The sequence below is a fragment of the Electrophorus electricus genome, chromosome 18 (genome assembly GCF_013358815.1).
Source record: "Electrophorus electricus isolate fEleEle1 chromosome 18, fEleEle1.pri, whole genome shotgun sequence".
Lineage (NCBI taxonomy): Eukaryota > Metazoa > Chordata > Actinopteri > Gymnotiformes > Gymnotidae > Electrophorus > Electrophorus electricus.
In genome coordinates, this window is record NC_049552.1 from 7474190 (window position 1) to 7744189 (window position 270000).

The following is a 270000-nucleotide window of genomic DNA, read 5'->3' on the forward strand; positions in this document are numbered from 1 at the left end:
CTTGATACTGATCATATCAAGAACCAGCTGAAGTTGTGCTTAAATTTGACTTGTGTTTAATGAAAAATGCAAAACATGTAGTTATATCCATATGTTACCATGTTGGCTTCTGAGATATGGTCAATGCTGGCCACTTCAATGGCCATTGCCACATTCACTGGAGGTCCTGTAAAGAGGAAGGCGAGAGAAAAAAGACACCCCCCCCCCACACACACACACACACACGGCCACAGAGACACACACCTGAAATGGTCGAGCATGTCGATGAGAGGTCTTTTTTACATCAGGTATCATTTTTGTGCAGGGATAAGTTAACATTCAGAACGTTGTCTGCACTTCGAGTGCCATTCGCCTCCTTTTAATCACTTTACACTAACTTATGTGAGGAAAAATGACCGGGTCCCACTGCAGCATTTAGGGCCCATTAGATTGACACCTTCAGAACGGACATTTTGGCCATCGAGGGACCCTCCCCGTTCCCTGCCCACTGCTGCTTATACCAGCACCATTTCTGCACTGCTCTATTCAGGGTGGCGTGTTCGTGTGCTGACAGCCCCCTGGACGTTGGCCTATGATCACCCCGTGGCCCTGCCGGCATGGGTTTTCTTTGGACTAGACCATTTATTTCTGTAAGTGAACCCTGTAGGCGATCCTCGGCACTCTTTTCCATAGCTAACCCCCACACCTACTGCAATTTGATTCGTGCTCTTGACATTTGAAATGGCGATGAAATAAGCAATTGCACTGGCATCGAAACGGACCGATAAATGGTAGAGTTCCACAATGGTCATAAACGTCTGTTCAGCACACGGTACTTTTTTTTTTTACCAGACTTAAAATACTTTAGCATTTGGACGCTTTGCTGTTTTTAGTGGTAAATGCAGTTCTGAGGTTGGCTACGCTGAGTTAAGACGTGAGATAGAGAAATTTACGCTGTGGCCATTGGATGTTACGCATTTGACAAACATTCTTAGCAACGTCGTCGGTTCCAGAGCAGAGCTGGAACGCACATATCTGTACTGACGTGTGGCGTCTTGGACAGTGGATTCATATTTGCTCTGATGACTTCCATGGGCTTGCTTGCTCCTCACCTATCTAGTACACTAGCGTGCAAAGTCGCAATTAAACACATCTTATTAATACGTGTAGCCTGAATATGTGCTTTGAAATTAGAGTTCAGCAACTAAAAAGTCGTTTTGGCAAGTAATGCCTGAGTAACAAGTTGCACAAGGTCAAATTAAACCAGGAAGTAAGTAATTGTCTTAAATATGCTGTTCTTGAGCGTTTACACTAAGAATGACTGTAAATGCAGAAAAGGATGAAAGTGCAATCCAATGACACAAGCCACAGATCTCGAACTCACCTCCTATCCCCGGCCGAAAGTTTCGAGCGTAGCCTTGCATTAAGTCATCCAGATTGGGCAGCCAGGATATCTCAATGTCTGTACCTACATAGTCACCAATGTCACTCAGCATGGCCCTATAGGAACAAAGACACACAGATGGCTTGAGATATCAGTATGGGAAGCACTGGGAAAAAAATTCCGTGGACTATGTAATCATGGGAGATGGCGTGGATCTTGTGTCTGCGATGTAGGATTGATACAATGTTTCTTGATGGTCTGATGGTTTGAGTAGTAAAATTGTATTTCAGGGAACAGATAAGAAAGATAAGATCTCAGTTATCTCCAGGAACAGCTAAGAGACCCTCTCATAGAACACACATAGATTTACTTTGTATCATAATTTCTGAACTCCATTTAATTATTATTAATTTTGTTATTTATTAGATATTTCATTTTATATAATTTTGGATAAATATGGTTTAGCCTCATACTCATATGTAGGGTTAGGTTGGTCTGTTACCTTGATGTCCATGCATCAAGGTAAAGGGACACTACTTTGCAAAAGGCAAACATGATATCGGTGCAAGGTGTGTTGAATAAGTACATGTGATGAACTGTTTGAAGTCTATAACAACAGTCCACAGCAGATGGATGTTTTCATAAATGTGCAGTGTTTCTAACCAAGGGATATGAACAGGAAATGTCACATGGTTTGAAATGGCCAGCACAACATGATAGCATTGCCCTCTTGAATATGTGATATAGGATTAGTTTTTTGTTTGTTTGTAAACTCTCCATGCAAAACAATTGTGTTCACAGGACTACCGAACAGTTCTCATGGGTATGCTGGACAATAGCACTAATGCTACAACTAATGAATTAGTGCTGTCCTCTTGTTAATAGATCTTGAGTCTTAAACAATTTATGTCTAAAGTTTTAACTGAAAAATTAACTTCAGTTAATTCAAATAATTGATCAGCTTGTACTGCTCTAATTTTTGGTTCTAGGAAATTGATAGGAACAACACATTTATAGCATCTTATGCACAAACAAAGACCAGCCTAAACATCTGGACTCTGGTTATACCGTCCAAAAGGTTATTCATAATGTCTTAGACCCTTGCCTTTAACACAAATAATGTATTTGTTTGGATTTAATCATGCCCCCCCCCCAACACCACTAACTGGCCACAGGGGGGCAGTGTTTATCCAGAAGGCCAACATGCTGAGCTTGAACATTCTATCTTGGGGAATAGTCATCTCAGCTACCTGTCTTTATGAGAATGTTAACTTGCCTCTCAAGAGCAAATGGACACAGACAGACTCACATAAAAATACAATTAGAAGAGAAGTAAGTACAACAAGCCATTACAACCACAAAACTGTAAGAATGGTTAGAGAGGTGTGTAGTGTTGACATCTCTCTGCCCTTACAAAATGTTTATAAGTCTAATATTTGATTCTAAGCTCAGTAGTTGTAAAGGTTCAAATACTGTTACTGTACAATTGCCTTACATAAATATCCACATTTATATGCATTTTACTACTATAATAAATATAAGTATTGGAAAGGTTATGGTAAAATAAATGTTGCCAGAATTCACTTATATAAACTTGGCCTGAATCTTTATAAATAAATGAGTAAACCACTGCAAAGTATAAATTCACTTTACTGGCAATAGTGTGAATAACATTTGAACATTCAGAGCTTATCTTGCACTACTGCTTACTAGCTAGAGTAAGGCTTAGGCATCATTACAGAAAGGCCCAGAACAAAATACAGGTTCTGGTACAACACAGCTGTTACCAGTGCAATTTCCCAAGATTCTACCGGTTCCACAGGGGGTCAAGGCTGAGGCAAGCGACCACACCTGGTCTCAAACTTCGCTCTCTATGTGTCCCTCACACATCTATGTGTCACTCACACCCACGGCCCTCACCAGGAGTTTGCACCGGGCTTCACACCATCCCCTCACACACAGCAGTATTGGGCGGTGGTGGTGGTGGGGGGGGGGGGTTCATTTAAACTTGGGCGTGCTCCAAATGGCCTCTTATGACCATCCAACCTCTGACACCATTTGTAGGAAAGGCTGAGGACAACAGCCACACCCAGGTGCTGCAGGCGGTAAACATGTGCTCTGACCTCCAGACCAAAGAACCCGCTCCCTGGTACAGCAGCCAGAACACACGTTCTATCCTCCTGAGTGACAGTCTCACAGCACCTTTTTCTTGTGCATATTTTAACAAGGTGTTTATTTTGACCCTGCTAAAGTAACTGAAGTCTTAATGAATTCAGTTATTTAAAATGAAATTACCTGTGAATTATGAATAAGCAGTGAGATACTATACAATTCTGTTACTGGGGCAAACAGTGGTTCATGTGCTGCAATTTTAAATTATGGGTTGTATAAGACTTCTAAAAAGTGATTAAAATCAGCATGCTTTTTTTTAAAATCAGGTTGCATTTGCATCTATTTACATCTTAGAGCTCTGAGACCTCAATTACCAATATGATTGAATTTCGATACTGAGATGATCCATGTTGTCTTTTTTTTTGGCCAGAGTTCTTCTGAAAGGTTTTTGCTAAGGAGCACTCAATAAAGAGATTGACATGGGAACATAGGATATTGACTCAACATAGGAGCACACAGAAGAATTTATGAGCACCAACTTGAACTTGCCATTCTATTCACAGTGCAGAGAGATAACTATGATTTATTCAGACTATATTGAAAACTGAATCCAATTGCACCAATGCAGTAATTAACCAGCATTCACCTAGAGTACAAAAATTATAGTCAAATGTAATTTTGATTCACACTGAACAGTCCAATCCAGGGTTACTGCGTATACACACTTAGTAGCTTTTGTAACATTTATTAATGTTTCCATATTAATATTACTTGTAATATATTCATTCAGACTAACATATAGGTAGGAAAGCTAACTATTTTCGTGTTCCGTAAACTAACGTATTGGCACTCACATTGGCTTTCGTTTTTATCTAGCATTTATATATGTTACATAACGTACACATTGCTCAATGCACCGAGAACTCTATCCAGTTTTCTTGCCGTGCCCTGCACTTAAAGTTCATCGCTGAACACTTTTGTATTGAGGCTCAGTGCACAGCGTTAGACGGTTCAGGTAAGAACCCGTTGTCGCGCGCGCGTTCCTCGAAGGGCATTTTTTGAAAAGGGAGCGAGTGCGAGCGTTCCCGTCTGCTGCTGTAAATTATCAATAGCTGCCGCAATGTGTGCAGCACAGCACGCCTAAGCTCTCTTCAACATTAGCTAGTTAAGCTATTCATTTAGAGTTTATTCAGGGATTGTATCTGGAGACAAACGTTTTGGTCCATCAAGTGATATGTGGGTGGGGGAAATTTTATATATATATATATATATATGTGTGTGTGTGTGTGTGTGTGTGTGTGAATTCCCTGCCCAAACAAGGCCACACTGAAGGGGATCATAAGAATGATGTACTTATGATTTTAATGATCATTACCCTACAATTCATAACTTGCTCATATATGTCGTTAGTTATCATTATTGTAGTTATAGTTATAAGTATCAAAACATTTACCAAATCTAAGGTCACGTATAAGTTTGAAAACTGCAACATGATTGTTGAGGATCCCACAGAGACCCTGTTTGAGAAAACCAAATCAGCACCGTGGTTTCCAGGTAAGAGGAGAAGACGTCGTAAAATGCTAATGCAGCCGCTTCTGTGATTGGCCCCGCGGGACTCGCTAAACGTCTGGATTCACTGCTCAGCCTCACTCTCTAGAAACCAATCAAAGTTAATTTCCTCCCGACGCCCTTGGCCCTTACCCCTTTTATAACTGTTCATTTCTATAGCTTCCCTCCGGGCTGCGTCGCCTCGCCGTCTCCTTAATGGCAGACTTTGCGCAGCGCGCGAGTGCAAAACGACAGCGGAGACACGCGAGCGCGTGCGAAGGCGGCAGTTAAGAGCGCCACAGTTAATCCGATCAAACGTGATCAGCTGCACACATTTAATTAGTGTTTGAGGGCAGAAGCGCGGCAGCACAAACACGTGACAAAGCCGTCATGTTTGATTTTAAACAACAAAACAGACTGGGGAAAGTGTAAGCAAAACAAAACACTTCAAAACATAGACACGACTTAAATGCAACTACGAGTTTAACTGTGCCTTGCCTGGATTCGTTCAATCATGGCTTGAACCTTTGGATTATCTCTTTACTAGGGTGCCAAACCGTTGTGGATCCTAAAAATGTCTCATTCTACTCGACGTGTAGGCCTATGCCATGTGCTTGAACAGATAATCTAACACACAACCTGAATTTTATACCATAGTGAAGGCCCCCAGACCTGAAGGGGTATGTTGCCCTTCTATGACAATGCTGTAAAACCCCTTGTTGTGAAAGACCGATGCCATAAAGAAACCAATTAAAATCCTCTTCAGTGATATAGGCTAATAGCTGCAAAAGATATAGCCATTTTGGCTAATGACGGACTTGCATTCTGAAAACATATCAAAAAGGTCATCATCAAAGCAAGGAAAGGTATGATCTTGAAGGACCAGTAAGAGCCAATCTTGTAAGATCCAGTAAGGGCCAAATAATGTAAACTGAAGGGGCTTCTACAAATGGCTACGTGGCCACTCTTTGTGTGGCAGCGTGGGAGTTTCAAGGTAGCTGAAGTAGGCTAACATCACTTATGTGGGTCAGGCAGCTCTAAATTCAGTATCATTTTGCCGCTCACAACTATCGTTTTGGGACAAGGGATAAGGAAAATGGGCTATTTGCAGCGCTGACAAATCTATGTTTGCTCCTCAAAAATAAGCAGGAAAAGACTGTTCTGATGTCAGTATGACATAAGGTAAAATTACCCAGCAGGTAATACCCCCCCCCCCCCTTATATTTTAAACTCCATGACCTTTGCTTGAACTCTCAGAAAACAGGTGGAGAAAGCTTTAAAAAACCCAAAAAGTTACACGGAATATCTTTCCATCCTTTCAGCAGTTCAGCTCTGAATCCAAAATCCACTACAATTCTGTTCCTGTAGCCATGTCTACGATTGGTCCTGATATGTCGCAACACTCCGACCAAGGCAAAGCTGTTAAGCATGTGAATAAATGTGTGCTGTTAAAATAGGTAGCGTGGGCTGTAGGTGATGATGTGTACACAGAAGAAATGAACCACTAAATGGTATTATAGACATCAAATCTGCAAAGGTAGAAGGCGGCATTAGGGGGAAACACAAAGTGACATTTCTTTTATCATTTCTATCCCAGTGACTATGAGCTGTAGGACTGGATCTGCTTGGGGGTCTAGATCACAGCAGTATTTGGGCCTAAACTAATCACCATTAGTCAGAGACTCTCATCTGGTACTCAGATCAGTCATTTGTATGAGATTTTAGAAAGTTAATTTTATATAACAATAACGTAGGCCTGATATGTAAACTTGCAGCATACTGGTGCACTAAATATGACGCAGGTCAGCGTGTGTGTGTGTGTGTGTGTGTGTGTGTGTGTGTGTGTGTGTGTGTGTGTGTGTGTGTGTGTGTGTGTGAGAGAGAGAGTGTACCGAAGCAGCATTAAAACATATAGGCCGCGCTTCCTGTAAAACCTTCAGATCGGCTTCCGTGCTGCAGGTTAATTGAAAAGCTGTTAACTGCAGCTTCTGTACACATGGTAACACCGGCTGCTTTCGCACTTTCCTGGCAAGTGTCGAGTCGCACGAAAACGGGAGAGGAAGAGAAAAGAAGAGCGGAGATTTATTTAAAAAAAAAACAAAAAAAACCCTACATATCCGCCAAAAATAAATCACTCGCACACCGGAACGGGGACATAGAAATTAAAATGTGTCAGCGCCAAACACGAAAGGCGAAATACTGTGAAACCGCGCATCGGATATATCTTTAATATCTTCGCCAAATGTGCAGTTTCTGCGTAAGATCGCAAGGGTTCATTGTCTACGACCGAGCTTACTCAATCACATTTATCAGCCGTATGTCAAACAGTATTGTTTCATTTGCATAGCTCCAAATACCTTTGACAGATAATATATAATTTTGGAATCATCTGAATTTAAACGACACTTATGGTAAAATCGAATAATGGAATCGATTCCAATGTGAGGTAAAGACCTTCATAAATGACTGCATTAGCCTAATTAAAGCTTTGTTTGATGATTTGTTGCATTGGCATGAAACATGCTATACGCCTGATCCAGCAATGGTATTACACACTGAATGAACAATGTCCAATTAACACCAGCAGTAATGAGTCAACTTTTACAGTGTTTATCTATGTCCAGCTGGACTTTATAAACACTAGATGCTCATTCCAACACTGCGGACATTGCTGTGTAAACTGTTAGCAGTGAGCAAATGAGGCTATATTATCTCTTTTTGACGATTCAGCACAAAAAAAGCCCGATCTTGACAAAATGGCGTATCATTCTCCATTCTGTAGTTCTGCTGTGGGCCTGATAAAACAAAACAAAACAAAACAAAACGTGTCAACCCACATGGAGCCTATAGTTGTCACTGCTGAAGTGGATTTCCCCAACTCTTCTCATTGTTACAAACAAGCGCGATTCCTCTGCTGCTGGCTGTCATCTTCACTCTCAGAACATGCAGCGACTGGATTTCCAGGACAATATCTTCGTATAGATATTGTGGCGAAAAAAAAAAACTGTTTCATAGCCTATGCATTAAGAACTAACTGAACTATAACAATGCTGAGAACTGGTGAGGTTTATTTGTTGTTTTGTTTTTTGTTTTTGTTTTTTACCGTAAACGATTGTTGATACTGTAAAACTGTGTATCTAACTCGCTTCTTTACTGAGACTGGAATGATCCAGAGTAGATAATCTAGGTTACGGTGGTGTGCATTCCCCTTACCGTATTCTTTCATGTGCAACTCCATGACTCGTGTGAATACAAGAGTTAAATGTTTCTAGGGTAAAGTATATTACATGCCGTAGACACGAGGATCTCAAGGCGTATGTACATTACAACATAAAACTTAGCAGCTCAAACGACACCCGTAAAACAAACGACCTGAAATGTGCCATGCAGTCTGTCTTGGTTTGGGGAGCGCATATCTGAGCCGGTCCGCGTCCGCTCGCCCGAACAGGTGCAATGCAGCGCGCGCAGCCTTACCTGGCGAACTGGGTCTCCCCGATGAGAAGCGAGAAGACTCTCAAAAATAAAGTGAACATTTCCATTTTGGGAAAATGTGAATCCCTGGTTTCTGTTAAGACGGGAGGTTAAGTAAGCGTTGACTCTACGGTCCTATGTGGTAATGTGGCAATTGCGGAAAGTAAACAGCAAGGCGATACATGTTTCAGTCGGATATCCGTCCCCGTCCTGTCCCAACTCGGTGCTCGTGAAGCGCCTCAACCTCAGTGTAAACTCTAGCGGACGATGCGCTCGCTCTCTCTCTCTCTCTCTCTCTCTCTCTCTCTCTCTCTCTCTCCCCTCCCTCTCTAAGCACAATGACTAGCCGTAATCCCCTCCTGCTTGCTTAGAGAACAACGTCAGGTTAAATCGGCCACGCATGAAAAGCGCGTATTGCATAGGCTCCGGAACGATTTATAGAAGAACATCCCGGGCTCTTATGTAATAGTAAGCTCCCTTGCCAACCCCCCCCCCCCCCCCCCCCCCCCCAGCCATCGCAGAACTTAATTTTTATTTCGGAGATAAGTGGGCACAGGGATCACTCGGTACATGGAACATATTTTTAGACTTTCAGCTTTATGTTTCACAGTTTAAGCCTAGGTTTTCGCGACATGTTTACCTCCTAAATAAGCAGCAGAGCCACAACAGAACAAAGTTGCCGCAACCAGCGATGCAAAAACACGGCCAACACCGACATAGCTGTATGCAAACACGAACTAGCGCACATACGCATATAGTTCAACTTTCCCTGGTCGGAGGGCGGAGAAGCTCTGAAATACATGGAGCTGCACAGCAAGTGCAATGAAGAGCCATTGCAGAAAGGCGCTGATTTGATGTGCGTGCGGCGAGAGCCAAAGGGGTCGGTTTAAGTGGGGTGCATGTGAAGAGTAAGTAGCGCAGCTGTTAGGAAGCCGCCAGCCCTTAGACAAAATCCCTCTTCCGCTGAATATCGTTTCAGTGCCGTTTGCGCAGAACGACCGAACGCAGACTGTGCATTCGTTGGTGTGGCTTTCCCTGCTGAGTTCCACCGTATTTGTATTGTGAGTACTATTTACATATTAGTAAAAAAAAAAAAAAAAAAAAAAAAAAAAAAAAAAAAGGATGGTGTGTGGTCTTAGTATTTAAGACACTGACCCAAGGGTCCCACGTTACTGCACAGAGTAGTGTCTTGACATATCTAGAGCAATCAGGAAAAACATTAAACAGTGTAGTACCGTTTGAGATCTGCATAAGCACGTTATGTTAAACCAGACGCCCTCTGTGGTTTACCTCTGAGAAAGGTATCATGGATGGAAAAACAACCAAGTTACTATTTCAGTGGCCTTTAGGATATTAGGATATTTAACTTATTCATGCTCTTTCAGGAATTTTCTATACAATAAAGGCACCCATGCCACCACACACACACACACACACACACACACACACACACACACACACACAAACACACACACGACAAATCTTATGACAAACTTGCATAGAAAGGGTCTTCATGAGCTACATTTATAGGGCTGTTGATACCACAGAATTAGGGCGCTTTCCCATACGACCTGTTTCCAGGTGAAATGAAACCAAAGCCTGGCGTATACGAAACGCTGAGCTCAGTGGTCAGGATCGTGGCCCACAGAACCATGCATACGAAACGCTGAGCTCAGTGGTCAGGATCGTGGCCCACAGAACCATGCACATTACATTAGAACTGGGAACGAGCCATGCAGACCGCTTGTGATCTAATTTTGTGTTGCTGCTCATTCTAATTGCACCTTTGTAAATCAGTCTTCAGAGCATCTGAAGAGCATCTGCCAAGAGATTAATGTAAATGTAAATATTTAATCTGGGATGCTAATCCAGCCAAACTATAGAGCCACCCATAGTCGTAATGTACACTGGGTACGCTGGGGACATGTCCCCACCACTTTCTGAAACGGCTTATTTTGTCCCCACCACTTTCTGAAAGTGTACTCTGAAAATATCGCTTCCTATACAAGCGGTCTTTGCTTCACTTAAGTAACCATTCGAATTTGCTTGTTTGGACGAAAGTATCGAAAAGTGTCACGTCCCCAATGACAGAATATTTGCCGATCAAATAAACGCGTAACAGCTAACATTTCTTGAAACAAAACAAATGATTTTTAACCAAAAATAAACATAAAACAATTATACTACAAATAGGAATGACAAGTGTGTCCATAAAACCTTTCTTGAGCCTAGCGCTGATTACCGTTCAGTGAACGCGTTTGATTTCTTAAAGGGGTCCCAAATTTGAGGGGCAGCTGAATTGAATATATCACAGTTCTTTACCCCAGCACTTTTCAAAGCAAAGTTACTCCCACTGAGCCATCACAACGTGCAGGGAGCAGTCAGCTATTAAAATCTGTGTCACTGTTGTTCTCCGGAGGTTTGCAAGCTTTGCAGCGTTACTACCTGCCCTGGTTTCTACATCTCTCCAAGGGAAGAGTGGCTTCTACATCTCTCCCAAGGAGGAGAATTTCCACAGCTGAGGAGTCTTGTCGCTTTAGGACGCTACACGCAAGTCTATCTGGCAACTGTAACAGTGCGTGCGATGCGATGGTCCGTGGTTTCTGGTGCGAACGCTGTTTTTAAAGAGCTTTTTTTTTTTTTAAATTAAAAAATAGTGACGCCTCTCGATTTGAACCCGAAAAGAACAAGCAAACATGCAATCGAGAGATATGATACAATCTTTGTCAGAATATTCAGTCTTTTCCATTGTGTAATTTAGAATCCTGCTGATGGAAGAAGATCTTTATCATTTTGTCAAATAACAGAATAAGCATTAATTTGCCGGTCTTTTTACTTCTATCTGATAGCACAAGCTGAGCCTAGTTTCTCCTTAACTAAATGGAAAACAATGTATTTTTCTCATTCTCTAGCCCATACTAGTCCACTACCCATAAAATATATGAAAACATTACCCATAAAACTGTAATTCATCTTATGAAACGACGCAAGCCGTTTCTTTGCCTCATGAAAGCATTTATAAAGACACTTCATTTATGGATATTGACTCACATACCCAGAATCCAGTTAACAGTTAACTTGCCTATTGCATCCCATTATGCAAAGGACCTCAAAAGGTCTTTATAAAGCCCATGCGGGTCCTTACACAGCATATTTTTCTTACTTTCCTTCTCTGTACGACTTTGACTCTTTCCCAGTAACTTATTTTTCATATGTCCCCTTCACACACTTTGAATATTGGCAATCGACGCTTAGGCTACAGAGCTGTTAGATGATGTCAGTATACAATGCATGATGCTAATTCGATTAAGCTTATTTGTTTGAAATATGACATATGAGAAACGTAATTGCAAAAAGGTTTTGTGTCTCCTCGTGACAGTTTTCATATGCATGAATTTACAGCGAAGGCTGCACAGAGCTCGCTGATGTGCTGCTGTCCCGCGTGGTCGCTGAGAGTAGCGGTGTCTATGGAAACCAAGCAAACACACTGGAGCTGGGCAGAAAAGGAACGACGGCAGTGAGAACTAGTGCAGGTAAAGTTAATAAGAAAACGTCAGCTAGCCAGTAACGAGAGAAAGGTAGCCGTCGATAACGGACTATTGTTAATTTTACAGCTACGTTAAGGCAGCTCGCAAGCTAAGCCTGTCACAGTTGTAGCTCGCTGTCTCATTAACAGCCCGTTAACGTTATTGGACTCATGGGTAACATAGAGACCACAGACTGTATATAAAAGTATTTACAGTATATGCAAGTATATACACTGTGTATATACAGTCAATGGCCAAGACTCTTAACAAATGACACGGGTAACCGCAGATAGTTTGCAACAGTATGATAGATAGTTTGATGGAGATGGCGTTAGCTTGCTGTCAGTAGCTAGACACTAAGCTGGTTGCCATCTAAAGTTAATATTAAAAGTGTTACGAACTGACTGGTTTTGTATTTAGCTAATATTACAGGAGCTAACAGAGCCACCATTGGTTATCAGTATCTGGAAATTCTGTATTTCCAGTCGAAATCACTATGGAGGACAATATCTCTGAGGATTTTCAAGAAACATCAGTATCAGCAACTAAACACAATTTGTTGGATACTCCACCAAATATAGGTATGGAGGGTTAATGTATATATGAAGAATCTAGCTATATATATATATATATATATATATATATATATATATATATATATATATATATATATATATATATATATATATATATATATATATATATATATATATATATATATGCCTTCCACTTTAGAAGAAGATGGAACTGGGGAACAGACTTCCAAGGATGAAGATGGCTTTCCTCTGGATTCTTCTGTGGATTTTGAGATCCTAGAATGGTGGGTCTCCTCTTTCTCTTGCCTTGTATAAAAATATCCAGCAGCATATAAATGGTATGTTTTTATGACACACTGGCTTTCTGTCAGGGAAGTGAATGAGCCAGGAGATATGGAGGTTGACGGGGTAGAGAGAGGCTATGTTGATAGGGGAGAGAGAGGCTTCGTTGACAGCACACGGATGTTCATGCTGAGAAAGAACCTGGATGAGCTGGACAGCTTTTACAAGCAGAAGGAGCTCAATGTGCTAAAGGCCAGGTCTGTAAACACACCCACCTGCCAACACACACATGCACACACACACACACACACACACACACACACACACACACACACACACACACACACACACACACACACACACACACACACACACACATACACACACACACACACACACACAGAGTCAGAGCATCATTTCTGTGACCCTGCAACCCCTCTTCCCACTCACACTAAAGACAGTTTTTGCTTTATTCAGTGGATGTTTTTAAAACTATGCTCTCAAGCCAAAATTAAAACCACACACCAAAACAAAACCTTATATCACCTGACATAATGTGTTTCCATATGCTTTTCTAGCCTTTAGCACAAGCTCTGGAGAAGCTGTTAGGTGGGTGGACGCAGCAACTCTGAGGTCACATTGTATTTGAATAGTGGTGTGGAACAAATATGCTGTCAGAATTCCGAAACATGCTGGCATGAGACACATGGAGCTGAATGCAGGCAGATGAGCTGGGTTTATCTACTGAATTTTATTTATCATCCTTAGCCTTCAGTGTTCTATCAAGGATACACTTGGATCTTTCTAGAACAGATATTCACCATTTTTGTACATCGCTACCCATATTTCCACATTAAGAAACATTTATTTTTTCACTTTTAGTGTTTTCAGGTATCCTTTGTTGGGTATTTTTGGTGGTTCTTTAGACTTATGTTTTTAAGTACACAGAGTTGAACTTTCTAGAACAGGTTCTAAAATCCACCGTTTACATTTCTCACATCACTTAGATAAAAGAACACTTAAGTCCTTCTAACTGTGCCAACATCCCTTCAGCATCTTTAAGGGATCTGTGTTTAGGCTTTTTACCTTAACAACTAGAACTTCACAATATTCAGTTTTATATAACTGGGGAAAGAAAATGCTGCATTTTCAGTCTCTTCTCTAAATGCATGTTACCCTCTGTGTTGAGCAGAGGTATGATTAATTTTTTGCTCTCCCACGGCTGCTGCTGAAAGAAGCTCTCGAAACTCTCTTGAAACCAATTTGCAGACCATTTCCATCACTAACCAGCTTCCCTTCTTCTCAACTGTGCTTTTGTAGGGAGGAGCTTAAGGTCTGCCGCCTCCACCTGGCCGGGATGGAGAGCGAGAGAGATGCCTTAGAAAAGGACCTAGAGAGTGAGAAGCAGCTTGAGAACAGGTGTGAATGCGAGAGGAGAGCCTCACAGTGGAGGCGGTGGGAATTATGGAGTACGTTGTCTCATCCCTGGTCTGTGTTCTGTTCTGCTCAGTGTGGCCCTGCCCCGCTTACGGGCCCGGCATGAGCTCCTGTGCGTGGAGCTCCAATCAGAGGAGCAGCTGGAGGCACATCTAGTCATGGTCTTGCAGGAGCATGAGTGAGTCCCACACCTTGGCGCTGGCCCCACCTTCAGAGGTTTAGCAGCTCAAGCACTGTCTGCTAATGTTACCAAACTTCATATTTCTTGTCTTTAGCCTATGGGGCCTAATCGCATGTCATCAATTTCAGAGTAAAAATAGTCAAATCCTCACTCTCAGTCATCCAACACTGACTTGTGTTCTATTTTTTTCTTTCCCTCCTTCGTAAGGCAGTATTTCAAAGCTGACTAATCAAAGGTCATTTCATACTCACTGGGCCTTTTCTTTGTTGTGAATCATGTTGTTATTGTAGTCCTCCAGCATTCGCTGCAAAAGACTCACTGTCCACTGAGAGAAGGTGCCATAACTGCTTGGCCACAGACATTCTTTCTTGTACTGTTGTACATCTTGGACTCGTTTGTACAGGCTAGAGCTGTGTCAGGTGGAGGTGGAACTGGGCCGGTTCCTCAGCCTGCGCCGGGAGCTGGAGCAGATGGAGAAGTGCTTCCAGGTGGATAAACAGGAACAGCACAATCAAAGAGTCCAGCGGGAGAAGGATGTCGCCAGGGGAGCCCGACGCAAAGCACTACATGCTAAAAAGTAGTTGCAGAACAAAAATGTCTCACCACATCAGATGTAGCTTCGCACGAAGGGAGTCACATGTTATTAAATACTGATATTAGCTTTCATTTAAAAGGAAACCACTTTTTCTTGTATCTACACTGAGTCTGATTGATTATCTTTTTTTTTTACACAGACCTGAAGGAGCTAAACATATTGTATATTATAGGATTTACACAGTACATTTTTTAATTACACAGTAGAGCTGCATTACATGTTCTACATTATTTTATGACTTGTGTCATTTTATTCTTAAAGCCATTTAACAGCTAGCATAATTTTATTTTACAATTGCTCCCATTTTCTACATCTTTACGTATTTTTGTCATATTTTAATTAAGATTAGATTTTTTCAATCAATAGATTATTTAGCTTTAAGGACTCATCTTTGACCATAAATAAAATATAAGATGGAACAGTAATTGTGTCCCAGGGAACAGGAAAAGGCTCTGGGCGAGCAGGCGTTTCTTGACCAGAACAGACGCGCTCAGGCTAAAGCCGGCCAAAAGAAAGCAGTGTTCTTCCTCAAACAGACTCTCAACAGGTGATCTAAACACATGCCCGTTTGTCACAGTTTTCATGCATTCACACTGGAGTCCTATCTGCCGTGTGCTTATTTGTGTGTGTGTGTTGAAGGATGCGTCAGAAAGAAGCCGAAAGAGAGGCGAGGAGGAAGGAGCTGATGAAGAGGAGGATGGAGGCAGCAGCATCGCTGAAGGCCAATATGGCAGCCATTCAGGCAAGCTATGGTGTAACTGTGGTTTCTCACTTTTAACCAAGATGAGCATGAGCATCTCAAGAGTTCCCATCAAAATAAGGAGTGAAAACAGATATACGTTAAAGAGTCGTAACAATTCCAACGAAGCTCTTCCGAAGTCTCATGAAGCCCACAGCTAAAACCCATATGTCTTCCTGTCTAGGAAACCATGCATTTGAGACAGGCCAAAGAGAAGGCCCGCTTGCAGAAGCAGAGAGAGGATGAGGAGCGTTGGAGGGAGTCGCTGTGTGAGGCTGGGTTAAACAGCACTAAACTCATGTACCAGCGCAAAGCCCAGGAGTGCCTACGCAGGAAGCAAGAGTAGGACTTCTCAAAGATCTGTGCAGGCCTCAAAGCAAATTCTCCACTGACTTCAAATCTCCCATCATGTCTCGCAGGAAAGCTGTGTTAATGGAACTTTTTTTTCCCGGATCCACAGGGAACTCCAGGAGATACAGAAAGCCAGGCGCGTGGAAATTGTCTCCAAGCTGCTCCTGGAGGAGGAGCAGAAGGAGCGGCTGGAGAGAAGCCGAGCGCTCCTTTTCCCCTCAACGCTGCCACATGCGGCCCAGGGCGCAGATCTGAAACGACGGGAAAGGAGGCTGATGAAGAGCCTGCTGACTCCATCACCACCACCAGCAGAGAGAAAGGTACAGGCAAGCCATTAGCGCAAGGCTATGTGAGTGCTACAGGGCTCTGTATAAGGTCCAGTTAGCATTTACCTTCAGGTCTAACTCACATTACTCTTTCAACGGTAATTATTGTGGTTGACAGTAATAATGTATTAATCTGTGATCGATTAGGTGTGTGTTGTGGTCTGTACCACATATTCCAGTTCAGCAGCAGACTGTAATTAGACAGTGTACATTTCATTGTGGCACTGTTCTTGACTGAAATGCAATGCTGTGTATCGTGTTTTGTTTTGGCATGTTCACAGCAGCAGTGGAATACTGCTGAGTTGAGTTGATTGCAATTCAAGGTGGATAAATCAATGTTAAATCAATGCAATGGATCTTTTACTTTTCATTTTGGCATGATTGCTGCCTGTCGCTGTTTAAACGCAATCTCACGTGTGGCTTTTTCGCTGTGTTTATTGTAATGAATGCATTTCACGGAGGCATATATGCTTGAAATGGAAAGCAATATAGCTGTACCTTGATTACATTTCAAGGCGGACTGTATTCATTTCTGACACAAATTCAGTGGTTGGTTTGCTTTTCATTCTGCCACTTATTCTGCATGTTGCTATTGAAAAGGAAGGCCATGTGTGTGTTGCATTTTATGTTTTTATGATTTATGATTGTATGTCAAGGATTTCTCTCCGTGTATCACACAGTAGCATGCTAATAGGGTTTACAGTATTTTGTTGTTACATGTGAAGTACCTCTTGGAACTGGATTGTAACTCACTTACTCACTTACTCATTCACTGAAATATTTACTTAAAAATGTTTACTTCAATTCATTAATAACTTTTATTAAAAACAACATACCCACATCCATAATCTGTTAGTAAAGTTGCCAAATGCAGGTAATAACGCTTAATAACAATGCTTCAGGTGTACTTGATGTTTACAGCCTCTCTTCCTCGCGGTGGTCTAGGTAATTCAGGAGGTGCGCCCAACCAGACGCCATGCATCTTCTTCTGCCAGCTCCAGAATTGACATCAGCTCCTCTTTGGACTCAGCGGCTGAGGAGAGAGGGGGCGAGCCCCAGCGCCTGGTCCAGCCTGAGTTCACTGGCCTCTGGGAGCGCAAGCACAGCGGTTACACAGTAACATGCCATATCACCACACAAGCCCAGTCGCTTACATCATATCATGTACATTCACACTAGCTCACATTTGGACGTAGCAAATCCGATGAGATCACAATATAGGATGCCTTTTATCAGTGCAGTTGATGTTGAAAGTTAGCAACAGTACAAAATTAAATACACTGGGCCCAGATGATTGGAAAATGATTTGATTGATACAAGAAAGGGTAAGTTGAGCAAACAGACAAGAAGAGTTGAGGGTTCCCCTCAGTTCCAGAAGACCCAAAGCAGGCACTTTCGCTCTCTCTTTCTCTCTCTCTCTCTCTCTCTGCCCTGCCCAAAGCCACAGATCTACACTGACACACATCGCTTCTCATTTTGCTGTTCCTGGTGAAGCTTCAGACCAAGTGTCACACATGTCAGATTCAGTCTGCGTGCAGCCTGCCACGTGAAAGCCGTTCAGTGCTGCTGTGTGTTAACCACAGAGCACTGTGTCCAGGCCGTGCGGGCCCTATTGAGAGGCCAGCGTCTGCTAGCATAACCAGTAGCAAGAGTTGAGCTGTTGTTTTAATAGTTGGTGTAGAAAGATAGAAATAATATTCAACTTGATTATTACTGTGAATTGTCCCATTGGTACAAGTTCCTGTAGTGTTTGTTTAATCTTAACCTTATCATACAATCCCAAAATTGCTGAAACAATGGGCTAGCAACAGAACTCTGTGCTGGTGTAGTAAAAATTTTATGTAGTATTAGTTTTGATGCACGTGTTGCTGCATTGTCCTAATGTCACTATGTGTCTTGGTTCTAATGTAGTTTGCCACGCTCCAGCACACAGCACTCATTAGAGGGCAATAAACCCGCCTCTTTTGGCCTCGCTTCTCAAACGTGAACTTTATTGCACCTTTTTTGCAAGGATTTATTACAATAAAGTGACATTCCACAGCCACATTCATTTCCTTTTGAAGTGGAAGCCATTTTCTGCATTGCCTCAAAAACACAAATTCGTGCGTCACTCTGTAATGGGATATGAGTTTTGCCTTCTCTCTCATTTCAGTTAATCGAAGATGACAGTTTGGTATTTCCACATTTAAGGTAGCAAACATTCGCTCTCTTGAAGGAAGGGCCTCAGGATTGGCACTAGACACTTATGCATATGCATATTTTTCACCACCCTGCTAAAAAGATCTGAATATATTATGATTCCATATATTACAAGCTCATTACACTTTTAAATGCCTCTTAAGATATACATCCTCACTCAAGTATGAACCTCTATGAAACTTTTTTTTTGTGCACTCAAGCTGCAGAGACTTACGAGAGGGCAAAGTGTTTTTATGCTGACTGACAGTTGTCAAGGGATTACAGCATATTCATCTTTTAAGAAAGGAATTATGTAAGATTTTTTTTAGGTGCTTGGTTCACGGATTAAGACATGGCATTTAATAGTTAAATGCTTCAGCCTGCGTTTCTGCATGTTTTTTTAAACGTGTTCATGTCAGAGGAGCTCTCCCAGGGTCCCGTCAGCCAAGGCTTTTGGCCGTAGTCTCGCTGGGTAGTAAGGAAGGATGTCTTAGCTTTGACTCTGAGTCAGTGCGGCAAGGACGGTGGGCAATCAAGGGCATCTGTGGGGTAACAGAATTAAGCAGCTGGTGCACATGCTCCCAGCATTTTTCCCCCAATCCCCAGTGCCATTGTACGAGCAACAGCTAAAAACAAACAAATAAAAAAACAAAACAGTGACAAGAACAGAAAATTGTGGTTGGGAAGGAATGAGGAGAGATGGTGTAGGTGGGAACTGTCTAACACTGGGGAGAAAGTGTTGGTGCCATCTAAAGAAAATCCAGGCTTTTTGACACTTTCTGATTATTTTCAACAAAACGTGACAAAGCATTACATTTTGCTTGTATATCAGGGAGACCAAAGTAATGTTCTCCAGAAGTGTAAAACTCTTGGTTGTGCCCAGGGACATCACTAGACATTTATGAACTGGGGTGGGGGGGTGGCTAAGCTTCTATTAGGGGGGTCTTGGGATAAGCCAAGCCTATCTGGAGAAAATGACTCATACCTCTCTTCAGAGTTTTAGGCACGTATCTTAGATGTCTTAGATGCTAAGAGGTACAGATCAAGCAAAAATACAGGCAATGTTACGGGAAGTAGCTGGTCTTAAATATGTTAATCAAACACACAGAACATAAACTGGTACAATCACATTTGCCTTTGCTCTGTAGCTACATTCATGTTTACTCAATATATACTTAATTTTGGTTAAATGTCAACTTGCTGATTTCAGTTAACAGTGGAGTATAGCTTTTTAAATCTAATTTCTCAGCTGACTAAAATTTTTGCTCAGTTCTGCATGTCAGACATGTGAGTGTGTTTTCCATGGAAAATATTTTGAATAAATATTGGTTGAATAATCATAATATTGGCATTTACAGTTACAGCGTTTAGCAGACGTTCTTATGCATAGCGATTTGCTTTGCAAATCGTTTTCGTGCTTTGTCGTTTACTTATAGAATTTTATAACAATTTCATAATGACATCTTAGATATATTGTCTATATTTAAGTTGTTTTCACTTGCAAATATATGCAGTGCACGCATTTGGGCTTTTAAGGTAATTAAAGGCCGATGACTACTATGTGAGTGGGAATATGAAAGAATATCTTCTGTCTTTGATTGTGGCAAATTGGTCTATGATTCAGCAGCTCTAGTATTTTGTCCTCAGTTGATATGTCTGCTAGGCCCTGATGCCATCATTTTACATAACTAGGAGTGCAGCCAGAGCAGTTCCCTCAAAGACCTTTCACAAGGGCAGCTACTCACAGCTATGGTTAGGTCAGCTTGGATGGCTGTCTTTAGACAGCGAAACATCTGGAGGTTGTGCACAGCTAACATTTATTGTGGCAGACATCCAGATTGCCACAATAGAACATTGGGCTAGAACATTTTTGGCCACCAGCACCTCTTCTGTTTTGAGACCAATGCTGTAAAGCACTACAAGTTCAGTTAAATAGAATTCACTCAAGAATAGCCCTGAATTGGGGCTGAATGACTGAACACCTTCTAGTGGGCTTGTGTCTACACCTGAAAATGGCTGTTCAAGCTCACATTGCATCCTGTCCAAGCACTAAGCATCTTGCCCAAAGCAGCAGCTCGGTTTTCAAGGTTCTTGAGTTGTTGGTGTTTCTAAGACAAAATCATCCATTTTTCTCTTTTTATGCCTCTTATAGCATCTGGTTCTGGGATATTGTGAGTGTGACACATGGCCTTGGTTCTGTCACACAGCTCTGAGACACTTCTCAGTGTGTCACGTACAGCTTGTTTGCAGATAAAAGCTTCTTCCAGATCTAATGTCTCTTTCTGTAGGACCTTATGAAATCCCTCGGTTGAAAAAAGTTGAGACTGAAACCTTGGTAGCAAATGCACCTTAGAGACCTTGAGCTTAATTCTCAGACCAACAGCTATGGGTGATCCAATGGCAGGCAGACATTCCAAAATGGCAGGAAAAGTGTCAAAAACTACATTAATAGATTGCAGCTAGCATGCCCAGCGAGCTGTCTGAAAGTTGTGCAAGTTCAGCTGGCGTCAATCCAACTTTGGACTGAGCTTCATTGAACTTGGGGTTGTTAACCAGGGAGGTGCTGAAAAAAGGAACAGACACTTTACAACAATTTGAAAAGCTCTGCAGTATCTGAAACAGCCCTGCAAGTATTGCACAACACCAACTTCAGCTCATGAGGGTAACAATGCAGCTAAATGGCCTCTAAACAGAGTGCTCCGCAATGTGCTGACGCACCCGCAGTGGACCAACTCAGAACGGCTACACCGTCTTATGTTTGTGCTAGCCATTGTAGCGCTGTTAGACCTGCTGAAGGTGACGTTGAAGCTTCTGCTGCAACTCAGTTGCTATAGACCACACATCAGATTGAGGTGACTGTCCCGATTCCCTTCTCTCGGATATCTCACTTGTATGTGCAGATGCTATAATCTGAGTGATATTCCCATGACTGCCAGTTGCCTGGTAGCTATCATAGTCTTTATGTGTTTGTGACATTTCCTGCTTTCCAAAAATAAACAATTTAAATTTTTACAGCTATTAGTGACCAAAGCATCATGGTTTATGCTTTTGCCACACACTTTACACAGAAATCAGAAAGCAGTGTTCTATCAAACTGCATCAAAGCAGCAGTGCACAAATGCCCTGTTATTTGTACAAAAATACCCAGCTTTACACGTCTGGGCCCACTGGCGTTGTCACTTACATCATCTCTGGAACTTGTAGAAGGAGGAGCTGCCTGCTCTCTCGCTTTCTCTCACTGGGGCTGTTTGCTCTTTCTCCGGATTATCCATCTCTGTCTCACCTCACCCTCTCTCACTCATACAGCTCACGTGTGGACCATTTTCTCTGTCTGCCTCTCCTTCTGCCTGACCCCTTAAGATGAGGTCAGACATTTTATAGTGATTAAATGAGTGAAAATCCGAAGCCCTCTTCATTCTTGCTAAATCAGCTGGTTAGTGGATTTCTAATTTAGATGTAAAAATCATCATGAAATACGATATTTAACATTTAAAACTAAAAACGTCAAATGGAGTTTATGCCTAGTATGAGTAAAAGGCTTATGTAATCAGATTCACTATCTGGTTTAAACAGTGCCCACTCGCGTTCTTCTTGACCACCAACCTCCACCAAACCTTCTTATTCAGCCTTGTCAGAGTCTGTTTCATCTTTTTCTCCCTTTTTTGTTTTTAGTAACACATAGTTTCATCAAACACGATTCAGTTTGCTAAAATGTATTATTTAAACTGTAAAAATCCTCCCACCAAATGGGCTTTTGGAAGCACTGCTTGCTTTACACAAAATTATAAAATTGCATTATAATCAACTATTAATTAACTGTAAGCAGATATCTAGAAAATATACAGTCATACATTCAAGAATGAACAAGCCATCCATTCATACCTGCCATAAATACTGCAGTGTTTAATGCAGAAACCATTTTTAAATAGTTACTTTAGCGTTTGTTCATCAGTCATCAGGGTCCCTGTGATATCTTAATGATATTTTCACCAGTGTGTCAAGGACATTTAATTTAAAGCTTATAACAGACGTTAAAATTATGGATTTTCTTTGGTGTCATGTTGAAGTTTCACAGTCTGGTTGACTGTTTTAGCAAAGCAATGCTGAGAAATAGCTAACAGTGTCACACGCCACCAAAACATTTAATGCTTTCAGACTCAAACTGTGTTTTCAGGTTTCTGGGCCGCTGTAGGGTGCCAGCACTCCCCCCACGTCCAAGTGTCCCTTTATCTCATTATATTGTGAATTTGAAGACACGATGGAATGGTTTAATAGATAGAGTGAATGAGAAGAACTATTGATGATTCAACTAATAAGGCATGTTAATTTTGGAGCTGCTAATCAAAATTGGGATGGGGCTAAAACAAGCCTAATATCACCCAAGTACAAGCCTAATGTGACTGGTTATGCATATAACTACTGTTTCCAAAAGAAGAGAAATGAAGTACAACACATGTGGTATGGGATGTCACTCCCTTGTGTGTATGGCTGACGAGACCTTTATTCACACCTGTATGGCAGATGGTGCTTCATGATGAGGGTGTGACTCTGCCCACAGGTTTGTAACCCTTCGTTACAAGCATCTCTCCCCAGTTCCAGATACCACTCTTCACTGAGCTCAACGGTAAGGCGAGGCACCCTTTGTTGGACCTCGTTCCTCTTCTTCAGGGAACAGTTGGAATATCCATAACCCTACGTTTCCTTTCAGCTGATTCACTCGGTACAACACATGTAGTATGGACACATATTCTGGCCCTGCCCAGCTGACAACCAATTGGTTAGAGCCTGCACATTACTGTCTCCCTAACTCTGAAGAGACAAAAGATTGAGCTACTGAAAGAACTGCAATGTCCAAATAATAAAAGCAGACAAATGTGTGTGCTGGAGGGAACAGATACACAAAAGTCTCTTATAGAGACACCCTTAAAGGAAAAATGTCTCCTACAGAAACACCCTTAAAAAAGGCCCACGCCACAGTCATTCATCTTGTGGAACGGGTCCGTACTCGTTCAGGCAACTCCAGAACCTTGCTGTAAGCCAATGAAATAGTTTCCAGATCCCAGTGAGAGAAGCACTGCTTAGACATTGGCCTGCCATGGGCTGGTTTGTCAAACCAAACAAACAGCTGGTCACATATTTGGAAATCTTTGGTACAATTTATAATATTATATTACATTTATTATTGTATGCAGTGCCTGCATAGGACAGAGAATGTGCTGCCTCTGGTGTTCATAACATTCAATTGGAGGTGGAGAGAAAGAAAACAGGTCAAAAGATAGAAAGCTATATGTCAGGTCAAAAGCTAGAGAGACATGAGCTTTGGCATGTATGCTGCATTACTCTTTAGCGTAGCCTTAGAATTGCCTGGTGCAAACTGTTTACATGATGGGATGCACTGACAGTGCTTGGAGATTGCCCACTCGCTTTGCAGAAGCCAAGGCTAAGAGCAGGGCCTTCTTATATGAGCCTAATCTCATATCATCTGACTCCAGAGGCTCAAAAGGAGCATCACATATAGCCTCAAGGACAACAGACAAATGGGGACAGCAGGTCTTGAAATAGACCTCAAATGCCGCTTACCCCGCAGGAAGCGTATGGCAAGAGGATATACTCCTGGTGGAACTCCGCCGAAACCAATATGGCAAGCTGTTATAGCTGCAAAATGCACATTTACCATTGAAAATAAGCATGTTTGCTCTAATAATTCCGGAAGGCATGATAAATGTCCATTATAGAACCCTGGAAGGGAATCAATTTTTTTCCTGATACCAGTGTTCAAATGCATGCCATTTATATGCATATAAGCCCCTAGTAGAAGTGGCTCTTGCATTTTGAGTGGTAGAAACAATATTAGATGGCAAGCCAGCAGCCATTAGATTGGACCTCTCAATGGGTAAGAATAGGACACCATAGCTCTGTTTGATAATGCACTGTTTCTCCTGAGACAGGAGGTCCCTGTGAAGCAGGAGAGCCTAAGCATCACATTCTTGGAAGCTGATTATTTCTGCTCACTACAGTTTTGTAAGCCAGTGGGGAACCACAAGCATCAGTAGGCCCTCCTGACATAGCCCCATCCTATCCGAGAGGCGTCTGTCCACACCACCTGGTGACCCAGAACTGTAATGTACACATTAAAAATAGACCTAATGATATGACCACTGTCATCAGTGCCATTACTCCCAACAGGTTGAGCGTCTTACAAAAATGTAGACTGCATCTTAATCAAAACTGTGTGATGCAGTTGCAAATGCAGACACTCTGCATTCCAACAGAACTTGGAAGAGAGCACATTTCCAACCCCAGAAACGGTCGTTTTGGACAGGGAGTTTGAGAAGTCTTTTTTATTGATTGAGGAACCCAAGCACTGCATGTTTGTCAGTACAGCACCTGTTCTTACCTAAGCTTCCTCACTTGACTGAGACATTATATCCAGATCATGTGGGTCAGCACACATATATCTCAACCGTGGAGGGGAGTAAGAGCCACTCCCACTCTTCCAGAAAGTGCTAGGGAAAGCTAGGAAAAGGACATATTGCTTAATAAAAAATTCATAGGCTACACCCTCAAATGCAAATCTTAGAAATTGTCTGTGATGCAGATGAGGTCCTAAGTGGAAATATGCATCTATAAGATCTATCCAAGTAAACCAACCAAGTGTAGGAACTGACCAAGCAAGTTTGCAGTTGTTATTGCATTCGCCAACCATATTTTGTTTTGAGAAACATAAGACAACTTTACAACAGCACTTTCTGCAAATGTATGTCTTTCCATGCACCCAGACTGGGGACAACCATGAAATGGAGTTTTAAGTTGGAACTGCCTCCCACTCCCACGTACTGCCCCTGGCTTTGGCGATGCTTGTGCTTTGAAAAAACAAGTGCTTTGAGAACTGTATTGGGATAAAAAGTGTCATTTTTGGACATGGCGCCGAAACAAGAGAAACATGACACCTCTTGCCTCCTACTTGACATGAGACTGTGGTTTCCTCAAGCCACTGGTGCCTCCTGACAGCAATGTGTTAAGATAGTAGGAATTTTTCCTCATCACTGGGGCTTAAGTTTCACTTTACACCTGTGCAGAAAAGAAAACAAAGCTTCTACTTATTTCTTTCTGAGATCAAATTTGTCTTGAATGGCCTCGAGTGACTGACCAAATAACCCTGCTGAGCAGAGTGGCTTGTCCCAGTAATTCACCCAGTCTCTGACATATGGGGTTAGCCAACACCATAACTGCCATCCCTCTGCACAATTCAGTTGAGGACGTGATCCAAAGTAATTCTGATCTTGCTAACGAGAACAGTCAATGGATTCCTTTCAGGTAGTATTCCTCCCATCTCAGCTAAACAGATCACCTGGTACATCTGCATTTTCTCCAGCTGAGAAAAGGAGAATTGGCAATCTTTCAAAGGGAGTAAAGTTGGTCTTGCAACTCCTTAGCTTAGTGAGAGAGCAAGGTAAGAAGCCATGGGGGGTTTAGCAATCTTGCCCCATCTAGATCAAAGAACTTTGTATAACTTGACACCATAGTTTGAGTTGACAGCGGTTTAGCCTAGGATGATGTTAAATCGGTTATAAAATCTGGGAACGAACCTCGGAGGGATGACTAACCTGCCGCTCATCCTGGTCATCCTGGTTCGGGTTGACTGCCAGAGCTGACAGCAGCATGCACAAGCATCAGGTTACACCAAAGCCCTCCTGGCATGGATGATTTCCAAGCATGCCAAGTTCTTCTTGGGAAGAGCAAACACACAGCTCTGAGGATGTACGATTCACTAAGAAGAGGTTGCTTGCAAGCTAATTATAGATAGCCGTTAGCAAAGGTAAACAAGCTAGCTCAGAGACTTGCATATGAAACATTTAAACAGCATTCCATGGGGAGACAACTCATGGAGCTACGAAAGCCAACATTTAAGCAATTAAGATAGATGTGAGGCGCTCTTAGCAAAAGAACTGGGGAGACATGCTTGTGACCAAGGGTTATAAGCATGAGGCATTTGCCATGAAGCATCATGTCCCTTACAGGTGTGAATAAAGGGGTCTTTAATCAGTCACAAGAGGGCATGATATTCCAGACTACATGAGTTGAACCGAGTGAATCAACTGAAAGAGAACAGACAGGTATGCTTTTCTGCTGTCTCTAAGTCCTACCTACCTGCCAATAACATTGAAGTTCTGTACTGACATTGTAATTCTTTGCTTCCTTATAATCAGTACTGTACTTTCTCAGAGATCTTATAAAGTACCTGGTGTTAAATGTTCCCCTAAGGTAGTTAATTGGTATTACCTGCTATGTCTATTGTCCTGCCCAAATTTGGCATGTTTTAGATGTGAAGTGCCTCATGAAACTTAATTGTAACTATCACACTCACACAAGGTGGTGGTGTCACAGTGGTGCTTTGCATCAATGACACTGTGTCCATATTTTTAATATAATCTATTTTAAAATAATAATAATAATAATAATAATAATACATTTAATTCATATAACACTCTGATTTACTGTATCTAAACACATTACTCATAGAATGTACCATTACACAAAGAAAAAATACCCAATGCTCAAAATGTATACCAAACAATTATTTGTCATTTATCAGTTGAAGACTATTTGCAAAAACAGTTGGATGGACAAAATGACTTTGAATGAGAGTTTTCCCTGAATACCATTTTAGTTGAACTTATTCATGTTTCAGGAAAGAAGACATGACATAATCCTATACAATAGCTAATGTAATCATCTATTAGCTATCCAAGTTACTGTTTTGATTAGAATGGTTGTAACTTATTCAGAAGAACAGAACATATAATAGAATTAGATCAATAAACCCATACACCACACAAATCACTGAACGGTAAGTTAAGTAGATCCTTTATAATTTATGTATTTATTTTTACAAATCCGAAAATTTCAGAACATACCAGATGAGGATGAAGATGGTCCTCTTAAAGCATCTTCTTTGAAATCCACAAAGATGGGCCTGACTCAAAATCTGGCCTCAAAACCAGCCAAAATACCTACAGCTGGCAAAGAGCTGAAACATCCACCATTTGTCAGCAAACCAGAAATTGTCCTCTTTAAGGTAGGCGCTGCGTGACAGGCCTTATTTAAACTTTCCTCAAGCATACAATAATTGTAAGCTTCTATATGTGTATCTTGAATAAATAGGAAACCGTTCTGTATTGCAGGACTTTGATCTTGGAAGGACATACAAGAAGAAGGTTGTTCTTACTAATGTCTGCCACACCACTAACTACTGCAGATTTCTGGGAGTTTCTCAGAACCTATTCGATTTCTTATCAGTAAGGTGAGCAAAAGAAATAAAATTGTACAGTAAGTCAGATAATCGCCTAATCATTACATAAAGACCAAACATATGTTCACCACCTTCTTCAGATGTTGACTAGTGCAAAAAAGCGAAAAAGGCAGAGCGTTTAGGTGATTTTATGGTCACACTGCTTAGAAAAAATGAGAACTGTGTCACATATAGATAAAAACACCCTGGATTTGGGTTTCTTCCACCCTGGAGTGTGATTGACACTATTTGTAGGCATGTTGGGATTTTGAATACTTTGCACTGTTGAAGTTTATTATTCTTGGACATTATTCATACCTGGCTGTCAGGTTTGGTGTTTATGTAATCTGAATCGGTCTGTACTCATGTGGAAGTGAGCAGTGGTAGTAAGATTCTGAACACTCTGCTCTGCTTGCCATATGTCTGTGCCTCCTTTGACGCCCCCAGAATTTCTAAAAATGGCTCGTGCTCTCTCACTCTCTATCTATGTCTCCTTCCATCTTTCTCTCTCCCTGTTTTTTTTGCTTTATGCCAGAGCCCCTTCTCCTGGGTCTCAGTGTCATATACATTTACACACACAGACACACACACACACACACACACGCAGACACTGTGCACGAACAGCTTGCTGTCTCAGTCCACCACACACAGGAAATGGGTTGATGGCACACAAACTCTGATTTTTTTATTTAGCTATATTTATCTGTTTTGGATCTTGATGACAAATGTTTCCATCTTCCCAGCATGCATAGCTCACTTCCTCTGCTACATCATCTGTCTAATTCATTGCAGCTTCCATAAGAACATTACATTCGTAATTTTCACATTTTCAAAGCTTTCTTCCACATTCAAATCAACATTCAGATCTAAATACTGGATTTCTCCATTAATTACATTTGGTATTTTTACAAAGTATCCAAAAACTCAAGTACTCATAAACAATTTATACAATCCTATAATCAGAAAACTGATGCTATGTTAAGGATATGTAATAAATATGTACTCTATAGTAAAGGACATTGCAGTGTAGCTTTAAATAGAATCCACTGCACCTAAAACAGAATTATTTCACATTTCATAGAACTTTGACAGATAATGTCATGAAATTCATTATGGACTGTCCCAAGGTCTCTTTTAATATTGTAATAACTGAACAGTGGACATTACAGAGCAAAGCAAAAGCCATTTCTGAACCTTCAGGCTGGGAGTGAGGTAGTTGATCTCTTTTAACTGAACTCATTATCTTACGCTCACCTGGGATAGATTAGTCATATTTAAGAAGTCTGGCCCTGCGATGTGGTGGCCTAATTTAATTTTGGGGAGACAGACTATTGGCACAACCTGCGTAATGCTGGAAAAAAGACTGAAAGACAAAAGTAGATAAATAGCACCATATAGTAAATTATTTAATTTCTGTGTAATGCTGCTTTTTAACCCCAAACCTGTTCCCTTATTTAAATTGCAGATGCATTTTTGAAAGCATCATGTAGAATGCCCAATTCCCAAAATCTATATATGCACAATGGAACCAATGGCAGCTTTAACACCACATAGTCAAACAGTCTTGAAGCTAATGAGTTTTAGGAGTGTCAGGCTAGTGTTTTCCCATAGTACTTTAGGAGGCTTTAACACACGACGTAGACGATAACTGTGGCACTCACACATAACATTAAAGATGAACATGAATACACACTTAACATCTATTTTTCCATATTCCTAAATATAAATTGTAGGTAGTACTGCAATATATAAAATATTTATGACAAATATATTACAGGCATGATTGCAACACAGTGCAGTAGAGGCAAAAGGTAACTGAAATACATTCTACTCCACTGTATCAACAGAGAAATATCCAGTCAATCACCTGATGTATCAAGGTTGGGCCCGTGTCCTAAGGGGGCATTCCTTCTCCACACATTGGCCTTCCATTTCTCTTTGTTCTTCGGTTTCCATTCGACTCCCTGACTTTGTTTTAGAGAAGCCCGCAGAGGCGTAAGACTAACAAGAGCACGTGGAGAGTTGCTAATGTGTTTAAGCAGCATAACTGTCAAAATATTGATGAGCACACAAACATTTGTAAGAGGTGGGTGAGAGGCAGTTACGGAACACCGTTAGGAGTGCTGATGTATGTCCCGAAAATTCAGAGTTAAATAGTGAGAGGCAAAATGAGAGAAAAAAGAGGGGCAAAAATAAGCATAATGAAGCCTGGGGGAAAATCTGCTGCAGGCAGATGGTGCTTTTATGATACGTGCTGGTGATGGTGCTTTTTTTGGAAAAAAAAAGTCTAGATGCCTGTCTGTCCGTACTTATCGGGTGTCCGTGTGTCCATCCGTCTGTGTGCTTTGCTGCTTACTGGCACTTCGCCATGTGGTGTCGATTGCCTTGTGTTTCGAAAGCTGAGACTCAACCAACAGCTTCTGTTGGGCAAAACCTCCCTTTCATCCAGTTGTATTTCGAAATGTCTGCTGTTCAGTTCCTGTTCTTTTAAGAATCCAGCAAAACCATGTGAATCCAGCAAAACCATGTACCTTATAATGTGCCATATGTACTTTGGTAATCTGTTTCTTTAAAAATACATGATATATTTATCAATTGTTGGATAATTGTTGTGCTAGGGATATGCAATCATATTGGAGTTGATGGAGTTTAAAGATTTGAAACAGGTAGAGGGATGTGGAATGGGAATCATTGAAAATGTGTAGTTCACTTGTGGCAACTGTGATGGCCCGAGAGCCGCAGGGCACGGCGCAGGACGCACAGACTCCCTCAACTTTGACAGACGTTTATTAACGCACAACGCAGACGACAACAGTGGCACTCACACATAGAAAACACATAAATACTTCTCTGAATAACAGATTTCAATTTTTATTTTAATTAAGTTTCAAAACTTTGGAAACATATTCACTTCATCATTGTGGGTGATATTCAAGTTCGATTGCTAAAAGTGGCAATTATATCAGTTCAGCATCAATCCCACAACGCATACGCAACAAGTCAACAGGACTGAATACTTTCTGAATCCGGTGCAGGTTAACATAGACAGTCTCTACCAACATTCAGGGAGTTGTGTATAACCTATCGCTAATCTCTGTTCTCAATTCAGTTTCATGCCACCTGGACCCATATCTGCAGGAATGTCATGTGAACTGGAGGCTGTTTTTAGACCTTTGGTAAGTTTTTCTTATGCTTATTTGCAAAGCAAGTTACAGGAAAACACTGCTTCATCTTCACGGGCTTCTCTTGCTAGTTGTAGACTGGCTGTCACAGACTTCTATTACCCAACTTTTTTTTGGCCCTGACTACTGTTGATCATCAGGGTAAAGGACCACAGATCACAGTTGTGCCAGTTCTTCATCGCAATTCAGTTTATACAAGCTATAAATACTTTCGCTTTATCAAACTGTCATTGTGAATTCTTATCATTTGCAGGTGTGCATTTCTCAGCAGATCCTCTAGTCACACTTGTCATTAGTTTTGGATAGTCTATGATGGCTGGTTTCACTAATGATTCATGGACTGTGGTTTTGGACTTATTTTCCTGATTTTCTATTATTGAAAATACTTGCACATATATCCAGTGCAATTAAAACTAGCATCATCATCATAAATTATTGTCATCTCATGCAGGAAGTTCGATTCAGTCATGTGTGTTAAAGCAGAAATTTCACGGTCGTAAATTTTGGATCAGCGGGTCGTAACTGAGATGATCCCTGAGATTATGTCCATAAACACTTGTCTTGGGAAAATCCAACAATGCCTTATGCCCATTTTTAAAAATCAGGCGTAGAACGACTTTAGCTCTCTTACCTGAAATCGCTCTCCCTCTTTGTAATTCATATGAATTTTTGTGCATCTTACTTAAGTGTCCCTTAAAACATTTTATGCATTCAGGCATAGAAATAGTGTACTCAGATTAACCATCGTGAGCAGGGTGTAAACAAAGGCAAGGAAATAACCAAAACAAACAAACACAAAAAACACCTGGAGCGACTGCCAGGAAAACAAGCAGGGAAGCTAAGGTCAGACTGCGACATGCAAAATAACACGTAAACCAGTGGGGTGGTGGTGGTGGAGTATTTTAAGCAGTGAACAGTTTCACATTTAGATTTATAGTCAACCCATAATGACATAAAAAGCACACGTTTACACGCCGTTACACCGTTCAAAAAGATTAAACTGTAGTCGCACTGGGACGCAATTTATGGCTAAATTCACCTGTGCAGTATTTTTCATGCTGTCACTTATGCAGTGTCAAAGGGTGGCTGAACACAATTGGAGGAGAGTGTTAACTGCCCAGTTCTTAAACATGACCTAACAGATGTCCGATTGACTAGGCTTTCCTTCATATCCAGAGAAGAGGATCAGTTATGCATTCAGCTCTGGTCCTCTTGGTTGGACTCTAGCATAGCTTTTCTTGCTCTATACCATACAATGCTTTTCCTTACCTGAATTGATTCAGGTATACCTGAGCAGAGAGAGCAAATGTGTGTTTTGAATCTAGAAGTGCTTATTAGCCAATCGTTCAAAATCCATCCAATCAATTCTGACTCTGATTTGGGAGCTTGTAAAGTGTGGAAATTGTGTCAAATTAGGCTACCTCAGCACTGGTCCAAGATGCAAAATGGTCAATGCTATCCAGCCGAGTGAGAGTAGTAGATGCCGGTGAATCAGAAGTGTCCCTGTGTACACATCCTTCAGCTGATGTCAGAAGGTGCAGCTGTGTACGGGTTCTCACAGTTGGGAAGAGCTCAGAGTTAAACCTCCCTCCTGGTGACTCACTTCTGAGCTGGAGCTGGAAAGTTTGGTTGTGATCACAATGGATGAGACTCACAGACCACCATGGTCTGAGCAGTCCTCCACATGGGTGCCATTTGGACCTTTGACAGTTGAAGGCAGCGCAACTGCCATCCCATGTTGGTCTTTTTAGTCTAGAGCTCACACGAAGAGACGTTTCCGACTGAATAAAGCTGGATGCTTCCCTCTGTGAGCTCTTGTGTGAAGCAGTAGAAAAGTTCCCTCGCATGCTCCTCTGACATCTTCTGATAACCTCAGTCCTGCTGTCAAAGCAAAGCACGGTCAGGGTTGTCGTGCTGGGATGTCATCCTGCAAGTGCAAAGCTAAATCTTTCACCCCAAACTGAACCTGTGAAATTTGGGATTTCACTTGTGGTTGCTGAATTGCATGCAAAATAAATAAATAAATAAATGCTCTCCACCATGGCACTATGCCAAGTGCCAGAGTACTATCCAAAAAAGCCCCAGCAAATTAAGATTTAAAGTTTGCAGCTATAGGATCTAAAAGCTGTTTCCTGGCAACACGAGCTACTTTTCTAATAACTACTTGCTTCTCTCTGTCCCTGCTATTTCAGCTTACTGTCACCAGGGGCCAGGGCGTGGTGCTTCATGTAGTGTGTGCACATGTACTTTTATTTCATTCGGGTTCCTTGTACCATCAGATTACTTTGCCACGGTTGCCAGTGCTGTACTCCACTTCAGCTGCTTTTGACTCGAGGGGTGTCTTTTCTTCCAATATCCAACTGGGTATTTCATGAACCCTTGTAGCACATCCAAGCCCTCTACATTAATATTATCCAAAACAACAGCTGAGAGAATGTTTAGTTTTGCATGAGAATGCAGCTCTGAGGCACGTCATATGTATATGTGGAATAAAAGTGTTATGAGCTCTCAGTGATTGCCTGATACTTTCCACTGAGTAAAGATGAGCCTCCCTAAGGTGGTCAATCACAGATTAAGGCTGGATTGCCTTCAGTCTTACAAATCAGGGCAAAGCAGAGCTTCCCATTTGCTGGGGGGAAAAAAAAGCTGAAACTGGAAGAAGAAACTGGACATTTTTGACATTCTGTCTGCATCTACGATATTAACTAGAAATGAGAAATTAAAGAGAAAAAGGACAAGTTAATAAGTGTATGTATAGAAATACAATTTCCATACTGTTTACAAAATATACTGGTACTGGGAATCCTTTCCACACATGTATCATTTCTTCTTTTCCTTTCCTTTCAGCTCAATGAGGATTTGGATGGTCGCATCCAGTTTCAATCAGCTAACGGCCCTTTTTATGTGATTGTCAAGTGCAGAAGGAAAAGATGTGAGGTGAGAACTGATGTGCTACTATTCATATTAATATTATATTCTTAATATATATCACAAACAAGAATTTCTTCTGCGGTGGGCGATGTCGAGACTTTCTCTGGAATTGTTGTCTCTTTCTTTTGTCAATGTTTTCCCCAGATGGTTGTTGATAGTAGCCTCATTGACTTTGGCACGCATGTGGTCGGGCAGACAATTTCACGGGTAATCAGCCTGACCAACAGGGGGGCCTTGGGAACTTGCTATGCACTATCTTCCCTCTCAAGCGATTGCCCTCAACTCCACCATCTATCCCAGCATTCCTGCGTTAGCACACATGTAAGTCTAAACTGAGCACTACCTTTTCTAATCTACTAAATCAACTAAGACAACAAGCACTTTAGTCGAGCATTTATCCCATCGATGTTGCCGTGGGGCTTCAGTTAGCACGGTGGTATTTTGGAAGGTGGCACCGATGAGGTGTTAGATGGATTAACTTAATCAGTATGCGTTTCAGTTTACGTTCCTAAATAGTTAAAACAGTACATTTATATTTAGGTACCTGATGAGAGCAGCATTGGTGTTGTGAATCTCACCCCAGAAGTTGTTCAACAAGAGCGAGAAGGTATTGAGCACAAGTTGTAAAGTAAAAGTAAAGTAAAATCAGGTATACTCAATATAAGCATTAGGTTACGTTTTGGTTCACTTCAACCTTTTTTCTGAGGCTGTTGCCAAGCAAAACAGAATTTAAAAGATGGCCGTAACGTTTAGAGGTCTTCAGTTGTGACTAATTGTTGATTTTAGGCACATCTCCTGCCAGCCGTGACAAGTCTTTAAGTTTTGAGGCGACAGGAGGTGACCAGGTTTCAGGAAACACCGGTTCAGAGGAGAGCAGGGTCACACTGGACGTCCAGGCCACTGAAATCAGTATCAGGGCAGTAAGTAGCCAATGTTCATTTGAATAGAACTCTTCCTCGAACACTTTTACTGAGCACTTAACAACAGTTACATCCATGAATACTTTGTTGAAGTTACCAGAAAATGCTTTCACGGCGTGTAGTGTCCGAAATTCCAAGTGTAGAGAACTGTCTTGAAAGAACATGTCTTCAGAAAGGTTTATGGTATTCTCATTCATAAAGGTTGACATTTCCCTAGCTCTCACACACCGCAAATAAGAAATGGAATATTGTGGGTGTATGATAACGTATAGTAATGGTGAAAGCACACCATGCATTTTGGTCCTATCTCCCATGTCCCTAATATCACTCTGCTGGTTGTTTGCCCTGCTGGTGGATTGGGAAGCTTCCCAGTTCTGTACTGTCATAGGTCCATTAAACCCTGCTTAACATCACCTGCACAAGGGACAATAATCTTGGCCAATTGCAGAAAATTGCTGGCATGATTTACTTGGTGATATATAGCATTTGACTAGTCTGAAAAAAATAACTTGATTGAAATTCTGACCAGGGAAGATTAGCATGTGCTTTCATTGTATGGGCTGGCTTTCAGACATTACACGTTTTATTGTCTGAACTACCATGTATAGAAGAGAAATATTGTTTCTTCTTTTTCATCTTTTCTGGCATCTTCTACCCTTTTTCTAGATTGGTCAACAGTGTCAGGTGTTCTATAAGGAGTCCTGTAGTTGAATCAATGTAGGGAAAACGTATTTGAGCAGATGTTGCCATGTCAGCAGAATATTTCTGCTTTCGTCTTCCCCTCAGGCACTTGAGGGCGAGGTGGGCCCGTTTGCGAGCGTCAAACTGCCCGTGGTTTTCACACCGACCCTCCCCGGGGAAACCAGGCTGGATGTCCGGATCACCTTCTCTCAGTCGGACTGTCAGGCGGTATGCAGCATTGCGTGACCAGGAGCCTTTGGCTTTGACATTGCCCACTGTGCAACGGCCACACTTGTGCTTTCTGGAACACGCAGATGGTGGTGTCGGTCCGCGGCGTGGCTGAGAGCACTCCCGTGTGGGTCGCCGAGCCGAGCGTGGACCTGAGGATCTGCGTCTATGACCATCTTTATCAAGACAGCATTGAAGTTCAAAGCAGGTGAGCCTGTCCATTAGCCAAAGCATTCTGAGCATTCTGCATCATAATTTATCGCAATAATCATGACATATTGACACCCCCCCACACACACACACACCTCAATCCCACTTGTGTCCTTTTTTATACTATGTTGGGGTGTGTGTGTGTGTGTGTGTGTGTGCGTGTGTATGCCTTTTCCTTGGACACAAGCTATCATACTTACAGATTGCCCATGATATATTTATTCTCACCGTCACACCATAGTGCTGGTCTTACTGTAAAACAGAAATACACCTTGTATGTCTGTGCACGCGTTCCTGAATACATGCGTGCAATGATGAAGGTATTCAAACTACAGGGGAGGAACTCAGCTCTGCTACAAGATGCAAAAACAGTTGACATGTAGGTCTCTGCTGACTAAATCCAGCTCAAAATAATCCTATGCTCCTGTCTCTTCTGCCTAGCAGTCCAGCTCTCCCACACTCAATGACAGACCAACACCTACACTCTCCATTACATACATGCATGTAGACACAGAGCTATGCACACAAACAAAAACCAGCTCACCGGGGTGATTAATATCCTTTAGAAGCCTTTGTTCCATAACAGCTCACTCAAGCACACTCACACACACACACACACACTCATATATACACACACAGGCAACCACTTCCTCATTGCTCTTTCTATGAGCTGCATACTGCTTCTGAATTTGGGATGCAGGATTCCTAATATAGAGGCATTAAAAAAAAACAAAAAAAACCCTGAAAGTCCTCCAAGTCTTCCTCTCAGTGCTGCCGCCACACTATGTGGGTTGACAGCAGTAGTTTTTTACACAGTACAATATAAGCGTAGAGGTGGTACACTGAAATAGTGGAACAATAATATGGGTGGACTTTTTGGGAGAGCATGAAGGCGTTCCAGAACTCACACACAAGTACACACACGCATGGGTGCACACGCAGGCACACACACGCTAACCGTAGGGACACACACCACGTCTGCCATCTGGACCTGCCAGGCATCGAAAGTGACACCGCTGCCAGAGCTAGGGGGGCCTCGGCCAGTGAGGGAAATGAGAGGCATTAGCGCACTAGGGGTGGAGGGCCAGAGGGGGCGCCATTGCACACCTTCCTCTCCAGTGGGTTTGAAGGCCTTTGCAGCTTATTCCGTCCAACACCAACCTGCGGGGTCTGTTTGTAACTTTCTGATATGGACTCCTACTTACTGGCTGGGGAGGAGGGGTGTGCTTTCATGTTATTTTATATTACACATGCAGCCCAAGCAAAAATGTCTGTATTGATGTTCCCTAATATACATATTTACCAATCTTTTTAAAGTCCATTTAAAAATCTAAATGTATTTTTCAGGTTTATTGATAATTATTAATTTGCTATGGCCACCGCCATGGAAATCAAGATGACGCTCTCTTAGCTAGCTGACTTTCTCTTTTCTGTGAACAGCACTGCTGAATCTCATTAAAGATTCCATTCACAGTTGGTAAAGACTGGTTGAAACCTGCTGATTAAACATTTGTCCAAGAACAGTAGCTGGGCACTGTGTCAAATGAGATAAAATGAGCTTACCCAAATGAGTTCATGCAGCTCTTTGTACCACAGCTGATTTGCTGCAGTACATCATAATTACAAAATGTCCGTGAATGGGATTAAATGGGAAGTGTTAGCTATAGACCGCCATTTGTTTTAATGTTCATCTCTCAAATGGTATCAAACTTTGTAATATGATCATCTGCAGATCTTTCTAAGATATTACTGGCAAAAAATAAGGCTCTGATCTGATTTTGACTTGTTTGTTGGATGATCTTCTTGAAGATGGCAGTTGCAGGCTATGGGGGGTAAGCTGCAGAAGGCTGGGCTGGGGCGCCTCTTCCTCGGGTGGTGCTTACATCACGGCTTCCTCGTCTGAGGCAGCAAGGAAGCCAGAACAGGTCTGCCGGCATGAGATGGCGGCAGTACTGACATCCCCGGCGAGCATCGGGGAACCGTCCGTGCCTCTCGGGAGAACTCCGGGACTTCCTTGCTTACATGTCGATCTTCGGAACGGTCCAAGCCCCCAGCGAGCTCCGGGGAACACCGTTCTCACACAAGCCAGGCAAATGACTCCGTTGGAAGGGGGGAGAAGAGCCGACACAGCATGCAGACGAAAAAGGAGACAAAACAAAAAGGAGACTGCCGTTTCTAAAAATGGTCGTGAGGGTAGAATGTGCAGGAAGGGAAAGGAAGCAAAAGCGAATCCCCAACTGAAGAGTTCAACGAGACTAATGGAACGAAACCGAACTTAAACGGGCATTAACCACAATTAAAGAAAGCCAACATAACTTAATGATCCACATCGGTCATACAGACAGAAACAGCTTATAAAGGAAAGAACATAGTGGCATGATAACACACAGGTCATGCAGTGACTGAAGCAAAACGTGCACTACCTGAGTGGGTTGTGGCAATAAACCGAAACAGAAAATCCGCAACAGAAAATGAAACATAAACAAAAGCCACGTGGAACACCACCACGGGTTGACAGAGGCTGTTGGCACGTGGGGGGGGCTTAATTTCTCAGCATTTTGTTTAGATACTGTAAACTTAAACAGTTTCTCTAAAGATGGGGCCTGTTAGCCTAGACAAACAGCTACAGTCTTTGATGTTAGCAGGGTAGAAATGTTTGTCTGTTTAGATGTTGATATCAAAAGCATAGCTTTCCAGCCAGGATTTTTTTCACAGTTTTGTGAAAGGTAATTATTAGTTTCATTCGAAGCCTGTTCTGAAATCATAGGGGAAAAATGGCAGCGAGCTTTCGTTAAAATAAGCGGCATTAGTGAGTGAAGTCTCTCGGAAGTTGAGACACGGTCCATGGACCAGCACTGCCCTTGCCTGCAACCTACACCATCTGTTGAGCCTTTCACTATGTGGGTCACATTACTAAAGGCTGCAAAATGAGGTGCTGACAGAATAGTGCAATGTCAGGGAATTTCTGGCTTGTCATTGTCTCCCGCTCCCTTAAGGGACGGCCGAGGTGCATGGCTTGAAGGACGCTGAACAGGGACTAAATCACGTATTCACTGTACATGTGCAACACCCTCATCGGAAAGTTGAATATTCCTAAACGTGTATCTAGACAAGAACAGTGAGCTGAGCTGAGCCAGCGTGCTATGTACTGACACTACACAGTTTAACTACTAATTTAACAAACTGTATTCACCCTTTCTAGCATGTCCTGTCAGTAATGTAGGAGTACCATAGCTGTCTTTATTAAAGCCTACTCAATAAAGTACCATGAAAACCTTTCATGGAAGCTGAGAAATTACCACGCAACCGTTCAGGGTGAGTCATAGAGAGCTGAAAGCCCTTGGCATTGTGCTCGGAGTTGTAGGCGTGCGTAGTCGGAATTCTGCGGAGAGTTCCCGGGATGCAACACCATTTATAGCCCCTCGATCTGGAAGTTCCATGCTGCAAGGCGGAACCTGCCTCTCAGATTCCTCCTAAAAACTAGGTCACCTCGATAGTGCTGATGATGGGGACCGTTTCACATTTCGGGGGTCATTAAAATGTATAGAACAATCAGATGATAACCGAGTTCCCTCGCTGAGTGCGCACATCTTTGTGGATGTTCAGCTCGCTAGAAGCAATGTGTGTATTTCTGTTTCTGTATTTCATTACCCAGGTACAGGCATAATTATACTTTTGATATATTCCACACAGAAACAACTGGGGCAAGTATTGCATATTACAAATTAGTGGGCATAAAATGTGAAGTTATAAAGTAAAAGTTTGCCAGGCGTGCTCTTGGTTGTATTCTCAATCGTCAACCATGTAACGGGCTGAAACTATCAATAAGCAATGTGGAAAGCTCGTTGCAATTCTGCTGCTATAAGGCTCAAGGCTGAGTCTTGCTTTGGGTGCAGGTCCAGTTGCATTAGTAGCATAACGCAGATCACCATGTGCTGGTGCCTGACACCCCTGGGCTTGGCTGCGCAGAGCAGACCCAGCAGGGGAGGTCAGCTGTGTGGTCACCTCCTGCAGCGTGTGGCCCTGGCCACTTCTGTGCCTGGCAGTTCAGTTGATTATTATAAGGCAAGTTTCATTTGTTTGTGTGTGTGTGTGGGTGTGTTGGTGTGTTTCAGAGCCAGCACAGCTCTTAGACTGACCTTCGAGGTGTGTAAGGAGCTGAAGAACCACATGGACATCCTGCCTAAGACCGGCTACATCCAGGCCAAGTCGAAATTCCAGGCCCAGCTCAAGTTTCTGCCCAGGTAGCATCAAATTCCAGGCAAAACAGCGTAAGGTGGATACATGGAAGCACTGTTGCACAGTCAGCGTCGAGTGCCATTCTTTTTTTATCTTTTTTTCCCCTTTTTTTGGAAACAGTCACACTGAAAAATGAGGCAAGCGTTCATATGCAGGCTTGTGCCAGATTGGACTGGACTTGTCAAGTACCGCTTCTTTGAATTTTATTTGATGGGTTTGCAATTTAATATATGTGGCATTCACTCATATTCTTGACAGAGACGTTACTCAAGCAGTATTTTACCAGATAAGAAACACACCAATAAGGAGCTTTGGAAAATAATTAAAAATGAAACATATTTCCCCTAAAACAGTTACAGCTTATAAGAGAAAGATTTAATAACTTTGAGGGGCTTAAATTTGAATTAACCTGCAAGATATTTATAATAGCTATAATATTTATATGAACTGCCCCACTCAAGAACAGCCCACAATTAGCCCTTGAAGGCGAGTACGAAAAGTGTCCTTTATCATGGACCCAAACTGGTAACAAAAGCTTTGAGGGCCAATGGTATGGCCGTTGACAAAATTTGGTGCATCTGATCATGGCCGGTGGGCGGATCTAGTGGAAAAATGGAACTTTGGTAATCTGCTTTGGTGAATCAGAGGGGTTTAAAAACATAGAATGTCATTTTTGTTGACTCACCCCCACTCCATTCTCTCTCTCTCTCTCTCTCTCTCTCTCTCCCTCTCTCTCTCTCTCTCTCCCTCTCTCTCTCTCTCTCTCTCTCTCACTCTCCCTCTCCCTCTCTCTCTCCCTCTCCCTCTCCCTCTCTCTCTCCCTCTCCCTCTCCCTCTCTCTCTCTCTCTCCCTCTCTCTCTCTCTCTCTCTCTCTCCCTCTCTCTCTCTCTCTCTCTCTCTCTCTCTCCCTCTCTCCCTCTCTCTCCCTCTCTCTCTCTCTCTCCCGCTGTCTCTCTCTCTCTCGTTCTCTCTACCTCTCTCTCCCTCTCTCTCTCTCACTCTCTCCCTCTCTCTCTCTCTCTCTCTCTCTCTCTTATCTTTCCCTCCTCGCTCCTCTCCTCTGGTGCTCTGAGCCGAGCCGCCGGTTTGCTTTGACTCGCTCGATTGCTTATATAACCTACTGTAGGGTTCTCATTTTCACTGTGACCTTTTTTTTTTTTCCTTTTTTTGGGGGACAAATTTTTTTTTCTTCTCCTCCATTTATCAGTGTTGGCCTGTTATTAGGCACCAGCTCAATAAACGATACTAATGTAAACTGCAAAGGGTCCCGCTTTAGCCTGAGTTTTGTAAAATGGTGGCGTTCTTTTGTCTGGAGTTTTTTATGACCGTGGAGTCGATGAATAATTCCTGGAACCCTGCTGCTTACGCGCTCAGCCAGAATCAGCGTCAGATTCGATTTCCTTTTTTATTCTGTGGTGTCTCTCACCATTATTTCTGTGTCCTGTCGGAAAGTGGAGATAGAACGGACTGATTTTATGCTTCTCTTTGTCTGTCTACTGCCCGAACACACACACACACACACACACACACACACACACACACACACACACACACACACATAACTCCAATGGAAGCAGATACAGCTTGCCTAACCTCTACACACTGGAAATGCTGACACCTATACTGAATTAGCTACATGGACTATATATGATGTATTAAAGCACAGACTGGCCCACCCCTCTCTGGGTTGGTTCTGTAATTCCGCGCAGGGAGTTTTCCCTTGCCACTGTTGCCCTAGGCTTGCTCATTAAGGATATGGACCCAAACATTTGTAAAGTTGCTTTGTGAAAACATGTGTTGTAAAGCACTATATAAATACATTTGTGACTCTGACTCACACACACACACACACACACAGACACACACACACAAACACTCTCACTCTTACACGCACACACAGCCTATTTAGATATTTATATGTACAAAATAATTTTTACAATTGTTTTTATTTATTTTTTATACTTACTCCTTCTAAAGTATTGGAGGAAGTGTATTGTAAAATACACCTGGGTGTTTTTATGGAAGATTATGTTGCCTGGATCATATGGTTTATTTAAATTTTTAAAAAGATTTGTAGGCTGGATTGTCTGGGTGGATGGTTCAATTATAGCTAGTAATTACCAATACGTGAAAATCAAAATATATAATGGAAAGATAATGAAATTAAATATAATGAAAATTGTTATGTTTCATTTCAACCTGATATCGATCTCTTCTACTATTTTTTATGTCCTGTCCCAGGTTTTGTTTTTCTTTATGTGATGAGGAAAACTTATTTTGTCTAATTAATTTGTCTTGTTTTTTTCATAATGACTGTTTTAAAGGACTAGTCCAATAAGAAAACAAAAGATAATTTTCCTCCCATTTCCTACTTAACTCAAAAACAATAATTTGGCCAAGATACGGATGGTATCCAATTTTTCTTCTTTAGTGTTGCCATACTGCTACAAGGCTAATGTAGCTAGCAAGTAATGAAAGTTTATGGCCACCTGTTAGGCTCATGCAAACCCAGATCTGTTCTGAGTTGTTAGGTCATCTCAAGTAGACTTTCCTACCTGATTTCTGACAGTGATAGCTGTAATAAATAAATAAATAAATGAATGAATGAATGAATGAATGAATGAATGAATGAATGAATGAAATGCCCGAGAGCAAGGTGGGACTAACGGCGTCCAAGACATTTCCTTTTCACTGCAAGTGAAAGAGCTTTAGCTTCTTTGTCCTCTAGTGAATCAGAGTGGGAGGAGAGGGAGGCTTCACGGTGGAGCCTCAGTGGTCGAGCATATGGCAGATTGTGAACAGTCTCGTCACTTTGCTTGAAACCAAGGCACATAAGAAAAAAAGTGCCAACATCACCGGATAAGATGGGCCCTTAGATCAGTCTTCAGGTACATGGATTAGGTCTAGGCAGTACATTTCTTTTCATTTATTTACTTTTGGAAGCGTTGAATAATATTATTTATTTGGGTAGTCGCACGGGTCGCTTTCGTGTCACAAGCCAGAACCGAGCTATAAGCAATGTTCTAACAGATGGACCGTGTGCCGTCCCGCGGGGCTTTTCCACAGCGCCGTGCCAAGCTAATTCAGGAACGCCGCTCCCACCGAGACTCCATTAGCCGAGCACAAGCGATTCCTTAAATAAATCACCGCCCGGGCGGGATTGATAAAACGACTCTGGACCCGTCACGTGGTAGCCCGGACGAGGCAAACGTCCTAAGGACCCTGTAAGAGGCCGTCGTTAAGCTATGGCTTAGGGTAACAAGCTCATAATAAGTCCCATTCGCGTTCGACAAAGGCCAGTTTCAGCACTGCCACTGTCGGCTAACTTTTCTTTCCTGCTATTTTGATTTGGACACCTATAGAGCCATGGCGTGCTTTTTTTTTTTTTATCGTGCTGCTCATTACCCGGCGGTGGAGTTCGCTTTCTCATCCTCTCGTGGCAAACTGCTGTGCGGCCACATATTAGTGGTGTACCGCCAGCCCGTCGGGACGCAGTAGTAGTTTGCTTGCATTAAGCAGTGCTGGGGAGAGAGTTCTAGAGCCCTTATAAGTTTCAGTCCCTGCCTAACGGGCCCAACTGCGGCAAGGCCCCATTACCGCAGGTTGGGTTGCTGCGGCAAGGCCCCATTACCGCGGGTTGGGTTGCTGCGGCAAGGCCCCATTACCGCGGGTTGGGTTGCTGCGGCAAGGCCCCATTACCGCGGGTTGGGTTGCTGCGACATCAGAGGATCCACGCTAGGTTCTAAATGCCAGAGCGCACACGATACATCTAAAGGTTTATTTTTAGAAAAAAAAAGTTGAATTCGACACTGCAAAACGGTTTTGCACAAACATGCTTGTTATAGTTTATTGTGTCATTTCCCAGTAGGTCTTGTGTATTTAAAAGAGATTCACAGCATTTAGAATCACCAACCTAATGACCTGCAAAACAAATCCTTCCACAAATAATAAGATGGGGGGGGGGGGGGATTCTAAGCCAATTATTTCTTTATGAAACTGGCTGCAAAAAGCGTTCCTGTTTACGTCAAGACTTTGCATCTTGAATGGAAAATTAGGAATAGTAATACAAGTAATACAGCTGTTTCTGAAGCAGTGTCTGTGTGTGCCATTAAATTTGAACTCAATATGATTTTAGTTCAGGGCTGTCCCAGAGCATAGCATATTTGCATAGTGTCAAAGCACAAAGTTGCACTGCAGAATTAGGAGCTACAGTGTTGATTTTTAGTCCAGTTAGACACAAGACAATTCTGTAAGACCTAATTCAGCACTAGAGTTTTTTTCTGTGTTACATAATATGATGTTTGACTGCACGTTGCTCTCTGAATTCCACTGTTCTGCACCCTGCACCCGGAATCACCATGGTTACTGTGTTCTCGTTTGGTAGTGCCATTGGCCGCATGAAACGACTAATACAACTCATCTTTCTGTCTCTCTTTCTCTCTATCCCTTGCTTTCTGTTTCTCTCTATCCGTGCTTTCTCTATCTCACTCTCTTTCTCTGCATTAAGCCTGACTAGTCCTCTTTAATATTAGTGGAAGGGCACTTTAATGTTCTTGCAGGCTTTATGCTTAAGTGGTTTGCTCTGTGAGTTTCAATTATAAAGAAAAAAAAATCTGTGTAGACATGGACAAGCATTGATTTCTCATATATCTTCCATGGATGCATTGCCATTAAATAGTCATTTATAAAATGTCTCAAGGACCTTGAGCTTGAAAGAAGCATAATAGCCTTGTTGAGTTTTTCTTCTTCCTGTCTTCATATTTCCTTCAGTACGCTGATACAAGGGAATGTTTATTTTGCCTTATTTTGTCCTATGTGTCCCTTTTGACAGACGGAGCCTTCCAGGGGATGCCAAGTCCTTTTTTGACCAGGACACTGGAGTCTTGGAAGTTCCTCTTGCTGTACAGGTGGCTGATCAAGTAGGTGCCTTTCAGACGCTCCCCAGATAAGTCCAAAATAGCTTGCGGACTGGTTTTCCCTCTTCCTCTGCTCCGTCACTAATCACTTCCTTCTCCATGCCAGGTTTTCTTTGCCTGCTTTCACGCCACAACTCTTAAAGGAGTACTTTACTCAGAAATTCTAATGCTTCTACCAATGAGGGAAAGCCAATATGCATCCAATTAGCATTATGCAAATTATATTATGCTATGTTGGGCTTACTAGGTTCCATTTACTCTAAGCTGTGTTTGTATTTAATGTATGTGAATGCTACAGTTACTCTGCCAAACCCAAAGGCTAGGAGCTTAGTGTTTGCACAGTAAGCTTTAATGATCTAAAAGTTCTTATTAATATGAAATAAAATATGTTTTAGACCTTTTTGTCCTATGTAGCTTCAAGGTCTAAGAGAAAAGCTACCAAAAATGTATACCTAAAGCATCCAATTTAAAATACGTAGCATCAGTGTAAATTGAATTCCTGAATAACACAAGATGTTTATGTAGCTTATTTCAAGATGCTCTAGTCCCCTTGAGGAACAAACTGGGCTTTGCCACGCTGGATTCCTCTGATAAGAGAGCAGGTTTATTTGTGGTGCGTGGCAAGTGTGTTCGGCAGCGCTTGGCTTATCTGCAGCCGCACATTGAGCAGTGGGTGGCTGGGCGGGGGTTCAGGGAGAGTGCAGGGCGGGATCCTATAATCTGCCGAACTGGATGCCGGTTCATTTTCCCATTCCAAAGCCCGGCCCCCTCCCCTTGCCTCCCAGCCTGCGTACGGGGGAGAGCAGGATCTCGCCCCATCCGCTTGTCCCCTCCCCCGGCCCGATACGTCCGCCAAGCCAGGAGCCGTGCCGAGCTCAAACCTGTGCCCCGGGCCAGAGTGCTGGCGTGAGGCGTCGTCCTGCCACAACCCCCCACCATACCTACCACCAACATCCTCCGTCACACTCATCAAACGCAAACATCGTTTGATTAGACACATGTGTGCACGAACCAACGCCCTACAGCTGAGCATCCTGGTGAAGCCTGTGATCCAGGTCAAAGCTCCCAGGGCCCTAATCTACCTTCTTGCCTTTCAGCACTGGAGACTCAAAATAACACACCTAAATGCACACACATGTTCACACACACACAATCTGTCACTAAGCCAAAGTACTTTCATGGACTCCAAATCCTTTCTGGCTGGATTCCATATTACAGAAACATACACAAAGGAGAAACACACACACACACGCGCACACACTCTCATACATGCACACACTCTCTCACACACAGCTTCACATACTCTCCTTTCTCACCTTGTTCACCACCTACCTGAAACTGTAAATCGCCAGCTCTGTGTGTGTAAACAAGGTCATTTATGTCAAAGTCTTATAGAAACAAAAGCCAACAATTTCAAAAGCAGCCTTTTACTATAAGATTATTTACACATTTTGCATCAAAACATTTTTGGAGTCCTTTTTTTCCGTATTGGCAGATGGTGTCAGTGTGCATCTGTGGCTCATTTTTGAATAGACCCGTTTCATTTCTCATTTGTAACGTGACATTGAACAGGACATTTCCGGCACACTAACGACCCTCATGGCTAATTAGGACCGTTTCCATCAGGCAAAGCCAGTGTGGGTCACGGTCCACGCGGTTGTCACCACCTCTGATCTGGAGTTCCACCACTCCGAGGTGGATTTTGGCCACTGCTCTGTCTTCGAGTCTGTCAAGGCCAGCGTGCGACTCACCAACCGCTCCTTGCTGCCCCAGGACTTCGGCTTTGTGGGGGTCCCCAAGGTGAGTGTAGTATGGTGTGCCAGTCAAGGGCCTGAGTGAAGCTCTGTTTTATGCATTCACTTGGCAGTGATTTATGTGGTGGACATTCCACAGTAATAAAAGGAAATGAAGGCAATGTTTGAGAAATAGTCAAACTGTCCTTTTAAACTAGCAGCCCCTTGCTTTCAACAGAGCCCCAAAAGTAAGGCATTTGGTTAGCAAGTTGGCATTGTTCCTCATCAGCAGGATATCATCATATGTCATCACACTTTTTTCTGACTTGGGCTTCACGACTTATTAATTCAAATATGATTTTTTTTTTTTAATATGATTATGATTATCTTCTTGTATAAAAACCCGTATACGATCATATTTAGCGACTATAAACACATTTATATCATCACTGAAAAGAAAAAACCTCAACCAGGGCCACTCTTGAGTGATTAGTATCCAGCATGATGCAACATATGTGACTGACATATGTTTGTGCTCCCCGTGTTAAAACATGTCATTTAGAGTTAAAGTCAAGACAGGGTGAGAGGACACATCTTTTCAGACACAGTGGAGCATTAGACTGACGCACACAACGACAGCACACTACTACGCCAGGCACTGAATGGGATGAGTATGACTAATATAAAATCAGGTGTGATTAGTCACATTATGAGAGTTTTCCCACGTGCTCTATTAGCAATTTTCAGTACTTTCTGCCCCGTTTATTTCGATTCTGAAAGATCATCTGAGAACTGTTGTCAGATCTATATTCCTCAATCTTCAAAAAATAAATGCTGATGATTCTGAGTACTGGCCGTAGTCTTCTTCAGTTCTACTGTTGTTTTGTCAAAGCCATGTCCAGACCCCCTGTAGTTGTTTGCGCAGATAGTGACACGCCTGTTTTTACTGACAGGATGGCATGAAGGCTTTACTAACGTGATGTGTATTGCGTGAGCTCACTGTTGTTATTTCTCGGTCTCTGAAATTTACATGAAATGCAGTACTTTTGAGACGTTTTTGTGAATTAATGATTTCCTGATGAGCTGATATCAATGTATTACTGATGACACAGTTCTACTATAATAATTCTCTTGGTTCTGTTGGTGATAGTACTAAAAACATTTTTCCAATAATGTATTAAAGTTAAGAAATAAAATATTTACATTGTTAAACAAGTATTTTGATAGTATGATTGATGTGAATAGCATACTTGTAACTATTATGCTGTTATCCATTTCATATACTTTAAACGTAAAATGGATCCCTTAATTTTCCCTGGCTAATATCATGAGTATAGAAACATTATTATTTACTAGGGATGTAAACTCTAGGATTCACCATAATATAATTTTGATTTTTAAGGCAATGATATGAAATATTGTACAAACAGCATCATGTCACATTCACCAGTTTTCTCATTTAAAATTTTTTTTCTTAGCTAAGGCCAAAATTTGTGTGGTCCAGTCCTGCTGAATAAGTTTTTTGGGGTTTTTTTTATAACTGTTCCACAAAGAAAAATAATATGGACTAATGGATTGTACTTATTTCATTATCTTCTACAAAATCTGAGTTTGAATATAGAAATTACACTTGATATATGCTAAATATGTTGCAGTTATAGACAGAACTATTTCACTTTATACTCTGCTATCCTGCCCTGGCTAACTAAATCACACCAGCCATGTGCCACCTTACGTTTTTTAAACTAACTTCAGGTCAAACCACATCTTCATTTCTGTTACCAATAAAAGCTGATCTTTGTGTTACAATCCATTTGGGAAACCCAATCCAGAGCTGTTTACAGCAGTCGAGACAATTTAGTGAACTTACATGCGTTTGATGAATCTTACATGACAGTCACACAATCTAATAAAAGTACAAGAAATTGAGTGTAACGATACAAACATGTTTTTGTATGAGGCCCATGTCACGGTGACCGCCCCATGCTGGTAGTCGCCAGCAGGCGGCAGCAGTGAGCATGTGGCGTTTAGTGATGTTTTGGCCGTCACTTATTCTTGTCTTTACTTAAGCCACACCTACTTCAGGTGGTGGGCGTTAAACCTTATTGTCCACGCCACCTGGGGGTTGTTATGTCGTTATTTTTGTCCCTTTATAACCCCGTTTTGCGTTCGTGACCGGTGTCTTCGTTGTATGTTACTTTGGTTTCGTTTTTTCGGCGTTCGTTTTTTTATGGTGGGCTTCGTTTTCGTTAAACGCTTCGGTTGCAGACTCGCGTTTTCTTCCTCTTCCTGCACATGACAGCCCAGTGATTCTGGAATCTTCTGCAATATACAAGTTTTTACGATATACAGCAACACGATTCTTGTCATTGTAATCGTAATATACGATTGATATGATAAACACAGCTCAATAAGACGATCACCTTTCATCTTTAACCGTAAAACAATGTGAAAGTATTGTATTTTTTAAAGTTTGTACGTTGTAGTTTAATGACCGATGAATGTATAAACACTATCAACAGAATTACACAGCCTTTAAAATTGATGCATAAATCAAAATCAATGTAATGTCTTAGAAATACTGTAATAATGTAACAATGAATCCTTACTTTGTGCATTTTATGCAGATACCAGTCAGAATGCTTCAAGTAGGCTGTTTGAATATGAAAGAAAATAACATGCAATATTATGCAACAACTATCTAGCATTGTACCTATTACTGCTTCTGCACAGTTTCAAAAATGAATGCTTTGTCTAATGAATGACAAGCAAGTAAGCCAGCTTGCTTGGCTGAAATCTTTCGTCAGGTGTTCTCACAAAGTGCACGTTGCCCCAAAAGTCCCATCTATGAGAAACTGGGTCACAGGGCAGCAGGTGTGCAAAGAGCCCTGAGGAAGCAAGTCCTTCACACTGAGCCAGAATGGCAGTCGAATGGCATTTTTATGCTGTATGAACCCCAACCTTACCAAACACTTCCTGTAAAAAGAGAAGAAGTGCTCGGTAAAGGTCGTTGGTGTGATACACGGCCACAGGCTTTTTTGGAAACAGACCTGCTCCGCCAGCAATGTAGATGTTGGGTCGTGCTTTGCACCCTGGGTGGCCATGGTGCCCGACAGGGGGAAAGTCCTTTGGTCCGTAACCTGGCTGCTTTGGGGAAGGTCCACAGGATCCAAAGGAGTAGGCTGGAATAGTATCCTTGTCCTTCCAGCTCATAGGCCCCCAGTGAGGAGTTCTTCAGTCTTGGTAAAGTTCTGAGGGACAAATGGCCTCTTTTGTCCAACGCCAATATAGGCCTAATCCATGTCCACTAACGACCTTCATGGCTAATTTCCTGGGTTACTAAAGGAAACCAGGCCTTTAGCATTCTATCGTGTCTTTTAGGACATTGATCAAACATGCCATGTTCACGCCTGCAATGTGTACAGGATTTGTGCATTACAGGGCATTAGCAAATGCCACTATTTACCTTCTCCCCTGTAGTTCATTGATGTGCAACCTAACGATGGCTTTGGGACCCTGCTCCCACACCAGACGCTGGACATTGATCTGATCTTCAGTGCTTCAAAGGCTGGTGAATATAACTTCCAGCTCACGTGCAAGTCTGGTACTAACAGGTAAGGCATAACAGGTAATCTGCACTATCAGTGCAGATAGTGCAGAATCAAACTGCCATCTTTTTGAAGATTCTGCATGTTTACATTTTCCCTCTGCAATATACTTTATATCTTAGTCACTGGCCAACATGTCACCATTCTGTTATTGTTGCTTCCAGTTTTGTTTTTGTTTGTTTGTTCGTTCATTCATTTGTTTATTCATTCATTCAATTTAGTCTATAGCCCCAATCCGTTTATAATGGTCCGAGGTAAAGCCCCAAAATATGATGACTGTGCAGATATCAAAATTTAAATATACTCCATAATATTATATACAATATATTAATATATATCCTAAAATTTAAATATATACCTATATATAATATATTTAATATGTCCCAAATATGCTTCAGTGTATTCTTCATGCATTACATTTTGCATGCGTATAATTGATGTGTACAAATGCATTGGCTATACTAACAAAATAAGGGTGATCATGTGGGCTCACAATAGGCCTCTGTATATAAACATCAGTGGCTAAACGGAGTCAAAGCACTGGTCTTTCTTTGTTATTCCTATTCGGCCATGCTGCAATCCTGGCATGGATAGGTAGGGTAAGAACACGATCTAATCTCATTTCCGACAGTTTCCCAGATCACCGTGTTCCCTTTTTATTTCCTCTCCTGTTTTCTCTTTCTGTTTTATTCATGCATTATCGTTGACAAAGCCGTTCTCTGGTAAATGTGAACCTGCTGAGTTGCTGTGAGCGACTGGTATGCAAAGCAATTCACACAAGCAAATTCCATTTAAGAATTCAGCACGAGCTGAACAGCTACTGGGGTGTTGAAACACTGGGTGAGAAATGGCAACACATTAATACATAGGTATTAATGCATTTAATTTTGGCCAGCAATGTTACATATGACAAATGTTAATGACTGACTATAATTTATTTGTTTTTTAAAACTATCATTCTTTTTAACCATTACCATTAGCAACTTGATTTTTTTAGCAACATTTGGAAGAACAAGGATGAACTTATCATATAGTCATCCGATTATTTAGCAAATATTTTGTTCGTTTGTCATTGATCTTTTTTGATAGAACATCTTGGAAGACTGCGCATGCACTCGCATGCCGTCACTGACCAAATCCGTGTCCTTCCTACCCAGAGACTTCCTGCTGGCTTGTCGCGCCGTTGGCGTGCGCCCTTCGCTGGAGCTCTCCGCTTCGCTGGTGCGCTTCAGGGCGACGGCGGTGGGAGATCGCTCCGTGGCCGTTCTGTACGTGTCGAACACCCGCGCCAGCCGGAACGAGCTTTCTCGCAGGGGGCCAAGGGTCGGCGAGGGCCCTGCAGCTCCTGTGGTTCCTAGGCTGTTCTCATTCACCCCACCAGAAAATTCGGGCATAACGGTGACCCCCGCCAGGGGGCACCTGCTGCCTGGCCAGGTAGAGGCCGCTTAGGCAGAGCCAGTTATATGTGCCCACACCCATATCTGCAAGTAACTTAACTACATTGTGACCAAAGCTTCAGATTTAACATGCTTTTAAGCAGCTCATTTATTTCTGTCTTTAATTACATAAATACATGACCGTCTTAATAATACAATAGATAATTAATAGATACTTAATTATTAATAATATTTAATAATGTTTATGCTCAGATTAGGTTTAGGGCTTGTCAGTTTGTGTCCTCCAGTCGGGTTTTGACCCTGAGAAAGTTAATGCCTTCCACAGAAGTGTCTGGTCCAGGTCACTTTCAGCCCGTCACTGTCTGACGACGCCATCAGGACGGAGGCCATGCGGCTCGCGCACCGTAACGCGGAGCGGCGCGCGCAGGTGCTCCAGAAAGCCGAATCTGAGTCTGGCACTGGAAAAGATGCGGAAGCAGAGATACCGGTATGAATTTTGCACTTTACGCACACTAAACTAAATACGCACACTAAACAAAATACGGCTAAATACTTATTGAAAATGAGCCCTTATTGTGAACCAATTTGATCACACCTTTTCCAGGTGATTGAGATCATCTGAAAAGACTTGTTACCTGCAGGTGGAACAAATTAGGGTTGAAACTCTGGCCCTGCAGGTCGGCAGAGGGCTGTTGACTGCTGTTCTAAGGCTTGTTCCCCTTTCTTGCCCTAAGCAAGTGTACATTTTTATGATGTTGTCAGAGGGCAGGTGAAAAGCATGTAAGTGTTCAAGGCTTCGGAGGGTTGAGAGCAGGATTGGGACGTTTTATGCCTCACATCCCTTCACCTTAAACGTCACTGCTGATCAACCGTGGATTTACTGTATTTTGCCACCATGCTGGGATTAACTGTCCCTACTGTTTTTGCTGTGTCGCTCTAAGGACACAAATAGACTGGATAAATCTGACTGTGAATTCCCTTCTTTCATGCAAAGTGATGCCTAAACATCTGCACTGTTTTTCTGTTTAACATTAACCTTAACATTAAACCAAAAAACAGGCTTATTCTCCACACTTATTAAAGCAAGTACCCCGTTGGGGAAAGTTTTAAAAATAGGACACCCTTCTGTGTTGCACACCTAAGCAGGCACATGCAAACGAGGTATGCAAGTGTGAGTAATGGGACGGAATCTAAATAAATATGTAGGCAAATTTAAGTGGTTCCAGTGCACGAAGCTACTTCATCCAGCTACTGTCAAGCACCACAAACGAAAACAGAATAACTTTTTTCACCGTAACAGCCTGGCTCTAACTTAAGTGTGATGCGTCTCCACCCCGCTTCTCACTGTGCCTTCAGATGAAAAAAGAACCGCTGCAAGACCCCAGGAAGGAGAAAAAACCCACCCTGAATGGAGGCTCGGCCAGGCCGGCGGTGAAGGAGAGGCCCAGCAAGGCGTCCCTTGCCCCCCGGGGCGGTAGTCCCTTCCGGCCACCTGACCCGGAAGACGTCCTCGAGGGGTCGGTGTCTGGGAACAACCCGCGGTATGGCCGCCTCTGGACAGGGGTGTGAGATCGGGCAGTGCGTAACTGAAAAGCACGGGTGTCTTGCTCTTTATTCTCCCCAGCTCTGACGACTACGCCCACGGCAGGGCCTCCCTCCTCCGCTCGTTCAAAGACCACGTCAGCCGCTACGTCGTGCCGTGCCACGTGTCTGATGCGGACATCGCGCAGCCGAAGGGGTCCGAGGTCCCCACGTGCAGGTAATGCTCCCACCACTGCAGAGAGATAGAATCAGCTATTGGCCAGAAAGTTTAAAAAAGAGACGAAGCTTCTGAGTGTTCTCTGAATAACCATATGTTCAGAGAGTGTGTTTTTAATTCTGTTTCCTGCACAGATTTGGTTTGATTTCAAATTAACATCTCTTACATTTATGGCATTTAGCTAATCTGTTTATCCAAAGCAACTTACAATTATGACCTAGTACATTTTGAGCAACTGAGGTTAAGAGCCATGCTTAGGGGCCCAACAGGAATGACTTGGAAACGGTGGGGCTTGAACCGGCAATCTTCTGATTACTAGTCCAGTAGGTTCTAATATGCCTTCTTATAACATCGTCAAGTATTTTACTTTTATCTATAAGCATCACAATAAAAACCAGTCACACACATTCCTTCTGCTTTTCCTGGGACCGCAGTCAGTGAAATTTAAAGAATACAATCCTGATCTCAGCACGTTAGCGGCCCAGGCTAAACTAACCAATGAGAAGCCTTCTCTCCAGCCCCTACAACACGCTCTACCTGGAACTGCACTGCCCAGCCATCAGGCCCAAGCTGGTGGTGATCTCTGACAGCGGGCGCACTACCGTCAACTTCAGCCAGGTGGCAGTAGGTAATGCACTGGCAAGATTTGCCTCTGCACAGGTTATTGGTTATTAATGTGTTCCTCCCGCTTGCCTTACCTTCTCTTGGAATGACCTGCGGTTGGATGGTTTGCAATGCTGCAGGTCAGAAGGTTTTGAAGAATGTGACGATCCAGAACATTTCATCAGAGCTTGTGAAGGTATCCTTCTCAAACAAAGCATCTGCCAGTTTCCTGTGTTAAAGTTATCATTGTTTATTATTATTGGTAGTAGTATGGTTGTTTGGTTTTTGCCTTTACTCTATTCAGAATTACTACTGTAACTCTCTTTTTTTTCTTCTCGTTGTATTAACCGCATTCTTGTTGTATTACGTGAGATACGGCACCGTATCTCTTCTTTGGTATTTGAGAGGCGTCAGTACTTAACTCGGGCTGCAGCTGAAGTCTTCCTTGCTAGACCTGAACGGACCGTTCTCCGTGCTGAACGTCTTGAGAGCGGTGAGGCCTGGGGACACCCACACACTACTACTGGCCTTCATGCCAGCCCTGGCCAAAAAAGTGAGTGGTACTGCCCCAGTTGGCGTGGAGTGCTTAGGGCAAAAAACAAACATGAATTGCGCAGATTTGATTCCTGATGTCTTGTGTTGAATGTTGCGTTGTCAGGAGTATCTTAGTGTTGGCTCTGTTGATTGCTTTGTGTCAGTTACACATCTATGAAGTATTTTAGGAATGGCAGCCTCCTCTAATGAGATTTACATATACGGTATTTAGCATGCTCTTGTCCAGAGCCACATACAATAGTCTCCATGTAAGATTTCATGTCTCCATGTACATAAGTGGGGTGACATTGTTTTCTTGGAAGGTGTGAATAGAAGGAAAGTAATCCATATTACAGCTGGAGATTTGCTAACCAGAGAGGTTTTGTGTGTGTGTGTGTATATGTGTGGTGTATATGTGTGTGTGTGTGTGTGTGTGGTGCATGTGTGCTGGGTCAGTACCGAGAGAACCTGGAGGTGAGCTGCAGCCAGACGGCCGTGGAGCTGACACTGTGCGGTGAGGGCGTGGCCCCGCTCGTCACCTGTTCGCTCGAGGGCCAGGTCACGAACTTCGGCCACGTGCTGGAGAGAGAGAGCGCCACCCAGTGGTTCACGGTAATGCCACAACCTGCTTGAGCACCTGCTGTCACGCGCATGCTACGGAACCACACTCCGCATCGATTGTAACGACAGAGTAATCAGGAGGAGAGACGTCTAAAATCTCCCTGAGAGGTCTCCTTCAGTCTCCTTACTTAAATATTATCGCTGGTCATTCACCACTGATCAGTTCAATGACAAATGGGTCATTTATTACGACTGGCCATCTAAAAAAGCGAAAAACAAAACTAAAACAAACAACAAACATCCGGCTTGCTTGAACAGTAGCTAAAACGCATCGCTCCCATTCTCATCATCCTAATTTCCTCATCCCTTCAGTTCTGTGGTGAAAGAGGAAAGTCAATGCGAACACGTTTGCTCAATTGTTCGATGTGAACAAACGTAAGACATGAGTGTGTTCACAATGGCAGAGCTTGGATGACAACATATGAAAGAGTTTTCTATGGATATTAGTCAGTGGTAAGAGTGGCATCATATCTTTAACTTTTATCCTTCATTGTTTCTCTCTCTCTCTCTCTCTCTCTCTCTCTCTCTCTCTCTCTACTGATGTACAGCTGCAGAACTCCTCCTCTCTGCGTGTGCAGTTCAGGGTGGTTTTGGGCAGCTCACGCGATCACAGCCCCAAACGCTCGTGCTACGCCTTCATGTCCGCCAGCCCCGCGGGTGAGGCGGTGCAGACGGGCGCCCGCACACCCACAGAAACTCACACCTGCCAAGACGTGCTGCTGTTTAGACAGCTGCCGGCATGTGCTTCACACAGCCCCGAAAAACCCAAACGCACTCGGGAAGACGGCTCGTTCCTGCCGGCGTGCTTTCTTCTCGGCACAGGCTTTAAGGACGCACTTTATGTTGTAGTCGAATTCTAGAACGTAAGCCCAGTTTTGCCAAATCAGCTGTCACCAGATAAAACCTGAACAACCGCTTGGACTCGTCATGGGGGACATAGAATGAAGAACACCTTTTTCCTGCCATTTTTAATTTTCAGTTATTTTTTTTTTTTTACTAAATGAACTATTTTTGAACAGCCCCTGGCATGCGTGCGTGTGTGTTCTATTACTTTGGAGTATTTTTCAGACTTTCCCTATTTTAGGAGATTTCCTCTATTTTAGATGAGCACAATTACTACCACAAATTGTCAGTGCTTTGGCACCATATTTAGTAATGATAAAGAGGGCTGTATCAGAATTCTGCACTTGAAGACTCCTTATGTAGAATTTAGAATTGACTGATCTTGGAGCCTGGAGGCTGTTGGTTATTTCAGTGGCAGTTTCTCTGGGTGTTTTTCCATCCTGAAGAGCAGTTACTTTCCTCTTTACTTTTCATCTTAGACAGTCTTCACATTTGTTAGGCTGTGTGTTGAGCCCTTGCAGAATTAGTAAAGTAAGTCATTGGGTATAAGGGCTATGGAATCAACTGTAACATTTAACATCTTAAAATCATTTAATCCAGCGATTTTCATCTCAGTCTTACCATTTCTGCTGGGTAATACCAACACTGAAAGCTTTTCATGTACGTGTGACTGGCAGCTGAACATGTTCCGTCAATATAGGATTAGAAAACCGCCGGTAATATTGGACGGCGTGGTCCGTATTTTTTGGATAATCCATCTTTCTGTCTTTCTGTAGCAATGGCTAAGCGTGGAATGAAAGCAGGGAGATTGCAGTCTGTTCGCTTCACCACTAGGGGGCAGCGTGTATCCGTTGTTTCAACCTCCGGCGACACGAATATGCTCGACCCGATTGCTGTCTGTAGATGTTTGGTCACGAATGCGTTCCCTCGCCACTTCGCCTCCTCTCCTCGTCGACTAGTTACCCCAGGGAAAGACAGAGAGGGCAACAACCTGACACTGGCGCGATCATCACCTACACGTGATCTAAGATCAACTCGCCGTGTTGCCAGGCAAAAAAATTAAGTGTAGACACAAGCTGATTTAACAAAATAACGTATACGTTCGCTGTCGGAGCAGCGTTTTCCAAGATGGAAATATTCCCAGGTCACAAGGAGACGTAGGGCGGGAGTCAGATCTCGGTGCAGATCTCATCTTGTCCTGCGTAACACGTTTAAGGCGTGTTTTCTTGGCGTATGCCTCCGAGACCCTGGATGTATTTCGGGCATCCTTGGACTGGCCCGTTTTCCGAACAGTGCCGTTGCTCCTGCAGTCGTGCGGGCTTTTGGAGTGCGAACGGAACCTGTGTTATAACTTCAAAAATATATAATCTAGTCCCAGCTAGATTTGAATGTGCAAATTCACTATATCACATTATCCTGTTGGTCTGTCCATGCCGAGGCCGGTGTTAAGGCAGTTCGGGGCTACACGAATGGGGCCCTAATCATCTTCTGTTCCAACCCAACTTCCAGGCACGCAGAACTACAACGGCCAACGCGTGTTCAGTGTGTCACCGACAGAGGGCGCCATTGGCCCCGGAAAAACTCAGGACATCGCCGTGACATTCCAGCCAGACCACGAGAGTCGTCATTACCAGGACACACTCCGAGTGCAACTCATGAATGAAGTGAGATCGCTTTGAACGGCCTGCAGCAAACCTGTTCATAAGTCTTTTAAAAACATAAACAGTATTATGCAACAGGAAGAAAAGATGCATCGCTGTTGATTGAGTGACATGTTACAGGCTTATATAGATATTTAGACGCGTGTGTTTTTGTTTTTTGTTTTTATTTGTGTCTCTGCAGCAGACGGTGTGCGTGGTGGAGTTGCGGGGCGCAGCACGGAGGCACACCGTGTTTGTGTGCGGTGGGGATGCATTAGATGTGTGTGCTGAATCGCTCCTCCCTCGCCACATATATAACACAGGGATGGCAGCTCCTGCAGGTGCACTTTCTGACCTGCCGGCCGTCTCTTAGCACTGCTCACACAGTTATGCACAGTGTTCTCATTTGTCTCATCTTTTCCATTTTATATAATATTAGAAATTTTTTTTTCTATTATATTTGAGTATTTTGCGCTGTACTTTACCAGTTCTTCTGAGTGTAAATATATATTAGGGGAGTATTTTTAATCCTGTATTATATTTTATGTTTTGCGCTGCTAATTTCATTGGGTCTTTTGGGAACTTCAGAGTCTTTTCTGATATGCTCCTCTCTTCGAGCTTCATATTTAGAGCTTCAAGTGCAGAATAAGCTTTGGAGGATTCAGTCTCCCTGTAGTTAGTCAGAATAAGGGTTTATGCCATAATCCTGTATCTGACAAGTTAAGGAAACATCCACTAGCATGGTGTATGACCTGGAAAAAAATATTACTTAAAATACTTGCACGGCCATATTAAAATGAAAGTTAATTAATGTGGTTTGAGATATAACAACCAAAGATATGTAACTGATTGCCTTCAGTTCTGTTGTATGTTGTGTTGTATTTTAGTCTTAAAGTATTTTGTGTTTACACTTGAAGTCATTAATGCTTGAATTATACTCTAAATATATACTAAAGTGTTAGAGGTCTACTTAACCCCTTTTTTTTTTTTTTTTTTTTTGGCTGACACTTTTACACACACACGCGCGCGTGCGCGCACACACACACACAGAGGTTGAGAAGCGGCCCACCCCGCTGTTGCTGACTCTGAGGAGTGTGTACTGTGAGGGCAGAATGGCAACAGCAGTCCGGGAGTTAGAGGTGGGCTGCATCCGTAGCACACAGCCCGCTGCTAAGAAGGTAAAGATCTGCAGACGTACTGCACGCGTGCCACAGCAAACAACTTCAGCCTGTCACAGGTTCTCAAAGTTACGATGCACAAGAATTAAAGGTAGGGTGTTTGTTTGTTTATTGATGTTCTGGGTGGTCATGCAGAATGTAAATGGAACTAGCACTCTACGTCTTGGTTTCGTTACCTCTTCTTTGCTGTTTACATCTCTTCTCTCCTCATTCTGCCAGAACATGGAGTTTTTTTGGGAGAACATGGCTGCTTTACTGCAGCAGGGGTTCAGTGTGGAGCCCACCCGAGGAAGCGTGGACGCAGGCCACAAGCGCACCATCACTATCACCTGGACGCCCCCTTCTGGCCACACTGTGCGTAACAGGATTGAGAGGAATTACAAGGGTCTTGTTGGTTCTGCTTGTGTATGATCTCATTTAATGGGACCATGAGAATACCATCAGTTTTACTTCTAATAAGTCTATCAAACTTGTACCACAATTAAGAACATATAGTGCTGAAACTGTCTGATGACTTCACAGTCAAATGATGACATAGCATGCAGCATGTAGCCAGGCCCAAGAGAAATGTGCTAATGTGAATGACATTCAGTATAACCTTTACACACATGGCAATTAAGTAAAATACAAATAAATTATTTAAGTTTTGGGAAGTCACATTATTACTACTTTCTATAAATGCGTTTGATAGCTGTTTTCACCAATCCTCTGAACTGGATCCATAACCATCATGGTAGTGTAGGTAATTAAGAGTATACACATCACCTCATGCTCAGTTGAAACTGTTAGTCAGTTACTGCTGCTCTGATGTGTGGTCCGCATGGCTTTTACAAATTCAAACTGAGGCTGATTTCTATGTGATGGCGTTACAGGTAATGGCATGTCGTCAGCCTCCTACTTATCAGCTGTGATGACTGAAGCCTTTAGTCTAATGGTTCTTGTAACAGTTTGCCTCCCCACAAGGCTTATAATGGAGTTTAATAAGAGAATGGCTACGTGGTCCTGATGAGTATAGAGAAGCCCCCTCCCTGAAGATCTGAATCAACAAAAAGGAATGCAGTCAGGAAAATGTCTGAGCTGGATCCATTTAACATGCCTGGATATCTCTGGCTTTCTGGAATGTTCTGTGCTTAACACACACAGTTTCCAACAGAATGGACCACCGATTTTGTGTCTGTCTGTGTGTGTCTGTGTGTGTCTGTCTGTGTGTGTCTGTGTGTGTGTGTCTGTGTGTGTGTGTGTCTGTGTGTGTCTGTGTGTGTGTGTTCTAGCCCAACGAGGTGGTTCAGGTGTGTGCTCCGCTGACTTTGAAAGGAGATGAGACTGAGGTCTACAGTGTCACACTCCTGGCCTGTGCATCCCACCACACACACTCTGGGTGTGTACTTCAGTCATCTCTTAGTCTGTAAAGAGTCAGTGTTTACGATGGTACCAATGTTTTAAACAGCCTTTTTTTTTCCTTTTTTTTTTTTTTTAATAAATAGCCTTTATATTAAATAATTTAATTCATAGCTGTTTTTATTACCCTATAGTCCCTACAATAAAAAAAGGTTTACACACTGTATCTGTCACAGAACACATATGCTCACAAACTGATTGTATTGGTTTTCTTGTTTACTTGTTAATGAGACAGTGTGTAAATTTTCTATGTGCTACACCCTTACAGGCAGAAAAGAGGAACCCCACCATCACCATTATTTGCTACAGGACAGCATTGCACCTCTTGGGACTTTAAAGCATTTAATACTTAGAACAAACATTAGCAGGTGACTGGAAGAACTCTTGCATACACCTCATCAGCATCAGGCAGCAATAGTTTTCTTGTGTTTTGCGGATGGGAGGATTAAATCAGTTGGAGGACGCTGGCCATTTGACAGCATTCAAGTGTAGAGTGTATGCAAAGGACATGGCCTGACCACGTCATCTATCATGTCATCATAGCATAGGGAAGTTGCCATTACCAACAGTTGCTTTAAGATTAATAATATAAGAGCTGCACAGTTCATACTAAGAAAACAGATGTGTTTTTATAACAATGAATTAACAATAGCAATAAATTAGTTTTTACATTGTCACAACAGTAAGCCGTAATGAATGTCCATTTTTGTATAGATAGCGCATAACTATCAGTTGTGTGGTTGTTATAAAACTTGATTCATTGATTCTGATTTGGTCTTTTAAGTTGATTTCATTGTTGTTACATTGGTAATTAACATTTATCTTCATAAACGGTAAAGCGTTGTTAATGCAAACCTTCCAGCAAAGTTGCATGTTTGATCTGACCACCATCTGGAATGAACGATATTATTATAGCAGTGTTATGTTGTGGCTCCTGCAAGCTGCATCTAATAATTATGCAATCATCGGAAAATATGAACCACGTCAGGAGAGGTTTTCATCGGGTTTCATTAGGTCGTCTTTCTTCCTCGAGAATCCCCAAAGTCGGGTTTTCATGGCGAAAACATGTAGATAGAGAACAGGTTTCAGCACACTTGGCGTCCTCATCTGCAAGTTGAGACCTAGTCCAGAGTATGGACAGTACAGTTTGAGAGATTTACAGTCATTCTCAATCCTCAAGGAATTCCGAGGTGTCCAAAACAACTTTGGCACCCATTCATCCATGATTATGCTTCCCTCTAATATGCCGTTTTATTAACGTTGACTAGGTAAGAGTATTTGCTACAAAGCTTTACCATGGACATTAGGATAAAATGGTCTAATATATGTCCACTCCTATTCCTGAATTATATAGAAATACACTTGCACTGTTAAACCACCAGCCTTTAACGAACTCTTATGGAGTTAATTTAATCTGGATAAGATAATTAAAAACCTCTGTTTAAGAAATTGTTCAGGCCAGTGCATTACTCATTTTTGTAGATGAAAGTAACAGTATTTTGGACATTTGTTGAAGGAAGGCAGGAAGCCGTTATTTCCAGTTCCAAACATATAATAAACATTATAATAACTTATTGTAGCCTCTAAAGCTCGTGTTGAGTTTATCTTTGACATTTATCCTTCTCACTTGAACCAAATGAAGTCAGTGAAGCACACTTACTATAAGTTCATCTATGCACACGTCCATAAAGACGGTTAGATGCACATGGGTTATAGACTAGAATATAGATGGAATCTATAGACTGCTTGGGAAGTTGTCGTCCATAAACCTGCCAGTACAGAGATCTGATTGAATGTCAATATGACATGCTCTAGTTTGCCAGCAGATATCAGTAATGCTGAAGCTCAGCCAATAGGAACAGTCCATTCAGAGAGAGCCATGCGGTCAGCATTTATGACAGATTGGAGGAGATTACTCCAAATCAGATTACTGCATCCCAATCCTGCTATAAAAAGCAACGTCATTATAAGATTATCAACATATAATGTCAGATTTTTTTTTTTTTTTATGAACCTCATCTCATAATTCTTAGGTGACATTTGTGCTATTTTGCTCCGTTTTTAAAGACTAATCTAATTTGGTCACTGATATTTTTTAATGCCATATGATACTGCTACTCTCCAGGCTGCAGAGAACCATGCAGTCAAGCTTTGGAGAAAGCTCATCTGCCAGACAGCTCTGCACAGCAGTGTCCTTACACAGCACAAAAACACACTTCTTCATAGGTGCACCTATTGTATAGTTGTAGGGCCAACAAGCTAAACAAACTTTGTTTCATTTCAATCTGAACTTGATCTTTGGATGCACGCTTCGTCAAAGCCCCACATTTGGTTTCATTTGATGAGATTTCAGCTAAGTTTGATTTCATTTCATGAGACTTCAGCCAAATGCCTGCTGCAGTGTTGTGTAGTTTATCCTTTGCTCCACCTGTTTAAAACATGGAAATGAATTATGAGCGCAATATGGCAGTACTTCCCAAGTCCACTTGGTGGACACAACTGCTTGGAGAAAGAGTAGCGCATAACAAGCCAGAAAAAATACAAAATTCTGTCATAAATATACTGTGTGCATTTTAGCTTAACAATTTCCATTGCATATCCTTTGAGCAAGTGCACATTGCTAGGGTGTGATTTAATATATAAAATACAAGTGCACAATGTTAGGGTGCAGTTTAATATATAATATCCAAGTACTGGCTTCCTTCACTGCACCCTACATGTATAGCAGCCTACATGTGTGTGGCAGTAATAACTAGATCGCTTTGCTAATGGGATACCAAGGGACACGTTGCATAGCTGCCCAACATACCAAATACGTTTAGAGGAAGAATCCCAGACAACTCACCATGGTTCTGATTTGCTGGAGATGGCGGTTCTTTCCAGCTGAGTCTTAGTCAGATGTCAGATCTATCAAGTTAGATGTTGGTGCTTCGGTATCATGATTAAGTAAACACTGGTGCATTATTTGAGTATGCTAATTACACTCTCTTATGCAGTGACACAGGTTTTTTGTTAGGTCAGAATGTCACCTGTAATTTAATGGTGTTTACATTTATATTGGGTGAACCATAAGGCTTTTATATATCAGCTGCTTTTCTAGGGACAATAAATAACTGCAAAATAACATTCTGAAAATGAACATTAAATATGTTAATCTTTAATAAAAGTGTCATATTTAGTACAAGTGTCTGCAGTCAATGACTACCTGTGGTCTGTGGTCAATAGACAACACCAGATAGTGCACCAGATATCTTCCCTAGTTAGTGATGGTCCGCCTGGTCTGTAATGGAGCCATTTTCACTTTCTGCTTATTTCAGGGGCTTTTCGCCTTCGGCCTTGTCTTATAAGTGAAATGCATGCTTAATGGGCTTCGGGGTTGGCTCATTGTTTTGCCAATCCCGAGCACCCCACTCTTTGGCCCTGAAAACCTCCACGGTTGATTTTGCAGAGAGTTTGCTGAAGTTATAATGCAGAAGGTAAACTGTTTCTGTGAAATTATCCTGCCATACTGCATCTGTCACTTTTAAAGGTAAATCTAGTTATTGTTGTTAATGTGGCTGTTAGGACTCAATGTTATTGGTTGGTTACTAATCCCAATCATCTTCTTAACTTTTTACCATTTAATCTGCCAGATTTTTTAACATGACACTAAATACATTAGAAACAGTAGTGTAGTCCAAGGAAATTTATATCACCTGAAATTTGCCCACAAAAATAAAATTATGGCCCACATAATTTGTAAGTGTTTTTGTTTTGTAGGAAGATGCTAGGGTTATCTCTTGCTTCTTTCATTCTTTATGTCATACTCAAGGGCCCTTGCACTAAAGGTGATTGCCCCACCCTAAGTAGAGAAAAACTCCTAAAGGAGGTCCCTGTTGATGCTCCCATCTCCTTGACAGAGTGTTTGTATACGGGATGCTAGCAGCCCTCTAGGCCCTCTGGGTAATGAATCGGGGTATATTGTGTTCCAGGTCTCTAAGTAACAGCGCTACCCAGCTCGCCTCTATGTCTCCACGGAGTAATATCTCACTCAGGCTGCTGGCGATAATTAGCTATGGGTTGGAGCCTGACTCCCTCTCCTGCCTCGCTCAGATCGGCCTGTGGTCCCCTGGCTACCTGCCTTACCCTTGTTCCTTTTGTTTTTCTCGCAGGGGTACAGTGTCCCTGGCATGCAGCCCTGTAGCACTCCCCCACTGGGGGTGGGTCAGATTGTGTATTGACATGAGGCAAGCGTGTAACAACACAATTAGACACTTTCAGAGTCGCACATATGATGCAACTAATGTGCCATGTGATGTGTATCTGCTTTTACTGTTCAATGGGGTGCTTTCTGTAACAAACCATGAGACTTTTGGATATGAACCCTTGTGTATGTGAAGCGTATGATCTTAGAGTTTTAAAATTATATTAGTGACATGGTCATGGGAGCTAAAAGAAACTTCATCATAACAATAATTTATCGGTGAGATTACAAATAAAGCAAAACTATAGTTTGTTTGCACACACAATACAGGGCACTGCACCTGTTCAGAACTGAGGAATCACAAACATAGCCAGGAATAACAAGATAACACTGTAACTTTTTCCTCAGACAGTCTATTTCTCAAAACATTGGCAGCTACAAAGTTATAGACATGGACAAATAACAGTTAAAAGAATGGTTAAGATAATCTCTTTTCTTTATATAATTATGGCTAATATAATTTTCTCTTTATATGCTTTTAGCAGTGACAGTACTTCACACTAAAAGAAGATGGGGACACATATTAATTACAAATATTAAAAGCAGACAAGTGGATATAACATGACTAAAAGTGAGTGGGTTTTGATTTTCAGATTGCTTTATTAATTGCTACCTAAATTCCTATCATTGAAAAACATGTAGACTGACCAAAGTGTTGCTGAAGTTGTCTTTGGGAAAGAGATTTTGATGATTCCTACAAGTAGGCTTGAAACAGTATACCAGCCAGTTTATTTATTTATTTTTTCCCATTGTTTTTTCACATAATAAAAAAGAGAAAGGGTGTAGCCTACTGACAAAATGTCATCCATGTAAATCTAGCCATGCCAGAAATGAAATAAATGTCCACCTTAGTAGTTAGTTGTGCTGCCCCAAAACACTTATTCCACTGTATATAGGATATCTATTATTTATTGTATCATCTTTGATAATGCAATAGCTCTTTCTTATGTCAGGCTGTAGGACAGCATTCATTAAAACGTTGGACTATGCAGTGGAAACTCAACTAAGTCTAAGAGTTAGTTCTGGGGTCGCTGTGGCAAGCCTTTTGCAGTTCTTTAGATTAAGCATGTTTATATTCTAGAAGTAACTTGCCAGTTATAAGATAAATTACTGTAGTAGGAAAACGTTTATATTGTTTAGTGATGTAACACTCGCATTTTATTTGTTTTTAAGCAAAGCATACATTTCAGATATGATCGTCAAAGAACCATGAGAGGACCAGTGATATGGAAATTAAATATAAAAGGTTAGGACCACGCTTCAAGTTTTAAAAAGTAGGCCTACATCAATTTGTTTAAATCAGTTTTGGGTTTACGTAGTGACGCAGCCGAAGCGTGGGGTTTCCCAGCTCTGAGCGCAGGGTTACCGCGCCCATCTCTGCTGCTTAATGGCCGGAGGAAGCGCTTGAGATACTGTGGTGAGAAGAAAGAATAGGAGCGAACGACAGTGGGAGAGAAAGGAAGGCTTAATTTGGATAGGGGCTGGACTAAATCACCTTTATCTGAAGAAACTGCTTTACAAGAAGAACTTCCATTTAAGAACGTTTTACTCCCAAAAATTGATATTTTGCTGCCGTGAACTCTGCCCTGTCTCTGCGCCTGTGTGCCGGTGTGTTGAAAGCTGGGTTCGGGGAGTGCCGCTCCTGGGTAGCTTGTTAGCTCGTCTGCGTGGTGGTTGGAGAGAAGGGGAGTCTATCTTCGGTGTTTCCAGTCAATGCGATATAAACAACGGATTCCCACGACTGAAAACGGGTAAGACGTCGTTGTGGACGTTTTAAAATAAACTCAATATTATCCCTCAATGAATTTGCCGCTGCTGAATTAACGTTGCAGAGAGCTAACGCTGGCTAGCTAATTGGGTTGATTGACTTCCCTGCTTGTATGTGCCATAACGGGGGTGGGGGTAGCTGTTGGTAAGATAAGTAAACAGATGGGTAATTGGAAATCTAACGAAATATTTCATTAGTCGCTCGAACATGTAGATAACTTTTTTTTTTTCAATAACTGCTGATCCTTAATATTAGAATCAGCGCGATATCCAAAAGAGGGTTGTAAAATCGTCGTCATGTGCCTGAAATATTTAGCTAGCAAGCGTTCATCCTCGTCGGGTTTACAGGACCTACTGTGTTAGCTAGAGAGAGCCATCCTAACAAGCTCACATCTATATTCATTCAGATTTGAGTTGTATAATCCCACCAGTGTCCGACTATTTTTACATGGGATTGTTTCAGTTCCTGTCAGCAGAGGTAACCTCGTTAACGAGCTACCGGCAGCACACATTTTTAAATATATGCAGTTACACCATTCGACCTTATTCTGGAGTAGAGGTGTTTCCATATTGAAACCAAGTAGGTTAGCCACTCACAGCTAAGACAACCTATCTGAAATGGCAAAGTCTGGCTACGTCTTAAAACATCACCTATACTTTAAACGAGCAACGTTGAAGGCTCAGACAGGATTGTTGTGATTGCAACAACGGTTGACCATTCGCAGACGTCGAATACGGTGCTTAAAGATGCAATAACAATTAAAGCGACGCTGAAAATGGCTACTTCTGTAGAGGAGGAGAAAGCCCAGCACCTCCACCCCCACTTTTTTTTCCTGGTCCTGAGCTTAGCTAACTAGCTAGCTACTCTGTTAGTGTACAGCCTTACGCTACAAGATTTTTGGTTGTATAGAGCGACCAGAATAAGACTGAAATCAGGGCGTGTTTTCGGGAACCTTTTACTGAAGTAGTAACGTTGTAGCTCGCTGCTGGTTGATGGATCAGGTTTTGGGTTTTTGATTTATTTATACGAAATATTACACAAGGGACGCCGCACAGATTAGTCCTCGTTAAGCGCACTCTGAACTGTGCTGATTCCCCCCCCCTGCCATGTAAAGGGAGCAAAGCAGAGTTAATACTGTAGTGGAAATGGACGGACGTGTCAGTTTATGCAGTTATTGGCCGGATTAGCCACCATATTGCCGTGCCTGTCTCCGCTACATTCATCTTGACCCGCGTTGGACAATTTGAATGTGGAAGTTTATGAAAAGTGTGGACACGGTCGCAGGGATGAACGATCGACCAGAACCCGATCGACAGCTTAAAGTCGGGCTCGTCGTGTATTCAGTGGTCGTTTTAAGCATTCGTCTCGAGGCTGAGTTCCGCCAAGAGCTAGTGATTCAGCGAATAGTCTTGGCGAATTTAATCGAAGCTTAAATCCAGCCTCCGCTTTTAACGATCTAAAAACTAGTTGATTGCATTTCCGCAATCAGTTTAACCTGGGTACAAATCTCTGCGTTGGTGTTGTAACTATTATGTGCTACCTCGAATGCACTGTAGAGGAAACGGGGTATTTTTTTAAATGAGGAAGCAGCTCATCCCGGTGTTATGAACTGAAAGGTAGAAATGCATTGACATGGGAGGGGGAATTCTAACTGGAAGAAGAAAAAATAGTCTGAAGCCAAAACCCTGTTGCATGAATTTGCTACCCGCGATCTCGTTTCTGAGGGTGGTAGTAACACTGTAGCGACCACAGTCATGGGTGTGAAACATTCGCTTGCGCTTGAGCCTGAGCCGTGATCGATCGAATCATATTGGGTCGGTTTTTTAAATACTTGTACTCTTATTTTTTTCCCCCACACATGACTGCGAAACTTTCCCGGCGATGCTGTAACCTAATGTGCTTGTTCACAAAGATGAATTCATCCTGCGTGAGCCCACTCCCAGAATGAATGGGTCCCTGTATTCTCCACCTAAGCAGCTGCAACGAACAAGATGGCGTTTGCAGCGTTTTTTTTTCTTTTCCCTACACCGCTTTCCTCCGCTTGAGGAAAACAGCAGTTAGCCTGGACATTGTGGTTAATTGAATATAATATTTTAACATAATATCCATCGAAATTGCTTTCGATTATTGGGCGAAACGTATTTTGCATCTCTTTGCTAGTCTGAAGGCGAGCGAGCCGTGTTAATGGCAGCAGATTTAGGACAACATGGAGGGACATCGGCGGAGTAATAGTTTTTTAACAGAATGTACAGGCTGTTTTGGGACAATTTCTCTGTTTTTACGAATTTAGTAGTGCCCTTAACAAATCTCTTTGTATATTATTTAGTAGCTTATTGCCTTTTGTGGCGTGAATAAATATAAAAATGTTTTTGCAGCACTGATTTGAGCATTGCACATCACTGTAACTTCTGATTTAGAAAGAGACAGCTAACTTGGAACAGCATTACATAGAATACAAAAGATGTAAAATCCCCCAACTATTTACCATTGTAGTACTGCTAATATGTGGATTTTAAAAAATGGTTTAGGCCATATACGCCAGCAAGATAAATGTATTCAAGATGGGTACAGTTCATTTTCTGATTATCTTTATTATTCCAGGAAGTGACAATTGACACATTTTCTAGTTTTTTCCCTGGTCCATAACAAGTATGCTAAGTCACGCATGACTTGAGCTTCTATACGCGTTTAGACAAGACATTGTTTGCCCAGTAGTTGGGCACTCTCACACATGCAATCATATTGAGTGAGTAGCACCAGGTCACCTATTGGTGTTAATGTCCTTGCCCTGAAATAACACTTGTATTGAAGTGGCTTTAGAGATGCGTCACAATGCCATACGTCTTTATACATTTTGGCATAAGACCTAATCTTTTCCCCACAGTGCATTTACGTCAGACATTTAAATGCTTAGTAATGGTTGTTAGCAAATACACATGTTCCTAGATTGATCCTTTAGGTTCTGCTCCCAGATGTTGGACACTGTTAAGTAAATAAGATTTATGGGAGAAGCATATGCTGCTCAATAATCTGTTTTATAACCTGTCTTTGTTTATTGTTTTGTTTGGGGGGTGGGGGAGGGTTCTTTTACATTTTCATTTTTCGGTCAACAAACCTGAATGGGATTACATTCCTGCTATCCTTGGACCTGGGCAATGATATTGATGAATGTCATTGTTATGGTTTTAATTTTGGAATTGCATTCTTGAGTTGCAGGCCGTGCTTTTGTAGCTCGAGGATCCAAGACGAATTCTGAATGAAATGCTAGGCCACTCCCACTTTGTGTGAATTGTGCATTTCAGCATTTCAGGATAGAGCTCCCATTTGTGGTAGCTCATACTGTGGTGGCTAAGCGGTACATGAGCTCTCAGTTATGTGGTTCAGGAATGTTCTAAGTTTTTGAATTCTCATTAAGGGCTGCCTGTTAGAATATTAATGTGCATCTTTACAAATGCACGTGAGGACAGTTGTGCAGGTAACATTGCAATTTAGACCATAGTTAATGTTGGTTGTTGCAAATTCAATGGAAATCGACAGTGATCTGGACTTGTTCAGGGCTTATACATACTCTTCCTTTTAACTGCAGCCATTTTAAAGAATGGAATCTTAAATTTTAACATTACACTTTGATTTACACTTCTTTTCAGAAGAAAAGAAACACAAGCATGCTATTCATTTTAAAAAGATTTTACTATACTTTGAATACAAACCCTCCTTGCTGGACCACACCAATGCCCATAAGCCATGCCTAAGCGGAAATTTGCCTTACTCTTTTCCAATGTGCAGAAGTCTTCTTTTGCACTTACTGAGCAATTAAAGTGATCTCAGTAGCAGTCTTTGTTACAACGCCCAGCAAAAATCCTGTAGCAGGAAGTGTGCATGCGTTTCCTGTCAGCCATGTTTTGAGAGCGTTCTTCCATGTTCTGTCTTTCCTCGCTCTATGTAGGTGTAACAGATGTGCTCAGGTGCTTACAAAAAGTGGACGTGGTGATGTAGTTTTTTTTTTTGTTTGTTTGTTTGTTTGTTTTTTAAGTACAACACTAATGTTTGATTGCACATTTGGATGTCAAAGGTAAGTAAGGATATGGGATGAAGGTGCAGCACCTATGCTTTATGGTAACTCAAAGGTGCTTGCAGCTCACAGTATTCATTCAAATGCAACTGCTGTTCTGAGCTCAGATTATGACTTTAATTGTGTGATGTTTGGAATATACTCTAAACAAGCTCTCCTTCCCGATCAATGGAAGAAGATATTTGTTCAGAACAGAAATTCTAATAATTCTGAATAATAGTTTATTACTTTGTGCAGAGAATTGGAAGCATTTTGATTTAAAATGCCACTGTGAAATTTTAAAGCTTTCAAGTTTTTGTGCATCTATCTGTGTTTCGAGAGGCCACGTCAAGGTTGGATTGGTCTCCAGTACTGGGTTGATGTGTTGACCAGTGGCCTGGAGAAGCTTTTTAAAGTCACTGAAGCCAGAAACCCTGTCTTGCCAGGATCTGTAGCAACTGATCCTATAGCCAATTTTCTCCTAGGTAGCAGTAATCCAGAATGTGCTTATTCCTTAGTCAAGAGATTTTAAAAATACTTGTTAAAATGTTGTTTGGCATTGGGTGTTCTTGGATGCATCTCTGGAAATGGCTGCAACAAAACATTAAGTTTCAGTAATGAGAAGCTTTCAGTTTCTCTCAGCGGCCTTGCACTAAGTCCAGGTTTGGTGAACCTTAGCAAGTAAATCTGCGTGATGGCTGCCCAAAAGAAGTGGGCAGGCTTTGGCCGCATTGCTGTAAATGTAAAGTGCATCTGTGCAGTGTCTAGACTGGAGACAGCCAGTTGCTAACGCAGCCGCACAGACAATCGGCTAACCGGAAGAGAGCACCGCAAAGCTTTAAGGTGAGAGTGGACCGATGGGTAAATGCAAAATAAAGAATTAACATGGCCGCTATTAGAGTCGCATGTCTCCTGTCCACAGGTCACTTGCAAGCTTTGTCTGGCTAAACTTCAGTAGCTTGAGTCTTTTCAGTCTTGACCTCTGACCCTGGTCTTTAGATGATGCCACACCGTTATACACACTTGTGTATTTTTAAACACAAGGGCATAGTGGTAGCCTGTTCATGTAGTATGCAGCGTCCTTTCCTTTACTTGGATATTTGTTTTATGCAGATGAGGGTGTAATAGCCTCCAATGACAGGAGTGTATTTGAATACAAACAGGTGCTTCTTGACCGAGGTGGGGTATTATTCCGCACTGGTGTGACCAGCAGAAAGCACTAGGTCACCCCCAGCCACACAGGCAGGAGATTGTGCTCACGCACATGCTGGTTTGCATGGAGCTGTTCACACTCGCCTCACCAGTTATCGGCGAACAGGGGCTCACCAACCAGTGATTTTGAATATCCAAACTTTAGGGGGGAAGAGTTGCTTTGCGTGCCACAGTGTAACAAGTGGCCCCTGCCTGACTGAGCGTTTGCATGGCATACCTAAGGAGCAACATTTTGAATAAAGGCTTTGCTTTTTGTTTACAATGTAAGGCTGTAGGTGGACTGGAGGAGGCTAGCTCTCTAACTGGAATGATTAGCTTTAAGTCATGTGACTGCTCACTAGTGCGCCCCCCCCCCCCCACATACTTGTGGTAATTCGTGTATTAGTGCAATCGAAGATGAGTTCCTTGAAGGGGGGGGGGGTGAAATCATGCCTTTGCCTACTGCCGTGTTCCGTTAGACCTTCCAGCACCTCTCGTGCTGGCATTTTAAATAGCCGTGTCGTAGCCGAAGCTCGCACTGGTTGCTGTCCAGAGGAACCTGTTTAGCTGGAGGCGGCAGTAAGCGGCCCGTGGGGGTAGGGGTTGGGTGAAGGAGGGGGTCGGCGAGTTTCGCCGCGCACGCTCAGCCTCCTGTCCCAATGATGAGCTCGCAGGGCAACAGCGACGTCTGGGCCCAGTGATTTATATCGAGCAGAACACGGCGGGGCCGGGGCGGGTGGCCCTCGGCAAAGGCCGCTGCGGCTGCATGAAGGGGCCAGCCAATGCCTTGCGCCTGTGATGAGCTGTAGTGTAAACATACCTGTTTGTGGTTGCATACTGGCTCTGTTGCAAATACCACCGAACTGGTCCTGGGTTGCAGTATGGCTGTAACCTTTGTGGAATATTTGGATCTCCGATGGCCAACATCTAAAAGGCCTTTAGGAGTTACAGAAAACTTTAAATGGCTTTAAAGATTTGTGCATAGCCATAGATTTTTTTTATTTACTTATGTCTGTGGAGTGTGTTTTCTTTAGGTTTTTTTGGGGGGGTTTGTTTTGGTTTTTTTGCACTCTGCATGGAGGTCCATTATTGTCCATCACGCTCCTGAGCCTTTATCAAAGGTCAGATCCACAGAGGTGGGTTGGTGCAGTCAGCTGTCCCATTAAGACCTGTAAAGGAGACCTCTTCTTGACCTGTCATTTTGGCTAAAGCGAGTTTACCAGAATCCTCCCTTACAGTGCTGCATGTGGCCTACATAACCACCCATTGGCTTTTCTGAATCCCAACTCCTTCCTTTGATATTGAGGTCTATTTATATATATTGAGTGTTAAAAGTTCTGATAGTAAATGATATCTTGCCCATAAAGAATGGTCTTCCTTATATTTGAAAAAAGACAAATGGCTTTTGGCCTTCGATTTTTCATTTACGATTAACCTCCTGTTGATTTGTAATAATTTGACTCGAAAGCATTTGTAAATGGATTATGAAAGCTTCCATTTCCTTATAGCTTTCAGTTTATTATTGTTTATGAGCGTTAAATTTACCATATAGCCTAATGACAAAAGATTTACTTTTAAGCAGAAGAGGAAACTATCTTGCCTGTTCAGAGACTTCGTTGTTGCCCTACAGGAACTACCTTCTACCACAAGAAATGAAACTGGCCAAGTGCACTGGTCAACATTTAATTTGTGTCTTATGAACTGGTCACCTTCCTGTCCATTTTCCAGAGAAAAAGAGATTCTCTTGGTTGAGAATAAGATGTCAGATATTCAGAACCCATTTTTTCAAGTCTCGTAACAGTCTGGGTGGGACGCTCCATTCACTAATCTTATTTATTTTTCTTTAATTTTTTAAAAATGCATTTATTTATTCCTTGCCCATGTCAAGGTAAACCGCTCCCCCGCTGCTTCATCAAAACGTAATGAATTTTAAACAAATGCGCCGTGCTAAAACAGAAGAATTTGGCGCAAGACGGTCCCCGAAGCCGCCCTTTCCCTCCCCGCACAAGCAGAAGCAGCCGGTTATAAATAGCCCCACCACGGCCGGTGCTGACAGTGCAGCTGCACCCGGAGGGGCAGTGAGCTCTGAGCTCTGATGCGCCATTGCTCCGCTGCGAAATACACAGGCCTTGAAATTTCGCAAGCCTTTCTTTTTAGGACCAAAAGATTACAAGCAGTGGGCCGCGAACCGCCGACCGAGCAGCATGCCTTGCGCCCAGGGCGGGTGGGGAGCTCGAGGCCAGGTCTACTCTGGCCCGCGGAAATCGAGGGCCTCCCCGGCGCCGCGCGGCCCCTGGCGAGGCCTGCGGCTCGAGGGTTTGTGCGTGCCCGTGGCTCACTCAGCAGGGAAGCATCGCCTTTCTGTCCCAACAAAGCAGGCTATGCAATTAATTGTGTCGCAAAGTTAAAATTATTTACACAGTACAGTGTTGGTCCAGCCTGGCCAATTACTAAGCTTTTACTGTGCTTAGGTTGTATTCACTAGGATTGCTTTAATGAACAAATGGGTCTATGCTTTCTCTGTGTGGTGCAGAATAAGGTTCAGAATTAAATCGCTTTCATTCCATTATGAAATCTCAGCTGTACAGAACATGTCCAACATCATATTTCAGTAGCACAATATATTGTTACACCCCTGATTCATAGTTATTCTTAACGTTTTTGTGACAGTTTTTTATTTATTTATTGAGACACCTTCTGGCTAGTGTTTATTTCCAGTACAATGGCAGGAACTAAGGTTGTGCAATATGACTGAAACCTCATAACCCGATATTGATCATTTCACACCTAGATAACAATCATGATGGTGCACAATTTCTGTAAGTTCAGAAAATAAGTAGTTTATGTAAAATGACCACGGGGAAAGACTTGTTTCTTACTACACTTTATTGTGGCATGAACACACAGCCATATGTTGAGGTAGTTTTGAAACGGTGGGATTAAAATTGTTCATAGTGATACAACTGATTTATCTCTTTAGCTTTTGTAAGGGAGGTACACAACTAGCTAAATGTAAAACCTTTAACTAGTTAGCCATTTTTTTATGCACTTCCCACTAGCATTTGGCCAGTTAAAGGTAAAACTTCATGTTGGTAGAAATTGTATCATAGCAGTTAGCTAGCTGGTTCATTAGCTGGCTAAAAAAAAAAACAAAAAAAAAAACTAGCCAACTACTAACACATGCATTCTAGTAACGTGCAGTTCTACATTTAGCTAAAGGTAAAACTGCGTGTTGGTGGGAAGCATGTGCTTGCTATTTTGCTTATGTTGTCTTGGCTGGTAGGAGTCTTTCCTGTTTGTTGTTACCTTCACTATCCTGTTGGTGTTGTCTTCATCAAGGTTCTGAAAAATATTGCCATAATGTAAGTGTGTGTAATATGTAAATTTGATCTATAAATATTTATATATTGCCAAAGGTGGATCATTATTATCAAAAGTGCATCTCTTTGGAACATGCTGGCCATGGGGACAGGGTTAATATCTGGTACATATCTGCTGATTTGCTTCACCTGTATTACAGTATTTGGGGGGGGGGGGGGGGGGGGGGAAGGCAATCTGGTCTCCACAGGAGGTGCTTCTCCCATATCTGAGCCCTGGCCTGAGCATTTACCCATCTAAGTACTGCTAGCACTCAACACCTTCACTTCCTCGGGCCAAATTCTTAGCTGCTCCTGCACAGGTAAAGCGAGCAGCTTTGGCTTGTGTTTATTAGGACAATGACACTGATGTAGTGATGCATGTTCTGAGTGGCAGGACATACTTGGGGGAGATATGGGGATGATGTATATAAGTGTGTGCGCGCGCAGAAAGGGCACCAGATTTCCATGCCGAAGTTGCTGAACCTGTTTAATTTGATCCATCCTCGACCACGTTTGTGTGTAAATTTCTGAAATATTGCTCTCTGCCATACGTATGGGGAGATCGGTAGTCGGCATTAGCTCGCCGTTTGTAAGTGCCGCTCCGCTTTGACAGTGCGTAAGTAAAGGCCTGTTGCAGTCCTCCCGTGGGCTGGCCCAGTCAACCATCTGACAAAAGCCCGCGACCCCTCCCCTCCCCGCCCCGCACGGTGACATCAGCGCATTAGCAGCCTGATTGATTTGGAGCGGGGAACCAGAACCTTGCCGTGTGACGTTGAAGGCCTGCCCACTGTTTGTTTCCATGTCGTTGGCAGGGAAGAAAGGAAGCAGCAGGGCCAGGAGCAGAGAGCAAGAGCGAGCGAAAGGGAGGCAGAGAGAGCTTGGTGAGGGAGAAAGAAAAAGACGCTTAGAATGGGGCTTTTAAGGAGCGCCTCCCAGCAGGTTGCACGCCCTCCGCGCCTCCTCCGTCAGTGACCTCCAGCCTCCTCTTTCCCGGTGCTCTCCGCGACCCCCTTGTGTTTCAATTACATTTACACGCATGAGCTGCTGTGCGCCCTCCAGATACAGGCCACATGGAAGCAGTCCTGCCTGCCTCTGCCGGGGGAGGGAGGGAGGAAGAGAGAGGGGGACCGATCATGAAATGGCAGAGTGGGTGGGTGTGTGTAGAAGGGGGAGAGAATTTTTCTCGCCTGAATCTGGCTTTAAATGGAGGATGCTCTGTAGGGTGGGGGGAGGAGGTAGCTGGCAGAGTGCTGTTAAATATTGCATGCGCCGTCCTGCAGCTCCGCCTCTTCCCGCCCGGCTCCGGCAGCTGCCATTTGGACAGTGGCGAGGGGGGACCAATCGCCTTTTGGTTCAGCCCTTGCTCAGAGCATCCCCTCAGGCCAACGGCCGGGGACAAGCCGTGCAAGCTTGTGCAGCGTCTGGGAACCGACGCGGTAAACCCAGCCCAAACCGAAGGCAACCTGGTGAGTAGTTGGAAGTGTGTGTGCGCGCGTATGAGAGAGCAAGAGAGGTGGGGTAGCTTTTCTGCGGGCTGGAACTTGGCAGTAGTGTTCAAGGTGTAGTCGGTGTGGGGCCCCCCACCCCCACCCCGAACAGGCAGCCGCTAAGAGCAACATCTCCCTGCCAAAGCCTGTCCTGTAGTTACAATGAACAGACCACAGGCAGTTCCAAAGAATCTGAAGATTTTTCCCAACCGTGTGAGCGGCGCACTCTGTCCATCCCCCCCTCACCCCATATGACTCTTGCATTGAAACTTTGCACAACTTTGCACTTGATTTGAATTGCTAAAGACACTGCGGAGTTTTTAAATAACCCTTTAAAAAAAAAACTGGTGTCCTGAAACTTTTAAGAAACTACAAACACACTTAGATGGGCCTCAGACAGGCCTTGCTTGTATGTTTTGACTCAAGACTACAATTGCGACTGCTGTGTGTGCCCTAGTTCTTTGGCTCACTCCACCCTCCATTTCCTGTTTGTAACACACACACAACACATGTACACTTTCGCACACATTCAGCTGACTTTGTGGTCATGTGATGTCACTAGTCGTGAGCGAAGGGACATGGCACAAAATTCAAAACATATGTACTGCCTCCAAACGTTTTAAGACCCAGACCAAAACGTTAAAAAAACAAACAAAAAAAAACCTGTGTTGAAGCCCAAAGCGGAGCCTAAGCGTGTTTCGCTAAGAGGTTTATAACAGAAAAGTCTTGACCTGCACCTCCCTTTGCTAATCTGGCACATGTCGAATGGGAGCCCTGTATTCTTTAACCCTGCACTACTAGGCAGCTTCCGAATGGCAGCTTGTTATCAGGAAGACACAAAAGCCCCGCTGTAAACCCCTCCCCCCCCCCACATACCCCTCCGCAGGGCCCAAGTTTTTAGCAGGATGCAGCAATTCTACTTCCTGTTGTGCTATTGCGACAGATGCCCTTAGCAAAGAGTGTCGTGCCCGCCTTTCCGAAACCATGCACCCGACATGTTTCAGACACTCCCATCGAGCCACAGTGTCCCCTCGCCTGCCTTGTTCGCATCGTCCCCGCCCCCACCTGACAGAGGGCCCGGCCCGGATCAAAGTGGATACGCGAGCGACGGGAGGCCCTGGAGGGCTTGGCCGCAGCACGCCCTTCCGAGCCAAATTTGCCGTTTCGGGTGGGAAGGAGTTAACCACCCTGCTGCTACCCGTGTGCCCACGGGGCGGCTGCCCTGGAGGGAGAGGTGTCTTAAATTATTAAGCCCCCACCGGCGGAATCGGGGCGCCATGTTTAATAGATAGCACAGTGTGAGGAAGACTGCGTGTCAAACTTTGAACTGGTTACCTACTGCGCAACACTGATTTAGCTTCTCCTTTGACACAGGCTGCAATTCGGCATGGGCAAGCTTTCAGTCTCTACTTGAGCTAAAGGGAGGGGGAGGGGCTTAAGATCCGCGGGGACCAAGCCATTGCTCATATGGGACAAGTGCTATAAGATGCCCTCGGTTAGTAAAAACTGGCCCCTTAATTTAAGGTTTCTTTTATTTCGAGTTGGTGAACGTCTGTTTTGATGGATGTTTTGTGTTGTAGTCAACAGGAAAAGGAAGCATATACTGTGGAAGCATATGGATTTTAAAACCAAGCGGCGGGCGGGCGCGCGCGCGTGTGTGTGTGTGTGTGTGTGTGTGTGTGTGTGATGCATGATGCTCTGAAGGTGACCACACCCCAGTACCCTTCACCATAGTCCTCCTAAGGAGAGCTGCGCTCCAACTCATCCTCTTGAGTGACTCCCATTAGGCTAATCTCCCTCTTTAGAGGTAGGTGACACAACCTAAAAATACCATACTGTATTCATGAATGGAAATGATGATAATATTGATAAGTTATAAAGCTGCTTTGTTGGTGTCTGTCGCAAAATGCGGCATACAAATACAGCTGGATTAAATATTAATCACAGCATGCAAAAGGAATCTGTGAGAGTAATCGGTTTCAAACCCCCACAGCTCGGCCCGTTTTTGGCAGAGGTTAGGGCTTTGGTGAGGGAGGTATTTATAGGCCACTGTATTTGTCACAAACCTCCAAACCTGCTAACGGGGACCAGAGCAGCCCAGTGCTGACGCTGTGGCGAACCGAGCGACCCTGGTGCTGCTCAGCTGCAGCTAGCGCTCATCATTCATGTCTTTGACGTGCACAGCGAAGAGACCCCCGCCAGAGGGGACCCACACGCCCTGGAAGAGGCTGGCCCAGGTTGGAGGTCCGGGGACTCTGGCAGTGACGCTGCACTCAACAGAACCAATTTGCCCAGGCATGAGCGTGGTTCTGTGGCACACCCTGTGTATTTTATAATATTTATACAGCTGTAATCATAATCAGCTGCGCACATAATCTTATATGCTGATGCGAGATCTAGGTTATTTTTAGCTGTTCTGTTAGATAATTATTGGATCCAAGAAGTATGAAAACATAAGTTACAATTTTATAACTTGTGTATGGGTATATATAACCCATTGACAAGCCAGTTTAATCTGCTACCCTCCATCCACTTTGCTTGCCCCTATATAATTGCACCATTGGAGTAAATGGGATACACATTGTAGGTTTACTACAGGAGCCACATGTTAATAGTTGCTTGGCTAGGTACTGATAAAGGCCTTTTGGTCTTAGGCTTTTATATACAGCCATTTTCCATTTGGCAGAAAGACTCCCCCCAAACCTACCCCCCCCCCAAAGTTAGCCCATGCAATCCTTCAAAAGGAATCAATTGGGGTATAAGATGAATTTTGGTGTTTATATGGAGGATTGGATTAATTTCAGTTTGATGATTTGAGACTTTGAAGACTATTTTGGTTTACAGGCAGTTTGCTTTATTAAGGCATCGCCCACCACTGACTAAAGGAAGTCCCTTACAATCCCATTTCCTTCCTGCCTGACTACAGCAGAAAGAAGTAAATCTATCCACCGGCAGCCTATTACTAGCCGCTAATATTCTCAGAGCCTTTTGGAGAAATGAACGAGCGTGACATGGATCTGAACCTTCGTGTTGCCTGTGCGAGCGTGTTTGGTGGTAGAGGGTGCATCATTGTGCTGAGATGACTGAGCTGATATGCATCGCTGGAAAATGTGAAGCCTGCTTCCACCCTCTTCTCTCAAGCCATCCACCACCTGACTAAAAATAGTGCGGGGAGAGGAGAGAGCCAGGGCGCGCGCTCTCTCTCTCTCTCTACCTCTTTACTTGCCTTTTATCTCTTCTCACTCTCTCATTTCTGTATGATCAAGGTGGGTTGACCAGTGCTGCAATCTATATAGACTTAACAAGCCAACACTAAACCGACAGCCATGCGCACCGTGTCTCTCTCTCTCTCTCTCTCTCCCAGTTTAGAGAATGGCTTTTGCTTCTCCCCTCTGTCTCAGTCCTGTAACGCCCAACCAGCCGAAGAGTGGAACGAGCTCCAGCAACTGCACAATAACGCATCGCCAGTCCCCAAACCCTGTTTCCTTCTCCCGTCATACACGCGAATGATTTGACTGGTCGTTAGATGGCCTTTTCGAAAGGAGGGCCATATTCAGGTCGTCGGGGCATCCTGGGCAGGAGGTAGAGGAGAAGCAGGAGTGAGAACTAGCACTAATCCGTGGCACCTTTGACAGCTAAAAGGAGTATTAGCAATATTAGCATGACACATTTTAGCACCTGGATTATGTTGGGTTTAAGTCGCATCGTCTAAATGCAGACGTAGTTAGCCACCTCCGACCAATCAGAGCGCAGCATTTTGGAGCAATGCGGTTGGGTTTTCATTGGATGTGGTATCCATTTAGAATGTCCTTGGCCATCGAACATTAAGGATCCGTGTCTTGTATAAAGGAAGCAAGGTAAGATTTGGTCATGCAAGTTATAATGGATATTAAAAGCTTTAGGCTTGTAAGGGTAGTATGTTGTCGCACAAAGTTGTGATTACTTTTAGTTTTAGCCAGCGTGTAGGTTGGCTGTCGCTACGTGTGGCCTTTGGTTTTGAAGTAATAGCTGGAAAAACTCATTAAGATATTTGAATACTTTTTCAAAAACAATTTTTTTGAATGTTTAAGGAAAGCTGAGAACTACGATACTGTGGTAGTTTTGCCTCGGGTTTTGTTTTAGCTAATGGTTACTAGTTTAGCTAATGGTCAATTACGCAACTAACCAACATCTGACACCTGTTCATTTCGATGACGGTGCATTAGCACTTTCTGTTTTCTGGGATTATAGAGACGACACATGTTTCCAAGCAGTATGGCGTGAGCAAAAGTGTTAGCGGTAAGCGCGTTGGCCTTTGGATTTGGGTCAGCGGGAGAGCCACTGCTTTTGGGATCATCAGCAGATTCGCCATTAACCGGATTTGCGTGGACGAGCTGAATCAACTGTGTCCCTGGATTACTGGAGTGACATTGGAATGAAGGGGCAGAGGACAGGCCCAGGTCTTTACCTGTCCACTGTATGGAGTAGCCTCTCGCTCGCTCACGTTTCTGTCTAATAAGTCCAACGTGGTCCCGGCCCACGTTGTGCAGGGAGCTGAAGGAAGGGTATGCTTGTACTCGGGGGGGGGCCCTGCCTCACACGTGTGGAATGGACGCCCATCGCCTGCACCCTCTTATAGGCAGTAGACCCCTGTGGTTCTGTTCAATTGAAGGGGGGGGGGGGAGGGAGAGATGCTCCCCTTCCCCCATCCCGGCTATCGCCAGCCACACGCCAGCTGCTTTGCCCCGCCGGCCGTCCCGCTTCCTAAATAGCCTGCGCTCTGCACCGGCGCAGAGGCTGGCTGCAGAAGCCCTGTTGCTTAGTAACAGCTTCGCGGGTTGGCAGGGACACGGGTGGGTTGTCTCCAGGAGCCAGTAGCGAGAGTGCGAGTCAGCCATGCCTGATTTTTGTCTAAACACACACACACACACACACAGTGCAGCATGTTTTCGTGCATCAGCTGTGTGTGTCGTGTGCGGGGCAAGAGAGCAGTGTGCCCCACCCTACACCTGTCACATCATATGTGTTCATGTGGCTCTGGCACATTGTGGCTGGCCAGTTGGTTCACCCAGAAGTTTTGCATTGCTGACATTTCTGTGGAATGTCGTACTCTGTTTTAGTAGCTTTGAGAAGCCAGTCAGTTGATTGGATCCAATCTAGGCGTTACTGTAATGCAGCAAGGCGTTTACTCTATTGGTAGAAAATTTAAAGTGTTAAGGAGTGAAAGGATTCCTTTCATTTTCGAAGGATCATGCCACTCAAACTAATTGGAAATACAAAGGGTAGATTAAGGATTTGTAAGTGGATATTCTCACTGACCACTGCATCTCCTAAAGCTGATGCTATGGGCTCGACCTAACCCTTCGTTCTGTCTCTCTCTCATCCTCAGATCTGTGAGTGACCCAGTGCGCGGCAGGAGTGAAGCACATAATTTAGCAGAGGAAAATGAGCGAACTCGACCAGTTACGTCAGGAGGCTGAGCAGCTGAAGAACCAGATCAGAGTGGGTCCCACACACACACACACACACACACACACACACACACACACACACCTCTGCTTATCAAATGTGCCACTGATGACGTTCATAGCAGACTATAACTGAATCTGACCAGAGGATTGTGTGCGGTTATTCACATACAGTCAGCTCACCTGGGAAATGCACAGCTGTATTTCATGACTATACTGTAGCATTCCTGGGAGATTCCATCTGTATGTAAATTCATAAAGAAAGTTATAGAAATGGTAATGGCAGCATGGAAGGACAATGTGTTTTTACCGACTAGTACAATAATGTAAACCAGTTTGAACCGTATTAATTGGTTACATTTCTAAAGCGTCTTTCACATACCCAAGGATGCTGTAGGGGGGGGGGGACCTTTTAAAACTGGATTTCCATTGGAGCAGCACACATCGCGGCATGGGAGTATTGGAGCGCCCTCTCGTACAGTCAGGACAGTATCCTGGTTGAGCAAGGAGGAAGCAGAAGGAGCTTTAAATGAAATGCTCAAACTTCCTGGGGCTTTTGTAGCATTACCCTGCTTGCGCTGGGTTCTCACATAAGTACTGATGGCTCCCTCCCCTTCCCACATTGCTCAGTGAGCCCATGAGAACCACAAAGACACTGCAAATGTGTGTAGTAGTGTAATTGTGGCACATTAAGATCTTCTCCAAAAAAAACCCCTACAAATTATATGGTTTTTTAAAAGGTTTATGGCAAAGAATAGCAGAGAATAAAACACAGAGCCTAGAGTGTGAACTTGTTTTGCGAGATCTTGGTGAAGCTGACGCGAGTTTCGTTTCTGCAGGATGCGAGGAAAGCATGCGCCGATGCCACCCTGTCTCAGGTGAGCCCTGCCAGCTGGCCGCACGCATGCATGTCAGAGGTTTGGAGCAGAAATACAGCCTGTCTCATGGATGTCCCCCAACAACACCCTCACACTGTTTGCACTTTCCTCTCGCCCGCACAGATCACAGCTAACATCGACCCCGTGGGGCGAATTCAGATGCGCACCAGGCGGACACTGAGGGGTCACCTGGCCAAAATTTACGCCATGCACTGGGGCACTGACTCGAGGTAATCCCAGCAGTCTACTCCCCTACCCACCAGGCCAGGTCCACAAGCACAAGAGCGCATACATGTGAGAGCCAGCGAACAAAAGGCACAGGAAGCACATTGCATACATATCATTCTACTTCGGACTGCAACGTTGGGGTGGGGTTGTTGAAAGCCTGCCTGAAGGAATAGAGAGGTTTACAAAGAAACAGGAAGTGTCCAGGGCGTTCTGAACTGCGAGATCTGTGCTTGTGTGCAAGAGGTCTCTGTGCTAGAGCCACGCTCGCAGCCCCCCTGTGGCCTCCAGGGGGCAGGTGAGGACCCCCCACTACGTCACGGTGCCATGCCTGCACTAAATGGGTCACATGTGGCCAATGGATCAGGTCCTGCATACCCTGATCCACTGCATTTCCATGCCAAAATGTTGACTTCCATGGGGGGTTTTTAATATGAGAAATACTGAATAGTTGTTTGTTTGTTTTGTTTGCTTACTTTGTCGTGTCTGGAGGCAATGCGATGAGGCCGAAATAGCTTCCTAATTATTACGGGGCCGGTTCTGTGTCATGGACAAGTAGGTTGTGGCCCTGACACTAATTGCACTCCTCCAAAGTTAGGATAGATGTTTTTCTTTGACCTTAATTTGTAATGTTAGACAGGTCAGGTAAGGACAGCGGATAATTAGTCACGCTTTGTTAAGACCAAACGTCGGCCTTCGTTTGGTCTAGGTGGGCTGCGCGCCTGAATCCAGTCAGCGGATCCGAACCGTTCATTCAGTTAGCCTGTTTTAGATGTAGATGAACGTTGTTGGATCCGAACCGTTCATTCAGTTAGCCTGCTTTAGGTGTAGATGGACGTTGTTGGATCTGAACCGTTCATTCAGTTAGCCTGCTTTAGGTGTAGATGGACGTTGTTGGATCCGAACCGTTCATTCAGTTAGCCTGCTTTAGGTGTAGATGGACGTTGTTGGATCCGAACCGTTCATTCAGTTAGCCTGCTTTAGGTGTAGTTGGACGTTGTTGGATCCGAACCGTTCATTCAGTTAGCCTGCTTTGGGTGTAGATGGACGTTGTTGGATCCGAACCGTTCATTCAGTTAGCCTGCTTTAGGTGTAGATGAACGTTGTTGGATCCGAACCGTTCATTCAGTTAGCCTGCTTTAGGTGTAGATGAACGTTGTTGATCTACAGGAGGAGAGGACTGCAGTTTCTCCTTTGTTAGGGGTGTAGTGTAACATGGTTGTTTTGAGTTCAGTGAACCCGACCTTCTCCATGATATTATTGGTCCGGCTCTTGTAGGGGATAGGACGTTGGTGCTGTGCTGAATTGTGGGAAGTTTTGCACTGTAGTCTGGGCCACCTGTTTCTGGCCCCACCCTGGTCCAAAAAAAAATATCATTATGCAGCCAGCTTTGCATATTCAAATTACTACGAGAAGGAAGTTGAATGCGGCCGCATAGTGTGTTGGCGATCCGTACAGTTTCTGCGGCGCAGGTTTCGGATTACCTGCATATTGATGCGCAGTTCAACCGCAGGCACTCTGGGGAATATTGCCACTGAGGCCTGGAATGTGTACGTGTACCCTGGAATCTCTGAAGTCAAGATGGCTAATGACAGGAGCATTTGTTATTCTGCAGCCTGGTTCGATGGGTCCCGGTCCAATCCCGCTGGCCAGGTTTTACCAAGCTCCTGCCCTGCATATGAACTCAGCTAATGTGTCCCTCTCTCTCCCTGCAGGCTCCTAGTCAGTGCCTCCCAGGATGGTAAACTTATTATTTGGGACAGCTATACCACAAACAAGGTAAGCTGGGTTTCCCCCCAGATGCCTCAGTGTGTCTGTTAGTCAGTCAGTCAGTCAGTCAGTCAGTGTGCTGAAACCAAATGCTTTCATGTGATCCTAAGGGTTCCCATTCTGTGTCCTTTTCTCCATTTTTAGTCTTCTATGCTTATCGCTGTACTGATAAACCACAGTATTGGTTTCAAATGTTGCATTCTGATCCCCAGCTTTGACCTAATTTGTTAGATCTTTATTGTTATCTGCAATTTTGTAGAAATGAAGTGGTTAATGTTTTCATTCCTAATTCTTAAAGCTAAGTTTTCTGTTAAGTCTTGTGACTTGTCCCGCCCACCCTCCCGCAGGTGCATGCCATCCCGCTGCGCTCCTCGTGGGTGATGACCTGTGCGTACGCCCCGTCCGGCAACTACGTGGCCTGCGGAGGCCTGGACAACATCTGCTCAATCTACAACCTGAAAACCCGCGAGGGCAACGTGCGCGTCAGCCGCGAGCTGGCAGGCCACACGGGTACAGCGCCCTTACCACACCACCCCGGACCCGCCATATTTCTACTAGATTTGAGCCAAGTCCAGAAACTGGCTGTGATGGCACTTCGTCTCACTCCACTGCCTTGACCGACGGGAGGTCTAATGATGATTATCCCAGTGGTTTAAATCAGGTGTGGCAGAGCAGCTGGTCGAGCATAATCTCTGCGGCCGCACCTCCGGACTACAGTAACGCTGTGGCGCGTCCTACACTGGAATAAGGCGGAGTGGTTCGTCTGCGGGTGAGGGCCTTCAGGGCGGGGCGGCTCGTCCTGCTGCTCGCCCACTGGCCCATGCAGTGCGGTGGGGGCCTGGCCTGGGGATTCCTCTCCTTTTTGTTCTTTATCCCATTTTAATCAGCTCATGAAGGGCTTTGTTATTAGCTGATGAGGACGTGCTGATCTGTGAAACGGACCAAGAGACTGATCAGTGAACCACTGATTTTATGATCTGGAGCATCTCCATGATGGGGAGCAGTTTCCTAATCGTTCTGATGGCATAAGAAACAAGACTAGCCTGTTCCTTTTTATTTTAGATTATGCACTTATTTATTTGAACTTTGCGTCTGGCCTCCTGCATTTTCATCTCATTCCCTGCCTTCTGTTTTCTCACAGGTTATCTGTCCTGCTGTCGTTTCCTGGACGACAACCAGATCGTTACTAGCTCAGGCGACACCTCCTGGTGAGCGGGGAGTAGTGTGCCAACACTGCCTCTTTGTCCATTTGCATCAGAGACAGACACTGACATAGACACGATGCACCCGACTGTGCAGAGTCATGGAAAATCACTTACATCTGCGTGTCTCGACAGTTTGGGTATCTTGGAGAAGAAAGTTGCAGGTTGATTTCCTCAGGTTTCCAAACACTATGTGATTTCTAGGCAAAGCGTCTTTAGTGAGCGCTCTGAAGGATTTAGATGACAACCTATTCGTCATGTAAAAACCTTTTTCTAAGAGGAAAAGGGATGCTTTAGTTTTCAATCATGACCAGTGTATTTAAGGTCAATGCGCAGACTTCGGTGAGCATTGCGTTGCAAATAGTTTGAAATCGTTTCAAACTGAGCTTGCACCGCCCGGCAGCGTTATTGCACCGATGCGGGACGGGCGTTTCCTACCCGCGCGGCCCGCAAGGATCTTTTTCTGAGCCGCCGCCTGTCATCGTCCTTTGCAGTGCTCTCTGGGACATCGAGACCGGGCAGCAGACGACTACGTTCGCGGGCCACACCGGTGATGTGATGTCGCTGTCCCTGGCCCCAGACACCCGCCTCTTTGTGTCGGGCGCCTGCGACGCCTCTGCCAAGCTGTGGGACATCCGAGAAGGCATGTGCCGGCAAACCTTCACTGGCCACGAGTCCGACATCAACGCCATCTGCGTACGTAGCCCGCCGCTGTTGCGCCTACACCCTAAGCGTGCCACCTCCCCATTTGCTGACCCCGCCCCCTTCCTCCTCTCCTGCTCTGTCCGTGCAGTTCTTCCCCAACGGGAACGCGTTCGCCACGGGCTCGGACGACGCCACCTGCCGCCTGTTCGACCTGCGCGCCGACCAGGAGCTCATGGTGTACTCTCACGACAACATCATCTGCGGCATCACCTCTGTGGCCTTCTCCAAGAGCGGCCGCCTGCTCCTTGCCGGCTATGACGACTTCAACTGCAACGTGTGGGACACCCTCAAAGCCGACCGCGCAGGTCAGTGTGGCAAGGGCTTCTCCAAACAGGGAGCAGGGGTCCAAAAGGAAACTTCTGTAAACAAGAGATTTTTAGCCAAAAATAAAGCCTTAATGGGCCAAAAACTGCAAAGTTTAACCAAGTGCGAATGTGTGACTGTGAATATGTATATTCACAGTGAAGTTGTTACATGAGCCCTGTAACATGACACATTCTGTACATTAATAGGATTATGGCCATATTCCCAGTCAGTACTGGAACTGTATCTACTAATATGTGCTAGCCAGGCCAGCGGGATATACCAGATATACATAAAAATGCAGTGTAGAGTATTGGATACTACCACATTGAAATACACTACCCTCGCGTTTTATTTTATGATCATTTTATATTTTGTTTTACAAAAGTTTAATATGTTTTAAATGGTTGTGCTTAAATGTTTTTGTTTTTGTTTTTTCTCCCCTTTTCATAACATTTAGCCTAGGCTGCCACTAACATACATTTATGCTCCACTGCTTAAGTCTTAATGTGATGTTGAATTCTCCTATTAAAATGACGTGAGCTCGCATCATTCTGGCCCTTGTCCTCGCTGTCTCCTCGCTCCTCTGCCCACGGAGTACTCTCCTAGCCGCTGGCCACGTCCCAGGCTCATCACCCTTGGTCTGGCCACCACATAAATACTGAACTTACATTGCGCCTGTCTGCCGAGGCGCCATAGCCCCACCCATGTCCTCGGCTCCGCCCGCAGGGATGCTGGCCCATATCTGCGCCACCCATTGGTCCATGATGGCTAATACAAATGCCTAGAATTTGTTACAATCTACGTTCCTTTTTCTTAAAGTTTTATTGGCCTCACCCCTTTTTGATGTGAGTAGAGTGTAATATGCACCTCACCCAGAAGCAGTGTATGTGCTCCAGAGATTTGCTTGGATGAGGGAGGCTTTAATGCTAACAAATTAACATTAACAAGTCAAGATGATGGCTAATAAACACAGCAAAGGTGGCTTACCTGTGCCTCCCACTTGTCATAGCAAGAGGAGACATGAGGAGCCATTTAATCATTTAAACCTCCTCCTTCTATTTATTTTTCTTCATTTCGTGTGTGTTACAGGTGTCCTGGCGGGCCATGATAACCGTGTTAGCTGCTTGGGTGTGACTGATGATGGAATGGCAGTGGCCACAGGATCTTGGGACAGCTTCCTCAAGATCTGGAATTAAAGGCGCAAGGTGAGCCTTCCCCTTGTGAGCGGGAGTGATGCTACAGGAGCGACCCGCCCGGGTCTCTAGCAGCAGCTCTACGCATGCTTATTGCGCCCGGTGCATTAGGCTACGTATCCTGTGGGCCTACCGCAGACAGGTGGAGGAAGAGATCCGGGCCTGACTAGTACCACCTCGCCGGTGCCTTCCCGTTTCCTGTACTCGCACTCGGCAACTCCGTGCCCGCACGCTACAGTGGCCGAAATCCAAATACGGGATGAACGGCCGCTGATGGAGAACGTGAAGAAATGCAGTAATTGAGACAGTGGCAACGTACGCCTGTGAAGGCAGTTTGGTACGGATGGAAGAATGCCTATGGACCCTCCCAGGCAGCTCAGCCCTGCCACAGTTTCACAGCACGCACGTGTTGCGTGCGCTGATGTGAGCAGATGCATGTTTGGGACTGTGCCCTTTGATGATGGCTGTACGTTTGTCCAGTTATCAAAATGCTGCACAGAACGTCTAATAAGTTGGCCTGTGACGGGCTATAGGCTGCTGTTATCTTATTACTCCAGAGGGTGTATCTGCTGGTACTGGCAACGCGGTTGTCCCAGGACACGATTACAGAAGCGGCACTACCAGAGAATCGTGGGTCAATGGGTGCGTGTGCTCTGGTGAAGGAATGCAGTACAGTGAGTGCTTCCTTCACCCTGGGCCACCAGCGCCGCCAAGCCTGCTGTGAAAAGCCCTACACCGGCCAATCGGGTGTGGCTTATATTGGCTGGCTGACGTTGCCTGTTTTAAGCTAATGTGTGAAACCTGTTCTGCAATTAAAAAAGGTGATACTGTAAAGGTTAAAGGAGGCTTGCCCTAGATTAGAGAGCAACTGACTGTGTAAGAGAAACTTGGATCACGATCCCCGTAAACGTTGTACTGCTGAGTTATTGATTCTGTGGGATGGAAACTATTAATAATGCCACTTGTTTTAGACCACAGCCCCATGCATCAGTCCCATATCCCCATGTCTGAAACCCCACTCAAGGCTGCATTCAGCGAATTCATGGTCAAATGTATCACGAATATAATCATACACTGGAGATCAGAAAGCACATAGCGCATATTAAACATTTATAATGAATTCTTTATAAAACATTGCAACTTGCCAATGTCTTTCAATCAATGGCAGGTTCACAGCGCACATCATTGGCAGCAGGCATAATTAATTCTGCGCTGATTAGTGAAGCTTTAGCCGTACGGCTGGCTACTAAGTACCTGCCCTCAATTCAATGCTCTTGCCACATTTTGTGGTTTTCAGTATTTGCTTCCGTTTAGTTGGGTCTTCTTCTTTTTTTTTTTTTTTTTTTCCTACTTCATTCTGAGAACTTGGGGTTTTGTCTTTAAGTGCAGGGTATTTGGATTTGATGTGGCAAAACAAGTCTTGAGGATTTCAGTGCGTCATTAGAGGATATCTCCACATATATACAGATTGCTTGGGGCATACGATTCTCCTGTCGCAATAAAGCCATACTTTTCCTATTTCTTTTTAACAAAGCTTTCTCCTTTTTTCTTCTTTTTTTCTTTTTAGTTTCAGCCACCACAATTTTAAAAAAAAATAAATGAATAAAATTTAGGGCTTTTTATGCTCGTTAGGAAGCAGTAAGCACAGCACATGCTGTTCCAAGTGTGAGTATAGAACTAAACCACGGACTGGAGCTGTATCATGACAGCATATGAGCCAAACACATTTCCCTTCACGTTGTGCCTCCTGTTACAGTGGGAGTGGCTGGGAGTTGTGAGACGAGCTGCAGCACTGATGGAGCTCGCCAAATTCACCGGGAAAATAGCTGTCCACCCTGCAATCTAGTACTTTTTGCTTTTTTCCGAGTCGTTTCTTTGGGTAACCGAAGATAATTTCTCGGGTGACCCGTTGGTTGGGGACTTCCACTCTAGGCCAGGCTGTCGAGTGAACCCTGCAAGCAAAATCCTTTTCCGGGGGGGGGGGGGGAGACTAATTTGACTCGTGCTGTATAAAAGCCAGAACATCCTTCCAAATGGCAGTTTGGATTTTACCTATTGCACTTATCCAGACAACTCCAAGTAAACCTGTTGGGAAGTGTCCTCTTGAAGTGAGTGCCATTTCAGAGCTGCAATTCCTGCCCTGTGCTTGTTGCCTTGGCACTGTTGCAGCTGAATTGTCATAAGCTGCTTTGCCGCCACCTGCTGTTGTAAGGTTGTGATGCAACTCCAGGAAGTGGTGCTGGTGTGGTGTAACCAGCGAATTTCTAGATAGGAGGTCCTCCCACTTCCTGAATTTTTCCGGATTTCAGTTTCAGCTCGAGGGAGCTTTTGACGAAATCCAAAATGAACAAGGACCCATGTACCATTTGCAAAGTTATCCAGAAACAAATTTTTTTTCCCCCCACTGCACTAAAGAACATGAAACTATCAACCTTAACTCTAACTTTTTAGTCCAGTGTTTTTAAATTTAGGATTTTTTTTTTTTTTCTAGTTTTGCCATTTTCATACTGGTTTGGTGACATCCATGCACACCACTGTCATGGCAGCCTCTATCTAATCCAGACCAGAAGTTATGAACCTTGGAAAGATGCTGCAAAGTTTGGACCATTTTAATATTCATGTGACCATACAAACCATCAAATACATGAATCTCATTTAAGGCCTCTTTAAATGTGGCCACAAAATTTTAGAAATTAAAGTGAATTACTGCGTTATTAATCAGATTTAGGCTATTTAGTTCATTCCATTCATTGACGACTCTCTTTCCGTACACTGGGATAATTATGAAGTGAGCGAACTACTGGGTCCAAAACAGGGCAGCAGTTGCAGATCTGAAATTTTGTCATCACTGAGCATACTTAAGGATTTTGTGTTTGTGTGTCGAAGCAGTACCTTCACACCCCTCAATGATCACCTCTGCTCTTCTTACAGATGGCGTCCGGACTCCAAAGTTGACTGGAAGACCATTCCAACATCGAAATGTTCGATTTTATTGCATATCCAATCTTCTCAAACAACAGAACTGACCCCGTTATGTGATGACACGGCAAAAATGATTCTCCTTCCCAAGAAAAACAAACAAAAAAAAAAGAGCACAATTGTTTTCTTCGGTTAGATCACACCGAAATCAGTGGGTACAACTTGGCGATGTTGGGGGAGGGGGGTCAAAAGTAATCGTGCATTCCTTCTGGGACCATTTTCCCACATCGCAATGAATGATTATTTAAAAAACAAAAACAAAAAAAAAAAACCATCACACTGCAGGCTAGCGGTATGTCTAACATATGACAACTTATTTTTTTGCCCCCTAAAATGAGCTCTCCTGTGATGGCTTTTTTTGGGGGGTAGCTTTCCTAACCCCCCATCCCCTTCATCCCAAATCTTACACTCAGCTGTTTGGTGGTTAGTGTTTCAGACGAGGATCAAAAGCACTCTCTTATCTCCTAGTCTTTAAATACTTTAGACTCAAGTTTCTAGATGGATAATACTATGTTGAGAAAAATCACTGTCGTTATAATCCAGCTTTATCATGTCAAAGAGGAGGAATTAAAGTGGATGGTTTTGAGCTTGACCAGGGGGGTCCACTAGTCGCAGCCAGACGTGTGTAGTCCCACAGTACTTTGCCAGGGTTTTTTATGTTTCTGTCTAGTCATAAATCTTTGTTTGCACAGGAATAAAACATTGTGTATGTAGAATACTGTTGGAATATGTGAACTAACCAAGCACATACTGATGAATGCTCATTTTTAAGAACGAAAAGTCAAATCTAATTGTGTTTCTCTCTCTCTCTCTCTTTTTTGGCGGACAATATGGAGTAATGATGAAATTTAACCCATCGTTTAATAGTTTTTACTCCTCCATGTCCGTGTTATGTGTTTTTTTTTTTTTTTTTTTTTTTTTTCCTTTTTCATTTTCCTATTTGAACTTGGCTGGGGGAGGGCGGGGAGGTTGACCAGAGGGTGTGGGAGGGTTGGGGCGGGGCTTGTGGGTCTGGAGCAACTCAGTTTTCATTTTTACCCGGTTTCAACAGAGGTGCCCGTTCCGTGCTTGGAAACCATTTACTACTCTGTGAATGACATGTTGTAAAAATCAATGTTTGAAAATAATGATATTGAAAAACTTTTTAAGTTAAAAATTAAAAAAAAAAATCTTATTTTGGTTGTCTGCCATGGGTGGGTTAACTCTTAGAATCGCATGCTGTAGAATTGCTTAAAAAGAGGTGCATATGGAACTAAGTCCTTTGATGTTTTTCTTTAAGAAAATAACCTGTTATAGATGATCATCAATATTTTTTTTCTTTTTTGCTACTCTGTGCATATATAATTCAATTAAACTTGCAAAGCTATGCACTAGAGAGAAGCAAAAGCATTGACCCAATTTACCCATTCATGGAGTTTCAGAAACACTTGTACACCGACCCTCATGCACACAGTCTCTCACACACACACACACACACACACACGCGCACACACGTGCACACCCACTTGAATAACTAGAACAAAAAAAAATCATTCTTTCTGTAGCAAAACAAAAATTCCAGACACAAAGAAGAATGCTAGAGACATTTTGTAACACAGGTTTTTTCTGTCCTTTAATAAAAAAAAGAAAAAAAAAAACTTGCAGCATTTGAATGGCAGAATTTTTCTGTTGTTCCTTTTTGGCGTGTAACGAGAGGCGCTCTTTCCTTAGCGGTAGTGGCATATCTTCCATTCTGTTCTCCCTCTGCGACATTCTGTACAAAAACAAAAGTGCTGTTGTTGTGCATTAGGCCTGGAGTTGGCAAAATAAATAAATAAAACAAAAAGGAGTAAAGATTAAATCAGTTCCCCCCCTCTCTCTCTCTCTCGCTCTCCCTCTCCCCTTCCATACAAATAACTGTAGAGCTCTGCACACCCCCACTGTATCCTTATCCATCTTTTGTATTTAATTTTAAATTCAGTGTACAACAGAAAGCTGGATGCAAGATAGAAACTATATTAAAATGTACTGTTATTTAAGCTGTAATAAAGCAGTTTGAGATGACCTCCCTGTGTTGTTGCACTTTATAAACCTAAACTTTGAACTCTTAAGGAGGCCTTGTTACACGAAGCAGTTTCGTCCCAACAATTTTATTTTTGCTGATTTCTCATTTATGCACTTATTCAGTCTTCATTCAATAATAGGAAAACGGCTTCAATCCTGGCACTGGGTCAGCTGTGAAGCTGTCTCCGTAGAGCAGCTAACGTTTAAATTGAGTATTTTCCCCCAAAATTGCTAACGTAGCTTCCAATGAGGTCAAATCAAGCCTATTTACATGTTCTCATTCCATAGTTCTAGCAAGACCCTTTCCAGATTGGGTTAATCAGTAACATTAGCAAAGCTTTTGTCAACAGTGAATCCTACCAGGGCAAATTTGTTAATAATATCCAAAGCCATTCCTCCATACAATCTGGACAAATTATGATGAAAGATATAAATTGCCAAATGCACTTCTCTGACTATATATGCTTAAGCCTGTATGGTGTTTAAAAAACCAACTTGATCGGATGAAGGTGGGCACAGAAAGCACATGTACAGGAGCAGCCCAAAATCTGGTGGCATTTCTGAGCTGTGGAAACACTAGCACATTGTAGGTACTTGACTGCGACAGTGAAGTTTCTTTCAGAAGGTGGTATTACAGTGAATTTGGTATTACAAATTGTGGTATTACAGAGAACCTTGGGGTCAGAATTGCCTAGTTTAATATTTTTCTCTGTTCATTTACACCTGATTCAGCTCATAAATTGCACCTTATGTTCCTCAAATTGGCTGGGTTCAAGTTGCTCTGAGACCAATAAGACTATGCCCCATGTACCAGATGTGCACAGAACACCTTTTGATGCAGGTGTCCAACAGAATTAGAGCTGACTAAAGTAGAAACTACAGTACACTCCTCAGTATTAGCCTATAGATCAGTATTCAAGGAGAAAAAACCAGAGGTTTCAGAACTATTATTTTGTTTAAACCTATCAGAAGCACTTTGTAACCTCAAACTTTTGGCAGTCCAGGAGGTGGTTTGGTTATGCTGTGTGTTAACTAGCATGCAGTGGTCTAAAGCAGGTAGGCTGTATATTCACGTGTCAGAGGTCCGCTGTGACTTCGATTAAAACAATTCTAATCGCCTCTGCCGAATGACAAGTATGATTAAGAATGCTAGGTAATACAGATAGGATAGAGCTGTGCTTGTAGATTTATATGTAGCAATAAAGCAGCATGCAGATCTTTGGAGTAGACTTGAAATGATGCAATAGCGTGCTTGTAATGTGTAGACTAGTACGGTGGACTGTGTTGAATTCAGTGTCTCGGTACAGGCAATGCACTTGCGCGACTTCATGACACATTTGCACAGAAGACAGATAAGCAAACGTGCAGGACTCGCCAGCATCGTAGCTTGTTTCTTCTTTAAATAGCTGCTTAAGTTACACCTGCTATATCTTCAGTGTTTGTTTTCGTCTATGGGCTTTTCACCAAAGCCGAGAGAAGGTCTAGCGAAGGGAAAGGAAAGCATGCTAACTAGTCACCGGGACTCGAGATCGGCTGCTGAGCCATTAACAACGATCGGAACCTCCCAAACCGGGTCCTGCTCGGAACAGGAGCTGATGAGTAGAATCGACTCTTAAGATGAACTCCAAAGAGGACAGATCCCTTAAGTGCAGGTGAGAAATTATTTCCTTAAAGAAGTGAATGGCGTAATCCTTGTCTTTATATGGCTACTTTAGATCGATTACTTAGCCATTTCAGTGCTTAAGAAGTAGCTAAGTAAAATTAATGTGTGTTCGCAGTATTGGCCTCGGGTATACACAAACAAGGACTTAAAGTTATGTTAAGTTTATTTTTTATTGGGCACTAAAAGCATCACTACCTCATGGTTCTCATCGCATCATCTCCGGTACACCACAAGGTGGCAGTGTGAGAAGCTACAGTAGTCATGTATGAACATAGTCCTCGTCTAGAAGTGCTTACGTTATACACACTGTTTGAACGTTTATGATGCCACTAAATCTCCGGGACTGCGACGTTCGCGGACTCCCGTCTCCTGCACTTTCGCAGTGCCTTTGTGACGTAACAACGTCAGCTCGACTCGTTTCCATGGTTCCCCCGGAAGCAAGATGAACACAGATAACGCCGTTAATCTGGTTTACATTATTGTGCAATAGGCAGATAACATCGTCCCCTTGCCCTCCAGTTCCGCTTAGAGGCGCAATTTAGGAAATTTCCTTTAGGAAATAGGAAATTAGCAATTACCTACTCGAGAAATATTTCTATGTTTCAAAATAAAAACTCCCCCCAAATTATTTAGATGAAGGTGTCAACTGTGATTTGTTATGACAAGTTAATCAAATACTGATCTTGTCTAAAGATAAGAGGTGATTTTGTACAGTTAGGAACAAATGGAACACTCCGCTATGCATAATGCACTTTTAGCAGTTTTCCGCAAACACGGAAAATACAAAATATTGCATACCATCAAGGCTCATCGTGTAGTTATTAAAATCATGTTGTAATCTCACTCAAACTTATTGGATTTCCTTTTGGCAGTTAACTTTTGTCTAGACAAGTAAAACACATCAGTTAATCTATCATGGAACTGGAATGCAGACCAAAGGACAGTCCAGTTTTGAGTTGTTACTTTCAAATCTTTTCAAGTGACCAAACACACAGTGACAGGAACACTGAGCACATATTGAGTTGTTCCACCCATGGACTTTAGATTCAGACTTTGTATCTTATCTTGTCCTCAGTGGTTTTGGAACCTGTAGCAACAGTAACAAGTAGAATTCCCTTAGCGCCAGAAGCCTTTTTACGTACCTTTCCAGCATCCCTACACCTTTGGCAGTAGAAACCCAACACTCGGTCTTGCGTTACCTGCCCTCACTTCGGTTGTCCTAGTCCTCTATCTGCTCCTTGCACTGCACGTATCCATTTGCTCTCGCTCTGCTTCTTCAGCGCAATAGTTGCGCCTCTCACATCCATCTTCAGTAGTGTTTCACGCTGAGCCACCTGGTCACCCGCTGCAGAAAAATATGTTCGCCTCCCTTAAGCACTGGTTTACTACTGCCCCCATCGTGCACCAGCCTGACCCTCTCTTCGCAACAGAGAGCTGGACCTAAGCTTCCTTTCCAAGAAGGATCCTGGCTGAAATGTGGGGAATCAGGAGTTCCTGGCTATCAAGTTGGCTTATGAGGAGGCGTCATTGAGTGGAGTGGACACTTCATCCCCCCTAGGAAGCTGGAGTATATCTGGGAGGTCCCAACAAATTTATTTCTCGCCACACCAGGAGTGCTCTCTTTTTCCACATTGTTTCAGTTTACAATTTCTTACAGGCTTTGGTCCAAAAAATGGGAAGGTTGATATCGTATGAAGACTCCATGACTCCGCTCTGTCTGCCACCTCTGAACAGCCCATCACAGAGCCTATCTGCTTAGTTGTTCCAATCCTCTGGGAGATCAATCAGGAGATCTCCAACGCAGCAGCAGGACCTGGTAACAAGCAACCCCATAAGCCACCTTACCTGGACACATACTCCCATTTCTAGTGGTCATCCAGGAGTAACCAAAATGGTTAAACTATTTTCAGTATTTGTAATAGTAGCCCAGTCTTCACACTGATGTCTATAAGTTGTTCTGTAAAGCATGTGTACAGTCAAAGATTACTTGGCAACCACTGGCTGGCAAACAAACCTCAGTGACCATACTGACCTCCTAGAATCTGAAAGTAACAACCATATTGGTGGTACTAAATTGGCTCTGGGAGAGGGCTCAGACAACAGCCTACCAGACCACTGAGGCCCAACATAACCATTATTTTAGCCTACTGGTGGACATTGTGTTGGACAGGGGAACCCAAATTATGGGTATGGGGACAGTTTATGGAAAGATTGGGGATCACCATGAGCCTGACCTCTGGTCAGCACTAGGGTCCAAAAGGAGAGACTGAACCAGGAAATCAACCGGCACCTGCGTAGTTATTGTGCAGACTGCCAAAATGACTGGTCTAAGTTTCTCCCTTGGGTCAAATATTCCCAGAGCTCTCTGGTTTACTCTTCCACAGTGCCATCTTGGACATCAAGCACCTTTGTTTCCCTGCATCCCATCCAACTTGGGAGATACCAGGGGAAGATGAATGGCTTCAGCAGATAGATGAAATATGAGTGCGCCCAAGTACATCTCTAGAGGGCTCTTGAGCAACAGAGGACAGGCCAATCGCCACCACAGGGAGGCTCTGGTTTGTGGGCCTGGGGATAGAGTATGGTTATCGTCCAGAAATCTGCATGTCAAATTTGGGCAGAAAGATAATGGAAATGTAGCTACCCTGTTTTTTACTTCCTGTGTGGTGTTTATTATAATTATTAATATTATATTAAAGCATTCCTAGTCTGCCTGTCATCACAGAAATATACAAATGAACCTAGCCCACGTACATGACTAGGACAAAAAACAGTTATATAATATATAACCCACACCAACAGCTTCCAGAACTGGACCTAAAACCAGTTCTCTGTTGTGTCTTCCTCTGGTAACCCCACACACTGCACATTTTAAGGGTCAGACTCCAGCATACCCGACACCTTTTTGAGGGCTTGAAAACGAGCTACATGGTCAAAGCAAACATTTCAGACAAGGAAAACATTGCAATAAAGTTCTAGCTAATCACACTAAGCTCTTATAGCCAGTACCCATGCTTGCTGGTTCTTTGCGTTTGAGGTTAAACAGATCTTGATCTAGAACCGAGTAGCAATGCGTCGTGCTTTGGAGACATATGCATAATTTTCACCTCTCACTTACCATGTATTACTTTATCGCTATAGGAACCGATCACGTTCAAAGCATCCCTAAAAAAAATAATTAAAAAAAACCCTTGAACTTTAAATAAGTTGCTCAGGTCAGAATTTTTATTTAGCATTAAATTACGTTAACAAACCAATTGTGGTGATCTTATAGTGTAGGCTCACCCCTTTTTAAGATCTTTCTAAACTCTAATCTTTCTGATATATTTAGCACATATTTGATAATGGTGTTCCAGAATGTTTGATAATTACCTTATAAACTGCCCCAAAATAAGGAAAGCAAAAAGAAAAAATATATAGAAAAATGAATAAGGGGCAAACCTGTGATCTGACAGCGAACACAACAGAAACCAAACTACTGTACATCACTGCATTTCATGTCACTTTAAGTGGGGGAAAAAAAAAAAAAAGATGAGAGGAAACAGCCGTCATGGTGACATCTAGAAGCTTCCACACAACTGTAGAGTGAGGACAGCTTAAAGATGCTTCTGGTTGCTTTAGTGACATTGCTTAGTGGAGTATTAAAAACAAATCCGTTTGATGCCGTGTTAGTGCCCAGCATCTCTTTTCAAGTGGCATTTTTGTGCAAAACGAAAAGATCTTCCAAGTGTAGTTCATCAAAGTTAGAACTACTTTAGCAAAGAAAAAACAACCCTAAACAAAACCCATATGAATTCACAGTTTAAAAAAGTCATATTGCCTTTGTTTGCCTCTATCTGTCTAGACAGAGAACATGTAAAACATAATACCTAGATTTAGCAAAGCCAACCAAAACAAAATATGCACCACATAGTGGAGGCATTAAACACTGCACTTTACCACAGAAAGAAGTAATACACCAGAATGGTGTTATGCCGCTGCAGATATGTTTACTCTGCCCTGAATGAGCCATTTGGCGTTTGACAAAACATTACAAGGATGCGAACCCATGGTGCTCAACCAGATGCATTGTGTATATGTGCTTTAAAATACATCTCCCTTTTCAAGACAAACTTGTACTAGGCTATGAATTTCCTTTTTGTAAAGCAAAGGTCAACACCACTCTAATGCAGTTCAGCTGAAACTCCTAATAATCAGTGATGACTGGCATGCACCAGGGAACAAAAAAATATTCCTTTATCCATTATGCCTATATTAACATCAAATGAATGCATTACTAAATAATGAGTTGTACTTGTATTGTCCAGTGCATATAAAGCTTATTGCAGTAAAACATACTGCAAACCTCGGCGCTCAGTGCGGACCGTACTGTAACCCGTACTGTAACCCATCAGGGCAGAAACACCATTATTGTATCCGTGCCATAGACCTGGGCCCATGCGTGACTAAGTAAAAGTGTAGGTATCCCTGGCCCTGTTAACCAAAGTGAGCAAAAACCAGCCATAAGTCTGAAAGAAGGGACAGATGTGGCAGGGGAAACACAAGACACACAAGATATTAAGCAGATGAAGAAAAATACAAAACAAAAAAAAAAACAAACGATGATAGAATGAATCTGGTAAAGAAAGACAAAGAAAAAGAAGGGAGGCCGTTCCCCCATGGCTCAGACTGGCAGAAGCTTAATCTGCAGATCATTGTGCCGTGACCAGCTACTCTGGCTCAGAGGCGGAACAAGCCAAGGCGTTGCCGTGGTTGTGCGATGACTGTCCTGTGGCCCGTGTACCTTTTAGAGCAGCGCTAATAGAAAGTTGCCTGCGCCTTTAAGACAGCCAGAGGCCCAGTGTGGTTCACCCAAAAATGCAGGGGGTTCCACCCTAAATGCAGTCTAGATTCCTTTGCCTTAGAAGCAGAGCCAGCCCCCTGGGCCAGATCCAGGAGGCTGATGATGACAGCGTGCAGTCCAGGAGCCACGGGGTTGCTGGCTATAGCTTGATGTTGTTCAGGTCTTTGGAGAGGGTCTGCAAGTAGGCCTCGTGGATTGCGCTGAGGAAGCGGGCGTCGTGCTGAGAGAGACGGAGCAGGAGCAAAACTCACATTTTGGTGGTTGTGCAAAACTAATGTTAGTTCAGCATGTCAGCAAAGCACACCCGTGGAAATAATCGTTTGAACAACACTCGAATTTGAGCCTCGATTCAGACTCGTGCTCGGTTTGGCATGCGTGAGCGAGTACCTTTATCAAATGTATCAGGACGTCTTGCAGCTGTGTCTTGCTGTACACTGCTGGTGGCAGCTCTCTGCTCCCCAGAGAGGCAGGAGGCGAGGACGGAGGGGCGGGAATTCTCTGCAGTTCTGTTGCCTTCGTAGTGGATTGCTGAAATGCGCTGGGAGAAAGCAGCAGAGAAGACTCCTCCCCTGGCACCACTAGCCCTGCCTTCATTGGCTTAGACAAGACATGCACGTTTTTAATAAAACATTAAAGGGTTCAAAGGTCAGCAAAGTGGAGCAGCTAACAATCATTTCGTTTACCTGCACACACAATGTGCAGTGTTGGGAAGGATGCATTAAAAATCTATTTCATTACAGAGTGCATACCCTTAAATGTAACTGGTAACATAGTCCATTGGATTACTCATTATTACCCAGAGTTGAAGTTATCCAAATGTGTTACTCATTCTGATGGCCTTTAAATCACAAGTAACAGCATGTACTCTCTAATCAATAGTGAAATACATTTTAAAAGCAAACCTCCCGACACTGATGGGACATTAAATCACATCTGACCATACACTATTATAGTAAGTAAGTATAATAGTGATTATGATTTAATAGTAAAAATCAGAGTAATGAGACCGTGTTGGCTCCTCCCATCCCAAGGTCAGATTACTCCATGTCAAGCAGGTAGGAACTATGTAGCTAATGAGAGTATGGATCTAATATACCAGCCATAGACGCCAGTGGCATCTTTCCGAGAACAAGACATAACAGTGGATGATCTAATCTGGTGACAAACCCATAGATTTCCAACAGTGCTACTGGGATCTCAATGTATTAGAGTTCATATTATACCTTACAGTAAAGTACTATGGTCAGTTTTTATAATAGGGTTTCTCTGCTGCAGTGTAATCTGTCAACATGCTTCTAGAAGATTTGATGTTTTTAATTATTATTTTATTTAAAATCGGCTCTAATTCGTCACGCCGCGTCAAAAATGTAATTTTCAATGGAATATAGTTACTGTAATGTGACAAATGCATCCAGTAAGTAAATAATTCTGTAATAAAGGCTGAAGGCAGCACATGGTGTCAGAAGTGCGATGGCCACGAGGACAATGGGATGGTGCTTCAGGTTGATGAACCCACCCCTGCTGTGGGGGACGGTGTAGCCCAGTGTGAAGACCCCTGATGAGGGGCATGGGTGTGGGCCTGATGGACAGTGTCACGCGCAGGGGCGCTCCCGAGCTGAAGGCATTGTGAAGGAGACGGTCACTCCCCGAAGGGGAGGATGGTGTGACGGAGATGGTCACTTTAGGGAGGTTAAATGGGTGATCTGGCTCTTTGGTCCGGTGGTCAGAGCTCAAGTTACCTCCTTTTGGTCCCCGGGTTTGAGTCTCGGATAGGATGGCTGCCTTCAGCCTCCATTACAAATTCAGAAAGAAGAGAAGCAGCATACTGATGACAAAATACACATCAGAGAAGCATTACAGTGAGCAGGGTATTCATGCTAATCCGCTTTCTATGTATAAACCAAAATGTGTCTGTCAGTTCCTAGATCTTTTATGTTTGAACTCACTGGAATTGTTTTGACAAGGGGCTGTGCTTGGGCAAATGTATCTGCATCCATGTTCTGCGAAAGAGAGAGAGAGAGAGAGAGAGAGAGAGAGAGAGAGAGCGAGAGAGAGAGAGAGATTCCATTGCAAGTCCTCAAAAACGGTCCACAGAATTCCACAGTTAGTTTGAGTGGGCTGTACCTGTCCGCACGGCGAGGTCTTGCTAGTGAAAACTGCTGGAGCTTTGGGCGAGGGCTCCCGGAAGCTCTGTGGCGTGACCAGCGTGGTGGGAATGAAGCCCGGCACTGCCGCTGGCTTGGCCATGCCGTGCCCGTCACCCTTCAGCGGGTTCACATACCGGGGTGCCGCCTGAGGGGCAGGGGCTCCTTGCGGACAGACGAGCGTGGGGACGCCCTCGGCACCACTCGGGGCCATCAGCCTGGGGGGAACGGAGTGCAGCGGATCTCTGGGGCCTCCAGCCTTGAGGAGGGGCACCAGGCCCGGGCCCCCAGGGTCAGCTGTGAGGCGAGGGGTGAGGAGCGGCTCCAGGGGGAGGGGGGGAGGAGCGTAGGTTAGCCCACGGAGGAAGCTATCGGCTGGGGCAGGATCACTGGGATTGTGGCCGGAAGCTAGAGGTGCCGGGTCTTTGGGTAAGGAGCTGCCAAACAGCTCTTCTACTGTGATCTGCTTTATGACACCATGGGCGGCCTGTGGATACAAAGAGGAGGATGTCATGTTAAACTGACAGATCCAGCAAAAATGCCAGTTAATAACTAAGAGGCCTGCAAAGTGAAGCTGCGCAAGTGTGGCTGAAGTAGCATGTTGATATTTGATGTTACTTTGTGTATTTTCTTTGATAGGTTTCAAACCAGCCTAATGTACTAGTGTAAGGATTACTTCAGTGGAGACAACAAACACCTTCTGTCATTTGGGACAAATGCATGTGATAAATGCAGTAAATTTCATTAAAGAAATAGTACCTTCTCATGTTGAGAAGTGATAACCGTGGGCTTCGAGCTCTCTGTTTTGACTGGCTCTGGAGTGTAAGCCACATCTGAGTTTACCTGTAGATCTGTATCAGTGGACTGACTCTATATACACACACACACACACACACACACACACACACACACAATGTTATTATAACACAACAAAATGTGCACAATTAGCAAGTATGGTTCTTTAAAATACAAACTGAAAAACAATCAGGGAGAGAAACAGAAGCAAGGATATCATCTCGATTACACACCAATCTTTCCTGTGCATCTGCACACCTCTTAATTCATGCCTTCTGGACTTCATTAAAGAGAAAAGGCTGCAAATCAGACCCGAGTAATCCCTGGCCTACCCTGTGGTATTCCTCCTTGGCCTTGCTAAGCAGCTCTAGGATATCCATTGGTCTGGTCTCAATGCACCCATTTGCTCTGCCTCGATTTGGGGAGGCATGTTCAGCCCTTAGCGCCTCCTGCTTCACTATCCTGAAACGGACACACACAGACACACAGAGTCTTTAAAAATAGGCAGCACAGCATGAACAAGACCCATTTCTAAATTCACACCCTACTTTACTGTTTAGGGTTCTATTTAGAGTGTTTCAGCGACAATTCACGTTCCCTATACAGTTCACTATATTGTTACTCACAGTACACTGTATATGTAGTGAACAACTGATGTGCGCTGCTCAAAGGCAAAGGTACCACAATGCTTAGGGGTTTTCTATGGCAGATGTTGGTGCTGTATTTAGAAGGACTGTCAGTATAACAGGCCTGTTTAAAGGCTCAGCACTGCTATGAGCAAATATCTAACAGCCATGAAATGTTAAAGTAACACGAACCAAAACAAACAAAGCTTGTGCTCAATACATACGAATCACAGTACTTCACTCAGTATTTTTAAGATAAAATAGGAACATTGACTAGATATTAAGCCACAGCACAACATATCTGAAACTGTAAAACACTGCTACACGCAAGCTAGTGTGGTTCGAATCCTGCGTCTTGTCTCCCTTATAGGTGCCTACGTGGTGAATGACTAAAACAGCAGACCATTTCAGGTAGAGCCAAGGTGTGACGTTCTGAATGCTGCAGATATGGACCACTAGATGGCAGTGGCGTTTCGAAGGTGAACACTTGCACAAGACGGATCCAGCGCCATACTTGACATGAACGAACGTTTGCCTTAATTTTAAATCCGTAATGGAACATTGGTTGAACAATTAAATAGTGTACGATCAAGCCTAGAGTTTAACAGAGGACAATAAGTCTAAATACAGTCCAGTTTCTAAATGGTCGAAATACTGGTTATAGCTCCAACCAATTATACACACACACACACACACACACACACACACACACACACACACACACACACACACACACACACTTACACACTTTACAGCCAGCAATTTATTAAAGTGTAGCATTAACAGCACAGGTGCATGTGCCTGAATACACCCAGATGGTCCAGATGAGTGAACCTGGTCGCTATGGTAACATGCACCCATGGCAACAAGCTCAACCTGTTGCTAGGCTCCCACATGGGTTTCTCAGTGACCGACCACCCAAGGACAGATTGCTTTTACCCAGTGCTTTTATACATCAGTGCACTTTACATTTATCCCAGTAAACGTCTATGTTTTTAATAACACGGTGCAACTTACAACTGGACCGTGCGATACTTACTGTACCATCAGCTGTGCTATGCGCTGGCAGTCAGCCTTGTCATAGAACCAGATACTGTAGATGCCCACTGGAGAAAAGAGGAGTGAGGGATAGGGATAGAGAGAGAGAGAGAGAGAGAGAGAGAGAGAGAGGCGTGAACGTCAAAATGATCTATATCGGGAATTGTTTCATCCTCATCATATTACTTAAAATATTCACTCTTAAAGACCCTGAACGTGCTCATGCATATGCAAGTTTGCACTGGTAACCCCTCAGAAAGAAATCCCTTTAGCGTTCTTCAACTCTAGTAAAAAAAAAAAAGAAAACGAACAAGGAACCGTCTTCCGTCACTTGGACAGCGAATTCTCCTCGTACATGGCACTCAAAGTCCTACCACGCCAATCTCTCTCTCTCCGAGCACTGCAAAACCTTGGAGACTTCATCCGCTTCACTTAACAGCTTATTCCTTCACCTTCTGTTTGGCCCACAAGAACTTTAGGCACCACCAGCGGTATCGCCGTGCACGATCACGGGAGCCACCGCTGCCTCAAAAGACGAACCATTCCTGAACGGCCTCCCAAGCTACATTCAGCACTTCCCTTCTCCAGTCCATCGCTGCAAAATAGCCATTTTATTGGCTTAGCTCAGGAGTGGCAGGAGCTGGGAAATTAGCGTGGCCTGTCAGGGGAGTTCTTCCCGACCACACGAATCTGACACCTCGACGTCTCCATCTTCAAACAGTCTGCACTGGTACGGACTACATGCTCCTCCAGACAGGTAGTCATACCGAGCGTAGCTCGGACGCCCACCTAACACACCTGATCCTGTAGCATCCCCGACTGCATAGATGCAGGGTAGGAACTCAGTTTTGCAGGTGGATCTCCACTGGACTAACGGTACACCCAAGTATATAGCAGAGCAGTGGGGTCAGAGCTAGGAAGAGAGGATTCAGTTGGAGGAAATGAAAACCTCCTTAGATCTTCATTTTAGAAACCCCCTAGATCTTCATATTGGTCTTAAGCTTGTGTTTCTTTGTACATACATTTGTATATAAATAATTATATAATGCACTGTGGTGCCACATGCCATGGTAAGTTTATAATACTGTAAATGGCTTCATTTATGACTTAAAGTAACACAAAGGATTCAGAGCTGACAAATTATGGCAGTATTAAGATGGCTGACATACTGCTATGGAATTTTAACCTAGACAAGCTACATTTTGTGCGACATGTTTGATTTCTGTTTCACTAATAAGTGTTTAGCACTGGTGGCTGCATGCATCATTTATTTCAAGATCATTTAGTTAGTCACAGAGTTTTCCTTTAGCTAAACCAAGGACTGGCATAACAAAAAATGGTAAGCCTGCTCATTTCTTAAAATACTGAAGGAATACATCAAGGGAGCACTGAACTAACTGTCAGCCATACGGAATCTAAGGCCTGCCATCTTTCAGGATTGACCTAAACCATTCAAGATATTCAGGGAAACCACAAATATAGCCCACAGCCCAGCACAATCTGAATTCTTTTTATACAAACAGCAGCAGAGTGGAGCTGTATGTAGAACCAAAAATAATTTTCATCTCGAGCAGTTTCATAACACCAAAAGACACAAGGTTACAGAAAGTTAGAAAGAACCTAATCTGGGTGTTCTAAAGACGTGCCAGTGATTTTCAGTTATTTAAGAAAATCTCAAATTAAGTCTCCACGGTTTAATGAAATTAACGTTTTGGCTTCTGGTCAGCAAAGAAGACTTCCAAACTCAGCAATTTAAGAGAGTTACTGACAAAGCTTCGGGAAAGCAACTATTTATTTCGAGAGTTGGGGTACAGCCACCCAGGTCCTTACTTCCCAGGTTTAAGTAAGACACTGAATAGCCGGTAAAGTTTAGACTTGTTTCTTACGTTCCTTATTGCCGTGAAAACGGCAGTATTTTCTGGAAACAATTTATTTTTATGCTAATTACTAAATTAACTCTGCAAACTTAACGTGGAAGTAACAACGTAATACGGGAAATCAGAACTAAGCCTGCCAGCATATGCAGTAAGGAGCAAAAAGGGTATTAAAAAACAACAGTCATTTATTCATTAATTACTTCATTAATTAAGTTAGGCACTTAAGCAATTAAGTTAGGCATTAATTAATTAAGGCTTCATTAATTAAGCCTTAAGATTACTTGATCGGTCATACAAAACAACCACAAATGGAATTTCTCCCACTATCTTTCAATGTTTCTAACTTGCACAGACATAATTCACAATGATGAAACTTGATTCATTAGAAAACTGCATTTAGTAAATGAGTAGGTCAATGGTACTGTATCTGTATGTTCTGATTCCATCTTTGAAGCTGAATTAATATCTAAATGGCATCATTTGCAACCTCAGCAAAAAGGTGCACGTATATTTGGGAGGGGATTTATAATGTCTTAGTTCACCGAATATATAAATCTCATAATAATTAAAGATCCTTTCCTGGCACATGGCCTGAACCTTATTCTATGTAAATGCAAAGCTTCATGTCTTAATTACACAAACGAAGAGTAACTGCATGTATCCATATTTGTATAAGGCCATCCCTCACAAGTTGTTACACTGTTCCAGGAGAGTTGTTAAGTATTAGGCCCTTATAAGGCAAAATGTGCTTGTTAAAAATATTCTTTCCTCCAAGATGGAACAAAAACAAATATATGTTAATAGTTGGCTCTAAGTTGATTTAATAACCAAATGTTACTGTCAAAGGCTGACCGATTTTTAGAATTAATTCTAAAACCAAAACTGGATGCACTAATAATAAGAATTATCATTATTTAATTATTATTATGAAATGAATATTTGGCTGGGAGAATGAAATATATATGTGTCCAGAATTTTCAATCAGTGAAGCTATTCCCTAAGGATTGTTGAGGAAAAGTTACTAGTTTATCAAACAGTAAAAAGGGACGAGACACAAAAAACAAAACAGAAAAAACTTATACGAGGTATATAAAACACACAATTACTTCCATCTATGGAAGTAAATCTTTCCAAATAATTAAATAAGAGAGATATATGTTTAGGATTCAGATTAAAATGTTCTAACACACTCTCACATTGTGATAGCGCTATATTATTTACTAATTAAAGCATTAAAACATACTATATATGATAATGTGACCACAAATTAGGTACAAAGAAAACAAAAAGGTATGCAGGTCTATTATTGTTTCAAACACCTAAATGTCCTGATGCAAGGAATTATAAGTGAGTTATATGGTAAGGATACGTTTGATATTTCAAGACAGTTGTAACACTTCTAATGTCGAAACTTACAGCTGGCATTCCGGTAAAGGAGGAAAGGATCCTGAAGTTGGAATTCCAAGTCTTTATTGATTGGTTCCACCAAGTTCTCTGTGCTTAAACGATTCATAATGGTGAAACCATGATGGGGTGATGCTGACCTGCAGACACACATGGTTGGGCACTGGTAGTCTCATAATTACATGCCCACATCCACCAATACAGAACACTTTAGCCTACATTACTTTGAGAGTGTTGAGTCAATGTTAACCACTCGATTGTACAACTGGCATAATATGACAAATGTTCAGACAGTACCTGGCATAAACAAATAAGGTGCCTTCAATGTCAGTTTTTTCCTGTGAAAGGAGAATTACAAATTAGTATACGAAAACGTTTAAATCTTTCAAAACATTAAGTATTAAATGTATGCATCAATGGACTCGGATTAAAAGAGACCTATAATCATACAATAACGCATTACGTGTTTTAAACACAAACAACCAAGCAAAACGTAAACAACCAGAGTAAGAAAGCACGAAAACATTCATTCCCTCATTTTGTTAGCTAGCTAACGTTCACAAAAACAGCGCACCATATTTTCACAAATTTATTTAGCCAACAGTTAGCTAACGGTTGATCGTCTAACTTACTGACTGGTTAGTATAATGACAAATGGCCCGATGCAGCCACCAATAACGCTGCTGTTGTCTGCGACACCGAGTAAAGGTGGAATGATTACGAGCATCCCAGCTTTTAGCCCTCCATTGAATCCTATTGTTCGTAGCTAGCTACGCTAACTAGCCAGCTAACTCATTTGGGAAGCCAACACTGCTGTGATGATTTCAAAGTCAAACGCATGACGGGGAACAGAAAGAATGGCTTACCCATTCATTTGCCTTTGAGTTGAATTTATACAGCGCTACCTGTCCGGTAACGTCGAGAAGCCTGTTAATATAGGGATCATATTGCTGTAGAGCCGCTAAACTCATAAGATGTCCAGCTTTATTGACTGACTCCATCTTGAACACTAGCATGCGGCAGCACGGAAGAAATTCTCAGAAACCGCCCCCGATTCATTTTCTCTCCGGACAGAACTTAGGCACAAACGCTGGTTCCACGTTCTCAATTAAGTTACCCTCACCAGAGGTTATTGATCTTAATGACGTACTTATGGCAGACGTACTTATGGCTGACGTATTTATGAATTTGAACTTTTCAGATAAAAGCAAGAAAACACTGACCATGTTTTAACAGATGTATGCTTCATGTACGGTGCATTTACAAGGCACGCCAACGTCTGCTCATTTGAATTGGTTCAAATATTAAAATGAATTCTTCCGTGAAATCAAGCATATAATTAAGTAGGAGAATTACGAAACATTAAGTCCGAGAATTACGATCTATTGAAAGATTACTTTTCTGTCTAATTTATGTTTTTTTCTGTTTATTTTCTGTTTATTTTGCTAGATTTAAAAAGATTGTGCACAAATAAAAGTGAAAAACAAATAAATGTGACAGGCCATATAATAAAACACTGATTGTGGTATTTAGATAGACAGAAGTGGTAAGGTATGGAGGGTCAAGTATAATTCTTAAAATTCAGTAATTAGCAGATTTAAATAGCTAAATTAATTTACTGCACATTTTTACAATGTATAAATACATCGTTAAACAGAATAACATTTCATTTAATGTTTTTTTTTTAATTAAATAACATTTTAAAGTCACATTTAGCGTGCAGTGTCAGGCTGATGTGCTGAATGACTGAATCTGTGACTACCTTTTTATTACGAAATGACACTTACTTTAGTAACAATGTAGGGTGACTATTCCTTATTTTTTAAGGCTTTAAATTTGAGTAGGGTATGTTAAAACGAATTTGAAAGGATCTGTCTCTGGAACAAGTCTCTTTGAAGATCATTTGTAAGACAAGAAACTACCACAAGATGTCAGTCTGAAATAAAAATATTTCTTTATTTATTTATTAAAGGCCTGAAATAATATAAAACTTTTTATTTCTAGGGTAGGACTATAGAAACCTTGTCGAGTACACACAGATATACATTGTTATTAACATTATCCAGTCCTGTACAAAAGTCACTTATGATATCGAGTGGATCGTTTTTAAATATTACATATAATTTCTCACGGTCTGAAAACCATTTATTATTAAAGGTTGAGGAATCCTTTTAAAAGTTAGACTTTGGGTTGAAATAGGCCAGAGACACCCCGCGAGGTTATTACTCAGGGATTATCACTGTAAAAACGCGCTCATTGCTCTTGAATTCATTACGGAATCAGACGAACTAATGTCGACCTTTGGTTCCATATCTAGAAAAGTTGAATGGCGTTCGTACCTTGCAGATCGGGACGCATATCTAAGACTTTAGAAATATTTGGTTCATTAATCGATACGCTGTCCGTGAACGTTGTTTCTCAACAGTGCTTTGTTTACTCCTAGAATAAACTATTATTCAGAACCTTCTAATGCGAGAAAGGTGTGATAAAAGTTGTTAAGTGCCGAATACTGAAATCGATAAAGCATCAGCTGGTTGAAAGACATCGTCTTTGCTTTTAAATATAAAGCTAAATATTTTACGTATATTCAGAGCACGAAAACCAAGAAAACGACAATAGCCTAATTAAACTCCACACCGAAATTCCTAAACGAAATAGTGCGTCTACAGTTCATGGAAAAGTGGTCTTGGGCGAACGCATAATATTTAGGATAGTTTTGAACTCATAAACATACAAATAAACAATAAAACAAATGATCATTCTACTGATATTTGTAATATAACCTAACAGGTTATAATATGCTATATGAAAGTTTCTTAACATTTATCAAAGTTTCTTAACATTATTGGCTGACTTCTTCTTAACTGACATCTTCCCATCTGATTTTTTGACATATCGTTGTCTAAACTTGACTTCTCAAACCGGTTAGCAAGTTTGATTGATTATGTCTTTGGATGTATTAATAACAGCTCAGTAATTTCGTGTATCAAAGGTTATTCAGTTAGGCATGTCTAAAGAAGCCTATACTCACACACGCCCAAATTTTCGATTGTAGCCTGGCCTAAATCATTCCAAATCCATAAATCATTTGACCGTGCCTTCTTTAATCGGTTTAAAGTAAGAATGTGCAAGTCTTGTATAACAGGGGACCCTCTGTATTTAGCGATTAGAAAGGCCTACATGCCTTGGTAGCCTAACTGTTCACGAATATCCAAATACTCTTAACTATTCTAAACTCAAGTCCATTCAGTCTATTTCAATACAGCATACTGCACATTTTCTTTAAAAACTTTTTAAATTCTCATTTTACTACATTTGCGCTGGTAATAGAAGTCGCCGCGGTTTCATTTAACATTCCGTATTCAGGCATAAATACAGCGAAGTATGAAGGCAGCGCAGAGAAGTGGTCCACTGAAAGGCGATTACAAAGCCCGAGCGATTTTCCGCTTAAGTCGCCGCGGTCTCCGCTAGTTCGCGCGCATCGCGCGAACTGTTGCTCTTCGCGTAACACTCGTCCGCCGGTGCCGGTGGCTTCACGTGGGCTCCTCTCGGTCCGCGAAGATGAACGGTAAAGCCACGTTCTGACTAACGCACACAGGACATGTCGCTGTCAGGGTCCGTGGAAGAATAACCCACGGTGTGAGGACAACACCCGGATGTTGCAACATGCGCTCCATCCATGGCGCTCAGGGAACAACATAAAGCACTTTATAATTCGTGGATTAATAGCCTGAATTGACGTGGACTACGGGCGCATTTATTGCTTGTCGGGGGGCGGGAAAAAAAACAACAACAACAAAACATCGATTAAACGGACTTTCAATGAGGAGGAAGGGATGCACGAGCCTAAGGAACCGACTGAAGGTAAACGCGAACAAGCGCGCAGCTGTCATTCGAAACGAGAGAAAATGATGCTTTTGGAGTTCGGCACTAGTGTGAATCCGCTGGGCATCTTTCTTACCTCATTGTCTCATTGTTTCGCGTGTTTGCCGATGTCAAATATTGTGCCGGGTGCCTGACGTAAACCTGCATAATAGCTATTTCTTTTGAAAATTCAATTTACGGTTAGTAGACAGTCGATTCAAGCTCATCACTACCACGTAGGACTACGACAGGTAAGTGTCGAGAGCCATTTCTCAGTCTTATCGGTGATTATACCTGAAAATAATTGCTGAAGGCGCACACTGACCAGAAAGGCATCAGTTTCAGTGAGGAAGGGAACAGGAATAGACTTCTTTTTTATTCGGATATCACCAATATTAGGTCTAGGCTAAAACGGAATGTACAGCCATAGTTTTTAGCCGCTACACAAATCCTTGCAAGTTCGCAGCTCGTTTTGTTGCGTGATTCGAGGCTACTAGCAGATGGGAACAAATGTGGTGAAGTAAATTTGGCAACGGTTACCAAACATTTTGTGTCGGTGTGTGCGTGTGATGTGTGTTTGTTGCTGGGACATTGTAGTGGCTTAAACACTCAATAAATATATTTTTACTACTCAAAAACGAAGTGTGAATTCCTGACCACACTTTAAGAAAGTTTATCCCTGTGACTAATGTGTAAAACTATGTAATTACGTTTTTACTCTTTTTTTCTAAAGCCAGTTGTGTCCAAACAGACTAGGACCCCTTAAATCAAAATGTAAGCTAAATTCAAAGACATGGGCCCATTTTTTTGAGTTCAGGATGACTTCATACAGCTGCTCTTCCACTTAATATTATTGCATGTGCAGCACAAACAGGATTCTTAAAGAACACGAGGTGCTTTGCATCAGAACATCAAAATAATTTAATTCACTATTGCTGTTTTCAATGTGAAGCATCCTTTGAGTTATAGAGGGCTGCTTTTTGCAGCCGTTGTCAAGGAGATTCACTTTGTCCAAACATTTCTTTCGAGATGCTATTAATAGCCTTTCAACAAGCTCTTCTGTGCCTCTGCCAAGCACGGTTCATATAAAACGTCTCTGCATTTGATCTACATCGTGAAGCTTTTTGAGTAGGTGGTGCTGAATAGAATACACTGTGGTTTGTACCCACAAAACATCATTTGCATGCTGCTATGTTTTTGACTGAGCAGAGTCTAAGTACCCGTTCCATAGAAGTTAATGGTGGTATATGTACAATTTATAGTCATGAGACCTTGTATGAAGATATTTACTCTTGGCATAGGCTTCTACAGCCTGTTCATCTGGCAGTGTAGCAACTGGCAGATCAAATGACCTAGAAACTGCACCTGCAGAAACAGCTTTGCTTTTTCACATGACAGAATATTGATTTTCTCTCACATACACATGCACACACTCTTTCAATTTCTCTCTCTCCTCTCTCTCTCTCTCTCTCCCGAACCTTTTCCAACTCTTGAACTCAATCATTTGCTCTTTCTCCAATTCCCAGGGGCAAACTATGCCAGCTGCACCAGAGCCCCTTTCTCTGGTGATGCTCCTCCCCTTTGGTCTGAAAGCCCCACCCACTCCAGGCAGCCACTACCCCAGACTGGCAGCAGCCTGTCCTGGCAGGCTGCGATCCGGGCCGCGCGTCATGCCCAGGGCGACACCCCGCAGACAATGAGCGGGCAGTTGGTGGCAGGCTCCGCTCCGGTGGGCTCGCTGTCCCAGAGGAAGAGGCAGCAGTATGCCAAAAGCAAGAAGCAGGGCAGCGCATCCAATAGCAGGCCACCGCGTGCACTCTTCTGCCTCACTCTCAACAACCCTATACGCAGGGCCTGCATTAGCCTTGTGGAGTGGAAGTATCCTTTCCCTTTGCTTTCCTCTCTAACTGGGTCTTGGGTAAGGTGATTAAAGGAGTACTAATATGTTTAATATTCATTAGAAATGCTAAAACATGCTAAAGGCTTCCCATACACTGACAGTCACTGTTAGATTGTCTGGGTGAAGTATTCCTTTAAAAATGTACATGTTCATGTTTCTGGCTGAAAGTGGCTTTTATAATAAATGAATACTTAAGCATAAAACCTAAAATTCATTTATTGTACTAGATAATACTAACACAGCATGTGAAATTATTTTTATTCTAATTTTAAAAGTTTTAATTAGGTGGATATTAATCCCTAATTATAGTACGGGGCAACATATTATATATGACATTAACTTGGCATTTCACATAGCCTGTAAGTGATTAACTTTGCTTTATGTCAAATTCTCATTTGTCCTTAACCATGTGCTTTCTAGACCTTTTGATATCTTTATATTGCTCTCTATTTTTGCCAACTGTGTGGCCTTAGCTGTTTATGTCCCTTTCCCTGAAGATGATTCCAATTCAACCAATCATGACCTGGTGAGTACAGTTCCCTCCCGCATGGACAGATGGCCAGCTTTCTTTTGGTCTGCAGAGATGTCAGTCTTTGGAAGGCAGTTTGCTTTTGGTAGATGTATTGTGCTGTAAATCATTGACTTAGCCTTTCCTGCACCTGAGCAACCCACAGGTGCAACCTAATGATTTCATGTTGTATTTATGTAGGTCTCATGCTATTGGCTTGGTGTTCTTTGTGTTTGGCTGTGATTGGTTGCTCTTCCTGGGATCTTCATGGCAGTATCATGTTTCATTTGTCTAGACAATGCAGATGAATAGTTTGTATGCACTGGGTACATTTCTTGTTTGCATCTAATATGCAATCTGAATAATGCAGGAGATTAATATCGAAGATCTTTTTCTTCAAAGGTCATTATTTACTTATGTAATTTTTGCTTCTGATCTTAATTTGAGAAAGGAATTTTAATCCACGGTTAGCACTTCAATAACTCTATACAAAAATGTGGGTTTTACAAATTCTTTACAAATATTGTCTTATTCTGCTGTTGAATTCTGGACCAAAACCCTACCCCAGGAGGACAGTTGTTACATCTGTCAGAGAAAAGTTGCTTTAAGTATTTAAGCAATAAAATAGCATGTTATCATAAACATCATGAAAGAACATGAACATGTTATTTCACATATGTATTCTTTGAAAAGTGAAAATCTCTCTCATTAAATAATGTGCTGTTCAAAGATTTTAAAATAACTACCTTGAAGCTAGCATGTTGTTTTGATTGTGTTATTTTCTATGAAGCATACATTCTGGGAAATATCCAAAGCTTGTGTTCTGCATAATCTTGTATGTTTGTTTCACACAGAAAGTAAGATTAATGTATTCAATGAACGACATCTATCTTCTTTCTCTCTGCCTCTCAAAAAACATACATTCAGACCCACCCCCACATACACACACACACACACACAAACACAAAACCTACATCCTGAGCTTTCCACTGACTGTATCTGCTGTCACAGTCGTATTAGTGATGGCAGTGTGTGTGCATGTGCGTGTGCAAGAGTGAACGTTTGCCTCTGTGTTTCCATGCAACCAGCACTATGAGTCTGATACATTATGAGTTTGATACCTTTGCCTATAGCAGAATTAAAGTTCCTCTGCTACTATCTGGAGTTGCCCAGTGTATCATTTGATTAATTAAGGCAAATGATCCAACAAATTTTGGTCAACATAACCTAGACTGGTCTTTAACCATGTCACATTAAGGTTTGTCATATACTGCAAGGCTATTCACAATTGCAACAATGTAGCAAAAATAATGTCACTATGATATTTTTAGCTGTATTGTGCATCCCTACCATTGTCAGAACCTCCGTCTTTATGGATGCTGAACAATAGTGCTTGAAATTTGTCAGGTGACCCTCTAGTGCTTGTTTTATTGGCCGTTCACAGTTGCTGTTGCTTTACCCAAGGGGTCACATAATTCATATGGTAAGGGGGGGGAGGGGTGATACATGAACCAATAAAATTATCTCCTGTTCTGTGCATAGTGCCCATGCATACGTGTGTGTGCGAGGTGGCTGCAGGGTTTACAGCCGGCTGAGGGATTAAGCCGTACTGTGGATTAGCTGTTAGGCGGAGGGAGGGGCAATGCTGAGGTTAATTAGGGTGACACAGGGGTAGCCAGAGCTCCAGTTAAATGGCATGAGACCCTTTTGTTTAGCAGCCCCCTTCAGGGCGGTTTGCTTTTTCAGGACTGATTACCAATGCCCATGTGTGGCTGATAGGGCCCGTAATAATCATGGACCTTTTAACTATATGCATATCGGGGGCAAAATGAAAGGATTTGAAGTGTCTAAGAGAACATTAGGTTGCGAACGAGTACACGATCTCATTAAAAATATATATACAATGTTATTAAGAGGATCTTCATCATGTCAAATGTGAATAGAAAAGGCAGTAAAGAAGAACATGTAGCATCTTGTGTAAATGTACATGACAGAAGCAACTGTTTGGCACCTTGAATCTAAAGCTGTATTTCAAAGCTGAAAGTAGCTGGGAGAGTAAAGACCCAGGTGGTTTGGCCTGTTTGTGTGTCCTGTAGGGGTCTGTCACAGACTGTCAGTGGTAAAGTTTTCAAATAGACAGCATATGTGAAGGCTTTAAACACATTAGTGTTTTAGTGGAAAAATACAGTTTTGATATGCTTTTAAGATGCGAAGCACCTCATGGAACTCTCACTCACTCACTCTTACTCTTTCTGACTCACTCTCTCACTCACTCTTACTCACTCTCACTCACTCACTCTTACTCTGACTCACTCTTTCACTCACTCTTACTCTCTCACTCACTCTTTCACTCACTCTCACTCAGTCTCTCACTCACTCACTCTCTCTCTCACTCTCTCACTCATGATTAGCAAGCAGGAAATTATGCACAAGGTGGCCAGTGTCACAGTGGTGTTTCACATCAATGACATTGTGTGTTCTTTTTAAGGAGAGAGCAGATCGTGCACACCTCTGAGGTCTGCAAAAATCACAAAACTTCGTACACTTGTGAACCACTACCCCATGTGACCACTTTTTTGTTGTGATATCCACAGCCAAGAATACACTGCGATTGCTTATCTTGGTCTGAACTATAGATCCTCACCACATTCCAGAGCCTGCCAGCCATTCAAAGTTCGAGCTTGGCATCTGCACACATATGTTCTCAAAAATATGTTCTCAAAAATTGTCGCATCGCATCCATCTCGAGGAGGGGATCAGGGAGCAGGGAGGGAGGGGTGGTGTAATCGGTGTAACGGTGCAGCATTAGCAGAGCATGGAGTCTTCACCCGTGGCCAAGTGCATGTGGCCAACCATGAGAACAGAGCACACAGGGTACGCTGGGAAATAGTGAATGTTTGCTGACAAGTCATATTGTGCTGGCCCTGATGATGGGTAAAAAACAAAACAACAGAGTTGTGTGTAAAACTAAGCAGTCTAGGTGTGTGTGCATGCCTCATTGATTGGTCTGAGCAGTGGTGACACAGGCTGACAGTATCTTGGCCTGCAGTGGGCAGCCACCTTGTTTGGACCACAGTGATTACGCACGCACACACACACACACACACAAACACACGCAAGCGCGCACACACACACTCATGTGTGTACACACACATTCTTACATTTATACATGCAAAACCACATAAACACATGCACATACTCATGCACAAACACACACACACAAACACAGACAAAATTTAAATTTCATACAACTAGAACTAAAGACATAGTATTCAAATCAGTGCCCAGGTAAGAGTCAGTTGTCTTACATTGTCCATAGAGCATTTCAAACAGATGTACCATTTGAAAGGTTTGTCTAGACAAACAAACCAATAACCAGGTGAAACAGTGTTAAATTTCACAATGAAATAGCTGTTGTAACATCCTGAATCCACGTGATTGTGATCGGTTTGACTCATATGGAAGCCGAGCAGTTCACTGGTGTTGGCTAGCACTAAATGCTTCTCACTGAATCGCTAAATGCTTCTCATTCTCACGTCTCGCTCATTTCCCTAGTTATCCGCTGCTGCAAAACAGCTTTAAGTACATTGCTGTAAATTTTACAACCTGACAGCATTAGTCCTGAAATTTTATATATAAAATATATATAATATATATATATATATATATATATATATATATATGTATATATACACATATATATATATACACACACACACATACATACATACACATGTATATATGTATATATATACGTGTGTATGTGTGTGTATATATGTATATATATATATATATATATATATATATATATATATATATATATATATATATATATATATATATATATACACACACACACACATTTCTAGCAGAAATGGAAAATGGAAGCCACCATTGACTGTTCCATGCCTTCTGTTCATTCTGTGCTTTTCCATGTGTTATTCTCACACCACATAGAATCCAGGACAGCAACTATAGGACAAGCTAGCTTGCCTTTATTTGCTCATCCTTTCTTTACACATGGCTTATACGGCATGTTCAGGTGGAGGGTAGTTCCACAGCCACATTATCGCTGAGTTCTCCAGAAAACTAGGATGGCGGTAATCGGGAGACACTCGTCCTTTTGGTCTCTTTCTCAATCTTTTCCTCTTTTCTCCATCTGTCTCTCCCCTGTCTCTTCTATGTGGAGCTCTGTAGCTGCAGAGCTGTATGTGGGCTTTCTGAGTGGGCGTGTTGCAGCGAGGGGGTTAGCTCTCTTTAACGCTTGCATGCACGTGCACATGCATACACATACACATATATGCAAATGCACATGCACATATGCGGGCACACACACACAGCCATGCACATGCACACACACACATGCATGCCCATGTACGCACACACATGCATGCCCATGTACGCACACACATGCATGCACATGCATGCACACAGTCATTAGGGAGCACAACTTACCAATCTGCAGTTTGCATCATCCAGTGGTTGACTTGCCTGGGGCTGTAAAGAACAGAAACATGCTTTCGTGAGCATATGATCATTTCCATTGATAAGAACATGCGCATGGGAGGGAACGGATCCCTTCACTATAAGCGTATGAACCTGATCCCTTCGCTCTAAGCGTATGAACCTGATCCCTTCGCTCTAAGCGTATGAACCTGATCCCTTCGCTCTAAGCGTATGAACCTGATCCCTTCGCTCTAAGCGTATGAACCTGATCCCTTCGCTCTAAGCGTATGAACCTGATCCCTTCGCTCTAAGCGTATGAACCTGATCCCTTCGCTCTAAGCGTATGAACCTGATCCCTTCGCTCTAACCGTATGAACCTGATCCCTTCGCTCTAAGCGTATGAACCTGATCCCTTCGCTCTAAGCGTATGAACCTGATCCCTTCGCTCTAAGCGTATGAACCTGATCCCTTCGCTCTAAGCGTATGAACCTGATCCCTTCGCTCTAACCGTATGAACCTGATCCCTTCGCTCTAACCGTATGAACCTGATCCCTTCGCTCTAAGCGTATGAACCTGATCCCTTCACTCCAATTATATAAACCTGATCCCTTCGCTCTAACCGTATGAACCTGATCCCTTCACTCTAACCGTATGAACCTGATCCCTTCACTCTAACCATATGAACCTGATCCCTTCACTCTAACCGTATGAACCTGATCCCTTCACTCCAATTATATAAACCTGATCCATTCATTCCAATTATATAAACCTGATCCCTTCACTCCAATTATATAAACCTGATTCCTTCACTCTAACCGTATGAACCTGATCCATTCACTCCAATTATATAAACCTGATCCCTTCACTCCAATTATATAAACCTGATCCCTTCACTCCAGTTATATAAACCTGATCCCTTCACTCCAATTATATAAACCTGATCCCTTCACTCTAACCGTATGAACTTGGCACACGTGCCATAGAGTACAGTTCAGTCATACTTGGTCATATCCCATTATGCTTGTGTCCTTTTTTCAGTGGCTACATCTAGTTTACATGATAACCTACACAAACTAATTGCCATGGCGCCAAGCAAGCGTTAGTCTTGCTTGGGGGAGTCTTCAGAAAGGCTTGACAAATCGGCAAAAAGTAATAAAAACCTATTTGCAATCACGACACTGCGGCTTGCTTGAAGTTATTAGCGGTCATTCACAAAATAAACTGTGCTCACCGTACGGTTTCTGCCCATTAGGACTTAAAGTGAGCACAGCCCATCTCTGGCTTGGCTAAATAAAGCACAGATTCCGCGGAAGGGGGGCGGAATATGCAAATGAAGAGCCGGCGACACTGGCTCTAGCTTTGTGATCGGGTCTGTACTCACCGTGTGCCATGGTTCTACTTCGCGCAGTGAAAGACGAGCACGTAGCAACGTTCCTCTCCAAGGGTTTCAAACCTTCAGGCGCTACCTGTTTCTTAGCGTAAGATGACTGGTCTCTCATCGTTCCACTTCACCTCCCCCATCATTTACGAAGACGAGAAAAAACAGAATCTTTTTTTTTTTTTTTTTTACGTAACAAGCTGACATAGCGCCATTTTATTTATTAATGCTGTTATGGGCTGGGTTAGGTGACCGCTCAGCTATAGTTTACCACCGTATCTGTTAGTGATGTAAGTTATGCTATAATAAGATTAGTATAAGAAGGATGATAAAGAAGTCACTGTGGGTAAGAGTGTCTAGCATGTATGGTTTAAATGTAAAGGATGAAGCAGTTTTACACAGTTTATTACTTCACCCAAAAGTGTTTACATGGCTAACGGGAAATAAATGCGGATTGTGGGGATGGTTACTGAGATCTTATTTCCATTGCTAGGAATTGTAATATTTTTTAAAGAACAGTATTCTTGGGCCTTCTCAGCTAGGAACATAAGTATCCCCTGGAGAAGCCGTCATGGCCAAAGACGTGGGCTCACCAAAGAGGTCTGAGGACACTAGGTCTTCTTTACTGCTCCCACTAAACGACGTGTCCTTTCTTTTTATGTGTTATTTACCACGCACCCTGATCATGCTCGTAGTGTGTGTTCGACATGTCAGCAAGGGCCTTGCATGCTGTGTGTGTGGATTCACATGTGCACGCGTGTGTGTGTGTGTTTAGAATGGGTGAAATGTCAACAGATTTTTCGTTACACATGTATCGAGGGTGTCTGGTCTGAAGAGATGTGTACGTGCGTGTGCACATGTATGTGAAGCGTGTTCATGTGTGTGTGACTAAAAGATGTTGATTCACATTAGGGCAGTCTTCCTAAAAGCTCTTTCTGAAAGTGGCCAGGTCATTAGCTCAGGAGGTATTGTTTGGCTCTCTCCAGAAGAGCTAACACAACCCAAACACTTTGCCACTGTCTCTGACCATACGCTGTTCTGTTTGAGAACACTTGCTTCTGGGCCACGGGAGAACCGGGACTGGGAGTGGACAAACGTTTGGACCAGTGTTTCACCCACATGCCCACCCGCCCATCCATCCATCCATCCATCCATCCATCCATCCATCCATCCATCCATCCATCCATCCTTCCGCTAATTCATTTGTCCATCCGTCCGCTTGTCCATCTGTCTTTCTCCATCCACTCGTAAAATTGGCCGGGCGTGCGCGTGTTCGCGGACCCGCCGGCACTTAGCGCTCACAGCAAATGCGCACCACCACCTGTTTGCCTGCTGTAGTGCTGGGCTCGTGACTCTAGCGGCCGAGCTGATCGACCTGCTAAATCAGCTCACCCGGGAAAAGTCTCCTCAGTTTATTAAAACACAAAGACTATTAAGAGGTGTAAAGAGGGCCAAACGGCAAGAATGATTTTAGAGTTACGCAAAATTTACAGAAAGCGTCTATTTCTAGTACATTCTGAACTAGAATTAGTATTGTAATATTAGTATTCACTTCACTAGTGTGTGAAACTCAACACTTTGAAACTCAAGCTAATATTTCTTTCATCTTTCATCTATACTCAAATAAACCAGATAACCATTTATAATACATCTTATGCATCTAAAGGGTTGATCTTCATGTAATTCAGTGTTTTCTGGATAAAACCACCAAAGTGTAGTTAACCCTGTTTCTTGTGGGATATCACCCAATTTTTTTGAGTGAATCACAACCCCACAAGGCAGTGACTGAACAAGGCAGGAGGGAATTCACACAAGGGACTAATGTGCAATTGTTAGATGGCTCACCAATGCACATCTAGCAGGCTATCACAGCTCACTGTAGGGGTTTAATTGAGGGACGGACTTTGTCCGGACTTTCTGCTAACAGGCAAGCCGTGGATGGGACCATCGCAACCAATGAGATACCAGTATATTCAGTTCCCCTGAAGTCCGGTTATTCCTGTAACCAGACACCCTTGCGTCCCATTATAGACCAAGATAATTGGGAACCAACTGTTCTCTGAGCAGCACTATTAACTCCAAGCCACTCTGTACATAGCGCAGAACCTGGATTACTCCAAGGGATTTAACTGCCATCAGTCTTCGCATAACCCACAGACAAGGTAAGGGGTACTACATCTCCCCCTTGCCAAGCCCGTAGTAAGCTGGCGAGCTTTCTGAAGCCAACTCATACAGCATAAGCACCCTTCTGCTCCACCCAGAGGCAGGAGTCTCTTGCCGATGAGAGACAGCGCGGTTATTACCTGGTCTGAGGCCAGTGCGAGACTGTAGTAAACGATAGGCGCTGGCGGGCGGGGGGGGGGGGATGCCTGCCAGGGACCAAAGCGCTGGATGCTTTTGCCGAATGTCACGAAACCGCGTCACGACGTGGGCGAGGCTGTCGGATCGCGCCGTCCCCGCGCTCCCTCTCTCTCCCCATCTCAGAAGACCTCATCGGTGTCCTCTCGGCAGGAAACGAGCACGCATGCGCGAGGCCGCACGCACACGTACACAGCCGAGCAAACAAGTAGCGAGTCCTCTCTAGCACTGCTTAAGGGCGAGCGCCTTTACCGTCTGGCCCTTCAGCCATGCAGATTTAGTCTGAGTTGCAGGCAGAGCTTTCGCACTGGGATGTCTGTTTGGAAGATCCTTAACGGGGCATTACTTTTGTCATGTTTGTTCATCTATTGAGGCATGTCCTAACAGCCTGTGCTGTGACAAATGACCTCATGAAGTGTGATGCCTCACATGACCTCATCAGCTGTGATGCATCAGGCCCCCTGTAGGCCTGTCATCTCCCATATGTATAAAGGCTATTGATGACTAGCATTTGTGTGTGTGTGTCTGTGTGTGTGAAATTCATCAGGTTGTGATGTAACATACCATGGCTTAAGTTCATTAGTAAGTTCTAAACATAAACATATTTAATATATCCTGTCTTTACTTTGGATTTTTGGATTCCAATACAGAACTGCTTCTGTAATGTGGGCAGATTCCATGCATATAAAGTTTCAGTGTCTTTCAAACTAGACCGGATGCATTTAAACAGGCCTAGGTCACTGTGATATACTCTGTTACAACAGCACATGATATTTAAGTAAAAAGCACCAGTGAAGCACACACGTCTGTATGATATGAAAACGGTAATTTGAAGCTGTTACCAAAAGCCATACCTGCAAATCTGATTACATGTGCTTTGAAGATAAGCTCAAAGTTCAGGATTAAATTTGTGTTTCCATATCAGGCTGTTCTGCGTGCACTGAGATTTTAAGATATCTGAGCTACATAAGGTAGCTGTGTCATGCTAGTAATCTGGTCGGTCACAAATCGCCTTTGACTTGTCGGTAGGACCCTTAGCTGTTATGCTAAGAATCCCTGAGGTTTGGCTCCAAGTCTGAGTTACAGTAGTTTACTGTAGGTAGTTATAATATTGCTTTGATGTAAATTTTTACATTTGTGACTATTATATAATGTAAATAATGATATTGTTGCCAATATTTGGACATTGTATTTTCAGATGATTAAAAATGACTTTATGGTTGAAATAGGAGTTATATCAGCGTGGTCGAGGAAGATATTGTAGTCTTTAGACAAATAAATGAAGTTTGTTCATTTATCAAATAGGATACAATTATGGGCATTACAAAAAATCATTCTTAATTTGTTTGTCCAATTTTAATGAAATACTCTCCTGTATAAACGTAAATGCTGTGTAATCTGATAAAAGTTAATGAATCTTTGCTCTTCATAGTGTAAATATTCAACAATCTGATGATGAAAGCATAGTGTTTAAGTACATTATTTCAAAGATCATTTCAGCTTGTTAAATGTAAAAATACTCAATCAGTGTAATTGTTAACATTACCAGCATCAGTTCATGTTATTAATGTGGCATGCATGCTTTTTCTCAGAAAGGGCATTTGACAGTCACCCTTTAAAATTTTATAACATAGCTAAACGCTTGTGACGACGTTATGTAACAGAGTGGATATAATTAGGTGAACGACTGACGCGGGGAAATGAGTTCTGTCACATGCTCCTGTATAAGTTCATTAGCATCTCCTGGCCCAACACAAATGCAACATACTAGATTCTCATTTTACAATGCTGTGGGGGGTGACGGTTCACCCAACCTCACCATCACCACAAACAGTGCCCTCCCATCACTACCCCCACCTGCCCCTCTACCCCACCATCACCACCACCACCCACCAGCACCACCACCCCACAATTACCACCCCACCCGCCCCTCTACCCCACCATCACTACTACCTCCACCACCCCACCATCACCACCCCCACCCACCCCTCTACCTCACCATCACCACCACCTCCACCATCCCACCATCACCACCCCCACCTGCCCCTCTACCCCACCATCACCACCCCCACCTGCCCCTCTACCTCATCATCACCACCATCACCCGCCCCTCTACCCCACCATCACCACCACCTACACCACCCCACCATCACCACCCGCCCCTCTACCCCACCATCACCACCCCCACCCAACATCAACACCCCCAACCGCCATGACCACCACCACCACCACCTCCATGACCATCTCCACTGTATACTGGAGTAAAGGTTTTGTCAACAGAAATAAATAAATAAATACATTCACACTAAACTGTCACCACTGGTAAATGAACACTTACACTGGTGTAACTACACACTGCACACTGGGGAACAGTTTAACACTGAAGGTGTTATTTTAACACATTTATATGTGTGTGTATGTGATTGCAGAAATTAGGCATATCGCAATATATTTCTGATGTATGTGTTTTGTTATTTCTTGTATATTGTTCTGTGCTTTTGTATCTGGAGGCTATGAATCAATACTAAATGAATTTGTCCATGTGTTTCAGAAAGCATTCTTCATTCCTAACACAGTAACTAATCAGACCATGTTAAATCAGTCCATGTTAATAACTGGAGAAGGTGGATGATCAGAGGGTTTTTGATGGCCGTGCTGCTGACAGTCCCTTGAGCAACGCTCTGAACCAGGGATGGAGACAGCAGTGCGCCTATGGCCACAATTCTGCATGCTTTCAAAATAGTAGCATGTAACAGTCTTGGGTTCAAATATGACATGGCTTGACAGAAGCTCCCAATAGTGTTCTAAATAACTTTAATGCCCTTGCTGAAGGAGAGCGCTGAGCGTGAATGGCAGACTTATTTCCATCATTCTCCAGTAAGAGCATGTGTGTGAGTGGGAGGCCTAAACCGTTTCGCCTTTTTAAAAATTAAACATTAGCTAACGTCTTAATGAACAGCAGAGAGAGGTGGCATCTTGAAAATTGTGTTAAGTACAGTTCTGTTGTCCGATGCCCTGCTTCCTCCGTTTACGCATCTGTGCCTCAGTATTACATCACTTGCCACAGGCACACAGATCAAGACTCAGCGAACATCCCGTACAGACCATTTAAATGACCCTGTAGCACTCGCATCTGTTCTGGAAGCAAAAAATACATAAAGCATCATTTGGATTTTGGATTTGGACCTCTATGGACTGGGCTCAGTCACATTTGAGTCCTGGTACAGCATACCTGGAACCATTTATTTGTTGTATCTGTGTTATGTCTGCGTGGATTTCCATTTATAAGCCTGCCAGAACAGATGCTGTCTGTGTACTCAACTTCTGCGTTTGCTGATACCATGAAAGTGCACAGACGCACGTTTGTGTGTGTGTGTGCACAAATTGCTACAATATGTGTATGTGTGTGTGTGTGTGTGTGTGTGTGTATTTGTGTGCGTGTGTATGTGTGTGTGTGTGTGTGTGTGTGTGTGTGTGTGTGTGTGTGTATGTATTTGTGTGCGTGTGTATGTGTGTGTGTGTGTGTGTGTGTGTGTGTGTGTGTGTGTATGTGTGTGTATGTGTATGTGTATGTGTGTGTGTATGTGTGTGTGTGTGTGGATGAGTGTGTCCTCAAATGATCTCTACAGCTGCGCCAAGGGGCAGTTGAAGTTTCTTTTATCTTCCTGCCAAGCAAACCCTGTTTACTTTGAGGCTAATCTTTGGTATATTATTTTTTATAAAAGTAAGGTGTCTTTAGTTTTTGCTGAGGGCTTTTATTGTTTCACTTTTTCTTTATATGATTTACTCTTCTGTTGTTAGAGCTTTTCTTTGTGTGTGTGTGTGTGTGTGTGTGTGTGTGTGAGAGAGAGAGAGAGAGAGAGAGAGAGAGAGTATTTGCGTATTTCTTATTGTACCAGTCTTGTCGTATGCAGACCTTGCTTCATTTATATATCAACACAGAGAGAGGAACACAGAGTGATGTTTATTGCACAGTGGAAGCATCTAGGTGTTCATACAGGGCGCTGTCCATGGTTCTGAATTGGCCAAGTTTCTGGGAGGATATACACATGTATAGCTCATACTGTTCAGTTGGTTTAAAGTGCTATACAACCAGCCAGTTTTGATAGTCTATGTAAATATTCCTCTCTGCCTTTTATTATAATCTATTTATGGGAAGCTGATCACCAAATGATAATGCATGATTAGGAGCTTGGTTGTGTAAGATAGGGCCATAAATAGTGTTATAATGGGTTATCTAACTTCTGTTTGGCCTACAGTTGCACAGATAATGTCAGTACTGTTGGCATGCTTATTTTAAAGTGCCAGGATAGATCAAACCACTTTCATGTTCTGCTTAAGTCTGGCAGCTGTGTAGAGTATGACATTATCAGTTTAAGTTCGGGCTCATGCTTTTGAATGCACAGCCAGCTCTTGAGTAATGTCCTCACTGAGGTCTGAATGCTCCATTTTTGACCGTGGCTGTTGTGTGCACATTGTATGCAGCTGTACACTTTTAGCTAGGATCTAAAGGAAAATGCAGAGCCCTACTTACCATTAGGGCTCTTATTAATCTGTTTAGGCCAGTCACAGCAGATAATGGCTTCTAATGAGCTCCTGACATAGATGCTGGACTACATCAGAGAGATTGACATGCAGAGTTGCTCTCTCTCTCTCCTATCATGTATGTTGATTCCCAGTCTTTACCATATAGTTGTTTTGGCCTCCAGCTTTAAAACAATGATGCGTGTAAATTTTCTCACAAGGAGAATAATGTTGTCAGGTTTGGCAGAGCCAATTGTCTTCAAATGCAATGTTTTATGTCAGTTTTTTTATGATAGATTTTCTGTGCAAGATTGCAGTTGTCTCCATTTTATATACAAAAATCTGAGCACGATATCTGAAATAAGCATTAAAAATGATCGGTAAATCAGTCAACACAGTATACAGAGGGCTGCGACTCTTCTGATCATCTATAGCCAAGGACTACTTTACAGAGGAACTCTACAAACCTAATGAAATCTTTTTTTTTTTTTTTACTAAAGCTGAAAAGTGCAGTTTAAAAATGAGCAAAAAGGTGAAGTGTTAGGGGTGAGCTGAGTGAATCCCCTTAACAGTGTTTGCTTTGTGAATTAATATTCAAGTATTTGCAATTTTGTTTTGCCAGGTCTGAATATAGAAATACATATATAAATTAAATTAAGGCCCAGCCAAGCTCTTCTGGCAAGGGCATTTTTTCGTTTCCCAAGAGGCTGTTTGACATCAAAAGTGCTCCAAACCCATTACTATAGTGGCAAGTCTGGAAAAGTCCGTTCATTTGACCTGCGAAGCTCACTGCTACTCTGAACATGTGGAGGCCATCTCAGCTGTCCACAGCAATTAGCCTCAGCAAAGCTAGTGACTTCAGCCACCTCACATCCCTGTAGCTTCTCTCTCTCTCTCTTTATCCATCTTTCTCTCTCTCTCTCTCTCTCTCTCTCTCTCTCTCTCTCTCTCTCTCTGTCTCTTGCTCTCTTTTTGCACAACCAGTAGCGTGTTCATGCATGCTCATTGATCACAGTCCCTATAGTGAAAGAATAGTGACCCAATGCTCAAGCTTCAATCCTGCTTCCTGTGGAAAAACGATGCTCACAGTGATATGCCAGCATTACAATATAACAGCAATACATATTTAAGGGTACTAACTTACACTTAATTATGTCGGAAAATATATGGCGGAATTGAAATGCGATATTCATTGTTTGTAAGAGCAGCCTGTAACGAGTACATGTTTAGTGGTTCAACCAGTAAAGTTGAGCCAAGCTGTAAACATATAAACAAACAAATAGAATGCATTGTGTTCATAGCACATTATATTTACGTACAATCATCTTGTACAAAAGGCAAGGTACAAAAAAACAGGCGGTGCCAACATCCACTGTATACAGTTTAGTTATGAGAAGATGGAGAAGCAGATGATACTGGAAATGTCAAGGGTAAGATGCTCCTTAATATAATCTGGTGTATTTCCATCAGTGTGCTGAACGGTTAACAGGAAAACTTTAAATTCAGTTTTGTAGGAACCAGGTGCGCGTGCAGAGAATTTAACCTTGGAACCGAGGAACCAAATGTGGAGAAAATAACCTTGGCGTTATGGTTTTGTACAATTTCACAGTTTTGTACTCAAACGATTCTAAATGTTCAAGAACGTCTGCTTGTTCTAGGCGGAAATTCCAGTAAAGAATTACTTTAGTTTAGTCATGATGAGCTCAAGATACGGACAAGCTTTTCTGCATTAGATAATATAGAGCAAAGCTTGAAGAGATGATGTGTTAGGAGGCTTTACACAGACCTTTCATTTTAGCTTCAAAGTTCACATACTTAATACCCATATTGTGCTAAAGAAATGAATGTTCTAGCCAGAAATTGTGAGGTGTGAGATATGAAATGTGTACTTGGTGTGAAGTGCCAACCAAGAGAGATTCTGTTTTACCCATTTGTAATTGCACTGTGTTATACTTCATCCCGGCCTTTACACTGCCTAGGCGCATATAACATTTAATACAGCAAAAAATGTTAAAACATTTGTTGTACCTACAAATGATGTCTCCAGAGGGAAGCAGTGCTCATATCCATCAACTTCAAGGAGGAGGAGGAGCCTCCTTGTGAGAAATGGATAACTGTGCACATATGTACAACACACACACACACAGACACACAGACACACACACACACACACACACACACAAAATAGGATAAGCTTGCTTTTATTGCTTGTGTTTATTGCTTGTGTTTGTTGCTCCTCTGTAGAGTAAGAAAAAGAACAACTCAAGGTCACAAGACTTTGGGGAACTCGCCCTATAAAAGAAACTCTCATTTAGCAGTGTGAGTTGTGAATCACTGTGAAGGCGCGGTGCACGATGCACATATGTTCACACTGATGATTCTACCAGAGTGTGAGCATTGCAGCTGCAAGTCAAGTCAGTGAGCGGTGGAAGATTGACTCTCAAAGACCGCCTTACACTCACCCTACTCTAAAGCCTGTGGGCCAGAACCTCAACCTCACACTACTGTAAAGTTCTTGGGCCAGAGCTTTAGCCTCCCAATAATGCAATACCACAGGGTCAGGAGGGATCAGGGGTCACTCATTCACTCTTTCACTCATTCACTCTTTCATTCAGTCATACCCTTTCTCATTCTCTCTCTCTCTCTTTCTCTCTTAGCTTTGCCTCATCAATGCTTCTCATATAGTTTATGAACAATGAGTCGAGACTGTTAAAGGGTTTTTCACACTGAAAACACTTAGAATACACATCATAAGCATTTCTAGTATTATTTTACGTCCTACATGTTCCTGTTCATCTTGTCATTTGATCTAATTTCTTATCCAGTTCAACTCCATTTTCATGGTGGTATTCTTTTGTGTTTTATTTGTGCATTATACGAAGTGCAATTAACTTCAGAGGTGAAGATGACAACCTTTTTTGCTGTTATATTAGGACTGTGCAATAATTTCTGTTTGCTAGTCATTATCTCACTATTCACCCTCGCGATCCTAACATTACAGGGGCTTGTGCAAATCATCCCTTTAAGAAATCCTAGAATTCTTTTTGTGTGTTGTGGACATTCTGAGCAGTCTCAGACATTCCAAGTGAATAATCTGTGAGTGTTTTTATGAATCGCGATATTCATCTGATCCAGCAAACATAAATATTTTCCTCCAAAATAATACAGGCCATTTTTAAAAAAGGTTTTGCACCAAGGTTTCACCAATGTGTTTTAATATATTTTTCAAGGGCTTATATGTAGCAGCATAAGCTCTGTCAATGCCTCTATCAGGATCCTCACCCTCTGGGAGCATGAGTTGTCCGCATACGTGCATCACTGAAAGTTTCTGGAGTGGAAATGTTATTATAAGGAAGATCTGGCTTTGATGTGCTATGTGTGCTTGTATGTGGAATGCAGGGATTTGCAGCTATCATATAATAAATAAGTAATATAATATAATATAATATAATAAACAGTAAATATAATGTCACTACAATGGTTAGCAATATACTAAGGTATTTATAATTATTAGATGGATAATCCATTCCTTACGGTATTTACAAAGATTTATTAAAACCTGAGGTTCTATTCTATTCTATTCTATTCTATTCTATTCTATTCTATTCTATTCTATTCTATTCTCAAAGGCTCAAGGTTCAAAAGGCTTTAATGTCATTTCAGCTATATAAAAGTACAAAGCAAAAATGAAACAATGTTCCTCCAGGACCATGGTGCAACACAAAACAAGTGCAACAGACAACACACTACACAAGTGCAACAATACAATGCAGTGCAATAATACCATACCAATAAATACAATACACAATGAGCAGACAGTGCATTTATTTTGACCAGTACACAGTACTGGGAATATGTAAAGTGGGTTTGTGCATAGGAGTCAGTGACAAGCTATACTGAACATAGCAGTTACTGGTAGTAGCCAGAAACAGTTCAGAATACAGTACTGATTTAGTACAGTTTTCTAGCAGCCAGTAGGAAGAATGTACAAGAGTGCAAAAGGAGTGCATATTATTTTTGCGTGTAGTTTGACTTCAGCAATTTGTCTGATACAAAAAATCAGTGTGTGTGTGTGTGTGTGTGTGTGTGTGTGTGTGTGTGTGTGTGTGTATAAGCATTTGTGTATGTGTGTGTGTGTATAGAAGTGTCCATTTGTTTGGAATTGGAATTGGAATTGGAATTAGCCAGAGTTCAGGAATCTGATAGCTTCTGGGAAGAAGCTGTTGCAAAGTCTAGAGGTGAGGGACCGGATGCTGCGGTACCTTTTTCCAGATGGGAAAAGGGTGAACAGTTTGTGTGAGTGGTGTGTGGGGTCTTCCACAATGCTGGTGTCTTTGTGGATGCAGCGTGTCGTGTAGATGTCTGCGTTGGAGGGAAGAGAGACCCCATTGATCTTCTTAGTTGTTCTCACCAGTCTCTGAAGGGTCTTGCAGTCAGCGACGGAGTTGATATCCTATTCTATTCTATTCTATTCCCTGGATACATTTTGTGGTCTTTTTGAAGATACCTTGTGATAATGTTAAGATTGTATGTGTGTGTGAGTGTGGGTGTACTCATGCGCAAATGTACATTTGGTTTCTGTGTATCAACTCCTCTGAGCATATATTTCAGTCCTGCAAGCACTACTGTGTGCACGCCTGTGCATGTCTCTGCATGTCCTTGCACGTGTGTGCACGCCCATGCACATCTCTGGATGTCCCTGCATATGTGCGCATGCCCATGCACGTCCCTGTACGTGTGTGCACGTCCCTGCACGTGTGTGCACGCCCACTGCACATCCCTGCATGTGCGTGCACGCCCTCTGCACGTCCATGCATGTGTGCACATGCCCTCTATACGTCCCTGTATGTTTGCGCACACCCTCTGCATGTCCCTGCATTTGTGCGTTCATGCATGCCAGTCACCAAAGCCTTAGGCTCATGTAAGGGCAGAGCACGAGTCCAATGGCATTCCGCTGAGCGGATTGGTCGGCGAAAGCGCACTCTCATGGGTGCACACAGCGCTTGTGCAGCGAGTTTTAAGCACAGGAAAATTGACAGCCAAACAAACTGTCACCAATACATTATCTCTGCCAGCTTTTGAAGAGTGCCATCCGCCTGCAACTCCTGGAAGCACAGAAGAGAAGCACAAACAGAAGAGAATCTGCCCAGACTCGTGTGTCTATCAGAAGAAGCTAAAGGCTTTGATGGAGCACGGGGGAGGATTTGCATGTTAAAATGGCAGTAGGAGACCGGAATGAACTGGCAGCTGCTTAATGAAGGTCAATGACATTTTTGACCCGTTGGTGGTCTTTCAACATTCCTCTGGACTGGTTTACAGCCTCTCTAAAAAAAATCAAAGGAGCAAACTGTCAGCTCTAAATGCAGTTTTGGTTGGTTTGGCAGGCCCCTTGTCTTCAAGATGCTGTTCACAATGAGCTAACCTGAGGCACACAGAACTCACACATTACTACATTAAAACAGTTTCATCACTCAGTGTCTTCTCCTTTAGCTGTTGCTATTCTTACCAGCGCACACACACACACACACACACACACACACACACACACACACACACACACACGCACACACTGTTATTCAGGTATAATGAGCTTAAAGCTCGAGAAAAGTGTGACACGATGAGTTACGCAAATAAGACTCCAGTTTCTCTTTGTTCTCTCTTGCGTCCTCTCCCTCTCTTTCTCTCTCTCTCTCTCTCTCTCTCCCTCTCTTTCTCTCCCTCTCTTTCTCTCCCCCTGTCTGTCTGTACTGATGATTGTAGTTGCAGATCATGTTTCCTTTATGCAAGGTAGTTTTGGCCTCTAATAATTCACCTGTAAACAGCAATCACAAATACACACACATGCGCACACATGCATACAGTACTGTATATCATGTTAGCATATGGTTAAAATATGTGAATTCAATTATTCATATTTTTCATGATTTAAAGTTTTGCATTTTCTTTGCAATGTCATTTCATTTATTAAGTCATGTAAATGTATTTTTATCTAGATAAAAATAAAACATAGTGTACCTGAGACAGAGTGGACCCTGTGTGAGCTTGAATTAACCCTGAAACAGCGGAAGTCATTTAGTCCTCCTTCCTTATCTTGATTGTGTAAAGACTTTTCAGAGTTAATTTGGCCGCTGGCTGTAGTTTTCCTTCTATGGCAAGCTGAAATCCCTGCCCTATGGTCCAGATTTACTGCCAAATCTGATTTTAGAACATCCCCCTATGACTCTGTTTGTGTGTGTGGGTGGGTGTATGTAATTTTAAAACACAATAGAGTAGCATGGACTCTGTAAGCTTAAATGCTGTGGTCTATTCTCTGCTTAGTCAGCTGTTCATACACTGAAGCTGGCCATTTACCCCAAGTAATATGGTAGGGTGTGTGTCTGCACATGTGTGTATGTGCACATTTGTGTGTTATCTGAATCTGACAGTGTCAACACCTGTCTTGCAGTGACCTCTTGTAACACACACGCACACACACACACAAACACACACACGCACACACGCACGCACACACACACGCATGCACACACTACACTACATCACATCACATAAGATAAGCCCTTTCACAGCAGACAATGAAGAAATCTAAAGCTTTTAGAGTTAACAATTCAAAATTGGAATAGTTTATATTATAGTTTATTTTTGGGGAAATTCTGTATAGTCCGATCAACAAAATATGAGCAATATCTTACATAAAATCTGCAAAATTTATATATGCTTATTCCACTCCTTCTCTGTTCAAACCCTGCCAGAATAACTGACCATGCAGTAATTTGCATTATGTTGCTTTGTACATCATTGACCATACATCTGATGCCCTTGCCTGGCGAATCAATAGATGCATACTGTATTTATCAATAATTCAGATTCTAAAACTTTTTTTTAAAAGCACATCACTTTAGTCAAGCCATTTTTACAACACAAGTTGACACATAGCGGCTTTTCAAGATGCCCAGGTCCCCAACGAGCAAGCCAGAGGCGACATAGGCAATGAAAAACACCCTGGGCGAAACTGAGGAAGAAACCTTGGGTAAGCCAAGACTCAAGAGGGATCCACATTCTCCTTGAGCAGCCCAGCTAATAAACAGTCCATGTTTATTACATTATGTTTAGTCCAAGTGGACACTTCAATATAGACGTGGACGTCTCAGCTACTCTGGTGGGTCTAAGGTGGGCGAGTTGTATCTGCATCCATTGTAGTAGATGGGGTGCATGAATGGATATGTCAGTGTCAGTTCATCTACTTGCACCACTGGGACACTTTCAGGTGTCATCTTAGATGCACTACCAGATTGAATAAATTAGAAGCTTTATTAATCGTCAACATTTTTAACACCACTTTTGGGTGTTACTGAAAAGCCATCAAGATTTAGTAGAATCATTTATCGTTGCCTTTTGCCTTTGGGACCAAGCAGTAGCACCTCAGTTTTATTGGAATTAAAAAGGAAAAGGTTTTTTATTTCCTTTACAGTCCTCAGTTTTGTTAACTGTATGGGCATCATCAAGATTAGCAGACACAACGGGTGAAATAAGTATTGAACACGTCACCAGTTTTCTAAGTAAATATATTTCTAAAAGGTGCTATTGACATGGAATTCTCACCAGATGTCAGTAACAACCCATCCAATACACAAATGCAAAGAAATTAAACCGTAGATGTCCATACATTATGTGTAACAATGAGAAATGACTCAGGGGAAAAAGTAATGAACACATGAAGAAGGAGAGGTGCAAAAAGCCATTGAAAGTCATGACACCAGCTGAAATCCATCAGTAATTAGAAAGCAATCCTGCCACTTAGTGCAAATTAATATCAGCTGGTTCAACTGATGGCATATAAAAAGGTGTCTCATTACCAAGGTGCCACACAAGAAACATCTCATGATGGGTAAAAATCTGTGTGCTCGCTCAAGACTTTTGCAACATTATTGTTGCAAAACATACTAATGGCATTGGTTACAGAAGAATTTCTAAACTACTGAAGGTTCCAGTGAGCAGAAGTGGAAAAAACATCATTTCACCATAAACCGGCCACGACCAGGTGCTCTCCACAGGATTTCAGACAGAGGAGTGAAAAGAATTGTCAGAAGAGTTGTCCAAGAGCCAAGGACCACCTGTGGAGAGCCACAGAAAGACCTGGAATCAACAGGTACAATTGTTTCAAAGGAAACAGTAAGTAATGGTTGAGTGCTCCATGGCCTGTATGCACGCTCACCACGCACGACTCCATTGCTGAAGAAAAAGCAAGTTGTAGTGCGTTTAAAGTTTGCTCAACAACATTTAGACAAGCCTGTGAAATACTGGGAGAACATAATCCGGTCAGATGAGACCAAAATTGAACTCTTTGGATGCCATAAAACGCACCATGTTTGGAGGTCAAGTCACTGCATATCACCCTAAAAACACCATACCAACAGTGAAGTTTGGAGGTGAGAACATCATGGTGTGGGGCTGTTTTTCAGCATATGGCACTGGCATGCTTCATATAATTGAATGATCAATGGACAACTGTACTGAGATATTCTTGATAAATCTGCTGTCGTCTACAAGGATGAAGATGAAACAAGGGTGGACATTTCAGCAAGACAATGATCCCAAACACTCAGCCAAGGAAACTCTCAAATGGTTTAAGAGAAAATAAAGCTGCTAGAATGGCCCAGCCAATCACCTGACCTGAATCCAACTGAAAATCTATGGAAGGAACTAAAGCTCAGAGTTCATAGAAGGAACCCACGAAACCTTCAGGATTTGAAGAATGTTTGTCTGTAAGAATGGGCCAATCACACCTGAGCAATGCATGCGACTAGTTTATCCATACAGGAGGTGTCTTGAAGCTGCTGTCACAAACAAAGGCATTTGTACAAAGTAAATAAACTTCAGTAAGCATGTTCAATACTTGTCATTTCTCATTATTACACAACCTAATTTATGGACATCTATGGTTTTGATTTCTTTGCATGTGTGGATTGAATAGATTGTTACTGATATCTGGTAAGAATTTCATGTCTAGCACTTTTAGAAATATTTACTTAAATTGGTGATGTGTTCAATACTTATTTCACTTGCTGTATATGCAGCTTAGTATTGTCTGCGTAACAGTGGAAGGTAAAGCCGCACTTCCAAATAATTGTGCCTAGTAGCACATATAACAATAATGGGCCCAGTACTGACCCTTGACACCATATTTTACTTTTGTTAGCTCAGAGCATTCACTGTGTGCATGAGCAAACTGATAGCGATCTGTCAAGACTTAAAACATGAGAGTACTTGCCCTCTAACGCTAGGATCTTAAGCGTCATTTTTGATACCATAGACCACAATAACATACTGGATAGGCTGAAAACTATTCCAGCCTTTCCAGTATGATATTGTGGTCTATGCTATCAAACACATCACTAAGATCTAAATGAAATGCATTTTTTTTATCATATATTGAAATATTAAAAGGATATTAAATATTAAGATTATTAACTAACTTTGTTACCACATTTTCACTGTAATGTATTCTAAATTCATCCTTTTTCTAGTGTTTTGCCAATAAAGGGCAGGGTTGAAATTGGCCTGTAATTGGAAAGCTTGTGGTAATTAAGACTTGTTTTTTTTAATGAGTGGTTGAAGTTTTAATGATTGGGGAATATAACCAAGGCCAAGAGAAGAGTTAATTATAGTAAACATAAGTTCTATTAGTGATCAGTAGTTCTCATGCAAGTTGGGACTGGATCAAATATACATAATGAAGATTTAGAAGAATTTATAAAATTAGGTTCTCAAGACAAATTTGGGAAAAAGATTCTAATTAATTATTTGAGCTAACTAGACAGCTGCCAAAGTGCATTTGCAGATTAGCAGAGTCTGAGGAAGTGCAATTACATTTTTTCTTCTTCATATTAGTATTATTGATCATTGTCATTGAAACATTTCAGATATTTGTTACTGCTCTATTCCGGTGGGATCAGGGAATACATTCCAATTTGATTCCTAGTTAGTTTTGATAGGTATTAATTAGGAATCTTGGAAGATATCTTCCAATCTTGGTTTAAATTTTTTCCATTAGAGATGATGAGTATAGAGATTTTGCCTCAGTGAGGGCATGCTTATATACAATGAGGCTATTTTAATATGAAGCTTTAAAAATCTCTAATTTAGTATTTTTCCATTTACGTTCCAAGCTTTGCACGGCTTGTTTCAAACTACCTGTATGGTCGTTGTTATGGTCTCCAGGGTGCCTGTCTCTTCTCCCTAATTCTTTTGCTTCGGGATAGCGGAGCCTTGCTTAAAGTTACACAGAATGAATTCTTAACATGCTCGGTTATACGGTGGATTTACTGATATATCATGCACAATGTTCTGATATATTATGCGTGCAGGCTGGCACTGCAGGATAAACAGCAGAGGCAGCTGTCTCTGAGTGACCTAATGCTTCTCAAAGCTCTTTAGATGAATCAGGGAGGCCTCAGCTCGGATGAATAAATGCGTGCGCTCTCCCTATTCATTATAACCAGGGCCAGAACACAACAGGTTGCCCAGGCAACCAAGGGAATTACACAACGGAGAACAGTTGTTTTTTTTTTTTGTTTTTTTTTCTTGTGTAGTACAGAGGGATTCCGAGAACGCTTTAGTTTGGCTGACAAAGGACATGTTTTGGGTTCGTGGTATTTTTCTGTGTTCCAGAACATAAGGTTCAGTGCTCAAATGGTTGTTGATGTTGCAGCCAGTTAAGCCTTTAAAAGCTTTTATTTCAACCTTTTTGCCTGAATGGATTCAGCTAGTTCTTTCCTGTAGTCTGAAGAGTCACTGCACACATGGCATCATGCAAGGCTAACAATAACAAGTTCTGGTGTAGGGGGAAGAAATACATGAATAAACTGCTTCGCATATAAACACCAGTGGCCATTCTGTCACATCACTGAATGTGTTTGTGATTGTGATTTTGACAGTGCTCCAGTGATCACTTTTGGATTAGAATGTGGCTCTTCACACCCGGCTCAGTTCATTCTGGGCTTGAATCCTGGATGCGATCGGATGCGTTAGAGTAGGGATAGCCGGACTTGTGGCTATCACCCAAATCTGGAAGGTTGTGGCCAGGAACCTCTTACTTTGACAGGAAGGGGCCATTTGACTGACATGCACAATGACCAGTGACAGACTATTGTTTTTGTATTGGCATTTGTCAAAATGGTGGTACAAACAGAGGTGACAATATTTACTTCCTATTAATGCTTCAAACTCTTGAAAAACTGTGAAAGACAGCTTGTCATGAGTTACTAGCTAGCATTTAGAGAAAAAACCCCCTAAAACAAACAGTAAACAATAACAAAGATCCCAACCCAACACAGTGCACTTAATGTCATATACACAGAAGTGTGGACCGCCAGTCAGACTAACTATCAAGATACGAATAGTTGTGGCCACACTATATGTATCATTCATTGCCTTTTTGAAATTGGCAACAGCTGTTGGAGGGGCCTCACTGTGTTAAACTAGCCTAGGACAAATTAATAAAAAATATTAGCATATGTGTCTGTTTTATCAAAGAATCTGCCTATTGATATTATGACCTTTTTCCATATCATACCCAAGACATAAGCTAAATCGGAAAAGGTTGCAATAAGCTACAGAAGAATTTTAAAAATGTACAAACTAAAATGAGAAAGATGACCCCAGCAATTATATGGAAAAAAAAACTGGGAGACAAAAAACCCTGATCAATGTTTGGTCTCTGACGAAAATCACTCCTTGTGTCCAACCACCTCGGGGCACGCAGACCCATAAACCGACAGGCAGGGTGACAAGCGTGGCTGAAAGGTTAGGTTCGCTCAGCGAGAAAGCCCAGCTTCCGTGAAAGCGTCCGAGTAATCGCGTTAACGCCCGGCCACGTTTGGCCCTGCCCGGCGCTGCCGAGATTTTCATTGCTCAAATGGGATTAATCTAGCTCTGGCTTAGTGCAGCTATTCTTAACGCCACGGTTGCCTACAAGCTGCGTTGTTTTCCAGCAGTAATCACCTCTCACCTCTCAACTCGGCCTCGGCGCATTCTCGCCTGCAGCTGCAAGACTTATGATACTGCATCAACTACGATTATAAATTATACAGTATCTGCCTCTCTAAGGAATAACCACATCACAAAATAATAAGATGGTAAAATTGTATTCAAACATGTAACCCAAATCTGTTTCTTTAACACTGCTTTAGCACAGTCTTTAACACTGCTCTTTGGTTTGCGTCGAATGACGTTCATTTTTACAGTGTGTTCTGTAAATTGTAAGACAAGGTCAAAACCACTGATTTAGCACATTATATTCAAAGACTCACTAGACTGCAGTATCTACAATTATAAATCACACATAGAATGATAATTTTACATCATACGTTAATAGGTTTGTATTAGTGAGAGAAATGCCAATCTGTTTTTTTCCTTCTTTTTACAGGAAACAGTAGAATATGCCTTCCTGATTATTTTCACTATTGAGACCTTTTTGAAGATCATAGCCTATGGACTAGTGATGCACCAGAACTCCTATGTTAGAAATGGTTGGAATATGCTGGATTTTGTAATAGTCATAGTGGGGTAAGTAAATGCACATATGTACAATAACATGCATATGAACACAAGTCAGTGTGTGTTTCAGAAAAAGCCATCTCAAAAATAGAGACCTCAGGTACTGTAGATGATTCTGATTTATCATAGAGAAGTTTATAAAATCCTAAAGTACAATGTATATATCAAAAACACAGCACTGGAATTTGCAGTTCCAGTGACAAAGACTGTAGAAATGTTGATGTAGTGTGACATTTTGAGGCTAGTGCATCTGCCTGAAGCATGTGTGAAGCATGGGGATGATGCTTTGAACATTTGGCATGAACAGGGTGACCATATGAACAGGGAGACCACAAGGTTAGCAGACATGGGGAATTTAACACATGCGCGAGCGCACACACACACACACACACATAGAGACACACACACTTCTGTCACCTGTCACATTTGATTAGACTCCTAAAAACTGAATGGATACATATTTAGGGGATGAATGAGTGATGAATGCGTGAACTATGTTCGTTCTGCTCATCCAGTTCTAAAAGCAGATGTCCCCTGCTGACTGCCAGAACTGTTAGAGTCACACGTTGGCTTGAAAAAGAAACTGCATTTTATTTCCGCTGTGATTTTTAAAAAAATATCTGATCCACTGTAAAATTGAGTCAAACTCAATTTTAAAAAGTAGAGTCTCTTTATTCTACAGTATTTTAGACGGATATTTTAAAAAATGTGCTTTGTTTGTGTTTTTAATGTATTCTTTCAATTCATGTGTGTGTAGCCTGTTCAGTGTCGTCCTGGAACTGATGACCAAAGAGGGTGATGCGAGTCAAGGCGGAGGCAAGCCGGGGGGCTTTGATGTCAAGGCCCTGCGAGCGTTCCGTGTGCTCCGCCCCCTGCGTCTTGTCTCAGGGGTGCCCAGTGAGTGAACGTCACGGCAACGCTCTCCCAACCTCTCTCTAACATTTGCCCACAAAGAGGCCAGGAGATAACACATTTATCTATGTAACTCCTTCTATCATGAGTATAATCTTTAAAGAATGCAATAGTCACATTAAAGATTCACATGAATCCTACTCTAAATATGGCGGTGTTCTCCTGAGCCCTGGCAGCTTACATATCACCCTTTATTTCTAGTGGGGTTCAGTATTTTTTATACAGATGCAAAAAGTTATTTAAAGGCAAGGTACAGAACCAGAATCACTTTTAATTGCTAGTACAGGAACTTGCTTTAGTATGTTCAAACTGCTCAACAGAGTAAAGCTCTGTGAGCACTGACATTACTAACAACTATGGAATAAATACACAAGGCATGGGGCAAGAACATTGCAATTAATAGAATGTACGTAGTAACATTAAGGATAAATATACAATGGGGGGAGCAAACAAGACACAATTTACAGTGTATATATTTCAGTGTGCAAAGTGAATTTAAAGAATGTGACGGAAGGTCCAATTGTGTAGACATGAGAATTCAGTAGTGCAGGCTGTGTGAGGTGCTTCAGCGGTGCTTATAGTTCAGTGTTTCCCAGCTGGTCTGCCATGTTTTCAGGAGAGGATGACGATTCAGTAGAATTATGGCTCTGGGAAAGAACCCATACAGGTGTCACAAATGAAGTTTTTTAACGTGTTTCTGGAATATAACAAAGCTTTGGAAAAAATGATGGTCCATGTCCTTGTTACATTATTCTGATTACATTGTCATTGTGCAGTAGTAGCACAATATCCGAGGGTAAATGCGTTTTGATATGGCAGCTATGGCTGTCCTGCGGTGTGGCTGCAGGTTTACAGGTGGTGCTGAACTCCATCATCAAAGCCATGGTCCCCCTGCTACACATCGCTCTGCTCGTGCTCTTTGTCATCATCATCTATGCCATCATCGGCCTGGAGCTCTTCATTGGGAAGATGCATGCATCCTGCTACCTGGAAGGCACGCGTGAGTGTCCCTGTGCACATTTTCTCATGTGTGTGTTTCCTCTCTTTCTGTGCTCCTGGTGCTTTCTCAAAATCAAGTTATGTTGTTATAGTGAGAATCACAACTGTTCCTTCTTCTGCACGGAGCATGGTCCTTCTCATAACTTATCTGTCTCTCTATGTTCTTCTTTAGGTACTCTAGCTGAGGAAGAGCCTGCACCATGCGCACCCTCGGGGCATGGCCGCCACTGCACAGCCAATGGCACAGTGTGCCGGGATGGCTGGCAGGGGCCTAATAATGGCATCACCAACTTCGACAACTTCCTGTTTGCTATGCTCACCGTGTTCCAGTGCATCACCATGGAGGGATGGGTGGATGTGCTGTACTGGGTGAGAACTGGCACTAGCAAGCCAGCCAGCGAGCCAGCCAGTGAGCCAGCCAGCAAATCAGCCAGCTAACAAATCAGCCAGTCAGCCAGCCAGCCTGCCAGTCAGCCAACCAGCCAGCCAGCCAACCTGCAAGCCAGTGAGATAGCTGGCCAACCAGCCAGCCAGCCAGCGAGCCAGTGAGCTAGCCAGTGAGCTAGCCAGTGATAATGCAGATGCTTGTGGCATCTAAACATCCCTCCTATTGCCTTCGTGTTAAAGGTAATGGGCAACGGAAGAGAGGGTATCAATGATAGCTGTTTTGGAAAACTTCCCACCACATGGAAACCAGCAGCATAATTGTGGCATCATGGTTATCTTACCTCTTCAGTGTTAAAGGACTCATAAATAAGGAAACTATGATGCCTTTGTACATTTATGACAATGCAAATGACAAAGACATCAAATGTTCGAAGGTCGTATGAAGGCCACTGAGCAAATGCTAACTTAACTTACCCAGCTTAGTAGCAATAGCAGCTGTTAAATCTAGCCTTATTTATTCCTTTTCACAGAGCGTAAGGCTGGCTTCTGTATATGTCAGATGAGATTTCTACTTTGGCCATGACATGTCTGCCCAGCTCTTCTTATTATATTCTGAGAACTGCAGACGTGGATGGTGTGGCGATTGTCACTTCCACCCTGCTCGCTGTCTCCCCCCCCCCCCCCCCCCCCCCGTCTCTCTCTCTCTCTCTCTCTCTCTCATTTCCCATTTATTCATCCGTTACCATGGTAAACTCTCCAAATGCTAATGAGGCTATCAAAGTGAGTATGTGCCAGTCTGACATTGTGGTGGTGAGAAAGCTCTGGCCACTTTGGTGGTGGTGGTGGGGATTTAGGGTGGGATGTGGAGTGGGTGCAGTAGAGCAGAGACAGGCTTGACGAAGAGATGGCCTCGCTTTCTCTCACCTCCCTGTCTGCACTCTTTCTCGTCGCGCTCTCTTCCCTCACGTCATCCTCTCCCTCCCCATGGAGACCGTAGATCTCACAGCTAGCTCAAGCCGAAATTTGTCCTTTCGGTCCTGGCAGCACCCCTAATTAAAGAGAAAGGAAAAGATTATGAAAACTGTTATAATCAACGTTTTTCTTGAGGCTTTCTTGTGGTCTGAAAGCATGTTAACATCCATAATTGTGATAGCACTGCCCACTTTGTGAAAAACGTGCCAAATATAACAATTTTTAACCATACCAATACAAAGGCTGTTGTAATTACTATATTCGCTGAGTAATATTGAAAGCTAAGATGTCTATCAGACCCGACCACCCACAAACAGTGCTGGCTGATCATGAATTGGTATATGCATTGCCAGTCAGAGAGGTCATCTTGTCCAGATGGTGTGTAATCATCTAGCAATGGTTTATCAATGACTGAAATGTTCCTGCATTGACAATTTTTGTTCAAGTTTGTGTATGTGTTTGTGTGTGCGTGGTTGCGCGTGTGCATGTGTGTGTGTGTGTGTGTGTGTGTGTGTGTGTGTGTGTGTGTGTGTGTGTGTGTGTGTGTGTGTGTGCTTGTGTTTCCTTATGTCACAGATGAATGATGCTATGGGATTTGAGCTGCCCTGGGTCTACTTCGTCAGTCTGGTCATCTTTGGTTCCTTCTTTGTCCTTAATCTAGTTTTGGGTGTTCTCAGTGGGTGAGAAGACACCATTCTGTTCATCTCAAGCTCTCTAGTCTGTCTAATTCCCTTCTCTCTTTTTCCTTTCTCTCTCTATCTATCTGTCTGTCTGCAGACATATATAAAATGTGTCCAACTAATTCCACAATAACAAAGTAAAAATTGCTTTTTGAAATGTTTGCTAATTTATTAAAAATAAAAGACTGTAATATCAAATTTGCATAAGTATTCAGACCCTTTGTTATGACACTTGTCATTGAGCTCTGGTGCATCACACTTGTACGATGGTCCTTGAAATGTTGAAATGCATGTACAGCTTCATTGGAGTCTACCTGTACCTAACTGATTTGATTGGACTTAATCTGGAAAGACACAGCTGTCTGTATAGGGCCTCTCTTTCGATGGTCTATGTCAGAGCAAAAACCTAGCCCTGGGGTCGAAAGGATTCTCCTTACACTTGTGAGACAGGATTGTGTCAACTCCTGGATCTTGGAAAGGATACAAGAATGTTTCTGCAGCACTGAAAGTACCCAAGACCACAGTATCCATTATTCTCTAATAGAAGAAGTTTAGAACAGCCTACAGTGTTCTGAGATTAGCCAAAGTAGGTAACCAGGGATGAAGGACCTTGGTCAACCAAGTGGTCACTGTGAATGAGATCTAGAGTTCTGAGAAGCAAGATCTGGTATGATGAATTGATGACTGAATTATTTGGCCAATTACCAGTGACGTGTAGTGGTGGAGGAAACTAGGCCTTGAGCATGACGCCATTAATACCATCTCTTCAGTCAAACACGTTGATGGTAGCAAAAGGCTGTGGGGATGTTCTTCTGCAACAAGGACTGGGAGACTAGAGGATACAGGGAAAAATGAATGCCAAAAAATATAGAGCAGTCCTGGGTGAAACCCTTCCCCACAGGCACCAAGATCTCAGGCCGGGGTGAAGGTCATCAAGACAATGACCCACAGCAACACTGCCGTGAAAACACAGTGGTTGCTGCATGAGAATTCGGTGAAAGTCTTTGAGTGGCCCAGCCTGAGTCTGGACTGCAACCCAAGAAAGCATTGCTGAAGAGGCAATTCTAATAAAAACAATTCTAATAAAAAAAACATGGAAGAAACTTCCAACCAAGTACAAATGATGGGTCTGAATACCATTGTAAATGGAATATTTACATTTAATTTTAATACATTTAATGAACTTTGTGGGGTATTGTATGTGCTGTGTAGATGGATGGAAATGAATTAGTTGAATTCCTTGCTATTGTAAATTGAGCCTGGAAAATGAAAAAATTAAGTACAGTACACAGCAGATATTACCTGGAATCTTCTTTTATATAAAACAAATGTACATTTAGATTACTTGTTCATACTATTGTGTGATTCTTGGTGTGTGTTTGCGTACAGCGAGTTCTCTAAGGAGCGTGAGAAGGCGAAGGCTCGGGGAGACTTCCAGAAGCTGCGGGAGAAGCAGCAACTTGAGGAAGACCTGAAGGGCTATCTGGACTGGATCACGCAGGCTGAGGACATCGACCCGGAGAATGATGAGGAGAGCAACCAGGAGGGCAGACGCAACCGTGAGTGCAGGCTCACGCGCACACACACACACACACAAACACACACACACACACACACACACACACACACACACACACACACACACACACACATCTATTTAATTTATTTCTCTATGTGACTTCCAAGTTATCTGATACATTGCAATGCTGTCTTGCTCAAGACTTTTCAGATCATTTTTCAGATGATATATGTGTTCTGTACGGAATCATTAACACCTACTGCCAAATAGTTTTAACCATAGTGCGTATTACTGTTGGAACAGACACTGCGATATTAGCATGCATTACTGCTAAAGCAGTGTATTGGCTTCGTGTCAGTAAACAGAACCAGTCTTGGCTATTTTTGAAAATCACTGGGATAATTTAATTAATCTGAACGTTTTTTCAGAAATGAGACTCATTATACAGTATAATGTTGCCTAGATTCATTTACAATACATTCTCTTCACTGAATTGATTGTCAGTTGAGATGGACAGTTAGTGTTGTTTAGTGTGATTCAGCGTTATGTGTAATGTCTAGATGTGCATGGTAAAATATGCAGGGCAGTCCTCACCCCCTGCCATAATCCTACAGCCACAGTTCCAGTTTCCTTCTCTTAAACACATATTAGCTTCTTAATCCTCTTTCGCTCCACGCATCCCTACCTTCCGCCACGTTGGCTCTCATTCCAGACCCTCCTTCTGCTCTGGCCCCTCCTTTGGTTCAGGCTCCTCCTTCTGCTCTGGCCCCTCCTTAAACTTTGCCAGACTAGTTTATTGTAATAAGAGTGTATTATACACAGTTACTCCAACTCACAGTTTTAATCATCACCAGTAGTGCACAAGCATTCCTCTCTCTAATTGAAATCTGTGGTATTTTTTAGGAAATAAATGCATTTTCATGTAAATCTCATTCTGTTTGGTTTGGTATGGATAGCTGTGGCAGGCCTGATGGAGCAAGAATTCACACACTGAATGTGTTAGTAGACAGGGGACAGTGAGAGGAAGAGACAGAGACACACAAACTGAATGTGTTAGTAGACAGAGGACAGTGAGAGGAAGAGACACACACAGAGAGAGAGAGAGAGAGAGCGAGAGGGAGAGAGAGAAATCCCAAACCTCTTTATGTAAGCGGTGTGTGACGCACTGCAAAGCAAAATTCAGCTGCTAGGCACTGTTTTTGTCCACCTGCTTCCTCCCTCTCCCTCTCTCTCTGAAAATGTGTGAGTACACACACACACACACACACACACACACAAACACACACACACACACATTGTATATATATATATATATATATATATATATATATATATATATATATATATATATATATATATATATATATATATTAGGGCAGAGACGTGTATCACATGATGGATGGAATGTTTTGACCCTTTGCCTTTGAAATGAAATGGTTATTCATTACTAATGTGATATCATCCTGTTGTAATAAAACAACAAGAATGTCCCTAGTAAAACAAAGTTCCATAGCACAGTACTGACAGACAGCGAGTCCTGTGCACTCAGCACTTGGACCAGCACCCAGACTTGCTCCGCACTTTATTATGAACCCTGATTTCACAGGTGCATTTCCTAAGTGCATATAGTACACCGACAGACTGTGGCCAATATGTTGGCCCGCACACTTCACCAGTAACCTTCCACCTCTCTACTCTGGCCATGGGAGCACTGCTGGTGAGGTATGATTTGGGAGCAGACCATTCTCACCATAGCAGTGGCAATAGCCAAAGAGTAGGTGCTGCACTGCTGCCAGTTCTTGGGGCGCAGCCATGTTGCTGGAGATATGTCACTCCCACTGCTGTGCTGAGAGTGGTCTGCCACCCAAAACTGTCCAGCCAACAGTGGGCCTGGGAACTGGCTGTTCATGGGAAGTGTTGATGGTAACACTACTAACACAGACTGGGCATGGCAGATGCCAAGTGCAGATGGCCTATAGTCTCTAACTCCGCCTAGAAAAAAAAAGCTGTTAAAGCTGGTAAAGTTGAGTGTGAGTGGTCAATGTATATTTAACCCTTTCAGTGTTATTTACATTGAAATTTAAGAGTTAAATCCTAATAATCAGATAGGATTAATAACTTAAGAAGTAGGAGTCTTAACCTAGCTTATTTAAAAGTGTAATGTTATATGTTATAATAACATAAAATGTTTACTCTAAACATGTTTGTGTATAGTACTTCCTATATGGTAATTTAAAATAAGCTAATTTGATGCTTTCAATAGAATTTCTTAGAGAATTACCGGGCTGCTCTCACTGGACACACCTCTTACTTTCCATTCCACAATAGACCACAACTGTTACAGCTGTGTGACATCATTAAAACCATGTAACAGTAAAAAAAAATATGGGCACCAGCGATATCTGGAGACTTCAGGACTGATGTGATCAAACGTTGTACATTTTAGTATATTCATTGCATAATATAGGTAGTTTAAATGTTCTGAAAAGTGAAAACTGACCACTGCTCAAATACAAACACAAATCACCACTTTTTGCAGTTAAGAATGAGCATTTAGCACCTAGCATCTGGCTTGCCTCAGACTGGGCTTACTGCCTGCAGAGATGTTGAATGCCTGTCAAACGTTAGGTCTGTGAGAGACTAAGCATTCCACAAATTCTCTTGTGCATTCATGTGCATTTGTGTGTGCATGCGTGTATGTATTGGTTCTATGTATCCTCCGGGAGTTAAACAGTGATGAGGTCATTTGGAGTCACATGTAGTGTTTTCCTCATTTCCTGTCTCTCTTTGCTTACGCGCCACAGTAGCAGTTGTGATTTTACATTCTGCAGAACAGCATGCTGGTGTCGAAATGTAAATGCCTATTTGCTTCTTGTGTTTAGGCTATTGTCTACATCTTTGTAGTTGTCTTTTCCTTTCTCAAGTTTCCCCCTTGTTATAAAGGCCCCCTTGCAGTTCTTTCTTATCTTGCAGTTCTTTCTCCTTCTGCCTTTTTAGCATCTGTCACTTTCTCTTTCAATCTCTTTCTCTTGTGGAGTACTGCAAAGGCTGCCCTGTGTGTGTGACCGGTAGACGCTGATAGCGGCTTCTCTTCCTGCTCTTCTGTCTCTGTCTCCCCCTGCTGTCTGCATGCATGAACTACGTGTAAACTGAAAAGGGGTGACGATGGCCGATCTCACCCAGAAGAAGAAGGCAGGGAAGTCTGGCTGGTTCAGTCAGTCCACAGAGACTCAGGGTAAATGCTGCCAACTGAGTGTGTGTGTGTGTGTGTGTGTGTGTGTGTGTGTGTGTGTGTGTGTGTGTGTGTGTGTGTGTGTGTGTGTGAGAGAGAGAGAGAGAGAGAGAGAGAGAGAGAGAAAGAAAGAGTGTTTTGCTTAAAAAAAATCAAAATTGAATTAACTATTCAGCCTGGTCAGTGTTAATGTTTTTTGTTAACAGTTTGATCGTACAGAACAATGTTTCTGACAGGTTGCCTCAACTCTACAAATCATGGAGAACAGCTTTCATACTTATCCCGACTGCCTTAACCCACGCAAAGCCGACCTGCACTTTCTTAGCTTTTGTCCTGGACTAACACCCATCCTCTAACTCGATTTGTTGGTATATCTAGTATATCTATTTAATGCTTACCTGATAGTAGAAAGTTACTTTACATAGGTAGCCTATTGCCAAGTGAAGTTGCCATTTTTAGTGGCACTTTTCTTAATGTCACGTGGAAGGTGAAGCCCCCTGTGACGCCACGGCCCGTGGTGTGTGTTCTCTGCCCTGCAGCGAGCGTACCCACCAGCGAGACCGAATCGGTTAACACGGATAACGCCAACGGCGACGACGACAAGGGGCACTGTTGTGGTGCCATCTGGTGAGGATCCAAGCTCCACGGGGGGTGGGGGGTGGGGTCTTTCAGACACCATCATTGCACAAAGCAGCCTGTGAATGCTATTCCTCAATTAGTCGATTACCCCTGTTTTTAGCAGCTGTACTTAAGTTTCTGTGTTTGAGATGGTGATCTTGTGTTCACTTTTCCCTTGGGCTCAAACCTCTGCTCCTCGCATTTTACCTCAGAATGGAAATGAAATATATTGCAGTATGCTGTATATATATTCTGAAATCTAAATGAAATATGTTGTAATATATTTTCAGTGTATTACAATATTAAACCGGCTTCTCTACTACTTTTAACTTAAACCACTGCTGCTAAGATACATGGATTTGATATTGTTTCCTGTAATGACATACTACATGATTAGGGACATAAAATTATTCATTGACTAAAACTAATAACGTCAAATGTCTACTTTTCATGAGCATAAAGGTTTTTGAATAAGATTAAATTTGAAATGTTTTGTATGTTATGTAGTAGCTAGATTGTTATATAATCTAAAAAATATTATCACATCTAACATCGCTTCAAAAAGGATTTAATCAAACTGTTTAATAGGTAGACTAGCACTTGGTAGTGTGTGTATAAACAAGCAGTGTAGATTGACAGCTTCTGTTAGCAGTGCTGTTTTAGTAACCTCACCATTTTGTTACTCTTCCAGTCAAAAAATTACAAAGTCAAAGTTCAGGTTAGTAAAACAGTGGGTGTATCCCTGTGTTGAGCGGCAGCCCAGTGGGTGTGTCCATCTGCAGAGTGGCAGCCCACTGGGTGTGTCTCTGTGCTGAGTGACAGCCAGTGTTGTGTGGGTATTGATGCTGCCCTGCATGCTCTTCTCCTCAGTTCCTGCATGATCACCTACGCCTACATACTTTTTCTGCATGCCTGTGTGGTTTTTTTTTAAATCTCGTAGGCTTTCAGGCCAGTCATAGTCCACTTCTCAAATTTCATATGACGTTTTTGTTTTATTTCTCAAGTGATCATATTTTGTTTACTTCAGATCGATTTTCTGTGCATGAAGTCATCAACAGTCTCTTTAAAGTGTTTGCACTGACATGCCATTCAGATACTGTACATACATATACATAAACTCACACATACCTGTCCAGTATACCTGTCCAATCGTTTAGTCCATTGTTATTGCTCACATCTTGTCTTCATTCAAAGTATGGCAGGTAACAGTAAAGGCCACAGCTGAAGTTCCGCCTCTCACTGTGCCTCTCGCCCCGCCTCTTGCTCCCTCAAGCCGCAGCTGGCGACGCTGGAACAGGTTCTGTCGCCGTAAGTGCCGAGCAGCGGTCAAATCCACGAGCTTCTACTGGCTGGTCATTCTGCTGGTGTTCCTCAATACTCTCACCATATCCTCTGAACACTACAACCAGCCCGGATGGCTCACCCAAGTACAAGGTGAGCGGGTACAAATGCACGAACGCGTTTGAAGGACTTACCCTCACGCACTTTGGCGACCGGTAGAACCGCGATCTGATATTACAACCCGAGCCCTCACGTGAACTGACGTCACACGATCGCATGAGCCCATATCCGCTAACACCGTCAGGCCGCCGGGGTAGCCCTGGGACGTGGGATCAGCCTTATAACCCAGCCCATTTACGCCCAACTCGCCTCCAACCCTTCTGCAGAGGTGGCCAATAAGGTTCTGCTGGCCATGTTCACCTGCGAGATGCTGATTAAGATGTACAGCCTGGGTCTGCAGGCCTACTTCGTGTCTCTGTTCAACCGCTTCGATTGCTTCGTGGTGTGCGGCGGCATCGCTGAGACCATCCTGGTGGAGCTGGAGATCATGTCGCCCCTGGGCATCTCCGTGCTGCGCTGCGTCCGCCTGCTTCGCATCTTTAAGGTCACACGGTGAGAATGTGCCACGTGTATCAGAGCCTCCTTCCCTGCCTCAGCCACCCCCCCCCCCCACTGCAGATGAAATGAGTGTTGGAAGCCACTTATTAATGTATCAGGATTTTTACACTGGCCTGCTTTTGGGGAACTGGGCTGAGGTCAGGTCCATAAAGTGTTATTTCATATTTAAAAATAAAAAGCTAACATGAGCTTATAATTTTATAGTTTCATTTAATAGCTTCACAAGTTTATATAAATAATGCATAAGCATTTCGTCTAATGAATATGCATTTGGCCTAACATATTACTAATGCAGAATTTTAGGCAGATTACTAATGCAGAATATAGCATTTCACTTTGTTTTTTGCTAATGAATTTCTTTGCAATACCACACTTGTTTTTTTTTCTCTTTCCGAACGACTTCCCCTCTGCCTGCCTCTCTAGCCACTGGGCGTCTCTGAGTAATTTAGTTGCGTCTCTGCTGAACTCCATGAAGTCCATCGCGTCCCTCCTTCTCCTACTCTTTCTCTTCATCATCATCTTCAGCCTGCTTGGTATGCAGCTCTTTGGCGGCAAGTTCAACTTCGATGAGAACGTGACCAAACGCAGCACCTTCGATACCTTCCCCCAGGCTCTGCTCACCGTCTTTCAGGTTGGTGCGTGCCACTGTTCGTGCGCTGTGCTCTGAAAGCTACCTTCCACACCCAAATGCCACTGTGGTGTATAACCTGCGCTCCCATCCAGGAGTGCTCTCCTTTTCCACCCGCACCTCGATTCCAATAGACCAATCTAGAAATGGACCTCCTAATGTAAGAGTTGTTAGACTTTGTAATGTAAGACATTGTTAATGGCCTTTGGGCTGTTGTGTAAATTTCCGTACTGGCATATTCTGGTATGTTCCGGTTGTTTCCAGGCGTTTGTACATGGCCTTTGATATGCCCATGTGACTTAAATCTACATAGTCCAATAGGTGCCCATTTTTTTCTGGAATGTGTGTGTGTGTGTGTGTGTGTGTGTGTGTGTGTGTGTGTGTGTGTGTGTGTGTGTGTGTGTGTGTGTGTGATCAGATCCTGACAGGTGAGGACTGGAACACGGTGATGTATGATGGAATTATGGCATACGGGGGGCCTTCCTCCTCAGGCATGGTGGTATGCATTTACTTCATCATCCTCTTCATCTGTGGAAACTGTATCCTCCTTTTAGTCCCAGCCAGCCCTGTGCCACGTTAATGAAGCAGTCCAGTTATCTGGCTCAGAAGGTTCTAAGGGTGCACGGTGAATTGGACATGTGCTGCTTGTGATTCCTTGACTCTCGTAATCAGACATCCTTCTGAATGTCTTCTTGGCCATCGCTGTGGATAACCTGGCGGATGCAGAGAGCCTGAATTCTGCCCAGAAGGAGCAAGAAGAGGAGAACAAGAGAAGGAAGAGAGCCAGGTGATTGTCTTCCCCAAACGAAGGCCCGTTGGATCAGTGTCCTGCTGAAGCTGATTGTGCTACAGCAAACAGCCAATAACCAGAGCAGAACACCAAAATTCAATCACCAAAGGCTCCAGTTTAGATTTTGGAAACCTGGGTACAGAACAGATTTAGCTAAGTTACAAGCAGGAACAGAATGCAATTGCTTAATGGTCTCGGTTTTGAGATCACTTATCCCAGTTCTGTAGCAAAATTTGGTAGAACAAAATAGCCACTTGTGTTCTCTGCTAATTTGGTTGTATGGTATGGGGTGTGTTAATGCTTTAATGACCTGGAGTGTGTTTTTCGGAAAGGAGTGGTAGCACAGACAAGACAAGAGAAGAGAAGACAGAGGACCAGGATGGAGAAACTAAGGTAAAGAGTAGCTGAATAAATAGTTCTGTGTGTGGGCCTATATTCCATGTAAAAATGTTCTTGCCAAACTCACTGTACGAGTGCGTGTGTGTGTGTGTGTGTGTATATATAAGACGTGTGTGTTGGTCATGGCTTGCCCACAGGTTCCATTAGAGAAGGAGGCTGAGGATGAGGAGAGAATGGCAGTGGTTCAGGCTGCAGGTGTGATTTCTGCCAAAATACTGCATTCACAACTGTGATGTTTGTCAGCTATACTGGTAATGGCACACAGTCCCTGGCACTGTGTGTGGGCATGTGCGTGTGTGTGTGTGTGTGTGTGTGTGTGTGTGTTTGCATGTGTGTGTGCACACATACAGCTGAAAATGATGAGGATGAGCCTGATGTCCCGTTAGGACCCCGTCCCCAGAGGCTTTCAGACCTCAGCCTCAAAGAGAAGATTCAGCCCATTCCAGGGGGAAGCGCCTTCTTCATCTTCAGCAGCACAAATCCGTGAGTCAACACACACACCCACACACACACATCCACACACACACACACACACACACACACACACACACACACACACATACACACACCACACATTCATTCATGCATACTCAAGCACCTGCACAGTCAGATAGACACTCACATGGCTCCTGAGACTAAAAACTGCCAACCTCTATGCACACTGTGACCACAGGATCCGGGTGAGCTGCCATCGTCTGATCAATCACCAGATCTTCACCAACCTCATCCTCGTCTTCATCATGCTCAGTTCTGTCTCACTGGCAGCAGAGGATCCCATCCGGAATTTCTCCATGCGGAACATCGTAAGATGCACCCTACAGTACTCTCAGAAATCTCTAGGAACTCTACTATTTATTGTGGTGACACTGTCTTCCCTAGTGGGGCATGTTACTTCCTCCGTCAGTGTAGCATTCGAAAAGGTTCACATGTATTTATTTATAGTGTAACATTTGTATATACATGTTGTTTTAGGGTGTATTTTCATATGAAACTTTCTGGCTTCTAATCTTGATTCATGTAGTTTTTATTTAAGCTGCAGAAAGGAGGGAATGGTCAGACTAAATATTTGTCATCTTGAACATCTGCTGAATAGCCTCTTATCTCAGAAAACGTTCTTGTCTATTAGATTAACTGATGAATGGAACGGTTCAGTCATTCTGGTGTTTGAAATGGCCTGTGCTAAACTGTCGTGTTGCCCTTTCACAGATTCTTGGTTATTTTGACTATGCCTTCACGGCTATCTTTACAGTAGAGATCCTGCTGAAGGTAATTGCTCCTCTCCGTGTCTTGCCTTGGGTTTCAGCTGCTTCAGTAACGCTATCACCACCTTGCCTCCGCAGGTCCTAGGCTATGCCGATTATGTCTTCACTAGTATATTTACCTTTGAGATCGTGTTGAAGGTAAACCCGTTTCTGTGTTAGCCTTGCCATGCCACCATCTTCGTGTCAGTGTGTTTCACAGAGGTCATTGCCTTGTAACATATGTATCATTCCACCTCTTTTTAATGAAGCCAAAGAACTCTTTTTAAAAAGTAGCCAAATGAATGCAGCAATACAGGTGCAGGCCATACTTCTGGGTGGGCAATATGACGATAGGTTATTTATCATATCATGACATACTTCTCACTTGGTTTATCAGTGTAAAAGAGATATGTAGAGAGATGCTGTAAAATTAACAAGCATACTATTAGCATAAATTGCTTCATAGCGTAGTATCTGACTGGAAGTGCATTATGCACTTATTCTGTAACATTTTTTATTTTATTTTTTAGATATCCAGTTGTTTAGATATTTCCTTCTGTTCCTTCTTAGCTATTTTTAAATGAATAAAAACTATTCACTGGAGCATTTGGTCTGTTCTATCTTATTCTCAGACCATAGAGTATGAATTGTGGTACATTTACAATACATGTATTGTAAAAATATCAAAAGTATATTTTATTATATTTTGGCATATTTTGGCATATTGCCCACCCTTTGTCATATTGTGCCCATGCACATATATTTAGGTTCATACTTTAAGATAAAATGACATTTGTTAGTTATAAAAACTTGACTCAATATATTTTAGACAGATTTCAAATTGTCAGCATGCCCTAGATATTTAGCCTAACAACATACTGTGTGTCCTTTTCTCTGTTTTGGTCATATATGAGCTAGCACTCCTCTGAATTAGCTTCAGGTCTGCATGCCGCCAAAAGTTTATTTCCTATTCAGACAATCTGCAGTAAAAGAGGGAGCACACACCTGCATGTCATTCATTCTGCATTCCCATAATCCTCGTCACTCTGACATGCCGATTCATGGACACAGCGCTACATCTGCACGTCTGTCTGTTTCACTGCGCTTAGAAGGTGAAAAATGTTCTGCTGGAACCAGATGCAGATGCTCTTATCGTTTTAAAAAAAACCCTTTCAGCAGAAATTGAGAAATTGTGTCAAATCAAACAGTACAGGGCTTCTAGTTTAAGATGGACAGATTTCATTTAGGCTCACTGATGCTTGTACTAAACTATAGTCTTGTGACTGCTGTTCACATTTTTTAAGTGCTTTTACTGGTTTTTAATGCTTTTACTGGTCATTCTAATGATTGAGCCCTAGTGATCCCTTTTTCTAAATGCACGTATTTTAGAACAGTAAAAAAAATTATTGCACGCAACTGAATTTGCTTCAGTGCTATTAAACATTGCAAATGTTGAAATTTAAACATTTCTACATTTGCAAACAGAGTCTGACTATGGTTGGGTGATAGGCTGGTATGTTGTTTCCTGCCGAGTGTAAAGGATGGTAGAGTGTTATACCACTGAGATTCAAAGCCTTCTTTGTTTGATTTGGAGACAGCGTGTTATTGTCTCGCTGTAATCAGGTGCACCTCTCTGACTAGTGCTTTGTTCTGGATGGGTGTTGGCATTTGCAGATGCATTGTATCCAAGAGTTGAATCTTATTGCTATGACTAGAAGAAATAGTGGGAATCTGACAAAGCATTAAAATTCTAAGAATGCCTTATATCATAATGCAATATTAATGCAATACAGGCATTGTATTACAGATACAGTTAGCATGCTGACAATACAGACAGCATTATAATGACTTTTAAATCTGACATATCTGCACCATCATTGACTAAGTATGAAAAATGTCAAATATACTGGTTTATCACAATTTACTTAAACCTGGTGAACAGAGCAAAAAAAGAAAGAAAAAAAAAAAGATCAGACTCAGATTTGACCTCTGACTCTGGAGGTCACATCATTTTTTACCTTCTGAAAATACATCAAAGAGATCAGTATCATGGCCCATGGGCTACTGTTGTGGATCCTGAATGAAGTATATTGAAACAGAACATATAATAGTCCAGCATGCAAAGGTTTTGAGAAAATGTATGTACTTGTTCTTAAAGTTCCAGTCAGAAACTGCTGAACAAGTGCAAAAACTGAACCAGCATTACATTTAATTAGGTTTTAAGAGAGTGGGGTAAATATACAATAAATGAAAAGTACACATAATTATAAATGTAACATGGGTGCAATAGCATTCTTGGCCTCCTGGTGGCAGCAGTTCCTTACTTGGGCTTTCCCACAAATTATAATAGTCACTCTTGTATCCCTACAATAATAGGGATATAATAGCCTGTCAATAGCCCATCAATTCAGTAAGGATATAATAGCCTGTCAATAGCCCATCAATTCAGTAAGGATATAATAGCCTGTCAATAGCCCATCAATTCAGTAAGGATATAATAGCCTGTCAATAGCCCATCAATTCAGTAAGGATATAATAGCCTGTCAATTCACACCTGCTCACCTCTGACATACAGATGACTGCTTATGGGGCCTTCCTTCACAAAGGTGCATTCTGCAGAAACTACTTCAACCTGCTGGATCTGCTGGTCGTCGGAGTCTCTTTGGTGTCTTTCGGCATTCAGTATGTACCAGACATAATGATGCCAAATGTGTTGGAACTACTGCTCTGTACAGTACACATTACATTTGATTGCAAAAAACAGATGAAAGAAATACACTGTGACTTGTGTTTAGAGGCATGAAAGCCAGCTTGTTTTAAATTTTTATCTGCAGGCTGGTGACTTGTTTGCATACATTCATTACTTCATTTAAACCTCTTAAATATGCTTTGCTGATGATTGAAAATAATTGGACCTTTTTAAAACACAAGTGACCAACTAAAATATCCTTGTGGTGTATTTTAGTCAAATGGCTGACCATCCTTGTGCCTGTATTTCGCTGAAAAACAAACTTAAGATGTATCTAATAATCTATATGTGAAAATCTGGATCATTACATTATTATAGGAACCAGAATTTGTCATTGTATTGAATGGCTTTGGGCACTATGCTATGTGTGTTAGCTCATTACTTTGTGACAGCAGATTATATAACATTAAACAAGTTTGACAACATCTTAATTGGTTTCTGAGGTAATTTAAAAAGGGTACAGTTGGTGCAGTACCAGCCAATTGGCTGGCTAGTTTGTAAAAAGATTTTAACACAATTATTTGACCCAAAAGGTAAAACAATCTAGGCAACTATACACTTAACCTCTGTGTTTACAGAAAGAACTTTGAAAAACCGAAAGCATTTCTTCACTTAACCTAATACTTCATTTGTAAAGGCCTATGAGGTTCCTGAAGATGTTGCCATCATCTCTTGCTCCTCGCCGAAGCTGTATGCAAATCTTCAAACTAAACAATGTGGTGCAATAGTTTTGGATACCACTACAAGATGGAGGAACCCCAAAGTAGTGCACTACCATAGTGATAGGTCAGAGTTTCGGACATGGCTTTAGTCTCGTTGGTGTGGGGTGGGGACACAGCTTTAGTCTTGTTGGTATGGGGTGAGGACACAGCTTTAGTCTTGTTGGTGTGGAGTGGGAACATAGCTTTTGTCTCGTTGGTGTGGGGTGGGGACACAGCTTTAGTCTTGTTCTTATGGGGTGGGGACACAGCTTTAGTCTTGTTCTTATGGGGTGGGGACACAGCTTTAGTCTGTTGTATGGGGTGGGAACATAGCTTTAGTCTTGTTGGTGTGGGGTGGGGACACAACTTTAGTCTTGTTGGTGTGGAGTGTGGACACAGCTTTAGTCTTGTTGGTGTGTATCATTGTGCATCAGGGCTGACTGTGAGCTTTGTGCTTTGCCATCCACAGGTCGTCGGCCATTTCCGTGGTGAAGATCCTCCGAGTCCTACGCGTGCTCCGGCCTCTGCGGGCCATCAACAGGGCCAAGGGTTTGAAGGTAAGGCGTCCTGCTCTGTCCCTACCTGTGCTTTACCCGGGGCTTTACACGACAAGGAACACACCACATTGTGAGGTGCACATTCATATGCGGATAGCTCTGATGGAGGGGCTTCCTTCAGGGATGTGCGCTGCTGCTAAAGAGCATTTTAATGGACCTGTGTTAAATAAACAACAGCTCAGGGCAGCAGGCACTTCTGTGCTAGTAGCTACTCTCGGAAGGAGGGTGTTGTGCCCATGGCCAAAATGAGACTTAACAAGCTTGACAACTAATTCAGTTCATTCAAAGCTAAGTTGTGTAAGGTTTTACAGGTCCTGAATCAGTGCAATAATGTTTGCAATTTGGATATATTTTGAACTTTGTTGTGATCTCCTGAATCTGCTGTCATTTACCCCCCCGGCAGCATGTCGTGCAGTGCGTTTTTGTGGCCATCAGGACCATCGGCAACATCATGATTGTCACCACTCTCCTCCAGTTCATGTTCGCCTGTATCGGCGTGCAGCTATTCAAGGTAACACCAATGGACACAGACAGACAAAGAGCATCATTACACTGCTCTTACAAAGATGTAAGAGCAGTGTAACTCAGTCTGAGTATATATAGTTCACTAACAAACAGAGCTGAACTAAATGTGTAACATCTGTTTCTCAAGGGAAAGTTCTACCGCTGCACAGATGAAGCTAAGTCAAGCCCAGATGAATGCAAGTAAGTATTACATTTAGTGTAGTCAACACAGATATGCAGTAAAGATTGGCACGAATGCATGTTTTTCTTTTTTTTGCATTTCATTATGAATGATTACATTTCACAAAAGATTTTATGTAAAATTTAGTTTGAACCATTAACTTATCTTTAATCTTATCCCCTAGCATCACCTTATCTCATAGCAGGAAACAGCTGTGCTTTTTAATCCTGTAAAACAACAAGGTTGAATTACCTTGAATCACTTGAACACAGGAAAGGTTGATTTACATGAATGCTACATTTGTGGCTTTATTGTAGACTGGAAGAAGTATTGTGCTAGGAATATTTGTCTGTGTGTGTGTGTGTGTGTGTGTGTCCCCTCACCCTATTTTTCATTTAGGGGTACATACATTCTGTATAATATTGGTGAAAATGCCTTGCCACAAGTACGTGAAAGGATCTGGTACAACAGTGACTTCAACTTTGACAATGTCTTGATGGCTATGATGGCCCTCTTCACTGTGTCCACCTTCGAAGGCTGGCCAGCGTATGGACACCTACATTCTGCGTCCACACGCATCCACAGAGACCCAAGAAATTTATGTCAAATCTAAATGCCTTTCATTCACCTTCACATTCTGCTTTCTTTCATCTCTCATATACTTTCAAGCCTCTTATACAAGGCCATAGACTCCAACCGAGAGAACATGGGTCCTATTTACAATTACCGTGTGGAGATCTCCATCTTCTTCATCATCTATATCATCATCATCGCCTTCTTCATGATGAACATCTTTGTGGGTTTCGTCATTGTCACCTTCCAGGAGCAGGGAGAGAAGGAGTACAAGAACTGTGAGCTAGACAAGAACCAGGTAAGAAAAGCCTTTTTAAAGCTGTACAGCTGTGTGAGGTTAAAACGGAACAGCTGTGTTCCTGCTGAAGCTCTGAGCTTCTTAGATGCATGTGAGTTTTCCCTTTTTTTTGTAACAGCGTCAGTGTGTGGAATATGCTCTAAAAGCTCGCCCATTGCGGAGATACATCCCCAAAAACCGCTACCAGTATAAGTTCTGGTATGTGGTGAACTCTACAGGCTTTGAATACGTCATGTTCGTCCTCATTATCCTCAACACACTCTGCCTGGCCATACAGGTGAGGCATTGTTTCACTAATGTACCACTAGTGTTGCTCCATCATGCAAAATTGCACAGATGTACCTAAGGAATGAATTCAAGAAATGTCATTACAAGGTTTAAACAAATGTGGCACAATAAGAAACCTTATGCATGCAAACCAGCCTTTGTGGCTAACAATTAATGAAAGATAGCAGGTGTCAAAAGCATGACCCATTTGCATAATGGATTAACTGCTAGCTTTTCCAACCTACTGTAATGTATGAGAGGAAAAAAGCATGTGTGAGGGATCTTTATCAGGGCTAATCTGTGATTTGTGGTCATCATAAACAGGAGCGGTCAACACCCACGCAGGTTTGGACACAGGAGAATCAGTAGTCATAGTCAAACTAGAGGTGGGCTGGATTACAAGTAATAAGGAAACAGAACAGCTCAGAGACGCACGTAGGGTGATAACATTGTAGGTGGTTAACAACAACACCAACGACAACAACAATAATAATATATTTTATAGAGCCCTTTTACAAACACAAGAAAATGTTGCACAAGAACATGTCTAATGTTCTCAATTGTGGAAATTATTTTCGTTTTCAAAATAAACACACATAGTTCTTAAAGAAAAATCGCTCAGTCAGAGAATCAGAGCAACCAATTGCTGACCGTTGCGAGACAAGATACGCACATGGCAACATAAATTTAGCCAATCAACGTCCTCCGACACGGATGCCTAACGGACGCCTGCATTTGTCGCCCTATGACGAGTTAGTCAGTGGTGGCGTAGGAACGTCTAATGTTACTGACAATGAAAAACGTGGTTAATCAAGATACAGCGTTTCAGGTGTCCCCCCACTTTAATAAGATCGCCTCTCCATTATCCATTTGAGAGAACTTTGGTGGGGAAACTACTTGTTGCTGAAATGACTTACATGCCTAGCTGTCTGTAGTTTGTGGTAGTTTTTCATTTATATATAGCTAGGTTTGCGTTAGTGTTGACTCTTAGCTAACGTTAACTTAGCTCGCTAACTTATCTAACTAGCTGGTTAACAGCGTGTGTAATTAATTTAATGGTTCCGGCACATCGAGATAGCCAGCTTGCTAACGTGTGTAACTAGTAGCTTGCTAGCCTTACTTATCAAGCGTTAGCTGGGTGTTTGGTGGTTCTGGCGAACTGAGCTAAGATTGGCTCGCTTTAAAACTACGAAGGTTAGGTAGTGGTGATGTAAGTGTGAGCTTTCCTTTTGATAGATTTATACAAAGTCTTAAACTTTTTAAAATGCAAGCTAAAATTAACTTCTACAGGGTTTGTACCAAACGTATGTGAGTTAAACTGATGCATAAAATCCCATATGAAATATGAACAAGACTAATGAAGCCAACTGTACCTTATATCTGAGCACATAGCTGCAGCTAATGATAATTGTCATTAGTCTCTTGATTTTAATTAACTAATATTGGCTATTCTTCAGAACTAGTAGTTTGTATTGGGATGGTTGCTGAAACTGACCGAGTCTCACAAACGGCCCCACCGAGAATATTTTTCACCCGCCACCACTGAAACAACCTAATGGAAATATAATTATTAGTAGTAAAGTTCCAGGAATCTGAAAATCAAGGTTTTAGGACCCATTAACAGAACTTTTTATCTTTGGTTTCAATAAATTGTCTGCATCCAGTGATTTAAATCTACATACGTAGGACAAAACCACAGGAAGAACTATGTCTGAATCTCATCAGCATAACAGTGAAAATTAAGCCCAGACCCCCCCCCCCCAAAGTTGCAGGGCCTGTAGATGATATGTGCCTATATACATAAACTGTTACCTGTGAAACAAGGTATAAGCCATAACATCAGTGAACCACAATCAAGAAAGGAGTGTTATACTTTATGGTATCAAAAGCTGCTCTGAAGAGAAGGAGAATATTAAGGAACCCAGCATCAACAGACATAATCTAAAACAGACTCAGTACTGTCTAGAGTAAACCAGATTAAAAGGCCCTGGGAAAAACATGAAGCTGTGAAGCTACAAGTCTTTCTATAATTTAGTTGCAAAAGGGATTGGATAGAGGCCTGTTACTGAAAACCAAGACCGTTTCCAAACAGGATTACTTGGGTATGGGTGTGACTGCTGTGGATTTAAGGGAAGTAAAATCTGAAGAAAAATGTGCGTGTCAGATAAGCAGGCCGGTGGGTGCAGTCTCAGGCAGTTGAGAATTTAGAATGAAGTTAGAGAGAAACGTGCCAATATACACGTTCCAAGGCTTACTTGGAAAATACAAGATTGATAATAAGCAGGAAGTGAGAGGATGTAGCCAGAACAGAGGACTGATAGGGGTTTTATGGTTTATAAGCAATACATTCAATATTAAGTGTATTAAGTATTAAATGATACTACTATTCCTTTATTGTACTATAAGAATTAAGTTTTTACATTCTTTATATACTTTGAATGCAAGTGATTTTTTTTTAAAGGTAAATGTACACATGTATGACAACATGAAGGTCGAGTTGCATCAGCCTTTTTCCTCCCTCTTCCTCACCCTCCACGCAGCATCATGGTCAGTCTCCCCTTTTTAACTACGCCATGGACATCCTCAACATGGTCTTCACGGGAGTCTTCACCGTGGAGATGGTTCTCAAACTCATCGCCTTCAAACCTAGGGTATGTGGCCAGATGTTACTCTTTAGAGAGAACCCTGCTCTCCGTGATTCGGACCATAAAAAACATGTTCCACTGCTTGCCTAATTGGAGATATTGTCATTTTGGCCCTGTTTGCCTTGGTAATGGCTGAATGTAGGATTTACTCTATTCTCCAAGGCTTCCCAAATGCATCCCTAGTGTTATCCCAAGGAGTAGTATGCTAACCCCTTTTCCCTCCCTCTCCTTTTTATCCTCCTGGTCCCCTTCCTCTCCCCACTCCCATCCTTCCTGTCTGCACGCCTAACTTTCTTTGCGTAGGGCTATTTTGGCGATGCCTGGAATGTGTTTGATGCCCTGGTCGTTATTGGCAGCGTAGTAGACATCATTCTGAGTCAGGTAGATGTGAGTACAGCCTTGGAGCGTGCTCACTCCATCCTCTCATTCCTACCTCCATATTTCTTCCTCCGTCACTCGCTCATAGGCTCGTCTTCGTAGGGTGTGGGTTTCGTACAATACATCACCCTGGCGTGATCCTGTCTGTACTGTCTGTAATGAGGTTGACTTTCAGAGTGGATACCATAGATACAGGCCCCTACGGTCTACATGTAGATTGCTGGATACAGTCCAGCAGTTTAATTGAAGGGATTAGGCATGTATTTAGGTTAAGGCTTTTTGTTTCAATGCAATTCCATTAGTTGTTAGCAACACTAGCAAGTAGAAATTAGAAAACACATATAGAAACAAACATTGGATAATAGACATGTAGTGGTTTAATGTAGTTTAATTTGATTAAAAGTATAGAAAACAAATGAACTTGATGCTCATCAACAATTCTAGAGCCTGTACTTTTAAGTCTGTATCTATGGTAGTTACACTCTGATGGGGAGGCACCGTGCTTGTGAGAGTCTTAATTTAAGTGAGTAGGTTATAACAGGGTTCTGTAAAAACTATGCTAGATAAGAGGAGCAGGGCTCCACAAGGAATTTGCTTTTTCTGATAGTCTTCAACGAAATGCCAGTACTTTTCATCAACATAAAAGAGCAGTCTGAGTCTCAGTGCCCCCTCTTCAACTGTTTCTCTGGCTGCATCATCATAACTTTGGCTTTCTTCTGTCTTTGCTTCCTTTCCTTTCCACCTTTCCTTCACTCTCATTCTTCTCTCCTTGCCAATCTTTTGCTTGGTGGCTGTGAAGCAGCACTATTTTGCCGATGCATGGACAACACGTTCGATGCCTTAATTGTTGTTGGTAGCATCGTTGACATTGCGATCACAGAGATCAATGTAAGTAATGGCATGTCTGCATGACTGTTTCTCCCTCTCAAGTGAAGGGTCTTGTAGTCTTCAGGAGGCGCTAGCCTCTCCTTAGTCAAGTCTTAGACCTGCAAGAACATTCGCGCGTGATCCAGCTTGCTGGTGTAGTCAATGAATTAGTAGGTAGGTTGGATAAATGTCCCCATTGGGTGTAAAAGCAGCCCTCTAAGGTATTTGCAAGGACCCTACACCCCCACAGAACCGAGTTTCATGCTTTGTATTACAAATGAATTTATGTGTTGTGAATATTTGCTACTGCCTACTGTTTGTTCATAAGTGTACACATTCACTCTCAGACACAGGACACACACACATGCTTTAAAACTTGTATAAGAATTAGTGATAAATTCTTGAGATAGTTGTAGCTTAGCCTGAGTATAAATTTCTTTAGATATGTGATGACAGGTCTTTTTATGATTGTTGTTTACAGTTGGTTGAAATGTAAATGCTGGCTTTGAAAAGCTAAGGGCAGAGTGTGGGTAAATAAAAGCAGGCTAGCAATATAATAGTTTCCCAAACCTACTGTGTGTAAACATTCTTCGTACAAGCCATTTTTTCCAGTTACTTTATTTAGTTATCCTTAATAATCCTCAATTAGGTTAATTAAGTTAACAACAGGGATGTAATGGACGGTAAATGCCTGAAAATGCTGTTTACATACTTTTTTAAATATGAATTAGTATTTACTCACATTTTTGTAGCCTAAGCTGAACAAGAACAGTTCAAAGAATACGAGCAATTATACATTTTAAGATGACGTAAATAAAATAACTTTGCATTATATAGAATAATGAGACCCAGCAAGATCAGACAAGATGAGGATCAGACAGACAGAGAGATAGTGCCACAAACTTAGTGTTACTACATTGGCAGAACTGACTCAGAAAGGCAGTAAGTTAACATTTTACAGTAGTAAACAGTTCATGTGAAAGATTTGTTTAGAATCAACAGAAATTATATAACATCTTACACAATTCTATGACTACAAAAACCAAACCAACATACTACGTGTTACACCAGGGGGTAAAAACAAACATATATCATTAGATATACATAGCTGGAAAAACATGTAAAAGGTTTTATTAATTTTACTGCCATATGAATTCATTAAAGTTTATATTAGAAATTTAAAGATATGATAAACAAGAAGAATTGCTGCTCACAGTAAACTAGTAACGATATAAATACGTTTGTTTTATGTATTTGATTTGCTATTTTTTCAGTTAAATATCTAGGCACACCCTGAAGTTTAGGGTTTACGCATCTTTTTAACCGTACATCACTAGTTAACCTGCATGTTAAATTTAGCGATATGCCCAGTAACCTGATTTGAAAAGCAACTAGTTCTTTACAACCCTAATCTTTACTAGCCTTCATTGACATTAATGACATTATATTAAGAGTGTCATGTAGGGAGTTTGTAACATCAGCCCTTTCATCTTTAAGCAGACAGAAGTTCCTGTAATTGTGGCTCTGAAGCCGGGGGTAAGAAGCCCCATACCTCCACTAATGATTGATGTTGTGTTAAAGGAATACTTCACCCAGTTAAGCTAACATAGTAAACGATGAGAAGTAGTGGTGGTTATTTAGCATGTGTGCTAATTAGCCTCTGCTAGATATCATTCATTTTTTGTAATGTTAGCATTTTGGGTGAAGGTCTCTTGTTAGATGTTTTCATATTTTTTTTCTGTGTGTGTGCCTTGACTGTTTTCGCAACAAAGCTGGTTTTGTTGTGTTTTTGTACTGTAGTTTTTTGAAGAAAGACATTTTTTCATTGAATGTTCATTGGCCAAAACTACTTAATACATGTGTCTCAGTAGAGTGAGCCAAAGGCATGGACAGTGACAGCCAACAGATGGGAAAGGAGTCCTTGTTCACAATATTTGATTGTGGAATGAACATTTATGTCAACATAGATGATATTCTCCACTCCTCCTTGTAATATTTCAAGCATGCATAGAATTACACACAACCTACTAACAGACACACAAGCAAAATGAAATGACAAAATGCTATGTGTGATTTCTTGTGACTCTTCTTCACCTAGATTTCTGATGGGACTTGTAGGCATATCAAGGGCTTAGAAATGCATTAAAAGCATACATTTCCCATTACCATTTCCATCTTATATTTTTTTTGTCACATGTTATGACCTTTACCCCTTTTGTGCCTTTTTTATATTTTGTTTTTGTTTTTAGGTTGTTGTTGTTGGGTTTTTTGTGTAGATGTTCACTCACCTGCTTTTCCTTTGGCTTCAGAACACAGAGGACAGTGCTCGGATATCCATCACGTTCTTTCGTCTGTTTCGAGTCATGCGATTGGTCAAACTGCTGAGCAGAGGGGAGGGCATTCGGACCCTTCTCTGGACCTTCATCAAGTCATTTCAGGTGTGCTCTGTGGCCTTCACCAGTTTTACTCATCAAACAACAGGATACCGAAGAGGCATAGGATGCTGATTATTTTTTACTTGCTCTCTCTCTCTCTCTCTCTCCCTCCCTCTCCCCCAGGCTCTGCCCTATGTTGCTTTACTGATAGCCATGCTCTTCTTCATTTATGCTGTCATTGGGATGCAGGTAAAAATTCAAGATATATGGATGTCTTTTCACCCATTATTGCAGGTGGAGATAATCACAGTTTAACCAAAGTATACCGAACAGGGTGAACAGGGTGAACAGGGTGACTAATACCTGTGGCAGGCGTCCTGCTAGTTTCGGGATTTTTCCTGCACTCACCTAGAAATCATCCAGGATCAACATTCTGCCATTTAAGTGCATAACATAACAGATTGCTATGCGTAAAATGTCACCACAGTGCATTAATATATTTGCTGATTAAAGTCACTGATTCAATTTGAATTTGTTTATTGGAGAGGACCACCAGAGCCACATCTGGGGCTAGAAAATTAGTTACTGGTGCCTTAAACCCGAGGTTGGCAAGAATAGCCACTGGGTCAGGGCTTCAGATCTGAGGTGTCAGTTTTGTGCTAAGTGTTGATTTTGTGTTCATACTCGCTCATGGTTTAGGTATTCGGAAAGATAGCAATGGTGGACGGCACTCACATTAACCGCAACAACAACTTCCAGACTTTTCCGCAAGCTGTACTCCTCCTGTTTAGGTATGTGCAGAATATAAATTTGTTGCAAAAATAGAAAGTACAATATGAAAATATTGTCTCTAACTCTGTGCTCCCCCCCCCCCCCCCCCAGGTGTGCTACAGGTGAGGCCTGGCAGGAGATCATGCTGGCATGCTTGCCCGGTAAGCTGTGTGACTCTGAGTCAGACTACAACCCTGGCGAGGAGAAGACCTGTGGGAATGGCTTTGCCATCATCTACTTCATCAGCTTCTACATGCTGTGTGCTTTCCTGGTACTTGATAATTATGTGGACCATACACTCTTCATTCCTTCAAAATTCACAGACATACCCAGCCATGCACATGCAATGGCCCTCACTGTGCCTATTTTTTGTTTGTTTGTTTTTTGTGCGGGGGGCTTTCTTCCAGATCATCAATTTGTTTGTGGCTGTCATTATGGACAATTTTGACTATCTGACACGTGATTGGTCGATCCTAGGACCCCATCATTTGGATGAATTTAAGAGGATTTGGTCTGAATATGATCCGGAGGCAAAGTGAGTTTATTGGCCTTCTGTGTTTATGTAGATAAGTCTGTGTCTGTGTGTGTCTGTGTGGCACTACTGAACATGCACCTTTGTCTCAGAGGTAGGATTAAGCATTTGGATGTGGTAACATTGCTGCGTAGGATTCAACCGCCACTGGGCTTTGGCAAACTGTGTCCCCACAGAGTGGCTTGTAAGGTGCGGACACACCCACAGCCCCACAATGCTCACACACCCACAACACCCGTAACACTGAGGATATGAATACTCTCAAAAGTGAAATCTGAAGACACACTAATGAGCTGCAGAAAAATAAATGGACAAACTATATTTATTGTAAAGCAGAGGACCTATTAGGACACAGCCACTTTAAACACAGAGACACAAATTTGCACAAATAACATATAAAACCACACGTAGAGTTACAAAAACAAAGGTACACTTTTTCTACAAAGCACACTTTTGCTACACTATCTCACACTGGCACGGACGCGCACTGTCACTCTGTCTCCCTCATTTTTCACCACTACACACAAGAACACCCAAACACACACAATGAGGCAAATGAATGATCATGTCATAATTTGTCCTGTATCTGTGCGTGTTTGTGTATCACTGACATAAGTGCATTGTGTTTTTTAGCGTCTGGTTGCCATGAACATGCCTCTGAACAGTGATGGTACAGTCATGTTCAATGCCACCCTCTTTGCTTTGGTCAGGACCGCTTTGAAGATCAAGACCGAAGGTGAGTACATCAATCTTCATTTATTACAATCTCATTATTAAAGGTTTTTCAGCTAAGGGAATCTCTCTCTCTTTTCTGGACTCTCTCTATTTGGTTTTTCCAAGTCCTTTACTTCTAGTCATTGAATTATTAATGTAGTATCAAACATTCATGGATTTATTTGTGTGATTGTGTGTGTGTAAAATATGTGTGTATCAGGAAATTTGGAACAGGCCAACGAGGAACTGAGGGCTGTGATTAAAAGGATTTGGAAGAGAACTAGTACAAAACTTCTGGATCAAGTGGTACCACCTGCAGGAGGTTAGAAACACACACACACACACACCCTGTTTACACCTTATTTTAATGTTGCTGTCTTCCCTTAAATTGTTTTAACCCAACAATTGTTAAGTTCTGCTTACATTAGGGGCACATTTCTCCATATAAGTTATTCAGAAATTTGCAGAGCAAGCAAAGGAAAGTCTTCTTTCATGAGAATGAGGTTACAAATGTGAGAGACTAGCTATTTCAAGAGTACATAAGGTCACTAACGTTTATGCAAACGTGTACACAAACACACACAGACACAATCTGTGTTGAAATAGATTTTTTCCCCTTTTTTCAGGGTGGGGGTGGAGTTAAGCAAGTATGAGTGGATTAGATTTACCAAACAAAAGTTCTGCAATGTGTAGCATTAATGCTGTAATAGGGTCTTGTGCATTGTCACAGAAAGGCAGCGAGTCTTCTGTTATCAACATTTACATTTACTGCATTTGGCAGACGCTCTTGTCCACAGCAACTTACAAAAGTGTTTTGTTGTTTACTCACAGAATGTATCTTAGGCAGTACAGTAGGCTAGAGTTCATGATACCATTGAACTGGAATGCTGTTGAAATACATGGATCAATTCTGATGCCAAGAAGTGCAAAACACCTATGCTCTCTAACAGACAATAGGTGCAATAAACAATACCCTACAATAAGTACTGGAGCTGAGCAAGGCCCTTAACCCTCAAGTTGTACTCAGACATAATTGGAAGTCGCTTTGGATAAAAGCATGAAGTAAATGCTGTAAATGTAAATGTCTTAGGTTTGTGTTTGAAGATCGCAAGGGTCTCTGCTGTCCTGACAGCCAGTGGAAGTTCATTCCACCATCTGGGAGCCAGGACAGGCAAACTCTGGTCCTGACTGTAATTTATTTCAAAGATGAATGGATATATTTTGAGCAATTGCAACTGATGAAATTAAGCAATATCCATACCTACAGCACAACTAAACCACATTTGAATTGATAGTTTCTGAAGTGTGATGGCAGGAGGGAGCGAGACGCGAGTGATAAAAAGGCATGTCTTTATTAGTTAAGATAGTCAAAACAAAGGTGCTCAGTGGCAAAGTATGAAGGAAATAATTAGAAGCAAATAGCAGTAGTCAATAACTCTCTGGCTTTGACTCGGCAGCCAAAGGCTTGAATGAGGCAAAAAACCCTAGACCGACTCAATGCACAGCACTGGAGTCGGGTACCTGTGGGTTTAAATAGGCAAATGTAAGCAAGGTGTATGAGATTAGAAAACGGGATTGTGAACGATGTAGTCGTGGTGCGCATGTGTGTTGGTCAGTGGGTGTGTCCCTCTGGCTGGGTGCCTGGCGCACTGGGACATGGCGCAGTGCTGATCACTAAATAGCCTAATTCACTGAAAACAGAGCAGCAGAAGAGTATTTTACCAACTTTAGGAATCAGTGAAAAGTTGAATAAGTAATTTAATAAAGCATGCAATCTCATTTTTAGCTAGGGTTCAGATGCTTTTATAGTAGATACTTGACATTTTGGCAAAATCAGATGAATTTATTAGGTGAATTTCTACAAGATAGTCAAATGGAAGTATGTTATTAATTGCAACTCAAATGAATTCACATCACATTTTATACAATTTTACCCCTTTTCTGTACTCAGATCTGATTACTTCAGTATTGGACCTGACTACGGAAAAAGGATAAAATTGCACAAAAACTTCTTTCATTACCAAAATATATAATAAACGGGTTTTGAAAGCAGTTTAAAGAAAATCTGATGCTTCTTAGAGCAAGTCATGGCCATCCTAAAGTGTGTCCCTCTCACACCATCCAAGAGCGTGTCACTCTTTCAGCCAGTGGCTTGGAACTAGCTAGCTATCACTTAATTCTCCCCCCATCTTGCATCTTCACTGTGATTCAGACACTTCTCTGTAGTGCTTGTTCTTAGAAAACAAAAAGTAGGATCCTGCTTTCTAGTTGGATCTGTGTACCTTTGGTCACTCGATTTTCATTTTCAGAACCCAAAGTGAAAAACGGGAAAATGGGTCAATTCTCATTTTTGTTTCTTTTAATGTCCGTCTAAAAAATGAAAAACAAGAAAAAGCTTGGTTTGACAGTGTCACCAACTAATCGTAAAATCAAATAACCAACAAACCAAAATGGTCCATGTACGGTTCGTTTACTTTTCGTTAATTGGTTTTCCGTTTCTATTCCTAAATTAGAAAAACGATCCATTCTTTGACCTTCATGACTTTCCTTGACTTTTTTGTCAAAAATGACCCCAAACCATGTTTTAACAGCATGTTTTGGCAGTTGAAACACAGATTATCATTAGTTTATACTTTTAATTGTTAACACAATTTTAGTACATACTAGTTGAAATTTGAAAGGCTGTGACATTTTTCTCTCTCTCTTGCCAGTCAGTCGACTTCCCAGCCATTGTAATTTGTAATTTATTAAAACACCCATCCAAATTCATATCAATGAAAAATTAAACTGCCTAGTTATGCAGTTTTATTATCTTGTGCAGAGCAGCAAGACGAATGTCACTAAATTACCCCAAAAAGTAAACTTTGAATTTAATAAAATAACTGCCTTTTACCCATACTTTCACTCAAATCATTTCATTTTACATTCCTGTCAATATCTAAATATCTGAACAATTGTGTCACGATTAGCAATAGCTCGGTATGCTTGCCCCTCTCTGATGCTACTGTTTGATTAATGTTAAAACTATTCAAAATCAACAAATGCCCCATCTATCCTGAAGGTGACTTTACGCTACTTGGCACTTGTGCAGCACATATTTCAAGAAACGATGGGTGTTCCTCATTAACAGGCTTGATGTCCCCTAAACTTGGGGATCCTGAACTTGACCGAGTTTACCACTGGTAGTTTATATTTGTCCTTTGACCTCAGGTGTGCCTGTGCAAATGAATGAAGACAGACATTTATAATTTTATGACTGGGATCGGTCAAATGCAGCAGAGATAGTTTGTGCTTCTTGTTTATTACAGTTAATTTTTTTATTAGCAGAAAATGGCATATTGCTAATTAATTATAAACACACTGGGATTTCACATATAATGATGTAAATGTATTGCAGCTTGTACATGATTTCTTCCTGCTACAAAATGCTATCTTATGTCTTCACACAGCATAAATTGAAGGACTTTGTTTTGTAGACATAATGAAAATTTGGGCAAATTATTGTTTCTGCTTATCATAAAAGAAAAAATGAGCCATTTCTCGTTTCTTTCAATTCTGCATCAGTGCATGAATCAAAGATAAGGAGTTGCTTTTTGTTTTTCAATTTTAATATAAACAGAAACCAGTTAATGAACGGTACACAGACTGCTTATGAACATCTGACATTGTTGTTGGTAATTTTGGTAATTGGGTGTGCTGTAGGAGCATTTTACTTGTATGGAAACTAGAATGTTTCTAACTAACTCTTCTAATCATAATATTTTCTGCTAGCAGGCATGTATTATAATCCAGCCTTAGGCAACCTCTTTAGCCAGAACTGCACAGCTCATTACAGCAGGCTTCCTGGGAACTGGCCCGGATCAGCTCATTACAGCATGCTTCCCGGGAACTGACCCGAATCAGCTCATTCCACCAGGCTTCCTGGGAACTGGCTAAGATCAGCCTGCTTATGAACTGAATATTTCATTTTTGCCCACGATGTACCTTTAAACCAACTTATAAAATGCAATGGTTATTTGAGGAGACATTATAAGAGAACAGGTAGCAATGGTGCCATTGTAGTCATGACACAGATGTTGTAAATGCTTAAGAAAAACTGAAAGAGTGAATTCAATAAATAGAAATACAGATAACAGCTGAGGAGGAATAAGGCCTTTACAAAGCTGAGGCTTTAGTGGCCTTTTTGAAGTTTACATTTAAACTCTCCTTTACTGCAGTAAAGTAATTATACTTCAAGGAGTATATCGACAGCAATGGTATCTACACTTAACCTACTGGAACATAACTTTCACAGCTTTTCTGGAACACACAATATTTCATTTGTCTTTTCTATCTTCTCTGTAAAATGGTCGAACTTTGGAACTTGGGCTTTGCATAGTAAGTCTCTAGATTGTTGAATGAGTTCTTCAGGACTTACTGTTTAGTCCCTTGCTGTGGTGGTGACCTTCTGTGGTCTGTTCACTCAGATGACGAAATAACCGTGGGGAAGTTCTATGCCACATTCCTGATACAGGACTACTTTAGGAAATTCAAGAAGCGCAAAGAGCTCGGCCTTGTGGGACGGCACACATCCAGCCTCAACACCACAGTCGCACTTCAGGTAGGGTGCCACATAGCTGTGTTATTTGCGTGGACTCCCAGGTCTGTGGGATAAAACACTATAAGCCTGCTCAGACATTTTAGTTCTTTCCGTATGCTTGTCATTGTCTCTGCCTACTTGCTAGCAGCAGTTATGGCCTATAGCATTTTGAAATGTATTGCCTTGGTGCATACATTTGCGTGCTATGGTATTTATAGTGAAAACACTCTGTAAGATTTAGAGAATAAAAAAGTATGAGAATAAAAAGCTTAGAAATTCAAATTGAAATTAAATGCACTAAATCAACACAGTAATTCGTGTTTGTGTGTGATTCCTATCCTGCTTTCACTGTAGGCTGGTCTCCGCACACTACATGACATTGGCCCTGAGATTCGCCGAGCCATATCATGTGACCTGCAAGATGAAGGCCTGGTCGAATTTAATCCTGATGAGGAGGAAGATATTTACAGGGTAAAAAATGGAATATTTCTGTCACTTCGATACAGTATATAAATGTGCATTTTTTTTCTAGAACAATGGTTCTATTAGTACATGCCTCTGACTGAGCTCCAGTTCTGATAGTGTGAATTTAACTGAAGTGTAAACCAATGCACTCATTCTGTGAACTGTGAATGAGAGTTGAAAAAGAATGCTAATGTAAAGCTTAGGAGTCAATCAAGGTGCTCTAGGGTTGGCTAAGAGATGGTACATCTGAATGTGTATGTGCTTGGACATGCATTTGTATGAGGTTAACATATTCTTTTACCTAATACAGTACTAAAAGCTGCTTGAGTGTACTTCTACAGTTTAAGCCACTGTTTTTAAGGTAGTATTGCCTTGTTTATACGACAAATAGAATCGGTGTAAACTGTTTCTACATGTCAAACATTCAAAAGTCACAGTAGCTGTGCAGTAAGAAAGAGAATGGCTTCAGGATCAAATTGTGTAACAATGTAGACAACGGCGTTACATTTTTGAGATGGACATTAAGAGGATTCCAATAAAAGATCACACATTTGATAGCATCTGTACCTGCAAATGTGTTGTGGATTGTTGTGCCATTGTTTTTTAACTTCTTCAGATTAAGTATTTCTTCCATATTAATACAATGAATTCTGAAACAGTATAATACATTCTGAGAAATGTGTAATATTCTGGTTAGTTGCAGAAATTCATGTTGAATCCAGTCCTTGTCTTCGCCCCCCCCCCCCAAACAGGTTTTTTATTGCAAACTTGAATTCACATGTCCACATGAAGGCCTTTAACTTTTTATGCAATTTACTGATGTAAGTGAATATCAGATATTTACATTTACATTTATGGCATTTAGCTGACGCTTTTATCCAAAGTGACTTACAATTATGAGTGAGTACCACATGAGCAATTGAGGGTTAAGGGCCTTGCTCAGGGGCCCAACAGGGGAAACTTGGCAGTGGTGGGGCTTGAACCAGCAACCTTCCAATTACAAGTCAAGTACCTTAACTTCTGAGCTTCCGCTGCCCCCAGCTATGGATTAAGTCAAGTCTGAAATACCGTATCCTCTTCTCTCTGTCCTTCCAGAGAAATGGTGGCCTTTTTGGAAACCACCTCAATCATATAAACGGAGACCACCGAGGTCCCCCCCACTCCACTAATGTCACCCAGCGCCCGCTGCAGGTCCCGCCCCTCCCCTTCTATGTCCAGGTGGAGCCGCTACCGCATCTGCTGTGTGCCCCCAACCGGCGACCTCACCCGTGCTCCCAATCCAACCCTAGCCTTTCGTACCTTAAGCCTCCCGAGCCCTCCAACTCCAACCTCAACAATGCCAACACGCCATGCGGGAATGCCCTGGCCAACGGGGGGCAGCATGCCAACTGCTCCCTCCGCGATGGTTGGCCCTCCAGGCGCGGCGTGTCTTCCTTGAGTCCCTACCTCAACCGCAAGGGTGACAGAGAATCGCACCAAAGGTCTCATTTTAAAAGGTGAGAGTGGAGGCTGTTTCTACAACTCAAACACTCAGACCACGCTGTAGCTCTGCAGAAAGAAAGGAACTCCCTTCAGGATTACGTAGTGTAACAAATTGTTTAACAATCTGATTTTTATTTGAGTTCAGTTTTGCATTATAACTGTAAGCAGTATACAGCAAAGAAGAGCTAGGCTTTAATAAGCAATTGTACACCAGAGAGAGGAAAAGCTTTAGTGAGTGAAACCTTCTTTGTCTGTACTTGAAATGATGCTGTGCAATAAACAATTTATTTTCATTCCTCTTAACAAAAGTACATACTGCTGATGGGCACATATATTTATAGTCTGGTTACAGGTGATAGTCTAGGTGTTCCAAGTAAAGTGATCGGTCAGCATATACTGTAACTCATAATCACGATCTGATGAAGTCTCACACCAAGACACTGATTTGTTGCTCTTGACTTGGAGTTGCTAAAATTATTTTAAACAGTAAACAATAAAATGTCATCTTGCTAAATAGGCTCAGTTACATAATGCACAGTGGCATACTGTGTTCCTGATTTAAAGAGATGAAGAGCCTGCAGAGTTCCCACACAGCCAACATGATCTTCTCAAGTCGTATTTGTCATTGCTGCTCTTTCAGTCTGAAGAAAACTATCTCTTATCTGTTTTATTTTTCTATTTTATCGCTTATCTCCTATCTCCCTGTGATCCATCCATCCGTCCGTCCGTCCGTCATCTGTTCATTCATGTGGGTGTCCGTTTCACACCACTCTATCTGACTGGACAGACCACGATACTATGAGACCTACATTAGGTACTTGTACTAACCCATCTATAAAGTCCATCCATTCATTATGTACATTCCCATTGTGACATAAAATATAATTTCACAGTAAAAATGACTAATAGTAAGTGAAAGTTGTTCCAGCAAATGAAAATGCAAATGAAGCGCAGTCATCCTGAATGGTCCCGAATGTGCAATTTGCAGCAAAAAATTTTATGCTGTTTTAGACTGACACTAAATAATCAATATTTTTATTCTGATGTATGGAACTTGCTATAAAATGTGCAGTAACTCTTTACATTTATGATCAACTTGTGTGAATTAAAAACTAATGATGCTAGCTGTTTTCTTTACAGTAACTAAAAGAATTTCCAATATGTTCCAATCACTTCCAGATCAGACACGACAGCTGGTTGTTATACCACCATTTGCCGTGAAGACTCCACCCACAGTGATGATGTCAGTGATGATGACAGAGCCTCAGGGGAGTACTACAGTGGGGAGGAGTTTCAGGATGACCTCATGCTTGGTGGGGACAGGTAATGCTGTTCTCTGAAAAAGTTTGCCATTTAAAAAAAACAGCTCTTAATTTTTTATGTTCTTTTGTACTCTTTACATTCATAGTATGTGATCTGTTTTACTTCTTTTATATGAAATTGTGATTTTATTGTGTAGAACATTGACTGACGCTTGCTTTAAATGTCTTTAAATGCACTCTATAAATAAACATGACTTAGCCTTCATCCTCTTCTGCCTTCCTGAGGCCGCAGAGGGAGTATCAGGACACTGGGAGTGAATTTGAGCCAGGCACTCCTCACAGATTCCAGGAATCTGAGTCTTTTTACAACGATGACGACAAGCAGCCCATCTGCCAGGAACCCAAGCCGTGGCCAAACAGGAGGCTCCTCCCTTTGACGCCCCAAAGTGAGCTTACATCTATTGTCTACTCCAAAGACCTTCTTAATGCTCACATTGGTATAGGTTTATCTTCCTTATTGGCTTTCCTAACTAAACCTGCCCAGAATGTGCAAGGTGCTTCATCAGTGAAATATTATGGCAGTGGGTGGGTAGAGTGCTCGAGCTACTAGAGAACACTTAAACTGCAGAGTCATGCCCCTTTTGCAAATGCATTACTATAGAGATTTATCGGAAATGTAAATTTTTATACCTGTAACAATTTTTGCCTAATACTGGTAATAACAGTGCCATCATAAGACCTCTGGAACTGATATGCGTTTCATCATTGTATTATGTTGTTTAAGACAAATTCATCAACAGAAACATTATTGTCAGAAATGTATGTACATAAAATCCTCTCCCATTAACATCCACGACCAATTTTTTTCCTCATGATAAAGAATAAATTATCATTTTTTCTGATGTTTTGGAGAAATGCTTGGAAGGCTAATGGTTCTCTTAGATCTTTCCCTGCTACAGCCTCTGTGAGGGTAGTTAAGACAGTAGTTATGGCAGGGTGTGGTGTGTAGCTCGCACTGTCACCCCCTGATGACCAGTGTCCTCGTCCTCCCACACAGCTACTCGCCGGCCCTCCTTCAACTTCGAGTGTCTGCGAAGGCGAAGCAGCCAGGACGAACTTCCTCTCCCTGCCTGCTTTCACCCTCATACTGCCTTACCTCTGCAACTGATGCAGCACCAGGTACCATTAAGAAAAACACACACTCACTTTTTCTATGGCAAGCAGCACTCCACTATTCATGCTGGAGAATCTAAGCACACATTGTGCTTAGTGTTTGCAGCATGTGGGGCAGGATCTGCTGTACTGTACATCCAAGAGGTCTATGTGAATAAGAATCCTAATATAGAGTGTGTATATTCAGCAGTTGATTAATGCTCTCTACTCTGTAACCTAGACAATAAATGACAATTACTGCTACTCTTTAAACTTTAGGCTAAAGCTAACTCAATGCATAGGCACATTACCACACAATAGTATAAGTGGTTGAGTTTGGTGTTCAGTGCACATTAAAAGTCACGCAAACGTATATCCAGACAGCACTCCTTCACACATTTCCCACAGAATAACCATGAATCATCAAATGAATGAATGAATCATCCTATTTTGAAGAAATTCATTTTTTTGCGTAGGTGATGGCTGTAGCTGGTCTAGACTCCAGCCGAGCACCACTCTCTTCTTCTCGCTCCATCCACTCGTGGGTTACGCCCCCTGCCACACCGCCACCCTTTACACCACTGATCCAGGTTGACTGGCACGGAGCTCCACCCAGTGCCAGCAGCACACCGGCATTGGCTCGCCGCAGCTCCTGGTACACCCACCAGGGCCGCCAGTGCTCACGCAGATCGGCCACTCCAACCCCTTCCCAACTGCAGATCCCGCCCTGCTACTACAGTCAGTACCTGCAGCATAGAGGCAGCGCCCACAGCCTGGTAGAGGCGGTGAGTTATCAAGCAGCTGTGTGAATTTCATTGATTGGCCTTCCTTTTTCGGGCGTCATTTATGTTCCTCCAGTTTTCCTTTCTAGTGTGAAATGGCACTTTCAAGGGATTTTCAAGAAGTAACATTCTTTGTTGCTAAGCAGACAGCAGTGGGAACTTCATGCTGTAGAGCCATGGGGTATTTTGCACTTGAAAACAACAGTGTCGTCATTCTCCCTCTAGGTGTTGATATCGGAGGGACTGGGAAAATATGCAAAGGACCCAAAGTTTGTGGCAGCAACAAAACATGAGATCGCTGACGCCTGTGAGATGACCATCGATGAGATGGAGAGCGCTGCTAGTAACTTGCTTAATGGAAGCCTGACCGATGGGGCAGGATCAGACAGCACTGACACTCCCCTGAGCAGTGTGGACCGTAATCTCCATGACTACAGCGATGAGGAGGCAGAGCCAAGCAGCAGATATGAAGAGGACCTCACAGATGAAATGATATGCATCTCAAATTTATAGCATTTGCTAAAAAAAGCAAAAAAAACAAACAAACAAAAACACAAAACCTTAAAAACAAACAAAACTCATGAAAGAAGAAATAGTGCCTTTTAAGGGAGTGGAGACAAGGAACTCTCTGGGCCAATCAGCTGAGCAAAATTCTAAACCATCCAGCTGTCAACTAATGGATGCTCTAGGGAATGGCTTGCTGATAAAAACTAGACAGAAAATGGAAGTTCTGAAATGCATTTTTTTTTCCCAAAGGCTTTTTAAAGAATATTTTTCCACATTCTCAACATATCAACCAAAAAAAAGTCCTTTTGCAGTCATATCCCTTTCCATTGCCTTACCCATGTGCACAAAGACAAAGAATTCAATGGTGTTTAAAGAAGTAGGAAGTCTTGATACCTTGCCATTCATCACCCATTCATTGCCCATTCTGAATGTCACTCAAAAAGAGGCCACAAAAAGAAAAAGACAGTTAAAACTGTTCAGCAATATCTCTCACTCTTTATGCAGGTGATCGAAATTGAAAGCTAGACAACATTTTACTGCATCACCTCATTCTCCCTTATGAGAATACTATACAGGCCTGACAGGATTTTCCCCTAATTTGAACAGACCTCTTTTAATTACATTTACTAGGAAGCTAAAGAAAGTTATGAAGAGGTCTTTGTATAGATATGACCTAGATTATATTTTACTAAGTAAATTTTTAGCTCAAATATAGCAATATTCACCTCTGCACATGGAATACAGTAACATTATGGAGCTAAAAAGCTTAATGGTGTTTTGACTTTTGTTGTTGTTGTATTATATTTCAGTCTGGCCATGGCACGATGGGTTGAGCCAACATGAATGCAAGATGCACACTATATGCACAAGGCTTGATGGATAATGCAGTAATAACTCCCAAGCTATATTGTCAGAGAAGCCATGTTGGGAGTGCTTTTGTGCATATCGTGTGCAGGCTAAATGCACAAGTAGATTTATGCATTACCAGTGCTGCTTTACATGTGAACATGAGACAAAAATCCATTTTATATTTACAGGAAACCCACCGAGTCCCTTTCAGATGCTATGTATTTTCTCCAACATGTTTATCTAGAATAGGTAATGTACTGTTTTCATGTTGGGAAAGGGTTTTTGTTGTTTGTTTGTTTTTTTTTGTTTTTTTATGAAACTTTGTTTAATGTCACTTTCTTTTTGTATAATTCCAGTGAATACATCTAAGCTCTTCTGTTGGCCTCATCCCACACTATTGCTCCTCAGGTGACCATCCATGTGAAGAACTACCTGCTCATCTACACTAGCCTATAGCTGCTAACGCCACACTGCACCTGTGCTACCTCTACCACTTAGGGTCTAACGTAATGTCAGCATGTTCCCTTTGTGACCAAAGTCATGGGGACAAAGAGTGCAAAAGGCTCAGAGACCAAAACTTGATGGTGAAGCATCCAGTTAGCCACTGCCCTATTTGCAGACCCAGCAGAACCAGATGGTCATCTTCAAAACTGCTCTCACAAAAGCTTTATAACCAGTTTGTCATACTGTCTATAACAAGCTGCCTAATGAGAGGCTTTTATTTATTTGTTAGTGGTTTTTTTTTGGGGGGGGGGGGGGGCTGACTTTACTCAATATGTGGCTGTGAATGAATGATAGCTAGTGACCAGGAACAATATTCTCATTACATAATGCTTACATGCATCTGTTTAGTTTTATCACTGATACTAAATCAGTGTTCTGAGAAATGAAAACCACTCTCAGTCATTCTGATAATGCAAACAAATTCACTGCCAACTGATTTGATTGACAGGTTCTGTTGCGAACAGTTTTAGGGCATATAAAGGACCCAAAAAAATGGACCTTTTCTCTGAGTACATAGGAAACCCTTAACAGGTAGCTCTGCAATCCTGCCAAAAGACAACCCACTGTTTAGGGTATCAGCTCCCATCAGGGTTGGTTGTGACAAGGTAAAGTCTAAATTGTTTGCTGGGCCAATAGAACCTTCCTCACCCTTTCACTTTTGCCTAGTGAACCTAAAAACTGCCTTTATGCACTTTTCCAAGCTACTGTACACAAAAACAAAATCCTTCATCTCACATTTAATGTCTCATTACATCATAGCATCCTTGGTCCAGGTGAGGATGGATTACATATCAGTGTTTTTATGGCAGTCCAAGTCACTCTGTATGCTCCATTTCAAAAGGCTTATTATCTTGTCCACTAAAATTCCAGAGGTGGGTTTTGTTTTTTAAAAAAGAAAAGGGAATTCTATGTCTGTTATTTTTGTGATAAACACCTTAGCAGCACAGGAACGAATGCCTAAAACCTTATACACAAAGCCAAACCTGGCTCTGGAACATCGTTTTGAAATACCAACAAGGGCTCTGAATAGCAAACACATTTTATGGTGTTACGCTCTACACTGTCTAGGTCACATGCATTTTGTTGTTTGTGTATCGTGTCAGAGGTTCATAATTAACAGAAGGCAGACAAATGGCACTTAATTAACTAACTAAATAATGCACCTGATTAGTAGCTCTTGTCCTGCCAACAGTACAACCCAGGTCCAGCTTACCACAAGATAATACGGATACGAATACTTTCATGCATATGTTGGTCACTTGAATAGAAGACTGCAATGTGTAGGCAAACTCATTTGTTTTTCCAAATCAATGTCCTTGCTCGAGGCTGTTTTGACAATGGAAAAGGTGGTGGTCATTGTAGGGTTTTTCAAATGTAAAATTTCAAACTTGGATTTCCTTTTTCACTGAAAAACTGAACTTCTGTTACAAAAAAATTGAGACAATGTAAAAAGTATGATAAATTAATGTTTATTTTTCATATTGTGATTTTGTGTACTTGAAATCTCATTTTTGTTCAATAATGTTTTCAGTCTAAATATTCCAGTATCAGTCTGTAGCTCCTGGTCCAGGTCTGTCAGTTTTTTACTGATGGACAATCTGGTTTTGTACATTGTAATTCATCTTTTGTCTTGGCCTGGATTCTTTTCTAAATGAATTTTAAAAAATAATTAAAAAAAAAAGTGATGTAACCCCAAATGAGGTGATGAAAATAAAAGTATGCCAGGTGAGTGTAAACTGTTGACACCCAATACAGTCACAACTCTCAGCAGTCAGTTGACTGAACTCAACACATGCATTGCTCAGTGACTTCATTAATACTTAATGAATGCTTAAAAGGGCACATTTTAATACACTCAAATAGTTCTAGTTGTCCTCATTAAGTCAATTAATAACATGTATGTGTACATTTAAGATATTCATTTGTATACTTAAAGATCATTCCAGATTTGGCATATAAACTGCTTCTGTGTGTAGTGATTAGTAACTTGCATAAAATCTACTCGTCATCTTTATTTTTAATAGCTTGCATAAAAATCAAGCAACCTCAGATGCTAGTGATGCACCTGGTTTTAATGTAGTAAATCAATGTTGCAACTTCCAGTTTCCAAACTTCCAATTGCAAACACTAAACAAACTAGAGTAAAAATATGCTTTCATTCCCAACACTGACTCAATGAGGTATGTTCTGTTTTAAAACTTCGACTCCATACTAAATAATTAAAGACTTCAGTGTGGACCATGTATAAAATACTACACTTTTGTTCATTGCCCCAGCCAGCAGCTTTAACAAAAGTGAGAGCACTTCTATTTAAGAAATCCTGAAGTGACATCAAATCGGATTTCTTTGATCTCGTTAACAAGTCACATGTGAACTAAACCAACTTCTAATATGATGACCCTCAGACACCAACCTCAAAAAAACCAAAACAAACCAACCAACTACTGTGTACCATTTAATTACCCAGTGAACCCTCAGCCACACCAAAAGTTAAATGTTGAAACCTTGGAAAGCTACTTGTCCAATATTAATGTCTGTACCAAGGCATGACTACCTTTCCTGGCCTCATGCGGTATAGCAGCAAAAACTCATGCTTTAGTGTTACAATCGCTGGATTTTAGTGCTTTTTTTAAAATGCTGTTTTCATTGCTGGATTACTTAGGTTAAGGAGGTGTGCAAATTAGCTGCATCCCTCATCTCTGTCTCTCCAGACTAGGCGGCTGGTAGACAGGCACTCCAGGGTCACAGAGTGGCACCAGACCTTTGATGGCATCTGCAGCCTTCTCAGCAATCATGATGGTGGGCGCGTTCAGGTTGCCACTAACCATACTGGGCATAATGGAGGCGTCTACCACCCGCAGACCGTCCAGGCCGTAAACGCGCGTCTCGGGGTCCACCACAGCCGCGCGGTCTGTCGGACGGCCCATTTTGCACGTGCAGCTCGGGTGGTAGGCGCTCTCTGCCTTGCGCCGCACCAAGGCGTCGATGTCTTTGTCGGACTGGACGGCGGCGCCTGGTAGTACCTCGGGCCCCCGGAACGGGGCAAAGGCCTTCTGGGCAAAGATTTCGCGTGCCAGCTTCATGCATTGGCGCAACTCCCACACATCGATGTCTGGGACACAGACAAGCAGGAGGTGTTTACAACCCTAGCATCACATTTCAGTATTCCACTAACACCTTGCATAATCTGTAGCCCCTACCCACTTTACTTAAATGTGATTTTTAGAGTTTAAACAAACATTTCCAAATTAACAGCATTAAACTAAAAAACTAAAATTATAATGAATATGAATTTAAATCAACCATTTTTATTTTCAAAACATGAAGCAGGCATAGACAAGATCATCTAGACAGGCTGGACCAGCTCAGGGGAAAACTGTGATGTCAGACATGGATCCCGTTCTTGTTTAGACTTGCCTGTGGAGAGGTAGTTCGGTTGGATGACAGGGTGATCAAAGGGGTTTCTGCTCCTCAATTTTAGCCAGCCAACACTTGTACTTCTCATTGGGCCAACATGTACCTAACAAAGAAAACAAAAAGAACATCAGGGGCTACCATTTCATTCACCAGTGGAAAAGAACAGTGAAACAGTTTTTCATAATAATGTGAATAGCCTGTGTTTACACTGCATCACTTGTTAGCAAGACTTTCACAACCCATAAATACACAAACCAATTAAGTTGGTGAGAAAATGCTTTGAAGGGTGCAGGGCTGGGTATGGATGTATGGGATGTTGAGTCAAGTTACTTTTTAGATAGCATGGTGAAAGACTTGGCAACAAATCACACAATCCTAAGACGACTCAAATGCCTAGGTAAACAATTTGATTTTTATGCTGAATTTTAAAATGCTAGATTTTATACATTTTATTCATATTTGAGATATTAACCCAAGGGTGAGAGACACTGGCAAAATTCTTTTCCACTTGTGGTTTTTTTTTGTTACATGTTCTACCTTTGCGGTATATGGCAAACCACTTAAGAAAGCAGTTCCCTGTATGCCAGCACCACACTTAAGACAGTCTGAAATAGTAGGGTCGACCGTATCAAATGCTGTAATTTTATTGGACAGGTGCAACAGAGCACTTTCCTGAGTCTAACTAATGACTTTCTGTTAACTGTAAAGACATAAGGGCAGACTAAACCGATATGCCCTAAAACCAGACTAGTGCTTCACCAACATGTCATTTTTGGCTAGAAATAAAGAAGAGTGAAGAAAGAACCTTTTCTAAAACCTCTGAAAGAAAATGCCATTCCGACACTGGTGGCTGTTCTAAAACTATTAAGAATCAAACTACTAGCACCCACATTATGTCTGACAGAGTGTAGGAGCCACACCCAAGACAAAGTAGTAGGTCTCATACACTGAACTAAATCCATCAAATGAAAACGTGACGCAGGATTAAGAAATCTGAACATGGAGGAGTTAGTGGGATCATGAACTGGAGGCGACATCCCAAAATTACAAAAACTGTTTTGATGGGACCTTAATTACAAGAGCAGGTGCCGTGCTTCACACTGACCTGGTAGGCCTCGGTGGTGGGTCTGATGCGCCCGTGGTCGATCACCTGCGAGGGCAGGAAATGGAACTGGATATCGGGGTGGGTGACGCTGGGGCGACTACGGATGAAGGCCCCACTCTCCAGGTGAGCTGTGGCGCCGTAGCCTAGAAGGCGGATCGAATGTTTCACTCCTGGATTGGTGCCAACATAGAAGAAAGCCCTTTCCCCAGCAAAATAGGCTTAATGTGCATAGTTACAAGATATGTTTTATGACCTTGTCTTGTTAGTGCAATCTAGCCCAACATGTTGCTGGATGACTTCTTGTTTAGTCAGGTACTGAACCGAAAGTTCAGTCCTTCTGGTATCAGAATCATTCCAAAGTTAATTTCTGTGGTTTGAATGTTGCATGGCCTGCTACCTGTGAAGCAGAGAAGCCACTCCAGGCCGATCTTCAGCATGTGGAATGGCTTCTGGGCCTTGAACAGAGTAATGGGCTGGGTACACTGCTGTTGAACGTGTACTTCCAGATGGTCCTGCAGATTACTGCCCACTCCTGCCCACACATCACATTTACAGCATTCGGCAGACACATTTATCGGTATGACAGAATTTGTGCTCCCTGGCAATTGAAACCTTTACTTTTATGTTGTTAAGTCCTTGTGGTACCTGCTGTAACAGGAGTGTACCTCCTACCAACTTGCCCATAAACATAAGCCCCCCCCCCCAACCAAAATCCACCACATTGCCATACACTATGCCCTCTCTACAGTCACAAGCCCACAAACCCCTAAACATAACCTTCCTACACCCACACCTAAATAACAGAACAAGGGTCTTGGGTTCAAGTTCCTATCTGGGTAGAGTTTCCATGTTCTCTCTGTGTCTGCGTTGGTTTCCTCTGGGGTCTCTGGTTTCCTCCCACAGTCCAAAGACATGGAGGTTAGGTTGATTGGATATTCTACATTTTCTGGTTCAGTAGTGAGATGTTGTAGGCTTGATAAGTGCAAAACCTTTCTAAAATAAATGTTACTGCAGTATAAATCATCTTGTCTTCATAAAGCATTCTTTAGCCATTAGCCAATGTTTCACCATATACCAGGAAACACCAAAACAGTGAAAAATAAAACAAAGAAATCTTTATGCCATGTCACCTTTTCTCGTCGTCTACCTCAAAATGCTTTTATTAACTTAAGAGACATTATGAATGCAAAGACAACTGGAAGAGCTACTCTGACGAGTGTACATCTGGGCCAACCAAAAAGACCATCAACATTTGGTGATGTGTGACCACTTTGAAAGCAGAGAACAACAAATCTCTTAGGCCATCTTGCCTTCTCTTGTTGTACATCACATGTATTGCCAAATGTCTGATTCAAATAGAGTCATCAAATGGATACTTCATGGTCCTAACATGTTGGTTGGGAGTAATGCGTGTCTGATATTGACCTAGAAAGATGGTAAAAAGGTCACCTGGAAGATGCTGTATGACCGGAATGTCCAGCTTCTGCAGGTCGTCACCATCCCCTACCCCAGACAGCATAAGCAGCTGGGGAGAGTTAATGGCCCCACCACTTAGAATGACCTCCTTATCAGCAAACACCTGAGGCAAAACACACACACACACACACAGAGAGAGAGAGAGAGAAAAAAATCAGGTCTCTAGCAGTCTATCAAACAAATTAGAGATCGTTAGTCAAAAGCCAGGGCTTGAGAGGCAGAATAGGCCTGATGAGAGATAATTCACAGGACATGACGAATACTAGATTGTCTGTTTCTCAGTAGCATTGTCACTGGCTGATGTTAGATGTGATGCAAGCCTGATAAGGCAGGAGCGTCTGTGGTTTGAACTTCAGTAACTTATGCTGACCTATAAAACAGCATATTTTTTTGTTCCTGAGGGGCCCATCTGATCAAGCTAGGGCTTGGAGAGGAAAAAACTCATATGGCACAAGAAAAAAATAAATAAATAAATAAATAAAAAAATTTAATAATTTCAAAATGCTACTAGAGTCAGAAAAATCATGACAAAACTAAAAGACTTACTTGATGTGAAACTCTTCAGAGCTGGTGTTAAGAAAACAGATCAGCATTGTAAATGTTGAATGCAATAGGGACTCAAGCACTCAGCCAGTTCTCTCCTCATAGATCGGTAGGCATCTCAAAAGCCATTTGGAAGGAGATTAGTTACGGCTGCACTGTTTCAATGTTTCTGCGCTGTGGGGCATTTGTTCATGTGTGGCACTGGCATAACATGGAAAAACGCTCCTGACAAATTTCAAACTGGTCTTGCTACACCTTTTTATATGAAGGTAAGGTGAACTGGTAGTCTTGAATAGGCAGGTATACATTGTGCATGTTTGCACATAGAAGAGGCTGTGTTATTGGGTCACCACCTGTGCCATTTCTGCTTGCAGTGTCTTTTTCCATAATAATGTCTTCCATGGTAGTTAAAGGGCAATTCTCCCCACAAATTTACATAAACAAGAGAATCAAGTATCATTTATCAGGTTGATGTTCAAAAATGTTTCTTAAATAAATCGAGAAATCTGAGATTTCTCAATACAACCACGTATCCATATGACCGCTTCAAACACAGCATTTATCAGGTTTTAAGAGAGGAAAATAAAACAAAAAAACCCCCACACCCGATGTCTTCCAAGAGTTTTAGGCAACTTTGGCTTTACACTAAAGTTAGCCTGCTTTGGGTCACCATGTTATTGAAATTTTGGTGTCCCATTTTGATGCTCTTAGTAGTACTCGTCCTTTGACCCCTCTGACCTTTGACCCCTGGCCTACCTTCTTCATTTGCCCATTCTGCTGGTACTCAACTCCCACGGCCCGGGTCCCATCAAACAGGACGCGCGTGGTCAGACAGTGGACCTCAGCCTTCACATTGGGCCTGGACAGTGCGGGACGCAGGTATGCGCTAGCTGTGCTCCATCTCTTGCCTACGGTGAGGTGCGAGTAGAAGAACCATGATTTAAAGCAGAATGGAGATTTGGGGAGCAACAGACTCAATCTAAAAAAGAAAAATACATGTGGGCTGCTGGTCATGGGCGAGGCCTGAGAAAGGGACGAGAACGCATGATGGCCTTTAAAGAACTGGGGCAGAGGTAGCTCAGCAATTAAGGTACTGGACCGGTAATCAGAAAGTTGCTGGTTTAAGCCCCACCATTGCTGAGTTACCACTACTGGGCCCCTGACCATAGCCATTAACCCTCAATTGCTTGAATTGTACTTGGTCACAATTGCTAGTTGCTTTTGATAAAAGTGTCTGCCAAATGCTGGAAATGTAAAGTGCCCAATGATGAGTTGAGTGTAAATGACCCCCCAAAAAAAACAAACACCCCCGAGTGGCCTGATCACGTGACGTGCACCTTCGTAATTTGCTGGCTTTGAGTTAAAGTCAAGAGTACGAATGATGTGGGTGCACTTGAAACCCACCTTGTCTTGGGCTACTGAGTGCACAACAGTGAGATACAGTTATGAAAATGAAAGCAAAACATTTTCTGGATGCTTCCGTGAACAGCATTACTCAAGACTGAAAATGTACGGCTCATGTTTGCGGAGTCCGAAGGCAGGCTGACTTGCACATTGCGTCTGTGGCTATTTTTATTTGACTGTTGTGCTTCTACCTTTATGAATGGTCATGTCCATCCACCCAAATCCCTCCTGCTGGTAGCCATTCATATCCTCAGTGAATGGGTACCCTGCCTGCTGGCCAGCCTCGATGAACGCACGGTGCAGAGGGTGCCCGGTCTTCCCCTGGGAGACATGAAGTGGCCCGCTGCTGCCCCGGTAACGGTCGCCCCCGAGCTCGTGGGTCTGGGCCTTGCGGAAATAGGGCAGGCAGTGTTCGTAGTCCCAGCCGCCTGCACCTTCCCTATGCCAGCGGTTGTAGTCCTCAGCATGGCCTCGTACGTACACCATGGCATTGAGAGAGGATGAGCCACCCCAGACCCGTCCACGGGGCCAGTACATCACCCGGCCGTCCATGCCCGTCTGGGGCAGCGTGTGGTAGAACCAGTTGTACTTGTCATTGGAAAGATTGTAGGTGAGTGCTGCTGGCATGTGTATTTTCCATGAGAGGTGGGTGCAGCCAAGCAGCATGTCTTTAGGCCCTGCCTCCAGGAGGAGGACTGACTCAGACAGGTTCTCTGACAAGCGGTTGGCCAGCACGCACCCAGCTGACCCCGCCCCAACGATGACATAGCTGAAGGATGGGGTTCTCCTATTGGTAGCGGAAGTGCTATAGCAGGTAACAAGGGGTGTCAAACCGGCACGTGGTAAGGTTGCCATGATGGCATACTTGCCAAGGCCTAAAGACAGTTGTGCAGACAAGTGGATAAATACCATAATGCTGTTTTCTGTCTGCCTGATTTTCTACCAAGTGAGGGCTGTACCAATGACCCGGTAAAAGTCCTGAAAAAGGACAATTTGATCAGGTCAGTTTTCCAGTATTTAATAGATTGCAAGCAATTTCTAATGCATGTGGTCAATAGATAATACATTATTTTTTAATTATTTTTGTTCATTTTTAATCTTTTGAAGGGATGATTTTTTTTTTCCACATTGTCACATCACTGGAACTTTAATTATACACAAAAGGCAAACTACCATCAGACAAGTCTCACAAAAGTAAGGACATTGCATAATAGCAATATGCCAGCACAGATACAAAAATACCCAATAAATCCTTTTTACATTCTTATAATTTGTAGGATTAATGTTTTGAGCAACTAGCTAAAACACTAAGTGCTTCTGTGCAAATTACATACATTTTAATATAAATCACACATCCAGTAAACTAGGCGCAAGACCTGCCGGAGGTCATTTTAGATTATATATGGCTGATTTTGTTTCCAAAATCAACAGGAAAAAAAGCGATCTGAAGTGAAATACGAGGGGGAAAAAAGCTTCAGTTTAACGATTACAACGATGATACATGCATCAGTGAGATGAGAAATCAAAAACCAAAAAAGTCTTCACAAAACTAAATACCTCAACTTGCTGTTTTGTTAATAAGAGGTTTGCTCAAGGAACTTTACAAAGAGAAAAACAGGGGGAGGGGAGGGGAGGGGAGGGGGGAGGGTAAATCAATGTTAGGACTGTGTGAATGCAGGTTAAATTGGGAAAGGGGTCTACATAATCGCTTTTTCATTCAACTACGGACACTATGGAAAGCGACCCAACAACAGTTAAACTTGCAATGAAATACCGAACTGGAATGTTAAAACATTTAAAGAGCGCTTAACGTGTATCTGCAATCTCTGGGTGGAATATTTCGTCGGAACGCGTAACCACCAGCCACTTACCACTTGCAGATAACTTCTCCAAAATTTGTGGCTTTAGCTGAGCTGTTTGTCTCGGTGGCGAGCAAACGCATAAAATTTCCCCTCTTCATAATAAAAGTTTGGAAGGTAATAAGTAATTAACTGCAGCTGCTCGTGTCATTAGACAGCAATGTTTACTTATTTATTTATTTTTTGCTTGCTTGTTTATTTGGTTGGATGTTTCCCCTCCTCTTCCACTGACAAATTCAACTATTAACTGTTAACTGGATTAATACCGTTTTCACATAAATATTGGTTTGTTTTTTTATTTTTATTATGTTTTTATTCATATATATATATATATATATATATATATATATATATATATATATACACACACACACACACACACACACACACACACACACACACACACACACACACACCAGGATCTGATACACTACACTGTAGGCAACTCTTTCTCTATAGAACAGACTGTCTGTTATATTCTGGTTTTTCATCCTCTACTACGTGCACGCAATCTTTTAGTAGGCGGATCCAAATGTAACAGCACAATTAGATGACACAAAAATTCCCAGTTTATTTTCACAGGCAAGCGCTCCTGTTCTTTTTGCGGGACCTTTTTGAGCGAGTCTCTTCACCATTCAATGGAACTGCTACTCAACCTATTAAGCATATTCTTACTCTTATTCTTTCCTTTTGCAGCTACTAACACACCTGCTCTTAATATAGTAAGTAACGATGTTTACGCTGTTTAAGTAACGTACGTTTATGCTGTTTCTGTTTAAAGTGTTTGATTTATCCTAATTTGTTTTACACAGTCTGTGACATGTATCAGAAAATATGGTAAGTTATATTCCCCTTTGTTCAGTTCGTAAAGTCTAGCTTATGGAACTAGATATTTCGAACAGTGGCTTCAAGTAACTATTCCATGTCTCTAAATAATTCATGTTCATTTTCTGTTGTCCTGTTATAAAAATTAGCAACCTATTTTAATCACAGGACAAGTTTTTTACAGATTTATAAACAGACTTGCATATAGCTGAGACAAAAAGTTTTACACCTACATTAAAGACTTTCAATCTCTATATTTTGCCATACATTCCCTGTATTAGTCAGTTAGGATATGTACTTTATTTCTGTAAGAGATCATTTCAGAAAAATGGCCAAGAGGTTTTATTTACTCTCATTTTCAGCAGGTCAAATGTTTATATACATCAATAATATTTGGTGGCATTGCCTTTTAACTTGAACTAAAAACTTGTGTCGTCCTTCCAAATGTTTCTAATAATACTTTTCTAAAATGTTTGCTCATTTCTTCAGACAGAATTGTTGTAACAGTCAGGTTTTTAGGCATCCTTGACCAAAATACACTTTCACAATTCAGTCCACAAACCTTTTTGCACTATTCAGCCAATCATTAGCGTGACTGTGTGATGGCATGTCCGATACTTTTACATTGTTGTCTTTAAGTCATTTCGCAGCAACTTTGGAGGAATATAAATGATTATTGTTCTGCTGGAAGACCCAGTTGCAACCAAGTTTTAACTTCCTGTCAAATGTGTTGAAGTGTTTCTTCAGTATTTACTCTCACAATTAAATTTATTTTCTGAAGAGCACCCATCCCTTTTGCAGCAAAATACCCTGACAGTATGATGCTGCGTAACTCATGCTTCACAGCTGTGATGGTTTTCTTTGATTTAAAAGCCTCACCTTTTTTCCTTAATAAACAGCGTGGCTTGTTATGGCCAAACAGCTCCATTTTTGTTTCATCTGACAACACTCCTTTAAAAGACTAGTTGTTTGTCTTGGTGATCACCAGCAAACTTCAGTCTTGCTTTATTTAATTACGGCGTTCAGCTGACGCTTTTATCCAAAGCAACTTACAATTCTGGGTGAACACAACTTGAGCAAGTGAGGGTTAAGCGCGTCACTCAGGGGGCCAACAGTGGCAACCTCGCAGTGGTGGGGCTTAAACTGGCAATCTTCCAATCATAAGACAAGCATCTTAACCACTGAACTAGGTAGACAGTAGGACTTTCTAATGGATGCCTCCATATAACAATATAGCAATTTATCATGAAATACATGATGCCAGTGCATTTAGATCAGGTCATATGTGTACGAAACGTAATATTTTTTATAAATATGCTATTTTTTAAAGAGCTAATACCTAAAGAGTGGTTTCAAGTTCACCAGTCCAATCCTTCAGAACTTCATGATCTTGGTGTCAAACTTATCTTTGAAAATAGACCACCTGCTTCTCCTTCCCTGAATGTAAGTTGGGCTATCAATATTGATGGTGAGTACTGTGATTTCATTAATATTTGATCAATATTTAAACATGAATAACTAAAAGTGATTTTCATCTGTTATTTTCCATGTGTAAACATGTGAAAAATATGTCTAGCATAATGGTTATTTTTTCAGGATCCCAGATGCTTTAAATTAAATTAAATAAATCTTAAATCTGCATCTGCTTCTGCATAAGTGCAAACGTACACATGCTGTATGTGCACATATAAAAGGAGATCTGACACTGAGTTAAGAGGTAACTTCCTGTTCAAGTAGATGAGATTAGAAGGGAGAGCTATTCCTATGGACTGACCTGCTTTTGAGCTCATGTGTGTGACTGATTCATTTTAAGTTCCTGTTACTCAAATCTACAATAAAGGAGAAGTTAATCTGTCTTTCTAAAAGTTCATCAAAACATCCAGGATGCCCTTACCTGAAAACCTGACACTTTAAAACTGTAGCTCGAGGAATATTTTATATGCACCCAATGATTCGTTTTGGAAAATTGAACATTCTCTTTTACCATTATAAGAAGCTGCAAAACAGCGCTCAGAACAAAAATCGTGGTTAGAACAAAAATCTAACATCTTCCATTTGTTTAGTCAGTTGGCCTTTAAACAACTGATTAGTTGTATTTGGTGTACTCAAGCGTCACTGGAATTAAACTTTGTGGCCACACCAGCCCTGGATAAAATTGTGGATATAAGATTGCCTACCCTACTTTAGAGGTCAGATGTTTTAGTTTTATTTGGCCCAAGTCATGGAAAATAGAAAGAATGAACGAGACAAATGTTGGAAGATGCAAAAGTAAATGGGTGCAGACACTGTGGAATTTAGCAGCTCTCTGAGCAGAGGGCAGGGTTGTGTGCTAAGCTTATCTAATACGTAGGCTCATGTTGGTTGTGTTGGGCTATGAAAGTCCCCGAGTCTCATAAATATAAGAGAAACAATGTTGGGAAATGCCATTAAATGGAAGCCAGAGAGAACCACCTCATTTGTCATCGTTGCCTTTGTAGGAAGTATTCACAGTATTCATGGCACATGGATCGAGCTGAATATGCAGACCTCGCCACCAGTCCAACTAAGTTACAAATGTCAATACGATCCTCCATTTACTTCAAAACAGGCCAACTATACTGGTTTAGAGCAGGTAAGCTCTTTATTGCTAGTTTGTTAAAATATTACATTTTTAGTCAAAACCGAAAGCATGAATTATAATGTTAGAAATATTAGCCTGGGCAGATAGCATAATTACAGTGGAACTTAGAATTTTTAAACAAGGCACTTTATTTAATCAAAACAAGTATGCTTTTTAACATATTTACATTAAGCCAGTCTGAAGGACATTACATACCATTATCTTGCACAGCAGATCATTAGTTGTGACTGTTGATTCCATTTCCCTTAATGATTCTTTCCAAGAACACTAGTTAAAGCATATCAAAAGCATACCAATACTAAAATGAATGAAATCCTTGTTTAGAAATAATAAATGATGTACTGTATTCAGGGCTATACCAACTGTCTGATCTATTGATCCATTGTTGTCTTGCGTTATTCATTATTTTACAGCTTTGGTTCCATTTTACAATCACTGACATCCATACTGAACCTAATGGCATTTACTCAGTGACAGCCTATAACCTCCCCACTCCACCTATTAATGCATCAGGCCAGAAATTAAAATCAAAAGCAGTTCAAGCACCTGGTTGGTTTCAAAATCACAATTAAAATAAATATGCATGATCTCTCGTTTTTTATCACTTATTATTATTAAATGTTTTCCAAATGTGTTTTTTTTTCTCTATAGGATGTGATGATGAACAGATGAAGAATTATTCAATATGTCTACGGCAATTAAACAATGGTAAATAGAAACTAAATTGTTTCATACAGTTTTCATAGGCTATGCACAATGTGTGTGGCGGACCACTCAACCTAGTAGTTACACTTCACATGTAAAAACTCTAGTACCACTCATGTGCCTGATTAAATTACCAGCTCAAAACCCACTACTATGCCACTACAATTTGTTAGGTACAATGTCCAATCAGAAGTGATCCATTTGTATAGTGTACTCTTTCTAATAGTTTGGTGAGACAAATAGAGGCAGCTGTTAAATATGCCACATGAAACCATATATCTGTAGAGAAGCTATATTGTGTACATGTTTATTTATAGTCCTGTGTTTGTCATATTCATGGCATAATTTGTGGAATTTATTAACTATGAAGTCTGTTTCATCAGAGCTGTGGAACATTAGTGCAGTCAGAGAGGAGGATGAAGTAGAGGTGACCTTCAAATCTCATTCAGACTCAAATTATTATGAGATCAGACTGCTACGAGGAACAAATATACTTAACATCTCCAAAGTGGTAACGGTATGTTATGCACATTTTGTAACTGAGAACCAGATTTCATGCAGCTGAATCACTTTACATCACAGTATTGGGACAGTGTTATTTGGAAAATGTTTCTCTGAAGACATTGTTTTGCATTTATTTTTACGATCAGTTGCTGTTGGTTTTTTTTCTTTTTCACAGGGTAAAAAAATTACAACCGTTAAACGAAAACTGAAATATTCTGGGCCATGTGAAAATCTTGAAATATGGGTGTGTACATTTCTTATTTTTACCTTTGTGTTTAACGAGCCATGACCCTATAAGTTGTTTATTGGATGCATCTTGCAGACAATCCAGAAACTCCAAGCTTAAGTTTTGATGATTGTTGATGTTCTTGTATATTTGTACATTAAAACCAGCAAATTGGACAGGACATTAGCTCATCTATGAATTGCATTTTGCACTGAAGGTCTGCAAACAGTTTGTCAGCTATTATGCAATCAGGTGGAGAAGGTGACACAAACCCAGACAACTACTGCTTGCTGTTTTTTTGTACCTTCTATTGTCTCAACTTTGGCTCTCCTCTGCCAACGGTCCTAGTGCATGCATATAGGCAAAAAGCCACATGAATGAGAATTGTCAGATCAGAATTCAAGTTGCAGGCTCTTAATCGAATCCAATCTAGGACCATATATACAAATATCTTAAATTTGGTTTAAAAAAGTCTGGATTTGGGTCGACACAGCCCTGAAAGGAAAAAAAAAAAAACCAGATGTGTGAAACATTAAGGCTAAAAACAAAAAACACCCCAAATTTTAGTGACATTAGCTTGGTAACGTGAACGTAGCCTTAGTCACCAGTGAAAAAGGTAATTTTCATCTAGCCAATAAAAAAAGGCAGAGATAAAATGTTTAGTGACCTGTTATTTATTGCTAATCTGACTCACCACACTTGGTATCTCCATGAAACTACCAAATCCAGACATAAAAACCAATTGTAACCTTTTTTTTTTTTTTTTATAAAACCACACATATAAAGTTCAACAATCAACTAATAAATCATATGATCTTAATATATTACAGATTTCTCCAAACTTTGAACATTGCGAACCAGTATGTGATACAGTCAAGTGTAAAGTAGACTGTGAAGGTGCGTAACTTAATACATTATTTTTCCTTTGTCTAATACACAATCACTTAATATATTTGGATACCTCCAATAAGCACCAAAAGAAAGTTCATATACTGTATCTTTAAACAACTATGTCTCTTCGTAATTGTTTTTCTTTTGTTGCCCCATCCACAATTGTGTTCCCTACAATTGTTTGTTTTATGTAGTATAGTGTAACAATAATAAACTAGCACATTGAAGAGGTAGAGCATGGTGCTCGTGACATCAAGATCATAGGTTCAATTGTCAAGGTGCACACATCCTGTCATACTGAGAAATATGTAAGTTGCTTTGGATAAGAATGTCTGTCAAATGCCATACATCTAAATGAACTGATGCATATTTTAGCTGCCATAAGTCATAAGTGAGTCCATAATGTCTTTCCATCTTCCTCAGAACCAAACAAACATGAAATGCCTGTACTGATAATTGTTGCTGGATGTGTGTTGGCTGTTCCTTTGGTGTTTATCTGCTTCTGTAAGTAAAAAAAAAAGAAAAAAAAAAAAAGCCCATTTATATAGAACTGTTATTCTCCCCAGTTGAGGATAATCGTGTAAACAGTTTCTTTTATGAAAGATATGGTCACATGCAACCAGTATAATCCAAACTTCTTCCGCTCAGCTTGCTCCTTCATATTAATCTTCCTCTAGGGCAGTTTTGTAGACTGTGCATGGGACGGGGCTTCTCAAAGCCCAGCCTTAGCTCCACCTCCACAGGACTGATGGGAGTGCTGGTGGTGTACCCACCCATAGACGCCATGTTCCAGTGTGCTGTGATGGCCCTGGCTGACTTCTTGCATAGCCACAAGGAGCTTGAGATATGCATCGACATGTGGCAGAGGGGCAGTCTGGCAGAGCAGGGGATGCTCCGCTGGCTCACCTCCCAGATCGATCGTGCCGACAAAGTGCTCGTCATCTTTCCGCCTGGATGCACCGACACTGGTATCGGCACCAATGGTAACGTTATGCATCGTTTTACTGTGAACAGTCCGTATCATGCATATATGCACATTGTTCTCCAGCTGTTTCGGTGGTGCTCAGCTGATCCCTGCCTCTTGTTGATTCTTGTCCTTTGTCAAAGGTTTAGGTTTACTGGAACTCATTACCAGTGAGCCTATGCCATACAATACAGTTTTAGCTGTGTTCTATGTATCTATGACTAGTCTCACTTATCCAAATGGTGACAAATTTGTCATTAAAATGCTGTGACAGTAAATATCATAGATGTCAAGCTTAATAGCTGTATTTACTTAAGAGCTGCAAATATGTAATACTTAATCACTTGGCTCCAGGTAGGATTCTCATGTTTCCAATATACTGCACTTTGCATTCATTTTGATCAATACAATATGTAACAATTGACCTTAATAGTTCTTTTGAAATTAAACAATATACAATAAACATCAATATTCAATAATAAAGGCTAGTATATCCAGCTCATACTAAACAGCTACCATGTTTCTTTGCAGGCTGTCTAAATCCCAACCCAGTCCTAGCCAATTACACAGTCCCAGCTTCAGCCCACGAACTTTACTCCCTGGCTCTGAATCTGGTTATGATGGATGCCTATGACCCCCAGCTCTGCAGCAAGTTCTGGGTGGTGCACCTGGGCCAGGCGGGGGACCCCCCCACTGTCCCAGTGGCGCTCCAAAGCTGCAGGGCCTTCAGTCTGCCCAGAGACCTGGAGAAGCTCCATTATGAACTGGCCTGCAGGCATGGGGAGAAGTGGTCGAGCCTGGGCTGCAGGTTTCAGCCAATCCCCTGCCAAGAAGCCTCCAGGAAGTTTAGGGAGGCCTTGCTGAACCTGGACAGGAGTCGTATGGACTGCTCAAAGGAGGAGAAGGTTCGTCTCACAGATGTGGAGAATAAGCTTTAAAAGAGCACAAATACTATACGTTTCTTTTATATTTTTCCATGGTGTCCATTTGTGTGGCATTATGTTCCAAAAACAATTTATACATCACCATTTTACCTTGCTTTATGCCTTAGAATTAAAAGGTGCAGTAACAAACAACCTATTGAAGATGGACACACAAGGTCTATTCTGAACTCAGAGCTGAGAAACACCTGACAATGTAAATGAGTGGGGCTAAATATGCAAGTTAGTTTCTCATGACATCAAAGAAACAGTGATTGCAAAACAGTGTTTTTGCAGCTTAGATTCCATATGTGGACTGTATGGTCTGGGGGAGTGAATGGTAACAATATTTACATATTACTTCAAAATACTTTTTCAGTAAAGTAAGGAAAATGTATTTTTCCATGATGGGGACCCTTTAAACAAAGCCATGCTTCCTCTCCCTCTGATCTGGGGGCCAGTTACTCAATTACCAAATTAAACTGACTCATTCCCATTCTTGAATACTGTATTTTTTATTTAAAAGTAAGCTCACACACCATTGCTTATTCCAGTTTTTAATACTAGTACTCCATTTAAAAAAACAAAACATGTCCAGTTTTAAAAAAAAACAAAACAAATATGTACAGCTGCTATACAGGGACGTAGAGCGCTCTCTCAGTGAAATTGAGAATTTTAGACACACATGCTTGGTGTAAAGCATCCCTCTCTCTCACACACACACACACACACACACACACACACACACACACCTCACCAGACAAAGGCTGCTCGTTCACGGAGCATACGTGCACCAAATCGTTGCCACTCCCGCTGGTGGATCCACAGCTCCTGGGTGGTGTCCAGACATGCCAGCACTGCCCCACCCTTCCACGCAGTCACCTGAGGGTCCATGTCCTGTAGTGGGGCATCGGGGTCAGTTCCTGCTGGACTTCGCCAATCGACATAGGGTGTGCTATTCTGTGCTATGCTGCTGTCCTTACTGTAACCCATACTTGTGTAACAGTGCCTTATGAAATGTTACTCTCCTTAAATTACATTACGTGCTGTCAGATGCTGACTTATGTAGGAAGTTCCACATACAAACCAGTCAATTACAAATTGCATTGCATTGCTGAATGTATAGAAAATTAAGGGTGCTTGTACATTTCAGCTGATGAGTCTGTTTCAAGAAATGAGCAATGTCAAAGTACAGCATGTCTATTCAATGTTCATCCACACTGACTGAAGTATAGATGAAGATGCTAAATAATCATCAGTGAGGGTGTACTAATACATAGATGAATTTCATGAGTGTTTATATTCAAATATACATGCAACACCTACACACGCTGATTATAACTAAAGTAACACTTATTAATCACACCTTTCTCAGTCCCCAATGTGTCAATGAAATTTAGTGTCAATGGAATTTAGAAAGAAATTTCAACTGCCATTTATCTCTATAATTATACTGTATTGCATTGCAAACAACCACAGCCACCTGTCTCTCATATGAACTCAACAGTGTCCCTTATGTATAGAAAATGGTCCCCCTCCCAAATTAGAAGTGGTTGACTAGACAGCTCACTGAGAGAAAAGGTCAAAGGAAGCTGCAAATGCATACAATTCAAAATATGGTTTACAATTAGTGAAGAGACAGCAAAATATTTAACAGTTTCCTTGCAAATTTAGTCACTGCTAAATTTACCGCTCTTGAAGTTTTATCCATCTAACTATCTAATGAGTGTTAGGTATAATGCTGTCTTATGAGAAATAATGCTACACATGCTTCTGTGCAAATACCTTTGGCCGTGTGATGACTTCCACGTTCTCAACAAGACGCCGGAATGATGGAGGCATCTTATTGAGCAGGCGCTGCTGCAAGAACTCCTGTGCCCCGTGGAAAAGGAGCCCGCCTCCCACGACCAGGATCGAGCTGTACATCTTCCGCTTCGTCTCGTCTGATGCTGCAACAAACGCCCATGAGACAAATGAGCAACGCTCACAGTTCTAACCTCTTGCCAGCATTCAGGCATACCACTATGTGAGATGTGCGCCTCACTAGCAAGCTGCTGTTGTTGGTGACGACATACAGACAGATAAATGAACAGCTAAACTATTGTCAAAATTTTCAAGCGACATCTTAGACATGCTCTAAATCTATTCAGTATTGTGTGATCTTCAGAGATGCAGACTTACAGATCACTATATTGACATGTCTAGGGAAGAAACAGCAGCAAGAGAAAACTTTGTTTTTACCACAACAGTCTATGCTGTGCAGGATAGCCTTGTCCAGTCCAAGTGCTTTGCCCTCAAACTGGGATACTGCAGACTTTCTGGACAAAAGAACAGAGGGCGTGTCTTCTGGATCTGCCCCACCCACCAGACACTCCCCTGGTGCATGACCCAACTCCACTTCTTGGCCATGGTTTCCTCTTTCTACCTGGTCACCTCCTTGACTGCTGCTGCTTTCACCCTCGAAGCCAGAGGGCTTAGAAAGATTCTTCCGTTCAGTGGCTTTGGAAGACTGATGAAGGAATTAATCAATCAAATCGCTGCGTTTTTGCTTTTCTTTGACAAATTTCAAATGTATGCCAATAAAACTAAGAGGGATAGAAAACATGATGGTCAGCTTCCATCTGGGCAGTATCAAGAAGATGCACCTGGTCTTGTTTGCTCTGGGTACTCAGTAGGTAGTGCTCATCATGAGGGTCCTCTGGGTCTCCGTGAGAGCGGTGCTGCAGAGTGGTCATCTTCTGCCCCACGATTCCAAAAGCCGCAGGGTAGAACAGAGCCATAGGCGCCTATTATGAAGAAGGTCAGAAGGTGGAAAGAAGTGGGACACGTACAAGAAAAACAGAACTTTAAGGAACAGCATGGCATGATTGCGATTTTGGTTTTCCTAGAGCAAAATGCTTACCTTTCAGCCACACTGGCCTTTCAGCTGCAGTATAAAGATACAGAATTTGGACATGTCTTGTCATATATTGGCACTTTTACAAAAACTGTTCAAATTGGGTTTGCCAAACTAATCCAGTAATGGTGCCTGCATGCTACACATAGACTTATAACAAAGAGAGGGCATGTGAACTTTGCCAGTGTATTTAAAAATCTGGGGAAATCCTTGTGCAGGATCTGAAGAGGTTAGTTTGCCACAATTCACACTTCTGTGATATATGCATACTGGTTTCTTGAACACAGCGTGCCTTTTTTTTTTTTTTTTTTTTTTGGGTGAAAATTTTTATATATATATATGAATGAGAGAGAGAGAGAGAGAGAGAGAGAGATGAGCTAGAATGCTATGAACATTGCAAGTATAACAAAGAACTAGTCAGTTTTGCTCTATATCCTATTATACTGGCTAGTGGCTATAGATAAATATTACATTTATTTTTAGCCTTTAGCAATGTTAGGAGAATATCTGCCTTAACATCTGTTTCTTATGTTTAATAGTAATCTCCAAAACCATTCTTTCAGAAACAATTCTTTCAGTGAACTGATTGAGCTGGTTCACAAGTCTGTCAGGATAAGATTTTATGTAGTTATCTAGCTAATGACAGATTAAGATCTTAAAAAGTAAATGGTACTGTGTAGCCCAGCATTAAAAACAACCACTTCAAATGCTCTCATATTTTCTGTCTGACTGCACCTCGACTTCCTGAGCATGCACTGCAGTGCACGTCTGTGGTTTCACAGAAAGAAGGATGGTTGTGCAAAAAAGCAGACTTTGGTGCTAGCCTGGCACAAACAGTTAATTGCCATTCAGGACTGTAGATCAACCTTGTACCAGGTACAGGTTCCTGCGCCTGTTGCCCTGGAGTGGCAGATACCAGTATTTACTGGTATTAGGTAAACCAGTATTAGGTTTGTTTGGTCAGTGGTGGCAAACACTGTTCTGGGTCGATAAGACTGAATGAAGTCTGGCCCTGGATGGTAGAGGATGTGGAGTGGAGCTGGGACAACTTGAAGACCGAGTTAAGTTTAGGGAATTCTTTCCAGAGGCTTTTCTTTCTCTCGCTCTCTCAATATACTATCAGGCAACATTCAGGTAGCATTGTCTATGCTGCATTTTTGTTATTTACAGCATGATGTGTATTGCCTCATTGTATTATCCAACCAATTGCAATGTGTAATATATATAAATCCAATATCTTCAACTGACGTGAATTTCATCTCTTCATATCACATCACATAATATATGCTTAAAGTCTTCACTAATCAGAGAGAAGAACAAAGTTTTGTATATTGCAGAATCAATTCCTTATAAAAGTATCCAATCTCTGTCGCACATTTACAAGGATAAACCATAAATACACTAGCAGTAAACCACTGACAAAGCAGTTGTTTTAGTTAGCTATACATATTCACATGACTTATGCTGGGCTATGCAATAGAATCATTTGAAGGCAGAAATTTATTAAAAGTTTTCCACACATTAAACCTTGACTCTCAACTATTTCCATTACTGGTTGTAAGCAAGCAGGATATAAGTAAACAGAGTATTAACCCCCACCCCCCACATGCACTGAACTATAGGGAACTAAAATTAGCTGATGCACCCATTACAACAAACTACTAAACCTACACATTCCAGGGTGGAAGCTGATCTTATGCACGTCAGAGAACTTCTATAGCATATATGCACAGGGAATGCCAGTTGGGTTCTCAGGACAGACCCAAACACCTGAGCAATTCCTTACCTGCAATTTCTCGTCACCTAACCGCAACTGGTACAAGAACACTGGGCATTCTGGGAAACGTGTGCGAAACTCATGGTCTTGAAGTCCACAAATGTCCTGCGGAGGAGAGGTTCTTTAAGATTTCAGAACCCCTTTCAGAGCTATGAGACTAGGACACGTTGGCACGCCCATACCTGGTCAAGATGGCAAAAGGTCTCTTTAAGCTGCTGCAATAGCATGCAGTCAAGTCGGCTGGTCAGCTGACACTCTCTGTAGGGAAAGCCTGCTCGTTGCATCAGCCAAAAGAAGAACCGCGTCACATCAGAGCCACCATACGCGAGACACAGCCTGCAGGTAGCAAAGCACGCAGTACTGCATATAGAACATAACAGCTTCCTCAGAGTAATCTGCACACCAAACATGGTAGATGTGCTGGTTCATTTGTAGTGAAATGGCAACAAATGTGGCAAACTGGTCAATGACTAACATTAGGCAGATAAAAGCAACTACACTGAATTGAACAGTGAAATTAAGCCATACTAAATTCAATAACTGCTCTTTGGTTTTTGCCATTATGTACAAAGGGTCATGTAAAAATGAGAACAAGCAGGAATATTTACTAATTTTATTCATGGAAAATCGTTATCCCAAAAGCAGTTAGAATTTCATTAGGTCTTCAGTCTTTTATAAGTTTCTTTAACAAAACGTGTGTTGTTACAGTGAAGACTCCAAACAGTATTACTGTAATAACAGTAATTACTCTACTGTTGCCAAATGCATTTCTGACTGAATCAGAATGTCAGTCTGCAAAGGAAAGCGTGCCCCCTGCCTTTCAACCCATGTTATTGAAAGGACTTCAAATCTTTATAACCCAAACATTATCTTACCATCTGAGATACTATTGCTATTTCACTCAGCCATACAAAAACTATTCTTGCACATTTTACATCCAGATGTGCCATAATCTTCCCTTGTCTGTCTTCACAAAAAAAAACCCACATTTCTCCATCTTTCACTTACCTAGAGTTACGGTGGGATACACCATCTTCCACACAACACAGGCTGGTCTTCTGATCCCCCACATCTACCACACATGCACTGCTCAAACCACTGCCAAAGGTAGCACATACTGACTCTTGGTGTACCACAATAGCTAGAGAGTGCAAGAGAGAGAACGCGAGAGACACTCAAGAAAACTGCTTTTTTGTAGCACATTGTGAAACTAGCTCATTTACAATAATTAACTTTCAGATTATGCATATCATTCTGCCAAGGTCCAAGTGGAGAAACGTCCCGATAACAATGGATCTCTTACCTGAAAAGCCCATTTTAAGGAGGACCATATTGACCACCTCTTTCACATGCTGTCTATTATAGATGTCTGGGATCAGTAGAATGCACCTGTAATACTGAAAGCCAATCAGAAGAGCACAAAATCAAATCATGCCCATCAGCTAATCAACTACTGGAACAGTACCATGTGTTACTGGGGTCATACCTTCAGGTCTTTGAGAGGGATTTCTAGAAGCTTCTGAATGGCATGGGACCAGATGGTCTCCAAGTCTTCTAGTATAGCAGTCAGTGACCCACCAGGCCTACTGTGGACATTCAGCTGACCTCTGCAGATAGGCCAGTGGATACTATATGAGTCTGTGGGGTTTACATTTAATGCCTGCAGGGAAATGGCCAAAAAAAGGATGAGGAAAATTATTGAAAATGATAGAGGAGGAGAAGTGGTGGGCTGCAAGTCCTTAAGATTACAGAAGCGGTATCCTCTTGACTTCCTAGATTTTAGTCCTTGAAACATTCTTTCATTATTCAATTGCTAGTAATAAAAAGCATATAGTAAAAGCTTAATCAAAACCCTGTTACACAATGCATGTCACAATGTGAGAAAATGCCACCATGCTTATGACAGCCATGAATAGGAGTTAATGACTCTTAATACCAATTATACTCTTCTCACCTCTTCTCCTACCAAGTACTCTGGTTGATGAGCTGTGTGTGTCCATTTCAGTCTTGAGTTAGGGTCCAAAATGGCTGGTCGGATCTGCCGGTTGTACACTCTAGCCTGTCAACAAACAGACATGTTTCCCCATTAGCAATTCACCTCAAATCTACTGATATGCATTCTATTGACTAGAGAGAGAATGTACTTGTTCAGCAGAAACTGGAGTTCTTCTGGCACCACTGGACATTTTCTTGGACCAGATGGCCTGGTCCACCATTTTTAGACCGTTTTGCCTTTGCTCATTACTCTCCGGTCTCTAAAGAAAAAAAAGGAGCCCAGAGCCATACTGTACACATTTCAGTTTCTGATTAAAATTTCAGATAACGTAAGTGTTTCTTAAGCAGCCTATGAATGATTTAATGCACGAGAAGGAAAGGAAAGGAAGCTAATAACACAGAGGTATTCCAACTTACGTTTAGCCCTTCTCGTAACAGCCAAGGATCTTCATATCGCGACTGACCGGGTTGTTTATGTCTACGGGAAATGACATGGGGAACACTGATGGGCAGTGTGTCTGTAGCTCGGCCGATGCGGAGAGTTTGTGATCCAGGATTGATTACAACAATGAAGTTGGTCTGAATTTGCTGACAGAGTAGTAGACAACAGTCCATTAGCACGTAGTAACGTTTGACAACATACGGGAGATTACAACTCCTGAAAATAACGTTAACTAGCCAACAGCTAGCTTCCCAACATAACCATATTAACTTTTTCTATATATGTATTAAGGTTAGCTAGCCACCAATCTTAGAAAACAACATTAAGTTAATAAAAATAGCAATGCTAGTTACCTGTATTCCTCAAAGTTAGTATTACCTATACAATTCAGCAAGGTAAGTTAGTAACATAATTGTTTTATACACACACACGTATAGATTGGCCACTTAGCTAGCTAGCTAACCTAACTAGCGTTAGCTAGCCAAGATGCAAGCTGGCAGTGAACTGCCAGTCTGCATTTACAAAACACCAAGCCAAAGCAGATTGCAGACAACTTACTTTTAAACAGACATGACCGTCAATCAGAATTCAACTCGTAAGCACTTTTCAAGCCAACGCAGCCAGCTACTGTACTAGCTAACTAACCTAGGTTAGACTGAATCATCACATTTACGTGTAAATGTAATCATCCAGTTAGCTAACAAGCTAGCGTTAGTTATCTCTATGTAGACTGGTAGGGAAGCAAGCTATCTTAAGCTATCTAACTGGATGAATGAGTCTAAGTTAACTACTTTAGCTGGGTAGGGTAGCTGTCCTACCTCTTGCAAAGGTTCTGGAATAGCAGGAGGAACAATCGGTCTCTTTACTCCGCGTTGCTCTTTTTCTTTATCTTTTTCTCGTTCTTTGTCTTTGTCTTTTTCATTTTCTTGTTCTCTCTCTGCTTGTGTCATTATCCGACGCGTAGCTTAACTGATGGCCACAGTTGTCTTCGAAACACTTTCAAACACTAGCATACCAATAAACACTCGAAGAGAAAATTTAACAGGATTTATTAACCTTCTTCTGTAGTTACAATGGCTGATTGCTGCCAATGAAGCTAGACCGCCACCTACCGTATGCTATGCAATGAAACTAAATGCCCACTGGCGACTAATTCTATACACCATTCTATATGGATACCATCAGGTTTATTGGACATTCTATTCTGAAACAATGGTGATGCCCAAAACTGTCGCTATAAAGTTAGAAGCACTAATTGTTTAAATATCTTTGTATGGTGTAGTGGGAAATTTAGAATTTTTATGTATTAATGAATTTCTAGAGAGATTAAATTTATGATTTGCTGCATAATGGGAAAGCAATAGATTTGAGTGGCTGCTGTCTGGAAAACCATACATTAGAGAGGCTGCTGAGACTAGAACATATAGGTTAGATCTCATATTCTAGAGATCGAATCAAATATTTAGCATTCGACAACTGAGTGGAAAACTATTGGCTACTAGTGTGTGATTATAAAAGGGAAGTGTGCTACATGTACTTTGGAGAAGTCTGGCAGGGACATGCTCTAGCTGCTTGGCTTCCTAGTCGTGATTGTAAAATTAAGAAACCTGTGCTCACCCAACATTGGGTTCTTTCTTGCCAACAGTCCAGCTGATCACAGTGATCTTAGGCATGTATGCAACACAATGGCCATTTAGTTTACATATAAACTCTGCCATAAAACATTTAACACACACCCCAACAACACACATACATTACACCTTTCACAGTGTGTCACACAACCAAAACTACTGTTACGACCCCGTCTAGGCTGTGAGGCTGTAACAAGGAAAAATAAATGTAAACAGACTGTAAGTTGTGAAAAGCAATTAGCAACAAAACAGAAGCACAAATGGAAGTCTTCTTTTTTGTGTATTTCACAGAGGACATTATTTACAAACAATCTTACTGGTGCAATGTCTTCAGGAGTGACGCAGGCCAAAATAATAAACAAAACCCATACTAATGAAAAAAAAGTATACACTAAATAATCCTAACAACAAAAGAAACATACAAGACTTTCTAACTTCCTGACACATAAACAGAGGCAAAACCCACAGCCAACAAAAATGGCAGTCACTCCCTACCACCAATATCCAATGCCAAAGTACCAAACAAAATGATATTTACACTCTTTATACAATATCTATATGTACACACATACACACACCAGCAACCGAAGCAGGAGGGGCGAAGCCAAAGAATGTAGGCCAAAAATTGGGAAAACAAGGTCATGCACAAAAAAGTCATACAACATGCCCACCACCAACCAAACAAACCAACAAATGCAAACCAACAAAACTGCCTCTCCATCTTCCTCTTTTTTTTTCTCTCTTGTGGGAGGGACGCCATTAAATAGCAGGAGCAGTTGGCTTGAAAAACCAGCGAGGAATGGGGTGGAGTCTCAAATGGGGGTAAAACTTGGCAGTGAACCTGGAACACATACACTCTCACACACATATCCATCTTTCCATAACACTAGAAATTTGTATTTTTAAGAAGCATATAGAAATATTAGTATGTGTGGAAGTAGAATAGAAAGCACGCGAACACCCTTTTGTATATTAAATTAAAGATTGTTAATTTAATCGCGTGCTGCTGCTCTATATAAATGTCTATAAAACATTTCAGAGTATTTATATATATATATCTCACAACTCCAACCCTTTCAGCTTGAATAAAGTGGGCATCACTTTGAAAAAGTCTAAATAAATATTTCTGACCTAAAACACAGATTTTTAACATTTACAATACATAATAAACCTACATGGGTTTAGAGGAAACTGAATGCAACCATATATACTGTGTATATATATATATATATATACACACACACACACACACACACACACACACACACACACACACACACACACACACACACACACACCGTAACTCTCACTGACTCCGATCTACACTCTTTGACCCCTATTCCTGTGGTCTTCATTTGTTCTGATTTTTAAATCTGTTCTGAAGTATTTTAACAATAATATGAAATATTTACCCAAACTGATTCTCCAGTGTAATGTCATCAGAGGTAATGGTCATGTCCGTCAGCGGCAGGCCAGCAGGCAGGCGATCCTCAAAAGACGTAGCATGCTGTGTTCCCCCAGTGGTTACAGACCAGAGGATCACATGTGAAGTGCAAAGATGGTGAAGTAGAGCAGCTGAGAAATAAGCTACAGGAACTACACGTCCACTGACCACTGGTCTGCTGGCTCCGACAAGGTTATTCGATTTTACACCAGGTAATGTGTAGTAAACACTACGATAGACGCAATGCATCGACACTTTGATAACCAATTTGCTGCTGAAAAGGATAATATAACATGTTTGACCACAGATTTCCAAGCTATGACCACTTAATGGCATTTTGGTGGCATTTTTGCGCAGCAAAGCTGCCACAAAGAAAAACAAGAGGTGACCAATTCACAGCTGCCAGGGGTAGGTCATACTTTATTCACTGTATCACAGTTCATCCATTTCAGCCTTGGCTGTCTGGAGAGTCAGTATCCAGCACAGCTACTGATTTCCTTGCTCAAACACACAATTGAGCAATCAGTAGCTGTACTGGACACTAGTCCTCCAAGACTGGAACTGATGAATGCAGCTGTACAGATTTTCATGTTTTAACAGCGTTTTAATAGTTGAATAAATGACTAGACGATATAAATGCTGTAGATGAGACAGGAATTTTTCCTTTTCCTCATCCACTTCTCTGGTTGTTTAAACGAGAGAGACTTGGGACACCGCTTTAGCATCCATCCTTTCAGATAGTCAAATTATTTTGACATAAACAAACTACCTATACACACTTTTTGGATCTGAGTATATAAGGTTGTTACCAGAGGAACGGGAGAATCAACCTCCCTAAAGAATTCCAAGACTTTCCTGACACTGACATAATCTTGGACTACACTGAGCTCTGGTGTCAGATGCCATCACCACTCCTACATTGTGAAATATACTCCATATACAAATCTCACCGCACTATAACGGTGTGGTGACATTTGTCACTTTGTCAGTGAGTGAGAGTTATTCAAACAGTCAGGGTTGGACATGTCGCTCACTGAAGAAAGGGAAGTTATGGTTAACAAGGGATTCCGCATTACTGGTTGTGTTAAGTGCGAAGTCTACTGCTCACCATTTCTGTCAAAGCAGAATCAGATGCCTGCATACTAGGTTACTGAAGCACAACTGAGAGTACATATGGAACGTGTAATTAGGAGAATAAAATTAAACAAGTTGTTTGATATTGTCATCTCCCTTTCTCACAATGGAAACATCACCCAGATGTTTAAGAGATAAGGATAGCTGTTTATCATTTTAATCAAATATTTAGTTTCCAGTGACATTTTGTATAGCTATATTATTTGATGTTGCACATATTATTTCAAGTCAATGGAAAAGTGTTTTTTGAACATTTTTAAATATCATATTCTGATTAGATTAATTTCTGAATCACACAAAGCAAATTTATTCCAGGACTTGATGTTGCGGTGGAAGGATCACAGGAGGAGACGGATGTCTTACAGGTGTGTGTCAGCTGAAATGTAGCTAGCTAAGTCAATATCCTAGCTAGCTAGTTAGCTAACCCATTAGGTAGAGCCTGTAGAAAAACGTTGTCTGTTTATGTTTACCACTGTGCTACGTCACAGTGCCAGGCTGGCCTCACTGATCCCAAGCTTGAACCATCTGTCAGAACTGAGATATTTCTGCAATTAATTCAATGGCTGTTATTTTTCCCAGTTCAGCAGGAATGGTGGGCTAAACAACGCACGGCCCAATCTTACATTTTTTTCCCCCTATCGACTCCTATGACAGCCATTTTTTTTTGCTTTTCTCAGCATGGTTGGGATGTCCAGGATTCAGCTGTCTGGTTCAACAATCCAGTTCAACCATGAACAACCATGAAAGTAGTATTTAACTTTAATATCACTTAAGAATAGAGGAGTATTAGGGTGAATATTTTTACCTGTATATTATAGGTAGGCATGTGTCTGTTGAAATGTAGCTAGCTAGGCCAACATCCTAGTTAGCTAAATTGTTGGCTACAGTTGAAATATGTTTACTGCAAGTGCTGCCCACTGAGCCCGTGTTTGAACCATCGGCCATAACTGAGGTATTCCTCCCATTCATTCAGCTGTACATCATTAAGCTCTTTGCAATTTGTCCAAAGAGTTGTTTTTCTTGGTTTTTTTTTTTGGAAACTAAAGGCACTGCCAGACTGATGGATGTAAAACAATGGCCCTAAAATGCTGTTGTGTGACCTTTCCGACCTATTTGTTATTTTCTGCCTTTTCGAGGCTACAAACCTGGATAAATTAAGTCTAACTCCTGTACAGAAATTAATTTACGGGGTTTCAGTTACAAATATGTATGTCTAAAGATCTATTCATTAGGTTATCAAAAAATACATTACTGAACTATTTTCAAGTCAAATTAGTCCAGCTTTAAGATACAAAGTCATGCTCTGAGATCCGACACAAAGTTTAATAACCAATTTTTATCATGGAAAACAAGGCTTGTGAGTGTTTTTGAGTATTAAACTTGCAGGAAGGAAAATGCTAATCATGATGAGGATGAAATAACAGCCCTCCCTCTTTCTTAAATATTCACTTTGTGACATTACTGGGTAATAACAATATATAATTACATAACAGAATGCAATCAAGTCTACACAAGACTAATGTTACAATCCTATGTAGGCTCCTGCTAACCGGCTAACAAAGTTCCTAATGGCCCTGGTATTTTTATGCAATATGCTGAGTTCTGCCTGCCTGCAGAGAGCTGCATGTCTTTTCTTGGGCCCATGAACAACATTTCAAACACACTTGTGTTTAAAACTGCTCAGGAGAGAAGGATCTGTCTGCAGAATGTTAGTCAAGAGAGGAACGTGTAGGGGCGTCTAGCCTCTTCGTCATTATTCCCCGGCACACCGCGATGTACGTATTTGCACAAAGACAGAATTTCTGGGTTTGTAGTAAGGGCAGTTGCTAAAATATTTTTTTAATCTGAAATTTATTTTTTGCTCATTCCGAGTTCTCTGCATTGAGGAAATCATAGCAAGCTAAATAAATAACTAGAGTTATTTGAAATAGCATACTGGTGTGTTGCTTCTGCTGTCCATCTGTGAAAACTTTCTGGATTCCAAAGCGAATAAAATCTCGATTAATCATTTTGCAGCGTTAAGCATATACAGTTAATGTCCTTTTCCAACAAATGATCGTTTCCGACTGTTGAATGACATCACGCCAGATCATCATCACCCGAATATTGAATTCACTTGGGTGCCATTTAGAAACATGTATATAATCTTGTGTGAAAGTTCATCACGTTGCGAAGTATTGCCTCCAGTGTTTTCTGAGCATGTCGAGCGTTAGTTCTCCGATTCTACTTCTGTGTATCGTACCTTGTTTTTATTGTTTCTCGTTTATGATTTTTGCCTGCCCCTTTTGGATTCTTCTGCCTAGATTTTGGACTGTTTTCCCACTATTCGTGCTACTCCAAACCTTGCCCATTTTGTTTCGACCTTTTTCCACTACGTGGAGCTAAAATAAAAGCCCTGTCTTTTATCCGCAAGCGTCTAATTTTTGCCTAGCCCGTTACACACGGGCGCATGTAAACAATACCTTTAAAGTAAATGTTCTAAACTAATTTGCTCATTAAATAAATGTGAAATACGTGTCATTACTCGATAATATTACATTTAATGAATGACTTTAAAATGTAAAAGGTCAGTTTGTTTCAGTGTCGTAATAAATGTATCCACGCCAGCGGGGTGTCTTGTGTTTTTGTTGTGAGCTGCCGACATGGACCCATAATAAAGGCGGGCGTGCTAGATATCACTACGAAGAGCCGCAACCTAGCGGCTAGAATGTCTGCTTAAGGTGCATTGATGATGTTTCCTTCTGAAAAGGCTTGAAAAACAAACTGACAAGCGTACAGAATCGGTGCTGGAGGCTGGAGTAGGGCCTACCCCCTCAGATGTTCTCTATGATTGAGTATTGGCTTGAACATTCTTTAAAGGTTGATACATAAAATGATGATGATGATGATGATGATGATGATGATGATTTATATAGCACCTTTCCCATACTTACATTCGTTTACAACAATATTTGGGAGAGGGGGCCTGAAATGTTTCAGCAACCGTTTACAGGATTAAAGTGACGAAAATGTTGGGTAAAAGAGGCATGTTTTAAGTTCATCTTTAAAGGAGGAAAGAGAAGAGCAGACAGACAGAACAGAGTGGACCATCTGGCCAATCAGATCAGATTTGTCTCATCGGGAGGGGACTTAAAGACACAAGCGCTCCCACACAGCATTTCAGACTTGTACCTAGAAGTGGACTAGATGACAGCAGGCGAACAGTGAAGCCACGAGTTTCTGATGCCCTCTAGGGGCTAGCTGCAGTACAACTTTTAACCCAGCCCATTCAAATGTAAGTGAATAGTTCAGACATCAAAATTGCGTTTCACATTACACATCCAATATATATCTTTTTTGGCAATTGTGTCCTGTCAATTCCATGAAGTCCACTCAGGTTAATATCTCTCCCAATACTGTTCTTTACAATGAATTGGTTTTTATATATTTGCAGATTTACAACACAGAGATTTACAATACACCGATTTAGAACACGCAAATTTAGGTTTCCTAGGAACCTAAATAAAAAGGACCTTTTTATGGACAATTTACACAACCCCTGACTGGCATAACGTAATAGTCAGAAGGAATAAGTTGTTTTATTCTTCTAGCGAGAATATGATTTGCATATGCACATTTCAATCAGTTCATCTCTCTGTTAAAGCAGCAGTCTCATAACACAATCTCTTTCCCCTAAATTCTCCTAAAATGCTGAGGCAGATCTTATTGTAATGGTGGCTACATGTTGTAGCGACATTCTTGGTACTGGCAGAATAAAAATGAACACATTTAGAACAACTGACACCATGAAAAAATCAAAATCTTTTAGGGATTTGTCAAAAAAAGCCAACTCATCTATTGGCTTTTTTCCCCAGCAGGATCAAACAAACATACCTGATTGTTTAAAATTAGAACAGTAAGATACCCTGGTTTCAATGGAATGCCATACAATTTACAGCATCTGTGAAGGATGCACAGAAAAGGACTGGTGTTCTGTCTTAAATTCCATCAACATGTGTAATTTGCAACGAGAGGAGCGAACGCGCTGGATCTCGTTTACACAAACATTTCCGGTGCGTACCGGGCGGAGCCCCGCCCCCACCTCGGATACTCTGATCACATGTCTGTAATGTTGATTCCTGCATATAGACCGATCGTCAGACGCTCGAAACCGCTTCTGAAGCAGGTGAGAACCTGGCCAGCAGGAGCCATCTCTGCTCTTCAGGACTGTTTTGAGCAGACGACTTGGATCACGTTCAAGGAGGCTGCTACTGACGGTGGCACTGTTAATCTGGAAGAGTATACAGCATCAGTGACTGGCTACATCAGCAAGTGCATTGATGATGTTACTGTCTCCAAGACCATCACCACACGCCCAAACCAGAAGCCATGGATGACTGCTGAGGTGCGCATGCTACTGAGGACCCGTGACTCAGAACAGGTGACAAAGAGGCTCTCAGGAAAACAAGAGCCAAACTGTCACGTGCGATCAGGAAAGCAAAGCGTGCACACGCACAGAGGATCCATGGACACTTCAAAGACACTGGTGACACACGGCGCATGTGGGAGGGCATTCAGGCCATTACTAACTACAGGAAAACATCACCTTCCTGTGACAGTGATGCCATCCTCCAAGATGCACTGAATGACTTCTATGCATGGTTTGAAGTGCAGAACAACGTTGCAGTAGAAAAGTCCATCCCTCCGCAAAATGACCAGGTGCTGTGCCTGACGGCGGCTGATGTGAGGCGTACTCTGCGTGGAGTTAACCCACGGAAAGCTGCTGGACCAGACAACATCCCGGGTCGTGTGCTCAGAGAATGTGCTGACCAGCTTGCAGATGTCCTGACAGACATCTTCAATATCTCTCTGAGCTGCACTGTGGTCCCAACATGCTTCAAGACCACCACCATCGTCCCTGTGCCTAAGAAGCCCACGGTGTCGTGTCTCAATGACTACCGTCCCATCGCACTCACATCCATCATCATGAAGTGCTTCGAGAGACTCGTCATGAGACACATCAAGACCCAGCTTCCCCCTTCTCTGGATGCCATCTCTACCACACTTCATCTGGCACTCACACATCTGGAAAAAAAAGGGCATCTACGTAAGAATGCTGTTCATAGACTTCAGTTCAGCATTCAACACCATTGTTCCTCAGCATCTGATTGGAAAGTTGAGCTTACTGGGCTTGAACACCTCCCTCTGCAACTGGATCCTGGATTTCTTGACTGGTAGACCTCAGTTTGTCCGGATTGGGAGCAGCACTTCCAACACCACCACACTGAGTACTGGTGCTCCCCAGGGCAGCGTACTTAGCCCTCTGCTGTTCACACTGCTGACTCATGACTGTGCAGCGATGCACAATTTGAATCACATCATCAAGTTCGCTGGTGACACGACCGTGGTGGGTCTCATCAACAAAGATAACGAGTCAGCATACAGAGAGGAGGTGCAAGAACTGGTGAGCTGGTGTAAGGTCAACAACCTGTATCTGAATGTTGACAAGACAAAAGAAATGGTTGTTGACTTCAGGAGAGCAAGGCAAGATCACTCCCCGCTTGCAATCAACGGCTCCTCAGTGGAGATTGTCAAGAACATAAAGTTCCATGGTGTTCACATAGCGGAGAACCTCACCTGGACCCTGAACACCAGTTCCATCACCAAGAGAGCCCAGCAACGTCTTTACTTCCTTCGGAAGCTGAGGGAAGCCCATCTCCCATCACCCATCCTCACTACCTTCTACAGAGGTACTGTAGAGAGCATCCTGAGCAGCTGCATCATTACCTGGTTTGGGAACTGCACCACCTTTGACCGCAAGACCCTCCAAAGAATAGTGAGAACAGCTGAGAAGATCATTGGGGTCTCTCCTCCCTCCATCACGAACATCTACATAACACGCTGCACCCGGAAAGCCACCAACATTGTGAAAGACCCCACACACCCCTTGCATGAACTGTTCACCCTTTTGCCATCTGGAAGAAGGTACCGCAGCATCCGGTCCCGCACCTCCAGACTGTGCAACAGCTTCTTCTCATAAGCCATTAGACTCCTGAACTCTGGTTAACTCCAATCCCAATTCAGATTCCAAAATGGTCACTTCTTTACATGCTTATAGACAGTCACACACACACACACACACACACACACACACACACACACACACACGTACGTACGTACGTACATACATACATACATACATATCTATACACACACTCACACATTGTTTTGCATCAGACTAGTGCTGAAGTCAAACCTCACACAAATAAACTATGCACTCCTGTTGCAGTCTTGCACATTATCCTACTTGCTGCTAGAGTACTGTACTAAACCAGCACTGTACTCTGAACTGTTCTGGTTGCTACCAGTGACTGCTATGTTCAGGGTAGCATGTCACTGATTGCTATGCACAACTCGCTTTACATATGCCCAGTACTGTGTACTGTACTAAATTGCACTGTCTACTGATTTTGTATTTGTCCTGTCCTGTATTTATTATTGTTTATTTAATGTTTATTTAATGACATTTTGCACTATATTGGACTGTTTGCACTTGTGTAGCATGTTGTCTGTTGCACTGTTATTTTTATGTTGCACCATGGTCCTGGAGGAACATTGTCTCATTTTTGTTGTGTACTTGTATATAGCTGAAATGACAATAAAACCTCTTGAACTTGAACTTGAACTTAATATTATCCATCTACATAATTAGTTTTCCTTTGAATATTTTTATTTTTAACCCGTGTCTGCATCTTCAGGTTAGACCTTTTATAAAGTGTCTGTCTACTTTATTACTAATTTTGAATGTTCTGGTTATTAGGTTGTCTGCTTTACCATGGCTTGACAAAAATAATTGTATGGTACAATCGAAATCACTGTTTATCAAGTTCAGATCAAATAGATTATGTTCCAGACGGGGACAGGTCAGGGCACGTAGAAGGGCAAGAGGAAAGAGATAACCAAGATTTGACAACTAAGGGATAAAACTATACCACATATTACATTAATCACACAACCTTTTCCAAATATAGTTATAAAGCTTTTCAGATCTTTCAAAATGTAGCACTGATCCAAGTCATATGTTAATTTTTCTAAGACAATTGTTTGAGCCATATCTTAGCTGAGGCCACTCTCAGGATTAGATCATAAGAATAATTAGAAATTTTGGTAGGTAAGAATATTTAATGCATAGGTAATATCTGCATTAGATGATGGATATTTGACAGAACTTTGTATACAGTGGATTGATAAAGTATTCAGACACATTTACTTGTTATACACATTAATGTGTTTTGGGTTTGATTTAAACACATACCCTACACTTAATTTGCCATAATGAATCTTTTGAAGTTTATTATAAATAAAAAAGCTGAAATGTCTTATTCGCAAAAGTATTTTGACCCTTTGCTCTGGTGCTCCAAGTTGTTGTCAGGTGCACACTGTTTGCTACAAGTATCCTTGGTATGTATCTAGAATTCAGAATCCACTTGTTAGAACTTTAATTGATTGGACATAGATTAGAATGGCACACATCTGGATCTATAAGGGCCCAGAAGTTACACTGCATTGTCAGGACAAAAACCAAGCCATAAAATCCAAGGAGCTGCCTGTGGATCAATGAAATCAAACTGTGACAATGCATAGATCAGGCCATTGATATAAAACAATGTCTAATTAAAGTTATTTCTAGATCACAGAGGCCTCAGTCATTTTGAAATGGAAGAATATTGACACAATCTCATGAAAACCAAACATTGAAAAGCATCTTACAACTCTAGGGACCACTGGGATGCCTTGCACAAAAACCACGTTACCCAGATCAGCCAGCATATTAGAACCCGAGGCCACACATTACATTTAAGGCATTTAGCAGATGCTCTTATCCAGAGCGAGTTACAAAAGTGCTATGTCATTTACTCATAGAATACATCCTAGTACAGTAGGTTAGAATCAAACTACTGTAGAATACAGGGATGAATGCTGATACCTAGAAGTGCAAAATACATAAGGTCTATCTTAAACAATGATGAGTGCTATAAACAATAAGTGCTAGAGTTCGTTAAACAACAAACAGTACCCTACAATAATTACTAATTTAGTCAGTCAATATGGGAGCAGTGTCAGTTGTCCTTTAAATATTCTGCAAATAGATGAGTCTTCAGTCTGTTTTTGAAGACTGCAAGGGACTCTGCTGTCCGGACAGCAAGTGGGATATGAGACTCTACTGAACAGAGTCAAAGCCAGTGGGTCTCACTGCATCCTACAGGCATGGCCAACATGGAGGCCCCAAAGGAATAGATTTTAAATACCATTAAACAGATATTATTAAAAAAAGAAAAAGAAGATATAGAAATGGTGTACTTTACGTGGGTGCTTTTGTCTACTGATGAGAAAGGAACTGTGTGGTAAAAACTGCTTTGTTTGATCTATGTAATGTAAAATCTGATGCTGATCTCATCCTGTAACGTGTACATTTTTGTCTGTGTATTTCAAAGAAATGACAAAACAAAAATCTGTTTAGTACTATTATTTTCTATATATGAAAATTATATGAGATATAAACTTGGTTATGGTTGTTCATTATCTCGCTCCTAGTTTTACCTGTCCTTCATGATGACATCCTTTGGGGGCACAAACTTTTCCACCATCATCATGCAGTGTTTATGGATGGCCAAAAACCTTATACAGTTTCTGGCATGGAAACTGAGAGGAGATTTTTTAAAATTACTCTCATGGCTGGTTGATGGATGGTGACAGATGCAGAGCTAACTCCAGGGCCATAAAGAGGAAGTGAGTTCCCCGGACAACTGAGCTTGCTTGACTTGACTGGATGAGCAGCTCTGCACCATGGCACTGAGCGCTAGGTCCACAGCCTCCTCGATGAAGAGGCTGCTCTTGCACGCTTTGTGCAACAGGTTGCGAGTGACCATCTCCACCTCGGGATCCATGGCCCTCTGCAGCTGGATGAACGTGCGCCAGTGTTGTCATGGCAGCACACCTGGGATAGTGGATACAAAGAAGGGGAAGGGACACAGGGAGAGAGAGAGCCAGAGCGAGAGAGAGGGAGGCAACAGTTGGTCATAAAATTGTATGGCCAGCTGGGACAGCAAAATGTAAAACTTTCTGGGCCCCTTGGCTTTGCGTATAGAATCTTTTGTCCCTGAGTGGGCCCCTCACCTGCTTGACCACTGCTAGGCACATGTCGTGGAGCTTGGGCAGCAGGATGTGGGCGTGATTCTGTGCCAGAGACTGCACCAGAGTCAGGCCCTCAATCTTCTTCTCCCTGTTCTAAAACACAGCATTAGAACACAGTGTACATACCTGGTGTCATGACATTAGTATTGCTGAACAGGTTTCATTAAAAAAAATTACAAATCTAAATTTAACACAGAAACGTATTCCGTCAGAGCACCCCCATTTTTTTTTTTTAACTTTATATATCCATGGCATGCAATTAATGTATTTTTAGGTATCCTCTGTAACTATAGCTCTTTGCTGAATGTTGGCCTAAAACACAATGCCTAGCTTGGTCTAATCTCTGTTCAATCTTATCATCAGTATGTCTGTAGCTCAGTAAAAGCCTACCAGTCCTTATCCTCCAGAAGTTGACACACCTGACTGAGGGCCAGCTTAGGAGTGGCCAGAGGCTGAGACCTAATCAGGTTGTCTCTGGCACATCTTCAACTTGGAGGAGTCCCTTTTCTAAGTTGGTTTATATAGTGCATTTCCTGCTTTAAAACAGCACTTTCATGTAAAAGAACAAACTCTGATGCAAATTAAAGTGAAAGACATTTACAGAAAAAGTGAACAAAAATAAAACACAAGCATCCCTCCATTCCACACTGCAAATTTATTCCTGTACTGCAACACATTATAACAGTTTAAAAAAATTGGTACATCATTCTCCACATTCTGCAGCTTTATATTTTATTTAATGAAGGATCAAAAAGATGGGAGTTTTGCTGCTGAGATCAACCACTCTGGCCCCTAAGAACAGGATTTCCCAGAGCAGCCTCACGAATCTGTCAAGCAGAAGCAGTCTGAGGGTGAAGGGTATGACAAGCTTGGCATCACTGGTCAGCCCCACTGCCTTGGAGAGCTTTAAGGGGCAGGGCAGTGTGTAGCCATAGTTCAACACCCCTCTATGCCTGCAACAAAGTGCAGGCGTTTACCTGTTGACAAAAAGACATAAAAAGGAGAGGCAAAGATTCATACAAGACATCAATTCAAGTTCAGAAAAAAGACATTACAGGTCCACACAGAGTGTGCTTTTATCTCCATACTCTTCCTCACCTTCCTCATCCTCCACCTCCCATTGGAGGAGGAGTGGGTCCTCCACCATGATTTATTCTGCCCATACGTCTCCGGCCAGGGAAACCAGGAGGGCTGGAGATGAAGATTGATCATCAAAGTAGGATAGTGTCAGGATAGCTATACAAATACTACAGCCTGCTTATCAAATCCAGTCTCTTGCCTTTCTGAATGACTGCAATTATATAAGCAATTCAGCACACTTTTCTAGAGAAATCTAAAATAAATTTTGTATATTACTTATCACGTGTGACGTTCCTGCTGTAGGTTCCAAGCATAATTGAAACCAAAAGAGTTGGACGAAACTTGAAAGCAGAATTATTTTTGGTGTTTCTTTGACAGTTTGTTTTGCCCTCCTGGGACTTACCCTCTGCCATCACTGAAGCGTGATGATGCACCAGAGTTCCCATCTTTGGACAGATCTGGCTGGACAAGAGTCTGGAAGCTGGTAGAAATCCAATTGTAAAAGTATTGAAATGTGATCTGTTAAATAAAATTTCTCAATAGCAATATTTATTAGTGATAGAGACATTATTAAGTGTCAACCGTATACTCACAACAGTCCAATAAACTCCACTACACCCCAGAAGAGGTCGCTAAGGAAAGACAATCTCCATGGTGACTGTGTCCTGCTGTCCAGGACTTGACCTGAAATAAAAGAAGTGAAAATTCATATTCTTTTTCAGCTCTAGTAGCGTATTGTCACACTACTTTCATTAATAACACACAGTAACATGAAGTACCGGAACACGTCTAATATAACATAGCTAACTAGCTAGCTAGCTACCTCAGGGTCATAAGTAACATACAGAAACTACAGCGATATTTGACTAGTTAGCGACCAGATTGATAAATCGTCACGCATGTTTGATAATGTGCTGTCAACCTATTTTGAAGCTGCCTAGCGTAACTAATCTTCACATTACGTAGTAGCCTATGTAGTTAGCAAAAGATGCATCAATGTAATGCAAACTTTCCCCAGATCCACTGATAACGTCAAGATTAGCTAACCTATGTGTGCCATGTACCTTATATGAAATAATGATTTGAAGATTAATTAGTCAGGGCAGACCTGGGAGAAAAATGCTTATTTTAAGACACTCTAGCTATCTCTTAAGCGAACCAGCTAAGGATAGTTAGCTAGCCTCGACTCCAGCCAGAACAGCCAGCAAGGGAACGTGCTTTCATGACATGGTAGTATTGAAATCACATTTAGCTAGCCAGCTAGCTAGCCAGTTAGCTAACGTTAGATCCTCGTCAGATAACCAATTAAAAACATAGCATCTAACATATAGATGACCCAAATGGACATGGTGACAATTGGTATTTACATCACCGCTAACCTAGCTAGCAATTTGTGTCACTAAGTTAGCTAGCTTAGCTATCTAGACTAGCTAACGCCAAGTTAACTTTGCCAGTTCCCGTTCAGTGACAGAAAGATTAAGCTAGCTCTAAAGCTAGTGTTCAGTATTATAATATAACTGAAGAACTGTCTAACTAGTTGGCTAAATAACGACTCTATTGTGGCGTTTACCACTCACCGTTAGACACGTACACCATCTTGACACCTCTATATTGTTTACGGTGTGATGCACGTAACCTATTCCGGTTTTGAAACCTCCCCTCGTGTTCGTTTTAGCAGCTCCCTGGTTGGATGCTCGAGGAGGCGCTCGCGGCTGTCATTAGCGCTAGAGATTCTGTGACGTAAGTGGTCATTCAGGCATTTCCTAATTTTACTTCCATTCAGTGACCAGGCTTCCGTGCTTACACCGTTTATTATCCCAAGGATTGCTGTCTTCCCCTGGAGCAGGGTCTCTGTCAACGCTCTCGTGGTAGGAAGGGAGTCATTTGAAGGATGGGAATGTTCATATTTAGGTGGCTGCATGCCCCGCTTGCTGTCATAGATGGAAAAAATAGTTACATTATTAAATTATAAAATTATACAATTATTAATTCCTGAATTAATTATAATTTAGGGTAATGTAGAATAGTTTTAATATTAGTATTTTATCATAGTAATAATAATTATAATATTCAAATGGGAAAAGTACTGTTTTATTTGGTAATTCTTACCTTGCTGTAATGGCTTTTTTTTTTTTTTTTTTTTTTTTTTTACAGAAATAATGTTTGACTAGATAATTTTATAATGTAATTCTAAATATGACTAAGAACTGTTACATTTCATATATTATTATTATTATTATTATTATTATTATTATTATTATTATTAGTAGTAGTAGTAGTTGTTGTTCTTGTTGTCATATCAATCTGTCAGCTGAACATGTAGAATGTATGAAAATGAGTGCTAGCAGAAAAAAAAAACAAGTTAGTAAAGGTGAGAAACCCTGCAATTGTCTGCGTCTCTTATATAGACTATAAAATATGCCCTGTTTCAGTAGGCTTTATTACCATGCCCTCACACACTTCTCCTCAGTATTTCCCCTTGAGGGAATCCCTGACGCCATCTTAAGGATCTTTCTAATACTGTTTTAACTGAAGTGTGGAGCCTCTGGAGGCGAGAGCATAAGTGGTCACAAACATCTGCTTTAGCATCACAACTTGCCCAGAAAGCATTTCGACCTTATGCAGGTTCCTTTTCGACAGCGACAGCAACAGTGGCAGGCAAAGTGTTGTAAGTGTTCACAACAAAAATCTTCACTTTTACTTCAGTCAAAGTGAATAAAAGTTTTAATTACTTAGCTGTAGCTACATAATTAGCTCAATGTGGCTAACCTAGAGCTAGTTAGCTTATAAACAATGGAAATTTAGTAAAATAAACTCACCTGATGTGCAGCTATTGCAATCATTGAACTCATTGGCTTCTCATCAGTATGACTCTTTAGACATCCATAGCAAATGTTGAAATTGCCAAAGAAATCCACTCAGTGGAATGCGTGTTGGTGTATATTGCCAAGGGCTGGTGATTTCAGATTGAAAAACACACTCCTTGTTCTACCCTCCTCTCCTTGTTCTTTAAGTGACGCAGGTGCTGTGTGCTTCCAAGTTGTCAATGGAAGAGGGCAAGGGCATATTAAACATGTTATTTATATGGGGCTGTGGTGGCAGAAGTGTAGAATTTTCACTACATAGTGAATCTCTTCAGAACAGAAGGATTGAAGCCTCCATCTAGACTTGGGCCCAATTCCATTTCCAAAACTCTGGGTTATCTCTCTTCAGCATCATTACTTTAACCTTAACCTACAATCTGCATCCAACAACCTATCTTCTGCAATCAAATCATCTACAGGAAAAGCACTAGTACTACTTTGTGTTAAACTAAAAAAGTTTTTTTTGGAAATTTCCACTTTCTGGAGAGAGAGAGAGAGAAACAGATAGAAAGTGAGAGAGGAGAAATCTGACTCCCACACCTCAACCCCCCCCCAACACACACACACAGACACACACACACACACACACACACACACACACACACACACACACACACACACAAAACTGTACAGTGCTCCTCACAGGAACTATGAAACTCTTTGAAAATATATATATGCTTTTCTCTTTCTGAGAAAGAACTCTTTCTGAAAACCTCCCTCAAAACAAAGCCTTCATTTAATCATTCTAATGTGACAACCAATGTGTACAACACAACTGAAACCAATAAAAAGCTTACTGGGAGTTGAATCTTGGATTTGCAATATTCTCTTGACTATTCAAAGACAACAGAGACCAATTAAAGCAATTGCTTTGTTTAAAAAAAATCAAAACCCTATTTTATTTAATTTTAATTTTATTTAAAACAAAGAGACAACAGAGGAAGACACATATCTGCTATATGCCTAAGAAGATTGAGCAAAGAGTACAAAATTAGCTTCTCTTTTAGGGATTTAGATATATCAATTTCCAGCAAAGCAAAGTTTATTAAGAGAGAAAATAAACAATCCTGAAATTTTGATTTTTATAGCAGAGGCAAATCATCTTCTAAGTGGATTCTCTTCCAGTGTTGCAGGATGTACCTGATAACCTACACAGTGAAATAATGACTGCATGGAAGCATGTGGCAGTGGTGGATGTGGTCATAGCAGGTTAGATCGGTGACACCTTGCTACTCTTGCTGATCGTAGTTAGTGTAGTTTTGACCTCTGAGCTTCCTGTCTTAGTGGCCCATGGGTTTTTTCCACAGAAAAGATATGGCAAAGCAAAGTTCCGGAACTGAGAGTGAGGGACAAAGATAGAGGTAATAAGAAAAAAAGGTGGGGAGGATTCAGTAAAACAAATTTTTTCCCCTAGATTCTGAATTTCTATGTGTTTTAACATGGCATAACTATAAATATTAGATTAAATGTGTGTTAAACATAACACTTTGTGTAAACATAATTTGTGAACGTTTAACACATTTATAATAACACCATAATAGCTCTGGCAGAAGTGAAAAATCTTGCAGATTTTTGTTTGAGACTGCTGAGTAACATAAGTGATAACAATTACAAAAAGATAAACAAATCTAGGACTGTGAAATTGCTGCTTGTCAGGCTGCTTCTCTTTCGCCCTCAGCTGTTTGTTCATGGAGATGTAAATGAAGGGGTTGAAGCTGGTGCTGCTCTTTGCCAGGTCCATGGGGACGGAGGCCATCACTGGGTCAATGTGGAGTCCGGGAATGAAGATCATGGAGAGGGTAAAGCTGGCGTAGGGGATCCAGGTGAGCAAGATGGCCAGGACTATCATGACCACCATCCATACCACCTTCATCTCTGCCTTGGCTGTGCCTCCGCTTCCTGCCATTTGTAGTTTGGCTATCTGGTTTGGAAGAGGATCTAGTAATTTGATTTAACCCAAGAAAACATGGCGTTTCTCGCCTGTACCACCGTTTGCTCAAAAAGGCCATGACAAAGCAGCAAATTAACTTCTTTATGTTTTGAATTATCCAAAGTGTTTAGGGAAAACTGAGGTTTCTTCTCAAATGGAATAAAATGGTTTAAGTGCTCCATCATAAACTATTCATTAGTGTAAGCAACATGTACTGTCAGGCTCCATTATAAATGGTGCTTGTAAAGACTCCATGACTTTCGGGCCTACCGGCTGTAGGGTGCACAGAAGGCGTATGTATGAGAAGATGAGGGTAATGGGGGGTGGGGGGGGGGGTGAAGCAGAGCAGGAAGTAACACAATGTAGGAGACATTGGCTGTGTCTCGACTGTACCAGTTAGGGGCACAGGTAGTCATCTTCACCCTCCAGCTGGTAGCTGCCCCATCCAAGCAGCAGTGGTGTGTTCCACACAAAGGACCACACCCAGGAGAACACTACACCCCTTACAGCATGCCGGGTCTGAAACAACACTGCACCTGGTGGCTTGCAGACCACCACGTAGTGGTGCAGCAATACCTGGTGGAGGTAGAAAGAGTGAGTCTTATCATTTTTAGTAGAGCAAAACCCAAGCAACACCATTTCAGCCAATGCTATTATAGAACGTTTAACTACAAAAGAAGTCTATAATTAGTATGCCTTTGATTTCAATGTGCTTTATCATTGGTATTGGCCATAAAGGGTCTCAGCTATTACTGTTAATAATCAATGTGTTTAAGTTGGCATTTTAGCTCCTAAGTTGTATTTTGGCCACTGTACACCATACAATTGGCCGCACATGCTCCATTCTTCTTGCCTTTTCGATTCACAAAAGAAGATGCCCCTTGACGAAAGAGCTGATAAAACATACTGACAAAGACAAGGTACTGCACATATAACATTAGTCTTCTTCATTCACTGGTGTTAATAACTAAGTGAATGAAGGTGGAGGGTTATATGTGATCTGTCGTGGCTTTTTATGGAGGCTTATTGCACCAAACGTGACTTCTTAGCATGTGACATGTGTTTCTGAAGAAAATCCTTATATCTGGATTGGTCATGGAATTATTCTGCCATTTTATGCTTTAAGGGAGTGATGATGGCAATTTTCTTGATTACTCCATCAGCCTACCATCTGAGAAAAGGTATAAAAGTCTGTCTCACAGACAATTCAACATGGCAGTACAAGCAGGCCTTTCAAACTGCTCTCCTGGATGTGGTCTGACTTGTAATCAGAAGGTTTCTGGTTCAAGCCCCATCACTGCCAAGTTGCCATTGTTGGGCTCCTGAGCAAGGCCCTTAACCCTCAACTGCTCAAGTTGTACTCAGTCATAATTGTAAGTTGCTTTGGATAAAAGCATCAGCTAAATGTAAATGGTGTAACTTACAGACAAAAGCAGGCTGTAAAATGCATTGTAACACACAAGAAATGGAATATTCTTTGGCTCTGCATCTATATGACTGGGACCACTCCAGTGTTATCAGAATGACTTTGATAGTAATTGTCTTTAATCATTCATTAGTAAACAAGTCAAATGATGTGATTTAGTTAAAATAAGATAAAGCCGTGTTTGGGGTATCAATACAAGTCGGCATTGTTTATATTGTAAATTTTGTTCTTTTGCTTTGCATGTGTTTTGAAGAGGTTAAAAGGTACTGCCAGTGCATCATATGTTTTCTATAAGATATATCCTTGTTTTTAGATTACATAACCATCTGACTCCTTTTCAGTAAATAAGATCAGAGGTCTTTAGATTTTTCCTGGTACAGTGTGTATCTGAGAGAAAGAGGTGGGTGATGAGTGGAGCTGTTCTGTGAGCATTAAGGTCACCATGCACCAACAGTGATGTAAGAAAAAAATATGTATTTTTATTATGTAATGGACAATGATCAGAGAAAAAAAGGTTCTATTCTTAATGCCAGTATGCTTACCCTGTTTAATATAGACTAAATCATGTCCTTATTTACATCCACTGTATTTACATCCACTCCATGGAATGGTGTTTGTTTAGAGATGCCTCTGTGTCTGTAGTTAGTTTGGTACAGTACATCGGCAAACAGAGATGTGTATTGGTTCTCACACGCAATCATATTAGTTCTGCATAAATTATTCACACATGGATGCCTTTGCCATGTTTGGCTGTTGTTTCCATGACACCGCGGATAACTGGTAAAAGCTGTTTATGATGCATGAATAAACAGGCACATATGTCATATGCTCGCACTTGCATTAATTTCCATACATGGCTTTTGGCAGATGAGAAAATGTGCTCCAGGAATATAGTGAACATGTCGGTTGGTGAAGTGTGAACAAGCCCTCAGCACCGTGGCGTAATGAACCGAATTAACTCAAACTTTGAATCTTAATTGCCTCTGTTGTATCCTAAGAGGCTCATTGTAACCAGGTCAACCTTCACATAATTCCACTTTTGCAAGTCACAGAAAACCTGATCTCCATTCCACTGTGTGGAGCAGTAAATCTTGAAGTCTGAGAGGTATGTCAGTTCACCAGTCCCAAATGACACTGCAGAAGCTCCATTGTGTAGCATGCTTGAAATTGATTTTTAGCAACATTTAATCTAAATAAAAATGCAAGTATACAACATATCTGTGGTTTCACATGCTGAATGTGATACAGAAGTATTTGGCACCAATCTCAGTGAAGGAAATTAATTCAGCTGTTTTTTTTAATGTATGTTACGTTTTTGTGTGGTATTTTGAAGTATTTGTGTCCTGGAAAATGTTATTGAATTTCCTCATCTAAAGTACCCTCTAGAATAATAATGAATTAGTTAGTTCGTTAATTAATTATTGATTAGTGTAACGTGGCGGCCCGAGTGCCGAAGGTCGTGGAGCAGGACGCACAGACTCTCTTGACACGGACAAACATTTATTTACGTAAATCACAAAGGACGAAAGTGGCACTCACGTGTAAACACAAACAATGAACATAAGCACAAGCACAATAAACACTAACAACCTCTAACATTTAACACGATCTGAAACAAACATAGTCACGACTGATACATATAGTTACAAACAACACGCTACATCAACAATGACCAACATACTGCACACAATAACAAGGATTTATATACACAAAGACGAACGAGGTGCAGGTATGTGCAGGTGTGGTTACAAACAAAACAACCTGCACGTGGCGGGCCAAACCACGTGAGGCGAGCGTTCCGTGACGATTAGAATAAACGTTGATGAGTAAATAACATTTTTTAAATGACTTTTTACCTCACTGAAAGCATATAATTATCTCGTATTTTCCCTGTAAAACAACAAAGGCCTTTTTATCATAGAATTTTGTATTGCTTATCTTTATCAAAGATGTTGGAATAGCACTAAACGCAACATTTTGCCCTACTAGTAAACGTTTTAATATTAACTGATTACCGACTTGCTCGGCAGCTAGTTCACAGCTTAGTTTTGTTTACGGGCCCTGCAATGACGGGCCGTTTACGAAGTTTCTTTTTGAACAGCTCTTTGAACTAACAGAGAGGGGAAAAACACGTGTACTATCCACATTTGAAAGACGTTGCACTGCGCATCACGAAACACAAAACAGAAACTAATAAAACGACCAATGAAAATTTGTGTCATCCTTAAAGGACCGCGATTAGAAAATAATACACAAAGAATACAGTACTTTATTCAACATCACCGAAAATTTTCTTTCTAGTAAGTAGGTAAACCTAATTAATGTAATCTTGCTTAACAAAGTGATGCCTCAATAAAGAGTACGTTAGACAAACCAAGGGAGAGTAATGTACGAAAACATGCACGGAAACCGATAGGCCATGTACTGACGGAAAGTCATGACATCAACAACGGATATGTTTATTAAACGGATCCAAGCAAATTTCACAAGGGCGGAAACTCACACAGCAAGCTTAGCTGGTGGTGACCACTAGGTGGTAGTAGTTTATAATTCCTAAATATGCGAATGTTTGTTACCCAGTGATAGCACAAATGCACGCATCGAAACACCGCGTTCATGTAGACACATGTGAATTGACCACATGACTTTTTAAATGGCACTCTGCATTAAATGAGGTTTCAGTGTTGAATCTGCTTTCCGTTACAAAAAACAATAAACTATAATTTGAAGCGGGACTCTGATGGACTGGTAACACACAAAAATGATGCGCTATGTGGCATAAACTGCCACCAGCTCCGCCACTGTGACTCCTGACATAATGAGGTGGCAATTAGCTGTTCCTTCAAACTCATAAGTTCTAGACTATTTAAAGATGTTCTTACTGAAGAATCAGTTAAATGAGTTTACTATTTCAGTTAGTCACATTCAACATATACAAAATAGACGCCTTCAATTTCAGTACCAAGGACAAGACCCCGCTATCCTTCGCATGCGTGTGTGCGTTTGTTTGTGTGCGTTAGTATTTGTGAATCCTAAGAGTGGAAGAAGCAGCACTGTGGATTTGCTGATGGGCATGTGTTTTGGACTGATAGCAGAAGTGGTTTGATATGTCTCTCACTGCCAGGGAGCAGCCTGTAGCCTCAGGCTGTTGCTCTGTATTCCTTTTGTCTTGCCAGACTGGGATGGAGTCCTTCTGTTTTTGTTTGGGGATGGACTGTGTATCTTTGTGTGTGTAAGTGTGAGTGTGTTTTAACCTACTTTCTAGTCTCCACAGCTCAGCATTGGAGATTAACATACACACACACACATGCACACACGCGCGCACGCACACGCACACACACACACACACACACACACACACACACACACACACACACACACACACACACACACACACACACATGCGCACGCACACGTATGCATGCAAATTCCATTGCCAGTGCCTGTCTGAATGTAGAGGCAGGAGTACAAAAGCTGACATGCTCTGGCCATATTCCCTGACTGAATTCTGGACCCTAATGATAGGGGAACTTGGCAGAAGTGGGATTCACACTTGCTCACTTGCTAAGTCCGTTTTTCTCACTCTCCCCCTTTCTCTCTCTAAAAACAAACTTCTTATACATAACTATTGTAACCCCTTCTGCCAGATATTTATTTGTGTGCTCATAGTGGCTAATTTACTTATTTAAATCTTCTTGGCTGTTGAATTAAATCTCCTTTGCTCCTTTGCTGTTGGTTTAAGCATGTCAGCCACAAGATTGTTGTTAGGAAGTTCATAAACGCCTTTATTAGTTTCTCACAAGCCTTGACACCTTGTATCTCAGAGGTCAGATATCAGGGGAATTTTTCTGGCACAGTGCAACACATCCCAATTCCAAATGGAGGCGATGTAATACATTTTTCTCTAGGAGCGCCCACTTTAATTTCCTGCTACAGGGAGCCATGCTTGGACTCTGCAGGCTAAAAGCTCACTTTTGAAGGATGATCTCAGAAAGTGTATTTTAATGAAGTGTGCCAGACCACATCAAATAAAAGGAAACAAACGCTGATTGGAATGAATTCATCTTTAGGGGTGAAACTGATCGTGAAACCAACATAAAAGAAATGGGGATGAGGGGGATGAGGGAGACAAACGCTTGTTAGAAGACTGGGAAAGTCTCCGAACTTGGTACAATCAGATGCTCTGGGCATTGCCAGTCAACATCAAGCAGTAGATTTAATTCCAGCATGCTCATAATGTGACCACCAGAAGCTTTTAATAATGTTCTTTGGGATTATTATTGTATTATTAGTTATGCCTTTCTTACATATGTTCTACCCATAGGATATCCTGTTGCAGAAACCTTTCAGGGCATCTTAAAGAATTGTGGCCTTAATTGAAACAGTGGTTTAACGGTGATTTAAATGAATCATCGACAGAAATGGGAGGCTACTCTGCTTTAAATGCAGAGAATATTTTAGGAAGAGAGAAAATTTGTTTCAGCACACTAAAAGACCTGTGATTCAATCACTGTACTGTTTAAAAGACATCATTTGGTTAAACAGTTTAGGGTTTAGTGTTTAGAGTTTGAGGGTTACTGTCTTGATATAAGGCTCAATCTTTTTCTGAGGCCCTAAATTTATATAAATATATGATGTACAACTGCAGCATGTAGTAACATGATTTAAAGATCACACACATGTGTTACATGTGATGTGTAAGTAATGTTTATTTATATAGCACTTATCACAGACAAGAGTCACAAAGTGCTTTAGCTGCAAAGTAGGACAAATATAAGATACAACATGAAACTATGATACAGCACTAAAACAGCAAATATTACACAAATACAACCCTGGTGCAACAGATTTACTGTTTAAATATGCATCTTTAACTGTTTAAAAGAATCAATAGAAACTGCAAACTTTATAGAAGAAGGCAAAGCTTTCCACAGTTTGGGGGCTACCACTGTAAATGTAAGGAGTAGACCATGAGTGCACAGTAGTTCAAAGATTGAATCCCCCTCTTAAGTGAAGTGTTACTAATCTGAAAGTGCAAACATAACAGATGCTTAGACCTCAGGTGGGGTTAATCCTGTCCCATGTCTACAGTAGTTGATAGAGAAGTGGATTAGGAGTTAGTCTGGTAAATGACCACACTTGTACTTGCTTTCTCCATGCTCACCCACTCAAATGCCTTGCTTTAAATATAATCCTCATTAAGACCAGTAGAAACAGCAAGACTTTCCAACCTGACCCAGCTGCCTTCCACAGACAAGACCAATTAGTATTAAACAAATCTGGACATGGTCTGCCAAGCAGAACCTTCAATTTTCTATTTTGGCTTGATAAACAAGAATATATGGGCTAGACATGATTTTCTCCATGCAAGTAGAACACTTAGTAGACAAACCCTGAATAATGGTTGCAGATTCAAGTCCTGGATCCCTAGTACAAAACCAAAGATACTTGAGGAATAGTGTAGGCTGTGAGGCTGGTTCTGAGATGGGGCTTGTCACAAAAATAGCATTCTGAACACCAGACAACCACTCCTCTGCCTTGAGGCGGCGGATCTGCTTTCAGCATGGCATGGAGTGGACAGAGTGGGAAACGCAGGCGAAAAGGAGGATCAAGAAAAATGAGAATGTCACTCTATGCAACATCCAGCAGCACTCTGTAAGTGGTGGGAGGTATTGAGGGTGGCGCCAGTGGTGGTGGTCCAGCACTGTCCAAGACCACAGACGGTGCTGCTGGCACCTGCAGAAGCCTGGTGACACACTCCAAGGTGCCCAGAAACGTTGGCAAAAGAGTTAGTGGTCCAACAGCACTATCACAGTGACGTCTCTGTCCACAGACCCAGGTCTTTGGTGAACCTTCTTATTCTCTATTCTTGTAGCAGGGATAACTAGAGTTAGGTGAGCAGGGGTTTGGCTCTGAGGACATCAGGAGAATGCACGCCTCCCAGGCAAAGTGGCTGGGCCATTGGAAGGTGAATAGGGGTCCAGAAGAAGCCACCACAGCCACAAGAGAATTGAATCAGGGGATATACCTCTCCCTTTCCCAGTGGAATATCCAACTGTATCCACAGGAAGAAGAAATGTTAGTACCCTTCCAGGCATCTGTCCTGCCGCTTGTGGGCCTGTTGGCCACTGGGTCTGCTGTCTGAATCAGGGCTTACTGGAGGCAATGCTGCTGTGGTTTCCTCTCTAGAGACCTTGGTCTTCAGTCTGGGCTGTGCTCTACAAGGTACTGGCACCTACTGCTCTTTTGTCCAGCAGCTGCTTGCTATGCTCATTTTCCAGGGCCACACCATCATCCACATTCTTTACAACACAGTGAAGTGTTCATTTACGCAGAGAGAAGGGAACTGCGAAAGATGTCACTTTCATTAAAACCCAAACATAAAATGTAGATAAAAAGGCACAGTTTTTTCAGACAAATTGTGAACTGTGATTCATGATTATTTTCCTCTATGAACTGCTAGTTCAATTCTCATAAGTCGGTTCATCTTTTTGTCTGCCTGTGCCTTAACTTCACTAAATCTTTCCTAGCACAGGATTTTCAAACTCCAGTCCTGGATGGGCATGCAAACATGTTTGCGCACACGCACACACACCCACCCACCCACCCACACACACACACACACACACACACACACACACACACACACACACACACACACACACACACACACAATTCAGTCCTCTAGGATCCAAGTTTGAATAATGTGTGAAAAATGAAGCCCCACCCACTGTGAACATTATTAATATGCAGGATGTAATGAAATGTCAGTGACGCATTATGGGTAATTGATGATTACCAGATGTATTCCCACTAACAGAGTGTTCGCAGAGTTATATGCCCATGCATACACTTATTTAATCAAAAAAGCACTCAGTTTTTCTTTATTCAGATTCCTCTTTAACACAGTGAAGCTAGTTCAGCAGTCCACACATTGTTTGCTACTGTATTTCCAAATACCAAACAGTACTTCAGATAGCCAGTAAGGGATATGTAAGTAAGACCATAATACTGAAACTTCACTTCAAGCCAGGTTAGTTACATTAATAGTCTAAAAGGCACAAAATTAAATGTACAGCTGTAAAAATATGTAGAAAGTTCAGAGGCCTTTTGTTTTTTTTATTAAACATTTAAGACATGACTGACACACAATATCCCATATTCAGTTCTTATTAAAAGAATTACAAATACCTTTATCAGTCAGAATTTCCACAGAAAGACAATGCATCACTGATGATTGCTGTGACAATACAGAAATATTTATTGTAATGATATTGAAATGTAACTCATGATATGTATACTGGACATCATGTGCGCCGAGATATCGCTCTCTATCTCTCTCTCTCTCTCTTGCACTCTCATTCTCTCTGTCTCATATTCTCTGGACTCTTGGCTACACCCCCTTCCTGCTCTGGCTATTTTTGGATTGAACAAATTTAATTATGCATGTTGTCATAGTGCTTTTAGTACAATGGCTGTGAGATGAAGAGAAGGAGAAGGGCAGAGAGGTGTATGTTGTTCTCAGCTGTTCCTTCTGCTGGTGTGGTTAGTGGTCGATAATAGCTTATGTTACTGTGTACTTGGGCTAACAGATTTGTGTGTGTGCTATTGTGTCTGTGCCTTCTCAGGGGTGCGCTGTGTATACTATGTGCATGTTTCTGTAACAATTTCCGAGCTTCTTGTCTATTTAATATATCACTAGATTTGAAGCCCATTATCACTAACAATAGGATGCTCCAGTTTTATTTAGGATGACAACATCTCCCAAAAATGCAGATTCGCAGTAACCTGACAGGGCTGAGCCTCCACAAGGTCATATATATATATATATGTGTGTGTGTGTGTGTGTGTGTGTGTGTGTGTGTGTGGACAGAGAGTGATATTAAAAATTATAGTGAAGTACACAGAGTTTCCAGAGAAACCAGGTCCTTTCATCAGCTGCGCATACAGTGCTTCATATATATATATGAAGATGGTTACAAACATGTCTCATTTGAAATAGAACTCCAGTTATTATTACTCAGAGATTAGCGAGATGGCTGTCTATCCCAGCACAGTTCATTTAATCATTGACTATAGGCTTCCTCTGTGTTCATACACTCACTTTAGGACCTAAAGTGCTTCCTTTTGAATGACGGTACAACAGGAGTCGGTGGTGGGAATTCAGGTTGAGTGATTTTCCTAGGAGCTGGAAGGATTGTGGTCTACAATGGAAGCAGTTGGCTGTAATGTAAGAGCCTGTTATAATAGATGTTCACATGAATTTATGACTACCACAATATAATAAATATTTGATAAACTGGTTGCTGAGCTTCAGGTAAAAATTTATTTATGGCTAGCCTTGGTGCCAACTACGAAAATTTGCACTAATTGCACTAGTACAGCACTGAATTTGAGTGGCTGCATTAGATGTAATGCCAGGAACTTGGGCAGACTTGAATATAAACTTGCATTTTGAAGCAGCTTTCATCTTTCCCTAGATGTGGACATTGTCTCAAAAATATACATCACAACTCAGCTAAACCATTTGGGTACAGGTATTCAATTTAAATTGCAATAGTTTACATTAACAGCATTTAGCTAATGCTAAAAGTGACTCAATTACATGTGAATACAACTTCAGCAATTGACGGTTAAATGCCTTACTCAGGGGCCCAACAGTGGCAACTTGGCAGGCTTTAACTTTGATTACAAATTTGATTACAAATTGAAGACCTTAACCACTGAGCTACCACTGCTACCAATAGTTACCACTTCTTTGTGAATAGTTAAATGTTAATTATGAGAAAATCTACAAATAAATGGAGCATAATTTAGTTAAATGGGGCAACATATCAATATCAATACAGACAAGCATTTCAATGATTAATAAAATTTTTTAAAATTTGCTCTTATTTTTAGGCCCCCCTATCTGGTTATTAGACTAATATCAGTTTCACAAGGTATTAATTGTCTGGGTGATATGTACAATTAAAAATGACTTCCTACTTTTCAGCTAGTTTGTAACTTATTTGATGTTTTTGGCTCTGCTATGGGGGGTTCCAAGAGGTTTTATTGGTTCCAAGAGGTTTTAAAAACTGTCATGGAATGCACCCCTTCCCACTGGCCACGTGGTTTGGCCTGCCGCGTGCAGTGGGAGTTCAATGTTATTCTTGTTTGTAACCACGCCACTGCTGTCAGTGCACACCTGCACATGGTTTAGTATTGTAATGTCTGTGTGTATTTAAACTGTTGTTGGTGTGTGCGTCTTTGTCAGTCATACGGTCGTTGTAGCCTGTGTCAGTGGTCGTGGTTAAAGTCACAATGGTCCAAGTTATCTGTGTTTGTGTTTGCCGTTTTTGTGAGTGCAGTTGTCTTTAACGTATGTCAATAAATGACTATCACCATCGAGGGAGTCTGTACGTCCTGCTCCTTGCCCTGCAGCAGTGGATATTGAATTGCCCTTCTAAAGGATTCAATTAAAATATATACCATTGGCTACAGGATTTGTATTATACTCGTTATCCAGTACAAAAACACAGATATGGAATTGGAGGCATCATATTCATTTACTTACTCATAGGGCCTACTGGACACCACTTCGAATATATTGTGCAAAACACTCTCCAAGTCTAAACTGTGAGTTCTGTCCTTTAGGAACACCTAAACATACAATTATTTTCATAATATTGTTAAGATGTAGCTTCCTGCATATGGAATGAACAAAGCTAAGGTTGCTCTAACATCATAAACTGCTTGATAAATGTGTAAACTGATACTGAAACAAAAGTAGAAGAGGGATGGATTATATTTTGCAAAACAATGCTTGCTGAGACAGTGTTGTTGAGGTATTTATAAGCTATATGCCATATTTATTTATTTAATCCTTGTATACCAAGCTGAGAGGGGAATGGGGCAGTTCGGGTGGGGAGTTGAGTGAAAATGATCTGATTGTTTATTGTTTTCATCTCTTCTGTTATTTCACTTTTTTTTTTTTTGCCTATTGTTGGCATTAAAAATTGGTTTAAAAAAAGACAGTGATGTAAGAGTAACCAGACTAGAATCACTACAGTAAGATAATCAGGCCATATCAACTGGGGCTGTTTTTTCAAAAGCCACTGAATATAAATTAATATACACTGTACATCAATCATTTGTGAAACCTTTGAAAGTGTCAGATTTTTAAATATTTCAACCTAAAATATTATATAATCTTCATAATTATAAATTGATAAAGGTTTGTCTAATTTATCAAACAAAATGCATAGTTTTTTACTTTGCCATATCTTCACTGAACAAAAAGTATATGATCATCTATGATAATTGAAAAGAGGGTCAATTAAATTCATGATAGAGGGTCAGATAAATTCATGCATGGGTTCACACACAGTTTTGGTTTCCTGCTCTTCACAGTAAGAATTTGTTTTAAATGCAATATAGCAATGAACAATACTGGTAATGGGAGGTTATTCTGAACCAAATCGAACTGAACCAAGCCAAACCAAACAGCAACAATTAACTAGTTTCTACCTGTATCACGCTTGCTGGATATTCCACAGTACTACTCATGCAATATTGTATAGACGGATAAAACAAACTTTTTGCTTAATGTGCACAGCATTATATTTAGAGGAAAGGAACACCCAGCTGTGACACATTATGGGGAAAAGACACCCAGCTGTGTGGGGCTGCTTTCCTGCCTGAGGGAATGGATGGATTAGTATTGCTAAAGAATTCCAATGAATACTAAGTTGTTTTAAGAAATGTCTACAGCAAAATATCAGGGAATCTACCCTGGAGCTGGATCATGACAATTATTCAGAACACTAAAGGAAGTCACAATTATTCAGAACACTAAAGGAAGTCACAATTACTCAGAACACTAAAGGAAGTCACAATTACTCAGAACACTAAAGGAAGTCACAATTATTCAGAACACTAAAGGAAGTCACAATTACTCAGAACACTAAAGGAAGTCACAATTATTCAGAACACTAAAGGAAGTCACAATTATTCAGAACACTAAAGGAAGTCACAATTATTCAGAACAATAAAGGAAGTCACAATTATTCAGAACACTAAAGGAAGTCACAATTACTCAGAACACTAAAGGAAGTCACAATTATTCAGAACACTAAAGGAAGTCACAATTATTCAGAACACTAAAGGAAGTCAACCTCAGAGTGCCTCAAACTGAAGCCATTCTATACTTCTGAGAGCAAAATCAGATTATTGGTCCCAGTCTCATTAAAAAGCTGTGGAGAACTCATTGGCAAGACATCCAAAATGTACATATGAACAGAAAAGGTTCTGGATAAAGTAACTTCTAACTGGTGTACAGAAGTGATCAGCAGATAAACAAATGTTTGATTGCAATATGGTTTAATGTAGTTTAATATAAGCATTTCCATACTTTTTACATCAATAACCTTGAATGTTTAAACAATTTGTCCAGCAAGAATATGGCACTATGAATTGTTGCATGGTGTTTCAGACATTTACTTTAGGTATTTTAGTATTATTCAGTTTTTACTTTACAATCAGATCTCATTTCAGAAGCCAGTTATACAGAAATATATAGAAATAGTTATATAGAAATTCAGATCACTTCAAAATTGTTCACAAACTTTTTCCACAAAGCAATTGCAGCCAGTTGATACACTATTGCAACACTGTAGTCTCAGTTGCTCCTCAAAGAGAATTAAATGCTATGTGTTAGTTACTATGCTAATAACATTTGCTAATGTTGGAGCATAGCATTCATTTCTCATAAATAATCAGAATTTCAAATGATCTGGGGTATTCAAATGTTAAATGAATGCGGGGGAAGGGATATGGTTTTCCTTAAAGTTGCTGCAGCTGAACTGCATTTCAAGTTCAAGTTCAAGTTTCAAGTTTGGTTTATTTGTCACATACATAGTCATACACAGTATAACCCGCAGTGAAATGGTTGAGAGCGCTCTGTCCAAACTGAGGAAAAAGAAAACAGGGGTGCAGAGAGAAATATATATTCTATATATGTACAAAAATATATTAACAATGTATGTACAATATATGTATATTATGTTTATATACACAATGTACAATGTATATGGTTATGTGTATATGTATGTACACAATGTACAGAATGTACAGTTCCATCTTGTAAATGACATATTTACAGTTTTTATGTTACATGGTGGTAATTGAACATATTTACAGTTACGTTACATGGTGGTGGTGGTCCCCACAGTTTATCAGTTTCCCTGATTCAGGGCCCGAATGGCCTGTGGGAAGAAGCTCCTCTTCAGTCTCTCTGTCTTGGTCTTCAGGGAGCGAAAGCGCTTCCCTGACCTCAACAGAGAGAAGAGCCTATTGTTGGGATGGGTGGGGTACTTCACAATCCTCCTGGCCTTGGTCTGGCACCGCTTGTAGTAGATGGTCTGCAGGTCAGGAAGTTCTGTGTGAGTGATGCGCTCTGCTGAACGCACTACCCTTTGGAGTGCTTGTCTGTCCTGCTTGGTGCTATTCCCAAACCAGACTGTGATGTTCCCCGTGAGGATGCTCTCAATAATGCTGATGTAGAAGTTCTGCAGTACCTTGGAGGGCAGTCTGAAGTCCCTTAGGCGTCTGAGGTGGTAAAGACGCTGACGAGCCTTCTTTGCCAGGGAGTTGGTATGGCGGGACCAGGACTGGTCCTGCGAGATGTGAACACCAAGGTACCTGAAACTATCTACTCTCTCCACCGTGGTTCCACTGATCCTCACAGGTTGGTAGGGCTGCTCCTGCTTCCTGCTGCAATCCACGATCAGCTCCTTAGTGATGTTTAGGAGGAGATTATTTTCCTGGCACCAGTTTTCCAGGTGTTTAATCTCCTCCAGGTAGGCCCTCTCGTCGTTGTCCGAGATCAGACCCATGACAGCGGTGTCGTCAGCAAACTTGACAATGATTGTGTAGCCAGAAGTGGCTGTGCAGTCGTGGGTGTACAGTGAGTAGAGCAGGGGGCTTAGGACACAACCCTGAGGAGCTCCAGTGCTGAGGGTGAGGGTGGATGAGGCACAGTTGCCCACCCGTACTGATTGTGGAATGTCTGTTAGGAAGTTGGAGATCCAGTTGCACAGGGATGTATGCAGTCCTAGATCCTCCAACTTAGTAGTGAGTAGGGAGGGGATGATAGTGTTAAATGCTGAACTAGTCGACAAACAGCATTTTAACATAAGTACCCCTCCCTTTGTCCAGGTGGGTCAGTGAGCCAAGTGATCATACAATTTTTAATTTGGTTATGAAGTTATTTAAACAAGTTCAAAAGATGTGCACGTTAAACATGGTCGGTATCTTTTTAATGCCATATTCATGGATTATTGCATGTGTTTTTGTACAACAATGAAAACACACAATATGTGCTTATCATTCTCTTGGAGGTGAAGTGATATCTACACCATACATTTCTAAGGCTACATAAAGTAGGTACATACATCCACTACGAAAACCATAGCTTCTTAGATATAAGGCACAGTCAATAGCAAGGTACAGTCATGTGAAATAGGAAAATACCCATTTCCCTCTAAGAACTGGACCGAAACGGTTTACAATCTAAACTAGCGAATCAATCTAGACTAGCATTTCACTTTCTTTGTGCCTATCGGCTTGCAAAATCCGACTGCACATTTTTATAAAGGATTTATTTTATCACATATGACAGCGGGGGCGGAGGCGTGGCTCCGGTGAGAGGGACAACTCGGGTGAACCAGCGGAGAATTAAAATTGGTCACACCTGTGTCGGTAGCCTGCCTATACGCTTTTCTTTCATCCGGTTATAGGAGCCCCCAAACACAGATCGCTGCTGCAGAAATATGACACCGCTGACAACCAACTGGATATAAGTCGCAAAGAAACCGCTTCCTTCTTGGATCGTTTGACTGGTTATGTATAAAAAGAGGCGATGTGCGTCCACCCCGGCTTCCCGCGCACTCCCACCCTTCCTGACAAAGGGTAGTTCCACATCCAATAAACTTCTAGTTCTAGATTTTCCAAGATATTTCCAGTCTAGAGTTATTGTATTCATTTATAACCATAAACACTGTCTGAGACAAGGTGACTTTGGAACAAGACGTAATAAATATATTTAACTGTACCCTATTAAGCGATTTGTATGTTGGTATTAAACATCTTGCGGAATATAGATATTTCAAATTAATATGCCTTTAATTTGCTTAATTTTGTTTTGTTACTGAGCAGGATTATTGATGCTTTGGGAAGCGAACATTGCCTGTTCTCTATATCTCTCTATCGTAAGCCCCACGAACCTGCTTACGTTCTCCAGCTCTCATCGTGATGCTGACGGCCCTCCCTCTCACGCGCTCCTCTCAAATTTGCTCAGCTGTCTGCCTGCCTTTCACGTTCTGTGCCGCTCTTTTCAGTTGCCTGTCTCAGCCGCTCTTCTCGCTTCTTGCTGCCTGTTCTTCCAGCCCACAGTCTGTCTGTTTAATTTTTGGTTTGGCTATGTACCCCTCGCCTTTTCTCATGTGCCTCCAGGTTCTTGTATGAGTAGTCCTACTCTTCTCCTTCCGTTCTGCTAGTTCTGCTAGTTTTCTCCATTGTTTTGCTGTATTAGCTCATTAGCAGTCTTCCCATCAGTTCTTCACCATCAAATCCGGAAAGACCCCCAAGTACTGCATCAGTGACACTAAATCCAGTTCATTTCTGACATCATGCTTTCATTACTTTTATATTCACATTCATTTTGTATACTTGCATATCTGGGGTGTGTGTGTGTGTCTGTGCATGCACTCACACCTGTGTGTTTGAACACAGCTGCGAGGGTAGATTTGTTTGCTATAGGAAGACCACTTGAAAACAAATAAGAACGCACACTTTTGTGCCATCTTATGAGCATGGTTTATTTTTAAACCCAGAGATGACCCTCTCAACCAGCTGACATGCTCCATGCTCCTTGTCTAATGGTGGCTTGGGACAGGCTCGTATCCTGCAGAACCTTTAACTCCAAAGCGGCATCTTTTTTTTTTTTTTTTTTTTAGAATGATTAAAACCCTTAGTTATTTCTTAGTCATATTGCTTTGCTTTGTACAGTAATGTTTAACAGTCTCATTGGTTTTAGCACATGTATATTGATGTGAGCATTGGAATTGTTTAAAAAGATTCAGAACACTAGAAATGTGAACAAATTGCTTGTTACATTTATTGACAACATTCAGAAATTTTCAATATACTTATGGATTGCTCACTTTCAGAGTAAAATATTCTAGGAGGATAAAATAATTACAGCAAACCTGAGTCCTATTGGAATTATTGCTTGCTGGCAAGTTTCTTATGATCCACTTAAAAACAAGTGGTGTAGTTAAATGTATTAACCAAACTCTAAAACTGCACCACAGGTGCCACAAAGTTTAATATTAAAGGACTATATTAATATTTTAAATATTGTAACCTCTAACATTGTACACAGTGGTTTTAAATAATACACATATTTTGTGAAATGCATGCTTCTAAACGTGTATGGATCTCAAATCATATGCTCCCATAAACTTCTCAAGGCATAGAACATCCAGTGTGGATTAAAAATAAAACAACCTCAGTCACAAAACAGTATGTACTTTGATTTTGTGATATTAGTTATGAATTGGTAGCTAGTAGCTAGTAAATATTCATGCCATACCAGCTTCAACTACCTGTGTTTTGACACCTGAGAAGAAGTAGCCTATGCATGGTTTAGGTTTTACTAGGATTGAAGGCACCCTGCACATAACCAGCAATCTACAAATTATATGCCCTTTATGTGAAAACTGATTGAAAGATCTGGGATGCATCATTACAGCATGCAGATGAACACAGAGAAGTTAGGGTTAGTCCTAGGTAAGTTTAAAGAACACATGCCTTTTTTTCTTTATCAAAATACTGAAACAACAGTACCACTTTTGGAAAACATTACACTGTGGCATTAGGGCATTAGGGCATTGAAAGCTTATGGGAGTCATCTCTTTTCTGATACTGACAGTACATCAGCAAATCCTATCCATCTTATCTGTCCATCTTAGCTCACCATAGCAGCAAGTTCCACTCCATTCTCTAATTGAATGGAACAAACTCATGTACCATGATATTCACTGGTTGTCCATGAGGCCTTTGAGCAACTCATTTAGAGAGCCTGCTACATTTGTTAAAACATCCTGTAAGCTTCTATGTTGTATGTCACGATCAGTCCCTTGCATGTTCCATGTTTTCCCTGTTATGTGTTTAGTTCCGTTCCATAGTTTCGTTTTGTCCTCACATTGACTGCGTACACCTGTCCCTTGTTTCGAGTTCATGTATTTAAACCCTGTTGTGTGCCTTGATCGTGGCTGTTCATTATTTTATGGTTGAATGCGTTTTGTTTATGGTTGTTTCTTGTACTCCGTCTCTTTGCGTTTATCTTAGGCCATCATGTTTCCTAGCCTGCTCCCTGTGTGTGCCTTCGTGTGTTGGTTTTATTTAATCATGTTTCCTCGTACTCTCCATGTCGGCTCTATGACCCTGGACCGTATAAACGACTCTGATTTTGGATTTGCCCGTATTAAATCTTCCTCCTCTCAGCACATGCGTCCGCCTCCTTACCGCTCAACGCTACATTGTACATATAAAACACACACTGTGTGGATTTACATGTATTTTTTTTTGAGTACTTCTTTTAGTATTAGTAGTTTTTACACTTTAGCCAATATTACCCAAAGTACATTTTACATTAGTCCATAGTTTTTTGATTCCTAGCTTTTTTTTTTTTTAGAAATTATTTTACATTAGGTATTTAAAAACATGGTGCTGTGAGTTGGTATCTAACTGTGCCATTAAAGCCATTCCTTTTTCAAATTTATAGTGCAATCAATGAATCTTATGCATTTTTTTTAACCTACATAGTTTTCTAGGTTCTAGTCCTCTTCTCTTCTGTTCTCTTCTCTTTATGGTCATGATTAAAATATTTATGTTTATGGTCAGAATTTTTAATTGTCTATAGACAAATAAGAACACACACTTTTGTGCCATCTTATGAACATGGTTTATTTTTAAACCCAGAGATGACCCTCTCAACCAGCTGTTATGCTCCATGCTCCTTGTCTAATGGTGGCTTGGGACAGGCTCATATCCTGCAGAAACTTTAATTCCAAAGGGGCATCTTTTTTTTTTTGGTAGAATGATTAAAACCCTTAGTTATTTCTTAGTCATACTGCTTTGCTTTGTACAGTAATTTATAACAGTCTGAGTATGCTGTACATGTATTTGTGTGTAATTCAAACTTTTTTTTTTCCACAGCATGAATCCTAAATTGTTCCTCCTTGGACTGATCTTGTGCCAATTTTACAGAGTTGGTATTCAGCACACTTGTACCTGGCCTTAGCCAACAACCCTACTGCTCAGATGATGTAGATGATGGGGGTGGGGTTAATAGGGGGAATAACCCTGAGAGTTTTCTGTTTAAAATTGACAGTACCTCTCTTAGACATTTAGTATTAATTACCTAACTCCATGTAGGCATAAGGGAATTAACCAGAGCATATGATACATTGTACTGTATCATGTATTTATCAGTTTCACTCATGTTAATAATTCTTGAAGAATGATAGCAACAGAAATCATGTAAGCAGTAAATGTATGTTCTAAATGATAACGTCTTAGAGTTGTATACAATCTATTTAGGGTTTACATCTTCACTGTTTCCTTTGTGCTGGCTAATCAGAGCTCTTGATTAGTGACTGTGCAGTCTAGGGGTTTATACTTAAGATGCAGAGGTATTTCTCATGATTAATTGAATTTAAGGGGGCATTTGGAGACAGGTGCACTTTAGGGGCAGGGCTGAGGAATAATTTATCAAGCAGTTCTGCAGTTTCACTTCCAAATGGGGCCAGTGCCATCAGGGTCCATTTGGATCAGAGTTGAGAACACATCATTAGCCTGAGAGAGACTACTGTATTGGCCTTTGAGGTGATATTCAGCCCAAGGGCAAAACCTACACACACTCTCTCTCTGTAGGTGTGAAAAAGTGTTTGCCCCCTTCTGATATCTTATTTTTTTGCATGTTTGTCACACTTAAATGTTTCAGATCAATAAATTTAAATAGTAGACAAAGATAACACAAAGAAATACAATGCAATTTTTAAATGAAGGTTTTTATTATTAAGGGGAAAAAAAAAAATCCAAACCCCTGTGTGAAAAAGCGATTGCCCCCTACACCTAATAACTGCAATCAAGCGTTTGTGATAACTGGCAATGAGTCTTTTACAATGCTGTGTAGGAATTTTGACCCACTCATCTTTGCAGAATTGTTTTAATTCAGCCACATTGGAGGGTTTTTGAGCATGAACTGCCTTTTTAAGGTCATGCCACAGCATCTTAATCCGATTCAGGTCAGGACTTTGACTAGGCCATTCCAAAATCTTCATTTTGTTTTTCTTAAGCCATTCAGAGGTGGACTTGCTGGTGTGTTTTGGACCATTGTCCTGCTGCAGAACCCAAGTGTGCTTCAGCTTGAGGGCACGAACAGATGGCCGGACATTCTCCTTCAGTATTTTTTGGTAGACAGCAGAATTCATGGTTCCATTTACCACAGCAAGTCTTCCAGGTCCTGAAGCAGAAAAACAGCCCGAGACCCTCACCCTACCACCACCATATTTTACTGTTGGTATGATGTTCCTTTTCTGAAATGCTGTTACTTTTACGCCAGATGTAATGCGACATACACCTTCCAAAAAGTTTAACTTTGTCTCGTTAGTCCACAGAGTATTTTCCAAAAAGTCTTGGGGATCATCAAGATGTTTTCTAGCACTGAGACAAGCCTTTGTTCTTTTTGCTCAGCAGTGGTTTTCATCTTGGAACTCTGCCATGCAGGCCATTTTTGCCCAGTCTCTTTCTTATGGTGGAGTCATGAACACTGACCTTAATTGAGGCAAGTGAGGCCTGCAGTTCTTTGATGTTGTTGTGGGGTCTTTTGTGACCTCTTGGAGGAGTAATCGCTGTGCTCTTGGGGTAATTTTGGTCAGCCAGCCACTCCTGGGAGGGTTCACCACTGTCCCATGTTTTCACCATTTGTGGATAATGGCTCTCACAGTAGTTCGCTGGAGTCCCAAAGCTTTAGAAATGGCTTTATAACCTTTTCCAGACTGATAGATCTCAATTACTTTGTATCGCATTTGTTCCTGAATTTCTTTCGATCGCAGCATGATGTCTATCTTTTGAAGATCCTTTGGTCTACTTCACTTTGTCAGGCAGGTCCTATTTAAGTAATTTCTTGATTGAGAACAGGTGTGGAAGTAATCAGGCCTGGGTGAGTAATCAAACCCCTTGAGTAAACAATTCAGTTACCTGTTAAGGTTTGTGCAGATTTAGTTGGAAAATCAAGATAATTGAAAATGTACATTTGCTATGAATGTTAATGGATAACAATTCAAAAGATCTGACATCAAAAAGGCTGACACTGGTTATAGCCAAGTTCTTTTAAAAAATACATTGCAAGACTATCTCCCATTGAATGCTCTGCAGATTTGGCAAAATATTTATAACCTGAAAGAGATAGTATCTTTAGATCTAAATAGCTATTTGATTGTCAACAAGAAAAAGTCAAGTTCCTTATCAGTAATTAATTTAATGAGGAAAACAACCTTGTCTGTAAGTGACTGGCAGTTAAAAGGTACAGTGTTTACTACATTAATTGGGGTTGAGGTGGAGTACAGTTGGAGTGATGATTCCTTCTTTCAAAAGGTCCAGATGGAACAAAAAGTATTACACTTATGGGCATAGCAAAGCCATACCATCTACAGCAGCATCCTGTTACATCTCAGTCTAGATAGGGAAGTTCGTAACATTAAAACATGACGTGATAAGGGCGAGCAATTGGTGAGTGGAATGACAAATGAAACAAAGTCAATACGGTGCATAGCAAGTGTATTACAAAGTGTTGGAATTAACTAAAGAGGGGATCAGTGTAACATCAGGAGCAACCAAGGCCAACAATGTTGCTTGGCAACTCGAAGTTTGAGCTCCCTCCACTGATTTTCTATGGGATTATGGTACTGGCTAGGCCACTCTTAAGAAGCATATTCAGATCCTAGACACTTTGTTGCCTTGGCTGCCTTTTGGGTCATTGTTATGCTGGAAGACCCATCCATGACCCATCTTTAGTGTTCTAGATGATGCCAGGAGGATCTCATTGAAGATTCTACGGTACATGGCCCCATTCATCAGCCCCTCAATGCGGTGAAGTCTTCCTGTGCCCTTAGCAGAGAAACAGCCCCAAAGCAGAATATTTCCACCTCCATGTTTGACAGTGGGAATGGTGTTCTTGGGGTCATATCCAGCATTTCTCTGCCTCCAAACATGGCAAGTCGAGTTGATACCAAAGAGCTCAATATTGGTCTCATCTGACCACATCACATTCTCCTAAGACTTCTTTGAATCATTCAGGTGTTGGCAAACTTTAGATGGGCCTGTACATGAGCCTTCTTGAGTAGAGGGACTTTGCGGGCACTGCAGGATCTCAATTCATTACGGCGAAGTGTGTTACTAATGGTTTTCTTGGTGGCTGTGCTCCCAGCTCCCTTGAGATCATTAACAAGCTTCTCCTGTGTAATTCTGGGCAGACACTTAATCTTTCTCAGAATCATCCTTACCCCACAAGGTGAGATCTTGCATGGAGTTCCAGAGCGAGGGCAATTGAGTGTTATCTTGTATTTCTTTCATTTTCTAATTATCACGCCAAACAGTGGTCTCTTCCTCACTAAGCTTCTTGTAGCCCATTCCAGCCTTGTGCGGGTCTACAATCTTGTCCCTGATGTCCTTTGACAACTCTTTGATCTTGCCCATGGTCATCGAGAGGTTTGAATGGAAGAGACTGATTCTGTAACAGGTGTCTTTTATACACATAACGAGGCGAGATTAAGAATACTTTCTTAAAGGGACAGGACTAATTTGTGTGCCTCATGGGCACGTAACCGGGCTGTGGGGGGTTAGAGTTCTTGCTGGCTGGTAGGGGATCAAATACTTATTTCACTTAATCAAATACAAATGAATTTATACGCTTTATTTAATGTTTTTGGATTTGGATATTTTGGATTTCTTTGTTGATATTCTGTCTCTCTCTGTTAAAAAATAAACCTACCATGAAAATTACCCCTTATTTGTAAGGGGGTAAACTTACAAAATCAGCAGGGGATCAAATAATTATTTTCCCCACTCTCTCTCTCACACACACAGTGTACACAGAAATCAAGGTCGTATGTGGAGTTCTAGATCAGTCAGATGCAAAAAAAAGTGCACAATCATAACACCACACAAGTCTCATTCCCATCACAACCAGCCTTTCTCTCTCTTCCTCTTCCTCCTTTTATCTTGTGGGCCATGTGGTTGTTGATCCAACACAGTGATCCAACATGGGGATGCAACAATGGCACTGGGTCCAAGTGAGGAAATCACCCAGAAGACCTGGCACAAACCTGTAACACAGAAGCAAACAAACTAGTTTTCCCCATTTGAAAACATCCCCAGATTATGTTTCACATTAGCCAGCACACAACTATCACCTGGGAGTCAGAGTTTGGTGTGAAAAACTGTTGAAGCGCCCTTCACAACAGTCTGAAAATGCTGATGACTGGATAAACTGCAGATTTACTTGCAGCATGGCACAGTGGAAGAATACATCTGTAAGGGCTCATCTTATTAATAGACACTGACAGATTGTAATAGCCATTCACAGTCCAAAATACACAAAGACAAATCCAGGAAAAAATCCAGATAATTCAGTTGAAGCATTAATTTTAGTTTTCCAGTCAGGCAGTTCAGTTTGAAGGAATTTGTAGATAGAAGTGTCACAATATAAGTAATAACATAGAACAGACAAGCAGCAGACAAAACACAGTGTTCACTTAAACTAGAAGACTCTGATCCTCTGCATGAGAGATACAGCTGACCAGGAGACCAGTGGAAGGTATAAAAAAGTCCCACTCTCCAGTGCATTTAAATGTTCCTGTCACCCTGCAAAGCAAATAACCCAGTGTTGGAGTAACACCAACAGAGATGAATCAGCCTCTCGTCTCCTCTCCGGAATTCAATGTTGGATGCACAACAGTCTGAAAAGATTAGCTGGCTGGTTACACATGCCTTGGTTGTGTATTGGTCCAAAACCAGTAGTGTTGCAACAATTGTCTGTACTAAAGATTTGGAAATTAGTATACATGAGCTTTGTGTACATGGAAAAATGAGAAAACCTAAAACCTGTTTAAAAAAAAAGAGAGTGATAACAATAAAATGGAACTGAAGTAATGTAAGCAATTCTGGAGCACTGAATTTCCTACTTTTAGACTGGTTAATGTAGTAAATCTTCTGTTATGACTGAATAATGTTGCAGATAGACTCAAACAAAAACAGCACAACCATTACATTTGGTTAATGTACCGTAAACAGTACAAACAACGAATGCAGTCACCTGTCAGTTCTTTTCCTCCACCCCCCCCTTTCCCTTGCTCTCTCTAACCTTGGCTAATGAGGCCGAATGTGGTGAGTCTATGACAGTTTGCCCTCTGGTCAGTTGGAAGATTGTAGAAATCATGTTAGAAAATGTTTCAAATACTGAACTTGAGCCCACCCAAGACTGAGTTCATGAGCTGCAGTATGCAGATGTCCAAGAAAGGCAGGACTGTTTTAAAACTTTTTCACTGCCAGCTGAGTCATGCACTATAATGAAAGGCACTGATATTGCACCGCCAGCTGAGTCATGCACTATAATGAAACGCACTGGTAGGATTTTTGCCATTTAAGGCCACTTAAGCCAGTCTTCTCTCTTATCTTTCACTATTACTGTTTTTCTTTTCCAGGATGTGAAAGAGAGAAGATGGTTGAATATCTCTGTGAAAAAGCTGTTTCTATCCTCTCAGCTGGATTAATTACTAGATTCACCCACTTGTCAGGACTGAAAACACTTTATACAGAGAACAATAGCAGTTCACCCCATTTCTATATTATAAAACTTTTTTTTATACTAAAACTTTTTAGTTTTAGTCTTTAATATTATAGTAAATTTAGTGTGTGAGAGGAGGTAGGATGAAAGTGCACAGGTGCTTTATTAGGGAAATCCAGTCATGTATTCATTAAGAGTTCACACTTAATGAACTGACATACAGGAAGAACCCAGGCTGATCACAACCAGAAGTCGAGAGCTAAGAAACAGTGCAGAAAAGCTAAGAATATGCTAAGGTAACAGGGAAACAAGAAAGACATAGAAATAAGATAAAATAACAAAGGGAAATACAGGGAAACAAAGAGAACATGAAACTAAGAAATAAACTGGCTGGGAAAACAAAGTGAAGACCAGACCAGTTAAGAAGTGTGCTGTATGACGACAAGATGTTGCAGAGGGATGTCAAAAGGAACTAGTATAAATACAGGAACTAATAAGGCCAGAATGAAGGGCAAATGTCAAACCATTGTCAAAATTCATGAGCGAGCAAATGAAACTGATTCCTTACACAAGCAAAACCACTCTTACACACAAGGAGAACTTAGGTAAGGAAAATCACTCTCGTATGCAGGGAAATCTAATCACAGGGAAAATTATCCCAGGATGTGACTGTTCTTTATGTTAGCTATTAAGCAACTTCTTTCAGAATGGTTTAGTTTATTTTTGAAATTTGAGATAAGGGCCCATTGTAACCCAAGATGGGATTAGTTAATACAATTTTCTAGATCTGTTTTGATTGGCTGCCTCTCAGAAGCTGTCATAATAATCTATGATTTCTTTATCTAATGCATTTACATCTTCCAAAACGACTCTAATAAAAAAAATGGCATAGCCTCAAAACAGCTTTTGCATTAATGGGCTAAAGTGATTTTAGGAAAAAAAATGTAAAGAACCTTTGGCAAAACCTTTAGACAATATTGACCTGATGCAGCCAAATTGCAAATCTAAAAATATTCTGAAAAAAATGAGTGGGGAAACAAATGTGCGTTATGACAGGCGCATTATGTTGCAATCAGTATAGTGGTATGTATAAAAATGCTAAGCTGACTCAGTTAAGCTTGATTTGGATAAAGATGGAAGGAGGAATGGATCTAAATGACTTTGAAAACGTCTTATCTCAGTTTGTTTCGGTTGGCAGAAGAGGAATCTAATGCAGGTTGAGATAACTTGGTTTAATAATACCAATAGTGGTAGGCAGGAGGCAGTAGGTGGGAGGTCAAGAAAGCTCAATTTCAAGGACACCCCTAAAACTACTGAAGGGCAAATATTGCACCGTGGTCCGAAAAAGAGCCCATAAGATCATTAAGGTTCAAACCCATCCCCAACACAGCCCTGCAATGTAGCAGGTGCTACATGCGACCACCAGACTAGGAAATCATTTTCACCAACAGCCCATCAGACTCATGAATGACTGTCACCCTGTTTCTCTCCCCTCCTCAACACCTCCTGTTTTTCTGGCCATGCAAATTGTCTATTAATGGACAACGGCTTTATGACATGCATTTAATTCATTTGTGAGTTTTGAGAACAAAGTTTATTTATGAACACAGTTAACATGTTCCTGAGTCAGTCGTTTGCTTTTGCCAGACAGATGTGTCTTTTGAGAAACTGAATTTGAGCTTTTGGATTTGTGTAATTTAAAAAAAAATTATAATTTTAGAAAATGTGTTTTAGCAGTGGTATAAAACTGCCCATGCCCTTTAACATGTAAAATGATACCCAAAGTCAATTTTCTATATGCCTATCATATTTTTTTTGATTGTCTCACCATCATTTTACAGTGACGAGAGCTCTTGCTCATAATATGATGCATACCAGCTCATCTGTGAAACATGGTGGAATTATTGTTAGTTTTGGCATATAGGGCTGCCAGTGGAACTGCCTCACTACATGGATCCTATATCTCATGGTCTTTCATGGTCGTCTTCACTGCTTTATTACTGTATCCACTTCTAGTACTGGGGGCTTTCTAAATCTCTAGCTCTACTGGCAGTGATAGCTCAGTGGTCAAGGTACTTGGCTTGTAAACAGAAGGTTGCTGATTCAAGCCCCACCACTACAAAAGTTGCCCCTGAGCATGCCCCTTTAGCTCTCAATTGCTCAAGTTGTACTCAGTCATAATTGTGAGTTGCTTTGAATAAAAGTGTCAGTTCAATTCAGTCTACTTTAGTAGATACATTGGGTGACTTATTTCAGCAGGCAAAAATCCCTCATGGACACCTTAGCTGCTTTTGTAGTGCCTTCTTTAGTTACCAACACAGATGAGTGAGCAGATTCTTGGAGTTGCCACACTGTGCCATGTTTCACAGGTGACAAAGTATGCATTACATATACAACGTAACCCTTCTAATTATGCTCTGTATTACAGTTTTCATTTTGTGTAGAAATTATAACTGTAATTGTATTATGTACTCTGGAGGTGGTTGCTGATGCTAATAACAGCCATTTTAATGTTTTAATTCACAGTACTGGCAACTGGCATTTCATCACATCTTCATGACATCTTCACTGCCAGCCTCCATGGACCCACTGCAGTTTGCATACGGCCACAACCACTCCACTGATGATGCAATTGCACATCTGCTCCACACCACACTGACTCACCTGGACAAAGGGAGGGGTAATCATGTTAAAATGCTGTTTGTCGACTACAGTTCAGCATTTAACACTATCATCCCCTCCCTCCTCACTACTAAGTTGGAGGATCTAGGACTGCATACATCCCTGTGCAACTGGATCGCCAACTTCCTAACAGACAGACCACAATCAGTACGGGTGGGCAACTGCGCCTCATCCACCCTCACCCTCAGCACTGGAGCTCCTCAGGGTTGTGTCCTAAGCCCCCTGCTCTACTCACTGTACACCTACGACTGCACAGGCACTTCCAGCTCCACCATCATTGTCAAGTTTGCTGGCGACACCGTTGTCATGGGCCTGATCTTGGCCAACGATGAGCGGGCCTACCTGGAGAAGATTAAACACCTGGAAAACTGGTGCCAGGAAAATAATCTCCTCCTAAACGTCAGTAAGACTAAGGAGCTGATCGTGGATTGTAGCAGGAAGCAGGAGCAGCCCTACCAACCTGTGAGGATCAGTGGAACCACGGTGGAGAGAGTAGATAGTTTCAGGTACCTTGGTGTTCACATCTTGCAGCACCTGTCCTGGTCCCGCCATACCAACTCCCTGGCAAAGAAGGCTCGTCAGCATCTTTACCACCTCAGACGCCTAAGGGACTTCAGACTGCCCTCCAAGGTACTGCAGAACTTCTACATCAGCATTATTGAGAGCATCCTCACGGGGAACATCACAGTCTGGTTTGGGAATAGCACCAAGCAGGACAGACAAGCACCCCAAAGGGTAGTGCGTTCAGCAGAGCGCATCACTCACACAGAACTTCCTGACCTGCAGACCATCTACTACAAACGGTGCCAGACCAAGGCCAGGAGGATTGTGAAGGACCCCACCCATCCCAACAATAGGCTCTTCTCTCTGTTGAGGTCAGGGAAGCGCTTTCGCTCCTTGAAGACCAAGACAGAGAGACTGAAGAGGAGCTTCTTCCCACAGGCCATTCGGGCCCTGAATCAGGGAAACTGATAAACTGTGGGGACCACCACCACCATGTAACATTTACATGTTCAATTACAAGATGGAACTGTACATTGTGTACATACATATATATGTATCCATATATACATTGTACATTGTGTATATAAACATAATATACATATATTGTACATACATTGTTAATATATTTTGTATATATATATATAGATATATATTTCTCTATGCACCCCTGTTTTTCATTTTCCTCAGTTTGGACAGAGCACTCTCAACCATTTCACTGCGAGTTATACTGTGTATGACTATGTATGTGATAAATAAACCAAACTTGAAACTTGAAATTTGAAACTTGAAACTTGTTCTGAGCTGTAGATATTCTAGCCATTGCTAATGCAGAAGCAAATCAAAACAAGGACCATGTAACCAATACTCTATATTACAAACTTTATATTAATAAAATTTTTAAATTACATTTTTTTAAATGTAATTATTATTTTAATTTAAGATAATTTGACATACTACTAAAGTTTACCAAATAAAAGGGGACACAAAGATTATTGTTCCCAAGTCATAGACATAAAATATTCCATAAATAAAAGGAAATATTGCATACCTTTGCCATATATTTAATGTTTAATTTTAAAGACTGGAATTTTACCTGTCCTGATATTTTTGGAGGACAGTATAGCAATATGATGCTATGCTACACTTTCTTGCTAGCAACACTATACTTCCTTGCTAGTCAGGCATATATTTCAAAATGTCACACCAACCAATTTATTAAACAGAAATGACATTTTTAAGTTCGAATGGCAGACTGTAATATGTTACTAGTACTTCAAGTGAATTCTTCACTGAGGAGAACAGTCACCATCACTCAAAAGAGCTTTTTCATGAATAAAAGGAAGCATATGTTTGTGTTTGTTCATGTATGAGAAAGAGGCAGACTGGAGGCTAAGTGAATATGCTGGTGACAGTTCATTGCTTGGTTGATATGATTCACAAGCATGGGGATGGCACCAAACCTCATATTATTTATATACTTTCTCTCTCTTCTTTTCTGACTGCATCCAATGTGTCCTCATGCATTTCTCTTCCATTTCCCTCCTATCTTCTCTCTCTCTCTCTCTCTCTCTCTCTCTCTCTCTCTCTCTCTCTCTCTCTCTCTCTCACACACACACACACACACACACACACACACGATCTATTTATTCTCTTTAATTCCCTCAAATCACTATAATAGTTTTACATTTTAGTAATTATAGTATGTTCAGAGCTGTATGTTTTGTAAGAGGTGTATATAAAAAGGAGACTTGCTTTTTCTGCCTCTCTATTATCGAAAGCCTTTTTGCTTCTTTGCTATGTTTCCTAAGCTTCTTGTGTTCTTTATAATTTGATTGGAGTGGGAATTGTAAGTCTATCTTAAAGAGGAGCAGTCACGTTTGACTATCTTCTATTAGCATAAAAGTGAATGTTGAGTTGAGTGAATGTTGAATGAGTTATTTTCCTGTCAAAAATAATCTCACCTTATGTCTTTTCAATGTTAATGTTGTGTTTACGAATTACAGTTTACATCTTCACATAGTCCATGTTATTGTTATAAATAACTGTTTATACAGTATCATGGATTTAACAGAAATTATTATAATGTTTTGAGAGGTGTAATCCAAGTGGACTCAAATATTGCTGGAACACAAAAAGGACATCACAGAAGGAAGATGGCAAGATATCCTTGGACTTGGACATCTGATAAGCTTTTTTTGTGGCAGCAGCTGTTGTAAAAAGTGCTATATAAATAAATTTGACTTTGACTTTACCTGATACTTTCCAGGCAAGCCATAGATGTCTTTGACAGGCAATGAATATGTGTGTATTTCATGCTTGAAACCTGTCCATCGCCTGCTCAGCAGTGTGACTGTCACACTCTCATCCTCAACTCTACTCATTCTCCTACTGATCTCTGGCCCCACCTTAATTTTTTTCACATGTTCTTTAGTTCCCTCTTTATATAGTCCTCCCTTTCCCTTAATTTTTGTGAAGTCTCTTGTCTCCTTAGAGGAATTCAAAGTCCTTAGCTGATTGTCTAATGTATCTATATAATAAAAGTCATAGAGGAATAGGCAGGGGTGTCAAAGCTTTTACATCTCAAAATTTACAAATGGTCAAACCAACTGTCTTGATTATTCTAGTGTTAAAAATTGAATTGCAATGTTGGAATTTCTGTGCACAGAGAGAAGTGCCCCAGAACAGTCTTTTCTCAGTGCTGGATGAGGCAGGAACACTATGTGATGGGCCTTCCTCAGCCAAAACTCATTACAGAACCTTCTGGGGAGGAGGGAGAGATCTTCCTGAGGCTTCAAGAGAGGAACCAGCTAATCAGGCTGTGCCTCAACTGCAGTGACAGAGACCAGACCTTGAAGCACTGTCACAATATTCCCTGCTATGAGGGTAAACAAGACTCAGTTTGCAGCGTATATATGTGTACAGAGTGCTACTGCCCCATGCTAAGATTTATCCCCAAGCCTCTCGCGAGACCCAAGCTATGGAGGAATAGAGGAAGCTCTGAGACATGGGTTTATCCAACCCTTGACCCGGCATCACTGGGCTTCATCTTTGTGTAGAAAAAGTATGGAGGTTTAACGCTATGCATTAATTATCACCAGCTAAATTCCTGTCTTACTCCACTACCCCTTCCTCATTACCACTACCCCTTCCTCATTACCACTACCCCTTCCTCATTACCACTACCCCTTCCTCATTACCACTACCCCCTCCTCATTACCACTACCCCTTCCTCATTACCACTACCCCCTCCTCATTACCACTACCCCTTCCTCATTACCACTACCCCTTCCTCATTACCACTACCCCCTCCTCATTACCACTACCCCTTCCTCATTACCACTACCCCTTCCTCATTACCACTACCCCCTCCTCATTACCACTACCCCTTCCTCATTACCACTACCCCTTCCTCATTACCACTACCCCTTCCTCATTACCACTACCCCTTCCTCATTACCACTACCCCCTCCTCATTACCACTACCCCTTCCTCATTACCACTACCCCCTCCTCATTACCACTACCCCTTCCTCATTACCACTACCCCCTCCTCATTACCACTACCCCTTCCTCATTACCACTACCCCTTCCTCATTACCACTACCCCCTCCTCATTACCACTACCCCTTCCTCATTACCACTACCCCCTCCTCATTACCACTACCCCTTCCTCATTACCACTACCCCTTCCTCATTACCACTACCCCTTCCTCATTACCACTACCCCCTCCTCATTACCACTACCCCTTCCTCATTACCACTACCCCTTCCTCATTACCACTACCCCCTCCTCATTACCACTACCCCTTCCTCATTACCACTACCCCTTCCTCATTACCACTACCCCTTCCTCATTACCACTACCCCTTCCTCATTACCACTACCCCCTCCTCATTACTTTTCATAGCATGCTGGTGTTCAGCAGCTACATATGGTACTTCACTAAACTAGCCCTCTGTAGCTTCCAGATCAGAGAAAGAGATAATTGAAAAACAGCTTTTAGCACCACTAGAGGATTTTAGCAATGCATTATGGCCTATCTATTTCACCCTTCATGTTTCAATCATTCATTAATAATGTCCTTGGTGATTTTGACAGTTGATGATAGCTTATATGGACAGCATGTTAATTTATTCCAAAAGCTTGAAAGTCTGTCTCTGTCACTTCTTAGATAACCAGCTACACATCAAAGCTGAAAAATGTCTAAGAAAGCCGAGGAGGCTTTCAAGCACTGTGGATGAGACTCTCTGCAAGCCCACAGACTGAAGTATGCTGACTGTATTGGAGGTTGACATGTCAGAGGTAAGAGTACGTAGAGTTGTGTCCCAATGACAGGAAAAACATGGGAACTCTTCCCATATTCAAACAAACTGCCCCCCACAGAGAGAAATTATGATATTGGAAATTGGGAGTTGCTTGCACTTAAACTAGCCTTGGAGAAGTGATATCATTTGTTGGATATATTTCATGTATTTTATTGCCCTGCTTCTAAGAATAACAGCGCTGAAACACTATCTTGATTAGGTGAAGAAGAGCCTATAGTACAAGAGATTGGACCCATACATTATTGAACACCAACTATTCAGGAATACAGAGGACCATGTAGTTCCTCACTGAGAGGTATACTCTCCATCACGACACTTATGTATGATCCTGCTCGATCTGTGCCATGACCAGGATTACACATCACACTCCAACAGATAAACTGCTCTCTCTTCCTCGTATCACATGTCTGTAGACTTCCTCACTGATCTTTCTAAATCTGTAACACAGAATTAAAGCTATAACACATTTAATAGTGGAGACTTCTCAAAGGGATGCTGTATCATTCCCTGTTAGGGACTGTACAGTGTTTTCAAGGTTGCTAAGGCCCTGTTCATTAAGTGCAGACTTCAGCATTACTCAGGCTAACGCCCCCTAACTACAGTGTACAAGAGGGAACTTGGAGAGGTTCCTCCTAAGCTACTGGACTACCCTCTCCACTGGGCAAAGGTCATCCCCTTGGGCTGAATATGCCCAAAACTCACTTTGCCATTCATAGTGAATTAACCCCATTTCAGTGTGTGTTGGGTTACATACACTGAACTCCTGGGCTAGAGTCTGGAAGAGGAAAAGTGGTTTGCCAGACAGAGGAAACAGACAGCATGGCCCCTGCTTACCAGCATGGTTATCAATTCTGGAAGTTCACAAGAAACATCTGTCTAAACTTGCCTTGTATGAAGATGAGCTTCAAATATGTGAGGCTTTTAAATCTATCCAGTCATTTATAAGTTTATGGTTCTCTCTACTTACCAAATTTCATCTACTTTTAATGTTTTGCTCCTTAGGCAGGTGATTCCTGGTCTCTTGTCAGAGATGATTACCCTGAAGCTTCCCCCTCCTCTGTTGTACATGGAAGACACCCATGCTTACACAGTTTATTCTCTTCTGAGCCTTCATCAGTTTCCTCTATAACATTGTCACTGTTTTCATGGCATCATTTGCCATGTGTTTCTATTTTCCTTTTGTTCCCATGGTGTTATTTGCTATGTGGTTTTGTATTATTTGTCAGCTCTGTCCTTGTTTAATTTTTTGTGAATCCCTGCCCAGTATTGTTTCACCTGTGTATTCTACTAATGTACCTGTTTATTTAAACTTTGTGTTGTGTTGTCCTAATGGTCAGTTCTTTGTATTTGTTCTTATGAATTTCTGTTGCATGTGTCTGCTTAGTATATGTGGAAACTCTGGTAATCTCAGTTGTGTTTGATCTCTCAATTTCAGTATCTGTTTTGTTTAAATCTTGCCCTGTTTGCATTGTAGTATTCCTTTTATTTCCCTCATTTCTCATAAATCTGAATTGCAGTTGCATTCTGTGCTACATCTCACATTCGGTATACCACAACCAGAGTAGCAACTGTATCTAGTCTCATCATTGTGTGACAGACATGCTAAACACAGGAGAGGAAGACAGACTTTGCAAGGACAGGGTAATAAAGAATGCTAACTTAATAGCAAATATAAAAAGCCTGAAGCTGAGGGTCTAATCAGTTCCACAGATATGCTCTGCACATGGTGGGATGCAGCACATGGACTCAGAGGAGATTCGGCAGGGTGCTGGAATCCCTTTTGTCAGAGCATATGAAACATCTCCCCAAGCTGCAGCTTCAGGAGCTGAAATCAGAAGTGATGCAATGAGATCAAAGAAGCCCTTGAATCACAAGAACAAATGGGAAGTGAGGTCTATCAAACTCAGAGACCCTCAAGGCTGAGCTACTTACAGTGTCCACAGTTGCTATGTTTACATGCTGTTTAAAAATCTGGTCATAATCCAACTACAACTCAACTTGAATAAAGAAAATGATACTTGCTGTGTTTTAAGAAATTTAAAAACAACAACAACAACAACAATAATACATATTGCCTAAACACTTGTAAATGAGAATGTCCAGACATTTATTCTTCTTTCCTTTAAGTAGGATATTTGGCTGAGCCTGCTAGTTAAAAACACAAGTAGGCTGACTGATGCACACTGACAGCACCCATATTCAGTCAAAATGATTTCCCACATAGTAGAAGCTGCTTGAATTCACTTTCTTTGGGTCAGCCGGTTAGTTTAAAAATATCTCTGCATCCCTGTCATCAGTACCTCCTCTGACAGTGTATTTAGTATTGGAGTGCTATTCAGTGCTGATCTTTTAAATGAACAAGTTTTGAATTGAGGAATTTGTCTGAGTAGGCCTATTTGTATTTGAATAGCCTACATTTGACCTGTTTTCAACAGGTTTAAACTTAGCTCACTGTTTCGTTTATCATGGTCATGGAGGTACGTGAAGGGTGAAATATATTCTCAGCAAGACCTTATCACTCTCTTTGTTAAAAAAATAACTTTTTAAACTGATAATAATGAGAAAAACTGATGCTGGCAGGAATAGGTGATACGTTGTGTGAAATACATTTGCTATGTGATTTCAGTACTTGAGGGAGGTGAGTAATACCATGTTGACTTGGTTGACTTGACAATCCATTTTCCACACTCTGCGTTTGACATCATTCTCTAAAAGATAAGAATGCTATGATCTAAAAGCTCTCGCAAGTGGGCAAATGCACACTCCCCATTAACATCTCTGATCGGTTATGGAAAATAAGCTGCACAGAACATGTGTGATGTACTGTTAGACATCAAAGGTGCAACAGTGTGAGCAATACCATGCATCTGGTTGTTTACAGTAGCTGTGTCAATAATCTGCTCAGGTTAAAAAAAAAATTGGTTAGATTGTGTGCAATGTAGAAAAATCAGGATAAAACATAGCCTTTGTTCTAAAATTGAAGTTGTCCATTGAGGTTTACGCCATTTCATCCCAGTGAAAATGCTGTTTTATTTAACCATACAAATAACAACAGGAGAATAACTAATCTACAAAGGAAAGTGGAGGGAAGGTAATACAATCTACAATGTAATCAAATAAAAATCAAATAAAAATGTATTTATATATTGCTTTTTACAACAGATGTTGTCACAAAGTAACTTTTCAAAAGTCCAAGTCTAAGCCCCCAGTGAGCAAGCCAAGGGCAACAGAGGCATGAGGAAGTATGAGGAAGAAACCTTGAGAGGAACCAAGCCTCAAAGGGGGAGATCATCTTCCTTTGGCCAACAATGGTCACCACAACAATAACAATTGTAAGAGAAAAATAAATAAAAAATATAAAAATAAGAAATTAATGTCTAGTCCAACTTTCTAGAAGTCCCAGTCTTGTCCCAATGGTGTGCATGTGCCCAAGACACATCCCGCAAGAGAACATCCATTAGGGGCAACAGAGAAGTTGCTGAGACAGGTAGAGGCTCAGTAACATCTTGACATCCGTGAGAGAATGTCCATTAAGGGCAACCAAGAGCAGTTGGCTGGGGTGGAGGTGTGGTGGGCTATAGCAGGAGACATCGGCGGTGCTAGGAGTAGCCATGGCAGCTGAGACAGGATGAGGCTCAGTAACATCATGACATCAGGTGTAGGTGTACTTTGGCAGAAAGAGAGACTAGATTATTAGGCATATCTAGGTAAGAGGGTGTGTAAATTAGGGAACTATAATGTGCAATGATGGACTCAATCAGATCTAGCTATGGCAGCACAGCTAAAAGGAGAGCCAGAAGGAAACACAGGCATGAGGGCACCATGGAAAATCAGAACTTTGCCGCTCTCAGTTAACAAATCTGAGTGACAAGAGAGGTGAAGTGACAGCATCATAAAGTTTACCATAACTCTCAATGCCCATGGACCCAAAGATCTACACCATTCCTAAGATGGGAAGTGGTTAAGAAAATGCCTGACTGTACACGTTTTCTAGTAAAGAGCCTGCACCTTTTGATCTAAGTAGATGAGGTGGATCATAATGCACTAAGAATTCTCTAAGGTACTGTAGGGAAAGACCATTCAGTGCTTTGTAGGTTATTAGAAGTATTTCATAATCAATATGAAATTTTACTGGGAGCCAATGTAAATTAGCTAAAAATAGGAGTGATGTGATCAAATTTTCTAGTTCTAGTAAGAACTCTGGCTGCTGCATTTTGAACTATCTGGAGCTTGTTTAGGCACTTAGTGGTACAGTCAGATAGTAAGGCATTAAAGTAGTCCAATCTTGAAGTAATAAATGCATGGACTAGATTTTCTGCATCATGTGAGGAGACCATGTTCCTAATCTCTGAAATATTCCTAAAATGGAGAGAGGCAGTCCTAGAAATATTATTTACATGAGCTTCGATCGACAGACTGGGTTCAATAATAACTCCAAGATCTTTAACTGTTAGGGAAGATATGATTGTGACCACTGAGGTTCATTGAATAATAAGAGAGTTAAGACGTAGCTCTCTAGGGGTCTAATAGAAGCACCTCTGTTTTGTCAGGATCTCAATTACCATAACATACTCCTATTTCAAATAAACTAAATAGACAACTATCTGAACTAAGCACATGCACACAATTTACCTATTTAACAACTATAACTGAACACATTTAACTAAATAAGGTAGCAGAGAAATGCACAGCTTCCTGGGAGTCCTCTTATCCCATTGGCCCACTCCCAATGTCCGGTGGCAGAAATCCCTTCCCTCAAGGGTCTGCCATCCTAGTGAACCATACAGCTGAGATATGTGGTCATGTGCTGCACACGCTATGTTCTCAGCACAGTCACAGTCCTGGTCTGTCCAATGCTCTGGCCAGCATAAACATTAAAACGGTCCGTTCAGTCTCCTAACTGGCCACAGTTTCTGATATGGGGCAAGAGTCCTGTGGACCACTACAGTCTGGCTCTCCACCCAGACTCTAAATACAGCCTCTCCTAAGAGTTCTGCCAAGACATAGGGACCCTCCCAAGGTGACTGAAGCTTGAGACAGGGTTTCTTACTGTGTCTTGTGTTGTGCAGCCATACTCACATCTCTGGCATAGTCTCACTTCTGGCAGGCACTGGCATCACCTCAGTGACATATAGTGAGCACTGGCATCACCTCAGTGACTTATAGTGAGCACTGGCATCACCTCAGTGACATATAGTGAGCTCTGGCATCACCTCAGCGATGTCTGGCGAGCATTGACATCACCTTAATGACATCTTATGAGCTGGTGCACAGTGAGGAGGCACTGGCAAAATTCCTTGGCATAACTTGATCTGGACACACCGTCCTCCTCTGGACCCAGTGGAAAACTTAACTCAAGCTCCATGGGCATCCTGAGCTCACAACTAAACATCAAAAGGGCTCAAGTGAACCAAGATCTGTATCGGTTCCAGTCGCTCTGGTGCTGAGTGGCATCTTGTTGATGTGCTCAGTGGTTAAGGCACTTGACTTGTAATCAGAAGGTGGTTGGTTCAAGCCCCACCACTGCCAAGTTGCAACTGTTGGGCCCCTGAGCAAGGCCCTTAAGCTCCATTTGCTAAAATTGTACTCAGTCATAATTGTAAGTGTCATCTGACTCTTCTGGATGCCCAGCGGATTGCAGACTATTACTGTTGACTCAAAGTTATGTCCCTGTTTCTGTGGAGCTCCACTGGCACCCAAACCTGCAGAAGAACTCCTTCACCAGCCACTCCATCATCAAGACCATGCTCTAGTACAATACTGCAAATGTCTTGGGCCACTTTTTGAAGTAGACCATGGCCACCAGGACATATTGCTTCCTGGAATTTGTAGTGGGAATTGAGCCCAAGGCATCCATGGTAACCTTCTCCATGGATGCGACAGAGCAGAGACACTATTCTGTTTGATGTTCCTGCAAGCACAATGTGCCTTAACAGTGGGTCTATGAAGTGTTATATCTGCCCAGTCTGATTTTTGGAAAGAAAATGCCAAAGAGGTAAGGCTGGAAATGTAGCCCTGCCCCTACAGCAGCCAACAGTTCTCTCCATGTCACACAGTAGTGTTGTTTTGGCTTGATCAAGCAATGACTATAGTAGGCAATAACCCTCTCAACCCATTTCTGCACCTGCGAAAGGTCCTTGTCACGGATGTCTATGTCCACAAAGAATTTGATGTCTGCCCTCACTGGTGCCTCATATAACCTCCTTGTGGAACACAGCCCCCTTTGCTGTGCACAAAGGTGGCTACTGCATTACATAGTCTGATTTGAGTCAGGCTTAGTAACAGCACTGAGCTGCTGACAGTCCACACAAAAACACCAACTGTTAAATATTTTCTTTACAAGGACTATTGGCTCTCGCTGGGGCTGTTTGATGACTCTGTAATTCCCACAGCTGCCTTCTCCTATACTTTTGGCTCTGCGGCTAAGGGGAGCTGGCAGGGACAGAGCCGAACTGGTGCAGCATCACTGGTACACTAAGTTGGTCCTGTTTAAAACTTTCTGTGGTTGTGAAGATGTCACTATAACAACACAGAACGTCCCACAGTCCCTGTTTCCACTTCTCCATTAAGCCCGATCAGCTCCTATGTTCATGCACCGCCTCCAATGTCACATAGATCACCGCTGCTTTGCTCTGAGCATTCTGCTTTCTCTTTCATTGATGCTGACAAGGGTGCTGCTCATGTGCACTGGCCATGGCCTCCAGGGATTTGCCAACCAGCACTGGTGCTGTGTACTACATCTACCATTGGTAACTTCACCCTCACAAAGCCGTGGTGCCTCAGACCCAACAGAACTCCTCCCCCCCAAGAGGTCCACCAATTGACTCTGATACTGTTTGTTCAGCTCCTCCATAGGTGGCAGTTTCCCCCTCAGAAAATGAAGGCCACACTGCAGGGAGCCACAACTTTCTGCCTCTGCTCTGCTGTGGACAAGTTCATTGGCATCCTCTTTAAATCCAACATTTCCTTCCTGAGGTCTTCCTGCACTGCCAGAATACTGCCCCCACTCACTTGGGAGCTGCTCAGCACGTTATCTCTTCCTTGAGGTCCTTTACCATGTAGCACTGTTCTGCTTGTCTTTGTGCTGAGAATGAGTTCTTCCCTCTCTGTCTCGGCAGCAACTGCTTGGAGGTTGGCCTGTGTAGTGAGTTGCATTTACCATCTTATGCCGTGCTGTTTCTTTCGCCATCTTCCTCAGCCAGGCACCTTGCTCTCAGCTGGCTGGACCCATGAGGGGGCAGGTGTAGTGCTCAGTGATCCCTTTCTCCGGGCTCTGTCTACTTTGCCATCCATCTTTGAGCTCATTGATGCGCTGCTTAATGTTTTCAAGCTTGGTGCCAACCACTGACACAAATGTGTCAATGGAGAAGAAGAGTCAGAAAATGCCGTTTCTTCCCCCCAAAAATGCTTGTATTTATCAGTGTAAACAACAACAGGGAAATAACTACTCTAGAGGGGAAAATGGAGAAAAAATGAATGATTTATAAGTGGCACCAACAGGACACATCAATTTGCTAAAACAGACTGCCAACCAAGACCATTGTATTTATTGTTTTAGCATTATTCATATTTTTATTTGCCCATGGTCTGCAGATGGAAATTATCTTATTTTCTACCTCTGGGGCAAAGCATCTTTTCACTTTAAGGTTAATATATTTTTGCATGGTCTCAGAAAATAAATAAATAAATAAATAAATAAATAAATAAATAAATAAATAAATAAAAACCTGCATTTCCTTGATGTCTGTGGCCTATGTTTTAGTTGTACTTTGGGCGAAATGTTTGGAGGATTATCTGCCTGTTTAGGCTACCGTATTGGAATCGTCTCCCGATTGAGAGAAGGATAAAAGAAGAATGAAAAAGAATGAAATACTTTAATTTAACAGTATGTATAAGAGACTTCGCTTTCCTTCAGAAAAGTGACACTAATGCTTGGGTTCTCGTTTGGTTCGGTGCGTGCGCGCTCCGTTTTTTCAAAAGCGCGAAGTGCGTCTCATCAGAGTGAGTTTTAGGAAACTGATAAAGCCGACTGCTAACCTACTTTATAATTCCCTTTTAAAGGTCCAACTAATTCCCCTACTTCACTGGTTTCTTCCATTCTTTTCCGTTTCCCTTCCGTTTAGGTCGTCAAGGGACCGGCCAGTCTGTGATATGTCATGAGAATGATATGTCGCTCCTTTGTAATCGCTTCAGAACGTCCTGGCACGGTGTCCTCGTCCTGCCAAGTTTCTCTATCATAGGTCCAAACAGCATTAACAGTATCACTGTTTATAATTGTCTTCATCCTCAGAGAAGAAAATAGCTGAGTAACGAAAGCATGCTAGTCATATAACTCGGCACTCGCGTTCTGCTTTCTTCTCTACTCCGCGTAGCATCCCCCTTTTCGCGTTGGTTTCGCTCACTCGCTCTTTGGCGTCGCGAGGGCAGTGCGCGGGAGCACGAGGTCACCCCTGACGTTTTACTGGACTTTTCTCGCTGCAGGAGTTCAAGCTGGCTCTAGCGACACGAGAAGGACAACATCAAATGAAGAAACAGCTATAATCTATGCCACAGCATTGCTGGAAAAAAAAAAAATCGCAGAGGAAGGCTAACAAATCCTCTTGCAAGTAGACCGACGTGAAGTACCCTACCGGGATGCTCTGCACTTGTAACATGATATGAAAAGGTCTTCTTGTTATTTTGGGGGTTTCCGCATATAGGGGTGTTGTTTTTATTTGTGTACTTTTTGCTACACTATTTGAACGTGTTTAACACAGAGGGAGAGGGGGAGAAAATTAAAAGCGTTCGGACGTCAAGGTCTTTTTCTGAAGATGAGAGGTCTGAAGGTGGTTCCATCGCACTTGTACTATGTGTTTTTCCTCTTCATGTGGATTATACAAAGCACGACGGTGGTTGACGTGTCTGGATCGCATCAAGGCATTCCTCTGTCAGTGTAAGTAGTCTAACTCATAACTTTGCTTTCCTTATTATAAGATCGTCGACAATTATATGCAGTATTTGATAGGGCTCGTACACCAACCTGTATTTTGTCCCCACTGAAACTCCAGAAAGTCAGACATTGCAGGCAACCTGCAAAATCGAATGTGTTTATGTCAGTTAGGTGTTATTAAGGTATTCGCATCTCACATTTGTGTAGTTTTTGACTTTTGGACTATAGAACTTTTACGTCAGCAGACGTACAGACGAAATCTTGAGTTTGCGTTTAAGATAACAACTTAAAAAAAAGACAGAAAAATATTAAAAATTATAAATGTTGTGAGCATGAAATATTAAATATTTGAAATTTGGATTCTTTAATTTGAACAGAATGGGTTTACTATACAGGTCAATTCTGTCATTTCCTGACATGTGACCAGCAGAATGCCAATAATATGGAGCTTACAAGCAAAACACAAAAGAAGTCTCTGCTTATAAATTTGGTTTACAGATTTATACCAATGTATAATGCAGATTCCTTCTGGTTTAAACATGTATATTTTACTTGTATCCATAGGATTGAGATTGTGTTTATTTGCAACTTTAATTGGCCTCTGCCCCCCCCCCTCTCTCTCTCTCTCTCTCATTCTCTAGTGTGAAGCTGTGGGCTTCAGCATTTGGAGGAGAGATGAAGTCTATTGCAGCTAAGTACTCTGGATCTCAGCTTCTACAGAAGGTGAACTTAGAACTGAGCTATAATTCCAAAGATTATATGTAATTCATTTCAAGAATTTTACTACAAAAAGAAGAAATAAGTATAGTAAATAAATAAACAAACAAAAACACAGTGGATGATAGATTGGGATTGTTAAACCATAATCTTTACATATGGTGCATTACTTAAAAAGTGAATATCCTAAAGAGGTATAAGGACAGATGAGATGAGGACAGAAATAAATACAAAATGAAACATTAAAGTCATGATGCCAACACTGCCTTTAAAATGCACTCAAACTATATGAGCTGGGTGAGACTGCATTTCTGGAACATACTGTCCCAGCTCTCACACTGATGCAGAAAATTTAGCAAGCATGTGAAATTCAAATGAGGGGCATTTGGTTAATTGTGCAGAGAAAAATAAGTAGAGCTTTTTATTTTCTGAGAAGTGCATCTATTCTGATGAAAAAAAACAAAAATTGTGTAATGGATGTGGGTCCTCTCTTTCGCTCTTATGCACACACATAGAGACACACATACGAAAACACACTCTCGAATACTTAAGCATACTTTATTTGTCTTGTCATGTACTTAACTCACCTACACTTTGGATGTGCAAACACACACACACACACACACACACACACACACACACACACACACATGTACGTATACTCATACTAAAGTACGTGGTCCAACATTGCTTTTTGCTAGTGTGCTGGTATTCTTCAAAACTGCATGTCATAGGATGCGGGCACGAAGAAACAAGGCCAGGGAAAATCTTTGTGGATGCACTTTGCAGGCATTGTGACTAAGTGAAATGGGAGAAGGCATTCAGCTGCAGTGAGCTCACATTATCGTAGCCAAGGGCACATGATGGGCACTTATGATGTGTATTTCCAATGACTGTTGCTAGTGGTCTCTTCGTGGTCCCTGCTTTGGGGAGCCTCCATTAGCCCTATGGTAGCTATTACCATGCAGCTTTATTGTGACTGACAGCAGAGAGACCTGGGGTCATTTCCTGCTGGTGGCCCCTGTATGTCTGTGCGCCAGTATATTTGTATGAAAGTGTGGGAGTGCGTGCATGTGGGTGCATGTATTTGTTTAGTGTGTACGTGTGCATGTGTGTGTTCTTCATGTAGCTTTAACGGAATAACCTGGGGGACAGATTCTATTTTAATGGCTAAAAAAATGAAAAATTAATTAATGAAGAGAGAAGCAGCAGTAGAAATAAACTGAGGATATATAGACTGTTGTGAACATTATTATACAAGAACACAAGAAAGTGTGTGTGTGAGGGGTTGGTGGGACTAAATGATTTGACTGAAAGAATGAAGGAAAAAAGATTCTAGGAACATGCACTGTTAAATGACAGGATGAAGAAACAGCAGGAGATGAGGAGAATGGGTGTGAGTTTGTTCCCAAGGTAGAGAGCAGATGGATGCTGTGTCTCATCATGACTGGTACCTCAGCAAACACACTGGATGAGAATGCCTAGGTAAACCTCCATCACAGTATACACAACTTTAGATATGATGTGCAGTGGGATTTATTCATGTTTTTGTTAGCTGAACTTTGGTACAGCAAATTGTAAGACCGTTTTATAGATCTATATCTGACTTTGTATTCTATTCCCACATCTAGATATTGGAGTTTATTTTTATACAAGGTCAAAATATATGGCCACTGTAGTTTATAGGTTAAAAAGGTTTTGACACCAGTGGTTTGATTGTGCTTTCAAAGCTCTGTAGATGTTGTTTCCCACCACATGTCTGCCCTCCCTCTGATAACACATAACACTGATAACGGTGATAAACCCAAGACTGCGACCACCTGCCAGTCTGCCGTTCTTCGCTCCTGACCTAGTCCTCTCCTGCCCCCAGGCTGAACGCACTCCTCTCTCTGAGCTCCGTTAGGCTTTCTCCTCAGACAATAGAGCGTGAATTAGCTTACCTCCTTCAACTGGGTGAGGCAAAGTTGATCGTACGCTATGTGGGAAAAGTGATCTGGTGGCACTGTGGCCGCTTCAATGCAGTAGTTGGTGCTTTCATGCTAATTTGCTCCAATTATATGCAAATCACATCAAGTAGGGATCACCCCCTTTTTATGTACTGAACTGAGAATGAGGCTTGTAGAAATTTATCATTTGTATAAAAAGAAGTTGTTGTTTTTTTGCACAATTCATGAATGTATTGTACTGTGTAAAATGTTTATTGAAGTAAATGTGGTTTTATAATTTCCTAGCTACAGAGAAATTTGATTATTATTCCACATTAATTTCTGTCCATGTTTTGAGTCCTCTTTGCACATTATTATGCCTGTAATTGAGGTTTCAGAAATAAAATGTCTTAGCCTTTGTTGACATTACCTTTGATTTATGCCAATTTTGAAAGTAGAGCTGGGAACAATCCATTTTTGAACACACAAGGTTGAGTTTAATCACCGGCTTAATATTTCTAATATATATTCATTAGTGAAGTATAAATTCCTGCTTCTATTGCTAATTCAATTACCATTGTAAAAGCAGGTTTTAAAACAGCAGAGCACTGTAATCTGGCTACACAATAAGATAGAAATTAACACCAAAAGTGTTTTCTGTGTGCGCAGTAACATATTTACACTGAAGTTAATTACAGAAAACTGGTGATTGTGAAGCCCATACACAAAAATTTAAAATAGTATTAACTAAACACAGTGCACAGCTGGGAGTGAATCTGGCTCTAAAGCATTACACAGTGTTTGAATCTCACTGCTGTGCTAAATTGCTAGCAGTCAGAGAGCTGTCTGATGGTGAAGTGGAGATTAGCATATGTGAGTGTCTTTGAATTAGCCATTAGTCGAATCTCCCAGGCTTTGCTCTTCCCACTGCTGGCAAATGGACTGCCCAGCCTCTCCCTTTAACTCGGCTAGAAAATCCAGTCTGAACCAGATCACTGATTCTTTGAGGTGCCGGCGTGTGTTTTACATGCTGTAATTTTTTTAGGTTTCCTTATGTTGAGAATGGGCAAGCTTGCAAATACTAGTTCATAACCATATCTTCAACATCACGGTTGTTGCCATGTGTGATATAAATGTGTAACATGATGTGTCCTGCTGTTAGCTCACACAATGAACTCATAGGAGCTGCACATTGCAGGGTATACAATATATTCATTTTGAACTGGGTCTGAATATAGAAGGATGTTGCTGGGGATAGGTCTGATTTCCAATGGTTATCTATAATCTCAGCAGTAGTCAAAAATTTTGGGCTTCTGCGTGTTTCTGAGATTCTTTGGCAATTAGGTCACTCTTTTTGGTGTTTGAACCTTACATTGTGATTAATAGAAAAAAAGGTCAAGCCTCAAGGAAAGCCTCCAAACTGTAGATTCTGAATGCAGACAGTAATACTGAACATATCATGGAGGTGAGAAAAGCCTGTTTCCTAAGGTTTGTGTGCAAAAATTGAATTTCAGTGGCCCCAAACTATATTACTTTTTTTATTTAATGACATCAGGAGTGTCAGGATTCCATAAGTGAAATATATACTAATGCCAGTGACAATTGATAACATGACAGCGACATAATACTGGAAGGGACATCATACTGGAAGGGTCTTCCACTCACAAAGAAGAGAAAAAAGGAAGTACTAAAGAAGAATTTTCATACAGATTAAAATGCAAGAAAAAGCAAAGCTATCCATCGATAAATTTCAAAACATGATTTGCACATCAGCCACAGCCCCAGAGCTCCACAACTCAAATATTGATTTTTTTTAATATAATAAAAATATAATCTTATATAATAAGATTCCTGTATTTAATTTCTGTATATGAGAGTTTTGTCAGAAAGACTAAACTGTCCTAGCTACTTTTCAGCTGCTACAATAGCATGCGATCGATAACTTATTTCAGCAAAGTTAGCATTAACACATTTTTAAAAGTAATTTCATAATATAACTAATGAGTGAAATTATATGTACATTAAAAAGTTGAATTCATACATGTATAGCAACCATTCCCCATAGCAGCCAAAGATCATTAACCATGTTGGGACCATAACATCATCAGAATCCATATCACATGTCTTGCACCTTTTCTCTGGTCCTGAGCTTTCCCAGCATCCCTAAAATCCAGGCTGTATACTGTATGCGTTTCTCAATGCACTGCCAAACGCTCACAACATTCTTCTGTGATGGGTGTTGCTAATACGATTTGTGTTGGTAGCAGTGTCATTTTCACTGATAAAGGAAAGATGACAGCTCCATAGGAGGAACACCGCTAGATGCAATCATTTTGGGTTCACATTTCTTTGTTTTTTTTTTAAACATGTTAGCACTGTGCTAATGATAGGAAATGCTAAATGGTAGGAGAAATGCTTATAGAGATTATGAGCGTCAAACAAAGTGCTTTGGCTTGTTTATAATTGAATGACGTTCTTTCCAGGATTCATAAGTCTAAACTGAGAAAAGCTTAAACTGAGAAAAAATAAATTTGCTTTATATAGAGTAATGTTATACCCTCAGCTTCTCTCTCTTTCACTCCCTTTCTCTCTGTCCAACTCTCACTCTCATTTTAGAGTAGTCTTAACTGTATTAAGGAAGGTAAAAGAGCCTCTCCATATCTCTGGTGTCTGTTGCCACAGCAAACACGCAAACGTAATGCAGGGCACTGTATACCATCTGCAAGCCACAACCTGTAGGGAAATGTTACTGCACTGATCCAGGATCTGATTGCCTTCAGGTAAAAGCCTTTATGGGAAGGACTGCTGGACTTGGATCAGATCTAATGGGTTATAATGACAGCTTGAAGGCAAATTCTGAACTGCGTGTGGGAAAATCCTGAAAGTCCCTCAAAGTTCTCAGTATGGTATGGATATTTGTTCCAGGGCTTCTTATTTGAACTCGAGCAGCGTTTGTACTGGAACTCTGAAACAGTGTTTGATTGTTCCATTTGTTTTTGCTCCTACTTTAGCCCAACTTGCATTGCTCTGCGATGACTTTCTCCACTGCAATTTCTCTAAAACTCTTAACATTTATCTAGATTCTGTATCTCACAGTGGCCTCTGTTTCTATTTTCGGCTGGATATTTCTCTTTGTATTTATCTGTGTGGTTAATGGCATTTAAGAAGTGAACTCTTAACTCATATCCTTCACTGTTTCCTCCTATGTCTCTCTTTTCTCCATTTCTATTCTTCCCTCACTTCCTGTCTCTTTCTGACCAGTGCCTTCCCTTGGCAGCTGTTTTCATCACTGTGCTTTGCACTCTTCTATCCTCCTGTCCCATGTGTTTTGGATACAGAGCTCCCACTTAAATACATTCTCTTGTATATGAGTGTTTGGCCCCGCCCACCTAGCACTAGCACATTGCTGTCCTGTCCTAGCCTGAAAAACACACGGACCACAGCACTGGACGTCGCTCACATTTCAAGGTTAA

At 41.7% G+C, this 270000-nt stretch overlaps 11 protein-coding genes and 2 long non-coding RNA genes across 19 annotated transcripts in view; 6 read left to right on the forward strand and 7 right to left on the reverse strand.

Moving 5' to 3' along the window:
- The window catches only part of gabrd (gamma-aminobutyric acid type A receptor subunit delta), a 16513-nt gene extending 7599 nt beyond the window's left edge, over positions 1 to 8914 (reverse strand). Inside the window, exons 1-3 of the mRNA XM_035536391.1 lie at positions 8498 to 8914; positions 1364 to 1479; positions 99 to 166 (exon numbers count right to left, since the gene is read on the reverse strand). Coding sequence (XP_035392284.1) covers positions 99 to 166; positions 1364 to 1479; positions 8498 to 8562 — 249 coding nt within the window. The 5' untranslated portion in view covers positions 8563 to 8914. The remainder of the gene's footprint in view (positions 1 to 98; positions 167 to 1363; positions 1480 to 8497) is intronic.
- A 3061-nt stretch (positions 8915 to 11975) lies between these two features.
- Positions 11976 to 63255, forward strand: cfap74 (cilia and flagella associated protein 74). Its single transcript, XM_035536523.1, has 40 exons — positions 11976 to 12027; positions 12507 to 12602; positions 12757 to 12841; positions 12929 to 13096; positions 14160 to 14258; positions 14350 to 14454; positions 14861 to 15034; positions 15489 to 15599; positions 15692 to 15794; positions 15976 to 16133; positions 16252 to 16462; positions 17414 to 17584; positions 27558 to 27725; positions 27832 to 27950; positions 31048 to 31114; positions 33968 to 34057; positions 34196 to 34372; positions 34592 to 34658; positions 34838 to 34971; positions 35758 to 35880; positions 35967 to 36088; positions 40206 to 40334; positions 45162 to 45249; positions 46873 to 47046; positions 50460 to 50593; positions 51745 to 52021; positions 52310 to 52471; positions 53341 to 53501; positions 53609 to 53743; positions 54262 to 54371; positions 54487 to 54542; positions 54780 to 54899; positions 55337 to 55492; positions 56050 to 56158; positions 57854 to 58008; positions 58187 to 58325; positions 59035 to 59162; positions 59382 to 59516; positions 60434 to 60540; positions 60829 to 63255. The coding sequence occupies exons 2-40, from the start codon at positions 12518 to 12520 to the stop codon at positions 60911 to 60913; spliced, it is 5097 nt and encodes a 1698-aa protein (XP_035392416.1). The 5' UTR covers positions 11976 to 12027; positions 12507 to 12517; the 3' UTR covers positions 60914 to 63255.
- Positions 63256 to 66161: 2906 nt separating this feature from the next.
- On the forward strand, positions 66162 to 92077 carry gnb1a (guanine nucleotide binding protein (G protein), beta polypeptide 1a). The gene is made up of 11 exons (XM_027015012.2): positions 66162 to 66554; positions 82028 to 82140; positions 82946 to 82984; positions 83108 to 83214; positions 84925 to 84988; positions 85327 to 85489; positions 86121 to 86187; positions 86676 to 86877; positions 86975 to 87191; positions 88282 to 88397; positions 91317 to 92077. The coding sequence occupies exons 2-10, from the start codon at positions 82084 to 82086 to the stop codon at positions 88386 to 88388; spliced, it is 1023 nt and encodes a 340-aa protein (XP_026870813.1). The 5' UTR covers positions 66162 to 66554; positions 82028 to 82083; the 3' UTR covers positions 88389 to 88397; positions 91317 to 92077.
- Positions 92078 to 98273: 6196 nt separating this feature from the next.
- Positions 98274 to 108818, reverse strand: dcp1a (decapping mRNA 1A). Of its 2 annotated transcripts, XM_027015013.2 has the most exons (10): positions 108664 to 108818; positions 108095 to 108135; positions 107810 to 107937; positions 104518 to 104584; positions 103185 to 103314; positions 102817 to 102927; positions 102038 to 102544; positions 101860 to 101913; positions 100301 to 100510; positions 98274 to 100133 (listed from the first exon to the last, which is right to left on the reverse strand). In XM_027015013.2, the coding sequence occupies exons 1-10, from the start codon at positions 108811 to 108813 to the stop codon at positions 100053 to 100055; spliced, it is 1479 nt and encodes a 492-aa protein (XP_026870814.2). In that variant the 5' UTR covers positions 108814 to 108818; the 3' UTR covers positions 98274 to 100052. The 2 variants fall into 2 exon arrangements, with proteins under 2 accessions (XP_026870814.2, XP_026870815.2); XM_027015014.2 differs by lacking the exons at positions 98274 to 100133; positions 100301 to 100510 and adding an exon at positions 100517 to 101738.
- A 2326-nt stretch (positions 108819 to 111144) lies between these two features.
- cacna1db (calcium channel, voltage-dependent, L type, alpha 1D subunit, b) lies at positions 111145 to 180646 on the forward strand. Of its 2 annotated transcripts, none has more exons than XM_035536033.1 (49): positions 111145 to 111661; positions 113188 to 113539; positions 113982 to 114087; positions 139200 to 139339; positions 140088 to 140227; positions 141090 to 141242; positions 141414 to 141610; positions 143177 to 143280; positions 144670 to 144839; positions 147957 to 148034; positions 148571 to 148658; positions 149341 to 149367; positions 149923 to 150083; positions 150317 to 150542; positions 150972 to 151179; positions 151595 to 151715; positions 151849 to 151963; positions 152299 to 152359; positions 152473 to 152560; positions 152716 to 152848; positions 153039 to 153168; positions 153706 to 153765; positions 156182 to 156288; positions 157526 to 157613; positions 158017 to 158124; positions 158266 to 158318; positions 158698 to 158844; positions 158968 to 159169; positions 159288 to 159446; positions 161977 to 162087; positions 162385 to 162468; positions 164824 to 164862; positions 165636 to 165764; positions 165885 to 165950; positions 166401 to 166492; positions 166584 to 166743; positions 166880 to 167007; positions 167097 to 167193; positions 167638 to 167740; positions 167939 to 168040; positions 172185 to 172318; positions 172652 to 172768; positions 173858 to 174258; positions 175032 to 175058; positions 175424 to 175567; positions 175792 to 175952; positions 176564 to 176685; positions 177135 to 177443; positions 177666 to 180646. In XM_035536033.1, exons 1-49 carry the CDS (start codon positions 111634 to 111636, stop codon positions 177951 to 177953), a joined length of 6564 nt encoding a protein of 2187 aa, XP_035391926.1. In that variant the 5' UTR covers positions 111145 to 111633; the 3' UTR covers positions 177954 to 180646. The 2 variants fall into 2 exon arrangements, with proteins under 2 accessions (XP_035391926.1, XP_035391927.1); XM_035536034.1 differs by lacking the exon at positions 153706 to 153765 and adding an exon at positions 153572 to 153631 and having other exon boundaries at positions 152503 to 152560.
- LOC118242938 lies at positions 140500 to 145879 on the reverse strand. Its single transcript, XR_004777110.1, has 4 exons — positions 145485 to 145879; positions 144668 to 144782; positions 142553 to 142677; positions 140500 to 140889 (listed from the first exon to the last, which is right to left on the reverse strand). It is a non-coding gene; the product is annotated as an uncharacterized LOC118242938 (long non-coding RNA).
- Positions 180647 to 180750: 104 nt separating the features above from the next.
- On the reverse strand, positions 180751 to 189238 carry chdh (choline dehydrogenase). The gene is made up of 8 exons (XM_027014998.2): positions 189117 to 189238; positions 187437 to 188223; positions 186598 to 186749; positions 185272 to 185401; positions 184220 to 184354; positions 183823 to 183965; positions 182718 to 182820; positions 180751 to 182412 (listed from the first exon to the last, which is right to left on the reverse strand). The coding sequence occupies exons 2-8, from the start codon at positions 188155 to 188157 to the stop codon at positions 181994 to 181996; spliced, it is 1803 nt and encodes a 600-aa protein (XP_026870799.2). The 5' UTR covers positions 188158 to 188223; positions 189117 to 189238; the 3' UTR covers positions 180751 to 181993.
- LOC113580450 (interleukin-17 receptor B) lies at positions 188177 to 197255 on the forward strand. 2 transcript variants are annotated; one of them, XM_027015000.2, is made up of 12 exons: positions 188177 to 188246; positions 189917 to 189941; positions 191260 to 191372; positions 192407 to 192540; positions 192963 to 193098; positions 193201 to 193257; positions 193638 to 193771; positions 193934 to 194002; positions 194815 to 194881; positions 195299 to 195379; positions 195553 to 195858; positions 196371 to 197255. In XM_027015000.2, exons 4-12 carry the CDS (start codon positions 192448 to 192450, stop codon positions 196775 to 196777), a joined length of 1350 nt encoding a protein of 449 aa, XP_026870801.2. In that variant the 5' UTR covers positions 188177 to 188246; positions 189917 to 189941; positions 191260 to 191372; positions 192407 to 192447; the 3' UTR covers positions 196778 to 197255. The 2 variants fall into 2 exon arrangements, with proteins under 2 accessions (XP_026870801.2, XP_026870800.2); XM_027014999.2 differs by lacking the exon at positions 188177 to 188246 and adding an exon at positions 189537 to 189826 and having other exon boundaries at positions 191260 to 191397.
- actr8 (actin related protein 8) lies at positions 197256 to 204926 on the reverse strand. Of its 3 annotated transcripts, none has more exons than XM_027014995.2 (13): positions 204688 to 204926; positions 203845 to 204015; positions 203577 to 203687; positions 203387 to 203491; positions 202919 to 203092; positions 202736 to 202829; positions 202441 to 202573; positions 201615 to 201768; positions 201442 to 201537; positions 199405 to 199545; positions 199001 to 199268; positions 198545 to 198708; positions 197256 to 197656 (listed from the first exon to the last, which is right to left on the reverse strand). In XM_027014995.2, the coding sequence occupies exons 1-13, from the start codon at positions 204817 to 204819 to the stop codon at positions 197513 to 197515; spliced, it is 1887 nt and encodes a 628-aa protein (XP_026870796.2). In that variant the 5' UTR covers positions 204820 to 204926; the 3' UTR covers positions 197256 to 197512. The 3 variants fall into 3 exon arrangements, 2 of the variants coding, with proteins under 2 accessions (XP_026870796.2, XP_026870798.1); XM_027014997.2 differs by having other exon boundaries at positions 203845 to 203905; positions 204688 to 204766; XR_004777109.1 differs by lacking the exon at positions 197256 to 197656 and having other exon boundaries at positions 198622 to 198708; positions 199001 to 199077; positions 199185 to 199268.
- Positions 204927 to 218346: 13420 nt separating this feature from the next.
- Positions 218347 to 220016, reverse strand: selenok (selenoprotein K). Its single transcript, XM_027014991.2, has 4 exons — positions 219910 to 220016; positions 218926 to 219016; positions 218736 to 218813; positions 218347 to 218443 (listed from the first exon to the last, which is right to left on the reverse strand). Exons 1-4 carry the CDS (start codon positions 219926 to 219928, stop codon positions 218347 to 218349), a joined length of 285 nt encoding a protein of 94 aa, XP_026870792.1. The 5' UTR covers positions 219929 to 220016.
- A 2390-nt stretch (positions 220017 to 222406) lies between these two features.
- parapinopsina (parapinopsin a) lies at positions 222407 to 223765 on the reverse strand. Its single transcript, XM_035536465.1, is given in 6 exon segments — positions 222407 to 222532; positions 222869 to 223117; positions 223397 to 223441; positions 223443 to 223482; positions 223484 to 223545; positions 223547 to 223765. Coding segments are annotated over 6 exon segments (741 nt in total).
- Positions 223766 to 230273: 6508 nt separating this feature from the next.
- Positions 230274 to 256924, forward strand: LOC118242954. Its single transcript, XR_004777120.1, has 3 exons — positions 230274 to 230777; positions 253298 to 253515; positions 254803 to 256924. It is a non-coding gene; the product is annotated as an uncharacterized LOC118242954 (long non-coding RNA).
- A 6128-nt stretch (positions 256925 to 263052) lies between these two features.
- The window catches only part of cacna2d3a (calcium channel, voltage-dependent, alpha 2/delta subunit 3a), a 174304-nt gene continuing 167356 nt past the window's right edge, over positions 263053 to 270000 (forward strand). Inside the window, exons 1-2 of one of the 2 annotated variants that reach the window (XM_035536211.1) lie at positions 263053 to 263888; positions 264527 to 264608. In XM_035536211.1, coding sequence (XP_035392104.1) covers positions 263767 to 263888; positions 264527 to 264608 — 204 coding nt within the window. In that variant the 5' untranslated portion in view covers positions 263053 to 263766. The remainder of the gene's footprint in view (positions 263889 to 264526; positions 264609 to 270000) is intronic. The other variant, XM_035536210.1, reaches the window with a different exon arrangement.

What these genes read in the sequence shown, in the direction of transcription:
- cacna1db (XM_035536033.1), top strand. Translation starts at nt 111,634, where the DNA reads ATGCACGAGCCTAAGGAACCGACTGAAG. An exon ending in GGGTGGATGTGCTGTACTGG is followed by an intron (nt 141,611 to 143,176) that starts GTGAGAACTGGC and finishes CTTATGTCACAG; the next exon opens with ATGAATGATGCTATGGGATT. An exon ending in TCAAGCCCAGATGAATGCAA is followed by an intron (nt 158,319 to 158,697) that starts GTAAGTATTACA and finishes TTTTTCATTTAG; the next exon opens with GGGTACATACATTCTGTATA.
- actr8 (XM_027014995.2), bottom strand. Translation starts at nt 204,819, where the DNA reads ATGACACAAGCAGAGAGAGAACAAGAAAATGAAAAAGACAAAGACAAA. An exon ending in TGTTACGAGAAGGGCTAAAC is followed by an intron (nt 203,688 to 203,844) that starts GTAAGTTGGAAT and finishes TTTTTTCTTTAG; the next exon opens with AGACCGGAGAGTAATGAGCA. An exon ending in TCCCTCTCAAAGACCTGAAG is followed by an intron (nt 202,830 to 202,918) that starts GTATGACCCCAG and finishes ATTGGCTTTCAG; the next exon opens with TATTACAGGTGCATTCTACT.
- LOC113580450 (XM_027014999.2), top strand. Translation starts at nt 189,743, where the DNA reads ATGGAACTGCTACTCAACCTATTAAGCATATTCTTACTCTTATTCTTT. An exon ending in AAAAGCAGTTCAAGCACCTG is followed by an intron (nt 193,099 to 193,200) that starts GTTGGTTTCAAA and finishes TTTTCTCTATAG; the next exon opens with GATGTGATGATGAACAGATG. An exon ending in TCTACGGCAATTAAACAATG is followed by an intron (nt 193,258 to 193,637) that starts GTAAATAGAAAC and finishes CTGTTTCATCAG; the next exon opens with AGCTGTGGAACATTAGTGCA.
- gnb1a (XM_027015012.2), top strand. Translation starts at nt 82,084, where the DNA reads ATGAGCGAACTCGACCAGTTACGTCAGGAGGCTGAGCAGCTGAAGAAC. An exon ending in CGAGCTGGCAGGCCACACGG is followed by an intron (nt 85,490 to 86,120) that starts GTACAGCGCCCT and finishes GTTTTCTCACAG; the next exon opens with GTTATCTGTCCTGCTGTCGT. An exon ending in AGCTCAGGCGACACCTCCTG is followed by an intron (nt 86,188 to 86,675) that starts GTGAGCGGGGAG and finishes CGTCCTTTGCAG; the next exon opens with TGCTCTCTGGGACATCGAGA.
- dcp1a (XM_027015013.2), bottom strand. Translation starts at nt 108,813, where the DNA reads ATGCTAGTGTTCAAGATGGAGTCAGTCAATAAAGCTGGACATCTTATG. An exon ending in ACTCAAAGGCAAATGAATGG is followed by an intron (nt 108,136 to 108,663) that starts GTAAGCCATTCT and finishes CTCCTTTCACAG; the next exon opens with GAAAAAACTGACATTGAAGG. An exon ending in TCCTGATACATTTGATAAAG is followed by an intron (nt 100,134 to 100,300) that starts GTACTCGCTCAC and finishes CGTCTCTCTCAG; the next exon opens with CACGACGCCCGCTTCCTCAG.
- cfap74 (XM_035536523.1), top strand. Translation starts at nt 12,518, where the DNA reads ATGGAGGACAATATCTCTGAGGATTTTCAAGAAACATCAGTATCAGCA. An exon ending in AAAGCACTACATGCTAAAAA is followed by an intron (nt 15,035 to 15,488) that starts GTAGTTGCAGAA and finishes ATTGTGTCCCAG; the next exon opens with GGAACAGGAAAAGGCTCTGG. An exon ending in ATTCCTGCGTTAGCACACAT is followed by an intron (nt 34,373 to 34,591) that starts GTAAGTCTAAAC and finishes ATTTATATTTAG; the next exon opens with GTACCTGATGAGAGCAGCAT.
- chdh (XM_027014998.2), bottom strand. Translation starts at nt 188,157, where the DNA reads ATGGTATTTATCCACTTGTCTGCACAACTGTCTTTAGGCCTTGGCAAG. An exon ending in GGTCATACAGCATCTTCCAG is followed by an intron (nt 184,355 to 185,271) that starts GTGACCTTTTTA and finishes ATGTGTGGGCAG; the next exon opens with GAGTGGGCAGTAATCTGCAG. An exon ending in CCACCACCGAGGCCTACCAG is followed by an intron (nt 182,821 to 183,822) that starts GTCAGTGTGAAG and finishes TTTCTTTGTTAG; the next exon opens with GTACATGTTGGCCCAATGAG.